Here is a 288,358-nt window from a genome sequence, read left to right on the forward strand (position 1 = left end):
CATTTACGCGATATGGGTGTTTCTGGCTAGGCCAGTATTTATTGCCCATCTCTAATTGCCTTGAGAAGGTGGTGGCGAGCTGCCTTCTTGAACCACTGCTGTCCATGTGGTGTAGGTTGAGCAACAGTGCTGTTAGGAAGAGAGTTTCAGGATTTTGAGCCAATGACAGTGGAGGATGGTGTGTGTGGCTTGGAGTTGTACTTGCAGGTGATGATGTTCCCATGCATCTTCTGACCTTGTCCTTCTAGGTGGTAGAGGTCATGGGCTTGGAAGGTGCTGTCAAAGGAGCCATGGTGAATAGCTACAGTGCATCTTGTAGATGGTATACATTCAGCCACTGTGGGTCAGTGATGGAGGGAGTGAATGTTTAAGATGGTGGATGGGGTACCAATTAAGCGGACTGCTTGTCCTGAATGGTGTTGAGCTTCTTCAGTGTCTTTGGAGCTGCATTCATCCAGGCAAGTGGAGAGTATTCCATCACACTCCTGACTTGTGCCTTTTAGAATGTAGACAGGCTTTGGGGAGTCAGGAGGTAAGTTAGTTTCCTCAGAATTCTCAGCCTCTGATCTGCTGTTGTCGCCATAGTATTTATATGGCTGTTCCAGTTCAGCTTCTGGTCAATGGTAACCCCCAGGGTGTTGATAGTGGAGACCATTAAAGGAAGGCCAAAAGTTGAACTGCAAGAATTGGGAGTATAGTGTTAGTTTAGACTGATTACATTTGGCTTCTGTTTCTTAATTTACTTTCTATTATCAAACTCCCCTACAGTAACTTCTTTAACAATCATCCTTGTTCATGTATTCATTTGTTACTTGAAACAATCTTCAGTTATACAGTAAGTTTTCGCACAGAAAACATGTTACTGGCTAAAAACGTTAACTGATTTCTTCTCCGCCGATGCTGCCAGACCTGCTGAGTTTTTCCAGGTAATTCTGTTTTTGTTATGCTACTGGCTAGTTTATCTTAATGATTATTGTAACATATTGCTAACTGAAATTTAAAATATAAATTGCTGATAAGCACAATTGATCTGAGTGTCTGTAGAGAAAAGATGTGTTAACATTTTGGATGTGGACCCTTTGTTATAATTTGTTATTTGTATTATTCAATTGTAAAGAGGTTCTTGTAGGAATATTTTCCTGAGAAAAACCCTATCGTTATCTGGTCAAACTATATTATTATCACATATTATGTGCTCAGAACACAGGCTGGCAGGAGCGTTGTTTTATGAATCTTGGCATGCACAAATTGGTTGCCCTGCTTGCCTACAACTAAAATATTCAGTACTAAATATTTAGTGAAAATTTTTGGTGAATGAATATTTATAAAATATAAGTAAAGTGATACAAGAGGTCATTCTGTTTTAATACAGGATTAAAACAAAGGGTGTTGATATAACAGGTTCTTATTTTTTGGTACAATCATCAGTGTTAAGTTTTACCTCACTCTGGTGCGCATTCGCAGCTGTATCCTTGGAGATTTCGGTACTCTAAAGCAGTCACATTCTGTTTAGTGACAGGCTTAGCTGTAAATCATTTTTCAGTTAGAAGATTTAGAGACAGCATTCTGGACTTAAATCTCTTAGTTTGCCTTTCTAAACTAGCTTAAGCCACTTGCTGAGCCTCATTACAGTTTGGCTCACGGGATTAGGCACAAGGTTTTCGTAGATGTGAAATACCAGAAAAGCAGCTTTAGGGAAAATGCTATTATCCTGTAATAGCACTAAAAGAAACTAGTTACATTTTAAAATTTCATTTGCACTTGATGCATTTTTAGGAGCAGAGTTCAGTCCAATTTTGAGGTTCGTTTTCTGGAGTCAGTGCCTAGTAAAAATAGTGTCACTTCATAACATGTGACTGCTCCTGAATTGTTTCACTATCCAAAATAACTTGATAATACTGCTAAAGAGACACAGGTTGCGGAATTCTAAATCAGAGTCAGTGCTGCACAATGGAAAGCATAACTCAACAATACCAATAGTTTCTACAGCACCGTTTGTTCCTTTAAACAGTATTTTATGCTTAAAGTTCATTATCCACTCTATACTAAGGAAAGGAAAGAAAAGTTCATATTTCACAGAATCACAGAATTATTGCAGCGCAGAAGGAAGCCGTTTGGCCCATTGTTTTAGCAATAGCTCTCTGAATGAGCAATTCACCTGGTGCTATTCCCCCCACCACCTTCTACCCATAACCCTGCACATTCTTTCTTTTCAGATAACAATCTAATTCCTTTTTGAATGCCTCGATTGAATCTGCTTCCACCTACTCTCAGGTAGTGCATTCCGGATCAGGGATTTATATAGCACCTTCTCAACTCAATGTGCTTTACAACTAATGGATCACTTTTTAAGCGCAATCACAGCAGCAGGGCAACCAATTTGTGCACTCCAAGGTTCGTAAAACAACACATGACCAGTAAATCTATTTTTGATAACATTGGTGAAGTAAGCTTACAAATGGTGAAGACTGGGTATTTAATATTCAAGGATACAAAGTGTTCAGAAAAGATAGGGGAGGAAAAGGGGGAGGTTAGGTAGTCATACTGAAAAGGGAAGACATTGCTGTGTTGGAAAGAGAGGATGTTCTGGAAGGGGCAAAGACAGAATCCATTTGGTTAGAGTTGAAAAGGAAAAAGGGGGTGATCATGCTACTAAAGGAATTCTATGGGCTTCCAAATAGTGAGAGAGAGATAGAGGAGCAAATTTGCAGGGAAATCACAGATGTGCAAGAAATATAGAATGGTGACATTGGGGATTTTAATTACCCAAATTTAGATTGGGATAATGTTAAATAAAGGGTAAGGAGGAAGAAAAATTTCTGAAATGTGTTCAAGATAACTTTCTTGACTAGTATGTTCTCGGTCCAATTAAGAAGGAGGCTTTACTGGATCTGGTACTGGAGAGTGAGGTGGGCCAAATGGACAGGGCAAGGCCAGAGTACTATTGAGTACTTTGTATTGGTGTTTACTAAGGAAGAGGATGCTGAAAAAATATTGGTAGAGGCAGAAATGATAGAGGTAATGGATGGAGTGAAAATTGATAGGGAGGATGTTCTGGAAAGGCTGGCTATGCTTTGAGTGGATAAGTTGCCTGGTCCAGATGACATGCATCTCAGATTGCTAAAGGTAGTGGGAATAGGTAGCAGAATGGCTTGCCATAATCTTCCAATTTTCCCTAGATAAGAGGAAGGTGCCAGAGGATTGGAGAGTGACAAATGTAACACTCTATTCAAGAAAGGGTGGAAGGACATTCCTAGTAATTACAGGTCATTCAGTGTAACGTCATTGATGGGTCTGGTTTTAAAACAATAATCAGGGAAAAAATCAACAGGCACTTGGAGAGATTTGAGTTAATTAAGGGTAGCCAGCACGGATTTGTAAAAGGCAGATCATGCTTGACTAATATAATTGAATTTTTTGATGAAGTAACAGGGAAGGCTGATGAAGAGAAGGTAGTGGATGTTGTCCGTATGGATATTAAGAAAGCATTTAACAAAGTACCACATAACGATCTGGGTAACAAAATTAAAGCTCATAGAACAGAAGGATTAATGTCAGCTTGGATAGAACATTGGCTTAAGGACAGAAAACTACGAGTCGTGGTAAATGGTAGCTTTCAAAATGGAGGATGGTAGACAGTGGAACACCACCACCTGGAAGTTCCCCTCCAAGTCACTCACCATCCTGACTTGGAAATATATCATTGTTCCTGGTTCGGTTGTTTGTGGACTTGATGGGCCGAATGGCCTCCTGTGCCGTAATGATTTTATTGGCTGGATTTTCACAGAGCTTTCCCAACTCCATGGACCTTTAAAATTGGACTTGGTTATGGAAGTCCCACCCCATTTATGACTGTTCCAATTTTTGCTGGCAGGTGTAAGGGGATGGGGTGTAATTCACACAGGCAGGAAACCCGAACTCAGCAAGTTGAACTTAGTAATGAGTTCATACAGACCCCATTTTGGCTTCCAAAGGCCTTAACCCACATGTGGGAGTCAAGAATTGATGGAGTGGTTGTAAACACTCTTGAAGGGCGAATAAGGTATATTTAAGTGTCATGATCTGAAGTTTTTTAAATCCCCTGCTGTTTAAATTTGTAAAAAAAAGGCTTAAGCTGTCAGTGAAAGTTAAAAAAAAAAATCTGCTGGACTGCTTTAATTGACAAGGTTCTGCAATAAATTGGCAATAACTGAAAAGGAGCTGTTTGACTATTAGATTCTCATTTGCTGATCACTATTTGTATTATGTCAAGTTTCAGATGTAACTTCTGATCCTAGGTTCACTCTCGTCTGGAGGATGTTACTCCAAACAGTATGAGGCAAGAATTGGCCATATCTGCTCGATTTACTTTTCATTTGCTTTGTTTACTCAAGTGGTTTAGCTCTCCACTGCCCCTACCCCCATTACTGCAAACCTTAATTCCAGGGCAGCTAATTGGATGTGTGATGGGGCCTGTTTCCCAAGGAGAGCTGGTTCAAAGGGATGCCCCTAATTAGCCCCTAATTTGCATTGGAGATAGACCTTTCTATGACCTCTTTGGAGGCAGCCCAGTAATTAGCAGTTAAAAGTTATTTGCTGCCAAGGCTCATTCATTCCAAAATTCAGGTTTGGATTGAAATGAGGTTTGGGCTTCTAGGTTGAAAGCAAAATACTGCAAATACTGGAAATCTGAAATAAAATCAAAAAATGCTGATAAAACTCAGCAGGTCGGGCAGCATCTGTGGAGAGAGAAACAGATTTAAGGTATCGAGTCTGTATGACTCTTTTTCAGAGCTGAAGGAGAGTCATACCGACTCTAAACGTTAACTTTTTAAAAATCCATTTATGGGATGTGGCCAGCATTTATTTCCCATCCCTTATTGCCCTTGTTCATAAGGCATTTGAGAGTCAACCATATTGTTGTGGGTCTGGAGTCACATGTAGGCCAGACCAGGCAAGGATGGCAGATCTCCTTTCCTAAAGGACATTAGCGAACCAGATGGGTTTTTATGACAATCGGCAATGGTTTCATGGTCATCACCAGACTTTTAATTCCGGATTTTTTTTTTATGGAATTCAAATTCCACCATCTGCCATGGTGGGATTCGAACCCCGGTCCCCAGAGCATTACTCTGGGTCTCTGTTTCTCTCTCTACAGATGCTGTCAGACCTGCTAAATTTTTCCAGCATTTTTTTTTTATATTATGTGCTTTTAGGTGTTCGAGAACTCGTTGTGTGGTTTTGGAATTAACTCTTGGAATTAATGTGGCCTTCCTAATGATTTAAAGCTTTTGTGATTACTCCATACTTGTTTTACATCTAGGTTTAGTGTTCCTTTTTATCCCAGGATTTTGCAGGTTTTTCACCTTTGAAGCATCAATAGAGAGATGTATTACTTGAATGGTTGAATTGAATTTGAATTTGTATCATAAACTAGTATACTTCCTGGTAATCAGATTAAATCGTGTTCAAGTAACAGTCCTGAACTAGATCTGTATGACCCTCTTTTGGGTGACCATTAAGCCTACAACAATTTACAACAATATAGCACCTTTAATGTGTGAAAACATCCCAAGACACTTCACAGGAGAGTTACATAGCAAAGTTTGGCGCCGAGCCACATTAGAGGATCTTAGGGAAGATGACCCAAAGCTTGTTCAAAGGGAGATTTTGAGGAGTGTCTTCAAGGATGAGGAACAACAGAGGGGTTTAGGGAGAAATTCCAGAGCTTAGGGCCCCAGCAGCTGAAGACACAGCCACCAAAAGTGCAGTGATTAAAATGGTGATGTACAGAACCCAGAATTGGAGGAATACACAGATTCTGGAGGGTTTTAGGGCTGGAGGAGGCTACAGAAAGAGGAAGTGGCAAGGCCACAGAGGGTTTTGAAAACAAGGATAAGAGTATTAAAATTGAGGGTTAAAATTGATTCTGAATTGTCCTTGCCTCCAATAAGGTTGTCGTCTAAAGTTCTTGCTGCCTAGTTCTCACTTCATAAATAAAGTAGAAGTCTCAGATAATAAATGTCCACTTAACCCCAATTGAGACTTCATCTATTTTAAACTTCAGATCAAGCCAATGGTTTGATGAAGATCAAGTTCGCAAATTGACAAATGTGGCTTATTGCAGTCTTGCTATTGGTGACTGAAAAAAGAACTAAACAGGCTTGAGCATCCTGAAGATGATTCTGCTATAAATGAAGAGTCACACAAATCGTCTGCTGTCCCCTGTCTTACCAATGCCATTTGCTGTTTGAAACAGAAAGAGCACAATTCTTGAAACAAAATTATCAAAAGCGGCAGTTTCCAGCATGATGTGAATAGGCCCAATGCAGCTCACTGGTCTTTGCCTCAGCAACTTCACCTGGCTCCAACACTAAGCCAGATAGGTCCCAGTGGTTGGGGGTGAGGAGGGGAAGGGGTAGGGAGGCATAGCCAGCCTGGCTGGGGCCCACAGTATTTTAGTAGAGCCAGAGGAAGCTCCTCACCTGCTTTTTCTGGCTGCACAGAAATTAGATAATATTTTTTAAAATCTGCCTTTTAATGGGAAGCTTCCAGTAAATAACTATGCACAGCACAGGCTGTAGCCAGTGGATATTCAATTTTGCTCTAAACAGTAGAATATCCATTTTATCCCTGGAGTGAGAAGGGCTTTCACTTGCTGCTTCACAGCTCATGAATTAAACAGCATTTTTGGTTCTCTCTTCCCTCCGTGGCAATGGATCCCATCTTCACTAGGTACCCAGATGGAGTAATAGACAGATCTGGACTTAGAAACAATCTCCTCACTGTGGGTGGAACACTCCTTAAATTAGCAACCTGTTCCGCAATGGTGTTTTTTTTAAAAAGCTTTTTGAATTTAATTTTCAATCAACAAAAGCTCTTGGTTGTGAGCTTTGAGTGATTAAGTACACAAAATGACAAACCAATTGCCTTGCATTCATCTGCTTCCTTCTGTAGGCAGATAATCACCTTCAGGATGCTCAAGCCTGTTTAGTTCTTCTGTCAGTCACCACCAAGAGATGCGTTAAGTCACTTTTGTCAATCTGAAAATTTGATATTCATCAAACCATCGGCTGGAGCTGAGGTATAAGACGCCAGATGAAAGTTGCAATCAGGATTAAGTAGACGTTTATTATCTGAGATTTGTATTAGCTTTTGCTATTTAATCCAAATATCTCCTCAAGTATGTTCACAAAGTCACGCTAAGACTGTACTTACTTAAGTGGTGACACTTTTCATCAATGCCAAGAACTGAAGCATCTTGGGACAGCTAGCGTGAAAGGGAAGGTCATTGTGAGCCATTACACATTGACACCAGAGATAAATAACCTAATTTCTTTGATTTTCATTAGGCCTCTCCGTTTCCTACCCATAATAAAAGGATTACTTACTAAATTCTCCTTTATGAAAATTGGTAATTTTCTGACAATAGAGATGGATTTCATATCTCCTCAAACCAGATTAAACTATTTATAAGGCTTGTAATTCCTAGATACAGTGTTGGCACATTGGACTCGTAAGTAGAGAGCAGTGTTTCAATACAGCCTCGATTGACATTCACGCGTAGGCATCCCAAAAGATTGAATTCTCTCAGTCTTAACTGGAGGACTCGGAGAACAAACCTGTGTGGGGGGAAGTTAAAGGATCTGCACCCTTTATAAGCACCTGATGAATTGCCAAGGAGCATTTATGGCATTTGCAGAGATAGATCACAAGTGAAAATAATTCCACCTCCGCCAACAAAATAGAACATGCATCTAAATTGATATAGAGGGAGAACATTTAGCTGGAGGAAAGTATTTTTCAGATTATTTCATTGTTTGAACATTTAAACATATTTTGCAACAACTTGCATTTATATGGCACCTTTTATGAAGCGGAACATGCCAAGAGCATTATCAGTAAAAACATTTTGCCACCGAGCCACAAGAACATGATCAAAAGCTTGGTCAAAGAGGTGGGTTTTGAGGACCATCTTAAAGGAGGAGAGCATAACAGAGGCAGAAGGGCTTAAGGAGGGAATTCTAGAGCTTAGAGTCAACGCAGGTGAAGGCACGGTCACCAGTGATGGAGTGATTAAATTCAGGGATGCACAAGAGGCCACAATAGGAGGAACACAGAGATTTTGAGGAATTGTTGGGCTCAAAGTGGTTACAGAGATAAGGAGGGCCGAAACCATGGAGGAATTTGAAAATGAAGATGAGAATTTTAAAATTGAGGCATTGCAATCCGGGAGCCCCTGTCAGCCAGCGAACACAGTGGTGGAGTGAATGAGACTTGCTGAGAGTTAAGCTACCGGCAGCAGAGTTTTGGATGAGCATTAGTTTATTTAGGGTGGAAGATGGGAGGCCAGCCAGGAGAGTATTAGAATATGTCAGGCCCAGTACCAGCATGAAGAAATTATTAAACTTTAAAGCTATGTTTTACAGGTTACATTTTTTGAAAAAAGACTGGGAAAAGATGGCTACCCAAGGACCACCTGATTTCTCTTTATTCTTTCATGGGATGTGGGCATCTCTGGCAAGGCCAGCGTTTGTTGCCCATCCTTAATTGCCCTTGAACTGAGTGGCTTTCTAGGCCATTTCAGAGGGCAGTTAAGAGTCAACCACGTTGCTATGGGTCTGGAGTCACATGTAGGCCAGACCAGGTAAGGATGGCAGATTTCCTTCCCTAAATAACATTATGATGGGTTTTTACAACAGTTGATGATAATTTCATGGTCACCATTACTGGGACTAGCTTTCAATTCCAGATTTATTAGTTGAGTTTAAATTCCATCAGCTGCCATTGTGGGATTTGAAGCCATGTCCCCAGAGCATTAGCCTGGGCCTTTGGAATACTTGTCTAGTAATATTACCACTACACCACCATCTCCCCCACTAATTGTGGATTGAAACACTCCCCTGACTCAAAAGGAAACAGAAGGGTACCTTCCAGACTAATATTGACTCAATGCGCTTCGTGAAATAATTCAAAAGGGTCATTCAGACACAAAAAGGTAGGTGAGGCCCTTGACACCTTCATTGTAACAATGTTGATTTGCCTTTTCAAACAAAGCGCTTATGGCTGACCAAAACCACAGGTGGAAGAACTAAACCCAGACAGTTTATTGGATTACCACAGCACCTAAGTGATTCAACACTCCATGGGAGATCACATGCTAAATGGCCATCTTTGCTGCCTACTAAAAGATATATTGGCAGAACTCAAATGGGCTTTCAAGAGAATTCCATCAGAATCAGAATTGCAAGTAAAGCCATTGGACCGCTGCAGTCAACTAAGCAGCCAAGGTACCCAACAGCAATACCTTGAAAGAGAAAGATTGAATCTTTTATATGCTGTTCCAACTTCAAGTTCGCTTGAGAGACCAACCTCCTGGCAGATCAACTACAAGAACCTTTACAGCTGCTGAGAAATCTCTGCATTTTCAAGACCTTCACTCCAGCCAAAATATCAACTTAACTAAGAAACATCAGGCTTGCACCAAAATAGAGACTGAGTTAAATTATATTTTTGTACTTACTATTTTATCTTCATCTATATCTAACTTTGTGTGTGATAGTATGGGTGAGTCGAGTGAATAAAATATCAAGGGCAGGATTTTTACCTTGGCAGTCAGGCCCAGGAGTGGCCATGAAACAGACCACTGCCCGTGATTGGGCCCCAACTGGGATTTCACGCTCGCTGGCCAATTAATGGCGCTGCCCAGGAGGGGGGTGGGAGGAGCGCGAGCGCTAAAGTGTGCCCATGCGCCGGAGTGCACTCAGTGAAAGCTCCCTGAAGACACAGAGCTGCCTCAGGGAGCTGAACATTTTTAACATTAAAAAGAAAGAATTGAAAAATAAGGAAAACATGTCCCCTCATATGACTTTGTCACCTGAGCAGGGACGTGTTAAAAATTAGTTTTAAAAGTTTTTATTTTTTTCAATCACTGGTCGAAACCTCATTCCACCCGTGGATGAGGTAACACAAAAAATGCAAAGGGCACTTGGCCTATTCGCCCACCCGCCAACCATAAGGTTGGACGGGCAGGGAAAAAATTAAATTAACTAAATTAATTAATGGGTGTAACAGCCCTCTTAATTGTCGGCGGGCGCGCTGCCAACTCCCAAGGCGCCCACCGACTGAAATATCGCATGAGTATGTGATGAGGTTGGGGCGCTCGCCCAGCATCATCGCGCGCTATTTCACACTCGTGCGTGTCGGGTGCGGACCTGCACACCGAGTTGAAAATCCTGGCCCGAGTCTTCTTTAACATCTGAGGAAAAATATGTGAGAAATAAAATAACCTTCTTCATTCTCAAATACACAAAAGCCTGCTGCTGGCTTAGTAAAAACCAAGTCACCCACTCCAAGAGTAAAAAAATACACACATCCTCATACAAATATCACGGGCAAATAAAGTGAAATGCCTAAAATTTGTCCTTGACAAATACCTGTAGTCAAGCCTAGAGGTAGCAAAGGCATGGATAAGGGTTTCAGCAGCAGATGAAGTGGATGTTGGCAGATTTGGTGATAGCACAGATGTCTGGTCAGAAGTTCATCTCAGGGTCAAACATGAAACCAAAGTTGGGGGAGTTTGAAGGGTATTGGAGGGGTGGGAGAGTTTGAAGGAATTTTGAAGGGGTTGGGGGGAGTTTGGGGGTGGGGTGGGGGGAGGTTGGGGATGTTGATGTGGCATGGGGGAAGTTCGGGAGGGGTGAGGTTAGGGGGTGGCATGGGATGGGGGTGTCACTGTTATGGTGCTGTTGGAGTTTTTTATTTATTTTTTTTCCATTTTAGTTCACAGTGTACAACAAAATTTGTGTGACACCTTCTGGGCGAAAGGAAACAATATGTACCGTATATCATTCTGCCCTGAAAAATTCAGATCAACAGTTCAATCTATATTTTTCCTAAGATGCTGGTAGATGTCTGATTGATAAATCCTGGGATCTTGGGGGCAGTGTCATGAGTGTAAAAGGGCAGATGCCATTTATGTATATTGTGGGTTGGTGCCAGAGAAGTCAAAATGGTAAGGTTGCATTAGCTACAGAGTTGAATTGTTTTGTAAATGTAGTGGTTTATTTATAACCACTTTCTAACATCAGTTGATTGCTCTGTGATTAATTATCCTGAGAGAATCAGCACTGGGCCTCGAATCTCATCATTGCTACAGTCACTCTGCCTGATGTAATGAAAGAAAGACAAAACCTGTATTTATACAGCATCTTTGATGTCTCAAATCGCTTTACAGCCAATTAAATACACTTGAGTTGTAGTAGCTGGTATAACGTAGATAATGTTATCAAATGGTGGAGCAGGCTTGAGGGGCCAAATGGCTTACTCCTGCTCCTAATACATATGTTCATATGTCATTCTGGATGGATGAGATGAGCTGCGCTAGATGACCTTTGTCATCTATAATTACCTTGCAAACAGAGAGTGGAATCATGGCTGGAGTTTTGTTTATTTTGTTGCTAATGAAAAGTTTACTGTGGGCAGGCTTTGTAGGGTGAAATTGCCAAGAAAGAAGTGTGTTATGGATTCAGAGTGAATCAGCAACCTGTTTTATCCTGCACACGATTCTCATGAGTCTTTTCCATTGACTTTAATCTTGTCCTTTTGTCTACTCACCTATTATCCTAGTCTATCTTGCTGCATGTATGAGTTTTTTGAGGAAGGAAATATCGTAATAAAGTTGTGTTGCATAGTAGATATTGAAACTATATTGTAGCGGGAAGCAGCAATCAGCAGAGTCTTCAGACTTGCTGATCAAGAAAACACATATAATTGTGAACCATTCAGTCTTTGTCCTCTGGCCTCTTAAAAGTTGTGTCGCACAGAGACACCTGAGGACTCCACGCTACTCACTGACAGTGAAGACCTATGTTGTTCAATCATTCCACTTTGCTGCTCAGGAGTCATTTGATCTTTCTACCCTGTGAGATTATTGATAAAATAGAACCCAATTACACCCCTCTATGAAATAATTGTATTGAATAATATCATGCACCCAGGCAGGAGAAAGTCTTCTAATTCTTCTACAGAATGGAAAAGATCTTGTGCAGTTTCTCTGGGTTGCAGGGATTGAATCTTTCCTACAAATATGAATATACCGTTAGAAAAGCAACATACTGTGGATGCTGGTAATCTGAAATAAAAACAGAAAATGCTGGAAAAACTCAGCAGGCCTGGGAGCATCTGTGGAGAGAGAAACAAAGTTAACGTTTCAAGTCTGTATGCTTATTCAAAACATTAACTCTGTTTCTCTCTTCACAGATGCTGCTAGACCTGCTGAGTTTTTCCAGCATTTTCTGTTTTTATTATGAATTTACTGTTACCGTGTTCATGTGGTGCAATGTGCAGAACATGTTACTGAGGACTGAGGCAGTCACCAAAATCAGCTTTATCTCCTTCACAGTGTTATAAATAAATAATAGGATATTTTCCTATTTAGGCTGATAAAATAAAATTTGTACTTTCTGGTTTAATAGTCACGGTGGGATCACCTACAGGGCGCATATAAACTAACACTGCATTATATTGTTGCGGCTCTTAATATTAATGACCCATGCTGTATATATATCGGACAACATTTGTATCCAGATGCCAGCAATGGGCATTATTATTTTACTAGTATCTTTCTGTTATTGGTGAATCTTGAAAGGAGGAAAAATATCATGCATGACTGAGGGGGAGGGTTAACTGAGGGGGTGGTGTGGGGAATAAGGGGCCCAGAAAGAGGAGAAACACCAGGGTCCATGATTTCTTTCCCTGGCCCTGCCTATAGATTCAGTTCTCTCACATTACAAACATAGTCATTACTCAATAATCCCACATGCACATGATTAAACTCTGGTCATCATTTGTGAGTGTGTGGCTGGGCACGCATCATGTAAGCCATGTTCGGACCTCTGAAAATAATGTCTGTGCAGAGTGTTCAGCGAGGTCTTTGCACCTCCTACTGCTGTTGCCTTGATGTAAGAAATGGGTGGATGCAAGGAGATCTCAAGGGAGTTAAACATGATATATGAGTGGCAAGGAACACTGTAGATACAGTTTCAGGATTGAAAGAGTGAAGCTCTACGCTGTCTTCTTAACAATAGAAAACCAGAGGCTTCCCTACATGTTTGGAGACAGCTGTAGTGGACAAAAGCAACCATTACGCTCTAGGTCGCCTAAAGCACGGAGTCATTAACATCACTGTCTGGGAGGACAATGCTGCCGATTGTTCGGCATGGCACCACCTGGTCCATCAAGGCGCAAGCCACTTTGAGGCTCATCGACCCGATAGCGAGGCAGAACGGCAGCGGCAGATGAAGGAGAAGGAAACCAACCAGGGTAGTAATTTCCACTCCCTTGCGCAACAACGTGTCCCCACTGCAGAAGAACATATGGATCCAGAATTGGGCTCCTCAGTCATCTGATGTCTTACCAAATCTGATGGACATCATCCTCAATTCTGAGGGAACGCCGCCAACAACTAGCCATCCTTGGTGATTTGTCATTTTGAGCTAACGTGCAGGTGAAGGCTGCAAGTAAAGAGGCAACAGACAAGTTAGCCTTGACTGCAAGAGCGATTGGTCGCTTCCGGGCAAAAGCAAAACTCACCACCATGGACATCCATGACCTTCAGTTTGCAGATGACTGATGCGTGATGGCTCACTGTACAGAACATACAAAGGACGCTTGACCTCTTCAACATCTCATATAAGAGGCTTTGTCTGTCCTTAAACATTGCCAAGACGAAGATCCTTCACCAACCTTCCCCAGGCCAGTTGAGCATCCCCCACGCCATCTACATAGATGGGGTGGCTCTAGAGTATGTGTAGCACATTCCTTATCTTAGCAGCCACCTCTCCCAAGGGACTACCATTAATGAGGAAGTCCAACACTGAGTCAACTGTGCCAGCGCTGCCTTCTTCAGGCTGCGTCAATGTGTTCTTTGGCAACAGGAACCTTTGGAAGTCAACAAAGGTTCTGGTTTATAAGGCCAATGTATTGATCACCCTCCTCTACTGCAGCGAAACATGGACTGTCAACTGTGGCCACATTAAGATCCTTGAGAGCTCCCACCAGTGATGCTTGCATCAAATCCTGGGGATCAAAAAAGGAGGACCGCCTGACTAATGTGACTGTCCTTCATAAAGCTGTGTCTACCAGCATTGAAGCCCTGCTCCTGCAGAACCAGCTCTGATGGACAGGCCATTGCGTCCGGATGCCTGAAAACCGCCTCCCTCGGCAGGTTCTCTTCTCACAGTTCTCCATTGGCCAATGCTCAAAGGGCGGCCAAAGGAAAAGGTATGAGAATAAGCTCAAGGCCGCCTAAAGCACGGAGTCATTAACATCACTGTCTGGGAGGACAATGCTGCCGATTGCTCGGCATGGCACCACCTAGTCTATCAAGGCGCAAGCCACTTCGAGGCTCAGAGACTCGACAGCGAGACGGAACGGAGGTGGCAGAGGAAGGAGAAGGAAGCCAACCCGGGGCTGCGATTTTCACTCCCCTGCTCAACAACATGCCCCAACTGCGGAAGAACTTGTGGATCCAGAATGAGCTCCTCAGTCATCTGAAGTCTCACCAAGCCTGACTGATGTCATCCTCGATTCCAAGGGACTGCCAGTGACAACTGGCCGTCCTTAATGATTTGTCATTTTGAGCTAACATGCAGAAGAAGGCTGCAAGTAAAGAGGCAACGGGCAAGTTAGCCTTGACTGCAAGAGGAATTGAGTGTAGGATTAAAAAGGTCTGTGTGAAGTTGACTGAAGCCTTTGTGAGACCTCGCATGGAGATTTGTCTGGCCTGCTTGCCTCCTTATCGAGGTTTGCAGTAGACCTTGCATAAAGGGTTTGCAACCAAAGTGCACTGGACCTCATTGAAGGATCAGGGTATTTGTTCATGAGGTGAGAGAGTAGAATGGGCCTATATGCTGGACCGTGCCGAGGACTATGAGGCTATCTATGTGAAGCATCAGTAGCTCTAATGGGGCTCCACAGGGTCTGTGCAGGAAAGATGTTTACCTTAGCTGGAGTGTCCACAATAACGGATCAGTCTTGGACTAATATTAAGGCCAACTAGGACTGAGACTTGTAGGAGTCTCTGCAATTGGAGGGGTTAGAGTGGTTGGCACCAAACAACCCATAATGCAGGTGAGGCACTCTCAGTGTGTGGATGCCAAAGTAACCGCAAAACTTTTTGGCATGATAAAGATGTCAAAGCATATGGGTTTACTATGGGCGAGTGGTGATCGGGGTGGTGGTGGGTGCAGGAACAAGATTTCCTCTGATCAATCTGCATGAAAGTAGACCGCGAGAGGCTAAATGGTGTTCTCCTGCTGCTCCTCCCTTTGGACCCACATATCTGGTTCTGCCTGAAAGAGCTCTTTGCAAGGTCTGCCACCCATTGGGAACAGGTTTGAGCGTGGCATGAGGGCACCCTGCTGAGGTAAGATTTGATATTGCTTCCAAGTTGCCATGCATATGGACTTTGTGAAGGCATGGGTTAAATCACATTTCTACTTACAGGTGCCTGAGATCGTGGGAGAATGGAGTGCTTTGCAGGTTCTAATGTGTGCATTTAGTGCCAGGGCTCTTCACAGTTTAGCACATGCAAAGGATCAAACCACCAGCAGGGCAGACATTAAGTAATGCAATTTAATTCAGCTTTCATAAATCAAGGAACATTAGAGCAAAGTATAATGCCTGTTACCAAAAAGGAACTGGGGTCTGCCAGCCAGCAGAGGATAGAAAACTAAATAGTAAAGGAAACATCTCAGCAGCTTACTTTGCCTGGAATCTGTTAGCTATCAGATTGCCATGGGCCTCTCTGCTGCATCATACCCTTGCAATTGCCCCTGCATGTGCCTCAGCGACATCCTGGCCTCTGTCATCACCATCCCCTTCACCATCCTCATCATCGGAGGAGACATCTCGGTCCTCCATGTCTTCCTCAGCAAAGACAGTTCCCCTTTGTAGCATGAGGTTGTGCAAGGCACAGCAGACAATGATGATCCAAGATATTCTCTGTGGTGAGTATTGAAGAGCCCTGCCTGAGTGGTCCAAACATCTGAACCTCATCTTTAGGAGGCCTATCATCTGCTCAACTGTGGACCTAGCGGAGGCATGTATGGCATTGTACCTCTCCTCAGCGGCACTCTGCAGACAGCAAACTGGCATCATCAGCCAGGTCTTCTGGGTGTATCCCTTGTCCCCAAGGAACCAGAAATGCAATTGCTGAGGTCCGTCAAAAATTTGTGGCAGCTGGGAGTAGTTCAGAATGTAGGCATCATGAGCACAAAGACACAAGATTTGTCTTCTGTGATCGCATATCAGCTGCATGTTAATAGAGTGGAAACTTGTCCTATTGATGAATGTGACTGGCTGTTGCCAGGGAGCTTTCAAGGCCACACAAGTGCAGTAAACAGCCCCTTACACTTGTGGAAACCTGCGACTTCTGCAAATCTCATGCTCCTGCAGCCTGGCTTTCGGGATCCAGGCAGAATTGGACAAATTGGTGCACTCTCCTGAACAGGGCACTTGCCACCTCCTGGATGCACTTGTGTGTCACTGACCGGGACATGTTGCACAGGTCCCCGGTGGAGCCCTGGAAGGAGCAAAGAAGTTTAAGGCAGCAGTGACCTTTAATGTAACTGGCATGGGATTGCCTCAAAGTCCTTGCTGCTTCAGGCTCTAATGGAGAAGCTGACAGGTGTGGGCAGCCACATTCTGGGGTATCCTAAGGCACCTCCAGCATTTTCTTTTGCTTATCCGTAGATAGGTGCAGCACCTGCGATATACCCGTGGTCAGGCCAATGCTTGCAGTTGCGCTGGTCTCTGGTCGCCAGCATCCTGACTTTTTAGTGGCCCTACTACCTCTAGCTGCTCAGGCCATTGCTCCTCGTGGTCATGTGCCAACCTGTGCCGGTCTCTCCTCCTCCTCATCTGGACAAGAGCCAGTAGAAAGGCAGGTTTGCCAGGAGCCTGCATCATCTAGGCCTTGGTAGATCTGTGAACGAATTGCAGAAATCAATCTCGTGAGCATACTCTTTGCAGATTAGCCTCCATCTCAGAGCCAACAAGCCGGTGCTAAGCCCTGTGCCTGGCTTCCATCTAGACATGGCATCCCCACCCCACCCTTCCAGGTGAAGGACATCCTGGAAGAACAGAGATGAATGTTCCTCCTGTTCATACATGACTGTACATGGAGACATTGCTCTTTGATCGGGGTAATGAAGCCTTGTGCAAGAACCCTCCTTCAGACACTATTAATTAATGGACACTATGTTACCATTAACCTTGAGGTTCTATAGAGAGACCATTGCTTTGGCAGCATAGAAAAAGTTGCCACATGAGCCCTTGTCAGCCATGATTATTCACCCGGGAGGATGGAGGTTTGGAGTCAGGAGTTTGCTGCTGTCCACCAGCCATGCCCCTTGAAGGCATCAACCTCCTTCCTTCCTTCATGCCTGCCCCTGACAGCAGCAGATGGCAAATCACACAGAATGAATGGCAGTTCCAGACTTTGATGGGATCTTGATGTTTCAAAACCCATGAGTCAGGAAGCAAACCTGCTGCCATGTGGGCTTCACCATCGAGTGGAGAACACAACTGAGCATGGTTCTCATCCAGTTGCTTCATGATTATTAGGGTATCCCTTTTGTTGGCCAGTTGTGCTCACCCTGAACTCCACCCACCTGCAAAGACCCTCCTCCCACTTCAAAGGATCGATTGCATTTTCGGAGTGACAACTTTCTCGAGGAGACATTTAAAAAATGGTGCACGTCACATTTTAAGCATGCACCACTACCTTTGACCCTCCCCCTGTCACCCACCAACTCCCCCCATCACCCTTAACCCACCTAATATAACCATTCCTCTTCCCTCTGTCAACCTTGAACTTCCATCTGTTAGCCCTGAACCTGTTACTATCACCCTCTCTCATCTGAGTCTACACCTGTTACCGTCCCATGCCCACCTTGACCCTGACCCCTCCTGTTATCTGAGCCACCTGTTTTGTCCATTTTCTTGGCCTGCACCACCTCCCTCACCCCTACCCCATGAAACCTTCAGCTACCCAACTATTTCCATGGACCTGCCACCCTACCGCATCCACTCCCACCTGTCACTGTAACTGTTCCCTCTGCTGCCTGATACCCTCAGTTCAACCCCCAAGACCCTGCCATAGACAGCGCCAACATTGCCCTATCAGACCAAAACCCTCTCACCATCCCAACCCGGAAACCCCCTTCCCCACCCAACCACAGGACCCCCAGGCCGAACAAGCAAGGCCCTTCCCTCCATCCCACATTCCTGCACCCTCGCATTCCTCGCTTCCTCCCTCCCTGCCCTGGACAGTCTGTCTTCCTTTCCTAGATAGTCTCCTACCCTTCCTCACTGATCCTCCCTCTCAAGTCCTCCCACCCTTGTTCTACAGCCACTCCACCCATCCCCGTTCTATGTTTCTATAAGGAAATAGATAGATCTCTGGACTCTAAAGGTGTCAGGGGGAATGGGAAGAGTGCAGGAGTATGGCGTTGAGATAGAGGATCAGCCATGATCATATTGAATGGTAGAGCAGGCTCAAAGGGCCGAATAACCTAATCCTGCTGCTATTTTCTATGTTTCTATATTTTCTTTGTTTCTATGTCGATCCTTCCTCCCCTATCCAGCCTCCACTCCACTCTTCCTCCCTTCCCTGCTGGTCCTGCCTCCCATGTACTGCCTTTGCGTCGCTTGGCCTACCAGCACCGGATCTCAAACAAGAGGCTGACATTTGTGAGTGGTCCCCGGGATCATCAAATCAGCGGCTACTCACTTCAACCTTGTTGAAGAAGTCTACCTCACCAGTTGTACGGCACTTATATGCAGTCGTAAATGTGAACATTCTAATTTCTGACTGATGGGAACCTTAATTTAGAGGAGGAACTTAATTCTGGCAAGCTGGCCTTTTAATGAGAAGCATAACATGCTAAGCATGCAATTGTTCGTCAGGAAGCTCAACCTGCCTCTAAAGTTCCAAGAACGTAATTGCAGAAGTCCATCCTGCCATCGGGAAACTGAACTTTGCCCTGATGACAAATTAAGCTCCCCTACCTGTCAAGCTTCCCGCTGCTGGCAGACCTGGAAGATACCCCACCTTGACCTGGGATTAATTTATTCTGTCCAGGATCTGGAGCTGACCATTGTAGATTTGAAATATTGATCCCAGAAAAAGCAGCAGATCCAAGTCTAACACAGCATTAATATAAAACAGCTGCTTTTATATGTTCTTTGGTCACTAGCTTCCACAGCCTGAGCTCTTGCAGCCTTTGGCTCAATGAAGTTAATATGACTGGTTTTCTTATACCAGCAACCAGAAAGATAATTCTTTCCCCTGAATGTTTGCACCTGTTACCAATCTGGATGTGCCTAGTAAAAATGCTACACTGGCAGCAATGTGATTAATTGCACCCATTTGATAATATCATAAAGCATAAGACCCTGTCCCAATTACGCTTTGCACATTGTGGCATCACTAGTTGATGGCATCATAGCACAATCACTTTGCTCAATTTGTCACAGCCCCACCCTGTGCATTTGTTCCCATCTGCCACTAGTTCGCAAGGGAATGGGAGTTAAAAGTAAATCTAAAGAACACCAGTTTCTTGAGAAAAAGCTTACAATATAAAAGGCCGTGACAGTTTGACTGCAGACATATAACAGTACCTAAGCAGTATCGGTCCATTTCCCCCTCAAAGTGAATTACATTTTTCTTTCTCAAGCCAACTGCAGTCACTTAAATGAATCGTCATCCACTTAGATTGCTTCCAGCATGTTGTTTCTGCTGCTAGGTAATGGCCTATTGACTCTTGGCAGTATCTGAAAAGGTTCATGTAATGGACTGTAATGGACTGGATCATTTAGCAACTGCAGTCACCCAGAACCCAAAATACTGTTCAGGAACAAAATAACTTCTATGGTGTTGGTATTGTACAGTAGTCCTAAGATTGCTGACACAGATATTGTTTCTGCTGCTGCATCTGCCACATACTTTTAGCGATGTTCAATTTTTACTGTGTATTTTTAAAGTTCCCCCATAGTACTGCAATATAAATAGCTAATAAATGATATTTAGTAGTTAACCCAATACAAGCGATAAAATAAAAAAGGAAAATTGAAAATGCTGGAAATCTATTCAGTAATTAAGTCAGTATTTATAAAGGCATTAGAATGGTTGTGAAATTTTGGCAATATACACTTCATCAGAGTAAACAATAAGCAAACATTTAGCAAACTTGGAAGGGAGAGGGAGAAAAACATTAAATATACCAAACATAGAGAAGGGGATTATATGTTAAATGACCAACAAACTGCTTAATAGAAAACAGGTGATTATAAAGTTTACTCATAACAATTTAGCTCTTTCTACAGCAAAATAACACTGCTGTCAGGACATCAATCATCCTATGATTTCCCAAGAGAATGTTAGAAGTTATTTATTTCATATGCTTCAGCAAGTATAAATTGATGTCACCGTGACCATGAAAGCACTGTTTTAGAGTGAAAACTTAGGGTTTACTAAAAAAAATTGTTTTAGTCTATGATTATAATACTAAAACATTGGGCACTCAAGTAGGACGGGTTGTCAGGATGAGCGAATCCCTTCATACACCACTCAAGCCAAGATGCCAAGATCTGCCCATGATCTTGACCAAAGAGCAAGATTGACAGAACAAAAATAAAAATACCTGGAAAAACTCAGCAGATCTGGCAGCATCTGCGGAGAGGAACACAGTTAATGTTTCGAGTCCGTATGACTCTTCAACAGAACTAAGTAAAAATAGAAAAGAGGTGAAATATAAGCTGGTTTAAGGGGGGGGGGGAGGGGGGTGGTAGAGCTGGATAGAGGGCCAGTGATAGATGGAGATAGCCAAAAGATGTCATAGACAAAAGGACAAAGAGGTGTTGAAGGTGGTGATATTATTTAAGGAATGTGCTAATTAAGGGTAGAAAGCAGGACAAGCAAGGTACAGATAGCCCTAGTGGGGGTGGGGTGGGGTGAAGGGAAGGGATCGAAATAGGCTAAAAGGTAGAGATAAAACAATGGATGGAAATACATTTAAAAATAATGGAAATAGGTGGGAAAAGAAAAATCTATATAAATTATTGGGGGGAAAAAAGGGGGGGGTAGGATTGGAAAGGGGGTGGGGATGGAGGAGAGAGTTCATGATCTAAAATTGTTGAACTCAATATTCAGTCCGGAAGGCTGTAAAGTGCCTAGTCGGAAGATGAGGTGCTATTCCTCTAGTTTGCGTTGAGCTTCACTGGAACAATGAAGCAGGCCAAAGATGGACATGTGGGCATGAGAGCAGGGTGGAGTGTTGAAATGGCAAGCGACAGGGAGGTCTGGGTCATGCTTGCGGACAGACCGAAGGTGTTCTGCAAAGCGGTCACCCAGCCTGTGTTTGGTCTCTCCAATGTCGAGGAAACCGCATTGGGAGCAACGAATGCAGTAGACTAAATTGAGGGAAGTGCAAGTGAAATGCTGCTTCACTTGAAAGGAGTGTTTGGGCCTATGGACAGTGAGGAGAGGGGAAGTAAAGGGGCAGGTGTTGCACCTTCTGCGGTTGCATGGGAAGGTGGCGTGGGAGGGGGTTGAGGTGTAGGGGGTGATGGAGGAGTGGACCAGGGTGTCCCGGAGGGAACAATCCCTGCGGAATGCCGCCAGGGGGTGTGAAGGGAAGATGTGTTTGGTGGTGGCATCATGCTAAAGTTGGCAGAAATGGTGGAAGATGATCCTTTGAATGCGGAGGCTGGTGGGGTGATAAGTGAGGACAAAGGGGACCCTATCATGTTTCTGGGAGGGAGAAGAAGGTGTGAGGGTGGAAGCGAGGGAGATGGGCCGGATACGGTTGAGGGCCCTGACAACCACCGTGGGTGGAAAACCTCGGTCCAGGAAGAAGGAAGACATGTCAGAGGAACTGTTTTTGAAAGTGGCATCATCAGAACAGATGCGACAGAGGCGAAGGAACTGAGAGAATGGGATGGAGTCCTTACAGGAAGCAGGGTGTGAGGAGCTGTAGTCGAGGTAGCTGTGGGAGTCGGTAGGCTTGTAATGGATATTGGTGGACAGTCTATCACCAGAAATTGAGATAGAGAGGCCAAGGAAGGGAAGGGAAATGTCGGAGATGGACCATGTGAAAATGATGGAGGGGTGGAAATTGGAAACAAAATTAATAAATTTTTCCAGGTCCAGACGAGAGCATGAAGCAGCACCGAAGTAACCATCGAGTTGTGGGAGGGGGCCGGAGTAGGACTGGGACAAGGAATGTTCCACATACCCCATAAAGAGACAGGCATAGCTGGGGCCTATGCGGGTACCCATAGCCACACCTTTTATTTGGAGGAAGTGAGAGGAGTTTAAGGAGAAATTGTTCAGTGTGAGAACAAGTTCATCCAGACAGAGGAGAGTAGTGGTGGATGGGGATTGTTCGGGACACTGTTCGAGGAAGAAGCGGAGAGCCATCAGACCATCCTGGTGGGGGATGGAGGTGTGGAGGGATTGGATGTCCATGGTGAAGAGGAGGCGGGGAACTGGAAATTGTTGCTATGATGTAGGGTGTCAGAGGAATCACGGATGTAGGTGGGAAGGGACTGGACAAGGGGAGAGAGAATGGAGTCAAGATAGCAAGAAATGAGTTCCGTTATGCAGGAACAGGCTGACACGATTGGTCTGCCGGGACAGTCCTGTTTGTGGGTTTTGGGTAGGAGGTAGTAGCGGGCCCTCCGAGGTTGGGAGACTATGAGGTTGGAAGCTGTGGAAGGAAGATCTCCAGAGGAGTTGAGGTCAGTAACAGTCCTGGAAACAATGGCTTGATGTTCAGTGGTGGGGTTATGTTCCAGGGGGAGGTAGGAAGAAGTTTTTTTTCCCGAATAATTTATATAGATTTTTCTTTTCCCACCTATTTCCATTATTTTTAAATGTATTTCCATCCATTGTTTTATCTCTACCTTTTAGCCTATTTCGATCCCTTCCCTTCACCCCACCCCCACTAGGGCTATCTGTACATTGCTTGTCCTGCTTTCTACCCTTAATTAGCACATTCCTTAGATAATATCACCACCTTCAACACCTCTTTGTCCTTTTGTCTATGACATCTTTTGGTTATCTCCACCTATCACTGGCCCTCTATCCAGCTCTACCTCCCCCCCCCCCCCCTTCCGCTTAAACCAGCTTATATTTCAGCTCTTTTCTATTTTTACTTAGTTCTGTTGAAGAGTCGTACGGACTCGAAACGTTAACTGTGTTCCTCTCCACAGATGCTGCCAGACTTGCTGACTTTTTCCAGGTACTTGTATTTTTGTTTTGGATTTCCAGCATCTGCAGTTTTTTGCTTTTAACAAGATTGACCGTCTCTGTGGACATAACTGGCAGCTGCCTATCCTAGCATATGACACCATTGATTTGGAAACGGCAGAGCTGTAACTTAGGGAAGAAAATCACAAAACAGCATTAAAAAAAATGTGAATCAATTTATTTTCTCGAATGTGCTTTATTGTACCATTCAAAGCACCTAGTTCCTCCTTTCGCCTTGCAGAAATTTGCATTTCATTTTTAAAAAATGTTTAAAGATTTTTCCTTGGTGATCTGTACGTTAAAACTATGTAGTACAAAGAATAATATGAGCTTTTCATTTTTAAGTGTTTGAAATGTTGTGCCTAGCTCTTGCTTGGTGTGCGGTTCTGAAACTGATTTTGTTTTCCCTTTGGCTGGTGTTGCTTTTTGTTAACAGCAGAGGTCCTCATGGCCTCAGTTCCTGCAATGTAAGTTTTCTTTATTTTTTTCATGGGATGTGAGCATCACTGGCTAGGCCAGCATTTTTGCCCAACCCTAATTGTCCTTCAGAAGGTGGTGGTGAGCTGCCTTCTTAAACTGCCGCAGTCCATCTGATGCAGGTACACCCACAGTGCTGTTAGGAAGGGAATTTCAAGATTTTGACCCAGCCAACAGTGAAGAAACGGCGATATAGTTCCAAGTTGGAATGTTGTGTGGCTTGGTCGGGAACAGCATTCTGCTGCCCTTGTCCTTCTAAGTGGTGGAGGTCACGGGTTTGGAAGGTGCTGTTGAAGGAGCCTTGGTGAGTTGCTGCAGTGCATCTTGTAGACTGTACACACTGCTGCCATGTGCATTGGTGGTGGAGGGAGTGAATGTTTAATTTGGTGGACGGGGTGCCAGTCAAGCAGGTTGCTTTGTCCTGAATGGTGCCCAGCTTCCTGAATGTTTTTGGAGCTGCACTCATCCAGGCAAGTGGATCACACTCCTGACTTGTGCCTTGTAGATAATGGACAGGCTTGGGGAGTCAGGAGGTAATTCGCCTCAGAATTCCCAGCCTCTGACCTGCTTTTGGTAACCACAGTATTTATGTGGTTGGTCCAGTACAGTTATGGTCAACGTAACCCCCAGGATGTTGATGGTGGGGGATTGAACAATGGTAATGCCATTGAATGTCAAGGAGAGATGGTTAGATTCTGTCTTGTTGGAGATGGTCATTGTCTGGCACTGGCAGTAGTCTTCAGTACTATTGTGAGGATGTTGTCAGGGCCCATGGCCTTTGTAGTTCCCGGTTCTCATTACAAGGCAGTGCCGCTAGCAAACATGCACTGAAACGTCCACTATCGAGGAAAAGATCTGCCTAAAAAAAAAACAAAATTAAACAAACATATGAATGTTTATTTTACAGTACAAAAATAAAAAGCAGACATCAGTGAAACCGTGAAGCTATTGGATTGTCTTTTAAAAAAACTCACTCACTAATATTCTTTAGGGAAGGAAATCTGCCATCCCTACCCACTCTGGCTGGGCCTATGTGACTTTGTTGAAGTTGTCTCTTAACTGCTTCCCGATGTGACCTAACCAACCACCCTTTTGTACTGAAAGAAGGCCCATTGCCACCTCATGGCAGCTAAAATAAAGCAATAAATGATGGCCTTGCCAGCGATACCCACATCCCAGCAATGAAATGAAATACATATATTGAGATACTGCATCAAGTACAGTATTATATTTACATTAAGTGTGCCCTTAAATATATATATTGTGATCATTTTAACCATCATCATCAAAGGAGAAGGAGGCCAATGTAGGCTTTGTTGGGTTTTTTTACTCTGCGATCTTTGTTAAATATTTCAGAAGTGAAATAGAGAAATCCCAAGTTTTTTTCTCTTTTAATCTTCTCGTTAGGAATGTACTGAGCATATAAGCTCTGCTTATTGAAAATTGATTTAAGGTTGGCGATTCTCGTGGAGTGTTCTTCTTGCAGAAATATTCTCAGGTGACAGATGTTAGTCAACCCTGTGACATTGCACACCAAACTCAACTATCGTCTTTGGCAGATTAAGGACAGTTAGATTCTGGGGGATAATTGAATATGCAGAAATAATTTACTCCTGTTTTAAAATCATGCTTCTTTCTTTTTAAAAAAAGTTGATTCATTATTTATAGTTAAATAATCAAGTTTAATAGTAGAATTGGTCGTACTTTTGGAATAACTTTGCAATATGTAGCTGAGCACCTGGGAAACACAAAACTGAGGCATTACAATGCCACCACAGGTGGGAGGGCGTCATTACAATGTGACATGACTACATGGTCAATTTCCATTTTAAACATGGATTTAGGAATTTCTAATCAGAGAAAATTGACACAAAATAGGACTAAAACATGACAAAAGGAAGTAAGGTTTTGTGGACCAAGAAGTGGACGCAGCTAGACCTCTAATATATCAGGCTGAAAAATTGGCTCTACCTGCTTAATATATATTGGAAAATTTCCCTTAGTATTATTTTCATGTTTAATGACTATTCATGCTTCTGCTGCTTTTGTTGTGTCATCATCACCAACATCCATTTTCCACAAATGTAGTTAACAATGGATAATGACCAGATAATCAGTTTTTGTGATGTTGATTGAAGGATGGATATTTTCTTTGAAAAATAGTGCCATGGGATCTTTCACATTAACCTGAGCAGACAGATGGGACCTTGGTCTTATATCTCATCCAAAATATAGCACAGTGCTCCCTCTGGACTGCACTGACTTTGATTTTTCATGTGCTTAAGCCCTGAAGTGGGACTTGAACACAGAATTTTATGGTCCAGAGGCAAGAGTGCTACCATATGAGTCACAGCTGACATTGTGTAGGCCATAGTGGAGATCAGATTACTTAATCGTCAGAACATTCTTCCATCAATTCTGAGAACTAAGACAAGTTAGTTGCTTATAAATTGGTTAACAAGAATGGCTTCTTGAATTTACAGTTTGCCATCAGAGCTAATTTATGGTAGAAATTTCTCATTAGGTAATCTACCTTGAATCTTATGCTGGAGGGTAAACCTTGCACAGTGGGACCATTGATTAGAAGAGGATTTATTATCATTGTCACATCTCTACCAAAACAAAAATGCTGCAAAATTGTGCTGAATCGCTTGTTCAAATAAAACACTCATTCTAGAATTTCCAGTGAACGCAGTTCCAATCAGCATCCAAGACCTTTTCTGCATTTTTCTCGTTGGGGCTTATATTGGAGATGGTCTCACTTGTGTGTTGCAATCATCACTGCACAGCAATATTACAATGTGCTTTTAGCACCCGAGCAACAAAAGTATTGTATGCCAAATAAGAGCACAATGAGTATGTGAAGTAATTATAATTTCCTCCAGCCACAGAACTCAGGTCTCCTACAACTCTGGCTCCTTGTGCATCCCCCACTTTCTTCATCCCACCATAGGCATTGCTGTGCCATCAGCGGTCCAGGACCAAAGCTCTGGAATTTTGACTGTAAACTCTCCTTTCTCTCCTCTTAAAACCTTCCTCTTTGGCCATGCTTTAGATTCTAATGTCTCCTCCTATGACTCAGCATCAATTTTTGTCTAATTAAACGCTTATGAATCATCTTGAGATGTTTTACTATATTAAAGTATCTATGCAAATTGCTGTTTTTGTGTTGATGTTTAGCCCCATTTATTCCTTTTGAGTTCTGATTGATCCTCATAATTTCTAAATTACAAGCAAGTATCCATTATTTATTTTTGCTTTCTGCCAACAGACAATGCTGACTGTTTAGCAGAAGTCAATATATGTTAGACGTTTTTCTTCCTTTGAAGAAACTACTACTTATTCATGTCAGAAATGACAAGGAAGCATCAGTCCTTTTTAACCCACTTCAACATTTAGCACACACATATAGGTTTAGTATGGAACAGATACAGTTTGCTCTGATGGCAAACTGTAAGTTCATCTATCATCTAACCTTTATTTTCTTACTCAGCCCTCCAGCTGTCACAGTCCGTCTCATCATGGATGCATTTCTTACTCTCCATCTCTGTGGCTGCATTTCCCACTACAGGCTTTTCTGTGGCTCCCCTAACTGGCAATGCCAAGTTATGGTCAATTTTGTGGTGTGGATAGATGACTTCAAGAAAATAGGTAATCACTGCACAGGCTCAGTTCACTTCAGAATACTTAACAGTTGTTGGAGAGAATGGAGACATTCATTCCATTAATCTGGGCTAGATTTAAACCGAGTTTCCAGAGATGAAAAAATAACACTCTAATGCAGTGCACCAGACAACTATTTTTCAATTTCTCAAACTTTAATTCTTCTCAAACTTCTCAAATTATAAAAGTTATTTTACAGTTTTACCAGTTCATAATTTTTTTTAGGCTTTTCCCTTTTGCCCCCAACATTCTCTGGGCTCGTTGAGTGAGAAATTGGGCTCATTAGCACCTATCCTTTTGCCTTAGGCCTCCAAGAATGGCATCTAGAGCACGCATGCACAATTGTGAGGCAAATCATGCTGGACATCATATTGATGAGGGCATTAAAGCATACTTATTGAATTTATGTCAGAATACAGCATGACTTGGAGAATGAACAATGCCCACAGAGGATGGGGAGAAGGGCCCACAGCAGGAGGCCTTATTCACCCAGGGTTTTTAGCTACCTGAATCTTAGCAAGGAATAATTTGAAAGATGTCTGTTCTTTAGTAAGGAAGTCCTCACTGATATCTACTGCCTACTGCAGACACAATTGCAACTTCAGAGCAGGGTAAGTACCACACTGCCAATGGCTATGAAGGTCATGATTTTTTATAGGTGCTATTGACTGCACACTCATAGCTTTGCGGGCACCACATGTCAACTCTGCCCTATACTAGAATCAACAGAGATTCCACTTCCTCAACATCCAACTGATGTGTGGCCATAGGCAGCAAATTATGTTGTCAATGTCTAGAATCCTGGCAGCAATAATGATGCCATCATTCTATGACAGCTTGCTGTGCCAGCTACGTTTGAGCCACCACACCAATCCAAACTGTAGCTACTGAACAACAAGAGCTATCTGCTGACAACATGGGCTAATGACCCCATTGAGCAACCCACACACACAAATACAGTAAAAGCTGTTGAAGGGTCATGAGGACTCGAAACGTCAACTTTGTTCTTCTCCGCTGATGCTGCCAGACCTGCTGAGTTTTTCCAGGTATTTCTGTTTTTGTTACAGTAAAAGCCATGCTGTGACACAAAGTGTGATTGAGCAGACCATTGTACTGGGGGAGCGCTGCACTCTCGGAGGTGACATCTTTCTGATGAGATGTTAAACCAAGGCCCCACCTGCCCTCTTAGGTGGATGTAAAAGATCCAATGGCACTATTTTAAAGAAGAGCAGGAGAGTTATCCCTTGTGTACTGGCCAATATTTATCCCTCAATTAATACCACAAAAACAGATTACCTGATGACTATCACTTTGCTGTTTGTGGGAGCTTGCTGTAACTAAATTGACCACAGCATTTTCTGCATTGCAGTAGTCACTATGTCTCATAAGTACTGCATTGGTTGTAAAGCACTTTAGGATGTCCAATGGTCGTGAAAGGCAGTAAGCCTTTCTTTTCTTTCTCATGGTGTGTTGAATCAATGCTCCCACAGCCTGGACCACTCTGGAGGAGACCTGCACTATTGGCAGAGTATGTGTCAAGATTTGTGGTGGTCTTCATAATGCTGCACAACCTTACTATCATGAAAGGATGACCCTTGTCACCAGCTAGACTGCAAGTAACTGAGCAGGAGGAGGAAGGAGAGGAAGGGAGGAGGCAACCTGGACAGCCCTTTTCTGTCTTGGCTGTCTGTGAAGAACTCATCCAACAAACAAAACCCCAATTCCTCATTCACCAACAATCCTACTCCTTACCTTCCATTTGTCACTTACCATCACAGCATTGATTTGGCCACAATGCAAAATTCAAAGCCACACAAAATAAACACTCCAAACCAAATTTATGAATTAAATCATGCCACATTGCATACAAAAGCCAAAGAAGCACTGTCGTGATTTTTACTGGTCTTTCCTGTGCTGTGGTCTTTCCCCTCTCCTGGTTCTCCTACTCATTTCTATCCCCAGTGGCTGGAGCATAGCTGGTGGAAGACTGATGACTTTCAGTAAGGGAGACAGCAGATTTGCTTGAAGGATTGACCTTGAGCAGCTCTGGGCTGGCAGAGTGGCAGCAGTGGAAATACAGAGCTGTGTTCTTGAGAGAGGACATAGGTCCATGCTCTATGGAGCCACTGCCACCCCCCCGGGTCCACAAGTGTGCAAATGAAGTTAGTCAACACATGCTGGAAAGAATAGGCTCCAAGCTGTGCCAAGTTGCTGCTGGACTTGACCATGCTTCTTGACATTGACCGCAGGCTTTTTGGAAGGCTTCCCAAAACATCAAACATTTTGTTGTGCATCCTCATCAGCATTCTTCTGTAGGCTGTCCATCAAAGTCCTCATAGAGTTCTCTGCAGCAGAACTCATGTGCAATCTCACCCTCCAGAGAACTGGCAGCTGTGCCATCCTTGGCCTTTGCCTTGGCTGCAGGCCACTCGTGTCTGGCATCTCATCACATGCATATCCACCTCCATTTGTCCTCAAAGATACATACATTGTCAGTTGGATAGCTGTAAGTGTGAAATCAGGTGACGGTGCTGTGACTTCAACATCACTTCTTTATGTTTCTTCACTGCCTGGCCAGGTTGCATCTTTTGGCAGCATCCTGAAAGGATAAAAGCACAAGGGTAAGGTAGGAGTTTGGAAAAGTACGTGAGCCTACAACATCTACAGCTTGGTAAATTAAAAGAGAATGTGGGATGAGGGGTAAGTGGGATGTGAGAAAAGAATTAGAATTGAGGATACCATCACCTTTCATGGTTACAGCTCCGTCACTGGCCACAGCCTCAGCCATGGCCACCCCAATAATGACCAACGCTGTCTCCTCCATGGAGGTTTGGAAATGGAGGTTTGCTTGTAACCCTCTGGTTAGCTCCCCCTGACTCCACTTGGGTGCCATCTTGTCCTGCAAGAGAGGGAGGTGACTCAATGAGAGTCCTACAATCTGTTTGGCTGATGTGACCATCATAGTTGAATAGCAGGTTATGTGTGCAACCTGTGAAACTTCCAACGGTGCTATGTGCATGAATGAAATGTTAGGTGTGAAGCCAAATTGATGCAGATTGTTGCTAGGTGAGAGATGGGATTGTGGTGATTTAAGCTGTGGCTGAGACTACTGGTACAGTTGGTAGATATAATTTTTAAAGATATACTTACTAGCCTTGACCACTCATGTGAGGTCATTGCACTTCTTGTGGCACTACATGCAGATCCACGGGGCTTAACACCTGATATTAACCTCCATGGCTGTCTGTTCCCACTGCCTTTTGACCCTGTATTGGGGGGACCTCCATCCCCCCCTGTGAATGCAGAACATCTCTCCTCCATTCCACTTCCTCCACTGACCTCCAGTGCAGCGTCTGAAAACTTTGGAGCCCAAGCTGACTCCGTTCTGCCATTCTCCAGATTTTCCCAGGTCAGATTCTCTTCAACCATGACTCTCAGCACCTGTTTCAGTCACAATGTACCTTCCTTTAAGAGGTGCAGGCTGGCTTTAAGCAGTGCAGGCTAGCTATAACTGGTTCTATCCACTCACGACATTGGCTTCCTGCTCATGCATTCAGCCAAGGAACAGCAGGTAGGCACTGGCTAGATGTAAAGATCATTCAAATGAGCACATAGCATGAAGTTGGCATGCAGTCTGCATTGCAATCAATGGGCACAGGTCAATCACGCATCACAATCTCCATGCCTGTTTTAAATGGCTATCCAATTTAGCCCCCATAACATCCACCTAATCTACTCCCAAGTCTTTGACATTGCCCCTTTGTTGTTAGCCAGTAGGACATATATGAGAGTAGGGAAGATTCCTTGTTAATATTTTCCTTCATTTGTCTGCAGAGAAGTACCCTACCCTGACAAAAATCTTCTTTCTTCAATGTCACTTTATGCTGCTTCTCAGTAGAGGACATCCAGTTTTGCCCCAGATCCAACTAAATCATATTCAGCAGAACGTCAGTAATTACCAGTCACAAGTGAGTAGCTTGTTCAGGATCTGGACCCCATATTCAGCTAGGCAGGTCCATCCTTCCACTGGTATCTCATCTGGTCCCACTGCTTTGCTGTTTTTCATTTCTTTCAGTGCTATTCTAATTTCTTCCAGATTGATGCTAGTTGTCATTACTCGGTTTGCAGCTACCTATTCTGTGTTTTTTCTTGGGCTTTCTTCATTTATAAGCCAGTTAAAGTATTGACCCTACCTCTCTTTGATTTCATCCTTTCATTAAGATCATAAAATCATAAGAAATTGGAGTAGGAGCAGGTCATTGAGTCCCTTGCGCCTGTTCCGCCATTCAATAAGATCATGGCTGATCTGATTTTGGCCTTGATTCCACTTTACTGTCTGCCACCCGTAACTCTTGACTCCCTTGCTGATCAAAATCTGTCTAATGATTATGCCACCTGCAATCTTGATTTTATGTACATTTCATTAATCTATCTCTTGCAGTTTCTATTCTGAAAACATCTTTTTGTCCATCTTCGATATCAAGACTTTTGTATATTTCTTCCATGGCAATGTTTCACTAGCAATCATTTTCTTTGCATTCCTTTTTGTACTGTTATTTATCTTCATTGAATCCTCTCTGTTTCCACTTCTTTCATAGTTCCTTCTTTTCTTTGCACTTTCTGCACTTTCATCCCACCCACAAGTTTCTTTTCTCGCCTTTCTCCTCCCTGATAATCTTTCACACACTTCTTCACCAGTTTTCCTAATCAAGTCTACCACCGAGTTCCACCATTCTTCTATGGTGCCTGTTCTAACTTCTATTTATCTTAGCTGCCTCTCCATCTGCTCTCTGAACTCCTCCTTCATTTGCAGATTTTTGAGCTTCCACCACCTGTGCTTCTGCTGTTTTGCTTTCTTTGCAAACAGCTCTGCCATCAGCACTCTGTGTTGGGTGGTCAGTGCCTCTCTTGGGAAGACTTTGCAGTTCTTTGCTTCCTTTGCGTGTTCTTTTCTAACTACGATGTAGTCCAGCTGTTGTTTCTCTACTTCCACTGTTGTAGGTTGTAAGATGGTTTCTGCATTTTTGGTACCAGGTGCTCCAGTTGATATGACATGGTAAACTCCAGGATTTTAGCTCCTTCATCATTTGCTCCTCCAAAACCCTGTCTACCATGGATAACTGTGCACCTGCCCCTTCTCTCCCCCGCATGTCCATTTAGGTCACCTGCCACCACTAGTTTGTCATTGCTTGGTATTGTTTGAATTCATGTTGTCCATCTGTTCCCATAATTCTTCTTTCTCCTCTGGTCCACACCTGCCCTGTGGTGCATAACAACTCACTTTACCTCTGATTTCTAGCTTTACTTTGATGATTCTGTCACCAATTTTGTCCACTGCCAGCATCTCGTCCTTCATTTCTTCACATAGTACTACTCCAACGCCATTTAATCTCCCAGCCTGTTCATGGTAGTAAAGTTTATATCCACTACAAATTTCTCTTGTTTTGCTGCCCTTCCACTTTGTTTCCTGGAGACACATGATTTGTATTCATTTTCTGACCATCAGGTCAGTTACTTCACTGCTTCTCCCTGTCTGGTTACCAACATTTAGCCTTGCTATTTTGAGTTTAGTCATCTCTTCACCTCTCCTTTGGACTTTCTTCTTTAGCCATCCTCATCCACTGGATGCTAACCCTTGTCCATTCCTCATAGGGTTCGGGTCAGGACCTTGCGGGTCGCTTGCAGGGTGCGCCCTAGCATGGGTACCATTTCCATTCATATCAACCACCATTTGGATTTGGTGGGTTGATTCGCAGCCAGATGCCCTTCCTGCCATTAACCCTCCCTGTTAATCCGTGCTTGATTCCAGCATCGATATGCACTGGCTTACCTGTACCAGTGGCTGTTTAGCATATGCTAAATATATTTAAATATAACTCTCCAAAATTCAGTGATCAAATCTCAAAATATAAACAATTTAAAAATATGCAAAATCTTGTAATCAGTGAAATGCTACTTCATGGGATAATTTTCATAACATACTTCTGGTGATGGCACTATGTTTAGTATTGCAAGTTACAATAGTCTGTCAGTAATAAATGGGTTAAAAAGAACGACAGTCACACAGGTGTGGATCTTTAATGAACTTTATTAGGCTATTTGTGTTGTAAGTGCATTGTTTCTCTTAATTAAAGAAGTGAGTCGTTCCATGAGACGCCAAGGAGTTAGATGTTTACAACCTTATGGTCTGGCTTGAATTCTCAGAGCTAAAGTATAGAACTAACATGAAAGGAATGAACACAAATAAGTTTTGATCAAAGAAACGAGTGCACTGATTATTTAAATACAGACACTTACATGGAAAGTTAAGTGACAAGACATCAGCTTTACTCGCATGTGGATCAAATCAAAATTATCCAGTAATTGACTCTTTACAAGGTCCAACAGTATTGTAATGGACTGGCTATTAAGTCTCTGAGCATTTATAGTTAGGTCCAAAGATTTTGGATGAAGGCAGCATTCCGTTAAGAGCTGTTTTACAAGTCTGTAGAATTAAACGTATTAGCCTAAAAATGCACTGGTGCTGACTCTACCAGCCTGGGATTAAAATGATTGTAGCAGCGCTTGTGTGAACTGGGTAACTCTTGAGCTAGTGGGAAATAGGGAATGATCTTTTAGAAATGAACTCCAGATGAGTCTGTCTGGCTGTACCAGAGACAGACTCTATTCCTGTGATGTCCTGAGGATTTGCCGGGCCCTGTTTAATAGAGATCGGCTGTATTTCTTTTACTGGAAGCTTCAGTATTGGGAATGTTTGGAGTTGTCTGGGAATCCTATGAACTTTGGACTTGCATAAATGATATAGACTGAATCAGAAACAGCTCACTTGATTTTTACTTGAGATAAAATGTATCTCAGGTCATTGAGATACCTTGTCCCCACATCAGACCACCCCCACCCGCCCGTATAACTCTGAGCAGTCTCAGTAAAGTACAACAGACTGTTCTTCCATTTTGATTCAATGTTTATCTATTTAACAGTAAACACATTGCGATTCACTCCTTCCCAAGCTATAAGTAATTAGTAACTACAAAGAATTTCAATGGAACTGCAAGTAAGTTATGCACCATAAAACTTGAAATGGAGCCTATTTACACACAACAGATGTATTTTGAAACCAGCGGTATCATAGCCACAGATTTGAGGGTCTATGAATCTTCCTGGTTAAGGCTATAAAGTAAACACAGAGACAATCCCATATTTGCTGTCTGGTTCTCTGTATTAAACAATGGAACCCAGTAAGTCTAAACCTGAGTGTTTGGGGATGAGAGTGCCATATAGGTCTTTCTTTTGCTTGAAATAAGATATTTTAAAAGATGCACAAGCATCAAATTAAAAGCATATGTAATCTATCTAAATAATATAAGGACCTAAGTATTGTTCACACTTCTTGTAAGTACCACAATTTTGATAACATTTTCCCCATCACACTTTGTTAGCAACACTATTATAAAACACAATAGGGTAGAAATTGGAACAAAAAGAGACAATAGGGTAGAAATTGGACCTTGTGTCTGTTTTACACATGTAAATTGGATGCAGTGAAGTCAAATTCACAGCCAATGTCTACACTCCAAGACATTGTGAAAGACATACAATCAAAATTAGACTGGATAATAATTCAGCACGTTCCTGGTAGCTGCTTATAAGGAGTACTAGGCCCCTTATATTAGCTAATGATGACCCAATGCTTGATTTAGGACCCTTCAGGAAATTGGTATCGCAAATAGCAGAGTAGAAAGACCTGCATTTGGACAAGGCTGAACAGCCACAGGAGTCATCCTTGGAGGAGCGAGATGAGGGAGAAAACAAGGGAGCAACGGAAGAAGGAAGACCACATATTAACCCATGTGCTATTAACACGTTTTGCTATCTTAACTTTATGCCACTATCAGCACCTTCTTAACATTCCTTTTGTCTTGTGCCCATGATATCTTTGTCAAATCTCTCCTTAGCTCTCACCTATCCCTGCCCTTCTATTTTTCTCCACCTGCTCCACCCCCTCTTAAACAGTATAAAATCCATCACATTCCTACCTCACTTTAGCTCTGAAGAAGAGTCATGCGGACTTGAAACATTAACTCTATTTCTCTCTCCACAGATGCTGCCAGACCTACTGAGTTTTTCCAGCATTTTCCATTTTTATTAAGGAAGACCACCTTGTTGGTTTGCAGCAAGCAATATAGGAGAATAGCTCATAGTTCAGCCATTTCCGAAACCTGCTCATTCCACTACCCTGAGAACCTACATAGAGACCCTCTACTTAGCATTCCTTATTACTCCTTCACCATTCCCTTCTTCCTGAATTAAAGAATGTTGAAAACATTTAGACAACTTCTGTATCTATAACATAATCAGGACTCAGAAGTTGCTATGAAGCCACACTGGAGACCAAAGGTGTAATATAATACCCAATATAATCTTGAATGCATTTCTCACACAAATGCTCAATCCATAGTGCATTTCTTAGAAGGAGGTTTACTAACTCCGCTACATTTATGAAATGGACCCAAGCTTGAAGCAGATTCCTCCATACTCTCAACCATGGTGCTAAAACTCCTCGACAGGTTATCCAATACATTATTTAACTCCATGTGCAATGCCAGCAGTTTTCTTCACATGGCTGGGTGCCTCTACTCTGCATTTGTTTCCTCCTCAGCAGAGCTTGGAGTGGGCCTGGTTACGGTGAATTCTCTCCTGGACTATCTCTTCCACTAGTACCTGCTGCTGCCCACTTGTGCTTGGTGTCACCCTGTGTGCAGATCATTCTGTTTCACTATCTAACTGACATGAGGTGCCATTGTCTGATCTGGGAGGGATTGAGCGCTTGATGGTGCATTCTCAGGAGGATGTTTCAGCTCAGAGGTTTCAGGAGGAAGGTCTTGAAAGACAGAGAAAAGCAAAAAGGGACAAGCTAGGATGGCAGATAAACGCTAGACATTAGCAGCTGATTCTCCTGGAAATAAACCTTGCTGCATCTTTGCTGAGGTGAATGAAGGGTTACAAGTAATATGCAGACAGCCTGCTTTGCAGTGCCACCAGTCTCACCTTTCCTGATGCTCTTGGTTCTGCCACTCATCTTCAGGGTGGGCTGCTCTCTGATAATGAATTTGAATCTCCTCCCCACTTTTATTCCTCTCCTTTGCATTGTGAGCTGCTTGGTGATGTAAAAAGAGAGGGTGAGAGTCAGAGTGGTTGTGGTAAGTGAAGATTTCTGGGGCTTCTGCATATAGGCATGAGTTGACAGGTGGCTTCGTGTCAGGATGGAAAGAGAATAGGGATGTGATGAATGTGGAAGAAAGTGTATGTAATGTGAAATGAGGCAGGATCGCCACCTTGACATAGTGGAGAGGTTTGTGCGCTCCATTGATCCCTTGAGCAATGCCGTTGGGAGCTCCTTGCTCCTGGTAGGGCCACCCATCGTGGCAAGATCTGGGAGAGGTGCCAGACAATGTGCGGTCCAAAAAGTCCGCAATGCAGAATCAGTGAAGGAAGATTGTGCTTCTCGCTGGCTGCGAAGGTGGAAGTAGGCTGCAGCAGCAAGATGGTCCTGATCATCGTGGTTCGACATGTCACCAAAGTCTGACCACCAACATTTCAAGATCATGTGGACAATGATGGCACCCCAAGGTCCCCGCATTAAACAAAGTCAGGTGCAGGTTTCTACCAGGGTCCATTTAACAAGTCCTCTGGCAATGAGGAATTGGCAATGGGGCCAGGGCTGAACCTGGGAGTCCTTAGTCAATAACCTGCACACAGGGAACAGATGCATAAAGATTGCTGGACACCTGTGTTGGGACGGAAGTATCTTTGGGCAGCAGCACCTGTGACTGAGCAGTCCTCTTCAGGATAGCCTCTGCTTACCGCAAATGGGGAGGGAGCTAGAAAAGATGTCCTAAAAATGATCTTAGATGCACTGCCAGAACTCCTCAGTTGTATAAATGAAAGAATCATGACACTTAACCTACAGCTTGGCCACCAATATGCTACCATCATCAGTGCTTATGCCCCTACCCTTGACTCCAGTGAAGATGTTAAGGAAAAGTTCTATTCTGAGCTTAATGAAGTCCTCATTGTCATTCCAAAAGAAAAAAAGTTCATCCTTCTGGGGGAATTTAATGCTCAGTTTGGCTGTGACTCCAATGCCTGGAGTGGAACCATTGGGAAAAATGGGGTGGGAAAAGGCAATGCAAATGGCATCCTGTTGCTGACAAAGTATGCTCAGCATGGCCTAATTATAACAAACACCCTCTTCTGCCAGAAGGACAAATACAAAACTACATTGAACCATCCTAGATCAAAGCGTTGGCTCCTCCTGGATTATGTCATTGTTCGGGTCAAAGATCGAAGTGATGTCTGTATCATTCAATCCATGCGGGGGACAGTTGCTTGTTGGACAGATCGTCAACTTGTTCAATCGGTGATGAACAATCGGTGTTGAATTTCCTCCAATGCATTTACATCCTTCCTTAAATAAGGAGACCAATACTGTATGCAGTGCTCCAGATGTGATCTCACCAATGCCCTGTATAACTGAAGCGTAACCACCCTACTTTTGTATTCAATTCCCCTTGCAATAAACAGTAAAATTCTATTAGTTTGCCTAATTACTTGCTGTACCTGCATACTAATCTTTTGTGATTCATGCACTAGGACACCTAGATCCCTCTGCATCTCAGAGCTCTGCAGTCTCTCACCATTTAGATAATATGCTCCTTTTTTACTCTTCCTGCCAAAATGAACAATTTTACATTTGCCCACATTAAAGTCCATTAGCCAGATCTTTGCCCACTCACTTAAATTATCTATAATCCCCTTGTAGCCTCCTTATACCCTCTTCACAACTTACTTTCCTTCCTATCTTTGTGTCATCAGCAGAGGTAGCAGCCATACCTTCAGTCCCTTCATCCAAGTCATATATATAAACTGTAAAAAGTTGAGGCCCCACCACTGCTCCCTGTGATAACATCTTGTCAACCAGAAAATGACACATTTATGGCTGGGTGGAACTGTCCGTGCCCGCTGGTGTCGGGCATGAGCAGACAATATGTCAAGAAGGCCAAAAATCAGTTTCACGATGTCATGAAACCAGTTTGCGATCATATTCACTCAGCGCATCGATGGCGAGCCGCATTCCCCTCCATCAGACGTCGGGAACCTTATTGTAATACATCAGCATATCATTATTAGGCCAGCCCACCAGACTCATCCCGCCCCCCACCCCACTGGATTGTCTGCCCACGTCGGCGGGAAAACACGCTGGTGCAGAACACTTCTTGACAGCTATAATGTGCAGAAGTCAGGACTTACCACTAGGGCCTTGCTCACATCGCGGACATCTAAGGGGCAGAAGATGCTGGAGCCTGACAGCAACGACACACTGGAGGAACACCCATGGCATGCTGGGTGGATTTAATGGACATGGCTCTGCTGCGAAGCAGCTCACAGAAGTTGGAAAGTCATTGTTGATGCTCATAGCAGATGATGGCTGGGGTGGGGAGGGTGGAAGAGGAAGGTCTAGGATTGACTGAGAGAGGGAGAGGTGTTAGGGGGTGAGGTTGGGAGGGGGGAAATTAAGGTGCCCGGTGGGGGGAAGGGGTCCAGAGGGGTGAACGTGCAAGGGAGGGATCTGATGAATCCATGACTGCTTCCTGGGGAATGAAGTGAGGGTGGGTATGGTGTGAGGGAATGGTGAGAATGATCGAGGGCAGAGTGAGGTGGTAGGGTGGGAGGGTGAGGGTTCGATGGTAGCAGTAGAAGGGACAGCGAAGGCGGTTGGTGGGGACTCGGAGGCAGATATAGACCCTGGGGATGGGAAGGATTAGTTCGGGGAGGTTATTGTGGATGGGGGTGGGATTTTTGGGAAGGAAGGAAACGTGCACATCCACCTGGACATCTCCGAAGGAAAAGGATTGTGGTTGGTAGGTCATGAAGGGGAGGTGAAAGGTGATGCCGAGGGGAGCGAAAGTAAAACCGAATTAGCACCATGCTGTCCAAATTGAAAGTGAAATGAGAGTCATGGTGGGCGGGATCAGGTGCTGCAAGGGAGTGTGATCAGTGGGTGGGCGGAGATGCAGGTCAGCTCAGATGGACAACTGGAAGCAAACCCCAGCAGGCAGCATTGAAAATGCTCAGGGCATTGAGATAAGTGTGTTACGTGAAGGATCCACGTATGTGAGAGAATGCTTGCATGAGACTCCGAAAGGCCCTGCGACACACATGCGTCTCCCTCCAGAATCACTCATGGGTCGGCTGCTCCCTTTGCGGTTACAGAGGATGAGGCAAAGGAGACTCAGAGGGAGTGGACAGCCTCTGAGATTCCTGAGTGGATGACCCAGGGGTGTACAGCTGCCCCTCCTCCTCCCTTCAGGTGCCCGAGGGACCCAGCCTGACTCATTGAGGGGAAGGAGCAACTCGAGGGACGTGGAGGTGCCCCGTTTCCCACTCGCGTTGCCACAGCTGGAACTCACCCATAGCTCCCACGATGGCATAGCAGGTCTGCGCGTATCCCTGTGTTCTGCTGTACCAGGGTCTCCATGCCATCCTCTCCATGAGACCTCCGTACTCACATGTGGGCACCACTTCATCAGAGAACAGGCAGACACACTCCTCCGACTCGTGAGCCATTCTGTTGAAGGCTTCCAACAGCTCAGCATGATGTTCCCCTGCCTTCTGCTGACTCTCCAGGATGAGTTGGAAGGCTTAACCCAGAGGTTCGTCATCTGACTTGGACCTCACAGATGCCTCTTCCCTAGCAGTCCTCTGAGTGCCGGGGAGCTTGACTGAACCTGTCTCCTGCTGCTATGGATACGTGTCCATACGGGACCACCACATTGTGAACCCAGACCTGCTCTAGATCTAGGTTCCACCGAGGAGTGTGTCTCTGCGCTGGTGGAGGGTGTGGGTAAGCGCTGTGATGAGTCTTCCAGGCTGCTTATTTCCAGCTCTTCAATGGAGGAGGTGTCCTCTTGGCTGGAGGCAAGGACATGGATGGAGCTGAGGGACTGGCTGGCTGAGGGTGTTGGTCGCTTGGCAGAGCTCCCTGTGAACCAAAGTAGATGTAATTAATGCATGGCAGCAGAGTCAAAAGCAGCAGAGAGAGCACTCACATCTGCGTTGAGGGAGGATGATGTGGTGCAGGATCCTCAGATGGGTCTTCGCCACTGACCTCACTGTCACTGCAGGCAGGGTCCACGTCCTCACCAGTCAACGTGATGGCACGCTCCTCAAAATGAGTGAGGGGCTTAATGTGGGCCACTCCACTCCCGGTCTGGAACCTCTCCCTGCTGATGTGAAAAGGCTTCTCTTGCATGCAAACAGATGGAAAGAGTGTGAGCAGGACACATGGCATTACATGGAATGTTTGTGTGGTGAGTGGAGCTCTGGATGGGGTGAGGACACGAGCTCGAGAGGATAGAAACATAGAAACTAGGAGCAGGAGTAGGCCATTCGGCCCTTCGAGCCTGCTCCACCATTCATTATGATCATGGCTGATCATCCAACTCAATAGCCTGCTCCCGCTTTCTCCCCATACTCTTTGATCCCTTTCACCCCAAGAGCTATATCTAACTTCTTCTTGAAAGCATACAATGTTTTGGTCTCAACTACTTTCTGTGGTAACGAATTCCACAGGCTCACCACTCTCTGGATGAAGAAATTTCTCCTCATCTCAGTTCTAAATGGTCTACCCCATATCCTCAGACTGTGACCCCTGGTTCTGGACTCCCCCACCATCGGGAACATCCCTCCTACATCTACCCTGTCTAGTCCTGTTAGAATTTTATAGGTTTCTATGAGATCCCCCCTCATTCTTCTGAACTCCAGCGAATATAATCCTAATCGACTCAATCTCTCCTCGTATGTCAGTCCCGCCATCCCAGGAATCAGTTGGGTAAACTTTCGCTGCACTCCCTCTAGCAAGTACATCCTTCCTCATATAAGGAGACCAAAACTGCACACAATATTCCAGGTGTGGTCTCACCAAGGCCCTGTACAATTGCAGCAAGACATCCCTGCTCCTGTATTCGAATCGTCTGGCTATGAAGGCCAACATACCATTTGCCTTCTTTACTGCCTGCTGCACCTGCATGCTTACCTTCAGCGACTGGTGTACAAGGACACCAAGGTCTTGTTGCATATTCCCCTCTCTCAATTTAGAGCCATTCAGATAATAATCTGCCTTCCTATTTTTGCTACCAAAATGGATAACCTCACATTTATCCACATTATACTGCATCTGCCATGCATTTGCCCACTCACTCAGCTTGTCCAAATCACATTGAAGCATCTCTGCATCCTCCTCACAGCTCACCCTCCCACCCAGCTTTGTGTCATCTGTAAATTTGGAGATATTACATTTAATTCCCTCATCTAAATCATTAATATATATTATGAATAACTGGGGTCCCAGCACCGATCCCTGAGGTACCCCACTAGTCACTGCCTGCCATTCGGAAAAAGACCTGTTTATTTCTACTCTTTGTTTCCCGCCTGCCAACCAGTTTTCTATCCATCTCAATACACTACCTCCAATCCCATGCGCTTTAATTTTATACGCCAATCTCTTATGTGGGACTTTGTTGAAAGCCTTCTGAAATAAACCACATCCACTGGCTCCCCCTCATCAACTCTACTAGCTACATCCTTGAAAAATTCCAGTAGATTTGTCAAGCATGATTTCCCTTTCATAAATCAATGCTGACTCTGTCTGATTCTGCCACTGTTTCCCACAGGCTCAGCTATTAAATCTTTTATAATGGACTCTAGAATTTTCCCCACTACCGACGGCAGGCTCACTGGTCTATAATTCCCTGTTTGCTCTCTGCCTCCCATTTTAAATAGTGGGGTTACATTAGCTATCCTCCAATCTATAGGAACTGTTCCAGAGTCTATAGAATCTCAGAAGATGACCACCAATGCATCCACTATTTCTAGGGCCACTTCCTTAAGTACTCTGGGATGTAGATTATCAGGCCCCGGGGATTTAACGGCCTTCAATCCCATCAATTTCCCCAACACCATTTCCCTACTAATACTGATTTCTTTCAGTTCCTCCCTCTCACTAAACCCTGTGTTCCCCAACATTTCTGGTATGTTGTTAGTGTCCTCCTTTGTGAAGACAGAACCAAAGTATGTATTTAGTTGGTCAGCCATTTCTTTGTTCCCCATTATAAATTCCCCTGTTTCTGACTGTAAGGGACCTACATTTGTCTTCACCAATCTTTTTCTCTTCACATACCTATAGAAACTTTTACAGTCAGTTTTTATGTTCCCTGCAAGCTTACTCTCGTACTCTATTTTCCCCTTCTTAATCAATCCCTTGGTTCTCCTTTGCTGAATTCTAAACTGCTCCCAATCCCCAGGTCTGTTGTTTTTTCTGGCCAATTTGTATGGATATGAGCCTGATGGAGATGTGAGGTGTGAGATCCCTGTGGATGTGTGATGGGTTTGTGAGTATCTGAGTTGAGAGTGATGAGAAGAGTGAAATACCTTGGCGGAACAGGTGAGACCATTCATCCCGTAGCGGCACTGGGCTGCTGTCCTCTTTTGCAGGGTATTGTTGCTGACCACCGCTGCCACTGCCTCCCATGCCGGATTGGTGATGCTGCTGCCCCTCCTGTGGCCAGAGAGGGGGTAGAGGACATCACGGCGGGCCTCCATGGTGTCCAAAAGGCACTTGAGGGACATATCACTAAACCTGAGGGCCGCAGTCTTTTTTGCCTTTTGGAGCTGTCCTATCCTCCGTGCAGCAGTACTGGGCTGGAAGCACTGAGAGGTGTGCGCATGGCTGGACTTTAAATATGACGCCCAGCGTGATGAAGCGGCGAAGTGATGGCATGGCGGGCAAATGAGGGCCTGCCCACCATGGAAACCGTATGTTTCCCGGGAACGCATAATTAATGCAGCGGGTTTGGGTCGATCCGGCGTGAAAAGCCACCATTGTGGCCGGCAGGTAAAACATTGTTTTACCTGCCCACTACCGCACTTAGTGGGAGTGTGAGACGGCCGGACCTGCGAGGGACATCTCTACCGGGCAGGGGGCTGAGTTTGAAAAAATCCAGGAGTGACATCACAGGAAAATTGTAAGTTCATTGGTTGGTGAGAAGCTGCTGTTAGAGAGTGTATTAAAATAGCTTAACATTAGAAAAACATTCCATTTATAAAGAAGTAGCTACTTGGATCTCAGTCAGGAACATTAGCAATAGGGATGTAAAGTTAAATCAAGTCAAAGTGAAATAAAGTAAACCAAAGTAAGATAAAGTTAGCATAAGCGTAGTAAAGTTAAGTTACTAGTAGTTTATTCTACTCATTCTACTTTAAGTGTAATAAATGGTTTTTAGAGTTACAGGATGGCAGGTCAGCTCAGCCAAGTGGAGTGTACATCCTGCAGTATGTGTGAAATCATGGATGCACCATGTGTCCCAAACAAACACATCTGTAGGAAGTGTCACCAGCTGCACAAGCTTGAGCTCTGGGTTTTGGAACTTGATCGGTGGCTGGAGTCACGTTTGTGCATCCGCGAGGCAGAGGACTACATGGATAGCACAATTAGGGAGGTGGTCACACCGCAGGTCAGAAGCGTACACCCAGAGGGAATGGGTGATCACCAGGCAGTCTAAGAGAACCAGGCAGGTAGTGCAGGAGTCCCCTGAGTCTATCCTGCTTGCTATTCGGCTTTCCATTTTGGATGCTGATGATGGCGATAGTTCCTCAGGGGAATGCAGCCAGAGCCAAGCCTGTAGCATTACAGGCGGCTCAGCTGTACAGGGGGGAGGAAGAAGAATGGAAGGGTAATAGTGATAGGAGATTCCATAGTCAGGGGATCTGACAGGCGTTTCTGCGGCTGTAAATGTGACTCCAGGGTGGTGTGTTACCTCCCTGGTGTCAAGGTCAAGGATGTCATGGAACGGCTGCAGGACATCCTTTGTGGTGAGGGGGGTCAGCCAGAAGTCGTGGTACCATATTAGTACCAACAACATAGGTCAGAAGAGGGATGAGGCCCTGAAAGCAGATTTCAGGGAGTTAGGAAGGAAATTAAAAAGAAGGACCTCAAGAGCAGTAATCTCAGGATTACTCTCAGTGCCACGTGAGCATAGGAATAGGAGGATTGATCGATTAAATACGTGGCTGAAGAACTGGTGTAGGAGGGAGGGCATCAGATTTCTGAGGCATTGGGACCAGTTCTGGGGCAGGTGGGACCTGTACAAGCTGGATGGTTTACATTTTAACAGGACTGGGACTGATATACTCGCAGGGAGATTTGCTAGTGCTGTTGCAGTGGGTTTAAAATAGCTTGTCAGGGGGAAGGAAACCTGAGGGGTGGCCCAAATTGGAAGAAAGTAAAGCTGGTAACAGGAAGTAGTAGTGAGACTAGAAGGCAGGAGAAGCAAAGCAGAGCATTGAGTATGCTTTGAATGCAGAATGATGTCAAGAAGACAAAGTTAAGGGCACTCTACCTGAATGCGCACAGCATTTGCAATAAGGTCGATGATCTAAAGGCACAAATAGAGGTAAATGGGTACGATATAATTGCCATTACGGAAACATGGCTGCATGGTGACCAAGACTAGGAACTGAATATTCAAGGATATTCGACATTTAGGAAGGACAGACAAGAAGGGAAAGGAGGTGGAGTTGCGCTGATAATAAGGCGTGGGATCAGTGTATTAGTAAGGGAAGATCTCAGATCAGAAATACAATGTGTGGAATCTGTTTGGGTGGAGCTAAGAAACAGCAAAGGGCAGCAGACATTGGTTGGAGTTGTTTATAGACCACCAAACAGTAGTGGTAATGTGGGGCATGATATTAATCAGGAGATGAGAGAAGCATGTAGCATGGGCAATACAGTAATCAAGGGTGACTTCAATCTGCATATAGACTGGGTAAACCAATTGAGCACTAATGCTGTGGAAAACAAGTTTCTGGAGTGTCTTAGGAATGGTTTTCTAGAGCAGTATGTTGAAGAGCCGACTAAGGGACAGGCTATTTTAGATCTAGTATTATGTGTTGAAAAAGGGCTAATTAATAATCTTGTTGTAGAAGAACTTTTAGGGATGAGTGACCACAATATGATGAAATTATACATTATGTTTGAAAATGAGGTAGTTCACTATGAAACAAGAGTGTTAAAGTTGAATAAAGGAAATTATGAAGGCATGAGGGACAAATTGGCTGAGGTGGATTGGGAAAATACATTAAAAAGTATGACTGTACATAGGCAATGGATAGTCTTCAAAGAACTATTACATAGCTTACAGCACCATTACATTCCTTCAAGGTGCAAAAACCCAAAAAAAGTCAGTCAACCATGGCTGGCAAAGGAAGTTAAGGATTGTATAAGATTAAAAGAAAAGGCTTATAAAGTTGCCAGAAGTAGTAGTAAAGCTGAGGATTGGGAGGTTTTTAGAATACGGCTAAGGAAGACCAAGAAACTGGTAAGGAAAGTGAGAATAGAATATGAAGGCAATCTAGCAAAAAATGGACTGTAAAAGCTTCTATAGATATATAAAAAGGAAGTGTTTGGCTAAGATAAATGTGGGTCCATTACAGACACAGTCAGGAAAATTCATAATGGGGAATAGAGAAATGGCAGAGAAGCTAAATGATTACTTTGTGTCTGTTTTCACTGAGGAAGATACATGGAATCTCCCAGATTTAGAGATCCAAGGGACTAGAGAGAATGAGGAGTTGAAGGAAATTAGTACAAGTCAGAAGGATGTGTTGGAGAAATTAATGGGACTGATATTCTGCATCCCAGAGTGTTGAAAGAGGCTGCTATAGAGATAATGGATGCATTGGTGATCATTTTCCAAAAGTCTATAGATTCTGGAATGGCTCCTGAATCCACTCTAAGAAGGGAGGGAGAGAGAAAACAGAGAACTACAGACCTGTTAGCCTTACATCAGTCGTAGGGAAAATGCTAGAATCTATTATAAAGGATGTGATAAATGGATACTTGGATAATCATGATCTGATTGGGCATAGTCAGCATGGATTTGTGAATGGGAAATCATGTTTGACAAACTTCTTGGAGTTTTTTGAGGATGTTACTAACAAAATTGATAAAGGAGAGTTGATGGACGTAGTATACTTGGATTTTCAGAAGGCTTTTAATGACGTTCCCCACAGGAGGTTGATTAGCAAAATAAAAGCACATGAGATAGGAGGCAATATACTGGCATGGATTAAGGATTGGCTAACATGCTAAAAACAGAAAGTAAGAATAAACTGGTCATTCTTAGGTTGGCAGGCTGTGACTAGTGGTACACCGCAAGGGGCAACACTTGGACCCCAGCTATTCACAATATATATCAATGATTTGGATGTTGGGACCAAATGTAATATTTCCAAGTTTGTGGATGATACAAAGCTAGGCCTGAATGTGTGTTGTCAAGAAGATGTCAAATAGCTACAGGAGGATTTGGACAGACTTAGTGTGTGGGCAAGAACATGATGAAATATAGTGTGGAAAAATGTGAGGTTATCCACTTTGGTAGAAGGAACAGATGTGCCAGGTATTTTCTAAATGGTTAGAGATTAGAAAGTGTAGATGTACAAAAGGACCTGCGTGTCCTTGTCCATAAATCACTGAAAGCTAACATGCAGGTGCAGCAAACAATTAGGAAGGTTAATGGAATGTTAGCCTTTATCGCAAGAGGATTTGAGTACAGGAGTAGCGATGTCTTGCTTCAATTGTATAGAAGCTTGGTAAGACCACACCTGGAGTACTGTGTGCAGTTTTGGTCCCCTTACCTCAGAAAGGATATTATTGCCATAGAGGGAGTGCTTCAAAGGTTCACCAGGCTTGTTCCGGGGATGGCGGGACTGTGTGACGAGAGAGTGGGAAAACTGGGCCTGTATTCTCCAGAGTTTCGAAGAATGAGAGGTGATCTCATTGAAACGTACAAAATACTTAAAGGAATGGACAGGGTAGATGCAGGTAAGATGTTTCCCTGGTTGGGGAGTCTAGAACCAGGGGACACAATTTCAAAATAAGGGGGAAGCCACTTAGGACGGTGAGGAGAAATTCCCTTACTCAGAGGGCTGTGAATCTTTGGAATTCTCTATCGCAAGGACCGTGGAAGCTCAGTCATTAAGTATGTTTAAGGTAGAGATTGATAGATTTCTGATTAACAATAACGTAAATGGTTATGAGGATAGTGTGGGTAAAAGGCTTTGAAGTGTTCAATCAGCTATGATCGTATTGAATGGCGGAGCAGGCTCGACCGGCTGAATGGCCTTCTCCTGTTCATATGTTCCTAAATCTGGGACAATTCCACCCTCTGTTTCCTGTTAGCTATCCATGTCAATATGCTACCCCCTCCACCATGAGCTTTTATTTTCTGCAATAATCTTTGATGTGGCACTTTTTCCAATGCATTCTGTAAATCTAACTAGTGTATACCCACCAGTCCCCCATCAGCCACAGCACATGTTATTTCTTCAAAGAACTCCAACAAATTGGTTAAACTTGATTTCTCTCTTACAAAACCATGTTGACTCTGTCCGATTACATTGAATTTACCTAAGTGCCCTGCTATAACATCTTTAACAATAGCGTCTGACATTTTCCCTATGACAGATGTTAAGCTAACTGTGGTTTCCTGCTTTCTGTCTCCTTCCCTTTTTGAATAAAGGAGTTACATTCACTATTTTCCAATCCAATGGAAACTTCCCCAAATCTAGGGAATTTTGGAAAATTAAAACAAAAGCATCAACTATTTCACAAGTCATTTCTTTTAAGACTCCAGGATGAAGTCCACCAAGACCCGAGGACATGTCAACCCACAGCTCCAACAATTTGTTCAGTACCAACTCCCTGGCGATTGTAATTTTCTTAAGTTCCTCCCTCCCTTCCATTTCCTGATTTACAGCTATTTCTGGGATGTTACTTTATCCTCTATAGTGGAGACTGATGCAAAATACCTGTTTAATTCATCTGCCATCTCCTTATTTTCCATTATTAATTCCCCAGACTCACTTTCTGTGGGACCAACGCTCACTTTGTTAACTCTTTTTTAAATATCTAGAGAAACTCTTACTATCTGTTTTTATATTTCTAGTTAGCTTTCTCTCATACTCTAATTATCCCCTCATGAATCTTTTAGTTGTTCTTTGCTGTTTTTATATTCTATCCAATATTCTGACCTGCCACCCATCCTTGCGCAATTATATGCTTTTTCTTTAAGTTTGATACTATCTTTAACTTTTTTAGTTAACCATGGATGGCGGGTCCTTCCCTTGGAACTTTTCTTTTTCATTGGAATTTATCTATTCTATGTATTCCGTAATATCCCTTTAAATGTCTGCCACTGCACATCTATTGACCTATCCCTTCATTTGCAGGTTTACTTTAACTAGCTGTGCTTTCATGCCCTCATAATTGCCCTAATTTAAGTTTAACCCACTCTTCTCTCACGCAAACTGAATGTAAAATTCAATCATATTATGATCACTGTTATCTCGGGATGCTTTCACTATGAGGTCATTAATTAATCCTATCTCACAGTGCCAAGTCTAGTATAGCCTGCTCTCTGCTTGGCTCCAGAACATGTTCTAAGAAACTATCCTGAAAACATTCTATGAACTTCTCATCTAGGCTAACTCTTCCCATCTGATTTTTCCAGTCCATATGTAGATTTAAGTCCCCCATGATTATCGCCATACCTTTCTGACCAACTCCCATTATTTCCTTCTTTATACTCCATCCTACTGTGTGGGTACTGTTAGGGGGCCTGTGCACCACTCCCACAAGTGACTTCTCGCTTTTATCATTTCTCATCTTTACCCAAACCATTTCTACATTCTGGTTTCTTGAACTTAGGTCATCCCTCTCTATTGTGCTAATACCATCATTAATTAAGAAAGCAGCACTAACAACATTCCTTCTCCAGGTACCATGCCCTAAGAGAGCACTGGTGACCATGGACTTCTATTGGATTGGTCTATGATCATGCATGGCAAAGTACTGCAGTGGTTTGCTGTTCCCTTCTGCAGTATGGCTGACCAGGAAACTGTCCCGTTCTTATTGGAAGGTTGAAATGACCTCAATTGTCCTGAGTGGGAGATCTAAAACAGTCCTCCTTCAAAATTCGGACTGGAGCCTAGCAAGACTGTATGATAGCCCACAAACTATTTACAATCTACCTGACAGTAGCTGTTCACCTCATCAAAGATCAACTGGCTTCTGGTGTCAACATTAAATACTGCCTAACTGGAAAACTTTTTAACCTCAGTCACCTCCATGTCAAAACTAAACTGACCACCAAAGACATACTTGGTCTAAAGATGGTGGATGATGACAATGTCATTGCCCACTCTGCACCAGATTCACAAGCCACTCTTAACCTCTTCAATTCTGCATATAAGTAACTTGGCCTGTCCTTGAATGTTGCCAAAACAAAACTCATATATCAACCCACACTTGGTCAACCAAATATTTCACCTCCCATATATGTTGAAGGAGAGACTCTGGAATATGTTGAGCACTTCCCTACCTTGGCAGCCAATTCTCTGAAAAGGACACCATTGACAAGGAGATCCAACACTGGATTAGCTGTGCCCGCTTAGCCTTCTACAAAGTATGCCAGTGAGTGTTAGACAACAAAGACCTTTGCAAGTCAACAAAAGTCCTGTGTACAGAGCAGTTGTCGCCACCACATTCCTGTACTGCATTGAGACCTAGACTGTGTATCAGCGACACATATGAGTGCCAGAGAAATTCCATCCGCAATACCTCCACCACATCCTCCAGATTCAATGGAAGGCCTGTTGAACAAATGCTAGTGTCCTTGAAGCCAGCTCCACAAGCATTCAGGCAAAACTCCTGCAAAATCAACTTCGATGGACTGAATGCTATGTCTGGATGGCTGAAAAGTGTCTCCCCCTGCCAGGTCCTGTTTTCTCAACTTTCAAATGACCAAAGTTCCAGAGAAGGACAAAGAAAATGCTTTAAAGACTCTCTGAAGCTCTCCTTGAAGCATGACAATGACTTGGAGGAGCTTGCTACCAGTTGTTCAAAATTGTAACAACTTGTCCATCAAGCTGCATAAAGCTCTGAGTCACAACATCTTAATGATGAGGCAGAGCAGTGGCAAGAAGGAAAGAAAAGGAAGCAAGTCTTGCACTCCGGATCCCACTACCTCATGGGACATGCTGCCTCATGTGCCCAAAGATCTATGGGTCGAGAATCAGCCTGTTCGGTCACATGAAGACCCATGGCAGAAACTCATAATCCTGAGTAGACCTCAACCTCAAATCAAGGCAGAGACACCACTGCTGCCATCGACCATGTGGTGGTATGTGTGAAGAAAATGTTAATGTGTGCTGTAAGGAGAGGGAAAAGACAAACAAGTATGCATATAATGAGATAGATGGTTAAAATGTGTTGTTAAATAGATTTTAAAGTGCTTGGTTGACAATAAGGTTTGAGGTTATAATTGTCAATGTGAAAGGCAACCAATGTACACTATTGTAAAAATAAAAATACTAGTCCAGTTTATCAAATATATTTTAAAAGCTAAAATGATTGACATAAATGAGTAGATAAAATGATTATTTTGAGAATCAATTTGAATTAACTTTTGATAATCAGCAACTTTCAATTAAACAAAGGCCTGAATTTTTCCCACGTCGTGTGGGCTCGGCGGGCGGGGGTGGTCATGGAGCCGCGCCGCCATTTTACACGGGCGGGCCAGTTAACGCCTGCCCAGTGTAAGACGTGAGCGGTAACGCTCAGCACTACCTGTGCGGGTGGGAGGAGGAGGGAGAGTCGGGGGCAGTGCTCTTTCGCGCATATGCATACGCATATGCGCGAAAGAACGCTTCAATCTCCCTGAGGCACCGAACTGCCTCAGGGAGATTGAAATGGTTTGTAAAAACATTTTTACAGACATTAAAAATTTAATGAGACATGTCCCCTCATGTGACTATGTCACATGAGATGGGACATGTTTTTATTTTTCATATAAAATTTTTATTTCAGTAGTAAAAGCATTAGGAAACCTCATCTCGCTTGTGGATGTGGTTTCCTAAAAAACGTGAAGGTCGCTTTGCGTTTTCACCTGCCTGCCAACCTTAAGGCCATTAACCAATTAATTAATGTCACTGTTTACGCTGCCCGCCAACCTTAAGGTTGGACAGGCAGCGTAAACAATGACATTAATTAATTCACTAATGACCTTAATAGGCCTTTCAGTTAACAGCGGGCACACTGCCAACTCCAGCGCGTGCCCGCCAAACAAGACATCACAAGACAGTGACATCATCGCGCTTCATTTTACACGTCAGTGTGTTGGGCCCGCCCCCGCACGCCGACTGAAAAATCCTGGCCATTTTCACATATCATTGTCATTGTTTCAATGATAGATCATAATGATATTCGTCAAAATTTCAAACAATGTCATTTGTAGCACAGTGAATTTTTAAATCCATTTTTTATTAATAATTGCAAATAAAGATGAAAATTAAGCTGACCTGAATTTACATTGGCCAGGAATATCCATGAACTATGATCCCTGTAGCTTTGCCAGGTTTGGTCCTACTGTGCTTTCCGGGTACTCCTTTCCAGGGTCAGTAAGAGAGCATCTAATTTGCGGGGTGCCTGTCTAACTTTCGCAGTCTGAAAATGCAGCTCCTGCACCCTTTTTAGAAACTTTCCAGTCTTTCCACACCCCACCAGACCACAGTCATCCTCATTTTAGGCCCCCTGTGTAATGAGGCTTATTAAAGAACTTTGAGAAATCTTAGTAGTCTTCAGGGATTGATAATAGTTGTCTGGCCTGGACTCCCCCCAGCCCGATGGGGCTAGCTTCTACCCATCTGGACACCAGTATGTTTCATCTCACTGGGCTCACCAGCCTCCAGTATGACACAAAGTCCTGAATGAGCCAAGACCTAGAAAACTTGACCTTGCAGATATATGCCTTGTAAGGAGCAGGGCAGAAGTTCTGTCCCCGACAAGACAGGCTGCCAAATCCCACAAATGGTGAAGATCCAGCATTCCCAGGTCCCTGCTGTTTTTTAATTGGTTGGAATTAAAGGGCATGGTGGGGAGTCCAGTGGAATAACTGCAGATTTCCAACGCCACTGCATTTTACAGACATTACATGCCGAATGGTCAAGCAAAATTAGTGCTTCCAGGATTCCCAACACTTAAAACCTGAGCAACTCCTTATTGTTACTTGCACATGTCAGGCTAGTCAGCAGTAGCCAAGGCTTGTCATAGTTTCAATAAATTAGGCTAATGCCAGTCACTGACTATGGTGTTACTAGACTTTGACAAAGCTTTCCATGCTGTTGGCAAATTGTGAATATATGAACTACAAACATTTGGTCACTGTTTACCTTCTGTGTGCCTTTATTCCCTCTCAAAGCACAGTGAAAACCATAGCAAGTTGCTAAATGAACCAAAGAAGCAGAACTCCAGACTTAGGAAGCCCCAGATCCACCACGACCAACATATGCCTTGTAAAGGGCAGGGCAGAGGTTCTACCCCCTACAAGCCAGGCCAATGAATCCCATAAACGATGGAAACCCAGCACACCAGGTCCTTGCTGTTTTCCAGTGGTTTGGAATTAAGGGGGAGTGGGGGAATTATATATCAAGTGTACCCATGAGTGAATAATTGTGAAATTTGAGCCTTCCTTCTGTTCAACTTTATACTTCATTAAGCTCTGTCCATAGAGATAGAATAAGATAGATAGGTTATCTTGCCCAAACACCCAAACATACACCACAGGCCTTGAAGCAGTGAAAACATACCAAGCTCATTAAAAAAAGTAGTATTATTATACTCCTGAGAAAATTAAGGATAGCTGATTTGCACTCGTGGCTTTGCTGTGGTATACACTTGTTATTACAACACTGTTGTAGCACTTATTTATGACACTGTGTTTCTAGATTTTATTTTGCCTTCAAAACAAATAAGTTGTGGCTGAAAAATCCCTCTACATAATCATTCTGTTTTCATTAAAAATATAAGGTTATGGTCCAATTCTGTCACGTACACCATGTATTCATAGTTCTGGTCTCTATTCTTCAAAATTTAACAGTACTGTATAAGCAGACCACAGCTTTTGTTAGTCTGCTGAATTGAATATGTGAAGCAGTTAACGATGTGTTGATTGCTTCAGACTGTCCTCTACTTATGTATGGAAACAAGCTGACCAAACCTAGTTATTCTAAATTGCCCAATTATTTTGGCTCAGATATTCTGTTTCATTAAAGCTTATGCAGACTTTTAACCCATTTATGAATGACCTTCATGTCAAAGCAAACTTTGACATGGACAGTATGTATACCAGCAGGCTAATAGGTACAGCAAGCAATTAGAAAGGCAAACAGTATGTTAGTCTTAATTGCAAGGGGTTTGGAGACTAAGGCCAGAATCTTCAGGTCGGCGAGCGGGGACGGGGCCCGCTCGCCGACGCGCAAAATGATGCACGGTGACATCGGGCATGCGACCCGACGTCACTGCGCGTCATTCAGATCTTGAGTTCAGGGGTCCGCACCGGAGTCGGCTGTGCACCCACCGAACTGTCAAAGGCCTATTAAGGCCATTTAAACAACAATTAAACTAATTGACTGAGCTGCCCATCCAACCTTAAGGTTGGTGGGCAGGCAAAGAGCACAGGTGGCCTTCGCATTTGTCATGATACCTCATCCACGGGCGGGTTGAAGTTTAAAAGTTTAATAAAATTTTTTCATAAAATTCATTGACATGTCCCAGCTCATGTGCCACTGTCACATGAGGGGACATGTCTTAAAATTTTTTTTTTCTTTATTAAAACTTTCAAAAATCAAACTAATCTCCCTGAGGCAGCTCTGTGCCTCAGGGAGATTTCAGTACTCTTTTGCATGCATGCGTGAAAGAGCACAGGCCCTGACTCAGCCTATTCCCCCCGCCCGCAAAGGGTGCGCTCAGCGCTTCCGGGTGCGCGTCACGCTGGGCGGGCCTTAATTGGCTCACCCACATAAAATGGCGGCATGCAGCCGATCGCAAGCAGCGATCGGCTACACGCCCACCTGCACCCGCTCCTGTTCAACCCCACTGACGGGGAGAAAATTCTCCCCTAAGAGTAAGGAAGTCTTGCTGCAAAAATATGGGGCTTTGGGGAGAGAACACCTGGAGTACTGTATATAGCCTTGGTCTCCTTGCCTAAGGAAGGATATATTTGCCTTAGAGTGGGTGCAATGAAAATTCACCAGAATGATCTCTAGGTTGAAAAGGTTGTCCCCTAAGGAAAGATTAAGAAGAATTGGCCTATATTCTCTGGAGTTTAGAAGAATAAGAGGTTATCTCATTGAAATGTAGAAAATTCTTAGAGGGCTTGGCAGAGTAGATGCAGACAGACTCTTTCCACTGGCTGGAGAGTCTATAATCCAAGGGATATCATTTCAGGATAAAGGCCAGAATTGAGAAGAGGAGAAATGTCTTCATTTAGAGGATTGCGAATCTTTGGGATTCTCTACCCGCAGAGGGGTGTGAATGCTCAGTTGTTAAGTATATTCAAGATTGAGGCTGATAGATTTTTGGGCACTATGGGAATCAAGCCATATGGGGATAAGGCAACAAAGTGGAGTTGATATAAAAGTTCAGCCATGATCTTATTGAATGGCAGAGCAGTCTTGAGGAGCTGTATGACCCAGTCCTGCTCCTATTTCTTAGATTCTTATGTTCTAATCAAAAGCAAGCCTTGCATTTATTCTGATCAACATTTGTCTTCAACAACACCACCTGGTCATTTACCTCATTTGTCATTTATGGCACCTATTTTGTGCAATTTGGCTGTTGCTTTTACCTATCTAACCTACACTTTAAAAAATCTGTTAACGCTGAAGCAAGTTGGGATGTGTTAAAATGGGTCCAACTTGTGCATGGCCATGTGGGGGCTGTCGGTTTGTACGACCACATGGCTGAGAGAGAACACTGCTTAACACACTTCTCAAAAATATCTCAAATAATGAATTTTCATGTAAAATCAACTATTTCAAAAAGTGCACTGACTGTTACGTGGCTAAATACATTTTTCACACAGCAAGATCTCAGCAATGAGATGGATGATCAGTTAATCCAATCTTTTGATGTTGTTGGTTGAGGGAATAATGTTGGTCAGAATAGCTGCTCTTCAAATACTACATCAGGATCTTTATTGTCCATAAAAACCTCTTGAATAATGTTGTACCTCATTATCATCCACAAATCAACATCTCCAGTAATCCAGCATTTCCTGAGGGTTGCACTTGATTGTCAGCCAAGAATATGTGGTGGATCTTGAATCGACATCTTCATAGAACACCTTAGACAAACAGATTGATTCAGACTCACCATTATTTACCAAACACTCACAAGCAAAGCACTACTTTTATCCTGAAGACTCTATATCAATTCTACGGAGTATCTCATGTTAGAGTAGACCATTTGCATGGGGCCGGTGGGCACTTGCACCAATTTGGATGCCCACCCACACATGCTGGCAAAAAACTCTGACAGCTGTAAGGTCTGGGAGAAGAGCAGAGAGAGAATGTCCAGTTCTCCCTCCCCCTCCTTGAAGACCCAGTTAGCTGCCCCGTGGTGTAAGAAGGGGCAACTGTTAAACTGAGTAGATTTTTAACTGACCTCCTATCAGCAAAGGTGAAGAGACTGGAATCAAGATGCAGTTTCAGGCTTGAGAAATTTAAACTGGCTGTGCTAGTCTGTTTTTTAGGACCAGAGTGGAGGAGAGATGCAGTTTCTTTATGAAACCGGGAGCACTCCTACTCCTGGTTCCACAAAACATGCAACAATGCAAAAATTCCTGGGGCTGTTTTTGTAGCAGTCCTTTAAGAACCGCTGCTGCAGCCACTCAACACCATGATACATGGTAATGTATGGACAGCTTACACTCCACCAATGTGTCACTTATAACTCCAATTGGGGTCCTAATTATGTCATTGGTCCTGATTTGCATGATCTAAAGGCCTGCCATCAAACTCTTGCCAGAGCTAGAGTGGGAATTGGTTAATAGCCAGGGCAATTCGGCCCCTATAATTTTTATGTTTCATATGGTGGCTCAGGGCATCAGTGTGCTGACACGTTGGGCAGAATCTTCCAATCCTGGCAGCAGCAGGAAGCTTGGCAGACTGGGGAACTTAATTTGGCATGAGGCCAAAAATCAGTTTCCCAATAGTGGGATGAACATGAGCAATTATGTTTTTGGGACTTTAAAGGCAGATTGATTTTCCCAATAAACAATGCCGGGAAGCCTTTTTGCATACATTAGCATGGCATGCATACTCATTAAAAGGCCAGCTCGCCGGAATTAAGTTACCCATCAGCAAGAAATTATACCATTTGCTTTTATGATGGCACACAAGTGGCATGCATCTGGCGTGGTAGACTTTTTCCACGATTAACAGTGAGTTGCCGCTGTATTGTCCTTTTTGGGGAGTGTTTGTAAATGCCAGCCTATGCTTGAAACCGGGTGGTGGCAGTGAAAGTTGCATGGAGGATGATCAAGGAATGGAGCACGTTTTAACGGGGAAGGGTGGGGCAAAGGTGGAAGGGATAGTGCAGGCAGTCCACATGACCTTTAAATATGGCAACCGGACCTTCGCCCCCATGAGATAATAGCGGGGACAGCGGCTTCCTGCCTGTCCCCACTGTGAGACTTGGTGAGCTCCTCATGGATGCATATTTAATGAGCTGAACAGCTCAAGATCTCTTGTGGTCAGACATTCCATCCCCCCAGTGGAAATCACTTCCGCACCAGCCACCGAACTTAGACTCCAGAACAGAAGATTCCAGCCATTGTGTCACAGGGCAGCAGAAGGCAGCTTGTTACACACAATCCTGAGCAGTTTAATTCTCAGTTTCAAGCAAGGCTATGGACTTGAAGGGTTGTTAAACAAAACCTGCACACAGTGTGGTGGAAAAATTTGAACAAGTACCTCCATCTGTATTCTCAAATTTGGACCCACCTGAGGATTAGCAGCAACAGAAGCTGAGATTTATTCTAAAGGTCCCAGGGCCTTTAGTAACAGGAGCTACTTAATGTTGCATTATATTTTACTTGTATTATTTGAAAGTGCACCATGCAGTCATTCTTCTTTATGTATTCCACTGACTTTGTAAATTATCATATGTAATTGATATTTCCCTAAACATTGTACAGTGGTAAAAATATTCAGTTTTAAAAATCCACTCTTTACTTATGGCATCTAAATTTGTACGAAAAGTCTATGACCTGAGACACACCTGATATTGAGCCTTGTGCCTCGTTTACATTAGGCTTTTGGGCAATAGGCACCTGCTCGGTGTAACCAGGCTCCTCCCTCGTGCAGAGAATTTCTCAGGCAAGTTCTGGGATGGCCAGGGCAATGATTGTGAGGGAGAACAGCAATTTGGAGGGTGGAGCCAATCAGGGGAGGGCTGGCAGCGAATGGGAGAGGGAACAATCAGGAAAGGCAGTGAAGGGATCTGGTGGTTAATCAGGAGAGGGGAAACTGATCAGCAGAGAGAAGACAATCAGGAGGAATGGGGAGATGATCAGGAAAGAGAGGAAACGATCAAGAGGGTTTTGATTGGGAGGAAAGGGGCTAACTGGGAGGAGGGGTCAAATGGGAGATGGGGTGAAACAATCAGGAGAATGGGGCAGTATTCGGTCTTCAGCACTGCACTGGAACAAGGAGGAGCATCCTGCTACTCTCAGCTCTACATTCAAGTAAATACATTTTTTTAAAGTTGCCTTCTTGTTGGCAGCCACCAGCATTCCTTTAATGGAAATAGTACTGCAATGTAAATGGTTAATGAAGAATTTATATTTGACATTTACAGGTTTAAAGCAGCTTGATATCCAGAGCAGTGTGTTTTCATAATAACTTACATTACTGTATGAGTTTGATACTGATATAAAGTTGATTGAGTAATCGAAAAAATATAGACTTGGAAATTCAATGGCAGCATGCTCATTACTGGTTAGACTGCATTTGGACCATCCTGAACCAACTTACCCACTATAAGCTGCAGGCAGGGCACCCCAATTTTGCATAAAGGGCCTCAAACAGAGACCCTCTTGATCGTTTCCCAACACTGCAGGAGTTCCTCAGGGTAGTGTCCTAGGCCCAACCATCTTCAACTGCTTCATCAATGACCTTCCTCCCATCATAAGGTCAGAAGTGGGGATGTTCGCTGATGATTGCACAATGTTCAGCACCATTTGTGACTCCTCAGATACTGAAGCAGTCCATGTCCAAATGCAGCAAGACCTGGACAATATCCAGGCTTAGGCTGACAAGTGGCAAGTAACATTAATGCCACACAGGTGCCAGGCAATGACCACCTCCAACAAGAGAGAATCTAACCATTGCCCATTCACATTCAATGGTATTACTATTGTTGAATCCCGCACTATCAACACCCTGGGGGGAACCATTGATCAGAAACTGAACTGTGGCTACAAGAGAAGGTCAGTGGATAGGAGTGCTGCAGCAAATAACTCACCTCCTGACTCCCCAAAGCCTGTCCATCATTTACAGGCACAAGTCAGGAGTCTGATGGAATACTCTCCACTTGCTTGAATGAGTGCAGCTCCCACAACACTCAAGAAGCTTGACACTGTCCAGGACAAAGCTGCCCGCTTGATTGGCACCCCATCCACAAACATCCACCCTCTCAACAACCAACGCACAGTAGCAGCAGTGTGTACCATCTACAAGATGCACTGCAGGAACACACCAAGGCTCCTTAGACAGCACATTTCAAACCGGTGACCACTACCATTTAGAAGGACAAGAGTTGCAGATGCATGGGAACACCAACACCTGGAAGTTTCCTTACAAGCCACACACCATCCTGACTTGGAAATATATTACTGTTCTTTCACTGCTGCTGGGTCAAAATCCTGGAACTCCCTCCCTAACAGCACTGTGAGTGTACCTATGCCACATAGACTGCAGTGGTTTAAGACGGCAGCTCACCACCACCTTCTCAAGGGCAATTAGGGATGGGCAATAAATGCTGGCCTAACCAGTGATGCCCGCATCCCATGAATGAATAAAAAAAAAAGCTGTTAGGTCCCCATCAGAATGTGCAAAGAGACCAATGCCTGCTTCTGCCTTCACCATTATGTTGTGCACTTACAGTCTGTAGTGAGCGCAGTATCTTGCCAACCATATTGGGTGCTTAGGTGATGTTTTGCAACCGAAAAAGTCGGTAATTGTTAAGTTGATAAGGCTATGAAGAGTGCAGAGTATTAGAATAGAACAAAAATTCATGTTAAAATTAAGGTGTTAGGCTTGGCTGAATGGTTGCACTCTTGCCTCTGAGTCAGAAGGTCATGGTTCAAATCCCACTCCAGTGACTTTGGCACATAATGTGGGCTGGCTTGCCAATTGTAAACTGAGACCTTGCTGGAGATGTTGTCTTTTGGATGAGACATGAATCTACTGTGCGGGTGTTAAAGATCCTTTGTCACTATTTGAAGAAAAACAATGAAATTCTTCGCTAACATTTATCACAGGAAAAATTAAAATATTGGAATACAGAGAAATAAAAAGTGAAAAAGAAAGGAGCAACTTGGGCACAAAAACAAAAATACCTGGAAAAACTCAGCAGGTCTGACAGCATCTGCAGAGAGGAACACAGTTAGCGTTTTGAGTCCGTATGACTCTTCACCAAAACACAGTTGTTCCTCATCTTCAACCAACAGTTGTCCAGTATGCCAGAAGCCTCCCTTACATAACATGGAAACCATGCTAGAGGAACACACCACACCCCATTTCAAGATAGCATAAGCAAAGACCAGGTGGAAATGACTGCAAAAGCAGATGCAACTCAAACATCATATAGTGATCCTAGGGTCAACAACAAGCCAAGACACACTGCAGGATTCATTATAAGATGCGCGCTGTCACTTGTTTTCACAACATTCTATCTTCATAACATATTGCACTGTAGCAATGTATTTTAACCATAAATAAGTTATATTTTTTCTCGCTAAAATTATTTTAGTGCAAAGAAATGGAGTACTTTTATCATTCAGTTTCTCCTTCAAGTATTCCTTAATCTTGTGAAGGTTAAAGATGAAAAGCATAGCTCCTTCCACTCTGGCTCAACATTATCCATAAGAACAGCTTTAGAACAGCATCTTCTGCTGTAGAGATGGTCCATGATGATAATTCTGTAGTCCCAGAGGGAATCTTCACTTGTAGATAGCGCAGTTTACAGAATTAAGGTGACAGAGATGCGAGTCTATCTCCAACTCACATTCCCTTCAAGCACATAAGGCGGAATTGTCCCAGAATTGCACTAAGGTTGGCGTGAAAAATTACATTTTACCCAACGACCACATTGACGGGTTTTCACGCTGCATCATCCGCTTCCCACCTCATTTATTATGCAGCCACAGGAAACACACCGCCTCGCTGGCGGGCAGCCTCTGAATTGCCCGTTTTTATTATTCATTCATGGGATGTGGGCTTCGCTGGCTGGGCCAGCATTTATTGCCCATCCCTAGTTGTACTTGAGAAGATGGTGGTGAATGGCCTTCTTGAACCGCTGCAGTCCATGTGGTGTAGGTACATCCACAGTGCTGTTAGGAAGGGAGTTCCAGGATTTTAACCCAGAGACAGTGAAGGAATGGCGATATATTTCCAAGTCAGGATGGAGAGTGATTTGGAGGGGAACTTCCAGGTGGTGGTGTTCCCATCTATCTGCTGCCGTTGTCCTTCTAGGTGGTAGTGGTCCTGGGTTTGGAAGGTGCTGTCTAAGGAGCCTTGGTGAATTCCTGCAGTGCATCTTGTAGATGGTGCACACTGCTGGTACTGTGGTCAGTGGTGGAGGGAGTGAATGTTTGTGGATGTGGTGCCAATCAAGCAGACTGCTTTATCCTGGATGGTGTCCAGTTTACACCGCTTCCTCAGCCAGGTGCCATATCTAAACTGCAGCCATGCACACTGTTCTCAATGCTTGCAGCCCAGGACTGCTCCAGTGAAGACATAGCCCTGAAAACCAAGATGAGTTCAGTGACCTGTCATTGGAATGCCTTTTGGAGGCCTGCTGTGATGTCCTCCACCCTTGCTCTGGCCGCAGGGGATCCAGCAATCTCACCACTCTGGGTTGGGAAGCGGTGGCACTGGTGGTCAGTGCCAATGCTGCACAGAAGAGGTTGGCCATCCAGTGCAGATAGAGGATGAATGATCTCATCTGTGCCGCCAGGGTAAGGCAACCATCTCATCACTCTAAACTCACACACTCACAAGGCTATCACAATTTCACTGGCATCTCACTCACTGCCAGCTCAAGGGACATCACCACCCATTCTCACACACATAATCTCACATCTCCATCTGGCCTCATCCCCTCTGGAGACTACCTCCACAGCCCTCACCACCTTGAGGCCACTTGCACATATCAATGTGTGGCCCCATACACACCCTGGGATACCCTCCTTCCCGTACCCTCCTCCCCCACCTTGCAGCCTCTTCCCTTGCCTAAGGCCACTTCTCCCCCTTCCCCAAGCAAACCTTAGCCCTGAAGCCATTGAAAAGCCACCCCCTCCTTACAGGTGGTCTGGTAGGTAGAGACTTGCCCATAACCCCACCCCCCAAAAGTGATGTGGTGCTGCCTGCAAATTCTGCACCGATGACTGTGAGTGCTGCCCGAAGCAAGGTAGGCAAACAAACCCCAAAGTCCCCAGCGAAATGTAGCTCGCCAGGTGCACATCACTTATGTATAGTTATGAAACACGTTGGTGTGCAATCACAACAACATGCCCAGATGATCCAGCGTGGGGCTTATAATGAGATGCTAAAGTATTGAAATTAGGTTCCCAACATGCGGCAGCGGGAAAGGCACCCTGCCATTGATGGGTGGAGCAGATGATCACAAACTGGTTTCACAACGGCGTAAAACCAATTTTTGGCCTTCTCGCCATATTTGCTCACTCATGCCGCCAAACATGCCTGCCGCCAATGGGACCGGAAAATTTCACTCATTGTCCTTGCTTTGAATGTGGGATCATAAAATTACCCTTATGATGGCTAATGGGTGGCAAATTTTCAATTTTGGGGAAAAATTAGATTCTTTCATGCCTTAAGAGCTTGCTTCTGTTTAGATAGCCCCCCAAAGATTCAAGATTCAAAGTTTCTTAAAACTGACCAAAACAAGTAGTCAGATTCACACATGTCATATCACTTTACTCTCCATGCCATTTTACTGTTGAACTGGAGTACTTCCATCATAATATACAATAATAATTGTCAGTTTTTGTCTGTCTGGACTGTTTTTGATTGGTCAGTTTAGAAGGTGTGTCTGTTGGTGGGCTTATTTGGTGGGCTGTGCCTGTTGCACGCAGAGGTATGTGGGGCAAGTGGAGGACATGAACATGTGGGCAAGTGCCCCTGCCAACAGTTGGTGGCAGTGGACAGATGGGAGGATTGGCGGTGAATGAAAACATAAGAACATAAGAAATGGGAGCAGGAGTAGGCCATTCGGCCCCTGAAGTCTGCCCCGCCATTCAATAAAATCATGGCTGATTTGCCCCAGGCCTCAACTCCTCTTTTGTGCCAGTTCCTCATCGTCCTCAACTCCCTGATATTTCAAAAATATATCTACCTCCTCTTTAACTACTTTCAATGATCTAGCCTCCACAACTCTCTTGGGTAGAGAATTCCAGACATTCACCACCCTCTGAGAGAAGAAATTCCTTCGCATCTCAGTTTTAAACAGCGGAAGATAAGGAGATCCCAACACCAAAATTACCCTGGCTCAGTGGTGTAGTGCTTCCGGAGCGCACCAGAGCACCACTCTGGCACCTTCAATTTAAAGCAGACCTGTCCAACTCTCTGCGGCCTGTCAAACTTGATGGACATTCAAGCAACTAATATTTGAAAATCACTCACTAGTGAGCCCATCAGCAGCAAATGCAGAGAGAAGCCAGCCTGTGATTGGGCGAGCAGCAAAGAGTGAGAAGGTAAGTTTTGAAGGAAGGTTCCAGGGCTCAGAGTGTGAGGCAGCTGGAATGGTGGGGGATCAGGTGGGGCAGCCGGAGTGGAAGGGGCCCAGGCGAGACAGTCAGAGCAGCGGGGGCCCAGGCAAGGCAGCCAGAGCAGGCCCCACTGGTATCTAAGTGAGTGACTGGAGACTGTGTGAGCAAGAGAGTGTGAGGGGGTGGGGGGAGAGTGAGTGTGAGGGGGTGGGGGGAGAGAGAGTGTGGGTGTGGAGAATGTGGTGGGGAGCGTGGAGTGGGAGTGATTCATATTAATTCCTTGGCTCTGATAGCCTGAGGATGCGGTATAGTGTTTGTGGCAGCTTTACATGGAATTTACAGCACACAAACAGGTCATTTGGCCCACACCATTTATGATAGTGCTTATGTTCCACACAAGCCTCCTCCTACCTTTCCTGATCACACTATCAGGGTAACCTTTACCTTCTTTTTTCCTCATGTGTTTATCAACTTCCTTGAATGTGTCTAAACTAGAATCATAGGCCTGCATTTTTCAGGCAGTGGGCAGGCTCGGCGGGAGCGGGCGGGGCTGATCGTGGAGCCGATCGCTGCCTGCGATCAGCTCCGCAGCGCCACTTTACACAGGCGGGCCAATTAAGGCCCACCCAGGGTAATACGCGAGCCGTAGTGCTCGGTGCTACCTGTGCAGGCAGGGGGAGGAGAGAGAGTTGGGGCCAGGGTGCCCGCCGAACGAAACATCGCGAGATAGTGCGATGATGCCGGGACGCATGTGTCAGTTTAGGTGTTGGGCCCGACCCTGCACGCTGACTTAAAAATCCTGCCCATTGAATGCTAGCAGCACTAAAGGAGGCCATTCAGCATATTGTCTTTGTGTCAGTCTCTACAACAGCAACTCAGCTAGTTTCAATCCTTGACTTTTTCCCTGCAGCCTGTAAAATCTTTTCTCTTCAGAGAATTATCCAGTTCCCTTTTGAAAACCGCAATTGAATCTGTCTCCAGCACATGCTCAGGCAGTGCATTCAGATACAAACCACTTGTTGCATAAAGAAGTTTTTCCTCATGTTGCCTCTGGTTCTTTTGTTAATCACCTTAGTGTTCTCGACTTTCTGCTGATGGGAACAGTTCCTCCCCTGTTCAGACCCCTCATGATTTTGAACACGTCTATCAAATCTCCTCTCAGCCTTCTCTTCTCCAAGGTGAACAGCCCCAGCTTCGCTAATGTATCCACATAACTGAAGTCTCTCATCCTCGGAACCATTCTTTTCTGCACCCTCTCTAAAACCTTCATATTCTTCCCAATGAGGCTGAACCATTGTTTTACTTTACTTCCAAGTCCTGCATCATCTTCAAATTTTGAATTTGTGCCCAGCACACCCAGGACTCGGTTATAAATATGAATCAAGAAAAGCAGTGGTCCCTCTATATACCATCCCTCAGTCAGAAGTATGTAAAGATTTCTGTAATTCATATTTTTAATAGGTTTGAATTAAATAATTAAGCTGTTGCATAATTAAATTCTAGCTATGCTAAAGATTATTGATTCAAAACACACATGGTTCAAAATAAAATGCCTACCGGCACTAATATTTTTCATTTAAAAAGCATAGTTTTACTGATGTTTGGGGACTCAAATGATTAATACATAGGAAACAACACAATAGTAGATTTATAAATCATATGGCCAACACATTTTCATTGAGCTCCTGCGCCTCAAAATTTGGCACTACACCACTGACCTGACTGGAGAGATTGTTTCAGTGAGAGATGGTTTGGCATTAATGAGAGGGATGGGGCTGGCAAGAGTGGGATGAGGATGGCATGGGAGGGATGGAAAGAATAGGATGGGGATGGATTGAGAGAGGTGGCATGGGGAGAATGGAATGGCATGGGATTGAGATACCATTGGAGGGAGAAGCTGCCATGGGAGAGGTGGCATGGGGGGGTGGATGTGATAATGAATTGGTTAAGTGTGGCAAAATAGTGTGGACAATTATTTGGTACAACCTATTATTGAAAAGCTACTTTTTGTGTTAAAAATGAAGGTTCACTAGGTTTGAATGAAAATGTTTTAGAAAAGCTGTCAGGTGAATTAAAAGAATACATTAGCATTGGTTCAATAGATGAAGAAGATGGTAACAGTCTGTACCCTCTAGAGTTTCTACACAGTCTAAATTCAACAGGCATACCACCACACAAACTTAGACCCAAGGAAGGAGCCATTATAATGTTGCTGCAAAACTTGAATCCTAAACAAGAACTTTGTTGTAGAACAAGATTGGCATTAAGAAGCTGTTTTCTTCAATGATAGATGCTGAAATTATAACTGGCAGATTTCAAAGAAATTGAGTGTTTATTCCTTGAATAATCCATCAGATGTAAATCTGCCTTTTCAACTCAGCAGCAAACAGATCCCAATTGGACTTGCATATTCAATGACTATAAACAAGTCACAATTAATCCCTCCCATTAATGCCAAACCATCTCTTGCTGAAACAATCTCTCCAGTCAGGTCAGTGGTGTAGTGCCAAATTTTGAGGTGCAGGTGCTCAAAGAAAATGTGTTGGACATACAATTTATAAATCTACTATTGTGTTGTTTCCTATGTATTAATCATTTATATTTATGTTCTTAGGCCTGTTTTTACACGTGGACAGCATTATTTAGCTATCTCCAGAGTGAGAAGTTTTGATTCTGTTAAAGTTTTTTGTGAAAGAATAATTAGAAATCCTTCATTTAAAGAAGTACTTTTGCAATAAAGATACTAATTTGACCACAAATGTTTTGTGGGTCACTGCTAGTTTTATTATAATGATCTATATGTTCAAAGCCCCTTCACTTTAGAGGCATTAAGAACTTGGCCAAGAAACTAAACTTTTTCTAAAACTTAATTCTATCTGCACTAATATATATGCTGTAACCTTTTATTAAGTAGGACAGAATTAGGTACAACTTCTATCCTGCAACTTATGAATGTTATGGCACAGTATAACAGAAACATTTTTTACTTTGAACCACAGAAATACCTATAATTTATTCCAATCAATTTCTCATCAATGTGTCACATTTTTCATCCACAAAGTGTCCGATAAGTGGGGCTATTCATCAACATGTGTAAGTGTCTACATTTCAAGCTGTTCAAAAATCCATATCCACCTTTAGAGTTTCTGTTTGCCCATTATGTCCTATTTATCTAAATCCAGAGAGGTTAAATGAAGCTTAGCAGAGCCAAAGCTTAGAGGACCCTTTAATGTGCAGAGGGATATTCTAGAATCATAGAATAGCAAAGAGCAGAAAGAGACCTTTTAGCCCATCAAGTCCAAGTCAGCTCTTCATACAGCAATCCAGTTAATTCAACTCTCCTCCCTCCACCTTTCTTTCCCCATATCTGTGCAATATATTTTCCTTCAAATATTTATCCAATTCCTTTTTAAAGGCTACTATTGATTCTGCATCTGTCATTCTATTCTATACCCTCTCCAAAGTCTTCACATCCTTCCTATTATCGGAGTTTAACCATCTATAACCACCCAGTTTATCAGGGCTGATTACTGGTAAGTTTCCGATTGTTTACCCTGCCAAAGATAGCTTTGACTTGCAAGATGATCTGGAGCCAAATAAAAAGAATCCCAGCCTGTCAGGATGGTTTACCTCCCCAATCTTCGTTAGTAAAGAGATTGATTAGTCAATCATTAACAGCACCCTGATGGTCTGTGGAGCTAGCCTGATTTAAATACCAGATTTCTGCCAGGGTGTCGACTGGCTTCTGAGCTTCCACTGGCATAAGTATTTTGACACCACCTAGTTCCCAAATGAATGTTTCTTACTTACCTCCAATGAAATATAGTCATTGCTTGTTGTTAGGTACCTGAAAAGTACAGGTTTGAGCCTACAGTAGGTGGACAGCAGGTAGAAGAAGGTTTTGAGGAGCAGCATGGTGAATGGAACAACTCACTACAAAATGTGTGAGTATGGTATATTGGCACCATCCTTCTAACCACAGCATCAAAACATATCAAAACCAAAATCCACATCATACTTTGGTCCTGTATCACTCACACAGGTAGGAGGAAACCTCTCTGTTGTAGACATAGGAATTGTGAACCATGGAGCAGAAATGTTTGGACACAGGACTCGAAAAAGACCGGAATGATCTATGCCTCTTCTGCCAGGCTGATGTTGGCACCCACCTGGACTTTCAACAACAGGAACAAATCAACACCTGGCTCGATACTTTTATCTTCCAATTGATGCAGAATCCTCTTTCCAGCCGTGCAAGGCAGTTAACATTGGTGGTTATGATGTGAAAAGGAAGCAAGACAGTATAGCATCAACAATTCAAGCTGCAGTGCAGCAGAACTGAAGGGGTAGTGCCCCACATGACCACTGAGCTTCACACTTCCCCTTGGCACAATGCATAAAATACAATGAATATTTTTATCTGACAATAGTATCTATGCAGCCTTTCATAATGGGCAGAAATTTTTGCTTGGCGGGCGGGAGCATGACCGACCTGCTTGAGCGTGAAATGACGCGCGTTGACATTGGCCAGCATGCCGACATTAAAGCGCAGTTGCGTGATAGTTGGGTTGGCGGGCGTGCGCTAGTGCCAGCAGCGCACCTGCCAACAATTAAAAGGCCTGTTAGGGCCATTAAGTTAACAATTAATATAAATTTTTCACTGCCCGTCCAACCTAACAGTTGGCAGGCAGGCAAAAAGGGCAAGCAGCCTTTGCACTTTTTTGGAAACCTCATCCATCTCATCCATGGGCGATTATGCAGCGCTCAGTCGCACGCATGCGCGAAGTTCACGCTCGGCCCACTCGCCCCCCCCCGCCCCCCCCCCTCCCTCCTCCCGCACACAGACAACGCTCAGGGCTGCTGCTTGCGTATCACACTGGGCGGGCTTTAATTGGCCCGCCAGTGTGAAATCGTGGTGCGGTGCTGATCGTGGTCAGGTTCCCAACCGCTCCCGCCGATCCCGCATGCCAAGGGCAAAATTCTGCCCAATGCGTACAATAAAGATAAGGTTTTTCTTGCAGCTGTGCAATGAATCTTTAATTTAATTGATTCTTGATAACAGTTAGTTTTGCTCATTAAACACATAGCAGCTCAACCCTATAACCCTGTAATTTGAGGTGACAAATAATTCATTTGTATTTTCCCTAATGGTATTGTCATTTATTTCAACCCTGCAAGTATTGTGAGGGACATTGCACTGTGCACAAATCAATAATTGAAGATTTGAAACATCATTAATGTACTGCACTTTGGATGCATGACACTAATTTGGACACATAATTTTCCATATACCAAATTCCCAACTTTATAGATGCCATCACAGGAAATACATGGGAATACATGGCAGCAGTTTAGGCACTTGCTCTCCAGGGAATGAAAAAAACAGAAATATAAAACAATGTAAAGGACATTAAAGTAATTAGCTCTGGAGGGACATTGGTGAACCAAGAAACAGTTTGCCTACCTGCCACTCCAGTCAAGGATTGCTGAATGTCAGCTACAGTGCAACACTGCTGTTTTCCATTTCCAGGGGCAGAATTTTCCCTTTGGCGTGCGGGGATGGGCCCCGCACATCCACACATAAAATGATGCGCGGTGACATCGGGCGAGCGTGCCTTTGGGCGGGCACACGATGATGTCCGATGCGCGCCCGCCATTAATTAACTGGCCACTTAAGGCCCTTGACTCACCAATCGATGCCGATTTTTTGGCACCCGTGCAATCTTTGGGTCGGCGCACAGGCGCTATGGGCAGGTGGGTAGGAAACATTTGTATAAACCTCATCCATGGGCGGGATAAGAGGGCTCATTGGGGTCGCAGGCGTGCACTGTCAAGTATTTATTTTTCAAAGTTACTGAAACTTGCCTGTGTGATCTGCAGTACTTCGAAGTGCATTCCAGCTACTTTGTCTGGACTCTTAACCTTCAGGTCAGCACACTGCAGTGAGCAATCTTTTCTGGGCCTGCAGGTTTCAGGAAGCTTTCCCTTAGCCTGGGAATGGGAGCTGAATTGTCCACTGGAGGCAGCTCCTCTGAGGACGATGGGAGGGCTAGAAGGGGGAGGAGGCCAGTAATACACATTCAGCCTCCAGAGGAGCCACCTTTGGGAGGACAGGCGCAGGCACAAGGGGTGCAGGGCCAAGAGGTGGACCAAGGCAGAAGGGGCCGCAGAAGACGCCACTGTCCTGCTGCCAGGATATACAGGCGGCGAAGCAGCTACCTCAATATTTCAGAGGTGCAGTGCCGAAGGAGGCTCCATCTCTCAAGGGAGACAGTCAACTATATCTGTCAGATGATTGGACCTGAGGTCTCTGCTAACTGTGTGGGTGGAGATCCCATGCCAGTGGCTCTGAAGGTCACAGCTGCCCTCAACTTCTATGCCTCTGGCTCCTTCCAGGGGTCGGTGAGTGATCTTTGCAGTGTCTCCCAACCTCCTGTCAAACAGGTTACAGATTCTCTGTTCATCCATGCATTGACCTTCATCCACTTCCGTTGGGACCAGGCAAGCCAGACACAATGAGCCAGAGACCTCGCGACCATTGCTGGCTTCCTCAGCATCCAGGATGCAATAGACTGCACACATGTGGCCATCAAGGCACCAGCAGGTGAGCCCGGTGCCTTCGTCAACAGGAAGGGCTTCCACTCCATGAATGTGCAGATAGTGTGTGATCACAGGATGCTGATTCTACAAGTCTGTGCAAGGTACCCAGGCAGCTCCCATGACGCCTACATCCTCAGACACTCCCAGTGCCGGGGCTCTTCAGTGCTCCAACCCAGCTTGATGGATGGCTGCTGGGTGACAAGGGCTATCCCCTCAGAAGGTGGCTCATGATGCCTCTCCGCCATCCAAGAACAGAAGCCGAGCAGCGGTACAATAGCTCCACAAGGGCTGCAGTGGAGAGAACCATCGGTCTTCTCAAGATGCGCTTCCGATGCCTGGACTGCTCAGGGAGCACACTCCAGTACCCCCCAGATCGTGTGTCAGTGATAGTGATTGCATGCTACACTCTTCACAATCTTGCACTGGAAAGGGAGGATGCAGTGGACGATGAAGACATCAACGCAGTGGTTGCAGCTGCACACGATGAGGCCAGCAGTGAGTCCGAGGATGAGCACGCACAGGGAAATGCTGAGGGGGTAGGCGCTGACCCGGGCATACTCCAGGGACGCAGGGATACCTGGGAGGATTTAATCCAATGAACCTTCAGCTAGCACACCACAGATGGACCTCCAGGACAAGCCTGGGCTGTAGGCTCCATACTTGATGCCTAAGTGCCAAATTTGCCGAGCTTTGAACAGTAACTAAGGGCCTTGTTAATAAAGCTGAATGTCCCACGAAGTACTCATAACATTTTTGGAAACCATACACATGCAGAAGAAAAGAGGCACCCTCAGCCATGGTCACATGTCTGAATTTAATAACACAAGCAAAGGAACTTGAACCAAAAAAATGACAATGGCATTCCAAATCAAAGCAAATCATAAAGACCTCATCTCAGGCCAACACAAAAGCACCAGTGATAAACCCGTGGTGTGCCTAAAGTGCCTTATGTTTACGTTTCCGGGTGCTACGTCTTAGTGCTGGGAGTGGCATCTAAGACAGCCTGCTGACTCTGCTGTCCTGCTGGCCTCGATGACGTTGGCGGTTGTCCTCTGGCCCGTGGAGCCTGTGCTGGCCCCGCCTGGGAGGGAGCTGCCAGTTCCACAGCTGGCATCTCCCCAGTCGTCACAGCCTCACCGGATTCAATGGTCACTGGGAGAGGGGCAGAGGAGCTGCCGCCCTCATCCTGAGCGCCCTGAGAGGTGCCCGCAGAGTCGACAGGCAGCTGCTGCGCCGACGTAAGGTCGCTTCAGACCTCCCTACTCATGTGAATGGATGAGCACCGAGCTGGGAAACTTGGTACCCAGACCATCTCCCACACTGGCACTGACCAGCTGAGGTCAATGCCGATGTGAGGGCTTGCTGGTTAGAACACATCCCCAGGAAGCCCTGATGGGTCTCCTGGAGCAGCCTCTCCACGAGAGTCGCCACTCTCTCCATGGAGAATGCATGGCGCTCGGACATGTGGCTCATTGCTTTGGCAATCGTCCACGTAGACTCCTCTATCACGGAGACCAAGCTAAGCATAGCCTCATGATATCTCTCCCAGATGCTCCTGCACACCTGACTGCATTTCCTGCACCTGCTGCGTCACGGACGACTCCAGAGACACATTATCAGGCACCGACTGAGCATGTGCCTGGCCCCCTGAAGTCCTCCAACTGCTGGCACCATGTGCACTCTCTGTTTCTGCCAGCTCCTCCAGCGACTGTGAAGTGCCCTCACCACTGTGCCACTGGGACACTAGCCGATGTTTGGATTCCCACCGAGATGCTAGTATCTGCGCTGGTGCCTGTCTTGCAGACATGGTGTGACGCTGGTGAGACATCAGGCCCCTCAGGTGTGAGAGGGGACCTCTGCTGCTCCTGCTCCCGGCCCTGCTCTGATGATGCTGAAAGGAAGAACAAGGACAATGGATCAGTTAAAGTGGAGACAATGACAAAGTGCATTATGCTCTCATCCTTCTATAAGCAATGGTCAAGTCATGTTGCACTTTAAATAAATTAACATTCAGCACTGCTAGGGCTGTTGGAAGAACAATGCTGACCTCACTGTTGGGCATAAATGCCTGGCCATGGCACCCCAGCCTCACCGACACCAGTGGACCTGGGCGCATGGCGCATCTCCAAATCCAGGGCCTCCTGGCCTCCAAATCCAGGGTGAAAGCACGTGGAGTGCAGGGCGCAGCAGATGGTTTGTTGCCACGCCACCTTGAAGCTCCCCTTCAAGCATGTCATCACCCTGACTTGGACATGTCCTGCAGTTCAAGCACAGCGCCTAGGTGCAGCTCCTCCAGATTGTCCCCAGACTAGTCATGTGGGACTCAGTGTAACACATGCTGCGGGGGCAAAATGCATCTCTTCATTACCCTCTCAGGCTGACCTCAGCATGGGCAATATCCAGCATGGGCAATGGCCCACCCAGCAAAGGACACATGCCATCAATGATTCAATGCAGTCACTACACTCAGACTTGGCAGCGGGGTGGTGGTTGGTGGGCAGCAAGGGGTAAGCTGACCTGCTGGGTTAAATGACCAATGCCAACATAGTACTCACCCTGCCAGAGTGCAACAAGTTATTGAAGTGCTTGCGACACTGGATCCAGGTGTGCCGCACCACATCGCGGGAGCTCACCACCTCTGCCACCTCCTCCCAGGCATGTTTCATCATGTTGGGGGGCCTCCTCCTCCCATCCTGGGGAACCAGCACCTCCCGCCTCCTCGAGGAGGGCAGCAAGGTAGTCATCCGAAAAACGAGGGGCACCTTACCCTCTGGCCTGGCCTGCCCTGATGGCCTATCTTCCGGCCTGGCCTGCCACAATGGCCTACCCTCCGGGCTTGTATGAACTTCATTGCTCCTCTGCACAGCCTTTTGCCCAGCCATTGAGAGCAGCCTTTCTGAGGCTGCCAGGCCTTCCTTTATGCAGGCCGCTGGGTCGCCATTGGATCCGGCAGTCTGAACGCGCCCGCCGCCGCCCATCCATTCCCTCTGTACACGGGAGTCGTGAAGTACGCTGGGCTGGGCATAAAATGGCGGCGCGGACCCAATCGTGATCAGGTCCGCTCCCGCTCTCGCTCCACCCCCCCACCGCCAACCAGAAAATTCAGTCCCAGGTTTTCTCACATTCTTCACCCATGAAAATCATTATACAGCACAATTTGCATGTTTCTTTTGTAAAAAGGACATAAGAAGAACTTGTAGTATTCATGAATTGGAAATCATTTTTAAACATATTTATAAACATCGAGCATGATTCTATCCTTACTAGCAGAAATTAGGTCGGTGGGCAATTAAAAACAAACAGGCTACTTACCCGCTCTGAACTCAACCCTTTCCCAACATTTCCAGTTTTATTCCGCGGGTTGAAGAGACGCCCGCTAAATGGACCTCATGAATGAATTAAATCAGACTCCTAAAGGACTTCAGTTGCGTTATAACTAAGGCCTGAACAGGGAGACTGTTGTAGTGTTCCCATAAGACTGAAGCAGGACAGCTTCTGGTCTTCACATAGAAGAGGTCCTCCAAGATGTGCAAAACCTTCCTTTATGGGGCCAGGAAGAGTATGAGTGATCCTCTGGGACCCATGAGGAAAGTTGTATCCTCCTCTGTCCAGGGCCCCAAATGCCTTCCACCTCCCGTTCCCTTCCTTGCTGCCTAGTCTGGCCAATCATTCCATGTCAGCAGCTGCTCTGCGCCCACTTCCACCCATTCCAGATGGGAAATAGACCAGTAGCGTTTAAAAGACAGCCGGGAGTTAAAATAACCCTGAATCTGAAACTTAGGCCAGCTAGTGCATTTCACACTTGTCCTGACCACTGCCCTCTTAAAATTGATCCCAATGCATCTGTCTCATCTCACCACGATCATTGCCGTCTTTGGCTTGATTTTGTAGATTGCTAATTACTATTTCTTCTTGTTTCAGTAGGTCTGGTTGGTTCCTACAGCTGTTTGGCATTGCCCACTGCTTAGAATTCCTGATACCACACTGGCAAAATGAAAAAGGAAACAGTGAAATCTGACACGGAACATTGGCTTTTACTGTCGTTTCTTCACCTAGTCAATTTCCATATATGAAGCAGGTCTTTTATCTGCAACAGACATCTGATGGCTTTATATTTACAGCCTATGTTTTAACTTATGTGGTAAACTTACAAGCCTATAAAAACATAAGTAACAAACTCACAGTTTCTGTAATTTTCTGACTACGATAAAGTCGTTTACTTAATTTGGATATTAGAATTCAATCCTATAGCTGTTCTTTTTCAGATACATTTTACTATGTGATGACAAATTTGAATACTTCAGAATCTGTGCTATTAGAAGAAATGTCTTGACACTTTTGTCACTGGAGTATGTTTAGAATTGATTGTGACACCTGACTCTTTCAAAAAGAATGCAGCCTCCAAGTCTAACTGCAGGCTGAAATGAATGTCAGACTAAACCAGGTTATGCAAAATCTCTGGAGAATGCACAGTAATTGTCCTCTCCAGCCATCCATACCATATATCTCATTAGTCTCATTCAATTCAAGCATTCTTCATTTTAATTAACCTTTTCAGTACCAAAAGCTCATTGCACATTCTGTGCCAACTGGCAGTTGTTTCTTAGCTTACTATCTCTGTAAATGTTGTGGGATATTATACTGTGGAATTAGCAAAATGTTTAGAGTATTTCATAATTTGCATCAGATACTTTCACCCTCTCATTAGAAGGCCATTGATTAAAGACAAGTTCAGTTTCCCTCACCAATACAGTATCACCAAGGGATCGAATACATGACCCTCTGTTTCTCTGATAGCACATCTGGTGCATACTCCAATGATTGGCCGTTCAAAGCAATGAACTGGTGATGAGAGGCATCTATAGAACTTGTATGGAATACATCTGCCAAATCCTGCATTCATCACTCACAATTAAAGGATCTGTACCAAACATGCAGCTTTAAAGTCAAAAGCTAATACCTCATTTGAAGGTGAGTCAACTGTTTATTCTTTTAAAATCTCATTGCATGTGTTATTTTTTATATGATATAGGGTAGCACATGCTTAAACAGCCAGTTAGCTGGCCTGTGCACATTTCTGTAGTCAGTACAAGGACAGATGTAATAGGTTATCAGATCTGTATGTGGACAAACTAAAGTATGGAAATTGGGTCAGGCAGTACAGAAATGGAAACTACCAGCCACAGCTGCTCAAACTGGCTCTAATCTAAGATGTCACACATTGTATGAAGGAAGGTATTTTTAATTTGGTTTGCAGTTTATGTACTTCTTATGCTTGCACTGTGGCTGCAGTGTGCACTGTCTAAAAGATGCAGTGCAGCATCTGGCCAAGGCTCCTTCGACAGCACCTCCCAAACACAAGGACTCCACCACCTAGAAGAACAAAAGCAACATGAGCATAGGAATGCCATCACCTCCAAATTACATACCATTCTGATTTGGAAATATATTGTCGTTCCTTTGTCATCCTGAGTCAAAATCCGAGAACTGCCCATCTAACAGCCCTATGGAAGCACCTTCACCAGATAGTTGCAGTAGTTCAAGAACCTTAACTTGGCAATAAATGCTGACTTTGCTAGTGACACCATATCCCAAAAATAAATTTTTAAAAACCTGTAAGCAGAGAAGTAATTGTTAGCCAATTAGAGGGAAACAGAAATCAGCTTATAATGTAAGTCATTTGACAACACAAACCTAAAGGTTGGTGTAGGAAAATAATAATAGTTGGCTTTAGATTCTGTCCAGCTACATATTATATGTTGGACACCCCCAATTTACTGAGAGGATGTTAGAAAATTGGAAGGACGAAACAAAAATTAAAATTAAAAATATTTATGATTTCACATGCAATATGCTTTTAAAACAACATAGCAGTCGCAAACCTAAATAACCAGGCACTATTAACGTGTTGGTCTGCTGAGTATTTTTTTTTTCTTAGCTGCCCAGAATTTTATATTTTTTAAATTGCAAGAACTAATTCTGAGGAAGTCACAAGATCACTTCTAATGGAAACGGATTTTTGGTCGATTTGATCCCATCCTTTCTCAAAGTCAGCCTAACCATCTGTCCATTGCATTTTTTTTAAATCCACCTGTATAGCAGACAGAACCCGTCTGGAAGACAGCCTTCATTGTGAATTAAAGCAGAAAAAACAGATCTCATTTAAGAGGCCTAGCTGGAACTGTCGGGGTTAGTAAATGATAAACTGGGATATGGATAGGTGCATACATAGTTCACGAGGAGCTCCCTTTCAGGCCTCCATGTGAATTCATCTTCTATACCCAAATCTTGAAGTTTCATTTCCATTCCCAAAGGGGCACTTTGTTTGCTGCAAGTAAAGCTGTAGTAGGAAAAGGAATGATAGATGAAAGTTTTGTATTTCAAAAAATTAGGCGCATATAGCAGTAAGAAGGAGTGCACGAATGAAGATGCAAAGTAAAACAAAAGTTGGTAATTGAAAAGAAATGTAAGTTTCAAACCAACACACAAAACTCCTTCATGACTTTTAAGAATCCAACTTCAAAAGGCCAGATGAACAAACTGGTTGTGCACCTGTTTTGTATGCACAAGCTGCACTAAGGAGGAGAAGGTGGAACAAAAGACATGAAATGCAGCTCGTGATCCATTGAATAAAATTTAAAGCTGTAATGAAGCTCATAAAGGTCAGTAGTTTGGCATCTACAAAACAGTAGCACAAATTATATGAGTTATCCTCACTCAAAGTGTAGCTCCTCACTGGGACTATGTGATCAGTTCATTCGTTCACATATACCCATGATTTCCACACAACCCTATCCTCAATTTCCAAGGTTGATTTTATATGGAGCGTCACTTGTTTCAAAAAGAAAGGCAAATATAAATTATTACAGAGCACTTTCAACTTTGGGATTATATAAGTGGCCCCTGTTTTATGATGAAAAGTTGTCACTATACATTCTGGTATTCTTAAAGCCAAATTGGACAGACCAGAGAGGGTTAAAAAATTTGAATTGACTCTGCCAGTGGCTTAACTGGTTAAAACGTTAAGTAGCTGAGCCATTCAGACCAGGAATGTCCAAGTTTTGATCTATCGTCTGTGCTGTATAAACTATTCTCAGTTAGAGTGGAGATAAGTGAACCGCAGTTGGCCTCTACATCTCTGGGATAGGGATGGGAAAATCAGTCAAGGTTCCCCTCAATAACCAAAAAAATAACCCTACTGGAGGTTCAAGGGGGTGCCTGGGTCCATGAAATGTATATAAGCAAGGATCAGCCACTTCATGGAGGAGAGAATATTGGAGGAAAAAGTAGAGAAAAAGCTTTGAATTTTTGGGTACTGGCTGGCACAGTGTTTGTTGTTGCAATACATTTCTTAATGATGAGGAGGTGCAGCAACAGAGAAGGAAAGAAAAGGAAGCAAATCCTGCACTCTGGATGCCGTGGGATGTCCTGCCCTATGTCCCCAAAGATATGCAAGTTGAAAATTGGCCTGTTCAGTCACATGAAGACTCATGGTAGAAACTCGCAACCCTGACTATATATCATCCTCAAATCTGACGATGGCATATTACCACAGAGGGATTAGGTACAAGAATAAACCTGTCATTTCTCAAACATTAAGATCCCATTTTTAGGTATATGATCTAGGGGAGGTGTTAGATAGTGTCTGTAAGAAGGGAAAGCTGCATAGTGACCTGCAGCATTTTCAAGCATTTCTTAATGGGCAATTGGCATAGTCTGGGAATAATTTTACTGCACACCCTCATAGGGTGAAATTACACTGTAAATTGCTACTCTTGTAATGTAACCTGGAGTTTCATTTCATTTTGCACCAAAGTTGACTCTTTCTGATTCTGGGCTGCATTTTACAGGATAATTAACATCAATGTGAGGCAAACCACAAGAAAACCACCACTGTCCTTTAGTTAGGAAGTCTTGTAAATAGCACGGGAATGGGAAAGGGAACTAAACAGAAAACAAATAACTAGAAATAGAGAGAAGAATAAACTATCAAACACAAACTATGGATCTGTCCATTTTCTTACACATGGATTATTGACAGTCAAATACACATAGTTAATAGTTTGTTTGAAAACTTTATACAAACATCATAGAGTGGTAGTTGACAGAATCACTTTTATAACATTGAAAATATTCACCTCTATATCTTAACAAAATAAAGTTGCATGTTACAGAGAAAAATATTTTTTAAAATGTTTCTAATCCTAAATATCGTAAATTCCAAAGATATGACCAGCCATTTGTTTTTCTTTTGGACCAAACTTCTAATACGATTCATAAAGTCAAGTGGCAGCTGGAAAAAAATCTTTCAAGACCACTACAGCACATCCTTCACAAAATCAAGATACCTAGCTTCTAAAGATTCTAATATACTGCCTATCATATAGGTCCAAAATCAGAGCATTAAAGTGATCTCCCATGCTAGGGTGTGATATTGATCACCCCTAATGTATAATATTGACCATTGTTTGAACCATTGACATGATAAGTGCCAGTTTGCAATTGCTACTGGTACAACAGGCAGCTAACTTCAGGGAAAGAGCACTGGAATTCCAGTGCAATCAAAGAATTTAGAACAATGAAAAACTTGTCTTGCCTCAGAGTAAGTGATGTTGATAATTAACCAGATTCAGAGGAGTATAAAACCAATGCTGACAAATTTGCTTTGCTAATAGGACTGGAAAAATCCAGTGGCACCTATAAAAATCTTGCAAGACCACTACAGTCCAAACTTTCGCAGGTGAATGGGCTGGCAGTCAAATGTAAAGGTGCATTGACGCTAATCTCTGGCAGACCCAAATGGCCTTATCCTTCTGAGTGAAGCAGGGAGCATAGCTGGCTAAGGTAGCATTAAGTGGGGAAATATTTATATAAATCCTAACAAAAAAAAACCAATCTTATTGGTTTTGAAACAATTACAAAGATTTTTTTTTATCTCTAGCTAACTTATTTGGATTGTAAGGAAGTTAAATTGTGCAGAAGGCAAGCCTGAAACATTCCAAATGCTCTGAGTAATGATCCTCCTCTGAATTTTTCAAAAGACACATTGTTCTGTCATGTGCAATATATTAAATATAGTTAAAACACTGATCCTGGTCTCTGGCAAGATACAATAGCCATAGGATATGATTTTTGTTGAACTATTCATAATCCAAATAGAAAGTGCTAATGCGAGTCTAATTAAAAATTGCAACTACAAAAAATTCATATAAAATGTGTCACATTCAACCAGTTTCTCAAATAAAGATTAATTTTAAATTTCTGGTCCACCTGCCCCCTCTCCACCACCGCGTGGTCCTGGAAACAATTTGACTTCTCTGCTCAGCTCGCTTTGACTCTGAGCCCAACTTGTTCCTGTCATTGGATTAGAATAGCTTCTGACTGTACAATAATATCTCCACAGGATCCAGGTGGCAGCTGAAATGGGTTCTGTCCAGCCATTAAGTTTGAACCATGGAAGCCATCACTCAATTAATCCACCAGATAAGTCTGTCATAGTTTTTTTGTAAGTTAATCGTTTTTTAATGCAATCTGGCTATGGTATAAATAGACAGGTTGAGTTCTTGCTGAATACGATATTCACACAGCTCATGGATCTGATAACATATTTCTGAATTTGTTATTAGTGTATTATTCCATTGAGTTTCTTGTATAACATATCATACACAATATGACCCCACCATGTATCCTTTATATGCATGTTTAAAGCTGAATATAATGTAGTATAATGTGTTTAGAAAAAATGTTTATTACCATATAGCATATTCCTTCATTTGGTCAAAATTGTTGACAGATTCCTTGAAGAATTTCAGGTAAACAGACTATTTACAGGTAAAACCCGTGGCAGAGAATATACAAAATATTTGATTGCTATTTAAGAATCGTCAAAGCAGTGTTATTTCTTGAAGTTAAGTTGGAGCAGATATTTACTGTAAGATGTCATCATTTGATAGAGAAATATAGTTTCTTAAGCAGCTGTGATAAATATAATGGGATAGATTGTCTTGTGGCTGTGTAAATTCTGGCAATAAATGTTTCATGTAGGAAAAGTACACTGTTTGTGCAGCAAATGCTTTATTTTATGGGTCCATTGCTAATGAAAAGTGAATGTGATTCTGTTACCACCACATTGCCTTGTCCGGTACTCAAATGTCAACATAAAACTTACCTCTTTACAAAGTATTGCAAATTATTTATAGCACAGAAGCAGGCCATTCAACCCAATAGGCATATGCCAGGGTTTATACTCCACACAAACCTCCTCCCACCCTTCTTCATCTAACCCCATCAACATATTCATTCTATTCTTTTATCCCTATGTGCCTATTTAGCCTCCCCTTATCTGTGCTATTCATCTCAACTTTTCCTTGTGGTACTAAGTTTCACATTCTAACCACTCTCTAGTTAATGAAGTTTCTCCTGAATTCCTTATTGGATTTATTAGTGATTATCTTATATTTATGGCCTCTAATCCTGCTCTCATCCACAAGTAGAAACACCTCCTCTACATCTACCTTATCAAACCCTTTCATAATTTTAATGACCTATAATAAGCCACCCCTCAGTTTTCTCTTTTCTAGAAAAGAGTCTCAGTTTGTTCAATCTTTCCTGTGAATTATAACATCTCAGTGCTGGTATCATGCTAGTTAATCATTTTTTGCACCTTCTCCAGTGCTTCTATGTCATTTTTGTCATATGGAGATCAGAACTGTTCACAGTATTCTAAGATTTATCACTGATATCTTTATTAGTCTTAAATGCCAGCTTGGTTCAGTGTAGCATATTTGGCTTGAAGTGGTAAAGATTGTGGATTCAAATCCCACTCCAGAAATTACTTACATTAATTTAAAAACTGGAACTGATGTAAAACGAGCAGCCAATTCATTATCACCCATTTTGGACTGCACCCATTTGAAAATGACCCCATATGTGAGGAAATATGGGGCCAAATCCCCATCCTACCACACTGAGAAATATACATCTTTATTCCAGCCAGCTGGGTCTGGGAATTAGATTCTTAAATGGAGAATTAAATTGCCTAAGATTTAAACATTCAGGTGTGGATAGGTGGAATCTATCTGTCCAAAAAGCATAGAGATAAAGGGCAGCGCTATGTCTGAAGCCCTTTTGTGTATCTTTCTTAGACATTTTTTTTAAAAAAAACTTGTTAAAACCTGTTCTCATCAAGTGTGTCTGACATTTTGGCAGCCATTTTTAACTAGCAACCCCACCAATGTTCCTTCTAAACTGTGCAGCCACACACAAGTTAGCCCCTGTAAATTAGCATGCATGTATGACTGCACAAAAAAAATTAGAAGGGCCAGTGAATTTAAACAAATCGCCCGCACACTACAAAAAATATTAGAAGATATTTGGTCTTCATCCTGGCAGAAAACAAATATTTTTTCTCTTAACAAATTTCAGAGAGTAACTTTGCACCATTTAGGACGCTATGAATATATATTTACGTATGCCTTGATTTTAAAATTCTCATCTTTGTTTTCAAATTCCTCCGTGGCTTCATCATCCCAACCCCATCTCTGTAACCTCTCCAGTTCTATAATCCTCGGTGACCTCTGTGCTCTAACTCTGGCCCCTGGCATATCCTCGATTTTTAGCCCTCCACCATTGGCAGTGGTGCCTTCAGTTCAGTTGCCTAGGCCCTAAGCTCTAGTATTCCCTCCCTAATCAACCCTGCGTCTCTACCTCGTTTTCCTCCTTGACGACACTGCTTAAAATCTAGCTCTTTGACCAAACTTTTAGTCACCTGGCCTAATATCTCTTTATGTGTCCTGGTGTTGAATTTTGTTTAATATAACTCCTATAAATGCAAAATTTTGTGAGTGATGTTCTTTAATAAATCAATAAGCAAAATCATTTACAGATTCTTAATGGTGGTGAACTGATACTGGTATTAAAGCAATCACAGCAACACTATTCTGCCCAAGACGCGTTATCTTTTAGAACTGCCCGTGGATCTACAGAAAGACAGGAAATTCACCGAGCCTCACTAACACCCTGAATAGAAATTCTCTATCAAAAGATTATGGTCATAGGTTGTCAATTTTAGCTTTATTTTCTTTAGCGCTGTTTTTTTCTACTAACAAGTAATCGTGGCCTTTTCTACTGTAGATACAAGCACTTACTAAACAATTGATTGCTGAAAACATCCTCATAATTTTAATTTCCAAAAATACTGTTGGCAACATATTCCTGAAGCTATGTTTTAAATCACCATTAAGACACCATTCTGTGCAAGTGTGCCGTTTGCGAATCAAGAGTGACATTTATGGCGTTTTAAATCATAAAAGATGTCATGCCACAAAATACAATGCAAGCACCTAGTAGCTCTGTTTATGTCTGTTTTTGGACTTAAGGTACAAATTGCCAGTTTGGCTACAAAACGACAGTGACTGCTTCGAAAAAAAAACAATTTCAAAGCATTTTGGTACATCACAAGCGAGAGAAAAGGCGCTACAATAAATGCAGGTTCATTTCTTTAACATGCTGTGCAGTACTGGTTGCATGAAGAGCACAATAGAAACGATTTTACGCAAACATCCATTTGGCGCAATGCAAGGAGCAGAATGGAAGAATTGACACCAAACCGGTAGCTTGAGCTTGCGCGGCGTTGCGCTGCAGTTATATTTTTCATACCAGTTTAATATTTGCAGAATAAATTAAGCTTTCTCTTATTTTACTTTTAGGATACATTTATTGCTATGTTTTGCCTTTCAGTAGTCTCCTGATGTCATCTAATTGTAAGAGGAGCTACAGGGCGATGCTGCCCAGTTCTATAAGGGGAGTAGGGGAAAAACCGGGTTTGAGTCCAGCGCACCCATCTTTTGTATCTTCTATCGGAGAATCACAGAGTGAGCGGAGGAATATCTACCCACCCTTCTTGTTGAAACAATGGATTGATTCACAAAGAAAGGACATTTTACAAAGATCTCTGTGCAAGGTTTAGTGAAATTGTAAAACCCATTTATAAATGATCTATTTACAGTTTTGCCACTCCGAGCGCAAGGGGAAATCTTTCTTCTCCCGAAAGTGCCTGTAAGATTCACATTTTCTTGACCTAGAAGACTATACTGTGCTGCACGATATCGGAAAAAATGCTGAAGAAAGATTGTCAAGAACATGCACGGAAAAGCAGATTTTGAAAAGAGAACTAAGAGGTTTAATGAACGTCTACAGTTGGAAGGTTAATTGACAGCTGACTGTATAGGGTTGCAGTGGGGTTAAGCACTAATCTGTGTCACCAATTAGAATGCAAAATAGTTAGGACGCCGGCATGGGTATCTGAAATGTTGCAAAGATTCAGAAAAGGTCTGAGTTTAGGATAGGGTTTCTGAAAAGTTTCTCTGAAAATGTTTAATATTTTTAAGCCACAATTATTTACCAGAATGATTCACTTAATGTGCACAAGTGGATAAATACTTCCTTTTTTCGATGTTCTCTGCATAATTGAATATCACCTTTACACAGGTTTTACACTGCAAACAATTGATTACCCAAGTTTGCAAACAAGTGAGTTTTCTTATTAGAAATTTCATGTAAAAGGCTGTATAGTTGTGTCAAATTATGCACATGAAAATGGCTAGTTTACATGGGTAATTAAGCAAACACATATACATTTGGCATTATTCAGTAACTGGACACTTTTTCAAAGATTAAATAACAAAAAGTAATAATTACAAGTTGGCACTTCTGACAGTGCCGTGGATTCATCCACTGATACACTGCATCACGGAATGTAAGAACTTTGGTTCTCCCCAGTGATCCTGCACACGATGGGCCCACAAACATCAACCAGGGTCAACCAATGGAAGGTGCTGGTGTAAAGTGATCCCTTTCCCAAACGAGGAAGAGCAAATTGACAAGCAAGCTGCTTTAATAAAAACGATTTTGCATCTCCCTAGGGCTAGTTCAGTGAAGCATCGGCAGACGGCTGGCAACAGTTCTCTGCCCACACTCTACAGAATGAAGCACGACATGAACAGGCAATAGGAAATGGGCGGGGTGGGGTATAACCTAGCAGAATGGGGGCTGGTCAGAGGAAGAAAAAATTTAAAAATAATTTCAGCTCCAGCCACTGAATTCACAGTCATCAAAAATTATTCATAGATAGATGATTTGAAAATATGATATTGTTCTTTATATATTCCACTATTGGATATAAGCACAAAATACTTGTCTTTTAGCGTTGTCCATAATGCACACAAGGATATGCGGAATGCATAGATTTCCCGGTCTAGTCACACATAACTTCACAACAGGAGAGTACTGCAGCATTGCCCATTATGTCTGAGTTTACTTAAGACATCTTTGCAGAAAAAAATCTTTACAGTTGGTTTCATCAACTCAACATTGAGCAAGAATCACAATCTGAAATAAGTAGTGAAAAGCAGAGTATTCTTGAAGGAGTATTCTTGAAGACAATAATAAGGTATATCTGGTTTAGTAGAGTCAAAGGGAGGGAATGTATTGAGGCAAATTCTAAGCTTTTGCAGTGTGAAATCTATCTGCCCAACGTTAGAAACCCAAACCTTTTCTGCATCCTTCTTACTAATACTGCTTGGTTATATCAGTCCGAGTCAACTGTCTGTCCAATTTGTCACGGGCCCCAAACCGGAATGGTATTGGGTCGGTAGCTCTCTCGGTAAAGATAGGCTTTGCGAGAAAAGGAACTCCCGAGCGTTTTGAGCGTGAGGAGAAGGTGGGACCCTCTCATGTGGCGAGAGAGGAATTCTGTCTCGTGGGGAACATGAAGAAATGGGTACCCGTTGCCGAACCTGGTGCTGAGGTGGCGAATGATAGCCACTGAATTGTGAATCGCAGGGAGGCTGTGAGCTCTGTCCTGGGATGGCGGAGAGGTGAGGCATCATAGCTGTGGTGGTGAAGTGAGCTGAGAAATGCTGATAAGGAACGGTTTCCATGGTCTGAACACTGCAATTACCATACGGTGGAACGGAAGCCCACATGTTGCAGTTTAATGTTTGAGGAGGATGTTCCTCGGCGGCGGCACCTCCAGGCACCTCACTTCCAGGGGTGGAAAACATGCAGGCGTCCCTTAGATCTGCTTCGTTCCGATAGGATGGGCTCATCACCTGTTGGTCATATGGTGGTGGACGAAAGTAGTGTTCTTCGGCAATAGAAGCGGGGGCTTCTAGAAAAGGCCGTTTACAGGACAACTCTGGATGACCATGGGCTTCTGAAAGGAGACAAAACATAAAGTGTGTCATCGTCGTTCATCCTATGAAAAAATAAAAATTATTGTTTGTTGTACACCTTCCTACAGCCACGTGGCAGTGTAAATGATAAACAATGACAGCACACCACTGAAAACATTATTCATGTTTGGTACCACTAATGACAACTCAAAACGCGTTTGCTAATTAATTTTTTAAAGTTTCATTTTATAAATATCTGTCCATCTCCCTATTTCCCTGTTCTCAATTTTTAAATTTCTTTTTTTTTGTGATAATCAAGGTGACAGATGGTATTATTGGAAAGTTGAACCCTACTCTTAACTTGTTGCACCAATTAATCCTCAACTATTTAATCTCCAAGATATGACTGAGCATTACCAAATTACTCCCTTTTTTGACATGTCTGGTTCCAGGCAATAGTTTTTGAAAGCTGCAGGGAACAAGGAAAACTAGGAAAAGCAGCAACTGATCAAATAATATTAGGCTATAACTGGGCGGGTAATGTGGCTAAAACAACATTTCAGCATGCAGCCTTACTTTTTAGATCCAAACCTTCCCTTACAATTCACAAGTACGCTTGCTCTTTCAGCGGAGAATGTTTGTGTACAAGAAAGATAAATGTAGATTAGGCAGTTTGCTCAATGAGTAAATATTTCTTCATTCCATCAGATGTTCAGCCCCTGATGTAACATGATGACACATTTTCAAGGCTTTCCCCCTGTAGCCAAGATAAGTACTCAAAGAAGCCAAGTGAAGATGGAGGTTAAGGATATTGAGTACTTCAACCAATACAACTGTGAAGGGAACCATGATGTACCTTTCTAAGCATGTTTTGTGATGTACCTTTCTAAGCAGGTTCTTATTATACTGTCTGATGGAGTGTTTTCTCTAAATTTTGAATGGTGACTTTGAGATAGTTCAATCAGAAATGATTCCAAATATAATCTTTTACTTTTTGTTGTAATACTCTTCTAACAAGCCTTCAATTTCAGTGTCTTTGATACACCTATATTTTTGAATGTTTTCCAAGCTCCAATTCAAAAATTCCTTGAGATTGAATTTTAATTAATGTAACTTGACCCACTAGGGTATGCATTCTTTTTCCTCTTGTTCTTTGACAACACCCTACATAACGTACAGTTAGCTGCAGGCTTCCCGCACATCCCGATTTAATTGACCTGAACCCATCAGAAATACACAGATAATTATCTTCTCCTTCCAGGACACATGTTCAGTCTGAAAAATAATCAGCACAATATCAAATAATAAAGCTTGTTCTCCATAGAGCAAAGAAAGATAAGGGAAGATTTAATGGAGGTGTTCAAAGTCATAAAGAGTTTTGATAGAGTGTATATTCAGAAGCATTTCCCACTGGTAGATGGAACTAGAGGATACAGATATAAAGTAATTGTCAAAGCAACCAGAGGGAAGATGATGTACTTTTTAAAGCAGTGACTTATGATTGAAATGCACTGCTTGAAGGTGTTGTGGAAGCACATTCAATAGTAATCTTCAAATGGAAATTGGAAAGGAAAAATTTGCACGGTCATGTAGAAAGAGCAAGAGCATAGGCTTGATTAGATAATTCTTTCAAAGAGCCAGCACAGGCATGATGAGCCGAATGGCCTCATTCTGTACTGTGTCATTTCGATTCTGTAGCTTCTGAAGAATCACAATCAATGGGGTAAAATGTATTTGGACAATGTTCTCTCTAATTTTACTGTAGTTTTGTTGCACACTGAAAACTAATTATCTCCGAGTGTTCACAGTTAGAACCTGAAAAAATAAACATACGGACTACAATTCAGAGGTTGAGATTGGGAACTGTGAGTGTAATCGAAAATGATACAAGATACTTTAGGTTCTAATGGGTGTTGTCGTGTAACTTCGTAAAAAGGATTCCAGCAATGTCAATCTATAAACTTGCCAGGAGAAAGGATTCAGCAATAGCACTGCGTGTGTTCGCAGTCTGACAAACTGCGGCCCAGTGTCTCTTTCTTTGCAGTTCCCCAAGCACTGAATTCTATATCTGAGGTACGGTTGCGTCAGAAGTATAGGCGAAGAGATCCCCCACAAAATGGAAAGAATTAGGGGGAGGGGGGAGGAATTTTCCCCTCAGCACTCCTGTGTATCCCATAAAATTTGGGACACTCACCCATTCTCCCAGTCAGGAAAGTATTTACAGGAAGTTTCGAGAAAAGCGGGGATAAAAAATACAGTCAGACATATAGGACAGTCGCTAAGGATCTTGCCTGGTGTGGAACAGCCACACTGACCAGGAAGGTCCAGTTTAAGATTGCCTGTGTGCACTGAGTTGAAAGGGGAGTCTCAAATGTGCCTGAAAATTCTTTCGAGTTATCAACAGTCACAGATTGCAACTCTTTCAAGTACAATCACAGTTCTTGGTTTCCAGGAGTGGGACATGAACCCACAACCCTCTGATTCAAAGGCGAGGGTGCTATGAACTGAGCCACAGCTGACAACCAAAGCAAGGATTAAGGGGAGGGGGAGGGACGCACATTTACTCCGGGATTCCTCCCTGCAACAAAATCCTGGTGTTGGGCGAGATGTTGGCAAGAGACACCGAGCAGGCAAGTTTCTCGGTGTAAACCAGTGTTGTCCAATACGCTCGCCACTTTGTGGCGAATCGGTCCCGAATTGATGCTGCTCATTTTTAGGGCCACACAATACTGAGTTGTGTTAAAGTTGCAGCTGTAGGTATGAGTGTGGGTGTCAATGACTAGACAGCTATTTGTTATTCGTTCCTAATTGAGAAAGGAAAAACAAACCACGTGGCTGTTAGACAAGATTCACGTGGCGGCCAGACAGCGATTATATTTATCAGAATTTATAGTTCAATTGTCGGTTTCCTCGTGACATGGAAACAGAAGCCATTTGTTCAATGAAACTGGAAAAATGGTCTGCCTTTTGTTACCTGATTTGTTCCTGTTCTTTCTGAGTCTCTCTAAATGACGATCCATTTAGATCTGCAAAGATCTCTCTGTGCTGCATTTTGAAGGCACGATCGGCCTTCCAAGGGACAGCGGTCCAATTGCTCTCGAAATTTTCTTGGGGACCTAGTGTCACAGGGGAAGCTAACTGAAAACTTGGTTTTGTTCATTTGATATTTGGCAGTTTTCGCAAAAACAGTTGAGGTGGGTGAGTGATGAACAGCGCATGGCTGCCCATGAGGGTTCAAATATGGCAAGCTTGCTGGTGGCGGTGTGGGGGGTGCAGCAAGATTCAAAGTGTTCCGCTTTGATAATAATAGATTGAAACGAGCAACTAGGGCATTATTAGTGTAAGAGGAGAAATTACAGGAGGTGAGCCGAAGGTCTATTAAATCTCCGAACGCTGCGTTTAGAAATGGCAGGCGACAGAGCGTATGCAAGGCAAGAATCAGAATGCAGAAGCCAATATGTAGTAAGACTTGTCGACTCGTTTCCCGCCCCGAGCCTCCTCATATGTCAATTCTGATAAAATAGAGACAGTATACACTTGAAGGAAGTTGTTTTTTGAAATAAATTGGAGCACGCTGTCAGAAACAGAACACTTTAATTGATAGATTGCCACCGCCCTTTGAAAGTGCATACAGCAGGCTTGCTTGCGGAACAGTTCGATTGAAAGATCCTTTTGAAGCAGCTGTCCTGGCTCTGGCAGTGAGTGTATTGGCCTTGATTGCTGACAGTTTAAAACCTCAACCCTATCTCCAAAAAAAAATGCATATTTGTTCTACTAATATTGCATATGTTTTCTATCAGGTGGCGAATATGGTGAGCTGATAAGAAATAAGAATTAGGAGCAGCGATAGGGCTGTTGGTCCCTCAAGCCTGTTCTGCTATTCAATAAGATCATGGCTGACCTGATTGTGGCTTTAAGTCCTCTTTCCTACTTGCTACTCACAACCCTTGAATCCCTTGCACATTAAAAATCTGTCTCAGTCTGGAATATATTCAATGACCCAGCCTCCAATGCTCTCTACAGTAGAGAATTCAAAAGATTAGTGACCCTCTGGGAGAAGAAATTCCTTCTCATCTCCGTCTTAAATGGGAGACCCCTTATTTTGAAACTGTGCCCCTAGTTCTAGATTCCCCAAGGGGGGGGGGGGGGGGGGGGGGGGGAAACATTCTCTCAGCATCTATCCTTTCAAGCTCCCTTACGTGTTTCCATAAGATCACCTCTCATTATCCTAAACTCCAATGAGTATAGGCTCAACCTGCTCAACCTTTCCTCAAAAGACAATCCCTTCATCCCAGGAATCAAGCTAGTGAACCTTCTCTGAAATACCGCCAATGCAAGTATATCCTTCCTTAAATAAGGATACCAAACTGTATACAGTGATCTAGATGTGGTCCCACCAAGGCCCAGTACAGCTCCTGTAAGACTTCACTACTTTCATACCCAATTCTCCTTGCAATATAGTACAACATTCCAATTGCCTTCCTAATTGCTTGCTGTACCTGTGTGCTAAACTTTTGTGATTCATGTACTAGGACACCCTCTCTACCACAGCATTCTGCAGCCTCTCTCCATTTAGACAATATCCTGCTTTTGTATTCTTCCCACCAAAGTGGGCAACCTCATATTTTCCCACATTACGCTTCATCTGCCAAATTGTTTGCTCCCTTACTTACCTATCCGTATCCCTTTGCAGACTGTGCATCCTTGTGACTTGCTTTCCTATCTATATTTGACTCATCAGCAAATTTGGTTATATTACAGTCTGTCCCTTCATCCAAGTTATAAATAAAGATCATAAATAGTTGAGGCCGCAGCACTGATCCCTGTGGTCCTCCACTAGTTGCAATTTGCCAACCTGAAAATGACCCATTTACCCCAGCTCTCTGTTTGTTGTTACTTAGCCAGTCTTCTATCCATGCTAATATATTAACCCAGACACCATGAGTTTTTACCTTATGTAGTAACCTTTTATGTAGCCTTAGAGTCTTAGAGCAATATGTTGCAGAACCTATCCGGGAACAGGCTATTTTAGATTTAATAATGTGTAATGAGGTGGATTAATAAGAGATATCGTAGTTGAGGATCCTCTAGGGCATAGTGATCACAACATAGTAGAATTTCAAATTCAGTTTGAGGGTGAGAAGCTTCAGTTTCAAATCTGTGTCCTCAACTTAAATCAGGGCAATTATAGAGGTATGAAAAAAGAGTTGTCTAAAGCAGACTAGGAAAATAGACTAAGGGAAGGTCATTGGACAAGCAGTGGCAGACATTTAAGTGGATATTTCATAATGCTCAGCAAAAAATTTATCCCGGTCAAAAAGAAGGAGTTGATGAGAAGGATGAACCACCCGTGGTTAACAAAGGTGGTCAAGGAGAGTATCCAATCAAAACCTAAAGCATACAAAGTGGCGAAATCTAGTGATAGGCCAGAGGATTGGGAATTTTTAGGAACCAGCAGAAGATGACTAAAAAGCTAATAAAAAGGGAGAAAATTGATTATGAAAGTAATTTGGAAAGAAATATAAAAACAAACAGCAAGAGCTTCTATGGATATATAAAAAAAAGAGTGGCTAAAGTGAGCATGGGGCCCTTGGAAGATATGACTGGAGAATTGATAACGGGATACAGGGAAATGGCAGATAATTTAAACCAATATTTTGCATCGGTCCTCAAGGACACTATAAACATCCCAAAGATACTAGATAAGCAAGGAGCTAATAGGAGGAAATATCTTGTAACAGTCTCTATCACAAGGGACAAAGTATTTGAGAAACTAATGGGACTAAAGGCAAACAAGTTGCCAGGACCTAATGGCCTGCATCCAAGGGTTTTTAAAGGAAGTGGCTGCAAAGAAAATGGAGGCATTGGTCAAAATATTCCGGAACTCACTGGATTCCGGGAGGGTCCCAGTAGATTGGAAAACTGCTAATGTGAGGCCCCTGTTCAAGAGGGAGGGAGACAAAAAGCAGGAAACTATAGGCCAGTCAGCCTAACATCTGTCGTTGGGTAAATGCTAGAGTCCATTGTTAAGGAAGAAATAGCAGGACATTTAGAAAAGCTTAATGCAATCAAACAGAGTCAACATGGTTTTGTGAAAGGGAAATCATGTTTGACAAACTTGCTAGAGTTCTTTGAGGATATAACAATCAGAGTTGATAAAAGGGAACCGGTAGATGTAGTGTATTAGTATTTCCAGAAGGCATTCAATAAGGTGCAACATAAAAGGTTATTGCACAAAATAGGAGCTCACGGTATTGTGGGTAATGTATTAACATGGATTGAGGATTGGTTAACACACAGAAGACAGAGAGTTGGGATTAATGGGTCTTTTTCAGGTTGGAAAGACATAACTAGTGGAGTGCCACAAGGATCAGCCCTAGGGCCTCAATTATTTACCATCTATATTAATAACTTGGAGGAGGGGGCAGAGTGCAATGTATCCAAATTTGCTGATGATACAAAATAGATGGGAAGACATGTTTTGATGAGGACATAAGGAATCTGCAAGGGGATATAGATAGGTTGAGTGAGTGGGCAAAAACTTGGCAGATGGAGTTTCATGAAGGAAAGCGTGAAGTCATGCACTTTGGTAGGAAGAATCAAATGGCAGACTTATTTAAATGGAGAGAGACTCCTAAAAAGTGCAGCACAGAGGGATCTGGGTGTTCTTGTGCATGAAACATAAAAAGTTAACATGCAGTTGCAGCAAGTAATTAAGAAGGCAATTGGAATTTTGGCCTGTATTGCTAGGGGGTTGGAGTTTAAAAATAGGGAAGTCTTGTTACAGCTGTACAGGGTGTTGGTAAGACCGCACCTGGAGTACTGTGTACAGTTTAGGTCCCCATATTTAAGAAAGGATATAGTGGCATTGGAGGCAGTTCAAAAGAGATTCACTAGGCTGATTCCTGTGATGAAGGGGTTGACTTATCAAGAACAGCTAAACAGGTTAGGCCTTTATTCATTAAAGTTTAGAAGAATGAGGGGTGATCTTATTGAAATGTCCAAGATTCTGAGGGGGCTTGACAGGGTAGATGTTGAGAAGATGTTTCCACTAATGGGGGAATCTTGAACTATGGGACATAGTTACAGAATAAGGGGGATACTCATTTAAAACTGAGATGCGAAGGAATTTCTTCTCTCAGGGGGTAGTGAATGTCTGGAATTCTCTACCCCAGAGAGTTGTGGAGGCTAGATCACTGAAAGTAGTTAAAGAGGAGGTAGATATATATTTGGAATATTGGGGAGTTGGGGGCTATGAGGAGCTGGCAGGAAAGAGGAGCTGAGGTCTGGGGCAAATCAGCCATGATCTTACTGAATGGCCACTCCCACTCCTATTTCTTATGTTCTTATTAAATGCCTTTTTGGAAATTCAAATACTCCACATCTACTTATTTTCCTTTATCCACCCTGCTTGTTACATCCTCAAAGAACTCTAATAAAATTGTTAAGCATTATTCCTCTTTCATAAAAACATGCTGACTCTGCTTGATTGCATTATGATTTTCTAAATGTCCTGCTACTACTTTCTTAATTATAGATTCCAGCATTTTCCCAACGACAGATGCTAACTGGTCTATAGTTTCTTGCTTTCTGTCTCCCTCCTTGAATAGAGATATTACATTTTCGGTTTTCCAATCCATTGGGACCTTTCAAAAATCTAGGGAATTTTGGACGATTACAACCAATGCAGCCACCATCTTTGCAGCCACTTTTTTATGACCCTAGAATGCCGGCCATCAGGTCCAGGGGACTTGTCAGCCTTTAGTCCCAATAGTTATCCTAGTACTTTTTCTCTAGTCATAATGATTGTTTAAAGTTCCTTCCTCCTTTTTGATTTTTTAATATTCTTGGAATTTTTTTTGTGTCTTCTACTGGTGAAAACAGATGCAAAATAATTTTTCGAAGTGTCTGCGGTTGCAACAAGTTTGGCGAGCATCGAAGTCCTATTGAATAACATTGGTGTAGACTAGGACTGAGTGTTGGCTCGGCTGCAATCTCCTGTGAGCTGGTTGGTAAGGCACAGAACTCCTTGGCAAAAGAGCAATTTTGCCTGTCTGACCTGCTCTGTACAATGGCAACAGTGCAGCACATAGGAACGTGAAAAAACTGAATGTAATAACGGCAAAGTGTGGGAAACAAAAGTTAACTTTTTTTAAGAAACCATTATTTGCCAGTAAAATGCTGCTTTCCAGGCTGATGATTATATTAGCTTACGTTTATCAATTTTTTTTAGAAAAGCTGGAAGTTTCAGTAATTTATTGCCATGCGTCATCATGTATAAGTAGAAACAGCTAGTCTAACGAGAAATCAGAGGATCGTATCAGCTCTATTATAAAAATACCATTACTGTACAGCTACAAAGACCAAACTTCTTAGCATCGATCAACGCAAGGTATGCTTATCAGTCTGAGCTGTTAATTACTGACAGTCTGCTTCCAGACCCTAGTCTAGCACTTATCCAGGCACCCGTAGCACTCATATTTACATGTCACATTCCCTGACAAGATCAAGCAGCCCTCCTCATTTACCTCATCAACTCCCTTTCCTCCCATTCTCACCACAGTCAAATTACATTTCCCATTAATGTCAGGAGGATAACTTCTTGTAGACAGACACACCAATGTGCAACAAAATATTAACTTCTTAAATGCAAACATATATAGCGCAGTATGTATTTATTTACACCATGTACAGATGATACAAGATTTATAGTTTAATAAATAATTGTCATTGGTAGCATGGGGTGGTTCTGCGACTCTTGCATTTCTAGCAACGAGCAGCATTGGCAGAAAACACTTCGCAGGAAATCAAGCACTCTATGGTTTAACCACCACTATGGAAAAGGAGGCTGTGATTTTTGAAATGCTCAGTGTGAGCGCTGCTTATCGCTGGAGAGGCTGGATTTGCTGGAGTCGCCCCTCATTGGTAATATTCTTGCAATTTATCATTGCTACATAAATGTCGTGTGTGTGATGTATAGTTTATAGAATGTTTGTGCGATATCAGCATAGAGCATATAATTTGTGACCAGACATTAAACTTCCATATGTAAATTTTGGGTAGAGTTTATGAGTTAGCAGGCGGGCCCTCTACTGGACAGGACCGCAGGACTGAAAAAGGGTGGAGATCAGCGCAGATAAAAGCAAAAATACTGCGGATGCTGGAAATCCGAAACAAGAACAGAAAATGCTGGAAAAGCTCAGCAGGTCTGACAGCATCTGTGGAGAGAGAAACAGAGTTGACGTTTCTGAAGAAGGCTCGAAACGTTAACTCTGTTTCTCTCTTCGCAGATGCTGTCAGACCTGCTGAGTTTTTCCAGCGTTTTCTGTTTTTGTTGGAGATGAGCGCACCGGCATCACGGCCCTGCCGACTCTTTCAGCCATAAAATTAATGACTAGAGATTTGATAGGTCCGTGAATCGGGGCATATTCTGTAAAGCTCCACACCCAAAACCTGGAAAATCTAAAAGTATGCAGCACATAGGACAAAAATAAATGATAATACCAGTCATATCAAGTCCCATATCTTCAGGCTATATTTGACCTTCCTGTTTGCGTCACACTCCCTTAATACTATGGTGCACCCACCAGATAATGGGAGTAAAAATCAAAACAAAGTAATATAAAAATATATGCCATATTGATAGGTAAATAGCAAACAGATGGCAGAAGGTTAAAACATAACCGGATCTTGATACTCTGCTGACAAACGTTTTTGCCATGTGGTCAATCTTGATTGAACCATGTGCTGCATTCTGGTCTGCTGCTCGCCGTCTACCATTCTGTATAATAACACTAGAACCGATAAGATACAAAGAACTTTCGCTTTTGACTGCAGAATTGTCCTTGTTATTTGATTGATTCAGCAGCTACTCGCTGGCAGTAAATTTCATGTCTTGGAGAAACGGAACTGTTTGTCTTGCAGTTTTGGTAGTCAAACAAGAGGGAAAGTTAGCAGTAACAGAGGGAGAGAGCAGTATGTGCGCGCCAGGATCCCTATGTACTTTAAAACCTCGCGAATAGAGGGATTTTAAAAATAAAATTCTTTAAAAGCATTAATTATTGTGTCAATGCCATCCTTTACTCTTTGCTTAAGCCTCATATATCAATCATTACTCAGCACGCACTTAAACTTTGTCACCAGTTACCTCTTGGTTTAAAACAGTGATAGATTAGCCCCGAATCTCTCTGTGCTGCAAAGGGGCTGAGTGCCAGATCCTGAGTGCCCGATGCAGTTAACTGAATGGGTCCGTTGTTGTCGTACGGGTAGTGTTGGTGACCCTGCGTCCCGTGATGTGCGCTGGCTTCCATTTTCGGTGTCAACTGACCATGGTTAGAAATGAGTCTTTGCCTAACAATGCTTTTTGAAATCATTGGATATTCTCTGCAAAGAAAAGACAACGGAAGAAATTTGTATTTGTACTAGTTGACCTCCTGTAACACATTAATTACACATAGCGAGTCAAAAGAGAGTAATCTGGAATGGACGGGGAGGTAATTAGATCAGGGTGCCCAGAGATAAGATTTTAAATACACCGTTTCAGTGCCGTACACACTTAGGACTCTTGAGATGCATAACTGAGGTAGTAAAGTATTGCCTCTGATGGAAAGGTGTGATCACAGTGTAACATGTTTACATATAGAGTTTCCATTATAACTGTGGACATAGAAATTTTAATCAAAAACGTTCAACCATAAGTGTAAGATTCTTGGATAGGAAGTCCGACTAGAGGAAGGTATCCAGCGGGTGTTCCCCAGGGGTCAGTACTAAGACCACTGCTTTTCTTGACATATGTTAATGCCTTAGACTTGGATGTTCAATTGGGTGGCACGATTTAAAAATTTGCAGATGATACAAACCTTAGAATATTGTGAACTGTGAGGAAGATTGTGATCGATTTCAAGATTACATAGACAGATTGGTGCAATGGGCAGGCACATGGCAGATGAAATTTCAAGAGAAATGTGAAGAGATACATTTTGGTAGCAAGAACGAGGAAAGGAAACATAAGCTAAAGGTTTCAATTCTATAGGCAGTGCAGGAACAGAGAACATATACGCACAGATGGTTAAAGGTGACAGGGCAGGTTGAAAAAGTGGCTAACATGACATATGGGATCCTGGGCTTTATAAATACAGACAGAGTACAAAAGCTAGGAAGTTGTGGGAAACCTTTATAAAACACTGTTTCCACCTCAACTGGAGTATTGTGTCCAATTTTTGGGCACTGCACATTAGAAAGGATGTGAAAGCTTTAGAGGAGGTGCAGTGAAGATTTACAAGAATGGTTCCAGAAAGTAGGGATTTCAGTTTGAGGACAGATTGGAGAAGCTGGGTTGTTCTCCTCAGAGAAGGTTAAGAGGACATTTGATAAAGGTGATTAAAATCATGAGGGGTTTAGACAGAATGGATAGGGAGAAATTGTTTCCTTTGGCAGAGGGATAAAGAACCAGAGAATACTGATTTTAGGTGATTAACAAAAGAACCAAAGGTGACAAGAGAAAACATTTTATTTACACAGCAAGTACTTAGGATCTGGAATGCATTGCCTAAGAGGATGATGGAGGCAGACACAATAAGGGCTTTCCAAAGAGAATTGGATAAACACCTGAAGATAAAAATGTGCAGGGTTACAGGCAAAGGGCAGAGGAGTGGGACTAGTTCCATTGCTCTTACAGAGAGCCCGCGTGGACTCAACAAGCCGAATGGCCTCTTTCCATTCTGTGATTCGAAATCTAGACAGCATTTTTAATGAAATATAGATGTAAAAGTTTAGAATGAGACTAAGGTGTATTCTTCACAAAGGCATCTTGAAGCATGTAACTCTTATAAACTCTGGTGTCACATTTAGGAGGGATCACCCCTTCCATCCTTCCCCATTCCACCTTCATTTTTCATGTAAACCTTTTGCATTCTGACCTTTATTTTAAGGAAGGAAACTTATCATTAGAATACCCCTTAAAATTGATGGGAACAAAGAGTTTTTACTGACATTTACATAGAAATGCATAGAAGTTACAACATGGAAAACAATAACTTGACCCAGCCCATTTGTGTTGGTGTTTAACCTCCAAAACATGAAATGTCCTAATCATTTACCCATTCTGTTCTTTTTAACCCTTCTCCTTTATTCTCTCACCTTTCATCCTCCTTTTCTCCATCCAACTGCCAATCAAACCTTGCATGTTGACAGTTCTTGCTTCAACCATTCATCCGGAAAGTGAATTCTACAGGCTCAGTTTAGCTTCCTTACTTACAATTAATTTTGCATCACTGGCCTCATTCTAGACTTTCACATGAAATACTAACTAGGAGCAGGAGTAGGTCACACAGCCCCTCATGTCTGCTCCACCATTCAATAGGATCATGGCTGATCTGATTGCAACCTCAACTCCATGGGCTGAATTTTTTGTCCCGCGGGCAGGCACGCACCCAACCCGAACGGGAGTAAAATAGTGTGCGATGACATCAGGCGAGCATCCCAACATCATCGTGCACTCTTATGATATTTCCCTCGGCGGGCATGCACATGAGGCGGCAGCACACTCGCCGACAATTAAGTGTCCTATTAAGGCCCTTAATCAATTAATTAAATTTAACTTTTAGCTGCCCGTCCAACTGTTTGATTGGCAGGTGGGCGAAAAGGCCATGCAGCCTTTGGATTTTTGAGGAAACCTCATGCATGGCGGGATGAGGTTTCTGATGTTAATTAAAAATAAAATAAAAATGTTTAAATCTCACTTTTAACATATATTAATGATTTGGATGTGAACGTGGGGGGGCACGATTGGGAAATTTGAAGATGACACAAAGATTGGCCGCATAGTGGATAGTGTAGAGGATAGCCATAATCTCCAAAATGATATAGATGGGTTGGTGGAGTGGACGGTAAAGTGGCAGATGGATTTTAACATAGAGAAGTGTGAGGTCATACTTTTAGGGAGGTCAAACAGTTACAGGGATTACACAATAAATGGGAATATACTAAGAGGGGTAGATGAAGTGAGAGATCTTGGTATACAAGTACACAGGTCCCTGAAGGAAGCAATTCAAGTAAACAAGGTTGTAAAGAAGGCATATGGAATGCTCTCCTTCATTGGCAGAGGTATAGAATATAAAAGTAAGGATATAATGTTGGAATTGTATAAAACACTGGTGAGGCCACAACTGGAGTATTGTTTGCAGTTCTGGTCACCACATTACAGGAAGGACATAATAGTTCTGGAGAGAGTGCAGAGGAGGTTTACAAGAATGTTGCCAGGGTTAGAAAAGTGTAGCTACGAGGAGAGATTGGATAGGTTGGGGTCATTTTCCATAGAACAAAGAAGGCTGAGAGGTGACTTGATTGAGGTGTACAAAATTATGAGGGGAATAAATAGAGTGGACAGGATAAAATTGTTTCCCTTGGTGGAGAATTCTCGAACCAGGGGACATAGATTCAAGCAGAGTGGCAGAAGGTGTAGGGGGGACATGAGGAAGAACTCTTTTATGCAGAGGGTAGTGGGTGTCTGGAATTCGCTGCCCAAGTTGGTGGTAGAGGCAGAAACTCTAAACTCTTTTAAAAAGTACCTGGATCTGCACCTTAAGTGCTGTAAGCTGCAGGGCTATGGGCTGGGTGCAGGAAGGTGGGATTAGAAAGGGCACCTGGGTGTCCTCGGGCTGGCATGGACAGCTTCTGTGCTGTAACTTTTCTATGGTTCTATGTGACAGAGTCACATGCGGGGACATGTTTTCCTTATTTTTCAATTGTTTATTTTTAATGTTAAAGATCTTCAGCTCCCTGAGGCAGCTCTGTGCCTTCAGGGAGCTTTCTGTGAGTGCACCCACACGGATGCACCGACTTCCACACTTGTCCGCCTCCCCCTCCTTCCACGCCACCCCTCCCCCCCAGGCAGCGCTGAACGTTTCAGTGCATGATGTACGCTGGCCATTAATTGGTCAGCTAGCATGAAATTGTGGTCAGGGCCTGATCGTGGGCTGTGGACTGTTGCATGGCTGCTCCCAGGCTTGCCCACCGCACTCGCCTGATGAGGGGAAAATCCTCCCCCATATTCCTGCCTATCCCCAATAACCTTTCACCACCTTGCTTATCAAGAATCTATCTACCTCTGCCTTAAAAAGAAGAGAATTCCAAAGACAAATGACCCTCAGAGAAGAAATTCTCTTCATTTCTTTCTTAAGTGGAAGACCCCTTCTTTTTAAATAGTGACCCCAAGTTCTAGATTCCCACACAAAGAGGAAACATCCTTTCCACATCCAACCTGTCAAGACCCCTCAGGATCTATATGTTTCAATCAAGTCAGCTCTTACTCTTCTAAACTCCAGTGGATTCAAGCCTAATCTTATGTCATAAGGCAACCCACCCATTCCAGGTATTAGTCTAGTAAACCTTCTCTTAACTGGTGCCAATGCATTTACATCTTTCCTTAAATAAGGAGACCAATACTATACACAATACTCCAGATGTGGTCTCACAAATGCCCTGTATAACTGAATCATAACCTTCCTACTTTTGTATTCAGCTCCCCTTGCAATAAACAATAACATTCCATTAGCTTTCCTAATTACTTGCTGTACCTGCATACTTACCTTCTGCAATTCATGCACTAGTACACCCAAGTCCCTCTGCATCTCAGAGCTCTGCAATCTCTCACCATTCAGATAGCATGCTTTTTTATTCTTCTTGCCGAAATGGACAATTTCACATTTTCCCACATTTTACTCAATTTGCCAGATCTTTGCTCACTCACGTAACCTATCTATATCCCTTTGTAGCCTCCATACATCTTCTTCACAACTTAGTTTCCTATCTATCTTTGTGTCATCAGCAAAATTTAGCAGCCCTACCTTTGGCCCATTCATCCAAGTCATTTATATAAATTGTAAAAGGTTGAGGCCCCAGTTCAGCTACTGGAAACAGTTTCCCACCCTTTCATAATTTTTAACCATTCTATTATTTTCCCCCATAAGATGTAATGTCTAAAGGAAATATTTGTTTTCGTTTCCTCCTAAACAGAAGTATCCTAATAAATCTGCTTTATACCCTCTCTAAAGTCTCAATATTGTCCCTATAATGCAGACCCCAATACTGCATACAGTATTCTAACTGGGATCTTAAAAAGTTTTAATATAGAGTTGTCATTACTGCAGGTCAGTTATATTTTCAAAGGATATATTGTGAAGTATTAATCCGAAGAGGAGTCACATTGGACTCGAAACGCTCACTTCGTTTCTCTCTCCACAGATATTGCCAGACCTGCTGAGTTTTTCCAGCACTGTCTGTTTTTATTTCTGTTATATTCTATACTTCTTGCAATAGAATCTAGAATTTTATTCCTGTTAGAACCTATTCATGTGCAAGATTCGATTTGACATCTGGAAGAAGGAAATGGGATGAAATAAAAAGGGTTAAAGAAACCTGCGTTTCACGTCCTGCGAACCTGTACCCTCAAATGCGTCAGATCTTCAACAACACCAAGTTGCTCTTCCAATGAAAGTATATACATTTTGACGAAAATACATTGAATTCTATCTGCCACTTGTTAGCCCATTCTCACATTTTAACAATGGCCTCCTTTGAAAATTCCTTTGCTTTCCATTTAACGTTCTGATTGAAAACACCCACTGAACGCTTAAAAACTATATTTCTGATTGAAAAATCTAGACTGCTCTCTTCTCTCTGGCATCTACTCAATTCTGGAAGAGTAGCAGAAACCTAGGAAATTACATGAGACGAAGGAGGGAAACCTGTTGAAAGAGAACTTCAGAAAAATAATGAAATTAAAATACAAAGATTTCAACAACCATTTAAATGAAATGTAGTACCTGCATGTTTGTTGCATAACGTACCTCTGTAAACGAGATACGCGCAGGTCACTGTCATCTCCCCCTCTGAATCCCTTGGCAAATGGGTTGTTTTCAATTTTTAGCTGGGTAATCTGTGAGGATAAGGCACATTTATATTAATTTGCTCTCTAACATCTTATTTCAGTGTCGGCCGATCGATCCAACAAACATCGAACAAATTCTTGTTCTCCCGTTTTAGAGTGCAACACCTCACATGGTGCCGTCATGAAGTGTGAACCAACGTCTTTAATCACAGGCTTGTGAGTATTTATTCCTCACTTGTGCTATTTTAATTAGAATTGGTGTCTGGGGCAATGACTACGAATGGTAGAAAATTCTGTGCCACTTTGTTCAGTACTGCATTTGAAGCATTGTGAAGCAGAGAACAGATAAACTACGACAGATAATCCTGATTTGATAATCCTGTCGGTGCAGACACTGTAACAATTCTGTGATTCTGTGAGTTCCTTCAGGTACCGAGTACCACTGGAATAAACCCCTGCCTTCTGCAGCAGATCTAAGGCTGGGGAGGTGAATCATCCTTATTCCTAAAGTGACTATTTCATACTCCCAGTAAACAGACTGCTTTCCTTTTGGAAAATAAATATGTCTTCAGAACAGATTTAAAGCATGTTAACACATGAATTGAACAAGCAACCTGGAGGCAGGAAACTTTGGACCCAGCAGACTGTTGGTGTTGTCGAGTCAGAATTTTGACATCTTGATGATAATCCTGTTATTTAGGTAATTATATTCTTTCATGGGACGTGGGGCGGCGCTGGCCAGGCCAGCATTTTTAGCCAGCGACGCCCACGCCCCTTGAAAGAATAACTAAAAACAGGAACACCGACAGTCTGTAGCTGGGCAGAAGATTTTCGAACCAGCGGTGAATGTGCGGCCGTTGCCCAAATGGCCGTGAGCTGGAGGTGCAAAGCTCCCTATCTCCCGAGCTAAGTTGCTTGCTCGGTTCCTAGTTCAAGAAAAGCCCATTGCTGAGGTATCACGTTTGAAATTCCAATTCATATTCATTTTATTCAGTATTTTAAATCGAAGTAAAAGATAAGAGAAACCGCCCTATGATACTTTGAAATATTGGTTCCAATATCAGCAACAATAGACAATTTCACCTTAGACCATCCCTGATGTGTTTAAAGAAATAGGGTATCTGTGTTTCTTTTTATATTAGCCTTAGGCAAAAATATGTGCCACGTGACAGAAAACTCGGAGTCAAAAGTCTCTAGGCTTATTTGGCTCACATTGTAACCCTTGTTCATTCATTTTACTCCCTGAGTGAAGAGAGGTCACAACACTCTTCCTCCGCGGACTTGTTTGTTTACTGGATCCGCGCAATAAAATGTAACATCTGAAAAAATACCTTGACGAGAGACAGGTATTGGTAAATCTATTAGAACCACTTCAAACTGCTGTTCTCAGTGTCTTGTTATCCAAATTTATCCATCGCATCTGGTAACACTGCACAGTTCACAAGTCCCTTCAGCCACGAGTGAGTCTATGGTCACAGCAACGGGTAATCTTTAACCCACCTTCAAAATCGCTAAATTTAGTTTCATATTCCCGGCTACAATTTGATGGTTTCTTGAGAGCTGTCTTCTGTCTCAGCAGTCTAACAACAGTTCCCACAAGCAGAACATATCGCCTAAGATCCAGGAACTGTACAATTTTTTACACTCCGTCTTTGAGGAGCTGCATTCCAAGCTGACAATTGCCCCTCTCGCATCAAACGGTTTTACTAGTGCGTTTAACATTATTTCATGCTACAGCACACTGACTGCCAAATTCTTTGCTTTCGACATAATCACGCACAGGTTTACAGATTAAAGTGACTATAATCTTAATCTACAATAGAATTATAATGCGATGCGCAGTCAATTGATATTAAAAATACAGCGACCGTTAACTTCTTTGTTATTCTGCCATTAAAATACAGCAATCTGTGTGGTGAGAGCTGGGAATTGGACGATGTGCTTTGAGATGTCTGCTGGTTGTGCTACATAAATGCAAATCTTGTTTTTTATGGCAGCAGAGCAGGACAAGTGGAAGTTTTACATATCTAGGCATGCATATAGGTCAGAAATCCTTCATACATCTGGCTCCTGAAATGAAGAGTCTGTTGAGTATTTTACAAATGCTAGCACATGACTTTCAGTACTTTAAAGGTTCAGATAATGTCAGAATCATATCTCTTTAAATTGGACTTTTCTTTTTAAAGATATTGAAGGACATTGCAGTATTTGGACATTTGGAGGCTGCCCAAGAGTTGTTTTAAAAGGGTCACAAGTTCCCCTTGGGTCTGTCAACAAGCAGGCCTCTTCCAAGAAATCACCTGAGCTATATGGTACTTGAGAAGGAGTTGTTTGTTTGTTTTGAACTGCAAAGTACTTTAATAAATGAAAAGCTGGGAGACAAAAAAGCAATCGCAGGGCAGAGAAAAAACCTTGGGCAGGATCTTGCGGTCAGCAAGCAGGGGTGGGGCCTGCTCACCGATGCAGGATGACGTTGGGTGGAACTCCTGACACCACCCCGTGTCATTTCCATTTTCAGGTCAGCGGGGACGCAGCCGAATCAGTTATGCACCTGCTGACCTGTCAAAGGCCAATTGAGGCCATTGAAAAAGTAATTAACATCATTAACGGACCTGCCCATCCAACCTTAAGGTCGGCGGGCAGGCCAGAAGCTCTGGCGGGCTTAAGAAAAAGCATGAAACCTCATCCACAGGCGGAATGAGGTTTCATGAGGGTTTTTAAATATTTAATAAAGGTTTCAGTAAAAGTTATGGACATGTCCCAACTCATGTGACAGTGTCACATGAGGGGACATGTCAGGGAAATCTTGCTATCATTTGTTAAACAATTTTTAATTTGGAGCCGATCTCCCTGAGGCAGCACTTAGCCTCAAGGAGATCAGTGCGCTCTTTTGTGCGCATGCGCGAAAGAGCGCACTCCCGGCTGAGGGAATCCCTCCCCTGCCCGCACAGGGAGCGCAAAGCGCTTCCTGGTGGACGTCACACTGGAATTGGCCCGTCCATGTAAAATGGTGGCAGGAGGCGCGTCTGCCTGCGCCCGTTCCTGCACCTCCCCCACAACAGGGGGAAAATTTTTCCCTTAAGTTTGAACCTGTGGTTTTGCTTTCAGTCTTGTTGGGGAAAGGCTGAGAACTGAAGGCTACCCTGACTAGCTCTCCCTCTCTCCTCCTCTCTGTTTTGTGAAATCATGTGTGGTTCTCGAACTGTAGCCAGACAATCCTCATCTGAGTGTAGTTTGTCTGCATAATTTTGGACTTGCTAGCTGAGACAGGAAGAATTGGTCCAGCTATGCTCTCCTCCACCCTGAAGCATTGTTGGTGAACTTCCCAACATCTACTGGGCCCACCCAAGGAACCCTTCACGTGAAGGATCTTCAGACCGACAGCATCGAACCTCCATGAACTTTAATTTTCATTTCTTTCTAAGAAAGTTTTTTTTTCCCCATCCACCCAACTCCGCAGAGACTACCTGTATGTCTTTTGTTTGTCTGTGTATGCGTGTCTGTGTGTGTGCTGGGGAAGTTTAAAAGGGTTAGTTAGTTAGTTACACTTCCAGATTACAACTGTGTGTCAATCAGTTCTTGAAACTTGTTTAAAAGGAGTTTTGTTTTATAATAAATTAATCATTCTGAGTTTTTGAAAGAAACCTGGTCAGGGTCTCTTCCCTTCTGGGTACTAGAGGCATAGGTACACAATTGGCCATTTTAATTAGAAAATTAAGCATTTAAATTAATGATACGCCCTGCGGAGTAGTGGAGCTTGATAATTCACACACTCCTCCCACCCCGGCCGTAACAATAAGGAAAGAGTACAAAAAAAGCCATTTTTACAATCAGGAATGTTTTTCCAATAGTGTTCCAATATTCTGTTCGCAGTGCCAAAAATGTTTCCAAATTTAATCTCTGGAGCGAGATGAACAATTACATGTAAAATCTTGATGAGCAACAATCCAGCATATTTAACTAGTATGATATTATTCAATGCTGGCTGGTTGCATTTTGCATATGACATCAAGGGCAGAATTTTGCCCTCGTCGGGCGGGCTCAATGGGGGTGGGCAGAAGCAGTCAAGAATCCGACCGCTGCCCGCGTTCGGGGCCAACTGCGATTTCACACTGGCGGGCCAATTAAGGCCTGCCCAGCGTGAAACGCGGTTCATCACTGGCCGGGAAGGGCCAAGCATGGGCAGAGGCCTCTCGGCTGCTGGGTCCAATGTCGACCTGGTGGCTGGTTTAAAAACGGCCCAGGCAGCCCGAGAAAGGCTGCCAGGGAAGGATGTCTGTCTGTCGTTGCAAGGATGGAGTCAAGTGCGTCAGCAAAAGTCAGGTGGGAGGGCAGGTCGGGTGGGCACTCAGCCCCCCCGTTTTTTCGACGAGTGCCTTGCTGCCTTCCTGGAAGAGGTGGCTGCCAGAAGAGACATCTTTGTCCCCAGAGATGGGAGGAGGAGGCCACCGCACCTCACCAAGATGGCATGGGAGGAGGTGGCAGCCCAGGTGAGCAGCCACGACAGGATGCAGCGCACCTGGGTGCAGTGCCAGAAACACTTCAATGACCTGCTGCACTCAGGAAGGGTGAGTACCATGTTGGCATCAGTCAGTGTGTTCAATTATTTTGGGCTGGCCGTCCCCCCCGTGGAGCTCAAGGGTGTTAGAGACTGAGTGCTAACTGTGCCAACAAGGTGCTGACCAAGGGGCTGAGCCCTGGCTGCTTTGACTGAGTGCCTTGCGGCTCAATGACTTGGATATGCATTGCAAGGTGCTCCTCAGCTGGGGTTGGCCAGGCTGTAATGGTGCTGAAGGTAGAGTGGGCTTATCAATGCTCCTCTGTCTTTTCAGGAGGAGACATCCCATAACAATATTGAGAGGTCGCAGACTGGCAGTGGACTCCCACACCTCCTCATCCTCTCCCAGTCTCTTCATTGATGTGAGCCTCGAACCTGGAGTCCCCATTGATCATTGAAAGACAAGGGCAACATGTTGCAGAACTCCATGGTCTCACCAGGGTACCTGGCATGCACAGTGACAGTGTGATGACTTTAACTAATGACATGTCCTTCTCCCTTTTAGGTTCACCAGCAGGTGCTGCTCTCCAGACCCTGAAGGGCCACCCCTGACACCAGAGGACCACCATGCTCCACAAGCACCTGTGTCATACCCGCTCTCTGAACCAGGCACCAGCGCAGATACTAGCACCTCGGTGGGCATTAGTTCAGTGGCTAGTATCTTGGTGCACATTGTTAAGGGCACTTCACACTCGCTTGATGTTCAGGCGTAGACAGAGAGTGCCCAGGGCGCTGGCAGTCGGAGGACTGCTGGAGACCAAGACAATGCTCAGTCAAAGGCTGATGATGAGCCTCTGGAGTCATCCATTAGGCAGCAGATGCTGGATGTCCAGCTGGGTGCGCGGGAGGATCTGGCGGAGATCCAAGAGGATATTTGTGCCATAGTCTCCATTGTGGAGGAGTCCCTGTGGAGCATGAGCACTGTGCTGACCCTCATGGCCGAGCACACTGCCTCCTCCATTGAGAGAGTGGTGACTCTCATGAAGAGGCAGTTCCAGGAACAGAATCAGGGGTTCCTGGGTTTGCACTCAGACCTGCAAGCACGCACACAGGCACTGACCTCAGCTGGTCAGTGTCCGTGTGTGAGATGAATGGGGCACCCAGTATCCCATTAGGTGCCCATCCATTAATGGTGAACAGGGAGGTCCACAGCAACCACACATTGGCACATGAGCTGCCTGTCGTCTCTGCGGGCTCCTCTCAGGGTGCTCTGGATGACAGCAGCAGCTCCTCCACCCCTCTGCCAGTGACCGTGGCATCTGATGAAGCTCCGGCGACTGGGGAGATGCCAGCTGTGGCACTGGCCACTCCCTCCCAGGTGCGGCCAGCACAGGCTCCACTGGCCAGAGGACAACCGCCAAGGTCATCAAGGCCAACAGGACAGCACAGTCGGCAGGCTGCCTCCAATTCCAGTGCCAGTGACGGGGGAGCACCAAGATATAGTGCCTGTAAACATAAGTTTAAAGCACCTTAAGCATGAGAGGGACCGGTCATGGATGATCTGTTGTTCCCCCATTTTGTTTTCCTTTTTTTAATGGTGTGACTACCAATACTGGATATTTCTCCATTCAAGCCTATGTGAGCTCCAACATAAAATGACATTTGCTTTTGTGTCTGTGGCCTGAGTATGCTTCGTTTGTTTTGTAGGTGCAGGGTAGGCCATTATGTAATGCTGGCTGTGGGTGCCTCGAAACTTTATTACACAGACATTGACTGTATCTTGGGGGCCAAGGAAAGGGTCATTTCTGCAATTCAGGATGGAGGCAGCAGCCCTGGCATGATGGGGTAGTTCTTATTTGGCAGCCTAACTGAAGGAGCATTGGATCAAGGTATCTCTAGTGTCCCAGCTCCCTTGGAGGTTGCCGAGATCAGGCTCCATGCCCTCAGCATTCTCCTCACCATGCTCCTCTTCTGACTCACTACTGGATTCATCCTCTATTGTCTGTGCAGCTGCGTCAAGATCCTCTTCCTCAGTGGGTCTCCCTTGCCAGTGCCAGATTGTGGAGAGTGCAGCATGCAACCGCTATCACTAACACCCACTCTGGGGGGTATTGCAGTGCGGTCCCTGAACGGTCCAGGCGTCAGAAGCGCATCCTGATAAGACCTATGGTTCTCTCTACCACTGCCCTTGTGGAGGCATGGCTCCTGTTGTACCGCTGCCCCGCCTCTGTTCTTGGGTAGCAGAAAGGTGTCATGAGGTGTCAAGCCCTTGTCACCCAGGAGCCACCCATCCAGTTGGGCTGAACCACTGAATAGCCTCAGCACCTGGGAGTGTCTCAGGATGTATGCGCCATGGGAGCTGCCGGGATACCTTGCACAGACCTGCAGAATCTGCATCCTGTGGTCATACATTATCTGCATGTTCATGGAGTGGAAGCCCTTCCTGTTGATGAAAGCACCCGGCTGACCCGCTGGCGCCTTGATGGCCACATGTGTGCAGTCGAAGCGGGGGGGGCCCAGCAATCGCTGCAAAGCCTCTGGCTCACTGTGTCTGGCTGGCCTCGTCCATACAGAAATCAATGAAAGTCAATACCAGCCTGAACAGAGCTTCTGTCACCAGCTTGATGCAACTGTGGACAGCTGATTGGGACACTCCACACAGATCTCCCACTGAGCCCTGGAAAGAGCCAGAGGCATAGAAGTTGAGGGCCACTGTGACCTTCAGAGCCACTGGCATGGGGTGTCCACCCACACAGTTGGAGGTGATCTCAGGGCCTATCATCTGACAAATGGAGGTCACAGTCTCCCTGGAGAGGTGGAGCCCCCTTTGACATTGCACCTCAGACATAGTGAGGTAGCTGCATCGCCGCCTGTAAACCCTGGCAGCAGGATAGCGGCGTCTTCTGCGGCCCCTTCCACCTTGGACTTCCTGCTGGCCCTGCGCCCCTTGCGCCTGTGCCTCTCCTCCCACAGGTCACTCCCCTGGAAGCTGCATAGGGACACATGGCCTTCTGTCCCTCTGTTCCTCCTCAGAGGAGGTGCCTCCAGCGGAGAGCACAATCGCCATTACCAGGGTAAGGGAAGGCTGCCTGATACCTAGAAAGGTCCACACAGTCTGAATCCTCACGGGGCCTGGGAGACACTAATGAGTGCAGAAATGATGCCTGGAAATGCTAAGAATGAAGCTCTGATTAGAGATTAAACTGCCAAGTACCAATAAGCAGCAAGTTATCTCCAGAACTCCTCACCACTCACATTGACAATGCTGCTGACCCTTCTTATCCTGCCCGTGGATAAGGTTTTGCAAATTCTGGCCTGCCCGCCTGCCCGTTTTGCCCGTGCAACGAGCGAAAAATTGAACAGGCAACGCTAAATCGCCGTCAGTTGGGTTGTCAAGGGCCTTAACTGGCCTCTTACTTAATGGCAGGCGTGACTCCAACTCCCGCACGCGCCCGCCAAGCGAAATATTGAGCGAGTGCACAACGACGTCGGGACGCTCGCCCAGCGTCATCGTGCGTCATCTTACGCTTGAGCGGGTCGGGCGTATGCCCGCCCGCTCACTGAAAAATTGTGCCCCCAAGATTATCATTGTAGCACAATAATCGTGTTCAATAAACTATTTATCTATGTCTATACCAATAGTTTTGTATACATTTCTCCTTTTAGCAACGGTCTTACTCAAAACTATAACATGCTCCATTGAGGTGTTAATTTAATTGAGAAATTATTATACTATTTCTGATCAGTTGGGGTGCTATTTTACGATAATGGAAAACACGCTCAACAGAACCAAAAGATGCTGGTTCTGCTGGAGGGCATTATTTAGTTTAACTTTTCTTTTGGCACGATAGGAACTAGTCATAAAGCCAGTTGGAGTTTTATTTCTGTCGTTACTTGGCCATAATTTCTAATCCAACATATTTATAAAAAATATAATTTAGATAGATTTGCTAACACAAAATTATTAAGGAGGTTGATAGGACAAATGCTGGGAGAATGTTTCCCAGAGCTGGGGAGTCTAGAACTATGGGTCACAGTCTCCAAATAAGGGGTTGGCCAGTTAGGACTGAGATGAGGAGAAATTTCTTCACTCAAAGGGTTATGGAACTTTGGAATTCTGTACCCCACAGGGCTGTAGATACTCAGCCATTCAGTATATTTAAGACAGAGATTGATAGATTTTTTGATAATAAAGGAATTAAGATTATAGGAACAGTGTGGAAGGTAGAAATAAAAACAGAAAATGCTGGAAATACACAGCAGGGCAGGCAGCATCTGTGGAAAGAGAAACAGAGGGCAGAATCTTCTGTTCGGTGAGCGGGGGGGGGGGCGGGACCCGCTTGCCGACATGTAAAATGCCACAAGGTGACGTCGGGCATGTGTCCCGATGTCACCCCGCGCCATTTAGATTTTCAGTTTGGCAGGCGCACAGCCGAATCGGGTGCATGCCCACCAAACTGTCAAAGGCCTATTAAGGCCAATAAAAAACTAATTAACATGATTAATGGACCTGCCTGAAGGTTGGCGGGCAGGTCGGGAGCCCAGGCGGGCTTCTGAAAAACATGAAACCTCATCCACGGGCGGGATGAGGTTTCATGAGGGTATTAAAGTTTTTATAAAATGTTTAAATAAAAGAAATTGACGTGTCCCAGCTCATGTGACAGTGGCACATGAGTGGACATGTCAATAATTTTTTTCCCCTTCTTTATTGAAAATTTTCAAACCAGAGCCGATCTCCCTGAGGCAGCACTTTGCCTCAGGGAGATCTGTGCGCTCTTCCACGCGCATGCGCGATAGAGTGCACTCTTGACTCAGGGAATTACCCACCCCCACCCCCACCCCCGCCGGCACAGGGAGTGCATGGGGCAGACATCACGCTGGGTGGGCCTTAATTGGCCCACCCACGTAAAATGGGGGCGCCGATCGGGAACCCACCCGCTCACGTCCGCTCCCATACATTCCCCCACCCCGACAGGGGGAAAATGTTGCCCAGAGTGAACGTTTCAGGTCAACGACTTTTCATCAGAAACAACAACTTGCATTTATACTGGACCTTTAACATAGCAAAATGACCCAAGGTGTTTCCATAAGACCATAAGATGTTGCAGAAGTAAGCCATTCAGCCCATCGAGTCTGCTCTGCCATTCAATGAGATCATGGCTGATCTGATAATCCTCAACTCCACTTTCCTGCCTTTTCCCCATAACCCTTGATTCCCTTACTGATTAAAAATCTGTCTATCTCAGCCTCGAATATACTTAATGGTCCAGCCTCTACAGCCATCAGAGGTAAAGAATTCCACAGATTGACTACCCTTTGAGAGAAGAAATTCCTCCTCATCTCTGTTTTAAATTAGAGTCCCCCCTTACTCTGAGATTATGCCCTCTGGTCCTAGACTCTCCCACAAGGGGAAACAACCTCTCGGTATCTACCCTGTCAAGCCCCCTAAGAATCTTATATGTTTCAATAAGGTCACCTCTCTTTCTTCTAAATTCCAATGAGTACAGACCCAACCTACTCAACCTCTCCTCATAAGAAAATCCCTCCATACCCGGGATCAACCTAGTGAATATTCTCTGGACTGTCTCCAATGCCAGTGTATCTTTCCTTAGATAAGGGAACTAAAATTGTTCACAGTATTTGCGGTGTGGTCTAAGTAGTGCCTTGTATAGTTTTAGCAAGACTTTATTTTTATATTCAATTCCCTTTGAAATAAAGGTCAACATTCCATTTGCCATCCCGCTTACCTGTTGAACTTGTATGTTAGCCTTTTGTGATTCATGCATGAGGACCACCAAATCCATCTGTGCTGCAGCTTTCAGCAGTCTTTCTCCATTTAAATAATATTCAGCTCCTCTATTCTTCCTGCCAAATTGTATAACCTCAAATTTTCACTGGAGTGATATCAAACCAATTTAATACTGAGCCACAAAAGGTGATATTAGGGCAGATGACCAAAAGCATGGTCAAAAATTGAGATTTTATACAGTGTCTTAAAGGCGGAGAGGGAGTTAGAAAGACAGAGAGGTTTAGGGAAGGAATTCAAAGATTAGGGTCTCAGCTACCAATGGTGGTGCAATTAAAGTCAGGGATTTGCAAGTGGCCAGAATCGGAGGAACAGAGATATCAAAGAAGGCTGTACAGCTCAAGAGCATTTCAAAGATAGAGAGGGGTGAGGCCACAAAGGAATTTAAAAGCACAGATGAGAGTTATAAAATTGAGGCATTGCTGGACCTGGAGCCAGTATAGGTCAGCAAGGGCAGGATTGATGGGTGAACAAGACTTGGTCTGAGCTAAGATAGGGGCAGCAGAGTTTTGGATGAGTTTAAGTTTATGAAGGGTGGAAGATGGGAGGCCAAACAGGAATGTATTTTAATAATCAAGTCTAGAGGTAAGATACGATAATAGATACCACTTCAAGAAACAGGTGGTTGAATATTTATTGAGTAAATGAACATCTTCTCATTAAATCGGCACAAGTAAGTCCGATGGCACTTACAACTTTTATGATAATGCGATTGTGCATTTTCAATTTGATGGGAATTCATCCACTCCTTTTTGTTTTCCATTTTTGCAATACTTTCTTTGCAGCGTGTTGCAGACTCTATTTCATGCTTTTTCCATTTGCTTTCCATTTCATGTTCTGAGACCTCTGTTTGCTCTGTTTTCTCAATCCTGAGATATTCATACTTTTTTTTTACTTTAAGAGTGAATGCCTCTCCTGTTCTCATCTTTCAGTCAAGGTCTAAATGGTTGCACATCTTTTCCTTTTTTGGTATTTTCAGTTTCACCTTAATTTTTGCCAGAAGGAGACAATAAACTGATGGGAATTTGGTTACTTTCAAATGATATTGCTATGATGTCACTAGGTCAAAATCTTGGAAATCCCTACCTAATAGCATTGTGTGAGAGTTCCATTACATACACGGCAGAGTTCAAGGGGTAGGCCCGCTGCCACTTTCCAAAGAGGGGTAATAAATGCCAATCTTGCTATTGACACACACCCTAAGAATAAACTTTTACTGATTTGTTATTAGTTACCATAGCATTGTAAGTCAAGGTACTCATTTTGAGTTTGGAGTTTCTCTGTATGTCTTCTGTTCCCATAGCTATCATCCACCTTTATTGTGTTCATTTTTAAGATTGTATAATAGAGTATAATGATGCTCAATAACTCCCTGTTAGCAGTGATGTTCTGTAAATTGTCCTTCAGAATGAGACAAACAATGCAGCGAATATAAGCAAAAGAGCAAGAAATGCTGAAAATACACAATATGCCCATCAGTGTCTCCAAACTAGTGAAGGTGGGTTAATTTTTCAGGTATGAATTCCTCATTATACTTTCTTGAAACAGTAACGATTTTAATATTTTCAGGTGTTTATCAGCATGCTGCATATTTCCAGCATTTTAATTTTTAAAATTTCTGTTCCTCAATTGTCTTACTTTCACTTTTCATTAATGATATCAGAAAGAAATCCCCACTGTAAACAGTTCGGAGCAGCATATTCATTTTCATTGCACTGGTGTTGTACATGAAGCATGATGACATTTACTGATGTGAATCATGGACAACCCTCCAAGACGGATACACTCCTCCAATCCTGGTCTTTGTGTACATCCCCAATTTTCATCACTCCACTATTTGTAGGCTTGCCTTCAACTGCATGGGCCCTATGCTCTGGAATTCCCTCCCTATATTTCCCCACCTCCATACCTCTCTCCTCCTTTAAGTTGCTCCTTCAAACCTACCTCTTTGGCCAAGTTTTTGGTCACTTGTCCTGAAGTGCCTCAGTGTCAATCTTTGTCTTATAATGCTCCTGTGGGGTACGCTGGGATGCTTTTAATCTGGTAAAGATGCTATATAAATGCAAGTTGGTATTGAATGGAACTGTCGTGTTGCAAGCTGGCAAGTAATGCTCCTGTTTTGAAATTGGTGAAGGCAGATATTGCCCTCTTGACTATTAGTCCAAACCCAGCCCATAAAGAGTGAGATTTTTTAGCTGCTTGGGAATATTTTAGTAAAATTCAGTGATGGTCTCTAAAAGTGTTGCACAATCGCTTTGCCTTTTTATGATAGACTGGACCATTGCTATTTATCCTCTGTCCTGCCCCCAACTGTACCATAGGGGAGTCAGAAGTTTAAAAGGAAAATGTTTTCCACCTGTGTAAGACAGGACAGTACTATTGCTGGCACCAGTCTAAGCTCTCTCGTGTCAGGGGCCAACAGTCTGTACACTGTCGCCTGCTGATGCCTCTGTGAACTATTGTCCTTTGACCCCAATTAACAAACAATTAGGAAAACATTTTGCACCACACAATGACCCTTCAGCTAATCACTGTCAGCACTTTGGTTCCAGTGTATGATAAAAAGGACTAGGCACATTTGATAATGAAACCAGCTGTTTATTTTATGGATGTGGATTAAATATTAAAATTGTCTATGAAAGGGATAGTGCTGTTGGAGGTAGACAAACCTGGGTGGTGCAGTAGTGTTTGAATGGAGCTCATTCACTGATCTCTGTGCTATATTATTATCACCCGTTTTCTATTGACACGATACCACTATGGTCCTTTTTTCCCCACAGTTTAAAACAGGACAATACTATTGCTGGCACCAATCTGAGCTTTCCCATGTCAGGGGGCAACGGTCTTTAACATGAGTATGCTGAGCTATTTTCAATTGTGTCAGACCCAAGCTGGGCCTTGCACATTCACCAACAACCACAAAATAAATTTGCCAGATTCACTAAGGATGGCAGCTGGGAAGACTTGGTTCTCTCAGCCATCAACCATAATGAATTCATCAAGGTTCCTTTGGTGTTGCCACTGGTTGCATGAAACCCACCCACCTATGGCGCTGGCACAGCATTTTACTGAGATATAAGAGGTATTGTTTAGCACTCAGAATGGCTGTCACCATCAGTCTATCCAATTCAATAAATCCTTTGTAACTTTACTGAAAAAAGAAAGGATTTCCATTTATATAACGCCATTTATGACCTTGGGATGTCCCAAGGGGCTTTACAGTCAATTAAGTATTTTCGAAGTGCTGACTGCTTTAATGTAGGAAAGGTGGTGGCCAATTTGGGCACTGCAATCATCCACAAACAGCAATGTGATAATGACCAGATGATCTGGTTCAGTGATGTTGGCTGAGGGTAAGTATTGCCCAGGACACTGGGGAGAACAACCCTGCTCTTCTTCAGACAGAATGGCAGGATCTTTGATAACTACTGTACCTGAGAGGGCAGATTAGGTTTTATGAGTTGATTTTTGTTTAGTCTCTGCTTTCATGAAACCATCAGAAAAAAAACCTTTAAAGTTGTGAATTATTAGAAATATATATCATGGCCGTTTTACAATGTTACTGTCCAGGAATGCAACTGAGTGTACCACTCTCCCACATTTTGGCTTTCAGTCGGGAGTCGGTTGTGATGGACACTGCTGTATACTGTGGGGACCAAATTGCTTAATAATCTACATTTATATCAATCATATGTCATGATATGCAACTTTTATATAACTGACCACAACTTCGACATTAGCCTCTCCAATTTGCCAAGGTCAGCAGCCAGGAAGGCCTATTATTTTACTGGCTCCTTTACAGCATATGCCATCAACACACAAGCACATATGGTTAATCCAGCATGGGCTTTGATGCAATTTGCACATGTACACTGTCAGTCACTGCCAGTCTTGTAAGCAACAACAGCTTGCACTTATATAGTGCTCATAACATAGTTAAATATCCTAAAGGGCTTCACAGGTATCTGGTCAGACAGAAATTGATACCGAGCTAAGAAAGGAGACAAGAGAGCTGATGGCTAACCAAACGCTTGGTCAAAGAGCTAGGTTTTAAGCAGCAACTTAAAGGTGAAGATTGAAGTGAAGAGGTAAAAATTGCAGCATTAATTATGCAGCCAGTCTAAACCAAAACAGATCAATAAACATGCGAAAGTCGCAAACTTAGGCTGTTCTCCATGATCCTGCCTTAAAAATAAAAGAGTCTCCAGAGATCTCCCACATCTGCTTTTGTGAGACTGGGCCTCTTAGCATAATTTTAGGAGCCTCTGATGCAGCTGGGGTGTTTATAATACATAGTGTAGACAAGTCACCAGTCGGCCCCATTCCTGTACTATCATTGTCGATTTTCCTTCATTATCAAAGGGGCCATTCCTAGAGACATCTGTTGTGTGTTCCAACAGGACTGTGCAGCCCGATTGCAGACCTGTATGACTTTCTACAGTGCTGGCAAGGATGAATTGTTTGATTTCACTGGAACTGCCTGTCTTTCTAGCTCATCTTTTGTCCTTAGCTTCCTGGATTCTTTGCTGTTTGAAGGAAATAATGCACTGCTTGAGATCACTCCCCAGGAAGTTCTTTCTTGTGCATTTTTCTCCCAGTCTGTGGTGGACATGTCACATTTCCTGAGGTTTGCCTTCTAGGAATCCTTGAACCTTAATCTCGGCCTAGCTTGCAGGCTCTGATGATGAGTGTTTCATTTCCAGACACTTCTGCTTTTTGAAGTACTTCAGCGTTGGGCATTTTGTCCTCCCATTTGATGCCCATGATGTTCCAAATGCATTTCATGTAGAACCTATTCAACTGCTTAATGTGTCTGGAGTAGGTAGCCCAGATTTCACAGGCATAGAGGAAGGTAGGTATTATCACAGCTTTGTACACAGCAAATTTTGTTGTAAGTTTGATCATTTGTTTCCTCCGCTACTTCACAGCACGTGTTATGTCAAAGGCGTCAGTGTATTCACTGCAGACAGCGACTCTGGCTGTCATTCTATCGAGAAAATGCTCTATCAGATTTACAACTCTATCAGGACATCCAAGTTTGGCTAAGACTTTCCACAAGGCCTTTCTATTTACTGTGTCAACAAAGGCAAAGTGGAGTCCCATGTGTGTCCGCAGCATATCTCTTGTTTTTGCTGAAAGGCGAAGACCATGTCACAATCGCCTCTCCCTTTCCTGAACCCACTTTGACTTTCTGCCAGTATACGTTCTACTATGTGGCTTATCAGTCTGTTTGTGTAGAACTTTTGCTAGAATCTTACCAGCTACCATAAGCAGCAAGATCCCTTTGTGGTTGTCACACACAAATTTTTGTCCTTTTCCTTTGACAAGCGAACAATCGTGACACTCTTGTACTCCTAAGGGAAGGTTTGTTGATCCCACATTCAGTGATGTAATTGTGTGAGTTTGATGGCTAGCTGGGGTCCCCCAGACTTGTAAATTTCTCCTGGGATCCCATCTGAACCTGGCACTTTCCTTTAGGGTAGGAATCTGATGGCTTTGTCAACCTCCCTAACAGAGGGTTTGATGTACAGGTTTTCACATTTGGGCTAGTCTGGAAGCTTGTCTATAGTTACCCCATTTACAGTGGTGTAGCACAGTCCTAAAGTGCTCAGCCCAGAGCTCTTGGCTAACTGTCCTGCCCATCAGGACAGATTTCTCATCAACACTAAGAACAGGTGAGTAGCCATGTGAGGGACGACCATACATAGTTTTCAGGGCTTTATAAAAATTCCTCATGTCACCCTGATCTGTATAGACTTGAAACTCTCTGACTTGTTTAGCTCACCATGCATCTTGCATTCTATGCAGCTTCTGCTGCAGGTTCCCTTTACTGTCCTGGAGTGATTTCTTAAGAGTGGATGTATCTTTGTTTCCCAGCTATGCTGCATATGCTGCATTTTGCTCCTGTAGCAGTTCCTTAATTTGATGATCATTTTCATCGAACTGATCTTAGTGGTTTCTTTTCTGTGTTCCCAGGACATCATTGACGGTTTGGAGAACTGTTGGTTTGAAGGTTGACCATGCTGCTTCAATATCATCACTTGGAGTTTTCTTCAGGCGACATCCATTCCTCAAATTTGAGCCTGAGTTGTTCGCAGCACTCTGTGGATGCCGGTTTCTACACATCTAGCTTTCTTGGAGATCTGGTGCATGTTGGTCTTCTTTTCAGTGAGATGGTAAATTTTATCTTGGAGCGGAGCATCCTGTGGCCTGTAGAGCACTCTGCTCCTCTCATAACCCTAGTGATCATAACATCTTTTACGTTGCTGTGCTGGGTGATGATAAGCCAATCTGATGCCAGTGTTTAGATCTTGGGTGCATCCATCTATTTTTGTACTTTGACTTCTGTCTGAAGATGGTGTTGGTGATTGACATATTTCAGCAGGTGCAAAGACTCAAGCGAAACGTGCCATTGCTGTTGCATTTCCCCACACCTTGATTTGCCAGGACATCATCCCAAGCCTGGTAGTCAGTTCCTATCCTTGCATTGAAGTCCCCCATCACAATGAGCTTGTCCTGTGAAGTATATGCAATAGCTCTGTCCAGGTCGTCATAGCACTTTTCCTTGATATCTTCAGGACTAGTCATTGTTGGAGTCACTGATGATTGCTGCATATTTGTTCACAAGAGTCATGGCGACCGTTTATGCCCCTAGAAAGGGTATCCAAGCTTTTTGTGATGACAGGTTTGATAGCAAAGCCAACACCTACCTCTCGCCTCTCACTCTTTGGCTTACTAATCCAGGGGAATGGGTATCCTGCTGATAGCTATGTCAGCTGGCCCTCCTCTGCCAGGCAGGTTTCATTTAAAGCAGCAATGTCAATATTGTATCATGATAGCTCCCTGCCAACCAGAGCAGTTTTGTGCTAAGGTTGGGAGCTGTTTTCTTTATCAAGTAGAGTTGTACTTTCCAAGAAGCTAAGTAGAGTTCCAATTTCTTCTTCTTTTTGTCTCACTCGCAATATACTGTAGTGTAGGGATGAATACTCTCTCTCTCTGTGTCTGTTAGCAAGCAAGAAGGATGCTTGTGTGGGTGAATACCAAAGGAGTGCATTTCGGGATATAAAGAAATATGTGTGAAGGAATCAGTAAGGTGTGCACACATGAAATACCTGCACATGAGTTGATTACAGTGAAGATGGATTGCTCTTGGCCAGCCCCACTCTTTGGGTCTTGCACATCTGTTCCCAGTGGCTTGACAAGTCAAGACGGCTGGAGATGTGGCTGACTGCAGTGGATGATCTGCAATACCTTCTGTGGCAGTGCCAAAAAACTTTACACCTGTCCACACAGCTTTGCTGCGATGCTTTTATTACCAGTAAGGAAATACCATTTCCTCGGCCACATTCGTCTCAGCACCGTTTTTTTGTGCAGCTGCAAAAAGGTGATTGGAGATAGGCAGTCTATCTCACAGTGGACACCAGCCCACATGCTACCCTAACCTGGCTTGCCCTGCAAAACATTGCCGTTATCAGAGTGTAGCTGCTTCGGTGCACAAGCAGCTGCATGGAGCCACAGATGAGAGTTGGGTGAATGTTGAGGACCAGGTACAGTTATCCATCCAGCTATGAAGTAAGATGCACTGACCCTTGCAAAAGGGACTCCCTCTGACACAGACCCCACACACCTGTACTTATGAAAGTGTACATAAAGAAGTTTTGTAGCCTCAGAGGCTGTGCAGGTTCCATCATACAGGGTTGGTACAATCTCATAGGATTACATAGGATACATAGCACAGACACAGACCATTCAGCCCAACCAGTCCATACTGGCATTTATGTTCCACTTGACTCTCTCCCATCTTTCCCGATTAAATCTATCATTGCAGCCCTCTATTCCTTTCTCCCACATGTGATTATCCAGCTTCCCCTTAAATGCATCTATAGTATTCGCTTCAACCACTCCCTGTGGTAGCAAGTTCCACATTCTCAACACTCTTTGGGTAAAGAAGTTTCTTCTGAATTGCCTACTGCATTTCTTGGTGACTATCTTATATAGATAATCTCTAGTTATGCTTCTCCCCATAAGTGGAAACATTTTCTCTGTATACACTCTCTCAAAACATTTCATAATTTTAAAGGCCTCTATTCTGTAGAGAAAGGAGACCCAGCCTGTCAATCCTTTCCTGGTATGTATCCCCATGCATTTCTGGTATTATCCTCGCAAATCTTGTCTGCATCCACTCCATTACCTCTATATTCTTTTTATAATATGGTGACCAGAGCTGTATGCAGTACTCTAAGTGTAAATGTCTAATCAATGTTCGATACAGGTTTAGCATAACTCCCTACTTTTCAATTCTATCCATCTAGAAATATAGCCTAGTGCTTGCTTTGCTCTTTGTAATTACCTTGTTAACCTGTGGCGCAACTTTTAGTAATTGGTGTATTTATACTCTGAGATCCCTTTGTTGCTCTACCCTCATCTAGACCCGCACCTTCCATGTAACAAGTGTCTTCCCCATTCTTCCTACTAAAATGTACATTTACATTTACACATTGTGTTGAACTTTATCTCCTCCTATTTACTTAAGCTCAGATCTCATGTTCCTTGTTTCTCACTCCACCTCCTCCTTGACTTTGTGCTTCAGATCACACAGTCTTGATCACTTATCATGGCTCTGATCTTGGTCCCAAGCCAATCTCCCAATTGCAGATAATGGAAGCCAAAACATTATTAGGAGCTGAACAATTCCCAAGAACACTCTTCACTGAGGTTAGATGAAAGCTGCCAGCAACAGGACTGCATTGTTTCTAAAGGGAACATTAAGAGGAGAAAAGAATTGGCTTACCTTGTGATTCTGATATGATGTGACTGAAATGAACGTCGTCTCTGTGAATACATGGGTGGAAAAGGCAGTGTTTTTTGAACCAAAGGCATTATTTTCATCTGCTTTTACGATGTGGAGTCTTGGTTGGTATTTGTGCATAGAATTCAAAATAATCTGTGGCGAGGGAGACAAAAAGAGTAACTATTAGAATCATAAGTTATCAAGATAAACAGAAGAGTGATGCTCATGAATTATTTGTTCAGGTCAGTACAGTGTGTGAAAGAAGAGTTACAGCTCAGTGCTTCTGTTCCTCTTTCTGTCCCATGACAGCTCAGTAATGTGGAGAAGGAAGGCAGGAAGCTGGGTCTTACTGTTTTGATGATGTACTAAAGTCTGTGTCACCGCAGCAGGCACATTACACAGCAATCATTCTAAATTACACCGTCCATCAACAATAGGACAACTGGGATTCCTCCTGGATGGATTCTTGGGGCCGAGTGGTGTGAATCTCCATTTTTAAAGTATTTCATTTGCTTTTAGTCTCCCTTTACCATGTAATACTACCAGACTTCCCCTTCCACACTCAAAAATCCAGTTTAAGGACCTTCTCCCACCCTCTCTATGTATGCCTTTTCAACATTGACCAATGTGACGCATGTGAGACTGCATCAGGTGACCCACCCTCTAATTTATCACTCTCGGCCTGGCTCAGTGGGCACCATTGTCACCTCTGAGTCAGAAGCTTGTGCATTCAAGTCCTGCCCCAGAGATCAGGGTACAAAAACTAGGCTGACATTCCCAGTGCAGCATTGAGGGATTACTAAACTGTCAGACAGGCTGTCTTTCAGATGAAATATTAAACCAAAGCCTGTCTACCACCTCAGGCGGATGTAAAATGTCCCATGGCACTTTTGTGAAGAACAGGGAAGCCCTGGCCAGTGTGTATCCCTCAACAACATCTTTAAAAACAGATTACTGTTTGTGGGATCTTGCTGTGTGCAGATGGGCATTCCCTACATTACAGCAGTGAGTACATGTCAAAAGGACTTTATTGATTGTAAAGCGCTTGGAGATACCCTGATCCTGAGAAATGCAAGTTCTTTCCTTCCTATGGAGAAATTTCTTGTGCCCACTCACCAAATTCACTTGGTTTCTTCAACATCTGATTCATAATTTTGTGTGCACAAACCCACAACCCCTTTGTACTGTTCAAAACAAAGATATGGTCAGAGGTCAGTATCACGTTTGTCCCGACTGATATCAGATTCCATGATCTTATTATGTTGTCAAGAGATATGACCAAAGCCTCAGGTGCAAGTAGCAGAGAACTGTTACCTCATACCATTTATCCACATGTACCCTAATTAATAGTCCGTTAGGGCAGGTCCCAACTCATCTTACACTAGATATAATTTGTTTTTTTAGAGACTATATTCTACTTTCTACTGATTGTGGTTGGCCAGAGTGGGGCTCAAACCCTTCAACTTCTGAATCAGAAGTAGGGACACTGAGCCTAAGGTTCACTCATGAGTAACAGTAATAACTGTTAAACATCACTTCGATTTTTATTGTTGATTTCTTCCAGAGAGCAACGGGGACAACAGCTGAAAGAATGTTTGGAATGTTAGGAGCTCAACAGCACATCAGCTCACCCAGAGCTCCATAACATTGGATGAAAATGTAAATTAAAGGAGACTTCTCTTACATGAATGATTTGTGTTACAGGTCCAGCCTTCTAACAGTATTAAAAGCTTTATTGAAGGGAATGCAGCCAAATGTACTCTCAACACTGGGTAACAAGACATTTGCATTCCCACTGGTGATTTCTCCAGGCAGTGATCTCAAAGTGAACAGGTACAGGTGTCAGCCTCAGAGGGTAGCACTCTCATTTCTGAATCCTAAGATCATAGACTCAGGTCCTACTCAGAGGTTTGAAATTTGAGCACAAGAGCCAGGCTGGCACAACTGAAGGAGTGCTGCAATGTAAGAGGTTCTGCTGTTTGAATTAAAGGTTAAACCAAGGCCTTGTCTGCCCTCCCAGGTGATTGTAAAAGACCCTGGCAACTATTTTGAAGAAAGAGTTTTCCTAGGGTCCTGGTCAATATTTATCTCTGAACCAACATCATTAAAAAATATCTGCTGTTTTTGTGGGATTATGTTGTGTGCAAATTGGCTATTGCATTTCCTATATTATAACAGTGGCTACTCTTGAAAAGTACTCCATTGGATGTAAAGGACTTTGGTACATCCTGAGCTTGCAAAAGACACATTTGGATGCAAGTCTTTCTTCTTCTTTATGTCCCAACCCCACCCAATGTAATCGTAGTGCTTTCCCAAAAGTAGGGACAGTCAATGGATAAATTGGCCCACTTTGCTCTGATGGTTCTACAACCAACTGATTACACAGAAGTAGCACCAGTCTCAGAAGTGGCAGATCATGTCTCTAACTTTATAATCAGAATGTAAGACTGGAAGGTGATGGGGATGTTAACCAAAATTGGGGAAAAAAATTAAGATGCAAAAGAATGAGCCAAAATCCCAATTTACCCAATCCAACAGCTGTAGTGTCTGTTATTATGGGTTTGTCTTGGGATTCCTTGGTTCCTTACTCTAGAAGAGATCTTGCTGGGGCAATGGTGCTTTTAAATATATAGTTACACCCACTCTCTGAAGTGATCCTCACTCATCTTCTCGCAGTGACATCGCTATGACACATAGGGGAGGCGATGGCATAGTGGTATTGTCACTGGACTAGTAATCCAGAGACCCAGAGTATTGCTCTGGGGACCTGGGTTTGAATCCCAATTCAGTAAAATCTGGAATTAAAAGTCTGCTGATGACTATGAAACCATTGTCTGGAAATCTGGCCTACATGTGACTCCAGACCCACAGCAATATGGTTGACTCTCAAATGCCCTCTGAAATGGCCCAGCAAGCCATTGATACAACAGCAAGTTGTATCAAACTGCTACAAAGTCTCAAAAAAGGAATGAAACCAGACAACAACTAGAAATGACAATGGCAAAGGCAAACTCAACCCTGTCAACCCTGCAAAGTCATCCTCACTAGTATGTGGGGGCTAGTGCCAAAATTTTGAGAGCTGCCTCACAGACTAGTCAAGTAACAGCCTAACATAGTCATCCTCACGGAATCATATCTTACAGATAACGTCCCAGACACCAACATCACCATCCCTGGGTATGTTCTGTCCCACTGGCAGGACAGACCCAGCAGAGGTGGCGGCACAGGGTTATACAGTCAGGAGGGAGTTGCCCTGGGAGTCCTCAACATTGACTCTGGACCTCATGAAGTCTCATAGCATCAGGTCAAACTTGGGCAAGGAAACCTCCTGCTGATTACCACGTACCGCCCTCCCTCAGCTGGTGAATCAGTACTCCTTCATGGTGAACATCACTCGGAGGAAGCACTGAAGGTGGCAAGGGTGCAGAATGTACCCTGGATGGAGGACCAAGCTGGCCGAGTTCTAAGGGACATAGCTGCTAGACTGGGTCTGTGGCAGGTGGTGAGGGAAAAACATACTTGACCTCATCCTCACCAACCTGCCTGACGCAGATGCATCTGTCCACAACAGTATCGGTAGGAGTGACCACAGCAGTCATGGTGGAGACGAAGTTCTGCCTCACATTGAGGATACCCTCCATCGTGTTGTGTGGCACTACCACTGTGCTAAATGGGATAGATATCAAACAGATCTAGCAACTCAAGGCTGGGCATCCATGAGGTGCTGTGGGCCATCATCAGTAGCAGAATTGTACTCGATAACAATCTGTAACCTCATGGCCTGGCATATCCCCCACTCTACCATTACCATCAAGCAGGGGATCAACCCTGGTTCAATGAAGAGTGCAGGAGGGCATGCCAGGAGCAGCACTAGGTATACCTAAAACTGAGGTGTCCACCTGGTGAAGCTACAACACAGGACTACTTGCATGCCAAACACCATAAGCGGCAAGTGATAGACAGAGCTAAGTGACTTCACAACCAATGGATCAGATCTAAGCTCTGCAGTCCTGCCACATCCAGTCGTGAATGGTGATGGACAATTAAACAACTCACTGGGGGAAGAGGCTCCATAAATATCTCCATCCTCAATGACGGGGTAGTCCAGCACATCAGTGCAAAAGATAAGGCAAGAAGCACTTGCCACAATCTTCAGCCTGAAGTGCCGAGTTGATGACCCATCTTGGCTTCCTTCAAAGGTTCCTAGCATCACAGATGCCAGTCTTCAGCCAATTCAATTCACTCAACATGATATCAAGAAATGGCTGAAGGCACTGGATAGGACCTTGGTGAGATCACACCTGGAATATTGTGTGCAGTTTTGGTCACCTTATCTGAGGAAGGATGTACTTGCTATAGAGGGAGTGCAGCGAAGGTTTACCCGACTGATTCCTGGGATGGCGGGACTGACACATGAGGAGAGATTGAGTAGATTAGGATTATATTCGTTGGAGTTCAGAAGAATGAGGGGGGATCCCATAGAAACCTTTAAAATTCCAAAAGGACTAGACGCAGGAAGGATGTTCCCGATGTTGGAGGAGTCCACAACCAGGGGTCACAGTCTGCGGATATGGGGTAGACCATTTAGGACTGAGATGAAGAGAAATTTCTTCACCCAGAGAGTGGTGAGCCTGTGGAATTCATTACCACAGAAAGTAGGTGAGACCAAAACATTGTATGTTTTCAAGAAGGAGTTAGATATAGCTCTTGGGGCAAAAGGAATCAAAGGGTATGGGGAGAAAGCGGGAGTAGGCTATTGAGTTGGATGATCAGCCACGCTCATAATGAATGGCGGAGCAGGCTCGAAGGGCCGAATGGCCTACTCCTGCTCCTAGTTTCTATGTTTCTATATTCCGGCAATAGTACTGAAGACTTGTGCTCCAGAACGTGCTGCGCCCCTAGCTAAGCTGTTCCAATATAATTACAACACTGGCATCTATCCGGCTATGTGGAAAATTGCCCAGGTATGTCCTGTCCAAAAAAAGGACAAATCCAACCCAGCCAATTACTGCCCCATCAGTCTACTCTTGATCATCAGTAAAGTAATAGAAGGGATTATCAACAGTGCTATCAAGCGGCACTTGCTTATCAACAACCTGCTCACTGATGCTCAGTTTGTGTTCCACCAGGGTCACTCAACTCATTGCAGCCTTGGTTCAAACATGGACAAAAGAGCTGAACTCCCAAGATGAGAGTGACTGCCCTTGACATCAAGGCCGCATTTGACCAAGTGTGGCATCAAGGAGCCCTAGCAAAACTGAAGTCAATGGGAATTAGGGGGAAAACTCTCTGCTAGCTGGAGTCACATCTAGCACAAAGGAAGATGGTTGTGGTTAGTGGAGTCCAGTCATTTCAGCTCCAGGACATCATTGCAGGAGTTCCTCAGGGTAGTGTCCTCGGCCGAACCATCTTCAGCTGCTTCATTGATGACCTTCCTTCCATCATAAATCAGATGTGGGGATGTTCGCTGATGATTGCACAATGTTCAGCACCATTTGTGACTCCTCAGATACTGAAGCAGTCCATGCCCAAATGTAGCAAGACCTGGACAAAATCCAGGCTTGGGCTGACAAGTGGCAAGCAACATTCGTGCCACACAAGTGCCATGCAAGAGAGAATCCAAACATAACCCCTTGATATTCAATAGTGTTACCATCACTGAATCCCCCACTATCAACATCCTGGTGGTTACCATTGATCAGAAACTGAACTGGACTAACCATATAAATATTGTGGCTATAAGAGCAGATCAGAGGCTAGGAATTGTGTGACGAGTAACTCACCTCCTGACTCCCAGAAGCCTGTCCATCATCTACAAGACACAAGTCAGGAGTGTGATAGAATACTCCCCACTTGCCTGGATAAGTGCAGCTCCTACAACACTCAAGAAGCTTGACACCATCCAGGACAAAGCAGCCCACTTGATTGACACCACGTCCACAGACATTCACTCCCTCCACCATCGACGCACGGTAGCAGCAGTGTGTACCGTCTACAAGAGGCACTGCAGAAATTCACCAAGACTCCTTAGACAGCACCTTCCAAACCCAGGACCACTGCCACCTAGAAGGACAAGGGCAGCAGGTAGATGGGAACACCACCATCTGGATGTTCCCCTCCAAGTCACTCACCATCCTGACTTGGAAATATATCATTGTTCCTTCACTGTCGATGGGTCAAAATCCTGAAACTCCCTTCCTAACAGCAGTGTGGATGTACCTACACCACATGGGCTGCAGCGGATCAAGAAGGCAGCTCACCAACACCTTCTCAAGGGCGATTAGGAATGGGCAATAAATGCTCTGCCCAGCCAGCGAATCCCACATCCACAGAATGAATTTTTAAAAAGTTCCTCACCCACATGCTCAGTAGCTATCATTAGCATTAACCCTTTACTCTACTTCTCCCACTGAGTCTTTATTACCATATTATTATATACACTTCCTCCTACGCCCCCACCCAAAGTCTCTGCTTTTAAAGGGATTGTCTCCTTGGTGTTTTCACCAGTCTTCCTGAGTGTGTGCGGAGCTCCTTCTGAGGTAGTTGGGAATCTGTTTGTTCTGAGGTCGGTTCCTGGGGGTTGTCATACTTGATTTCCATCATTTGTGGTTCTGTCGGTGTGAAATTCTTCTGAGTTTTGGGTACGCAGCCCATCCTGTTAATGGTTTTCAGTCCATTGAATTCAGGGCTGGTCTGTTCTTTTGAATGATGCCTGACTGTGTCTTGACCAGATACGATTTTGGTTCCTGTAGCTTTTCTATTAGAGTACCTTCTCATTGCTGGTCTCTAGTCCATACCATCTCTCCCCTTTCAAGAGTAGAAAGATGATGAGCCCTGTTCCTCTGGTTAAAAGTATGAGCTTGACATGTTCTGTATGTTTCTTCCCTTTTTCCAACCCGATAATGGTCTTCCAATGTGGCATTTGGTAGCAACGTGTCAGGAAGGAGGGGGAGTTGAGTTCTTATCTTGTGGCCCATCAGAAGCTCACATAGGGCAAAACCATTCTGCAACAGTGATAACTGAGCAAAGCTAGCTCAAAGTCGTCAATCTTCTTTAGTACGTCTTTTACAGTCCGTATGCCTCGCTTAGCTTCTCCTTTAGACTGAGGGTACTTCGGCGAACTTGTGACATGCACAAATCCATATGATTGGAAACACTCGATGGCAAAATGTGGCCCATTTTCACAGATGATAACATCTGGAATGCCATGTGTAGAGAACATCCCCTTCAAAGAGATAATAATGACTTCAGAGGTGAGACCTTGTAGCTTTTGCACCTCTATCCAATGGGAATAATAGTCTACTATTACAAGAAATATTTTCCCTTTATAGCTCCCATGGCCTGGATGGGAAGGAGAAGGGCAGAAGTGGCTCTTTCTGCTCCTGTCTGTGAATGGCACAGGCGATGCAGTTGGAGACCATGTCTTCAATGGTGTGCGAAATACCTGGCCACCATACGGACTGTTGTGCCCTGGTTCGACACTTAGTAATGCCAAGATGACCTTGGTGAATCTTCTGGAGGACTCCCAGGTGGACAGCTCTTGTGCCACCAATCTTTCATTGTATACCAGGAGGTCATCTACAATGCTAGTGTAGTGAGGTTGTTTAAAACATTGCCTCAAAATGGTGTTGCTTAGTATGTGCAAATCTAAATGCACTCTTCATCTTGCCACTGAGCCTCACAAAATTGTTGCAACTTCTGGTCTGTTGCCAGCAAGTATTGAGTAGCCAGGGTTGTGAAGGCTTCAACTTCTTCAATGAAGGTTTTATCTTCCTGTACTGGGTAACTGGCAGATATCCTTGACAGAGTGTCGGCTGTAGTCTGATATTTAACCAATACATACTCCGTCGTAGCGTCATATCGCTTGAGTCTTAATCCGAATTGCTGGATCCTGGGTGGCATCTTCACGATTTATTTTCTGTTCAACAAGGTTACGAGTGGCTTATTGTCAGTCTCAATCTTAAACTGCAGGCCCAGGGTGTAATCAGAGAATTCCTCACACGCCCAAGTCGTTTCGAGGGCTTCTTTTTCTGTAACAGCATAGCGCTGTTCAGACTTGGTTAATGATCTCAAGCATAGTGAACAGGTCTTTTGCCATCACTTTGGACCTGGAATAGCATCCGCTGCGACAGTTGTGGGAAGTTCAGGATTGTAGTGAACTAGGGCCTCTGAGGATGTTAGCATCATTTTTATTTGTTCAAATGATTGCTGCTGATGCTCAGTCCAGCACCAAGCCTGGTCCTGTCATAAAAGATGTCTAAGGGGTTCATTTATCCGGGCTAAGTGAGGTAAGAATTTACCAAATGGGTTGACCATGCCCATAAACTTTTGTAGTTCTGTTATATTTCTAAGTGGCGGGTATTCCTTTATTGCTTTTGTTTTCTGTGGGTCTGCAGCAATTCCAGTTGCTTGTATAATATGACCTTGGAACCTTATTGTGGGCCTAGAAAACTCACCTTCGTCATTGAATGTGAAGCCAGCCTCTTGCAGCGTGAGTAAGATTTCTCTTATCCATTTGTCATCTTCTTCTTTCATTGAGCCATGGATTAAAATGTTGGCCACGTGGCATATGACGTCTTCCATCCCCTCCAATATGCTGGACATCGTCTGTTGAAAGTTTTCTGGGGTGGATGTGATGCCAAATGGCAGACATTTAAAACAGTACTGTCCAAAGGGCGTAATGAAAGTGGTTAGGAGTTTTGACTCCTGATCCAGTGATCCGTGCTGTTGGCATCAAATTAGGTAAGACTGTACTTTTTGCAAGTTTGGCCAAGTTCTCATCTACTGATGCCATTGGATGGATTTCTCTGCCACTGCCTTGTTGAGGTGTGTCAGGTCAATGCAGATTCAAATGGAGCCATTAGATTTTGGGACTGGTACCATAGAAAAGCACCACCTGGTTGGTTTAGTGACTGGTGAAATGACCCCTTGTTGAAGCATCACATCAATTTCACTGCTGACTCTTTTCAGAAGTGGGTGTGGGACCTTCCTTGGTGTAAATAGACAAATCAGTTTAGAACCTGTCTTGTGTGTAATGTGATACAGGGTCTTCGGTTTACCTAAGCCTTTGAAGAGGTTGGAGAATTCCCTTTTAAATTCATTATCTTGTATTTGTGCATTGACTTGATCAACTTTTATGAGCAGGTTCAGAACTATGCAGGCTCTTCTGCTCAGCAAAGAGGATTCTTGATTCTGGATTATGTATAATATTCCAGAAATTTCCCTATCTTTATATTTTAGTGTTGTTTCAAGCTGACCTTTAACATTTAGCTTGATTCCACCTGGACCTTGGAATTGAATAGAGGAAGCTTGCAGAGTTATTTTGTTCAGCCATGAAACTTTGTCAGATAAAACTGAGACTCCAGCTCCCGTGTCCAGGTTGAATTCAATAGGATGCCCATTTACTTCAATATCAGCATTCCAATACTGGCTTTTATTTTCCTTATTTTTTCCTAGAAAGGTGATTTCCTGACTGTCAAGGTCTTGAATTCCTTGAATGCAGGTTCCTTTAACAGGTTCCTCTTTCTGTCTTGTAAGCACAGATTTCCTGCAATGGCAGACTGCTTTAAAACGGCCTATTTTGCCACACCCAAGGCACTGTGCAACTTGAGCAGGGCATTCTTCCTCTACAGCGGGAACACTGGAAAATAGCGATCAGCGCCTTTTCAGGGCACTTCCCTGGGGTTGCTGTCTTGCTATACTTACGGTTTCACAACCCACAAACTGAACAACTTCATCGGGCTCTTCCTGTGGGATTTCTTACAAACACCTTATTCTGCATCCGCTTTTCGGCCTGTCTGGCCACTTGTATAACTTTACTTAAAGTTAAACTTTCCCGAGATTGTAAAAAGGCAGAGAGGTTTTCATCTAAAACACTAACAAGAAGACCAGGTCATCGTTTAATGTTCCATACTCACAATTGCCAGCTAGGCAGTAAGACTTGTTGATGAATGAATCAATCCCTTCACCCTCCTTTTGACTGCATTGATTAAATTTTGCCCTCTCTATCACAATATTTCTACAGAGACTGAAGTAGGAGTCAAAGGCTCCGATGACATCCTCATAGTGCTAACCTGGTCTTTGGTATCTTTACTCGCATGACCTGAAGCATTGTTGTACTGGCTAAAATGCCATTGCTTAGCCTGTATATTTTGAAACGATTCTGCTAGGGATAAAGGAGTAGCCATTTCCCACCCTGGGTTAAGATTCCCTTTTCCTGTGTTGCTTGTTTTGCTAGTCGCTGGTCTGCCCTGGTGTATTTTTTTCTTTGGTCTGCCTCAAAGTCCTTCATCCGCCATTTTGCACTTTTGTTGGGATTTCAGGCTTTTTCTGCCTTTTTCTACTGTTTCTCTGTGGGTGTAGTCACTGCTTCCACCATCTGTTATTGTGGATTTGTCTCGGGACTCCTTGTTTTCTTACTCTACAAGGCAATGGTCTTTCATTCAAAATACCTTTATTGACATCACTACCTATTTACAAGATTATAGAATATCAGGGAATGGCTACAACTACTCTCTCTCAGGTGTTTTTCTCTCATCTTCTCTCAGTGAGTGATGTCACTATGACACAGTTCTTTATGCACATGCTCAGTAGCTATCATTAAAGTTAACCCTTTACTATACGTTGTGTGGTACAGCAAACTGCAGGTCTACTTTCTCCAATGCTGTGAATCCTGTTCCAGATTATGGGGACATGGTCATTTGTATAGATAACGGAGGCCACCAGTGCCTGCATGGGTGCTTCAGTGGCACCCAAGTAGGTCCACCTTTCAGAGGTACAGTGGCCTACAATCACTCTACAGTGGATCCTCTTGAGGCTCTTCGCTGCCTAAAGAACCAGCTACTTCAAAAAAAATGCTCAGCTCCAGAGGGAGTGGTTTGGAGGTACGGTAAAGATGATCAATTCCCTCCAGGGTCAATTCTTCCTTCCAGCTCTGGCAAGAATTCTGTTGAGGCTTTCTAAGGGTGGAATTACCAAAATAACTCAGGAATGCTTCCAATGTCACAGTTCCTAGATATGGGGGGCTTGTAAGGGGTGGGTAGGGTTGGACAATAGATTCACCCATGCCTGCACCTCCCTCAACCAGAAAATGGAAGGAAGTAAGAGATGGGGCAGAACATTGGCAGAACTGGTGATTGGCTGGGACCCAAACAGTTAATCATGGGGCCAAATTCTTCAATGGAGAATTGGCTTGCTTTATATTGCTAGCACATAGGAGCATAATGGCACCAGTAACATCATAGGGTACAGTTGCCTAGAGATTATGGTAGTGAATCAACTATCCAGAGATAATGGGTTCAAATTGCACCATGATACGTGGTGAAATTGAATTCATTAAACCTGGTCATTTTTGGACTAACGCCAGAAAAATAACCGTAGAAGATTGTTGGAAAAACCTAACTGGTTCACTAAAAAGGAGCTTGCCACCAGTCTGAACTATAAATGACTCAACTTCACCACTATGAGAATGCCCTCTCAAGCCACAAAGTTCAAGAAGAAGAAGAAAAACAGATTCATCGGCAACAATCCAGACAGGATATGACTAATGTAATGTAACTCATCAACGATGCACTTACCTCACTAACCCAATGTGGGAGAGCTGTCTTATAGACTAGTGAAATTACGCTGCTTACTCAATCATATCTTTCAGCCAATATTCCTGTGGCAATGAATAAATCTAATTTCATCAGCAGGATGGACCCATCAGAAAAATATGAGAAAAAGTTGGTTGGGAGTAGCCCTGGGAGTCTTCATGGGATCTTCTAGGTCCCAGGAATTTCCAAGAACTAAAGTCTGTAATTGGCCACCTGATTGGCTTTCATAGATACTGATTAAGATTGTGAGTTGTTCTAGGTGCCTAATGAAGCCTTGATTTTTCCATCATTCTCCTTTTCCAGCCTTCCTTTTCCCATCCTACATAAATTCCAGTTCTACAACCTCAATCCTAACCTTTGCAGTAGTATCACAACATCCCTGTTACAGATGACTTCTACTGGCTCCATCTATCAATGCTCCACAGCTTTGCTCCACTCGTTTTCCATAAAAGTCTTCAATCCCACATCTCATCCTGCTTTTCATTCTGGTCCCCTCCCAGGCTGAACCAGACTACTTGCAACCTAGCCATCTTATCTGATCCTAAGCAAAGGTTATGACCCTATATCCTCTCCACCTCCCAGAATACCTACTGCCACCTTGTAATATCACCTGTCTCCTTTCCTGCCTCAACCCAATTGTTGCTGAAATCCTAATTGTCCTTTAACCTACATCCTCTTTGACCAAGCTTTTAGCCACCTATCCTTAAATCTCTTTATATGACTTGGTGTCACATTTTGTCTGATAATACTCCTGTGAAGCATCTTAGTATGTTTTACTACATTAAGGCACAATTTCTTGCTGTTAGTCTGTTGTTCATATTACCTCCCTTCCCTTTACAAAGGATAGAAGGGTCTTCACCCACAAATGGCCCTGCATCTGGAGTTCTCCATAAACCTCTTCATTCTGCTACGGCTCTCCCCATTGTCAAATCTCAAAAATCTTAACTTACTTTCTGGTCACTGTCCATCTCTCCTCCTATAAGGCTGCTTGAAAGGCAACGTATAAATCTAAGCCATTGTAGAAAAGCACCACATTGAATGTCGACATAAAAACACTGAACACTCAATCGGTCAAATTTCCATACAAGTGTTTAACTTGCTACAAATGCTGATTCTTGTATGCACTATTTTTATGCAGACATTAACCCATTTCACAGAAAAAATGGTGCACACAGGAATGTAAGTATAGGATGAACTTTACCAATCGATAGTTCAGCTTTCCACGTTATCAATGAACTATAATCAACAGCATATTTGGTCACCTATAAACAATCTAAATCCTAGCAATTGCTTTTATTTAAAATACACTCAGTAATGGTTCACTTTTAATGCTGCCTAAAAGCTGTGGGTATAAAGAACCAAGCCCAGTATAAGTCACCCTATAAACCAGTAATCAGTGCCATTAAATGTGCACACCATGGGCATTTAGTAAATACTAGCAAGTTTAATGGTTAAAGAACATGCTCTTGTATCAATCACTATTCTTTGTCACAATGTGGTCTGTCTGGACGACAGAGTGATGTCTGCTGTCTTCTTCTGTCCCAAATCCCTTTCTTATCATTTGGAAATGGGGCAAGTGATTCTGACAATGAGATTAAGCTTGCGCCTTTCAGACCGAAGACCTAATGAGCTCGAATTAGAGAAAATACAATGGGACAGGCACTTCAGGGCTCCCTTGTGTCAGACTGTTCTTTCCTCACGTCACAGTAAAAAGTAAGTTTCTCCAGTGAAACTCTTTTCCAATTCTTTACAGTTGATTAACCACAGTAGCTTAAAAAACCTGCAATAACTTGCTTCTTCATACCCTGCCAGTATCTCTCAAGAGTTTTGGATGAGCTCAAGGGCAGAACTTTCTGCCTGTCGGGTGGGCAGTGCGGGAGTGGGCATGGGCGGGCGCAGACCCGATCACCACCTGTGATCGGGTCCGTGCTGTCATTTTACGCGGGTGGGCCAATTAGTTTAAAAATTGCTGCAGCCTTTCAAAGGCTGCGAATCATGGCTAGTGGAAGGGCTCCCCAGGGGGCTGCTGGTGAGCAGGCCAGATGGAGGATAGGGCAGGGGGGGCACTATGCCCCTCGTTTTTCTGATGATTGCCTTTCTGCCCCCCTCGAAGAGGTGGCAGCACGGTGGGAGGTCCTGGTACCCCAGGATGGGAGGAGGAGTCCCCCCCCCCCCCCACATGACCAAACCTGCCTGGGAGGAGGTGGCGGAGGTGGCGGAGGTGGTGAGTTCTCGCGACGTGGTGCGGCGCACCTGGATCCAGTGTCGCAAGCGCTTCAATGACCTGTTGCGCTCAGGAAGGGTGAGTACCATGTTGGCATTGGTCACTTAACCCCAACAGGTAGCCTTTCCCCTCTGGTGCCCCCCCCCCCCACCAAGTCTGAGTGTAGTGACTGCATTGAATCATTGATGGCATGTGTCCTTTGCTGGGTGGGCCAGCAGATATTGCCCATGTCGAGGTCACCCTGAGAGGGTGGTGAAGAGCTGGGTTCTGCCCCCGCAGCGTGTGGTACACTGAGACCCACATTACTGTTTTGGGGGCAACCTGGAGGAGTTGCACCTAGGTGCTGTTTTTGAACTCCAGGTCATGTCAAAGTCAGGGTGATGACATGCTGGGAGAGGAGCTTCAAGGTGGCGTGGCACTGATCAATCTGCTGTCCTCTGCGCTCCACGTGCTTGTGCCTCCTTGCTATGGAAGGTTAGACCGTGTGGTGCCTAATGTGATGTAGGCAGCATTTGGCCAAGGGGGTGCGGGGGAGTGTTGGTGGGGACAGGCCTAGTATCTTTTTGTGAGTGTTCGGCAGCAGCGGGGTGAGGAGGCACTGGAGCCCTGCAATGTCCCACTCTGGTTGGGGTGGGCTGTCTGCAAAGAGAGTCCAGGTACAAGTTGCACTAATCAATGATCTTCTCTCCTTTTCAGGAGAAGAATGCACATAATGCCGCCGAGCGGGTGAGGACTGGCAGCAGCCCGGCACAGTTGGCGATTCTCAGCCGCTTCGAGCAGGAGGCCCTCGATTTGGAGAGGCGCCATGTGCCCAGGTCCACTGGTGTTGGTGAGGCTGGGGTGCCCCAGGCAGGTATGTTTGCCCAGCAGTGAGGTCACCATTGTTCTCCCAACAGCCATGGCAGTGCTGAATGTTCAATGATTGAAGTTTGCAATATGGCTTGACCATTGCTTATGGAAGGATAAACGCATAATGATCCGGGGGACAGGGATGCACATTGACATTGTCTCCACGTTAACTGATCCAATGTCCTGGTTCTTCCTTTCAGTGTCAGTGGAGCAGGGCCGGGGGGAAGAGCAGCTGAGGCCCCCTCTCACACCTGAGGGCCCTGAAGTCTCGGACTCACCAGCGTCACACCATCGCTGTCAGGCAGGCACCAGCGCAGATACTAGCACCTCGGTGGGAATTAGAACATTGGCTAGTGTCCTGGGGCACAGCGGTGAGGGCACTTCACAGTCGCTGGAGGAGCTGGCAGAGATAGAGAGTGTACATGGCGCCAGCAGCTGCAGCCTTTGTCTACTTCTTCATTGTCCACAGCATCCCCCCTTTCCAGCGCAAGATTGTGGAGAGCGCAGCATGCAATCACTATCACGGACACACAATATGGAGGTTACTGGAGTGCGCACCCTAAGCAGTCCAGTCATTGGAAGCGCATCTTGAGAAGACCGATGGCTCTCTCCGCCACAGCTCTTGTGGTGCCCTGGCTCCTATTGTACCGCTGCTCAGCTTCTGTTCTTGGATGGCGGAGAGGCAGGCTGGAGCACTGAAGAGCCCCGGCACCTGGGAGTGTGTGAGGATGTATGCGTCATGGGAGCTGCCTGGGTACCTTGCACAGACTTGTAGAATCAGCATCCTGTGATCACACACTATCTGCACATTCATGGAGTGGAAGCCCTTCCTGTTGACGAAGGCACCGGGCTCACCTGCTGGCGCCTTGATGGCCACATGTGTGCAGTCTATTGCACCCTGGATGCGGGGGAAGCCAGCGATGGCCGCGAAGCCTCTGGCTCGCTATGTCTGGCTTGCCTGGTCGCAGCGGAAGTGGATGAAGGTAAATGCCCATCTGAACAGAGCGTCTGTAACCTGCTTGACACAAGTGTGGACAGCTGTTTGGGAGACACCGCAAAGATCACCCACCGACCCCTGAAGGAGCCAGAGGCACAGAAGTTGAGGGCAGCTGTGACCTTCAGAGCCACTGGCATGGGGTGTCCACCCACACAGTTATGGGAGATCTCAGGCCCAATCATCTGACAGATATAGTTGACAGCCTTCCTTGAGAGATGGAGCCTCCTTCAGCACTGCACCTCAGACATATTGAGTTAGCTGCTTCACCGCCTGTATATCCTGGCAGCAGAATAGTGGCATCTTCTGCGGCCCCTTCTGCCTTGGTCCACCTCTTGGCCCTGCACCCCTTGTGCCTGCGCCTGTCCTCCCAAAGGTGGCTCCTCTGGAGGCTGAATGTGCACTCCTGGCCTCCTCCCCCTACTAGCCCTCCCTTTGTCCTCAGAGGAGGTGCCTCCAGTGGAGAGTTCAGCTCACATTCCCAGGCCAAGGGAAGGCTTCCTGAAACCTGTAGGTCCAAAAAAGATTCCTCAATGCAAAGTGCTGACCTGAAGGTTGTGAGGCCAGACCAAGCAGCTGGTATGCGTTTTGAAGTATTGCAGATCACACAGGCAAGTATCAGTAACTTTGAAAAAACAATATTTGACAGGGCACACTCGTGACCCCACTGAGCCCTCTTATCCCGCCCATGGATGAGGTTTATACAAATGTATCCTACCCACCTGCCAGTTGCACCAGTGTGCTGACCTGAAGATTGTACAGGCGCCGAAAAATCGCTGTCGACTGGCGCCTCAAGGGCCTTAAGTGGCCCGTTAATTAATGGCGGACGCGCATCAGAGATCAACGCGTGCCAGCCCAACAAAATATTGCGATGATACGCAGTGACATTGGGACGCTCGCCCGATGTCACCGCGCGTCATTTTACAGGAAAATTCTGGCCCAAGTTTTTGAAAGTGGAAGATGGGAGGCCAGCCAGGAGAGCATTGGAATAATTTTTATTTCAAATTTCCAGCATCCACAGTAATTTGCTTTTGTATTGGAATAATCTGGTCTGAGGGCATTGTTTTGGGACTTTATTGTGGCATTTCCCACCCTGTGATGGTTTTCACTACTCGTGGATTGAATGCAACTTCTGAATAAATTGCCAACTGAAGTTTGTACAGAGTAATACAGAATAGAAGGAGGCCATTCACTCCATCATGCCTGTGCTATTGATCCCATTATCCCTACTCTTTCCCATTTTATCACACCAAACTCCATTCTGTCAGCATGTTTGTGGAGATATGGTTTGGTGGAGCAGGTATTTCAATTTAATTTTTATCCAACAGAAGGGGTATTCAGTGAGGGTAGATTTTAGATCCTAAAATTTGAATCACAGCTTATGTAGTGCTGACTGGAATTAAAATGAAAAGATGGCATTTATTCTAACTATAATCCTTTCCTCTCTGTGTTTATGATTCACCTACATTTCAGAAAGAACAGAAGTCCTGTGTTTTGATTTATCTTCTATATTCTGCCATGATGTATCACTAACTTTTGATGTATTATGGAGTAATGCCTCAATTTTGCAGGAAGCAGGGGTTGGAGAATTTTGTTTATTTAATTAACTGAATTTAAATTCTCCAGTTGCTTTGGTGAGCTTTAGAGTTCATGTTTCATAGATCATTAGTCTAAGCCTCTGGATTGCTAGCCCAGTAACATAACTATTATGCTACCGTACCTCAGGGTTGCTAGCAGCTTATCTTAGTGGTAGCTCTCTCATAGTTAGAAAGTTTAGGTTCCACTCAGTCTTGCGAACATAAATTAGACGATATTTTAGTGATGTACAAAGGGAGTGCTTCTGTTTCTGTTCGGATTGTTTTAAAAAATCCCATGCCACTATTAGAAGATCAGCAGAGACCTCTGCTGATGTTCTTACCACCATATATCCAATGGCACCAAAACAAATGAACTGATTATTTGTCTCATTTCTGTTTGTGGGACCTTGCTGTGTGCAAAACTGACACATTTCCCTACACAACAGCAGTGTTTCTGCTTCAGAAGTAATTCACTGCTTGTGAAGGTCTGTGTGATTTACTAAGGATTTGAACTATGTCATAAAAATTTAAATTCTGCTTTCTTTCTATCGTGTTGTAGCCCCATCTCCGATCCATGATCCCTGAAAGCACGGGATCATAGAATTACCCTTTAAATCTATCACTTTGAAATGGTACTGTGCAATATCAATTTGCAAATACCTCAAGCACTCATTTTCAGTTCCTTTGGCTGCAATTTTAACAAAAGTTTTATCATTTCAAATAAATAGTCTGATGTATCATTAGTATATAAAACAAAGGAATTTAATTCAATCACATTAAATGCTTGTTAACTAATATTACACAGTATAATTTCATGATCCGTATGTACATACATTGCAGATTGCTTGGCTCATTCACTTTTCTGCTTAGACTTACATTGATATAAGGTCTGCCCCAATGGTTATTGGACACACAATCAATGCTGAATATTGAAAATTCTGAGACATTATTTTTATCAGCAGCAATGGAAAACCAGTATCATAATGTGATGGACTTGTGATAATGATCTTTTAAATGTGCATATCGCAGGAGGTCACAATGCTGGACAGATGATGGAACCCAGACATGAAACAGCTGACCTGGTAAGAGTTAGCCAACTTTGATTTATTCAGAATAGAGAGTTTAGAAGTCATTAGTAGAGTAGAAATTGGAGAGATGCACAAAACTATCAGCATGATCTAGGACTTACAGTGATGAGCTTTATAGCTGAGGCCTGATTTATACATTCAGAAAAAATACAACATAATTCCACAAGACCTGACTATTTCAATGCACTCCTGCATGTTCTACCGTCCATGAACTCAAGGCCATCTAAAACTCTGCTATCCGTATCCTAACTCACACCAAAGCTCACACCAAGTCCCGTTCACCCATCTCTCCTGTACTCACAGACCTACATTGGTTTCCAGTTAAGCTACGCCTTAACTTTAAAATTCTCATCCTTGTTTATGAATCCCTCCATGGCCTTACATCTTCCTATCTCTGTAATTTTCTCCAGCCTCACAACCCACCGAGATGTCTGTCCTTCTTGAATTCTGGCCACTTCAGCATTCCTGATCTTCATTTCTCCACCACTGGAACCTGTGCCTTCAGCTGCCAAGCAGTAAATTCTGGAATTACCTCCCTACATCTCTCCACTTTTCTATCTCTCTTTCCTCCTTTATGATGTCCTTAAAACTAAGCTTCTAGGCCATCTGTCCTAACATCCATTTAATTGGTTCAATGCCAAATTTATTTGATAATGCTTGAATGAAGTGCTTTGGGACATTTTACAACATTAAAGGCCCTATATAAATACAGGTTGTTGTTGTAGATTAACAATCTCTTGCTCTTGGCTCAGTGGGTAGGACTCTCATCTCTGAGACAGAACACTGTGAGTTTAAGTGCCACTCCAGAGACTTGAGCACAAAATCTAGACTGACACTCCAGTAGAGTAGGAGCACTTCACCATCAGAAGTGCCATCTTTTGGGTGGGGTGTTAAACCAAGGCCCCATCTGCCCTCTCAGGTGAATATAAAAGATCCCATGGCACTATTTTGAAGAAGTGCAGGGGAGATTCCCCCACCGGTGTCCTGTGGCCAATAGTTATCCCTCACCAAAGTTATCATCAAAACAAATGATCTGGTCATTATCATATTGCTGTTTTTGTGATTTTGTTCAGTGTAAATTGTCTGCAGTGTTTCTCCACATTGCAGCAGTGACAATACTTCAAAATTACTTCATTAGTTTTAAATGCAAGTATTTCTTTCATTTAGGGTTGCCCCTGTTATCAATAGCTTATGGGTTAAAATCATTGCCTTAATCAGCCTGTGAAAAATGCTGACACCCAACTCTGTAGGGGAAGTGGTTTCTGCTCCCATCCCATGGACTGACTGTTTGTTTTGCCAATCAACTTCTTAGCAGCCTGGTTAGGAACAAGGGAAACCACTGGTGAATACAAGCTGACAACACACAGCAGCCAAAATTGACAGCTGAGTCCCCTTGGGCTGGGAGCCAAAGTTTCCATTTGATCATGGGTGTCAACATTGAACATGGGTGAGCATTAAACGACTTTGTTTGTTTGCTCACTCACGTGTCCAAATGGATCCAGGTGATTGTTGGTCAGCTTCAGCTTCTGAAAAGAGACGAGTTGCCGCATCCAGTGTGCTCCCGTTGCTGGCGAATCCGGGTGTACATACAACCTTCCGGGCATGGCAGGCTCTGCTTTTCCAGCCACCATCCTGGAACAAAATGAGGAATGGTTAAACCTGTAACGCTGAGTGTGTGGATTATATAGTGCTCTGTGCATAAAGTGGAAGAGGGATGACCTACGAGTTATAAGTAAAAAAATATTATTTCATTCACATACAGAGCAGAAAATACCTACTCTTGTTTATCCTTTTGTGGGGTGTGGCAGTCCAGTGGCCAGGCCTACATTTGTTGCCCCTCCATAACTGCCACTGAGAAGGTGGTGGTGAGCCACCTTCTTGAACCACTGCAGTCCATATGGTGTAGGTACACTCAATACTGCTTGGAAAGGAGTTCCAGGATTTTGGCCTAGCAACAGTGAAGGAACGGTGATATAGTTCCAAAGTCAGGACGATGTGTGACTTGGAGGGGAGCTTGCAAGTGGTGGTGTTCCCTTGCATCTGCTGACCTTGTCCTTCCAAGTGGTAAACGTCACGGGTTTGGTAGGTGCTGTTGAAGGACCCTTGATGGTGTTGCTGCAGTGCACTTTGTATACAGTACACACTGCTGCCACTGTGTGTTGGTGGTGGAGGGAGTGAAGGTTTATGTGGTGGATGAGGTGCTAATAAAACAGGCTGCTTTTCCCTGGGTGGTGTCGAATTTCTTGGCTGTTGTTGGAGCCGCACGCATCCAGAACTTGAGTTCCGCATTCAGAGTTTAGAGTCACAATGTTTCTGAGATCATGGGGCCAATTTTAGCCTGACCTGCTCAGCAGGAAACTGACCCCATGGGGTTAAAAGCTGCTCACATCCTGTACTTTTTAGAACAAACTCAGGTGGAGTGTAAAACAGGTATTTACCCCGTCGGATCAGTTTTCCAACCAGGATGGTTAAGTCAAGAATACTCTCCACATCTCCAGGAGAGACTAGAGAAGCTGGGATTGTTCTACTTACATCAAAAAAGGTTAAGGGGAGATTTATTAGAGGTGTTCAAAATTATTTCAATACAATAGATAGGGTGAAACTGTTTCCACTGGCAGGAAGGTCAGTAACCAGAGGACACAGATTTCAAATTATTTGCAAAAAATACAGGGGGGAGATGAAAAGAATTTTGTTTTATGTAGCAAGTTTTTAAAAATGTATTCTTTCATGGGATGTGGATGTCATTAGCAAGGCCAGCATTTGTAGCCCATCCTTAATTCCTAATTGCCGTTGAACTGAGTAGCTTGCTAGGCCATTTCAGAGGGCAGTTAAGAGTCAACTACATTGCTGTGGGTCTGGAGTTACATGTAGGCCAGACCAGGTGAGGACAGTAGATTTCATTCCCTAAAGGGCATTATTGAACCAGGTTAGTTTCAAAGCCCCCATTACTGAGTCTAGCTTTATAATTCCAGATTTATTAACAAAATTCAAATTCCACCAGCTGCCATTTGCACCCGTGTCCCCAGAGCATTAGCCTGGGCCACTGGATTACTAGTCCAATGACATTACCACTACACTAGCATCTCCACCTAAGTTGTTGTGATCTGGTATGCACTGATTGAAAGGATGCTGGAAGAAAATCCAAATTTAACTTTCAAAAGGGAATTGGATAAATACTTTAAAAAGGAAAAGTTTTCAGGACTATGGGGAAGGAGCGGGGAGTGGGATTTATTGGACGCTCTTTAAGAGAGAGGCACAGGCACAACGAGCTGAAAGGCCTCCTTCTGTGCTTTAAGATTTTCTAATTTCTAGGAGTAACTTTTCAGATACTCACCACTTGTTATCACAGAACTTATAACGATGGTCATCGGCAGGCACAATGTCAATCAGCAGAATGTACTTTGTTTTGGGATTCATCCCTGTAACTTTCACCTTGTAACTTGGAAACATCCGCCTAGAGAGAATCAGAAAGGGGCATGTTACAAAGTGACACCAAGGCAGCAAATTCTGATTGCAGACAGTCGTTCCAAAAAACTGCTCCTTCAGCGGCACTGGGACAAATTTCTCCAGCTTCCTACCTTAAAGCATTCACCACATCAACTCCAGTGGTTCAAGAAGGCTCACCACCACCTTCTCAAGGGCAATCAGGGATAGGCAACAAATGCTGGCCTTGAAATTGGTGCCAGGATAAATGGACAGAGTACAACTTACAAAGATTAAATTGTGAAAACGGATTGTATAGACTAGTCTTGCATTTCCTTGAATTTAAAAGATTAAGATGATTTAAAGTGTTTTTAGGGTAGATAGAGAAAAGCTATTTCCTCTAGTGGGGGAATCCTGAACAAAGGAGTATAAACTTAAAATGAGAGGTTGGCCATTCAGTAGTGATGCCAGGAATCCCTTGTTCACACAAAGACCAGTGGAAATCTAGGATTCGCTACGCAAAAGCTGTTGAAGCTAGGTGAATTGAAAATTTCAAAACTGAGATCATAGGATTTTCTTAGACTAGGATATCAAGGGCTCTGGAATGAAGACAAGTAAATGGAGTTAAGGTACAGTTCAGCCATGATCTAACTGAATGTCAGAAAGGCTTGAGGGGCTGAATGGCCTACTCTTGTTCTTATGTTTCCATTTATATGAAGAAAGTCACTATTAGTGGATAAACTCTTCATACATTCACATGCTAGTCTTTTGTCCTCTGTTTTATCAATGTCATTAGCCTTTTTAAAATAAATAGGTTAACATTTGCATTAAAATAGCAAACAGAAGAATGTCATGTGGAGCCATAAAGTGTTTGCCCATTAATTTTGTCCACAATTATTTCTGGGTCTGTGTAAGAGAAAGTATGACAGATTGACTTGAATCCCTGGACTAAGGAGGGATAAATAATGACAGGGTTTCTGCTCTTGGTCATCATTCAGTACTGTTTGTTGGCTTTTAAGCACTTGTGATTGTCCAGTGACAACAAGGTTCAGATTTGTCTGTGATTCACCCCATGGTTGATAAGCCAATCACTGTCTGTGCTGATACAAAGAATTTCAGCATCCATAGTATCTTCCTTTTATCATACAAAGATTGGCTGATTCAGTAAGGTCTCACAGGCAGAAATCATCCCTGATAAAAAGCCAGTGCTTTGACCAGAGGAAAAGAGAAATGGAAGAAACATTTGCATTTATATAGCGCCTTGTACAACTTCAGGATCTCAAAGGGCTTTACTACCAATGAAGTAATTTTCAAGTATTGCCATTGTTGCAATGTAGGAAATGTGGCAGTTAATTTGCACACCACAATCTCCCACAAACAGCAATGTGATAATAACCAAATAATTTGATTTAGCGATGATAGTTAAGGGATAAAGGGTAATAGATGTAGAAACTTACACACTGAAATAGAAGGCGAGGAACAGAGAAAGCATAAGAAGGAAGAGGGAGGAGAGGCTGAGAGTGGGGGCAGTTAATGAGACATTGGACCAGAGAGAGCGTTATACCGACAGGGATTTATTATACCTGGCTTCTGGAAAATAATTTGTTGCTCAGCCCACATGCCTGAAGTTAGCAGCTAAAGTAGCCTGGCCTTATAAATTTTAAGTGCTTTTTTAATGGCAATAAAAAGAGTCAAGGCATGTGAAATTCATATTGTTGACATATCTGGACATTTTTAAGTGGGTTCACACAGAACTCAAGTAGCAGAATTATAGTCGGCTGAAGTAGCTGAAGGTAACAGAGCTTTTCCAGAGTGGGAATGCTTTCTGAGCTTTAGAAGGGGAGCAGGATGCCAGCTTACCTGTTGATCTCTGGTTTTCATTTTGTATTCTTTTATTAACATACTTGTTGGGTTTTTAACTGTCTTTGACCCACTATGAATTTTCTGGGCCCTGTCACTGAATATGATGTGGTTGAAATGTGTCAGTTATACTTGGAGAATTCAATTAATAAAAATGTTTTATGTGTTTTTTTTAAACTCCCCCCCTCCCCCTTCACTTCTTTTCTCAATGTAATTCCACAGGACAGTTGATTATTTTGACAGGGAAGTTGTTGTATGACAGCACTGCAGAGATAAGTTGCTTTTAAATATTTTCTTAACATTAAGCTTGTCTTATGTTTCTCTTTCCTCCCCTCCCCTCCACCAGCATCATTCCTAATGGCTCACAAGCCATGTGCCATTGTTAAAGTCACTTATGATGAAACGTTGCTTGATTTTTCACATTGCATCAGAGCTACCACAGTCACCTTATCTCCTCATCTACCAGTGTCAGTGCCAGTGTTCTGACTGTCACTGATTCCTAACCATGAAGGATGATTTCATCTGGTACAGTAACTGGCTGATTTTGGAAGGAGCAGGTGATTTTGGACCGTTGGTTCCCACAACTCTCCACCCCTGGGGTTTTCCTCACCTTATGTCCGGGTCTTTGTCAACTAATTGACAGAGATTGATTATTATGAATAGTCAATAGCTCTATTATAGTATCATGTGACTAGCAGGATGGTGGAAGGTGAACTTTATTCGCCTACAAATTCCTGTGTTCCTCAGGATGTTGAGCAGAGAATAATGGATGCTGAATCTGTGAGATTAGGAGTAGCAGTGCGGAGCTGCTTTCAAGCTCTGTTTGCCTCACTCTCTGTGCCAGCACTGCAGTTCAGAGTCTGATTTTTGAGCTAGTACCAGTGCCCAGAAGGATAACAACAACAAACACTAACAAAAAAGGAAAATATTACAGATGCTAGGAAGGTCACAGACCTGAAGTGTCAACCCTGTTTCTCTCTCCACAGATGCTACCAGACTGCTATTTATAGAATTTTCTGTTTTATAACAACAACAACTTGCATTTATATAGCATCTTCAATATAGTAAAGCATTCTAAAGTACTTATTGTCTAAGTCCTCAGGAGCAGAGGATGTGCCAGGCATGAGAGTAACTGATTAGGCTCAACATACATTTGGCTCACTGTCCCATTTAATTCACATTCAGATTTTGACAGAGCAGACCACGTGCTAATGGTAAGAGCCAGGAAGTTAACTGTACAATCTAGAAACCTCCTTCATTGATAGGTGATCAGGAAAAATGAAACATCAGCATTTTAAAGCACACTACTGATAAAAATCAAAGTGCTCCTAACAGGGGAGAAATTCACTGATGCTGTTCTGTGCACACTCTCAGAAATTGCCACATCCCCTTCTTGATCACCCTGCGATTTAACAATTCTTGCTATACCAAATCCTTTGTCTTAGCCATACCGGGCAGAGAGATGATTCAGCATGCTGCCTCCAGGCCTGTATCAATACTCTACATTGGTTTCCGCCACACTGGAGAGACCAAACGCAGACTGGGTGACCGCTTTGCGGAACACCTTCGGTCTGTCCGCAAGCATGACCCAGACCTCCCTGTCGCTTGCCATTTCAACACTCCACCCTGCTCTCATGCCCACATGTCCGTCCTTGGCCTGCTGCATTGTTCCAGTGAAGCTCAATGCAAACTGGAGGAACAGCACCTCATCTTCCGACTAGGCACTTTACAGCCTTCCGGACTGAATATTGAGTTCAACAATTTTAGATCATGAACTCTCTCCTCCATCCCCACCCCCTTTCCGATCCCCCCTTTTTTCCAATAATTTATATAGATTTTTCTTTTCCCACCTATTTCCATTATTTTTAAATGTATTTCCATCCATTGTTTTAACTCTACCTTTTAACCTATTTCGATCCTTTCCCTTCACCCCACCCCCACTAGGGCTATCTGTACCTTGCTCGTCCTGCTTTCTAACCTTAATGTCACCTATTAGCACATTCCTTAGATAATATCACCACCTTCAACACCTCTTTGTCCTTTTGTCTATAACATCTTTTGGCTATCTCCACCTATCACTGGCCCTCTATCCAGCTCTACCTGTCCCACCCCCCACCCCTTAAACCAGCTTATATTTCACCTCTTTTCTATTTTTCCTTAGTTCTGTTGAAGAGTCATACGGACTCGAAACGTTAACTGTGTTTCTCTCCGCAGATGCTGTCAGACCTGCTGAGTTTTTCCAGGTATTTTTATTTTTGTTCTGTATCAATGCTGCTGTGTGACTGCGTGCCAACAGATTTACAGGACTAACCTGTAGTGGATGAGACAGATTACTGCTTCCCTATCATTTATCCGACCAGCCCCCAAACCCATGCTTTAGTGACTGAAGTGTTAGCCATGGCTCAATGGGTAGCACCCCTGCCTCTAAGTCAAAAAAGTTGTGAGATCAAGTCCTTGCCCAGTGACTTGAACACAAGATCCAGACTGAGTACTGAGGAAGTGCTGCACTATTGGAGTTGTCATCTTTCAAATGTGACATTAAGTTGAGGCCCTGTCTAGGGTGGATGTAAAAGATACCCTGGGCGGAACCGTCCCAAATTTGCACTAAGGTCGGTAGCGGGCGGGAACATAGACATTTCACCAGCCGGCTGCAATGGTGGATTTTCGCATCCACATCCCCTTCCGTCCTCATTAATTATGCAGCCACAGGAAACACACCGTCTTGCTGGCAGGCAGCCTCTGAATCGCCCGCCATGCCATTACCTCACTGTTTCCTCACTCCAGGTACCATATCTAAACTGCAGTCATGCACACTCAATGCTTGCAGCCTGGGACTGCTCCAGTGAAGACATGGCCCCGAAAGCCAAGAAGAGTTCAGTGACCCGTCACTGAAATGCTTTTCGGAGGCCATGATGTCCTCCATCCTCACTCTGCCTGCAAGAGGTCCAGCAATTCACCACTCCAGCTTGGGAGATGCTGGCAGTGGTGGTCAGTGCCAACGCTTCACAGAAGAGGTTGGCCATCTAGTGAAGAAAGAGGATGAATGATCTCATCCATGCTGCCGGGGTAAGACAACCATCTCATCACTTTAAACTCACACAGTCACAATGCCATCACACATTCACTGACATCTCACTCACTGCCAGCTCAAGGGACATCACCACTAACTCTCTCACACACACTGTCGTATCTCCATTTACCCTGATCGCCTCTGGAGACTGCCTCCTCAGCCCTCATCATCTTGAGGCCACTTGCACAGGTCAACACGTGCCCCCATGCACACCCTGGGATAACTCCCTTCCCTAGTCCAGTCCTCGCCCTGCAGCCTCTTCCCTTGCCTGAGGCGTCTTCTCCCTCTTTCCCAAGCAAGCCCTAGCTCTGTAGTCATTGAAAAGCCACACCCACCTTACACCTAGTCTGGTAGATAGAGACCTGCCCTTGCGCCCCCCTAAAAGTGATGTGGTGCTGCCTGCAAAGCCTGGAGCTTATGACTGGGAATGCTGCCTGAAGCAAGGTAGACAAATAAACCTTGAAATCCTGAATGAAGTGCAGTTCACCAGATGCACATCGCTTATGCACAGTTGTGAAATGTCGATGTGCCCAGATGATCTAGTATGGGGGGATGATTCCGGTGAATAGGGCTTATAATGAGATGCTAAGCTATTGAAATTAAGTTCCCGGCATGTGGCGGCAGGAAATGCGGCCCGCCATTGACGGGTGGAGCGGAAGTTCACAAACTAGCTTCATGATGACGTAAACCGATTTTTGGCCATCTGACCATATTGTCCGTTCATGCCCACCATGACACCCGCCGCCAAAGGGAGCAGACGATTCTGCCCCATGGCATTACCTGGAAGATGAGCTGGCAAGTCAAACCAAGATCAATAAAAAACAGGACAACCATAGTAATAGGTTTGAGTTCCAACATCCTCCATTGCATATAGGTTGAAGAGACAGGATGTGGCACCAATACCTAACCCTTTCTAAAATGTTGCTTATTTTCTAGCGAAGACTTTCATGTTCTGGCTGCGAGAGTTCATGAATAATGCACATCTCCTCGGCTAATTGTACCCTTCGGCAATCTAACCTCAACTGAGAATTATAATAGAGTTGGTGAAGATGGGACTTGAGCCTAGGTTTCCCATACATGGAGGAAAGTCCGGTGGATCCATCTTTAGACTTTCATTCCACCAGCGGGTAAGACATGATCACTCGGGATCAGAATCAATTTCTACCCTGAAGAAACCCATTTATACAAATGGGCATCTCCTATCTAAATGGTTTAACTCACAATGGGGCCAGATTTCCTCTGATCACTATTGGTAAAGGAATAAGTTCATAATTTCAGAAGTAATAAAAATCAGAAGAAATGTTCCCCTCCTAAGGACCCAAACCACTTAACATACAATTGTACATACATACATAACTACATGCATATTGTAGATGAACGCAGCAATATCCTACAAATAACAATGAAATGAATTAACAACTCACTAGACAATCTGTCTCTGTTTGCATTGATTGAGGATAGAGTATCAACTACCCTTCTCTCGTTCATTAAGTTTAATTTTAAAAATCTATCTGAATTAGCAGACAAGGATTCAGTTTAACGCCTTGTCTAAAGGGCAGCTCCTCTGCCCCTGCAATACTCCCCAAGTACTTCACTGAAGTGTTGATTAGTTGCTTAAATTCACAGAGTGGGCCTTGAACCTACAACCTTCTAGCTCAGAGGCTTGATTGTTACAACTGAGCTAAACTAATCTGAAAATCACATGAGATGCTTCTCATTTTACACCATGACTAAGAGACCATGTCAGGAAATTCCCTGGGTTTTCCTATTCCCAAAACCAAATGAGAGGGAATCACAGAGTAAGGAAAATGATTAAACTCAGTGGGTGGAATTTTCTGCTCAGGGCAGGAAAGTGTTGTACAGGTGGGAAATAGGCAGAGGAAGGGCTAGAATAAGAGGTCATGTTTGGTTGCTGGATATACACCCCCAATAGAAAATAATAGAGAGGAAAATCAGGCGGAGAAGGCGTATGGGATGGGGTTGGGGAGGGATTGTACAGGTTTCATGACGGCGTAAAACCGATTTTTGGCCTCCTCGCCATATTGTCCACTCATGCCAGCAAACATGCCACCGGTTAGTCAGTATCAAAGAAAATTGCTTTTAAAGAAGACGAAAATGAAGGAACTTGCATTTCTCTAACACCGTTCATAGCCTCAGGACTTCCCAAAGTGATTTACAACCAGGGAAATACTTTCGAAGTGTAGTCACATCATAATGCAGAGAAATGTATTTTAAGATGCACTGAAGTAATTTCCACTTTTGGTGGGGGTATAAAACTCATGGTAGAGCGCACTGTGCTCACCCCACCCCAGCCTGTACAATCCCTCCCCAACCCCATCCCATACACGCTCTCCGCCTGATTTTCCTCTCTATTATTTTCTATTGGGGGTGTATATCCACCAACCAAACATGACCTCTCGTTCTAGCCCTTCCTCTGTCTGTTTCCCACCTGTACAACACTTTCCTGCCCATACAATCCCCTGCCCAAACGAGCAAACTCCCCCAATAGAACCATCTAGCCCATCCCAACACTCTGCCCGTTCCACCAACACCCCCCCAATGCAAACCACCCCACACTTGCAACACTGCCTGTTTGTTCCAACCCCCACCTGCCCGTTTCAAGCCCCTCTGCATATTCCTGTTCTCCTCCTCACTCCCAGCAAAGTTTAATATTTTCCCCCATTGACCTCTATACATCACTATAGAAAAAATATAACACACACATTCAAAGCTCTCTCACCATCAAACTATCCTGTGCTCTGTCTGACTCCTAATTAGCTGATGGCGTCATCAGAAACAGACCACTACTCACTCCCAGGCATCACAGTTTGCCAGCATCAGATTTAACCATGTCTGATTCCTTCAGTCATATTTTTACCCTACATATTGACACCCAGGTTCAAACTCTTTTCAGCGACCTGAACCTTGATTTTCACTCCAGTGTAAATGTCCTGTGTTAAACTGATTACCGAGTAAATGCTTTTCTGATCTAGTGACAATAGTTAAAAATTATACCCTCCATCTTGGTAGAGAACAGAATCATGACAGCTACAATACACACAGCAAGATTCTAAAAATAGCAATGTGATAACGACCAAATCATCCCTTTTAGTGATGTTAGTAGGGGGATAAACATTGACCAGGGCATCGGGGTGAACTTCACTGCTTTCCTTCGAAATAGTAGCTACAGAATTTTTTATATTCACCTGAAAGGGTAGACGGGGGCCTTGATTTAATGGCTCATCTGAAAGATGGCGCCTCAGACAGGGTAGCACTCCCTCTACGTACACTGGAAGTATCAGACCTCGATTATATGCAGAAATCTCTGGAGAAGGACTTGAAGCCATGACCTTCTAACTGAGAAGTGACATGCTAGCCACTGAGCCACGGCTGACATCAAGCCCAGCATGTTGTAGAGAGGAGGATGGAGAATTTGAAAGCCTAGGCAAATGAGCTGAGAGTTTTCATTGTTTCGGCTGCACAAAATCACATAGCAGAGCCGAGTAGCAATTTGTGTAGCGTTGGGTTTAGGTACCTTTTGGATAGATTAACCAATTGCTTTTAAAAGCTTTAATTTTATGGTGTTGTTCTGGTTGCTCTTGGAGCCGCTCTGCTTTTTACTTTAAGACAAAACTTTTGAGAAGATCAAAGGGAGGGGGAGGGGCAGTCCCCGACAGAGTCTACTCGTCTTTAAGTATTTAAATGCTTTCAGTCTCTTCCTCTTATCACTTCTCTTCTACCAGTCCTTCTGGTGCTGTGTATACAGTGAGGATCATTCACTTTGAAGTGCTGGATTAGAGTGCGCCACAGGCAATTCTCATAATAACAAACAATACCAGTTCAACATAAGTTCTTGCCTCATGTTAATTTTTTAAACCCAACTTCACTGTCACTAACACAAGGGAAATAAGTGAACTCTCTGGGTGTGAGGGGGTATTGTCTGCAAGCAGATTAATTTGATGTTGGCTTTGTGACCTGCGGACAAGGTGCTTTTTGTGCTCTGCTGGAATCTGTGAGGCTGAAAAGTGAATTCTTCAGATTTTCAACAAGACACTGGTTGCATGGATTTCAGACTCTCTTTCATTCACCTCATGTATGAGGGCTGGAATATGCATTTGCTTCATGCTATTTAACTGTCCTCCCCAGGCTATTTATTTCTGTCCTCTCTTTTAACTCCCAACCCCATGCCACTAACCACCACACTCCCACCCAACCCTTTCCGTGGTGAGTGGATATTCACATACCTGTGGTTCACACATAAGACCATAAAACATAGGAGCAGAAGTAGGCCATTCAGCCCATTCGGTCTGCTCCATCATTCAATGAGATCATGGCTGATCTGCTAATCCTCAACTCCACTTTCCTGCCTTTTCTCCATAACCCTTGATTCCCTTACTGATTAAAAATCTGCCTATCTCAGCCTTGAATATACTTAACGACCCAGCCTCTACAGCCCTCTGTGGTAAATAATTCCGCAGATTAGCAACCCTCTGAAAGAAGAAGTTCCTCCTCATCTTTGTTTTAAGTGGGCGACCCCTTACTCTGAGATTATGCCCTCTGGTCCTAGACTCTCCCACAAGGGGAAACAACCTCTCAGCATCTACCCTGTCAAGCCCCCTAAGAATCTTATGTGTTTCAATAAGGTCACCTCTCATTCTTCTAAACTCCAATGAGTACAGGCCCAACCTACTCAACCTCTCCTCATAAGAAAATCTCTCCATACCCGGTATCATCCTAGTGAACTTTCTCTGGACTGCCTCTGATGCTTGTACATTTTTCCTTAGATAAGGGGACCAAAACTGTTCACAGTATTCTAGGTGTGGTCTAAATAGTGCCTTGTATAGTTTTAGCAAGAATTCCCTATTTTTATACTCCATTCCCTTTGAAATAAAGGCCAACATTCCATTTGCCTTTCCTATTATCCGATGAACTTGAAAGCTAGCTTTTTGGGATTCATGCACGAGGACCCCAAAATCCCTCTGTGCTGCAACTTTCTTCTGTCTTTCTCCATTTAAGTAATATTCAGCTACTCTATTCTTCCTGCCAAAGTGCATAACCTCACATTTTCCCACATTATATTCCATCTGCCAAGTTTTTGCCCACTCACTTAACCTGTCTATATCCCTCTGTAGACTCTTTGTGTCATCCTCACCACTTGCCTTCCCACCTATTTTTGTGTCATCTGCAAACTGGCAATAGTACATTCACTTCCCTCTTCCAAGTCATTAATATATATCGTAAATAATTGTGGCCCCAGCACTGATCCCTGTGGCACTCCACTGGTTACAGGTTGCCATCCTGAAAATGCCCCCCGTATCCCAACTCTCTGTCTTCTATTAGTTAGCCAATCCCCTAACCATGCTAATGTACTACCCCCAACGCCATGGGCTCTTATCTTATTAAGTAGCCTTATGTGTGGTACCTTATCGAACGCCTTTTGGAAATCCAAATTTATTACATCTACTGGTTCCCCTTTATCTATCCTGCTTGTTACCTCCTCAAAGAATTCTAATAAATTTGTCAGGCATGATTTCCCCTTCATGAAGCCATGCCATCTGCCAATACAACCATTTCTTAGAATGTACTGAGAGCAACGCCCGAGGCTTATTATCATTACCAATCCCAAACCCCCCCATTTGGGGAAGTGTCTGCAGACTGGATCCATCACTGCCTAGCGACAACTGGGATTGACAACTGGCCATTGGGATCCCAGTGCAGATGAGCACTTGACTCTTCTATCATTGAATGCTGATAGTGTGAGGTGAAAGAGAGTGGAATGAGGCTCATGTAGCACATAAATTGCAGCATGGACAGGATGGGCTAAATGTCCTGCTTCTGTGCTGTAGATTCCCTATAATTCTCTGTTGTCTTAGTCCCAGTTCAGACAATGTATTCTCATTCCCTAACTTTCCCTGAGGAATCATCACATCATAGTGTCAAATTGTTTTTACAGGTCACAGATGATATCAATGGGTTAATGGCAGTAGAAGGGTTAAGTGCTATTCTACATTTTTTTATCCTCAATTGTGATTTTATTACCCATCTGGTAAGTGTCCTTTTCCACCTGGGCCTGCACACTGTACTCTAACTGATATCACTCCTCCATCCTCATTCTGCTACAATGAAGTAGCTTCATGCCTGGCTATTCTCGAGCTACTAACCACTAAAGGCATGCTCCCTGCAAGCCTTGCTTCTGTCTCTGGAACCAGACGCAGTTCTTCCATGCAGAAATGACATCCACAGAGCACAGGCCTGTATCAGGGAAATGTATCCAGCACTTCCCTAGATTTACAAGGGATAGAATGCAAAGCATTACACATTCCTAACCCCCTCCCTTTCCTGATCAGGATATTGAATTCTGAAAACTACTATCCAGGAGTAAAACATACTCCCTTTCCCAATTACTGATGATTAATACAGTCAGCTTCAGATTTATCATTACGTGATCCTTGTGTCACTTTAAACCAAATTTATATTCCAGTTTACCATTCCAAGTCAATCTTACTATATGGAAATCTTGACCCACATTTAATTTCAATCCAAGGATAGAAGTTTCGCAAGCCAGCTATAAATTTTTCTCGTCAAAGTAGTAGATACTGAAAGCATACAGGCATGCGGGTCAGTACCTGAATGAGAAAACAGTTTAATGGGCAGAATTTTACATTCGTTCTGCGGGCACGCGCCCGACACGCTGGAACGTTAAATGATGCGTGATGACGTTGGGTGTGCATCCCGACGTCGTCGCGAAGTCGCGTGACATTTCGCTCGGCGGGCACACGCTGGAGTCGGCTGCACGCCCGCTGATAATTGATAGGCCTATTAAAGCCATTAAACAGGTAATTAGCATGAATTTTACACTGCCCATCCAACCTAACGGTTGGCGGGCAGGCGAAAAGGCCAAGCGGCCTTTACGTTTTTTAGGAAACCTCATCCACAAGTGGGATGAGGTTTCCTAAAGCTATTACAAATGAAATAAAAACTTTCTTTGAGAAATAAAAACTTCCTTTGAAAAATATAAGTATGTCCCATCTCGTGTGGCACAGTCACGTGAGGGGACATGTTTCATTAAACTTTTCATGTATTTATTTATTTTGTTATAAAGCGCTTCAATCTCCCTGAGCTCCATGCCTCAGGGAGACTGAAGCACTCTTTCGCGCACATGCATGGAAGAGCACTGGACCTGATTCACCCTCCTCCCCCTGTCCGCACATATACCGCTCGTGATCCACGCTGGGCGGGCCTTAATTGGCCTCCCCGCGTGAAATTGCAGTGTGGAGCCGATTGTGGGCGGCGGTCGGCTCTGCGACTGCCCCGGTCCACTCCCGCCGAGCCCGCCCAATGAATGGAAAATCCTGGCCAATGTTTTTGGTGAAAAACTTTCACAGATTATCATCATCTGCAATTTTACTTTTCAACTCTGTGGGTTTTTCCGTATCTAGCAGTAATAAGGAAAGAAAAATAAAGAATTTGCATTTCTCCAGTACCTTTCACAACCTCAGGAGGTCCCAAAACCAACAAAGTACTTTTTAAAGTGCAGTTACTGCTGTAATGCAGGAAACGCAGCACAGTACGATCCCTCAAGTGGCAATGTGATAATGACCAAATAATGTTTTTTTTAGTGATTTTGGTTAAGGCATAAATACTTGGCTGCCTCAGAAGGCAGTGGAGGCGGGGTCATTGAATATTTTTAAGGCAGGGGTAGATAGATTCTTGTTAGGCAAGGGAATCAAAGGTTATCGGGGATAGGTGGGAATGTGGAATTTGAAACACAAACAGAACAGCCATGATCTTATTGAATGGCAGAGCAGGCTCGAGGAGCTGAATGGCCCGACTTCTGCTCCTATTTCGTATGTTCATTTGAAGAGGATAAAACCTCCATTCTGGTACAATCATCACAATGTTATCTAGCAACAAATGTTGTTCAAATTGTCCATTCCCCCTCTCAGGTTTTACTGAACCACAGACAATCATATCCTTGTTGGAAGGAAGTGAAATTGCCTCTTCGCTTCTGCTGAAAGATGAGTGTGATTGACTGAAAGACACAGTTTACTGTGATTCATTACCTTTCTCGGGCAAGCCGCTGTATGATTCCACCCTGAATTATGGTGACTAGTTACAGGCTGACAAACATCTCGGTAATTATCAAGCATCCCTTGATGCAGAACCAAAAAAAAGAACTGGACCTGCTGTAGAGCCATAAGCCCCAATGTTTACTTACCCTTTATAATGAAGCTTGTAGCTGTGAACTGTTTAAAGTAGGGTGACATTGTCAGTATATTTTTAAAGTTATTGTGGTGATGCTTTGTTATTAGGAATTTTTGAATTTCAAGTCAAAATTTATATTTCCCAGTCGGTCAGTGAATAAAAGCACTAGGCAATCTAAGTACAACATCACAGGACAGAACAATCCCAGGTTTGATATCCATTCTGTATTTGGTTAGCTGGGACAATACTGGGATGCTACAACTCACCTTCAGGTTGGGAAGGATGAAATCATCCAGGGTCCCTTACTGTTTGCTATCAAATGGCTGCTACGTAAAAGTGGATGTGTTTGAACATCATGGCAGGATCTAGATTGGCCTTGACCATTACTGATGCTACATTACATTTGGATAGTCTGCTGGCTTTCCTCCTCAGGACTTCAGAAAAGTATCTGGTTGGTGACTTGGTCCAATGCACTATTAATGTTGCTATTCAGGCTACCTGATTTTTCTTTGTCATTATTTTGTTTTATCTCTGCAATTCTTTCTCCTTCAAGTATTTATCCAATTCCTTTTTGAAAGCTACTATATCCACCATCCTATCATCAATGCCTTTGAAATCCTAACCACATGGGTAAAAAAGGTTTTCCTCATATCCCTTCTAGTTCTTTTGCCAATCACCTTAAATCTATGTTCTCTGATATTTGACCTTTCAGCTCCTGGAAAATGTTTACTTTTGTTTACTTTATCTAAATCCTTCATGATTTTAAATGCATCTATTAAATTTCCTCTTAGCCTTCTCTGCTCTAAAGAGTTCAATTACAGCTTCTCCAATTCTCCACATCACTGAAGTCCCTCATCCTTGAAACCATTCTTGTAAATCTCTTCTTTACTCCCTCCAGAGCCTTCATGTGCTTCTTTAAGTGTGGTGCCCAGAATTAGGTACAATACTCCAGCTGGGTCTGAATTAATATTTAATTTAAGTTTAACAAACTTCCTGGCTTTTGTACACCAATGTCTCTATTTATAAATCCCAAGATCCCATATGCTTTATTAACTGCTTTGTTATCTTGTTTTGCCACTTTCCAAGATTTGTGCACGGACAAAACCCAGGTCTCTTTGTTCTTGATGGAATTATACATTTTAACAATGGAATTCATTTGGGAAAAATATTTATTCAAAGGGCAGTCAACACAACACATCACTGGTTAAACTGGAACTCTCTCCCACAAAGAGCTGTTGAAGCTGGAGGTTCAACTGAAACTTTCACATCTGTGATTAATGGGTTATTGTTAGGTAAAGGATATGGAACCAAGGCAGTTCAATGGAGTTGAGATACATCAGCGATGATCGAATTGAATGGTAGCAGTTGCTGAAGGGACAGAAATGCTCACTCCTGTTCCTATGTTCCTACTGTAAGAAGGGCATATATTTCCCCCTGGGTGCCAAGTTAAGGAAATATTCTTCTACTATTTTGAAGAAAAGTTTTTCCCTGACTTCCTGGCCAATATTTATCCCTCAAACAACATCACAAAAACAGATTATTTGGTCCTTAAAACATTGCTGTTTGTAGGAGCTTGTAGAGTGCAAGTTGGCTGCCTACATTACAACAGCAACTACACTTCAAAAGTACTTCATTGGCTGTACTGCACTTTGGGACATCCTGGGGTTGTGAAAGGTGACATACAAATGCAAATCTTTCTTACTAAAACTGTCATTGACTTATAGCAAAAGTTCAATAAAATAATTTATCTTTAACATTGCCCACAGGCATACTGCATTACACACTGCACAGTCTGTATGTCTAATTTTCTGGACTACTTACAGCCAGTGAATGTGCATTAGCATGAAAATTATGAAATACGTTTTCACTGAAACAGGCCCCAGTTTTAACAGGCACACAGCAGAAGGAAGGGCAAACCAGAGACCAGCAACAAGCTGTTTAATATCTCATTCCTAACGAGTGTTGTGGAATTATTGGAATGATAAATAGCCTCAGTTATAAAAACACTATTCCTGTAGGTATACTCTGAACATGAGAGTGCAAGGAAAGCTACAGAAATATTGATGTAAGATGAGACCATATTATGTAACAGTAGAAAGGAAGCAACCTTATAGAGGTGTACAGGATAATAAACATAATGGGAAAGATAGAGGCAGTAAATAACTTCACATTAAACCATGGGAATGGGATGAGGGGACAGAGGCTCAGGCTAGTAAAAGGCTAATTAAGGATCAATGTCAGGCTGTTCTTTAAAGGTGATCAATACATGGAATGGATTTCCAGGGAGGGTAGATGAGGCAAAAATTCTAGAATGGTTTGTGAAACTCCTGTAATGAGGGAACTGAGTGGTCATTCTGAATTAATGAGCTATGATATACCAAGTGACATTCCTCGTCTCTGTTTATCTGGGGAGAAGGCCATTCAGCCCATTTGCCCAATCCTTCCGGTCTCTATGCAACCTGCTTCTATGATTTCGGAGGGAAATTCCAGAAAAAGAATTCTCTGACTCAAATGTTGACTGAACGAAATTCTGCAAAACCTACAGCTCTTTTAACATTGCAAATCCAGCTGTGACAATCCCATGGTTACAGTGGTATAAATGTTCCAGTGTGTCCAATGGAGGATTTAATCAACCCTGTATTTATTTGTTACTACACCTTCAATCCAATTCCTTACAAGTTACTAATACTCCTTCAGCTCTTTTGTAATTTTCAGAAAATAATCTAGCTTTTTTAGATCCCACTGTTTCACTAGTGGAAAATGGCTGGGCAGTTTAAACCTAAATTTTAATTTAATTGAGAATTAGTGCAGGACATTCACCAAGGTTGATAAATGTAGGTTAAAGGAAGAGGTTAAATTATTAGGGCTTTAAGTTAAATCTTTATAAATCACCAGTTAGAGCTCCACTGGAGTGCTGTACTGTATTGTGTCCAATTCCAGGCATCACACTTGAGGAAAAATGTCAAGGCCCTGGAGAAGGTTCAGGGGATTTGCACAATATTTGAGGAACTTCAGTTATGTGGAGAATTAGAGAAGCTGGGACTTATCTTCTTGAAGCAGAAAAGGTTTAGGGAAGATTTGATGGAAACTTTCAAAATTATAAAGGATTTTGATATCAATAGATAGGGAGAAACTGTTTCCAGTGACAGGAGCGTCAGTCACCAGAGGCCACATATATAAATGATTTGGCAAAAAAAAGGGAAAATGAGGAGAAATGTTTTGCACAGTTGTTATGAGCTGGAATGCACTGCCTGAAAGAATGGTGGAAGTATAAATTCACTAGTAACCTTCATAAAGAAACTGGATGAATTGAAAAAAAAATCCTGGTCTAGAGAGATGAAATGGGAGAGTGGGACCAATTGGAAAGCACTTTAATAGAGCTAGTACAGACACAATGGGCTGAATAGCCTCCTTCCATATGATTCTACAATTAGAAGTGAATTGTAGGAAATGAGAGGGAGAATTTGAAAGCAAAAAAATTCTCTGCTTTTTAAATCTGTTTTTGCCACAAGCACAGCATTTCTAGACAAAACAGCTCCCAGCCCCCTTCTGGGGTTGTCTGACAATCCCTGTTACCTTCCGGACTTCATCTGCATCTTGTTCTCAGTCAGCAGTGCTGCTGGTAGACAAGGCCCGGGAGGATTGAATTGTTCAGATCAGTCATTAATCAAAACCACGACAAGGCTTCACGCCTCACCATTTACTGAACATGCCAACTGTTACCTTTCACTTCATTCAGTGAAAATTGTGGGTATGGGAGCTGTGAGACATGAGCTGAAAGGCGCAATCATATGCAGAGACAGCCCATTGCAAATTGCTTTGCCTCACTCCAATAGCAACTTTTTAAAAATGCAGAACATTTTGCTTCCAAATTTCTTCTCTGATTTCAACAATAATTTGCATTTCTATAGTGCCTTTAACATAATAAAAAAAAGTCCCAAAAGAGCTTTATAGAAGCATTACCAAACAAAATTTGGCACTGAGCCACCTGAGGAGCTATTAGGGCAGGTGACCTAAAGCTTGTTCAAGTTCAAAGAGGAGGTGTCAGCTGTGGCTCAGTTCATAGCACCCTCGCCTTTGAATCAGAGGGTTGTGGGTTCATGTCCCACTCCCGGAAACCAAGAACTGTGATTGTACTCGAAAAGAGTTGCAATCTGTGACTGTTGATAACTCGAAAGAGTTTCCTTGCCCCTAAAGCTTGTTCAAAGAGGAGGTTTTAAGGAGCGTCTCAAACAGGAGAGAAAGGTAGAGAGGCTGAGAGTTTTAATGAGAGAATACCAAAACTTAGGACAAAAACAGAAAATGCTGGAAAAACTCAGCAAGTCTAACTGCGTCTGTGGAGAGAAAGACAGCGTTAACGTTTCGAGTCTGTATGACTAGAGCCAGCCCACTGCAAATTGTTTTGCCTCATTCCAATGACTAGAGCCATACGGACTCGAAACGTTAACTCTGTCTTTCTCTCCACAGATGCTGTTAGACCTGCTGAGTTTTTCCAGCATTTTCTGTTTTTATTTCAGATTTTCAGGGTCCGCAGTATTTTGCTTTTATCCAAAGCTTAGGACCTTGGCAGCTGAAGACACAGTTGCCAGTGATGGAATGGTCAAAATCCTGGATGTCCAAGAGGTCAGAATTGGAGAAGCACAGAGATCTAGAAGAGTTGGAAAACTGGAGATTACAGAGAAGGAGAGACAAGGCCAATGAGAAATTTGAATACTAGGATGAGAAATTTAAAATCATTGCCAGACCAGGAGTCAATGTAAGTCAGTGAGCACATGGGTGATGGGTGAACTGGGCTGAGTTTCGGATGAGCTCAAGTTTACAGAGGGTAGTGGGTGGGAATCCAGCCAGAAGTGAATTGGAATTATTGAGCCTGGAGGTAACAATTTCACTGACAGTTGGTAAAAACATGGAATAAAAAGGACAGTGAGGGCATGGATGCTGGTTTGGCCTCAAATGGAGTATTGTGTCCAATTCTGAGCACTGCAATTTAGGAAGGATGTGAAGGCTTTAGAGAGGATGCAGAAGAGATTTATAAGAATTATTTCAGGGTGAGGGACATCAGTTATGTGGGTAGATTGGTGAAGCTGGGATTGTTCTCTTTAGAGGATAGAGGGTTGAGAAGAGATTTGGTAGAAATGTTGAAAATCATGAGGGGTCTAGACAGAGTAAATAGAGAGAGACTGTTCCATTAGCGGAAGGTTCAAGAATAGGACTAGCTAAATTACTCTTGCAGAGAGCAGGCATTAACTCAATGAGCCGAATGGCTTTCTTCTGCGCTGTAACTATGTTATGATTATGTAATTTTAAAAAATTAATCCAATCCATCAGTTTCTCAATCCATCAGTTAAAGAGACCAAATTATACTTGTACAAAACACAGAGTTTATTTATCTTACTGAACATGTAAAAGTCTTGGTTGTGCCGTTTTTATGGATGCATTTGTCTCATTCAATTGATGTTTGTGAAACATATGTTTGTCAGTTTAAAAAACAAAACTGACCTCCTTTGTCTTTTAAACATTTAATGAGATATTTTGCTCAGTGTGGGCTATGTGTATGGGTCAAACATTGAATGTAACCAGAGTATATTTCACATTTTCAAAGTTATGGAGTGAGTAAAGACTACTCCCTACAGTCCCGATCCACCAACAATGTAATCCTTTACTTTGAGTTTCCAATTTATCTTTTTTTCTGATTTTCCATTGTTTAATTCTATTCTGAAGTGAACTATCTCAGTCCTTCTCATTGGTTTATCCTTTATTTTTTGTGTTTTTGTTTTGTACTCTTTGGTTCTTCCTATTGTCCAGTTGAAGATGAAAGCAGGTAGTCTCTTGCACCCTGACTTCTACCAGTAACACATATAAATAGACATTATTAGTTCTGGGATATTGATCGAACCAAAGACACACTGTAAATGGTTCCAAGATTGTTAGCTGTAATCAGTTGGTGTAATTGACCATTATTGGTTCTGGGATATTGACTGTGTCCAATGGTGCACTGTGACTGGCCATTGCTGGCTCTGGAATGTTGGCTGGAATCAATTACTGTAACTGGCGGTTACTGTTTGGAAGGTATTAGCTGGGACCAACTACTCACTCGCCTTTTGTTTCTGTTCCTTTTTTCTAAGATTTTCTATCAGTCACTCAGCACATTTCTAGATGGGCAGGGCCAAGACTGGGATCTCGTGGGGAATCATGGGTATAGATCCACAATCCACATGTCTACGGCATTGCATATTCATACATCAAATGTACGCCAATCTGCTCACCCGCAGTATCAATTCGCCTCCATTCTCTCTACTTACAACTTCAGAGTTATTTAATTGGAACTAAAGTGGTTTATACCATGAGAAATCTGACTAAAGCTGCAGGATCACTCCAATATTCCTTCTTTCCTCATCTTATGAGGGTCCTGATTTAGGGCAGGTTACAAGTCTTCAGTATCTTTCCCAAGAGGCTATCCTTCTTGTCTCAGCTTAGGTACTGAGCATTGATATCCTATGGCAATATTGACCATGGTAGTAATCACAGTGAAACTGTCAGTGTTCACCATCATTACTCCACTGAAACTATCAGCAACTTCTGGAGTCCGCACACGCGCAGTTAAATGCGGAGATTCAAAACTTGCTGCCAGTGATTCTAGGTTTCTCCATTGGGAGTGTTGTTGAAGTTCCTGCAGACTGCAATCAATTCGAAATCACTGAACTGACAAGACCTTCCCCTTTGATACTGTAAAACCACTGTTAAAAACCCTAGAAAGTCCAGATAATCTTATGCCTTGTTAATGAGGTGTAACTGGGTATTTAAAATTGCACTAAATCATAATTACTGCAGAAGAGTCTCTCTGGCCCTGGAAAGCGAATTTTATATTTGTGTAATGTTAATTGTTTCCATCCTGATAACAATTGTATTTAATATAGTAAATATAGTAATATAGTAATATTTTAATATAAGTAAAGGGGGGATGTGAGGAAAAACTTTTTTACCCAGAGGGTGGTGACGGTCTGGAATGCACTGCCTGGGAGGGTGGTGGAGGCGGGTTGCCTCACAATCCTTTAAAAAGTACCTGGATGAGCACTTGGCACGTCATAACATTCAAAGCTATGGGCCAATTGCTGGTAAATGGGGTTAGGTAGGTAGGTCAGGTGTTTCTCACGTGTAGGTGCAGACTCGATGGGCCGAAGGGCCTCTTCTGCACTGTGTGATTCTGTGATTCTGTGAAAGTATTTTAAAACCCTGTTTATGTCATTTCAGCCCCTAATGCACATGTCTCAAACATTTACTTCATGCTCTGTAAAATTTATTAAAAAGTGAAGGATAACTTCCTGGTATGCTGTTTGTGAGAATACTTCAATGTAATTGGGTGCTTACCTTGCTGATGACATCATTGTTGTTGGACACCTGGAGATCCCCTTGGCCTGACTCCAGATTTAAACTAATATTGAGAAAGGGGAAATTTATGCCACAGAGATTGCTAGATCTTCATGGACAGCTTTCTTCAAGGTCAGCGATGAGTGCCGTCACTTCATCGCTGACTGTAAATTCCAGGCTATACCCGATCTCGCTGTCACTTGACTTTCATGAATCCATTTCTTTTCAACTTGTTCTTGGGACTTAGGTGATGCTGGCAAGCCTGCACGTATTGCCCAAATCTAGGTGCCCTGAGAAATTGGTGGTGGTCCTTGTCCTTGAACCAATACAGTCTTTAATATGATGGTGCTCCCACAGTGGTATTAGGTAGAAAATATCAAAAATATTGAGCCAGCAGCAATGAATGATTCATGATACACATCAAAGTCAGGACGTTATGTGACTTGAAGGTGATGACATTCCCATGACTAGGCTGCTTTTGTCTTTCTTGATGATAGAGGTCATGGAGGAAAGACGAGTTTGTAACTCCTTGCTGAGTTGCTACAGTGAATCCTGTAGATTGTATATACTGCAACCAGAGCGTGCCAATGGTGCAGCATCAAGCAAACTGCTCCATCCTGGATGGTGGCCAAACTTCTTAAACTCTCAAGTGTGCTAACACGAGAAATATGAGACCACATATTTTAGGTGTCTCATACTGGATGCGCTACCCTATATAACACATAGCCCAGTAGAAGGTGTGTTTAACAGCTTGGCACAATGGATCTTGGAGATATTATAAATATATTTTTAATGTTATAATAAAGCAATGTTTGTGTTCATTTTCTCCAAAATAATAAATGGAGCTCTGTGCCCGTGTATAGGCACATTGAGAGATTAAGTGAATGGGTAAGACTATGGCAGATGAAGTTTAAATTGGTCAAATGTGAAGTTTGGACCTAAGAAGAAAAGTTTGGAATATTTTTGAAATGGTGGGAAACAAAGGACTGTGAATGAGCAAAAAGATTTTGGTGTTTTTGTATAACAATAATTTACAGTTGGTATATAGATACAAAAAGCAATCAAATAGGTTAATAGAATGTAGGATTTTATCTCAAGGGAGATAGATTACAAAAGAGAGGAAGTGACCCTTCAGTTGTACAGAGCCTTGATCAGGCCCCATTTGGAGTACTGTACTCAGTTCAATTTTGGGCACTGCACCTCATGAAGGATATATTGGCTTTGGAGGGAATGCAATGTGATTCATCAGAATAGGACTTTGAGGGTTAAATTGTGAGGACAGGTTGCATAAAAGTGGCTTATATTCACTTGAGTGTAGAAGGTTGAGGATGATCTGATTGAGGTGTCTAAAATGTTGAAAGAATTCATCAAGATAGATACAGGTAAACAATTTCCTCTGGTAGAGGAATCAAGAACATGGGGCCATAGTAGTACTTAATGAGGAGACAGGGGCCTCACCCGACAGCTGGAGACCGGCAGGAGCCTCACGTTACCTCCTTTTGAGAAGGCCCGCCACATTAAGCGCTGGTCAGCCATTTAGCTGAACAGGGATGAGCCTTCCCTAGCATCAAGGACTCCCGGGGTGGAGGTCCCACCTACCAAGAGCTCCTGACAAATCAGAGGCCAGCAGCACTTCATTGATCAGCAGTGACACCACGGAGGTGGCAGCTGCTGCTGGTACTTCACACACCCAAGGCCTAGGATTGCATGGACCCAGGCACAGGTGAGTCTTGGCTGGAGTGGGGTCGTGGGGTGGGGGCCATGGGGAACGGATGGGGAGGGGTTAGCATCAAGGAGGGTGGGGTTTTGCTCTCAGCCGCCTCCTCCCCCCTTCCCAATGCTGGTCCCTCGATTAGGCACTGAGTGCCTATGAACAAGGGATCCCCATGGAAACCTGCTTCAGGCTTCCCACATGGTGAGTCCCCTGCCCCCACTGGGTGAATACCAGCAGCAGTGGGAGGAGATCCTTAAGTGGGTATTAATTGTAAGGGACAGGAAGACAGTCCACGGGCCTTCCCGCTGCAGATCTAATTGGGGCAGAGGTGGGATGGTGGCAGGGTCCCCACCCACCTCTCTCCCACCTGATTAAATGCCCCTCCCCACCACCAAACTTGCCACAGGGGAGGGCATTTAATTGCACCCATAATCTTAAAATTAAAGCCAGGTCATTCAATGATAAAATCAGGAAGCACTTCTTCACACAAAGGATAGTTGTAATCTGGAACTCTCCTCCAAAAGGCTGTGGATGCTGGAATAATTGGAGCTTTCAAATTGTGTTTGATAGATTTTTGTTGGTTAAGGACATTAAAACTTATGGAGCTAAGGTAGGTAAATGAGTAGATGTACAGATCAGCCATGACCTATTTGAAGGGTGGAATAGGCTTGAGGAGCTGAATAGCCTCATTTTGTCCCTATGTTCCTAGACACATATGAGAGACATTCCTTTGGCATTGAGCTCAGAGCAAAAGGCAGTTGACCATATAACGTGTCGGCCAACTGTGCATCATAAGCTGCTCTTGTGAGGTAAGAGTATCAAGGGACATGTAACATCTTAGAGCCAGGTGAATGGAGTAGAGATACAGATCAGCCATGATCGAATTGAATGGCAGTGGAGGCTCGAGGGGCTGAATGGTTTCCTCCTGGTCTTGTGATCCTATGTTAACTTGGTGCTGTCAGCTCCTGATGACATGCTAATTTTGAGCAGTCAGCCTTAGTTAATACAGCAAACTCATTTTGGGATAAAAACAGAATGCTGAAAAAACTCAGCAGGTCTGGCAGCAACCGTGGAGAGAAACAGAGTTAATGTTTCGAGTCCGTATGACTCTTCTTCAGAGCTAAAGAGAAGTAGAAATGTGATGGATTTTAAACTCATTTTGGGGCTGTCAGTGACTGTGTAAGATTTACATGTCAGGAGCCAGCAAAATTAGCATTGGCTAGAAACCAATAGAAGAACAGCTACACAGTCAGAATTATGTATAACAACACTCTAGAGTCTCGTCTGATTTATGACATCCGAAGATTATAATTGCAATGAGATTAAAAAAAAAGTTTGTGATCTTCATTCTAATGAAAGTAACACATGAAATGATCATTTTTTTTCAAATGCTGATTCAGTTGTTGTGCAATTTTTGCTTATGATTATTTCTTATAAATATAATCATTCCCCAGCTCCACATTACTAATTCTGATGAGAATATTCAACATTTAAATCATCCTTCCCCGTTATTTTTGTTTCCTGGAGAGAATAAACTAGTTTCTCTGAGTTTTCTTTCTAAGTTCAATCATCTAACCCTCTTTTACCCTCCTGAAGTTTTGCCCTGATCCCCATCTATCTCCTGGACATTTTAACAGTGAATGGTAAATCTTCTGAACAGACTGTAAGAGGGGAGATATGCTTGTTGTTATCAGGGATTCACATTTATTCTTGTCTATCCATCATTGAAAATGTATCACAGATTTTTTTCTTCTTCATTTCACACTCCCTGATCGGGACACACTTATTGTTTAATTTCTTTGACCTTAATGGTCAAATGGCATATTTAGTAGAGAATCTGGTTTGTTAGCTTAAATTACAGATGTGGTCTTTTTAAATAGTTTTCCATTGAGGCGAAGCATTGACTTGTTCTAATGTGAATATTTTGACCTAATTTTGGTGGAGGTTAAAAAAGTTTTTTTTTGTTTTAATACTGATTAGTATCTTGTTGGAGGTCTTGTGGCACAGTGGGTTGTGTCCTTACCTCTGGGCCAGAAGCTCTTGGTTCAAGTCCCACTTCAGGACTTGATGGCTATGGAAGATGCATTCATAACATGGCCAAACAGATTAATTATCAGCCTGTACACCCTTCCAATACAACCTGATGGCAGGTGGTAAGAGTGGGAGAGTTTCCTGGTCAGCTACAATGCAGTACTTTGCCAAGCATAATCATAGACCAGTCTGATGGTCACCTCTTAGGCCATGGTACCTGAAGGAGGAGGGGTATCTTGTTATTGGAGAAATCTAAAAATAATGAATGAGAAGGTGTACATTTTCAACTAACGATGATCAATGTGTCTATCTTTTCTAAAGTTTGCATAGTTTATGTATAGGTATAATCCCATTCCAGGTTAGTACAGCTCAGCTTTCAATAATGGACTACAAATCAAGCAAACTTAATTGTTTCTTACAGGTGAATTGTTTTTGTAAATTAACAGCTGGAATTGTAAGAGAGGTGAAATCTGTCTATGTCTAACTGTTATTTATGTACCAAGTCTTTTTTGACTTAACGTTGATATCTCCTAAATTAATCAGAAAGCTGCTTGAAATAGTTGCTCAATTTAATCTGGGAAATGGTACATAGATTTCTGCAATGATGGAAATGTTTTCTTTCAGATGAGACATTCAACAAAGGCCCCATCTGCACTGTCAAATGGAGGGAAATGATCTGACCACACTAAATAGAAATAGAGCAGAGGAATTTTCTCCAGTGTCCTCACCCTAAATTAATCAACTTTCTGATTAATTTAGGAGATATCAACAATAAGTCAAAAAAGACCTGGTGCATAAATAACAGATAAACATAGACAGATTTCACTTCTCTTACAATTCGAGCTGTTAATTTACAAAAACAATTCGCCTGTAAGATTCAATTAAGTTTACTTGATTTGGAGTACATTATTGAAAGTTGAGCTGTACTAGGGTTGAATAACATTAATTTTTGATTAAAGACCTGGGAGCTTTCTGTTTACAAACTGACTGCTGTGTTTTCTACATTGCAACAGTACATTTTAGAAGTATTTCATTGGCTGTACGGAACTTTAGGACATCCTAAGGTTGTGAAAGGTACTGTATAAATGGAAGTTTTTTAAAATAAACGTAAAGTAGCTGTGAGTTTATGGCTGTTGTTCAGTATTGGGGGTGGGGTGGGACACGGTGGAAGGTCAAGCATCTCTTACTCTAGTTTTGCTCTGTAGTTTATGGTATCAATCACTCTGATGAATTCGTAGTTGCCGACAAAAATCTCTTAAAATCCCCTGAACTTTCCTCTCTTGTTACCCATAATTTACAAATATGTCAACCCGATGCACTCTTCCCATCTCTGTTTCCTCATGATATTGAAATGAAGATTTCCTGCACCATTTCTTCCAGTGGCTCATTCTTTCTCAGAACTCTTTACCTTCCCCACTCTTCTTTCTTTCCTTTATTTGAAACCCAAACTTGACGTCCTCTACTCTGTTCAATATTACACTTGTCCGGCACAATGAAGATTGCTTTCTTATTTAAAAACATTCTTTTAAAATTATTTTCAATTTTACATAGTCATATGGTGTTGTCAACTTTCAAGCATGGTTTTGGTTTCCATGAGGGAGATGAAGGCACTCGGGGAAGGGGCAAAAAGGATTTACAAGGATGATATCAGAACTGAGAGGTTATACCTAGCAGGAAAGATTGAACATCTGGGGATCTTTTCTCTAGAAAAGAGAAGGACCAGGGGTGGCCTAATAGAGTCTTTAAAATTATGAAAGGATTCAAAAGGATGTTTCCACTTATGCAGGAGTCTAAAACTAGGGGTCATAAATATTAGATGGACACTAATGATTTTAATAGGGAATTCAAAAGAAACTTCTTTGCCCAGAGAGCGGTTAGAATGTGGAACTCACTGCCACACAGGTTAAGTGAGGCGAATAGCGTGGGTGCATTTAAGGAAAAGATAGGTAAGTACATATGGGAGAAAGGAATAAAAAGATAAACTGATGGGGCGAAATGAAGAGGGGTGGGAGGAGTCTCATGTAGAACAAAACACCGACATAGAGCTAAAAACAAAAAGCTAAAAGCTACTGCGGATGCTGGAAATCCAAAACAAAACAAAAACAGAATTACCTGGAAAAACTCAGCAAGTCTGGCAGCATCGGCGGAGAAGAAATCAGTCATAGACATACCGACATAGAGCTGTTTGGTCGACTGGCCTGTTTCAGTGCTGTAAATTCTATGTAATGCTATATAAAAAGTAAGAAGATATAAGCTAAAATAATGACAGTCCCCACCACTTATATGGTCCTGCATGTCCTGGGCAACCACCTGTATGGGGCAAATGATTCTAATTATTTGTCATCAACAGAGAGAAGGGAAAAAAATTTGCAAGACAAGGGGGAAAGGTAGGGTAGTGGGACTAGCTGAGTGACTCTCGCAGGCAGCTGGCAGAGCATGACGGGCAGAATGGCCTCCTTCTGTATTGTAACCATTTGATAGTCTGTGATTCTATGATCATCAAGGTGTCGATTACAAAGGTGCCACTTAAACCATACTAATTGCAGCGGCTATTTCAGAGTCAAGTACTCACCAATTTAAAAGCTCTGCTGATTTAAAGCAGTCAAGTCTTCAAGAAGCTTCAATCTGCTATTCGCACTGTTAACAACTGCAGCAGATTGAAGGTGTACTAAGTCTCCATGTTCCTGTTTGCTGCGGAAGCTGTTAACAGTGTAAACAACTGATGGGGACTTCAGGCAGTTTCATTTAGATGCTTTAACTCCTCTGTGCATAGCGAGCAAATCACATCAGTGACTGAATATTCATATTATAAAGATTTATGTGTGCTGATTCCTGCACTGTGATATTCAGCTGATCCCTCTATTCCGATAATGTGAATTGCATTATAGACTGACATATTAGCTTTCCAGGGATTTTTGGGACATTCATATTTTATTATACAAGCAAGATTCAACAACAGTTTGCATTTATGGAGCACCACTAACATAGCAAAATATCCCAAAGCAGTTAACAGGAGTGTTTTTAGACAAATTTCAGAATCAGCTGCATGAGATATTAGGATACATGACCAAAAGCTTTGTCAAAGCATCTTGAAAGAGAGAACAGAGGTACAGAGGTTTAGGAAAGAAATTCCAGAGCTTAAAAGGCACGGCCACCAATAGCAGGGTGAAGGAAATCAGGGATTCACGAGGGGCTCGAATTGGAGGAACACAATTCTTATAGAGTTGTATGACTGGGGGAGGACATAGAGATAGGGTAAGGCCATGGGAGGATTTGAATACAAGTATTAGAATTTGAAATTCAAGGTGTTGCTAGATCCAGAGCCAATGGAGATCAATGAGCACAAGAGAAATGGACAAATGGGATTTGGTGCGAGTTAGGATACAAGCAGCAGAATTTTGATGAGTCATAGTTTACCCTGGTTATTAGAAGCAGCGACTGGAGAAATTTGCGAATCCCTCCCTCTATGACCTAGATGTGACAGCAAATGAACAGTATCTTCATTATCCATCTACTTAACATTCACAATAATACGAGTGAGTGGTGTGCACAGGTTAGAGAGTGCAAAACAGCTCATTTAACTCACACTGGTGTATTTTAAGTATGCAGTGTTGTTATTGTTGGTATATATCTCCTGAATGCTACTTTTTGCAACCATTGATAATTGATGTTGAGTGCAATACCATCAGTACTATCACTGATTGCCCTGGTTCAATTATAAGAGAGGAAGAAAGATGAAATATTAGCAGCTGTGTTGCTGTGTATATCATAGATAGTGACATTGATCGAGTGTGAGAAAGGGGAAATGAGAAATGTACATTTGGTTTCTGTTAAGCTGACAGACTGTTTGCATCAAAATCATATTCATTATTCAATAATACCTTGATAACAGCAGCTGACATAAAACACTAATATCTACATTATACTTTAATGAAGAAATGTCTGGCCTGCCTTCAAATCCACTTAAGGTGTATGTCAAATAAATGGGCTATAGCTGAGTGCTTTGAGAAGTCGCAGACTGAAAGAGCAAAACCCCAGTGGTTTATAAATACCAGCACAGGTCAGAGATTCAACTTCTGCCTTAAATTCTCTGTTATGGACAAAATGACCGTGAGTTTGCTGACACAACAGCCACTACACTTTAATGTACGTATCTCATTTTGTATGAAGCATGCTGAAACTTTATAACAGACATGCCAGGGTATTGTGATCATGCAAAGTCTCTTCTTCTTCCAAATATTTGCTATCTAATATTGTATCATTTTAGTGTCCCAGTTTACACTTTCCTTCCATTTTGTGGTGAGCTTTCAGATCATAGTTGAGAAAGAGTGACTCAGTGAAACAACAACTTATATTTATATAGCACTTTTAATGTTTCATAGGAGCATTATAAAACAAATTATCACACTGTGCCACATAAGGCTATGTTAGGACAAATGTCCATAAGCTTGGCTAAAGAGGTAGGTTTTAAGGAACACCATGAAGAAGGAAAGCAAGATAGAGAGGGGGAGAGGTGTAAAGAGGGAATTCCAGAGTTTAGGGCCTAGACAACTAAAGATATGGCTACCAGTGGTGGAGTAATTAAAATCTGGGATGCCGCCAGAAGTAGATGAACACAGTTTTCTCAGAGCGTGGAGCTGGGGGAGATTACAGAGATGGGGAACAGTGAGTCCATGGGAGGGATTTGAAAACAAGGATGACAATTTTGAAATCAAGTCACTACTTGGCTGGGAGCCAATGCAGATCAGCAAGCACAGGTGTGATAGGGGAATGGGGCAGTGCGAGTTGGGACATGGACTGCAGAGTTTTGGATAACCTCAAATTTACGGAGGGTAGATGTAGGCGAACAGTCAGGAGTACATTGGAATATTCAAGTCTAGAGATAACAAATGCATGAATGAGGGTTTCAGCAACAGATGAGCTGTGGCAGGGAAATAAGGGTGATGTCACAGAGGTGGTGATAGGTGATCTTGGTGATGATGTGAATATGTGGTTGGAAGCTTGTCTCAGGGTCACCAAGGTTGCAAACAGTCTAGTTTAATCGCAGTTGCCAGGGAGAGGGATGGAGTTGCTAACTAGAGAATGGAGTTGGGAGACTGAAAGCAATGGTATCATAATGTTTAATTGGAGGAAATTTCTGCTCAACCGTTACTGGATTTCAGACAAGCAGTCTGATAATCTAGCAACAGCAGAGGAGTTGAGAGAGGTGGGATTAGATAGAGTTGGGTGTCATCAGCATAAGTGTGAAAACTAGTTTTTGGATGATGTCGCCAAAGGGCAGCATGTAGATGAGAAATGGGGTTGAAGGATAGATCCACTGGGGACACCATAGGTAAAGGTGTGGGAGCAGGAAGAAAAGTCATTGCAAGTGATTATCTGGGTATGATTAGATAGGTAAGAATGGAACCAGGTGAGAGCAATCCCACTCATCTGGATGAAAATGGGGAGGCATTGGAGGAGGATAGTGTGATCAACCATGTCAAAAGCTGCAACGAGGACAAGAAAAGCGATGAGGGATAGTTTACCTTTGCCACACTCGAATAGGATGTCATCTATGACTTTGATAAAAACAGTTTCAGTACTGTGGTACAGGCAGAAATCTGACTGGCAGGATTCAGACATAAACTTCCGGGAACTTTCTGGGCATGGATTTGAATAGTTCAACATGTTCTAGGACTTTGTAGAGGAAAGGGAAGTTTTAGATGGGTTGATAGTTTGCAAGGACAGAGGGATCGAAGGTTGGTTTTTTGAGGAGAGAGAAAGGTGAATAAAAAGGCAGGAAACATTGGATTTGAAGATGTGTGATATCCTGAAGTCATGAATGGCACTATACATATGCAAGTCTATTTTTTCATGTGTAGTACTGTTATCTCAGCAGGATGTTACTGACAGAGCACCACGCACTATAATGCATATTGGGATCCAAGTTAGGCCAGTAGTAACTTGTAATTCTTCTGTTGTTTTTACATGTATGACTGATCCTGCTCAGCTCCAAGAATTGGAGGTGCATCACTTCACATTACCGCCTAAATGCCATCACAAATAGCAGCTCTATCTTAATTAGGCACGGGAGTCAGCCAAGTATAGTTAAAATTAACTTTATTTGCCACTGAAGCGATTTCATTGAATTGATCAAATTACAAAAATTAAACAAGCTCATGGAAAATAGACATTAATTCAAAAAAGCAAAAATTACAGATTTAAGTAATCTTCCTTGCAATTATTTCCAAACTTCCTACAGTTCTAGCAGATAAAATAATGTTATCTGAAGAAAATGAATAGAACTTCTAACATATTCGATGGAGAGAATGATCAAACTTGGTATTAACTACAAAAATCAGACAAGCTGATCCATCAGGCTAGAAAATTAATTTTCACCTTACAAATTTAATAATCAGAATTTAAGAAAATATTACATTGGCTGAGAGCTCTCCTTCTTTCAACCTTCCTTTTTTATTTGTTCGTTCATGTGATGTGGGCTTCGCTGGCAAGGCCAGCATTTCTCGCCCATCCCTAATTCCCCTTGAGAAGATGGTGGTGAGCTGCCTTCCTGAACCACTGCAGTCCATGTGGTGTAGGTACATCCACAGTGCTGTTAGGGAGGGAGTTCCAGGATTTTGACCCAGCGACCAGTGAAGGAACAGTGATATACTTCCAAGTCAGGATGATAAGTGGTTTGGAGGGGAACCTCCAGGTGGTGGTGTTCCCATGTGTTGACTGCCCTTGTCCTTCGAGATGGTAGTGGTCTTGGGTTTGGAAGGTGCTGTCGAAGGAGCCTTGGTGAGTTCCTGCAGTGCATCTTGTAGATGGTACACACTGCTGCTACTGTGTGTCGGTGGTGGAGGGAGTGAGTGTTTGTGGATGGGGTATGAATCAAGTGGTCTGCTTTGTCCTGGACGGTGTTAAGCTTCTTGAGCTTTGTTGGAGCTGCATTTATCCAGGCAAGTGGGGAGTATTCCATCATACTCCTGACTTGTGCCTTGTAGATGGTGGACAGGCTTTGGGGAGTCAGCAGGTGAGTTGTTCATTGCAGGATTCCCAGCCTCTGACCTGCTCTTGTAGCCACAGTATTTATATGGCTACTGCAGTTCAGTTTCTGGTCAATGGTAACCCCCAGGATGTTGATAGTGAGGGATTCAACGATGGTAATGTCATTAAATGTCAACAGATGATGATTAGATTCTCTCTTGTTGGAGATAGTCATTGCCTGGCACTTGTGTGGCACAAATGTTACTTGCCACTTGTCAGCTCATGCCTGGATATTTTCCAGGTCTTGCTGCATTTGGACATGGACTGCTTCAGTATCTGAGGAATTGTGAATGGTGCTGAACATTGTGCAATCATCAACGAACATCCCCACTTCTGACGGAAGGAAGGTTGTTGATGAAGCATCTGAAGATGACTGGGCTGAGGACACTACCCTGAGGAACTCCTGCAGTAATGTCCTGGAACTGAGATGACTGACCTCCAACAACAACAACCATCTTCCTTTGTGCTAGGTATGAGTCCAACCAGTGGAGTGTTTTCCTCTGATTCCCATTGACTCCAGTTCTACTAGGATGCCTTGATGTCAAGGGCAGTCACTCTCACCTCACCTCAGGAGTTCAGCTCTTGGGCCCATGTTTGGACTAAGGCTGTAATGAGATCAAGAGCTGAGTGGGCCTGATGAGCGTCAGTGAGCAGGTTATTACTAAGCAAGTGCCGCATGATAGCACTGTTGATGACCACTTCCATCACTTTACTGATGATGGAGAGTAGACTGATGGGACAGTAATTGTCCAGGTTGGATTTGTCCTGCTTTTTGTGTACAGGACATTTCTGGGCAATTTTCCACATTGCTGGGTAGATACCAGTGCTGTAGCTGTACTGGAACAGCTTGGTTAGAGGCGTGGCAAGTTCTGGAGCACAAGTCTTCAGTAATATTGCCGGAAGATTGTCAGGGCCCATAGCCTTTGCAGTATCCAGTGCCTTCAGCTGTTTCTTGATATCACATGGAGTGAATCAAATTGGCTGAAGACTGGCACCTGTGATGCTGGGGACCTCCAGAGGATGCTGAAATGGATCATCCACTCAACACTCTGGCTAAAGATTGTTGCAAATGCTTCAGCCTTATCTCTTGCACTGATGTGCTGGGCTCCCCCATCATTGAAAATGGAGATATTTGGGGAGCCTCCTCCTACAGTGAGTTATTTAATCATCCAGCCCCATTCATGATTGGGATGTGGCAGGACTGCAAAACTTGGATCTGATCTGTTCATTGTGGAATCACTTAGCTCTGTTTATCACTTGCTGCTCATGCTGTTTGGTATGCAAGCAGTCCTGTGTTGTAGCTTCACCAGGTTGACACCTCACTTTTAGGTATGCCTGGTGCTGCTCCTGGCATACCCTCCTGCACTCTTCATTGAACCAGAGTTGATCCTCTGGCTTGGTGATAATGGTAGATCGGGAGATATGCTGGGCCATGAGGTTACAGATTGTGTTTCAGTACAATTCTGCTGCTGCTGATGGCTCACAGTGCCTCATGTTTGCCCAGTCTTGAGTTGCTAGGTCTGTTCCAAATCTATCCCACTTAGCACAGTGGTAGTGCCACACACGATAGAGCGTATCCTCAATGTGAAGACAGGACTTCGTCTCCACAAGGACTGTGTGTTGGTCACTCCTACCCACACTGTCATGGACAGATGCTTCTGTGGCAGGCAGGTAGGTGGGGATGAGGTCAAGTAGATTTTTCCCTCTTGTCGGTTTCCTCACCACCTGCCAAAGACCCAGTCTAGCAGCTATGTAATTTAGGTCTCAGCCAGCTCAGTCTGTACTGTTGCTAACATCCAGAGTACATTCTGTGCCTTTGCCACCCTTAGTGCTTCCTCCAAGTAGTGTTCAAGATGGAGGAGTACTGATTCATCAGCTGAGGGAGGATGGTACGTGGTAATCAGCAGGAGGCTTCCTTGCCCATCTTTGACCTGGTGTCGTGGGACTTCATATGGTCCAGAGTCAATGTTGAGGACTCCCAGGGCAACTCCCTCCCGACTGTATACCACTGTCCCACCACCTCTGCTGAGTCTGACCTGCCGGTGGGACAGGACATACCCAGGGATGGTGATGGTGGCATCTGGGATATTGTCTGTGAGGTATGATTCCGTGAGGATGACTATATCAGGCTGTTGCTTGACTAGTCTGTGAGACAGCTCTCCTAATTTTGGCACTAGCTCCCAGATGTTAGTAAGGAGAACTTTGCAGGCTCGACGGGGCTGGGTTTGCTGTTGTCATTTCTTGAGTCTAGGTCGATACCGGGGGGTCTGTCCGGTTTCATTCCTTTCAGACTTTTTAGTGGTTTGATACAACTGAGTGGCTTGGTGGGCCATTTCAGAGGGCATTTAAGAGTCAACCACATTGCTGTTGGGTCTGGAGTCACATATAGGCCAGATTTCCTTCCCCAAAGGACATTAGGGAACCAAATGGATTTTTAATGACAATTGAAAATGGTTTCATGGTCATCATTAGACTGTTAATTCCAGATTTTAATTGAATTCAAATTACACCATCTGCTGTGGTGAGATTCTAACCCTGGTCCCCAGAGCATTACCCTGGGTCTCTTGATTACTAGTCCAGTGACAATACCACTCTGCCACCACTTCCCCCAGGCTAGAACCTATCAGGGTTAAAGAGCTCACGTTTATACATCATGTCCAAATGTATAACTTATGTCCATACCTTTCCAGCATGGACTAGTTGTGCCAAATGGCGTGTTTTAATGCCACATATTCTATATAATCCTTTCCCCTTACTTGAATGGCCCTTTCAATACTTTCCTTCCTGAAGTAAACTCCTTCTATACAGTTCTTACTTTTGTGTTCCATCTCAGATTGAATAATACACAGAAATGAAGGAGATTCCACTGCCCCAATAGCTCAGAACAGCGTGGGGTGAACTTGAGGCTGCACCGCCGGGGTGTAAATTATTACCTGGACAGTGCAGAGGATAACATTGGTCAGGAAGGATCACTGGCCATAATGGAACACACCCAATTTTGCAAATGGGAGGTAAACTAATGGTAGCTCCGTTAGAACGTGTGATCCCCTCTGGCCAATTTTCCACTTTGCGTTCTGCCCAGGTCATACTTAATAGCCAGGTGAAAAAGCCAAATACTTATCCCATTCTAAATTAAACAGGCAACGCAAGATTTTGATTGGGCAATTTCACTTTGACAATTGCCTGTCAGTTGGAGGGTGTGGCTGAAGAATCAGAAATGCTATGCAAATACAAGGACAATACTTTCAGACTTGTCATAAAAATATGCACTTCTCCATATTCCATCTTTCAGATGAAATGTTAAACTATCTGTTATTTGCCTTCCCTAATGAATGGAAAAGATCGGCCTTGTCAAGCAGTAATATCGCTCTCTGAGAGAAGAAGTGCTTTGAACATAAGCTTCTCACCTGGCTATGGCTGGCGCTCTTTAGTGTAACTGATCAAGGCCTTTCCAGCAGGTCAGTTTCACTGAAGAAGCTCTTCCAGTTGCACATTCGCCTCGGTGACCCTCGTAAATTGAAGACATAATATGGAACCTGTGCACTGTTGGTAAGGAGACCAATCCATGGTTAAAAAGGCTCTTAATTGCCTTTTTATTCACCTCAATTACTTTCCCACCAGACTCACACGGGTTCACTCTGGACTTGGATCCCCACCCAGGGAAATCCAAAAGAGGGTGGGATGATGTCAGGATCCCGACCCAATTCCCAGCTCAGGGACTTTACCACCCCACACTGGATCCTGCCTCAACTTGACTAGGGCAATTCTGCCTCTGGAAGCTAGCTTGAGTTGCTTTAAGGTATTATGTTATTGAGGGAAAGCTAGGGCAACCCTCTGCATACTTTTATTGAGAAAATATAACAATGATCTGAATTTTTTGCTCCGCAGCAAAGCAAGGATGCTCTCTGCTGACCTCAAAGAAAGCTTCCCACAAGGATCTAGTGATTTCTGTAGTATGGATTTTGCCCTTTCCCCACAGCAATTTAAATCGAGATGTCTTGGCATGCAGAAAGCAACTTGTCAAATTGAAGCACTCACACACATAGGGCTGGATTTTACACTCCTCCACCAGTGAGATTGAAGGCAAGGGCGCACGTAAAATCCAGGGGTAGTCTGCCCACTGCCTATCCGCCTGCCCCTGTCCCACCGCAATTTTACCAGTGATGGGGGTGGTGCCAGGCAGCCCGCCCACGAGTGAACCAATTGAAACCCTTAAGTGGGCAATTAATTCCCACTTATGGGCCTCATCCTGCTGCAACCAGGACTTAATTGCAGCAGAAGAGGCTCGTGCCAAACAGCCAGCCTAAGGTTTCCCTGTGCTAGCCGGTGGCAAGCAGGGGGAGGGTCCTTCCTTAAGGGGCCCTCTAGGCATATCGGAGGCCCCCCCCCCCCCCCCACAAGGTGTTATACCCGCAGTCTCTTCTCGCCCCTATGGCTTCTCAAACTCCAACACCCATCCTCATCACCAGCATCTGCCAGCTTGGCACCTGGTGAGACCCCCCCCCAAGCACTTACAATGTGATCCAGCACTGAATGCCTCTTTACTGCTCGAGTGCAGTACAGGCAGTGGCCACCGGTCCTGGTGTTGCTGCCCTTATTGGAGAGTTGCCAGTCTCTGGTTGGCCTGCAACTGTCTGAGGCGGGACTTCCTTTCCCTGTTGGGTAGCAATCCCACCTTCAGTCTATTAAAGGCCAAATGGCCATTAAATGGCTGTGAGGCAGCTGTTCTTCGCCAGGGTGAGCTCCCCCTGACTTTTCAGCCTGGGGGGTGGAGACTACGGCAACCCATACAATCCAGCCCATAGAAACCAAGAAGTTAAAAACACTTAAAATCATTCACTTTGAATTTAAAATTTCAGATAGCAAAATAAATATATGATTATATTAAGATGGAAGCTAAAATAAAGATTTTTAAACATTTTTTAAAATAATTGTGGAGAAATTTGACATTCCACAAATGTAATATTGGCTTTTCAGGATCAATGAGGGTGTTTAGCGGTTATTATGAAGCTAGTACTGTTGAAAACCAGTTGCACCTCATTCAACTTTTTCCAGGTGCTTACAATGAAACTAATAGCTTTAGAATGGAATTTCTTGTCAATTCATGATTGCAATAGAGATTTCAGCCTGTGGGTAACTCTACATGTACCCTATGGAGGAGCACAGACCCACTGACAGCAACTCCTGGATTTCCATGTTATTTTGTGCATGCCCAAAGTCCAATTTTACTAAGTTTTGTCATCATTACCACAGCAAAATCAGGTCAATATTACAACAAAGTGCTAGGAAACATATCTTTACAGTGTGATATTATACAAGTCCACATAACTCAGTTGACTGAAGCACTTTGTCGATTTTGGTGAAGCTGAAACTGCTGTCAGAAGGAAGGTTGGGTATAACATTTCTCAATTAAAGAGTAGTGGAGTGATGGAATGAGTTATCAAGGGAAGTCATTCATCTGGACATTATAAGGTTGTCAAGAAGATATAATAATTCTCCTAATGTTATTGGAATTTATTGTAAAATAGAGTAATAGTGGGATGTGTCTATGTGTCTACGTGTATGTGTGTGCGTGTGTCTGAGATTTAATTGAATTAGAGGCAGCTAGGCTGGGTGCTTTGATCTAAGAAGAGAGGGTAGGTTTGAAATGTTAATTAGATAAACATGGGGAGGTTTAGAAACATAGGTGACAAGGGAACACTTGCATTTTGAAATAAACTAGGCTAGATTGTTTTCAAAGGAGGGATGAAGTGTGACACCTAGCCAGGTGAAGTTTAGAAACAGTGGCCTGAATTTTGCCCTCATCAGGCTGGCTTGGTGGAGCGGGTGGGGGTGATTGGGGAGCCGACTGCCGCCTGTGATCAGCTCCGCACCGCGATTTCACGTGGGGGGGGGAGGGGCAATTGAGGCCCGCCCTGCGTGGATCACGAGGGGCAGCACTGAGTGCTGCCTGTGCGGGCGGAGGGAGGAGGGAGAGTCAGGCCTCGCACACAGTTCGTGCATGTGTGCGAAAGAGCGCTTCAGTCTCCCTGAGGCATGAAGTTGCCTCAGGGAGATTGAAGCGCTTTTTTAAAAAATTAATAAAAAATTGAATGAAACATGTCCCCCCCATGTAACTGTGTCACATGAGATGGGGCATGTTTCTCATGTCGAATAAAGGTTTTATTTAATTAGTATTAGATTTAGGAAAGCTCATCCCGCTCGTGGATGAGGTTTCCTAAAAAATGTAAAGGCCGCTTAGCCTTTTCGCTTGCCCGCCAACTGTTAGGTTGGACGGGCAGCATAAATCTCAAGTTAATTAGGTCATTAATGGCCTTAATAGGCCTTTCAATTATCGGCGGACGCACAGCGAATTCTGGCCTGTGCCTGCCAAATGAAATGCCTCACAAGTACGCAATGACGTCGGGACCCATGCCCAACATCATCATGCGTTATATTACATTCTGGTGTGTCGGGCACGAGCCAGTGTGTTTATTTTTCCCAAAGATTACTGGTAACATTGCATGCTATGAGAAGGTTTTATTATCAGGGAGATAAAGTCCAAAGACATCGTGCAGAATTTTCCCCCCATTGGGGGGGAAGTTGATGGGCTGGCACACTTCCGATCAGCGGTCTCGACCGGAGGCACAGCGCGATTTTACGTGGGTGGGCTAATTAAGGCCCGCCCAGCGTGATGTCCACAGGGAAGCACTATGCGCTCCCTGTGCGGGTGGAACGGAATCTCTAAAATCAAAAGTGTGCTCTTTCACGCATGCGCACGAAAGAGTGCACTCATCTCCCTGAGGCTAAGTGCTGCCTCAGGGAAATTGCCTCTACTTTCAACAATATTAAAAATAGAAAAAAAAATTCCCTTACATGTCCCCTCATGTGACGATGTCACATGAGTTGGGACATGTTCAGAATTTCCATAACAACTTTATTAAAATTTTTAAAACCCTACATGAAACCTCATCCCGCCAGTGGATGAGGTTTCATGTTTTTTCTAGTTGCCGTTGGGGCTCCTGGCCTGCCCGCCAAACTTAAGGTTGGACGGGCAGATCCTTTAATTGCTTAATTGATCCTGTCAATGGCCTCAATTGACCATTGACAGGTTGGTGGGCGCGCAGCTGATTTTGCTGCGCCCCCGCCTTCCTGAAAATTTAAATGAGGCAGGGTGACATAGGGAGTTCTGTCTGACGTCATCCCGCGTCATTTTACATGTTGGCGAGTGGGTCCCGCCCCCGCTCGCCGACGGTAAAATCCTGCCCATAGTGAAACAATGGGTATTTGCATTCAATGAGGAAGATATGTATAAAGAAGGAGCAAGGGTTGTGTGTAAGGGAAGGCATTTTTAAGATCTTACAAGTATGAAAAGCCTTCAGCATCTATGCTGTCCTCAAAGGACTGAAGTTAAGAAAACTCACTTGGGATTTGACTTGCTCAGGGTATCATGTTACTTTGCCTGAGTCTTTTAAAATCTATGGGTCTCACTATTACCTTAACGAAACTGGGAGTTCGGTTGATTAGGGGATTCAGAAGTTATCATAGTAGTAATTTGTAGATCTATGTATGTATTTAAAATCATTTCTCTTCTAATAAATGTTTAATTTAGTTTTATAAAAACCTATAAGACTTGGTGGTCTTACTAGTGAATTCAAGCCACACATCTCAAAATTTATATAAACTGCAAAACAAGTTGTGACAGTTGTTTCAAGTTTCCCTCTGGGATTTGAACAGCTCAGCATTTACCATCTGCTGTGCCATAACAAAGGTTCATGCATTCAGTATACAATTAGGTGTGTTTCTGCAGGGAGAACGGATTGAAGGATATGGTTGGAAGACAGTTACTTGTGGTTTATGCCTCATCCAGGCAAGTGGGGAGTAATCCATCACACTCCTGATTTATGCCTTGTAGATGGTAGACAAGTTTTGAGGGAGTCAGGAGGTGAGTTACTCACCACAAGATTCCTATCATCTCCTCTGCTCTTATAGCCACAGTATTTTTATGGCTAATGTAAAGAAAATATCATTTTTTTCCAATAGTACTATGGGATACTATGAAGCAAGCTTGTGGGGGCTGTGTGTGTGTGTGTGTGTGTGTGTGTGTGACTAACTTAATTAGTCAGATTGCAAGGTTTAAATCATCAAAGGGTTACATGTAAGGCAGGGATTTGTGAAGTGGAGATGAAGGAACTAAGATGGGATTCTGGTAAATACAACATAAATAGGGAATTGCATTAGGACATGAGTGAGGAGTTGAATTTTTAGCTGTTGAATTTTAAAGAGAAATCAAAGGAGGTTTTACAACTGGCAAAGATCATAAATAAATAAAGCAAAGTTATTAAGTTTATTTTTCCCAAAAATGGTGGCCATAAAGACAACATGGAAGATTTTTGGATTCTTTGAAAGGTAACCTTCAAAAGGTAGTTAACAACAGTGGGTAAAGATGAAAGGGAAAATGTATTAAAGGGAAAATTGAAAGCTGTATGAGGTGTGTGGCCATGTGATCTTGAAGAGTGTGTTGTGCAAGCACAGTGAAGCAAGCAGCTTCTAGACACCCCAGAGAAGTGTCTGGTTGTTTTGATACCAGCCTTGGATTTCCATTGTCAAGTGAGGGGGAGAGAGAAGCTTGTGAAATACCTTCCCTATAGCAACAGTGAGCGCCTGACAATAATATTACTGGATGTTTTATAGATTAAGAACTATAGGGACGGTTGCCTGGAAAAGGGTGTTTATTTGTGAGTCTAGCTATGTAGAACTCTTTTGGGAAATGTGATAAGACTAAATTTAACAATGTAACTATAATCTTGAATGCTTAGGTTTTCTTTTCTTCTGTTAATAAATGCTTTAATATTTAAAATGTAATATTTAAAATCTCCAAAAGTGATTGTGGAATCTTTACTTCTGACTTCAGTACACATACATCCTTGTAATAAAAATGCAAATTGCAAATCGCTGTGATTGCTTGGCCAAGTATCCCGGCAAATACCACCTGCCATATCATAGCATTAGTCCAGTTCACTTTCTGGTCAATGGTAACCCTCAGGATGTTGATAGTGGGGGATTCAACTATGGTAATGCCATTGAATATCAAGGGGTGATGGTTAGATTCTCTCTTATTGGATATGGTCATTGCCTGGCACTTGTGTGGCATGTATGTTGCTTGCCACTTGTCAGCCCAAGCCTGGATATTGTCCAGGTCTTGCTGCATTTGGACACACATTGTGTCAATATCTGAGAAGTCACGAATGGTGCTGAACATTATGCAATCATCAGCGAACATCCTCACTTCTGACCTTATGATGGAAGAAAGGTCATTGATGAAGTAACTGAAGATGGCTTGGCCGAGGAACTGACCTGAGGAACTCCTGCATTGATGTCCTGCAGCTGAGATGACTGACCTCCAACAACTACAACCATTTCCTTTGTGCTAGGTATGACTCCGACCAGCAGAAAGCTTTCCCCCTGATTCCCATTGATGCAGTTTTGCTAGGGTTCCTTGATGTTACACTCAGCCAAATGCTGCCTTGATGTCAAGGGCAGTCAGTCTCACCTCACCTTTGGAGTTCAGCTCATGTTTGAACTAAGGCTGTAATGAGGTCAGAAGCTGAGTGGCCATGGCAGCACCAAAACTGAGTGTCAGTGAGTAGGTTATTGCTAAGCAAGTGTTGCTTGATAGCGCTATTGTTGACCTTGTCCATCACTTTACTGATGATTGAGAGTAGACTGCTGGGGTGGTAATTGGCAAGGTTAGATTTCCCTGCCTTTTGTGTACAGGATATACCTGGACAATTTTCCATATTGCCAGGTAGATGCCAGTGTTGTAGCTGTACTGGAACATCTTGGGTCTGGGCATGGCAAGTTCTGGAGCGCAAGTCTTCAGTGCTATTGCCGGAATATTGTCAGGGCCCATAGCCTTTGCAGTATCCAGTGCCTTCAGCCGTTTCTTGATATCACATGCAGTGAATTGAATTGGCTGAAGACTAGCATCTGTGATGCTGGGGACCTCCAGAGGAGGCCGAGATGGATCATCCAATGATGAAGGTTGTAGCAAGTTCTTCAGCCTTATCTTTTGCACTGATGAGTTGGGTTCCCCCATCTTTGAGGATGAGGATATTTGTGTATTTGTGGAGCATCCTCCTCTAGTGAGTTGTTTAATCGTCCTCCACCATTCACGACTGGATGTGGCAGAACTGCAGAGCTTAGATTTGATCCCTTGGTTGTGGAATCGCTTAGCTCTGTCTATTGTTTGCTGCTTTTGGTGTTTGGCATGCAAGTAGCCCTGTGCTGTAGCTTCACCAGGTTGACACTTCATTTTTCGGTATGCCTGATGTTGCTCCTGGCATGCCCTCCTACGTTAAACTGGGGTTGATCCCCTGGCTTGGTGGTAATGGTAGAGTATTTTATATGGCTCACTGCGCCTCATGGTTGCCCAGTCTTGAATTATTGTGAGACAGCTCTCCCAATTGTTAGTAAGAAGTTGTTAGTAAGGAGGACTTTGCAGGGTCGCCGTTGTCAAACTGAGTTTGCCGTTGTCGTTTCCGGTGCCAAGGTCGATGCCAGGTGGTCCGTCCAGTTTCATCCCTTTGAGACTTTTTAGCAGTTTGATGCAACTGAGTGGCTTGCTTGGCCATTTCAGAGGGGTTTATGAGCCAACCACGTTGCTGTGGGTCTGGAGTCATGTGTAGTCCAGACCAGGTAAGGATGCCAGATTTCCTTCTCTAAAGGGCATTAGTGAACCAGATGGGTTTTTATGACAATCAACAATGGTTTCATGGTCATCATTAGACTTTTAATTCAAGATTTTAATTGAATTCAAATTTCACCTGGGTCCCCAGAGCATTACCCTGGGTCTCTGGATTACTAGTCCAACAACAATACGCCACCCCTCCCAGATATGTCGGGGCCATAAGGTTACAGATTGTGGTTGAGTACGATTCTGCTGCTATTGATGGCCCACAGCGCCTCATGGATGCCCAGTCTTGAGTTGCTAGATCTGTTCAAAATCTATCCTATTTAGCATGGTGGTAGTGCCACACAACACGATGGAAGGTATCCTCAATGTGAAGACAGGACTTCATCGCCACAAGGTGATGGTCACTCCTATGGATACTGTCATGGACAGATGCACCTGCCGCAGGCAGGCTGGTAAGGATGAGGTCATGAATGTTTTTCCCGCTTGTTGGTTCCCTCAGCACCTGCCGCAGACCCAGTCTAGTAGTTATGTCCTTTAGAGCTCGGCCAGCTTGGTACGTACTGGTGCTACCGAGCCACTCTTGGTGATGGACATTGAATTCCCCCGCCCAGAGTACATTCTGCACCCTTTCCACCCTCAGTGCTTCCTTCAAGTTGTTTTCAACATGGAGTAGCACTGATTCATCAGTTGAGTGGGGGACTGTATGTGATAATCAACAGGAGGTTTCCTTTCCTATGTTTGACCTGATGCCATGAGACTTCATGGGGTCTGGAGTTGATGTTGAGGAATCCCAGGGCAACTCCTTCCCGACTGTATACCACTGTGCCACCACCTCTGCTGCAAGGATGGGGATGGTGGTGTCTGGGACATTGTCTGTAAGATATGATTCCGTGAGGATGACTATGTCAGACTGTTGTTTGACTAGTCTGTGAGGCAGCTCTCCAAATTTTGGCACTTGCCCCCAGATGTTAGTAAGCAGAACTATGCAGGGTCGACAGGGCTGAGTTTGCCGTTGTCGTTTCTGGTGCCAAGGTCGATGCCGAGTCGTCCGTCTGGTTTCATTCCTTTCAAGCTTTTTAGCGGTCTGGTACAATTGAGTGGCTTGCTTGGCCATTTAAAAGTCAATCACATTGCTGTGGATCTGGAGTCACATGTAGACCAGGTAAGGACAGCAGGTTTCCTTCCCTAAAGGGCATTAGTGAACCAGATGGGTTTTGCGACAATTGACAATGGCTTGATGGTCATCATTAGACTTTTAATTCCAGAATTTTATTACGCCATCACTTCCTCCCGAGGGTTGGCGGGGCGGGGGGGGGGGGGTGCAGAATGCGGGCAAGGCATATCCATGCCCAAAAGATTAAAGAATATCTCTAAACAATGAATTGGAAATGGCGCCTAGTAATTAGTGTGAGTTCCTAAAACTGCATTTAAAGATTTTTAAGTGTTAGGAATCAGCTTGGGTGAGTGGTACCACTCTTACCTCTGAGTCAGAGGATCATTCATTCAAGCTCCATTCCAGCATCTTGAACCCATGGTCTAGCTGTGACTTAGTAAACAGCCACTTAATACTGTACCATTTGGAGGTACAAACTTTAGGATAATATGTTAAACTGAAACCCATTCAGGTAATTGCAAAAGATCCCGCAACATGTATCAAAGAAGCAGAGGGGAGTTCTCCCAGTGTCCTGGTCTACATTCTTCATGTAACCAACAATACCGAAAGCAGATTAACAGACCATTAATCTCATTGCTGATTATGTGAGCTTGCTGTGTGCAAATTGGCTGCCATATATGTCTACAGTACAACAGTGACTGCACTTCAAAGTAATTTATTAACCACAAAGCATTTTGGGATGTCCTGAGGGAATGAATGTGAATGTAAGTTATTTTCTATCTTCATTGTTGTTAGGATGGGATTAGGATACTCTCCCCTTGGTATCGTGGCCCAGGTACTGACTGTGAAGAGCTTGCTACTGGGTCTCTATTCTTGTGAAGAGCTGTCCATTATGAGGAGCAGGAGAATAGCCTTGGCACAGTTATCTTTGATGTTTCTGTCAGTGGGGACACTGCTAGGAACTAGTGCTCTGACCTCCTAAACTGAGTTGCTGTCTGACACTAGTAATTGTAAATGTATAAAATTTTGTTTTTGTAAGGGTATGGAATCATAGAATGCTACATCAGAGACAAAAACCAGTTGGCCCATCATGCCTGTGCCAGCTCTTTGAAAGAACTATCCAGTTAGTTCTACTCCTTTGCTATTTCTCCATAGCCTGGCAAATATTTAATTTTCAAGTGTTTAACCAATTCCCTTTAAAAGTTATTCAAATAGTACAGAACTATCGCTTGATAGTACAGAACTTGAGCATTGTTGAAAAATGACAATTTGTCAAAGCTTTTTGTCTTGCACTTACCAGGACAATTGCAAGAATACCAATGTCAGGGGAAACAATAACTTTATACTGTATGAGAAGAGGGTGCTGATTAGTTGGCAAGTGGACTCTGATTGGTAGAGGCGCTGCTATGGAGAACGCACCAGCTAATGGTGACTGACAGTTAACTGCCAAGCATTGTTTGAAATTTTAAACCAGGCAGCTTGACTCTGATTGGTAAGGCATTGCCCTGAGGAATGAACCAGTGAATGACTATCACTTATTTTGTTTAGCTGAAACAGGTGCAATATGTGAACATGTTCTTTCTGTCTGCAAGGAACAGGGCCCTGTTTATTAATATTTGTAGCTTCCAGTACATACAAATGCGCCACACTATGAGCCCGACTGACAATCTTAAATTGTTTAGCAGCATCATTTTTAGCACACTGAGGGTTATTTAGCAAATGCTGTCCAATCACAGAATCACATCTAATGCTGGACACTGTGTTTTGAGTTTTGCAAGCACGGGCTGGTTGGATATGGTCTGTACTTTGCCCATTGCAAACAGCAGCTAGGACATGCTGCTTGATATAATCCTCCAGTCTTTGGGACGTACGGCCTACATACCTAGCATCACACTGGCACTGAAATTCATATCCCACATTACTTATTTGTGTGATAGGCAGGATGTCTCTTTGGCTTGACGGCAGCATCCTGTTAGTGACGAATACCACTCGTGTTGCTACTGCATAGTAGCAGCATGAATCAGCTCGCTTCACCTGTTGCTCAAATTATTGAGATACCCTGCCCTTCCAGAGTAATCTGAGGGAGACAGTTTCCAGGGCCGAAAGTGATGGCCTTAGGCCCATTCATGAGTTTGCGTGATATACAGCATGAAATGATCTGACTGGGGTAGCCATTACCTGCAGGATGTCTTTGATGTACCTATTTCCGCCATCAAGCTTGCAAGGTGAGCAAATACATGGGGCTGAATTTTGCCTTCAGCGAGCAGGGGGCTAGGCCCGCTCGCTGACGTGCAAAATGATGTGGGATGATGTCAGGGGTTCCCCCCGACATCACCCCGCCCCATTTAAATCTTCAGGAAGGCAGGCCTGCAGCAAAATCAGCTGTGGGCCCGCCGACCTATCAATGGTCAAATGAGGCCATTGACAGGATCCTTAAAACAATTAAAGGACCTGGCCATCCAACCTTAAGGTTGGCGGGCAGGCCAGGAGCCCTGGCGGGGTATAGAAAAAACCACCAGGGGGATAAGGTTTCATGTAGGGTTTAAAAAAGTTTAATAAAGTTTTAGTGAAATTTATTAACATGTCCCATCATGTGTGACATTGTCACATGAGGGGGACATGTTAAGGATTTTTTTTTTCTATTTTTAATTTTTGTACAACTTACAGCGATCTCCCTGAGGCAGCACTTAACATCCTGCACTCAAGTTCACCTTTGAAAGGGAGCAATCAAATTAACTCTGCTTCCTTGACATACTTGTCGAGAAATCTGCCGGGGGGTTCTCTACCACGGTCTATCGCAAGCCTACCTTCTTAGGTCAATACACGCGTTGCTGTAAGATTGGTCTTATCGGCAACCTTGTAAATGGGGCCCAAACCTGCTCACCATGCAAGCTTGTTGCTGAAATAGGGCACATCAAAGACATCTTGCAGGTTAATGGCCACCCTGATCAGATTATTTCGTGCTGTATATCGTGCAAACCATTAACTGGTGCATTCTCCATGGCAACACCTCTATCAGAGTCCACTTGCCAACCAATCAGCATAAAGTTGTTGCTTCCCCTGACATTGGTATTCTTGCGACTGTCCTGATGAATGCCAGATGAAAAGCTTCAACAAAATGTACTTTTTCAGCAATACTTAAAAGTTATTATTGAATTTGTTCCCACCACCCTTTCAGGAAGTCCATTCCAGATCATAAAACCCACTGTTTAAAATAATGTTTTCTTCATGTCACCTGTTTCTTTTTGCCAATTAATTTAGGCAGCTAATTTTCATCAAAAACAATGTGATAATGGCCAATTTACCAATGCAAGAACCAAATAAGATCAATAAATATAAAATGGCACAAAGTGTCTCTCCTTTACACTCATACACATTAAACCTACCTGCCAGCCTTTGTGATGATCATTTCTGTACCAGCTTCATGAAATTTCTTCCAAAGTTCCTTCTCATGGAGATAAACCTTGATGTTCTCTATGCTCTGGAATTGAATGCATCTCTTTAGTACTGTAAATGACTTTGTAATAAATAACATTATTTCATTCCTCCAATTCCAACTGGAAACAAGCTACCTTCATAGAATATTCTGTATTTGATTATTAGAATGCTAAAATTCCAATTACAAAATCTTTTGCTCTTGAGACATTAAAGAAAAAACAAATTAACTTTTAATCAGTAAATGGAAAACAATGGATTCTCTGAGAAATTTTAATCAACTTAATAAAAGGAAATCATTGATGAACACGTTTTCTAAATTGGATGATTGACAGATCCATGAAATGACGAATTGAACAAAAGCGGAAGTATGGCTGAGATTTAACCTTAAGATGGAACCATAACAGCAAATGGGAGTTAAGTTATAGATCAACCATGATCTAACTGAATGACAGAACAGGTTTGAATGGCCTCCTCCTGTTGCTATGGGGATAGGGCAGGAAATTGGAGTTTCGGTAGAAGTTCAGTCATAATCATATCAAATGGCCGAACAGGTTTGGCGGACCATGTGACCTGCTCTTGCTCCTACCTCTTGTGTAACTATGGTTTATGTTCCTGTGTTATTTCTATGTTCCAATGGGGAGCAGTGTAAATGTGGCAATTCGTTTGAGGGTGTATATGTGTCTCAGATCAATAGCTACCAAGCAACAAAACAAGTGACACCCAATGCATCATTCATGAGATATAAGCGGCTTGTTTTCCGTAACCTACTGCTCATCAACACACATCCTATTGAAAGGTCTAAACAATAGAATGCAATGCTTTATAGCTTCAAAAAATACATTTCGTCTGCAGAGCTTTGGGAAAAATTCCAGTTTGCTCATGGAGCAAATAATGTATGTAGTGAGGTTGTGTATTGTGTCATCACATGGTTGGCTTTATCATTAGTTTTATATGTATTTTGCATCTATGTGATATGTTGCCACGTGATGTTGATGCATCATGGTTAGGGAGAAAGATTCTTTGGTTACCCATGGAAACCATCAGCCTCCGTTCTGCACTAATTTTCTAAGCATATATAAACCATTTGGGATTTTAGCTCTTTGTCAGATTTTCATTGGCTTGCAACAGTGAAGGATTAGGTGATGCAGTGGGATTGGCAAATTGACCTTTCAACCTCTGGGACTGATGGAGTGAAAATCAATTGTCATTAAGTTGCTGTGAAAATAAGTTTGGGCCATTCTCAGCCAAGTTGCTAAAGGTTTTGGGTCACAATTCGCAACAAACTGGCATTAATTTAATGGCGTCACCTAGAGAGGAGAGGACGGTGAAATGTTGACAGCAGATGCCAAGATTTTGAGTGTTTCATTGCCCAGAACTGACTTATAAACCTTAACGAGGAAAAAATAACACCAAAAATAAAAGTTTGTAATTGGAATCATTTTTGTCAGTAACAAGTGATGTCCAAAGGGACCAGGCTTTTAAAACTGCTCCCTATGGTTGAAGGTGTTTACATGATTTCCAGCAGACTCAAGAATATTTTAATAAATTTCTTGCACTTTACTTGAAACATTTCCCCCTGGTCCCCTAATATTTTGTTAATGAAGTCAACTGAATGTTAAATTGGTAAATTAAATATATGTATATTTTCCCTCAAAGTAGCCAGCACATCCACTGCCATGGCTAGCTCTGTTGGACATTTGAGGCATTGCAGCCCACAACCAATGTAAGTCAGCAAACACAGGGGTGATGGGTGAATGGAACTTGATGCAAGTTAGGATGTGGGCAGCAGGGTTTTGGATGAGTTTTGAGGATGTAAGGTCGGAACCTGGCCGGGAGAACATTGAAATAGTCATGCCTATAGCAATGTTCCCTCTAAGCTGTCGTCACCCCAAGACACCCACCTTGCCCAATCCATTTCCTCAGCTGCATATTGTCATGGTGATGTTATCCTCAAGCAGTGGATCAGCTTTTGTACCGCCATCAATAGTTTCCATTTTAACTATTCATCATTACTCTTGATTCTAAAGCAGTCACTGTGCATCCTCAATTGCCTGACTGATATTGTGTGCATGACCCAGATATTTCTGTATATCAAACAATGACAAGACCAAAACTGTCCCATTGGGCCCATTTCAGAAACATTGCATTTTAGCCCCTGTCCAATCCTCTCTCCTGGTAGTGTTGTCATGTTCAGTTGAAAGGTGGTCATCCCAGGTGTCCTGTTTGACTCTGCATTTGGTCAGTCAATACTTTTGACACCTATTCACCTCAATCAGTGACAAATCTTCAATTATATGCTTTCTTTCACACTTTACTAATGTTGTCCTTCCTAGCTTCTCAAGCTCTACCTCCACATAAACTCCAGTTCAGGCAGAACTCCACCACCTGCACTCCATCTCAAACAAGCTCCTGCTCCTCTAGCACTCACTTGTTTATCTAGTTCCATTTGTTTCCCATCCCTCAGCACGTCAACTCTCATCCTTGGCTACAGGTCCCTCCACGGCCTCCTCCTCCTAATTCTGCAATTTCTTCCAGCTCTATGTCCATGTTCACACACTCTGCTCTTTCAACCCTCGTCTACCATGTGTTCCCCCTCCCTCCTCTCAGCCAATGATAGAAGAGCGACTGCCCCCATTCTCTTCCTAAATCCCACTGCCTTGCTACTTTTCTTCACCTTCAAAAGCCTTACAAATTTCAGACCTCCCCTCATACCCTCACTCCCTCCCCTGACCCTACTCCTGTTGTGAAGCAGTTGGGGGCATTTTGCTATATTAAAGGCACTATCTAAATATTCTAAAAATTTTGTTTTGTTTGGATTGTTTCTAAGGCTGGGATTTCCCGGCCCTGTCACGGGCGGGACCCGCCACGGGCGAGGCAACGCCCCAACCAGAAGTCCACTGACTTCTGCCCCGACCAGAAGATCGAGGTGGCAGGCGGGTGCGGAAAATCCCGCCGTAGAGCTATAAATTTAACACATTGATCTTTTTCTGAATCAATGCCTTCTAAAATATGACCATGTGATGTAGGGATAATATTCCAATGAATCTTCTACTGTACATATAGCAAAATTGCACATTCCCAGTCTGCAATGATCATATTCAATGGGCAGGAAGTAACAGGCAGGGAGACTACACTTTTGCAATTGCATGTCCTTGAGTGTGGCCATTTCTGTTCACTTCCTTGTATTGCTCTCTAACCATAACCCCATCCTCCTTCCATCTCTATTTCCTTCTATGTCCACCACTGGTGTCTCTCCCACTCCCACACCATTACCTCTAGAGTCCATCATGGATCTATCTTTTCTGTCAGCTACAAGTTTACCCTCAGTGACATTATCCGTAAACACAGCAGCAATTTCCACGTGTACATAGATGACATGCAGTGCTACCTCAACAAATCTCTCTTGACTTCCATTTGCCAGACCACTTGTCCAACATCTAGTGCTGGATGAGCGGAAATTTCCCTCCAATTAAATATTGGGAAGATTGAAACCATAATCTTTGGTCCACGCCACAAACTCCACGCCCTAGCCACTGACTCCATCCCTCTTCCTAGCAACTTCTAAGGCTGAACCAGACCTGTTTGACCCTGAGGTGAGTTTCAAACCATGTATCAGCACCATCACTAAGATTGCCTGTTTCCAACTCTGTCAGCTCATCTGCTGTTGAAAGCCTCATCCATTTGTTACCTCAAAATTTGAGTATTTCAGCACATTCCTGGTTAAACTTGAGGTTGTCCAAAACTCTGCTGCCCATAGCCTAACTTGCACCAAGTCCCATTCCACTATCGTCTCTGTGCTCACTGACCTACATTAGCTCTCGGTTCAACAAGCTTAATTTTAAAATTCTCACCCTTGTTTTCAAATCCCTCCCCATGGCCTATCCCTGTAACCTCCATCAGCCTTAACAACCCTTTGAGATCTATGGGGTCCTCCAATCCTGGCCTCTTGAGCATCCCCAGTGTTAATTACTACAATATTAGCAGCTGTGCCTTTAGCTGCCAAGGACCTAAGCTGCAAAATTCCTTCCCTAAACCTCTCCACTTCACTTCCTTCCTTTTCTCCTTTGAGATGCCCCTTAAAACCTACCACTTTGTCTAAGCTTTTGGTCATCTTAGATAGTACGGTTACTAACTTTGTTTGATAATGCTCCTTAGGAGTGCTTTGGAACATTTTACTACACTAAAGGTGCTATATAAATACTAGTTGTTGTTTTTGTTGTTGTTGTGCCAAGTACAGGTTCATTAGAATTTTATCGTTGAATTTCCACACAGTTAACATTGTTTAAATGAGGTTTGAAGGTTTTCCTTTTTAAAATCCTTTCCTATCTTTTTTCTTTCAATTTTACATCCTTCATTCTTGAGAGCCAACAAGGCCCAGGCTGCTGCTTTAAGACTGCCAACCTCCCGTCATATCAACTGGTAGTCAGCCCACGTTGCATTGGGGTGGGTGATACTGTCTGTGATGATTTACCACCCTCATTACGATAAGGTATTTTGGCAAATTAACTGGGAGACACTGGCTGAATCTGATTGGTAGACTTTGAATCTGAGTCAGATGTGGAAATCCATGTTTATCATTAGAGACAGTGGGCCATCAGAGTAGGAGAACTGTGCTACTGATTTGAAGCTAGAAGGCCACTCATTCATGGTTAGTTTGTATTATGGACAAATTTATAGAAATATGGAAGTAATGTAGGGTGTGTTACTGGCACAATGATTTAATTGTTGTAAAAACATGGCGTGTCTATTGAGGCATATTCTGACCACTTTCATCCTAATCATAAAAGACACAGGATTTGCTTATGGGGATGACCTATGATGTTGGACCTAACAGTAGATCTCATGCAATTCCAAAATTTGTAATAGGCACCTTAACGGTAATGAGGCAGCCCAAGGTGCTTGTCAGTTGAAGGTTGGCCACAAAAATAGATGGGAAATTAGGGGAGGTCACTAAAAGCACTGTTTGAAAGAGGTAGGTGTTAAGGATGCTTCGTAAGATGGTGAAGAATGAAACAAAGATCACAAGATCATAATAAATAGGAGCAGAAGTAGGCCATTCATCCCACCTAGCCTGGTCTGCCATTCAGTAAGATAATGGCTGATCTGATTCTGGCCTTAACTGCACTTTCCTGCCTGTCCCCTGTAACACTTGTTTCCCTTGTCGATTAAAAATCCAATTCAGCCTTGAATATATTCAATGGCTCAGTCTCCACTGCTCTCTCTATGGAAGAGAATTCCAAAGACTAATGACCCTCTAAGAGAAGAAATTCCTCCTAAATCTCCATCTTGAAAGAGAGCCCCTTATTTTTAAACTGTGCCTCCAGTTCAAGATGACCCATTGAGAGGAAAAGCCCTCTCAATATCTACCCTGTCAAGTCCTCTGAGAATCTTATAGTTTCAGTAAGATCACCTCTCATTCTTCTAAACTCCAATGAGTATAGGCTCAACTTGCTCAACCTTTTCTCATGAGACGAACCCCTTTCATCCCAGGAATTAGCCTCTGGATTGATCCTTCCCTGAACTGCTTTCAATGCAAGTGTATCCCTCCTTAAGTAAGGAGACCAAAATTGTACATAGTACCCCAGGTGTAGCCTCACCAATGCCCCATGTAGCAAGATTTCCCTACTTTTATATTCAATCTCCCTTGTAATAAAGGCTAACATTCCAGTTGCCTTCATAATTACTTGCTGTACCTGTATGCTAACTTATTGTGATTCATGTACAAAGACACCCAGATCCCTCTGTAGTGCAGCATTCTGCAGTCTCTCTCCATTTAAATAATAATCTGCTTTTCTATTTTTCCTGCTATATTGTAGAACAACTTCATATTTTCCCACATTTTACTCCATCTGCCAAAGTTTTTCCCACTCACTTAACCTGTCTATATCCCTTTGCAGACTCTTTGTGCCCTCCCCACAACCTGCTTTCCAACCTATCTTTGTACCATCAGCACAGTTGCCTACAATACAGTCAGTCCCTTCATCCGAGCCATTAATATAGATCAAAAATAGTTGAAGTCCCAGCACTGATCCCTGAAAATGACCCATTTATCTCGATTCTCTGTTTCCTGCCAATCTTCTATCCATGCTAATGTATTACCTGCAACACCATGAGCTCTTATCTTGTGCCTTTTATATGGCACCTTATCAAATGGCTTTTGGAAATCAAATACATTACATCTACTGGGTCCCCTTTATCCACCTTGCTGGTTACATGCTTAAAGAACTCTAATAAATTAGTCAAACACAATTTCCCTTTCACAAAACCATGTTGATTCTGCCTGACTGTATGATGATTTCCCAAATGTCCTGGTACTACCTCCTTAATAATGGATTCCAGCATTTTCCCAATGACAGATGTTAGGCTAACCGACCTAGTGTTTCCTGCTTTCTGTCTCCCTCTTTTCTTGACTAGAAGTGTTCCATTTGCAGTTTTCCAATCGACTGGAACCTTTACAGAATCTAGGGAATTTTGGAAGATTACAACTAATGCTTCCATTTTCTCTGCAGCCACTTCCTTTAAGGCCCCAGAATGCAAGCGATCAGGTCCAGGGTCCTTTAGTCCCATTAGTTTTGCTAGTGCCTTTTCTCTAGTGATTATGATTGTTTAAGTTCTTCCCTCACTTTTGCCCCTGTTTTTCTATTATTCTTGGGATGTTTTCTACTTTGAAGACAGATACAAAATACTTGTTCGAAGTCTGCCATTTCCTTGTTTCTGATTATTAATTCCTCAGTCTCACCATCTAAGAGACCAAAGCTCACTTTTGCTGCTCTTCTCCTTTTTATATAGTTGTGGAAGCTTTTACTGTCTGCTTTTTTATATTCCTTGCTAGTTTTCTCTCTTACTCCAATTTTTCCCTCTTTTTTTTGTCATCTTTTGCTGGTTTCGAAAATTTTCCCTATCTCTGGCCCACAGAGCATTGTAGCATTGTACATATTTTCTTCCAATTTGATACCTTTAACTTTCTTAGTTAGCCACAAATGGTGCATCCTCCTCTTAGAGTCTTTTTTTTTCAATGGAATATATCTTTGTTGAGAGTTATGAAATATTTCTTTAAATGTCTGCCATTGCTTCTTTACCATCTTACCTTTTAACATATCTTCCCATTCCACTTGTAATTAAGTCTATTTAAGGTCCAAATTTCTCACCCTTAAACTGAACATGAAATTGTCATGTTATGATCATATTTACCTAGATGATCCTTTACTATGAGGTCATTAATTAATCCTATCTCATGGCAGATTACCAGGTCTAAAATAGTCTGTTCCCTAGTTGGTTCCAGAATGCATTGCTCTAAGAAACTGTCCCAAATATACTCTATGAACTCATCTCTAGGTTACCTTCGCCAATTTGATTCATCTAATCTATGAAGATTAAAATCTCCCATGATTATTGCAGTACCTTTCTTACAAGCCCCATTATTTCTTGATTTATACTTCGTCCTACAGTGTAGCTACTGTCAGGGAGCCTATAAACTACTCCTACCAGTGACTTATTTCCATTGCTATTTCTTATCTCCGCCCAAACTAATTCTACATTTTGATCCTCCAAACCAAGATCATTTCTCACAAATGTACTGACCTCATTCTTTAGTAACAGAGCTACCGCTCCCCCTTTTCTTTTCTTGCTGTCCTCCCAAAATATTAACCAACCTTGAACATTCAGGTCCCAGCCGTGCAATGTAGAAGAGCTTGGAAAATAATGCGAGCATAGGGGCAAGATGACAAAGTTCTGCCACCGATGGCAGAAGAAAAGGAACACATGATGGGCCAGACTCAGAACAATAATGGGTGTAAGAGGTACTGAAAAATGGAAGAGATTGCAGACATGGAGAAGAATCAGGCCATGGAGGTGTTTATAGACGAGGGTGAGGATTTTGATCGCTGTGGCCAATGAGCAGTAGGGTGCCTAGGATGATTTTAGACGATAGCATTGACACAGCCGAATGGTAGATGAGTTCAAGTTCATGGAAGGTGGAAGTTGGAAGGCCATCAAGAAAGGCATTGGAAAATACAAGTCTGGAGGTAACAAAGACAAGGAGGGTTTCAGCAATAGATGAGGATGAGGTAGGAGTGAAGTCAGCTGCCATTCCAGAGATGGAGAAAATGGTCTTGATGATGAATCAGATATGGGTTTTAATTTCAGCTTATAACCTGGCAAGGTCTGACTAAGATGCCGTTGGGTTGTGTTGAGTAAGCATCATGGAGAGAGACAGAAGGAGGAGCAGAATCACCACTGGGGAGAAAGGGGTGTTTTTGATCATGCCACTTCCAGCTACAAACGGTCCTTTATGTTATTCCATGGGAAAGGGAGAGATAGTGATTTCTTACCTGGTCGGGGTCCTGTCCCTGTGGGCTGCCTGGAGACATGCTGCTTGCTCCTGGAGCTCCATGCCCTGGAGACTGCACATTGTGCTCCTGATGTCCGTCTACTTGAGCTGCTGTAAAGCTCTCATCGCTCTCAGCCACACTCTTCTCTTGCAGCATTTCCTAAAGAACCGGCACAGTAGAAAATACACTCACTCAAGGGTATTGTGTACTGACTAGACTATTCAAAAAGATACTCCAAGTTTCATACCCAAATTGTAATAACAGATCTTATTGGTAATGTGTATGACTTGGTCATAATTCCTTAGTCTCCTTTTCCTGCTAATGTTACTTTTCAATGAATTTTTTCTCATGGTTCTAACTCTTGCTGGGGTACAGTTCCACAGGAATTAGGTGACCAGTTCCACAGTTACTAACTAACCTTCAATACCAGGTGCTTGTTTATTCATCTGCAGTTTAGACAGTGAGGCATTGCAGCCCAGCTTGATCCTATTCTCATCTGACATCCACACATGTACTGTCTAAAAGCTGTCAGATAAACTGGAAGAGCTCTTCCACAATAATTGTCCATCCATCACTTAGAGGGTGAAGTCTCTTGTTTTATCAAGTCATGTGATTGCTAGGTCTATAACGCCCAATCTCACTTCCCAACAGATATTAATTAAGCTTCCTTTAAAGGTAATAACTGACCCCAAACTGATTCCCCTCCCTGGAAATCTGTTCCACATCCACTGCGCTATAGGAAATAAAGTTTTTACTAATATCTAACCTTACTTGAAATTTGTGAATTTTTCACTCATGTAATCTACTCCTGAGCTCACTCTCCAAGGAATCACGTTCTAACCAGTCAGGTCTCTTGCCTCTTTATATCCATGTTCCATACAATAATTCCACAATCTGCTCCACCAGAGATCAGGTGCCAGTTCAAATAGCGTATTTACTTCCAACTCCATTTTGATGTCCTGTATTAGTCATTTTTCTCTAGAGGTAGTACACTTAATTGTTTGAGTTTTCCTTCAGAATTAGTTCCCTAAGGCTCACTCCACCAGTTGGCTGCCTGAAAATTCAAATCAAGGCCTTTGTGTATTGTAAATACATGTCACGAGATCAGAAGATGAATGAAGTTAAGGAAGGCCACCCGTTCTATCTTAGCTCATCTGTCCACAAGGAACAACCTACAGTCTCCTTGTCATAGTGCTGCTGTCATGTATTCTACATTACAACAGTTACCACACTTCAAAAAGTACTTCCTTAACCCTGAGGTCATGAAAGGTCATGAGAGATGCTATATCAATGTACGCTCTTTCTTTCTAAGGTAACTGCTATTTACTCAAAGATAAACTGCTGTCACATCAATAAATGCTGTATAACCAAAAGAAAATGTGAGAAATTGGCTCACAGAGAGAGATGTGGCAGCACCAGGCTTCTCAATTCCAAAATATGAATGCAGGAAGGACAATAGACCACCAGCTAACAGGCCACTAGCTACAGTTCACAGCATTTCATCTGGAGTTCAGTCCAAGAACTAAACCATTTGTGAGAAGTGGACGGGAATAAGAATATTAAAATAAACATTTTACAACAAAATTACAAAAATGAACGTAGATGCAAATGTCTCCTTCAACTTTTCCATAACTTTCCAACAAGCTTAGTACAGACCTGGAGCATGTTAAAAATTTCACCGACTCTGTTTTTTCTCTTTTTAAGTGAGCTGTTTCCAGTTTTTCTCACTCGGGAGGAAAAAATAACAACTTTGCTCATTTCAGTGGTTTTTGCAGCCTGCTCACTAATTATAAACCCATTTCAGTGCACTTCATGGTGTTCCCAATTGCTAATGTATAAACACACCTCTGTTCATTCCAGTGGACTTCCAACCCTTGTCTTGCCTTTGTAACATTTTACTGCTGGCACTGGTCTCAACTTGGTAAGTGCGAAAGTTGCAGGAGAATTCAATACTAAATGGAAAGGTCGAGCACCAAAGTAAATCACATATAGATCACACTTACAGAACAAAAAGTTTAAATTGAGGTTTGCGGAGTTAAATTGTTTTTCTGGGGTGGAGGGTTTAAGTTTAGGATCAGGGCTATATCACAGAATCATATAACACAGAACAAGGCCGTTCAGTCCATTGTATCTGTGCCAGCTCTTTGAAAGAACTATCCAATTACTATAGTTCCATTCCCTGCTCTTTCCCCATTGCCCTACAAAATTTTCCCCTTCAAGTGTTTATCCAATTCCCTTTTGAAAGTTACTACTGAATCTGATTCCATCACCCTTCCAGGCAGTGCATTCGGATCACAGCAATTTGCTGCATATAAAAAATTCTCCTCATCTCCGCACTGCTCCTTCTGACAATTGCCTTAAATAAGTGTCTTCTAGTTACCAACCCTCCTGCCAGCAGAAAAAGTTTCTCTAATTACTTAATTACTCTATTAGAACCCTTCAGAATTTCGAACACTCCCTTCAACCTCCTCTGTACTAAGAAGAATAGCTCCAGTTCCTTTAGTCTCCACAGGAGCGACCTATGCCTGTGTCAATACAGTGCTAGGCCAAGAGAATCAAACAAATAAATATAAGTGCAGTTGGATCACGTGAACATATGGCACATTTTACAGTCTCAAATTTCCTGTCAAAATACAGCTGTAAAAAAAATCTTCATGCTACCTTCTTAAAATCTCACCTGAACTATTGGAAATCTTGTCTTGAGCTTACAGTGTTCCATTTTGCCATCAATTTAGTATTGATACATTGTGGCCCCATTATACTGAACCAAGGTTAATAGACCCAGCAGTTATCTGTCAGGGCATCTTATAGTCTTCTCTTTTCTAGAAAAAAGAGCCCCAGTTGTTCAATCTTTCCTTATAGGTATAACCTTTCGGTTCTGTTATGAATCTAATAAGTTTTGTTTGTACCCTCTCTGATGCCTCGAAATCCATTTTATAATATGGAGACTAGAATTGTCTATATTAAGTGTGGTCTTAACAAGGCTCTCTTCAAGGTTAACATAACTTCTCTGTATTTCAACCTATCCATCTAGAAATGAAGTCCAGTGTTTTGTTTTCAATTTTATGGCCTTATTTACCTGCTACAATTCGCTTCAGTACTTCTGGGTTAAGGAGAGGAAAATGACCCATAATAACACTCTTGATCGCTATCTGGCGACCTCTTTCCTGTAAGTACATGCTTGTAGAGGTCAGGTGTGAATGCAAGGCTTTCTTTTGGCTTCATCATTAAAAGTGCATGCTCCCTCCTCAGTATTGGCAGTGTGTCCTGTAACTGTCCCAGAACTTGAAGTAATTAACCTGTCTCTATAACAGCAGCTTTGTATTCAGATTTATGATTGCCTCTATTTTATATTACTGCTGAGAATTTGGAAAGAAATTTGACTTGAGCAGAACTGCTGGCGATACTTCAACAGTTCATGAAAGCTTTAATCGGCATTAGCTAGGTTCATGGTGTACAATTGCAGTACTGATTTTGATTGGAAGTACTCTGTGTGAAAGTTGAGTTATGGTACAGTTGCCTTTAAGTTGCATCTAGAAAGCATCAAAGCTCAGTCTAAACTGTTCTCCTTAACAATTCCCTTAAATTGTATGAGAATTGGATCTGTACCTGAAACATTCAGTCCATAGGATTCTCCCAGAAAGAAAGGTTTTCATTTAAACAACACCTTTAATGAACTCAGGATGTCCCAAAGTGTCTTATAGCCAATTAAGTACTTTTAAGTGCAGTTATTTTGGCACATGTATTTGCCTGCAGCAAGCTCCCACAAACAACAATGGAATAGTGACCAGGTGATTTGTTTTAGTCACGTTGATCCAGGGATGAATATTGACCAAGACACTGGGGATAACTCTCCAATTTTTCTTCAAAATAGTGCCATGGGAACTCTTACATCCACCTTCAGGGAATCTGAGGGAATACCACGTAGGTAGGGTGCTGTCCTTCAGATAAGATTAAACTGTGGCCTTACCTACCCTCTCAGGTGGATGTAAAAGATCCCATGAAACTATTTGATGAAGAGCAGAGGAGTTTGTCTGGTATTCTGCCATTACATATCCCTGAATCAATATCAATAAAACAGGTTATCTGGTCATTTTACCTCATCTCTGTTTTCAGATGTACATTTTAAAAATACATCATTGACTGTGAAGTGCTTTGAGACATACTGAGGATGTGAAAGGCGCTATATAAATGGAATTTCATTCCTTCTTTAAGGAGGCAGTTTTCTCTGGTTGTTAACCATGGAAAAACTACATTTGAATAAACAGGTGCAAAGTAGCAACAGACATTTCTGTTATTAAGAACACAAAAACACAAGAAATAGGAGCAGGAGGGGACCGTATTGCCCCTCGAGCTGGCTCTGCCATTCAATATGATCATGGCTGATCTTGGATTTCAACTCCACTACCCTGCCTGTTCCCCGTATCCCTTAATTCCCTGAGAGACCAAACACCTGCCTATCCCAGCCTTAAATGTATTCAACAAAGGAGCATGCACAATTGGGGCAGAGATTTCCAAAGATTCACAGCCCTTTAAGTGAAGTAATCTCCCTTCATCTCAGTCTGAAATGATCAGCCCCTTAACCTGAGACTGTGCCCCCATGTTTTAGATTCCCCAACCAGTGGAAACAATCGCTCAGTGTCTACTCTATCAAGCCCTTTCAGAATCATTGTACATTTCAATGAGATCACCTCTCATTCTTCTAAACTCCAAAGAAAATAGACCCAATTTGCTCAGCCTCTCAACATAGGACAACCCCCTCATCGCAGGGACTAATTTAGTGAACCTTCGCTGTACCGCCTCCAATGCAAGTACATCTTTTCTTAAATGTGGAGACCAAAACTGCACACAGTACTCCAGTTGTGATCTCACCAAAACCCTGTACAACTCCTGCAAGAGTTCTTTGTTCCTGTACTCCAATCCCCTTTCAATAAAGGCCAACATGCCATTTGCCTTCCCAATTTCTTGCTGTACCTGTGTGTTAACTTTTTGCATCCCTTGTACGAGCACACCCAAGTCTCTTTGAACATCTACACTTACAAGTTTCTCACCTTTTAAAAAATATTCAGCTCTTCTATTCTTTCAACCAAAATGAATAACTTCACACTTCCTGACATTTTAATCCATCTATCATCTTGTTGCCCACTCACTTAGCCTGTCTATATCTCTTTGCAGCCTCTCTGTGTCCAGCTTACCTTCCCACCTACCTTTGTATCATCAGCAAACTTAGATACATTACTTTCTGTTGCTTTATCTAAGTCATTAGTACAGATTGTAAATAGCTGAGGTCCCAGCACTTACCCTTGTGGTACTTCATTATTCACCACCTGCCAACTTGAAAAAGTCCTATTTCTGCCCACTCTCTGCTTCCTATCTACTAACCAATGCTCTATCAATGTTAATATATTACCTGCAACTCCATGTGCACTTATCTTGCCTGTTAATCTTTTGTGGGGCACCTTGTTGAAAGCCTTTTGGAAATCCAGGTATACTACATCTACTGGCTCCCCTTTATCTACATAACTAGTTACATCCTCAAAAAACTCCAATGAATTTGTTGAACAGGATTTCCCTTTAGTAAAACATGTGAACCTTTCTGTCACCTTAGCAAGGATGAAAGAAAATTAATGGTAAAAATATTGTTGGTTGAAGATTTATTAAAAGGTTTCTATTGCTCTCTAAGGAACACAGGCAGAATTGCACTGGAAGTTGGGGTGGGAGTATGGTGCTTGGATGACTGTAAAATAAAATTAAGTCCTGAACTCACATTCAGGGTGGGTGTTAATTATATGAAGGAAGGGTAAGATTCTGAAATAAAAATTTAAGCTTGAATATAGCACAATCTGATAGCACACTACCAGAGGGAATTCAGATATGTTGTATTAAAAATGTCATTATATTAGCAAACTAATTCAAACAATTACATTTTATAAAGCGATGAAAATTTTACATGCAGAATTATTGTAAAATTTCAATAATTGCTTGAAGAAAATGTATAAATGAATCAATTGTAGGAATAAGGCAGAGTAACAGTGGAATGCAGCAATATCATTCAGCAATGGATTAATGGCACCAAATGTGGTAGATTCTCCAAACGTTTCAAAACCATTAATTCTCAAACAGCACATTCCAAACTGTGACAAATATTTCAATCGTTTTGTAGTTCTGCCTTACACCATTAGTGATTTTGTACTGTTCAATTGTTTTCATGGAATAATAGATATGCAGAGACTTCCTGAACACACTCCTATCTATCATTTGTTCTTCTATGATTCCATTTTTTTTAATACATTCCCATGTGAATACTCATGATGGTTTTCAATTCCGATACCTTGTTCATTTTTACTTTCCACAGCTGTTATAGTCATTGAGTTTCGCTGGGCAGTTTTATGAAGAGTTTTGCTTCATGGCTTTGACTCACAGGAGGGAATTTAACTAAAAAAATACAACATATGAACTCCTCTGGTAAAAAGGATACAGTGTCATTATTGAAAATTATACCCAATGTTTTGTTGATTTGTAGCACTGTTTTATGTATTATAACTGGTTTTTTTTGTTTCTACATACTCATCTCATCATGCTTCACCTATCATATAGACACATAGTTGTACCGTAGAAATTTGCAACTCAGAAGAAATCCATTCCACCCATTATGTCTGTGCTGACCCTTTGTTAGAGTAATTCTATGGTGTAACCTTGTTAATTATGTTTACCTTCATGTAGGTACTTCAGATTAAGTATTACCCTGAGCTTCTGACATTCTGTTCTTTTAAAATAAAAGCTCATGGAAAACAGCATTTGAAAATTATTTTTCCATATCCAATATTGAAATTGTTTCTGTGAATTACATTGGGCAGAACTTTCGGCTTTGGCCAGAGGGTAAAACTTGTGGAATTTGACAGGGTGCCCATTGTGCACACTACCCAATGTCATAGGGAAGGACAATTGGGCGGGTGTATAATGGGGACTGCTCCACTACTGCTAGTTTTAGATGTTTTAGAAGTTGAAAATTCCACTCAGTATCTTGATAATTTATTGAAAGAAAGAAGGATTTATTTTTATCTGGTGCCTTTCATGACCTCAGGTCATCCCAAAACACTTTACAGCTAATTAAGCTCTTCTGAAGTATAGCCATGGTGGAACTGTACTGTGCCAATAATTTTAGATGTATTATTGACTATCTCATCAAAAGTTATTTCAATTTTGTCTCATTACAAGCAGTCGCTAATTATCCAAAACTAAAAATATCACAAGAAGAAATGTTTCCATGATTCATGAGAAAATCATGTTCATGAAACAGTAAAGAAAGACGCATTTATATAGCACTTTTTCACAACCTCAAGATGTCCAAAGTGCTTTAAAGATAATGAAGTACATAAGAAACATGTAATGCTATTTACAGTATTTGTTTAGATTATTGCTGGCACTAGCTAACATTTGCATTTTAGGATTGAATCACACTGCAAGTTTGGAATCTGTACGTGTATTGACATTAAACATGGTGACTGATTCAGAAACTCAAACTGGCAGAAGCTAAGCAATCTAAACAGGGTGGTTCTGGAATAATAACAGAAAATGCTGGAAAAACTCAGTAGGTCTGGCAGCTCCACAGATGCTGAGTTTTCCCAGCATTTAATGCTTTTATTTCAGATCTCCAGCATCTGCAGTATTTTGCTTTTATAAACAGAGTTCTGGCCGTGAATCTGAACTGTAATTACTAGTAGCTACAGTGTAAATAGCACACCCGAATTCAACACAAAAGCCCCTCAAACAATCTACAAAGCATCAGAGAACAGAAGGAAAGGAGCTATGTACATGATATTGCACACAGATTATTTTCATGACCCAATAGGAGGATAAAGGTAAAACAAAAAGACAATAAAGAATGGCAGAGCCCTAAAAGTTATACCAGCAAAAGTTTGGATAAATGAACAATTCTCAAGCATTCTTCTACAATTGTACAGGGTTTTCGTGGGACCACACCAGTAGCATTGTGCATCTAGTTTTGGCCTCCTTATCCAGGGAAGGATATACTAGCTTTGGAAGTGGCACAGGGAAGAGTCATTAAATTGATTCATGGGTTGAACAGGGTTGTCCTATGATGGGACGTTGAGTAGAATGTGCCTGTACACTCTGCAGTTTAGAAGAATGAGAGGCTATCTAATAGAAACATATAAAGTTGTGAGCAGGCTTTGCAGAGTAGATGCTGACAGGCTGTTTTCCTCTGCCTAAGAGTCTAGAATGAGAAGGCATAGTCTCAATATATGGGGCCGATCATTTAAGTGTGACATAGGGAGAAATTTCTTCACTCAGATTGTTGTGAATCTTAGGAATTCCCTATTCTAGAGAGCTGTGGATACTCAGTTGTTAAGTATATTCGAGTCTGAGAATGATAGAAATTTGGACTCCAAGGGAATTCATAGAAATGGGGATCGGGAAGGGTGTGGGGGGGAGGGGGTGGAGGTGAAGTTGAGGTCAAAGATCAGCCATGATCTTATTGAATGGCAGCACAAGTTATAGGGGCCGTATGGTCTACTCCCGCTTCTATGTCTTATGTTATCTTCATGTTTCAGTAGAAAATGAATTTATAACACATGCAAAGCCTTGTAGATAAATAGCTGTTCCTTTTTCATTTTGATGGGCTAATTATTCTCTGTCTCCTGTGCTTGACAGGGGAGATTAGTGACTATTTTTACAGTTAAGAGTTATTTGAGAAGTATTGTTCCTGGTAACAAAACTGGGTTTCACAAAATTGTGTAAAGACAGCATTTTGATTGAGGTTATTAAATTCTAATTTAAAAATTAATTTAACCCCATTTGGAGAGTACACAGGAAGATATGCTATGTTTTAAATTATTTAAGCACTCTATAAACAGCCCATAAGTTGCAATTATAAAACTATTTGTTGTCAAAATGTCCTTTAGATGGTTTTAGGCTAAGAAACTCATTTGAAACAAATAGGTGCATTCTGACAGTATCTATCACAAGCACAGGACATCCCAAAGTGTTTTACAGCTAATGAAGTACTTTGGAAGTCTAGTCACTGTTGTAATGTAGGAAACATGGCAGACTATTTGAACACAGCAAGATCCCAAAGAAAACAATGTGAGAAATAACCAGGTAACCTGCTTTAGAGATGTTATCTGAGATAAAGTATTAGCCATAATCTAAATAAAACTGAAAGATATGAAAGTTGCTGGGAATATTTCTCTTTAAAATACTTTCTCTTTTTACGAATGAAAACTATATTCTTGCATAAAATGACAAAGATTTAAAAATCATCATTCTGAGACACAATCTCAGAATAAGAGGCAGGCCATTTAGGACCAAGATGAGGAGGAATTTCTTTAGTCAGAGGGTGGTAAATCTTTGGACTTCATTACCCCAGAGGGCTGTGGAGGCTCAGTCATTGAGTATGTTCAAAGCAGAGGTGGATAGATTTCTCGATAGCAATGACATCAAGGGATACAGGGATAGTGTGCAAAGATGGTGTTGAGGTAAATGGACAGCCATGAACTAGTTAAATGCCAGAGCAGGCTCGAGGGGCCGAGTGGCCTACTCCTGCTCCTATGTTCCTACGTTCCTAAATAAAACACAATCCTACTGCCAGCAAGCAGGCATTTGTGTTTGAACTCACTGTGTAAAATGTACAATTTTCAGATTTTTCAGCAGAAGTAACCCTTTTAGAGTCAAAGCTGTATTAACTGCAATTTGTGTAACCTGCATTTTTACACATATGGCAAAAGACATTTCAGCTACTGTGGTTATCTTATGTTTATGGGATCATAGCATGGGAACTGTGTGTTCACTGCTTCTGCCTAATCTTTTTTTACATCTTGTTATAGCTTCTTTTATAACTGTTATATAAGATATAAACTGTGTGCAAGGTTTCCTTAAGTCTTTGAGTATCAAAGATCAAATCTAATATAAATGACTCAAACTCCCTTTCATACAGACCGTTCTGGAGAGCTCCATTATTGGAAGAATCCCCAGCCTTTTCCAAACAGGAGGATCACTGTTCCTGGAACTTCAACAATAAAAATATAACTGAAGCTTCAATTAAGAGTATTATGTCAATTTATATCAATTATGCTTAATTATATGCAGGTGGGGGGGGCATCAATTGGGATTTTACTTGAGCACATAGAGAGAGAGGACGAGAGAGACACTTAATCAAACTGGGGGGTGGTTGAGTTAGGAGATGCATGCTTGTAATGTATCACTCTGTAAATAAATATCAGACTGAGTAAAGAGTGGTTACAGTATAATTCTTCACCAACTGGCTTTCTGCATTATAACATACCAAACTTTTGAACAAGACTTCCCTTCCCATCTTAAGGATAATGTATTTTGAACTATTCATTTATGCAATTTAATTATAAATTTGCAGTGAGAAAGCAGATATGGCTAAAACATTCAGAAAGGAAATTGATGGATTCCTGTTTCAACTGGTACTCAAGAACCATTGACTGGGAAATAAGGCTGGAATAGGATGGAAATAGTATGAAAATCTCCTAAACCTGGATCCAGCTAAGAGGCTGAATGAAGTGGGACAAATGACCTTTTTCATCCAATTGAAGGAGAGGAGGAAACAAAAATCCTGAGATTTGTACCAGACACCATTGTATATTTAAAGTTAGAAATGTATAGAGAAACTCCTAACAATAGTGAGGTAGCTTTTTAAATGCAAGTTTCCTCTTTCCTCTAATTGATAAGCATATTGTTTGTACTATTAGTGAATTAGACTCAATGGGCGAATGCAATTTTTCTGTTCTCCCGTGCTTTTCAGACATGTCTTCCTAAAATAACCAATAGATTATAGTCACGAAAACTAAATAACTGTATGAAATTCACCAAAATCCAACAGAATTCAGAAAAAACTTGTTTACCCAGAATGGTTAGAATGTGGAGCCCTCTGCCTCATGGAGTAGTTGAGGTAAATAACAGATAAATTTAAGAGGAGGCTAGATAAACACATAAGGGAGAAAGGAATAGGAGGATATGTTAATAGCTTTAGATGAAGTAGGGTGGGAGAAGGCTCATGTGGAGCATAAGTACTGCTATAGAGCAGTCAGGATACTTTGGTGCTGTAAATTCTATGTAATATGTAAAATTAACAGCTTTCTTCTACCCTCACAAGGATTTGGATTAAACATTCAGCCTTAAGTATTTCATTGTCACTGTAAGAGGTTGTGTTTAAAGCCTACAATTGCTGAACTGATCAGTCAAGCATGTTTTTATCAGTCAAGGGACCTGCTGATCTTATATTTTATACATTTTGCCAAAATGAGAGTTGAATAATCCAGCAGACTTTCACAAATGTACTTATGAAACATGAACCACATTCTGGAATTGACTGAAAAGTTGAGTGATTCTAAACCTTATTATATCACTGTGCCATTGTTTTTAATAGCTGCTCTGTTTTATATCCAATTCCATCCTTTCCTGCATTTCTGCAGTCTGGAAGACTCTGTGTAACTGCTTACTTGGTGCTGACATGTGAAAAAGGCAATGTGATAGAAGACAAACTAGGACATGACATCTCTTATGAAGATATGAACTTGAAAGTAATATTTCATCTGGGTTGCAGTGGATCTCAACAGATTTAAACTAGAAACTCCTTCAGCAATTATGCTCAGACTCATCACTTCATAGTGACAGAATAAGTCAAATGCTGTTTTTATTATATGGCATTCCAAGACTTTTACCAATATTTTGCAAGTTGAGTTCTGTGATTTCGTATGTTTTTCCATGTCAACTAAAAGTTAATGCCCTGGCCTACACTTACAAAGGGTCTGCTATTCCCTATAATCAGACACGCTGGTTTATGGTGAGTGACTGTGTCAAATTCCATTTTTATTACATGCCATGCCTGGATATTTACCAGTGTTTTGGGGATTACATTCTGGAATTCTGTCCATTTTTTTCTAAGACCTGCAGACCGTGGCTTTGGTTATACTAGTTTAATGTTGACCTTTTCCATTTCTCTTTTAGAAAGTGAGGAGGTAATAGATTTCTGATAAACCTAAACTATCTCTGTTTCTCCTATATTGCTGATGTTTTAATTTGGAATAAATCAACAATTTGTGATAAGCCATTTCAGGCAATGGTTTTCATACTTCATGGACTATCACATCGCTTTCTAATTATACAATCTATAGTTCCTTTGAATTTTTACTTCAAACAAAGGTTCAAAATAGAAACATATCCAAACCCAGATCCCACAATAATAGCCGTTTTGGCACTCGCATTACCTCCAGCTGCACTGAAACAAAACCACAAAGGAATCTAGTGCAGCAGTAAAACCATCTTTCTAACCTCCTAGTCTAATCGATTTTCCTCATCTAATGAAGGTTGCAAGAGGATATTGATGACCCACTAAATAGTGACCATGGTTGCTCAGGAATTATCACATTGCTCATGAACTGTCTTACCTGATGATCTAGGTCACACCCTACAGCTCTCCTTACAGCCTTGAGCACAGAGTCACTTGTCTGGTTAGTGAGGATACTGTAAAGTAGTTTCAGCAATCTCAATCTGTAATATAACTCAAAGAAGTTTCCCAAATCATATTTAGGCATGCAATCAGAGACCACTTGAAGGAAGTAATCTCACTTTGATTTGGCTTCAAACCACTGCAATCAGCAAAAAGCAAATTTTAAAGACTTGGACTATCAAACTGGACCTCGGTCTTCTCAACTCTTATACATTCTTACGTTACTATTTTAAAATTTCTGAGGTGGTTCTTTGGCCTCCCAAGGAAGTCTTTAAACTTTTTTCTCATGTTAGCAAAAGGCCAACAGTCACATCAGTTCTTTGTTAACATTAAGATTCAGCAAGCTGATTCAATAATAGCTTTCAAAGGGGAATTGGATATATTCTTGAAAAGGAAAAATTTGAAAGGGCTATGGAACTAATTGGACAGCACTTTCAAAGAGTTGCCACATGCATGATGAGCTGAATGGTCTCCTTCTGTGCTGTAAGATGTTATGATTCAATTCTACATAAGGTTTTTGATACCAGTGCCTTCCCCAACTAACTCAGACTTGTTTCCATCATGTTACTTTAAGCAGATGCCAACTGGTAACTGTAGTATAAATATACACCTATTATTTTCATCATTGTTTTTCATTTGGTAAGCATTTAATTAAAATATGTAAATTGGAGTATATTAAGACTAAAAACAGTAAAGGTTCGAAACAGCAGCTCAGTCAGCATCTGCAGAAAAAAGAGAAAACTGTTTCCATTGGTTTAAGGTGATTATAATGCCATAAAACGTTCTGACAGAGAGAGAATATCAGACTTACACTTAATCATAACTGTAAAAGCAAAGTTCTGCAAATGCTAGGAAATTGGAACAAAATCAGAAAGCTGGAAACGCACAGTAGGTCAGTTAACACCTGGACAAAGAACAGACAACAGCTGCACAGATGCTGACTGGCCAGCTGTGTATTCCCAGATTTTTACTGCTCTTGTTCCAGATTCGCAACATCTGCTATTTAGTTATGACGACCAAGTCCGATCTACACTCATTTTCCGTAAAAAAAAATTATGATTCTGTAATTGCCACGAACCCAATTAATAAGACGTATATATTGCAAACTTAGCTCGGTTGTTACACAGTTCCCAGTTTGCAGTAGGATTGTCAACTTCCCAGCATTGTCCCGGAACCTCCATAAACTAAAGTTCTACAGAATCTTCTAGACATGCCTGCGAGCAACAACTGAGAGAGAAATTAGAGGGGACGTTAAAAACAAGTGTGTGTTCTTAATGTTCTTTGAACGGATTTGTTTATTCGTTTCAAAAATATTGGCGATGGGGAGGGAGGCGGTTTGACAGTCAAGAATTGGCCAATCGAGTAGCGAGAATGCAAGGATGAACGTGACCAAGAGCAGGAGAGCAGGTTAGAAGCAGGTCATGTGATGAAGCCGCCGGGCACATCTCTTCCCTTTGTTGGCAGCAATATTTTGCAGTGATGTTGAAGTGTTGGCGTAAACATGGAGTAAGGGCCTCACTCAGAAAGGATGCCATGCGAAATTGGAGGCTCTTAGGGCATTGTATCAAGTTCTACAGTGTCAGCCTGTGTTTAAGAAAATGGTCAGAGTTCCATCCCCCTTCCCTCCCCTCCCCCATCTTGGACCTCCTGGTTGATTTTAATATGCGCAGTTAATTGAAATGTTTGGACAGTGTCGCCTGCACTCTCTAAACATTTACATGTTTTATTGGTATGAAAAGTTCTACATATGCGTGTAATCATGCCCATTGTAGAATTCTTTCTCGAGGAGAAAAACAACAGGCAGTAGGTGTATAGAGGGACTGGCTGGTCATACAAGAAACCCCCTGGCAGAACCCATACTGTGGGCGACTTGGTCGAAACTCATGCACGGTACCGACTAAAATTGGAAAGGGTGGTATAAATATATCTTAACTAGAAAATAAATTGATAATCTTTGAAAGACAGCAGACACTGTCCAAACCACACAATTTAAGGAAAATAGAAACAATTATCACTTAATTCATTTAAAAAAAGTTCCTATAGAACAAATCAAGTATGGGCGACGTCACTCCTCCATCATTAAATGTTTGCCCAGCGCTAGATTCACGTTAGGATAATCTCTACAAACATGAATATGACGTTTTTTATATCCAGGAGACGTTGTGTTGACTTAAAATGTCTGTCATTAAGTCTCTTGACTTGTAATCAAATAAAGCTGGCGCAGACACGACGGGCCGAATGGTTCCCTTCTGTGCTGATTTTGTGATTCTTATTATATAAGCTATAAATCTCCTCTGGTTCATCCAGCAACTTTACAGGCACCAGAGATTGCGAATGAAAACTAACTTATTTCCGTAGAATAAGAATCCTGTTGTAATTTGAGAAAAACACGACCTTTCTCATATTGTAGTGAAAAGAGAGTGATCTTGTGTTGTCTGGCGTTATCTCACTATAAGACTTCCTGCAGAAAGAATGAGGGAACCACAACTAGTAATGTTTATTTAGTCACTAAATAGTGAAGATTAGCTATTCTGACTATATTGAAGATACTGAATGACATACCTTTGCTGATAGGGGCGGGTCTACAGACATCACTGGGTAATCCCAGATACACTTGCTTGTATAAATTTAGAGTGGAGCCCAACTACTGCAAATAATAATAAAAATATTTAATTGCATTACCAAAATTATCTTCGGCTGGAGATGAGTGTGTAAACATAAAATGTAATTTTAAAAATTACCTAATTTAAAATGGAACTGGATAACTGTTTAAGATATAAGGAGCATGGCCAATGGAACACACCAAGCCTCCTTCAACAGTGCCTTCCAACCCCGCGGCCGCTACCACCTAGAAGGAGAAGGGCAGCAGATAGATGGGAGCATCATCACCTGCAAGTTCCCCTCCAAGTCACTCACCATCCTGACTTGGAAATATACAACCATTCCTTCACTGTTGCTGGGTCAAAATCCTGGAACTCCCTCCCTAACAGCACTGTGGGTGTACCTACACCACATGGACTGCAGCGGTTCAAGAAGGCAGCTCACCACCACCTTCTCAAGGGCAACTAGGGATGGGCAATAAACCTTGGCTGAGCCAGTGACCCCCACATCCCATGGATTACTTTTTTTAAATTGCAGACACTGCAGTTGAGGTGCTGGCACTGGCATGGGCTGGACAGCCCGAATGGCCTCCTTCTGTTCAGTTATAGTGTCATAGAGTTTTACAGCATGGAAAGAGGCCCTTCAGCTCATCATGTCAGTGCCGGTCATCAAGCCCCTATCTACTCTAATCCCATTTTCCAGCACTTGGCCTGTAACCCTGTATGCTATGGCGTTTCAAGTGTTTATCTAAATACTACTTAAATATTGTGAGGGTTCTCGCCTCTACCACCCTTTCAGGCAGTGAGTTCCAGGTTACCCCCCCCCCCCCCCCTCAACCGTCTGGGTGAAAATCTTTTCTTCAAGTCCCCTCTAAACCTCTTGCCCCTTACCTTAAATCTATGTCCCTGGTTATTGAACCCCTACATGAAGGGGAAACGTTTCTTCCTATCTACCCTGTCTATGCCCCTCAGAGTTTTCTATCAGGTTCCCCCTCAGCCTTCTCTGCTCTAAGTAAAATAACCCCAGCCTATCTAGTCTCTTATGTAGGTTTGAATAAAGTCCTTAAATAGCTTAAAGTTATTAGCACAATTTAAAAAGAGAGAATGTAGACATATAACTGGAGATTTAGTCCATCAAGTATCAGAAATCTAACGTGGGCTGCAGCCTCGGATATCTGATAGCGGAACATGAGGTGGTCATTCAGCCCCTCGATCCTGTTCCGCCATTCAGTTAGATCACGGCTGATCTATATTTTAACTCCAACTACCCGTCCTAGTTCCATGTTCTTTAATACCTTTGCCTAACAAAAATCTATCAATCTTAATTTTTAAATGTTTAATATTAATATAATTGAGAATAGCAGGTGATATATAGTGAACACACTGAACAGAATATCCCATAACTTCCCCACGTACCCAGCCCGTTCGGGCTAAGCATTGGTCTTGGGCGCAGGTGATTCAGCTCCGGTATGTGTGGACGTGGCTGAGTCTTTCAGCTAGACAAGTTTTGTGCATTTGTTTTTTTTGACAAGTGGAATGCAGCTGGAGAAATAAAATATTCTGCAATATACATTTCCAGCTATCACTCGTTTTAAAGATATGTTGTGACAGGAAAAATGCGCCTGTTTGAAAGCTTCACGCTAAATCCCTCTCGTGATCAGCCGCCTACGTTTTTCCAAACAATACAAACATTCAAAACTCTGACACTGTATCAAAGATCTCTGTCAGCTTCCTATGAGAAACGGGATCAGATCCGGCCCAGAGGAAAATAAACACACTGACCAGTGACGAATCCGAGATAGTCACATAGATGACACAACACAGAAACCGGCCTTTTGGGCCCAACTGTCTATGCCGGCCTTTCTGCTCCACTTGAGTCTTATCCTGTCTCCTCTCATCTAATTTTATCGGCATAACCCTCTATTCCTTTCTCTCTCTTGTGTTTATCTAGCTTCCGCTTAAATGTGTCTCTTTACTATTCGCCCCAATCATTCCCTGTGCCAGTGATTTCTAAATTTCATTACTCTCTGGGTGCAGATTTTTCTTCTGAATTCTCCAATTGATGATTTAGTGACAATTTAGTATTGGCAGCCAATATAAAACATTGATTACTCTATAACCTTACCTTTTATTCCTCCTTTAAGTTCCAAACATTGAAAAGTTGTCTGAAATTTACAGCAGAGTACTGGTTTGCAAGGGTTTCTATAACCTTCCCGACAATGGCTAGTGCTGTTCTCGATCTTTGTCCTTTAAATCAAAAACTGTCACTTTTTTCGTGAAGGCAATCGATTATAATTGGCCTTGAATGAATGTGTTTTTCTGTAATTGTCTCTGTTGCAAAAAGGGCCTCCTTGTTCCTTTCCCGCCTCCCCTCCCCCTCCCTTTATCTACTTGTCATTTCCAGCTTCTGTATTGTTGCTGAGCGCTCTGTACCTGGACTCGTTCATCAGAATATAGTATAGCAGTGTTGCTGTAAAATATTACAATTATCTATCAGAATTGCAGCCCAGATTTCCTCCTTTTATTTTTGTGAGCCCAGATTTCCTCCTTTTATTTCGCTTTGAGTTGAAGACATTCAGTATAAATAAATGCCGAGGTATTTAAGAGCCAGGAAATCTGAACCTTGGAATTATTAAAAGCTGCACTGAGTGAATGTTCAACTTTTAGATATTTCACGAGAGTGGGGAACAAGGGGATTCCCTGCAGCTTGCGCGAGGCACGGTGATGACTCGCCGGATTGCAGACAACTAGAAAAAAGAGGGGGAAAGTTTTGGAACTGCAAGAATGAAGCGAGAATCAAAAGGCAAGAGCAAAGACTAAAATTTGCAGACGCACATAAAGAATTTCAGCAGCTTCGCAATGGGAGAAGTCCCTAAAAGATTCGAATCAACAAATCTGTCCTCCGCTCCCTCCCATTAAACTGTTTAATATTTAGTTAAATCTGTGTGAATCTGCAGTCCAATATTTTTAATTGAAACGGTTTGATGCTATAGTTACTAGTGTAATAGTGTAGCAGAGAATGGGGACAGTCTTCCTAGTTAACTGTGTTGATGACGACTACATATGGGTTATTTACAGGAAATTAGTGGAATAGAAGTGATTGGGGAAAGATTTCTAACCGATAAATTACATGTGCAAATTAGGAATATGTTTAATACATGTACAACAGATATATGGTTATACAATATTTATACGAGCATCACCATTTTGGAGCTTCAATATGTGTTTACACGAGAGAATTAATTTAACAGAATCTGCAAATAAAATAGCTGACACGTGCCTCGTAATGTGTTTCAGTTCCGGCTTTTAAATTCGAAATGTATTTCCTATTTATTCCTAATTGCACGTTTTTGTTCTTTTTTTGTATGTAGGGGAAGTGAATGTGTAGGGTTGTTCCTGATTCGACACCTTTTCAACAACAGATCACTTCCTTGGACATTTCGTTTACGGTAGAATATTCTATTGTGGTTGCTTTCCGCCGGTTGGTTACATTAATCCGGCACCCCGTTTTCGAGCTGGTGTGTAGAGTGTGGAGGCGCCTCTTCTCTACCTGAGTGGAGGGGCGGGCTGAGACAGGAAGGTCGCAATGTCTCCAACTCACCCTATTTAATTCATTTAATTTTGTCCATCTTTCTAAAGTTATTAGCGTTTAACAGTCCATATTGTGTGCTTTTAGTGCATCTGCCTCTTAGACCGTTTATGACTTAATGGAAAATGGTACAGTTTTAAAAAAGGACTTGTTGTTTATACTTTCTTGAACATCCAGATCAATTGTCCTTAATGTGAGAGGGAGATTGGCACGACATGGTTAAATTAAAGAGCAGGTATCCTTGAAAAGTAATTTTAAAGCTTTATTGCAATTACTCATCATATTTAAGGATTTGGCTTCGTTTTTAACCGGAACCTTCCATAGCATAACTTTTGAAAATTAACGATACCCTATCTCACAACAACCCTTACCCAACTCCCTCACTTGTATTTCTAACCGAGTATTAGACTATAACCAGTTCTAAGGAATCTCCGTCTGTGCTGCGGCAGAACCTCAAAATGAAGTTTTGCAACATCCTCCTGGGTTTGCCTTCGACTTCTCGGGGTACACGTTACTTCGGTAATTTACCACAACTCAATGTGTCAAATATATATCACGACTAATCAGCAATAATTTAAACTTGCAACCTTCAAATAACAACTTGGAATGTTTCTGATGGCGCAAAGCAATGATTTATACCACAGTGTGTTCCCAGCCTCAGAATAAATGTCTAGCCTGAGAGAGGGGGGATGTTGAGCCCTGAGATTCAGATTCACTGTCAAGCGCTTGTTTGTTTTAAAACAACAGATACCGAACCTAAGAAAAACAGCCTTTTTGGCAACTGCAGTCTGCGTGTGTGCTGATGCTGTACATGCAGACAGAGAGAGATTTATTAAATGCTTCTGTACAGATTGGCTTATTGCTGGTCGTAAGGGGCATTCGTACTTTCACAGCTCAAGTCACGTAACCGAAGCCTTCGAATCCTACTCAACCTACCCGGATCCATGTAATGAACGCTAGAAGGCCTGTTATGTGCAGAATAGGCTGAAATACCCCAATAACAATAGCTACCTACACGTGGGTAACTTGCATAACTTGAAATAACATACCTTAATACCTTGGCGTCGATTTTTTTGGGATTCTCTATATAAACATTCTGCTGGTATAAGCAGCACAGGAAGCTAGCTAAGGCAACTTAAATATTACAATTTTCTGTTAGGGTTTCCGATTATTATGTTTCCCTGCTGGACCTTAGTGTGTATCGGTATATTTACATCTCTCTAAATATCTATTTCTTGATCTGTGATATATAATATATATAAACTTTATGCGTCAGATCCCAGCAATTTACATGCACTTCCACGTGTGATCACATACGGTATGCGAATAGTGCAAAATCAAAGTTATTAAAGAGTTTTAAACCGTAACATTGCTTCTAATGACAAATGGTTAAAATCAGTAGAGAATTCAGATGAGCGTTTCCTATGGACAGGTCAGAAAAATGGGTAAGAAATACATTTCTGCTTAAAATAAAATAAAACCTCCAACCTAGGATAAGCTCGCTGCCAACACAAGACTGCCAAAATATAAAATGAGGAATTAATTTATAAAGCAGCATAAATCGCACCAACATTAAGTTAAACCAAAAAATCGGAAGGAGAGTGTGGATATCATAATTACATTTTGTTAATTGATGTGAGATCAGTTGTGCTCTCAATGTATTGTGTTGGTAGGCTTTTACCGCGAGGAAAAATCCGATTCATTACACTGGACCGTGTGAACTCTGAATTTAAAAGTTTCTGTAAACAGTCAAATCGTTCCGAATAGCCGGGCAGCGAAAATTAGACGTTCATTAAAAGGCACAAAGGGTCGAATTTCCAATTGGGGAATTTTATCCAGGTGTTAAGTGGGAAAGTTGAACTGCAAGTTGAAAAGACGGGAGACAAGAGAAGGCCAGTTTTAAAACACTTGCACTGCAAGGCCGCTACGACCAGACAAGCAGCAATGAGATAGAATAAAATACACAGAAAGGTTATAACCCAGCCAAGGGTCACACAGACGCTGAGAGACAGATATTAGCTTGATCCACCCAGTACTATGTGAACCCGTCTCCTTTCTAAGCGGCTGTTGAGTTAGGAAATATATTTTGCTAAAGTACAAACGCTGAGGCCTGCTTCGACTGCCTGAAAGGAAAGTTTCAATTCGTTCTCTATTGTAAACCTGACAAGAGATTATGTGTCTTTATTTTAATTTATATATAATTGCAAGCCACTTTCTAGCTTGGTCTATCGTGTGGTTTATATTTTCAGGTTTTCCCTTTGTGTTTCGATTGACGAGCTGTTAGGAACGATCACTTACACAAACTGAACCTGTCTTCTATCCGAATCGTTCAGCGGATCCCCATTCGGAGTATTTGCAAAGTGCAGATTCCAAACTTTTTTTTTTAGGGGTGGGGGCCTTGGTATTTCCACCGGATGAAAATACGACCCTGGATTAAAGTCTCGGAATGTGCAGCGTCGGGCGACCCCAGGAAAAATATCCCAGATCAGGCAGTAAGGCTGACTCCTGAAAAGATCCCCTCGATTGAGTCGGTTTCACTCCTCAACTATTCTCCTGGAAGATTGGGGGAATTGTTTGATACCTTTCTCTGCGTGTAAAATCTATACATCGATGCTGAACATGATCTCAGATGATTCTCGTGGTTGGAAGCTTCGGAAATGCTGCTGTCTGTGCGGTGTTCTGCTCCCCGTTCATGTTCTGCACGTTTTGGGCCTGTTTGTCTCTGTGCTGACGTAGATCCTGTCAATCACAATCCGCCTCTCAGGAGGCTCTATATACACATTTCATAGACTCCAGAACCCTTACATTCAGCGCCTATCGCCTCAGTATTACAGAAAAAAAAACCTTCAGTGAAGTAACGGTCCCAAACATTCATCAACAAGTCAGCTTCTCAGCCGACGAGCTCCTGCGATAGGACCCAATAGTAATTCTGAAATGTATTAAAACAGAACAATCCCTCTGTTCGCATATCAAAGCGATCCCAGCTCCAAAAATTATCATCAGCACCATGTACACTTCTAGCTCAGACCATCAAGTATTCTAAAACTCAACCGTAACACTAGTGGAAGGATGGGTGTTACCCTGGGTTACACACAGTGTAAACACTGGATCCAGTTTCCCACAAAATACACCCACAATGATGTTAATAAAGACAGCCTGTACTGTGTATTAATCGCAGCTTCCCCAAAGAAACGTTTAACAAGTGTATACTCCTTGAATTTAGGTTCTATAATAATATTGTAATATTTTGACTTCTTCGTCACCAAGTTACAGCGTTCGCCGTTCTTCTGAAATTGCCCAATCCTCCTGTACATTCGGGCGCCATCCCCTACAGCCAAACAGCAAGGCCTCAAACCGATAACAATATTTGTGCCCCCGATAAGTCAGTTCCACATTAGTGTAGGATAATTCCCCCCACCCCCACAAAGATTTTAGACCATGTCATTCCAAAGTTTAGCTGTCACAGGGCAGGAAGCGTTGACCTCCCGGGAAACTTCAACAAAACCATTTGTATGACATTTACATTCAGTGGAAATGTTCAACAAACCGGCTCCCATTTACCAGGAGCCAGCAACATTTCCCACCCCCCAACAAAAACTCGTCAGCGAAATATTTAGAACATTTTGAAGTCCTCTTTCTATTAGAGGTCTTCAACCCCCCCCCGCAAAGAAAATACACCTTGATACACATGCCAGCTCATCCGGCACCCCCCTAAATCCGATAACTTCAGGAAAAAGTCTCAAGTACCCAGACTATAGCAATGGCTACGATTATTTGACTATTTGGAGCAATGGCCGCATGGCCAAGACTTAACCGCCTGGGGTATCAATTCATTCTCCATTCACCCGTTCCTAATGAATAGAATTTCTGAGTTAAGCAACAATTGGTCCCAGGTTATCTGGACCGGACACGCTCCATCCCACCACATGCATTAGTGCATTTAGATTTAATCTCTTCCTAAAATACAGCGGGGGGTGGGGTGGTGGTGCAGTGATTGAAATATAGTAATAAATACTAAATGGTAAGCAGTATAAAAGATTTGATATCGGCTGTCGCAGTTACTGTTTATGGGATTCCTGGTTCAAACAGAGCAGCTCTGGGGAAACTAGTTCTGGGTTCAGCACCCGAATAACAAAGTGGCTTTATAGCGTCTCCACGTGACTGTTCACATTAACCTCCACTAATTATGTTTATAATATGGTCAAAGGCGTTTCCAGCTTCTAGAATAGATCGGGAAAACACACAGCTTCATTTAATAGATTGAATAAAATTATTTCGAGATGCCCCTCGCTTTCCAACTTAGCCATGTTGAGAATTGAAAATGTGGTTTCTATTTTTATTGGCCTATTTTTTTTGTACCAATCTAGTCTGAACTCGGCGGCTCCATGTGCTTTCAGTAACCTCGCTAATGAGAGAGGCGGAAATTGTTTACCTGGTGAATCATGATGAGGAAATTAGAGCATTGAGGATTATTTGAGATGGTCGTAAAACGGCGGGACAAAAACAACAAGGAGACTCTGAGTCCCATTAGGGGGTTTAGGCCGGTTCCACGATGCACATTGGCCTGTCAACTGAGCCCCACGGTGCAGGCCCCCAACTGCAGGTACCAAAAAAAAAGGTGCACTGTTTAACCAGAATCTGAGTTTAGCCAGACAACCTCCGACCAGCACTTTCCTTACCCTCCTAACCCCACCCCCACCCCGCTACCAAGCTGCAAGGAGCATCCAGCGGGATGACTAGAAAATTTCAAGGTGCCATTGAGATAGAAACTAAACAGAAATCATTAAATGCACTGGAGGGGTTGGCGTGTTGGAACAAATCGTCACCGTTGAATTCATGTCAGGCGGTTTTAAGGTGAATTCCAGTGATTTTTTTTTTCTCTCTACTGTTCTTTCCTTTCTGAAAAGTCAATATTCGCTCCTGATGAATGTTGAGTAAACATTCTTTTAATATTCGCGGACATTCACAATGACGCGGTATTTATCTAAAAATAGCCCAACTCAGCATCACCCGACATCATCAGTCACTGAATATTCCCAACACAAATCTCCAGTTAATACCTGGAGGAGGGAAATGTCGCGTACAATGACCGGAGGCTGTTTACAAGTAGTCAAGTTCGGAATCTCGTCCCAATCATCGCCCAGATGCTGGTTTAGGAAATTGTAGCGGCTGCTTCCTTAATTCTGTGTGAAAACTGGAAGCTAATCTGATTTTAAAATTGGCTTTGGATAAACAAGATTAAATTATGATTGGGCGCAGCGGCGTTATTCAGAATGTGTCCAGTAACCCGTTAGTAATACAAGATAACATCAGAATCGCCCTTCTGATCCAGTGCACACGCTCTGGGTAGGGATGTTAATGTCCATTCCTCGATTCCATGTATTTAAAATCAGACAAACTGGCTACTATTCTCATAAATAACTGGACTTTATACCTCTACGATTGATATTTTGTGTACGACCCTGGACTAACTTTGTGTGATTGGACGGTTAATCGGGTTAAATGTTCCCGTTCGGAATTCAATTGAACTAACGCCATGAATTTATTTCGACTGTCCAAAACGACATCTCCATCAGCCTTCCTCATTGGAAATGGGGAACAAAAATCATTTTAATCAACTAGGAATCGATTGAACCATCAATGGCAATCTTTGTTGAATCAAAGTCAGAGAATATTAAAGCCAAGGAATATTTTAAAAATGCGAACTGTTACTCAATGCTTTGCGCACTGGTGCAGTTAATATTTTAACTCGAGTATTTTGTCGATTTTATATTTAAATATGATCAATTTAATGAAAATAATGTAGAAAGGTTTGTACACAACGCTTTACGCCGAACGTAATTTTCAATAGAGAATTAGAAGCGCCAGTGCATGTAAAATTTGAAAGTATTTGCTTCAGACTGTAATTTGACTATTAACCATAACATTTAAAGTTGGGGTTATACACGATTAATATTTAAATGCTCCCAATTCACCAACAATGCAAAGCTTGTTCCATCTCACTCCTCCAGGCACATGAATTAGTTCCTAGCTCTGTACCGTTGCAAAGTTTCTGGTTGGCAATGAACTCGTCAGTTTGACAATGCCTCGGTCCTGCTTATTGTCAGATGTAAGGACTCTGTCTGTGGATGAGGTTAAATTTTATTTTCGATATCAAGGTTGCCACGATACAAGGCGCATATATCGGTGATGTAATGCCTGTAGCACATCCGCCCGTTCCCTTGGGCACACTGAGATGGAATGTGCGCAGCCCCGGGTTTTTGCCGTAAAGAATTTTTCTAAAAATCGAGTTTTATAATTAAAGGCACCAAGTTGAATTTTGAATTAATTGTGTAAAACGGGCGTCCCCAAATTCAACCAGACATAATAGATAAATTTCTATTATCCGCCATTCTCTATCCGGCCAGTGAGCAGTTGTGAATGATGTTTAGAGTTTGGACAGTTAATAAATTGAAACTTACTTAGAAACATAATTTTTTTTCTATTATTGACAGATCATGTTGAGCGACTGTTTCCTTGCTACATTATAACGGCTGATAATATAAGAAAAGTGACATTGATTCTCTAGCAGAAGGATTGTGCGTCGGTTATCTCATTATATATACAACGTGATTTTAGTTTAGACAATAAGAGGTTCATTACATTGGGTGTTCCATATCAGATTAGACCAATTTCAGATTACGTCACCGCATCCCCATCTTTTGGAAGTTGCTTTGATAAGGTGGGAGTTTATTGTAACAGAACCAACATTAACATCCTTTGACCGAAAGAAATCAGCAGCAAAGTGTGATTTTGTTGTTTTTTGAGCCACAAAAGAGGTTATGATTTTATAACAGGTTATAACAGGAATTCAGTAGTGAATTCACGACCTGTGTCGCCCAAACTCCTGACTCTTAATTGTTTTTTTTATTTTCCACAATATGAGAACTTGACAATTTTCCCTGAATAAATACGCTATTCTGTGACAGCACAGAATTGTCGCCCTGTTACCCAATAATCTGTGGTTCAGGGGGATCCATCCTTTTGAGTTACCTGCCCAGTGATATCATTTAATGCTGCAATTTACCAGAGGTCAAAATGGGAAACCCTCATATGATAGTGTAGATGGCGTGAAACAGTAACTATTAATCTTCAAGCCTGAACCGTCATTAGAATTAATAAATCTTATTGGCCGTGTCTATCTAACTGTATTTCATTACTCGATTTTATATTTTAGAATCACAGAGTGCGACCATTGGGCCCATCGTGCCTGCACTGGATGTATAACATCTGAAATTAGATCTTTAAAACACTCCCCGTCCTTTAAACGGTCCCCTCGAAACTTTGTGTTTTAAACTATTGCAGGTTAAAGTCCTGCGATCGTTTTAGTCAAATCACTTGTCTTTTGCTGGAAGAGTTCTGCTGCGACCTGTTTAAAATGAGACCACAGTTCAGTGGTCGCTCATCTTCTGTTGTGGAATGTGTTTTAATTAGGCTCAATTTTCGACAAAACCACTAATTGCCAGGTTTTTTTTAAATAAATCAACTGCGTTCAAAGAGGCATCAATAGCAGAGAAGAGGCCTTGCCAATAGCCAGCAGCAGGCACTCCAGAGTGTTTCCCCCATCACAGAAACAATAATTTGTCATTGTTTTGGCCGTGCAAGTCAGGGTTACAGACATGTAGGTGCTGTAATAGTGTTTGGGAGTGTGCGGGTAGCCGCCGGCAGGTAAATTGGTTAGAAAAAAACAAATATGGGGGGGTGTGGGGTGGGGGGCTGGAACTGCCTGAGAGGCAAAGTGGGGCGGAGGGCGGGGGCGTGAAGTCTAAATAAATCCGGATGGCTCATTGCTATTCACATTCTAACCCTCATAACGAAAGTTACTTTTTAAAAAAATATATATTTTTTCGGACTTAAATAATAAACTATAACTAGTAAATGACTGTGTATGGAGAAACTCTCTATCTGATCTGTATCTATCTGATACAGAAAACTGATTTCCTCCCAATTTTCAGGGCCCGACGCCGCCACAGACCTTTTCACTCCCTATCCGATGTGGTGGCTGACTGGTGGATAGTTTCTCACTAGATTTTTTTTTAAAAAAAATGTCAGGAGTTAATTAAGATTTTTAAAATTTAAAATTTAAAATTTAATTTGAAAGTTCCCTATTTTCCCCTCTGGTTCGCCATCCCTGCACTAACCTGGATGCAGGAACCTTGCCGTGTGTTACTAAATCTCGGTGCTCTTTGCCTGCAGCTTTGAAATGTTTCAAGTTGAACCGTTTGATATTCTGTTAACAAACACACTCCCCTAGCACTGAACACCAACAGATCCGCGGTCAATTGCGCGCACGTCAGTCTGGAGTCACCTCTGCTCCAATCATCGTTACTAACGGGTTTGCCCTTCACCACATTCGCCATTTTAAACCGGGAACAGAGGGATAAATGCAAAACGCTTGACCCCCTTAATCGGGATTGAATTAAGGCTAGAAACGGTGGATTGTTTCGGATCTGGATTTGACGGGACACCCCACCCCCCACCCACCCCCCAAAACATTTCCTTTGCATTCCTGAAATCATTGAAAAATGATTTAATGATGTTGCTGAAATCTGTTATCAACGACCCTCGGTATAAATCAACAAGATGTGGGTAAACGGGACGGCTGAGTTTGAAGGAAAGAGGATTGTTATATGGTAACAGGTCAATTGTATTGATTGAACTTTAGTATCATATTAGTTTTAAATGTAATAAATAATACTCTTTCTAGGAGTAATGACCCTTCCAGTGATTTATTATTTTACTATAATCATCCGTACATTGCACAGGGGTTGGGGACAACTATGTTCTAACCCTTAGTATTAAACTCTTGTTTGTAATAGTTTGCTATCGAAAGTTTTGGAGGGTGGAGGTGGCGGGTTTGGGGGGGGGGGGGGGGGGGGGGAAATGGTGTAATATTTGACAACACATAGGATCGGCTATCATAACCAGCTGAAGCGCCAGGTAGCGAGATTTCACTTTGATTTGCAACACACAGGAGTAAGATTTCGGAGATTGTGGGCCGAACGGGTAAGAGCAAACAACCCCAGGTTCTCTGAAATCTGATTAAAATATCTACATCATTCACATTGCCAGAAGCCAATGGAAACATTACAAGAATACCAATACTACATCAACTTCGTTAAAAGAAATCGTCATTTCTAAAGTGTACTAACGTTTAAAAAGGTTAGCTTTATGACGATCAATTTTATTTAAGCAGTAAGGGTTTTTTTAAAAAAAAACCACAAGGCGGTGGGGACATAGTTAACAGCAATCATTTCTCTAGCTGAACTCTGTTGATCAAATAAATATTTGACAGGGGATTATTTATTATTATGAACAGTAACATTAGCAAATTCCAATCGACGTCAGTACACAGAAATACAATAGTCCACACCAGTTCCTTCGCAGTCTCCATGAAAGGGCACATTCATTTTGGATGCTATGTTTGTTTATATTGTCTCTATAAAACTCTTAACAAATGCAATAACATTCCTCTAAACATTCCTCCTCGATTTGATTTTTTTCCGCCCCAGCTGCCGGTTTCTCACTCCCTACCCTCGATCCTGCTTTGCTCCTCGGCTTCTCGCTTGCTTTGGTCCTTATCTTCTCCTCTGCCACTTGCTTCCAGTAACATCCTCCACCCAACCCCCACACCTTGATGATTGTCCTCCTATTTATCATCCTCTGTCTGTCATCGCTGTCAAGCATTATCTCAGCCAGTGAATAATCCCGAATCAACTTGAATATTACAGATCGAAACAAAATGTTAACTAATCTCGTGTTCGATTTAAACGCCGCAAATACTATCATTTACATTGAAAAATGCAAGTAACGAGCCAGTAGTTTAACGTCCTAAGATATCATTTGAAATTGGGCACTAATACCTAGCCTTGAATCTAGTATTCAAGTAAATTAAACCTCACTCGCGAGTTGCTGATATACTCGGCACAGCCTGTAGGTGTGAGAAAGAGAAAGTGAAGCAGTTCTCCTGATTAAACTTGAATTAAACTCATTCTAGAATTCGGATTCGTGTTTTTTCTTCTCTCTCTCTGTTAAGACTAGTTTCTTACCAAGCACGTCCTGTTTATCCAAACAGATAATCCACTTTCTGATGAAAGATTTGACGAACAAGCCCGATTTCGCGGGAATAACGATCCACCTCGCAAACTCAGGACGGCCGAAATTTAAGTATTCGAAAGACAGAGGCCGTTCCTTTTAAAAGGAATGCGAGTGTCGGATCAGAGGCTGTTAGAGCCTCGTTGAGTTTAACACTGAATTTTATCTGAGGAGACTCCCCCGTCACGTGACGCAAAAATCGACCCAACTGGAGTTTGATGAAATGAGTATTAAAGAGGGCAACAGTTTAACAGCTCTAAATATAAAAGTAGGCCCTACAGAAAAATAAAATAATTGAATGAATATGATTCACGTAGAATTACATCCGACAGAGGATGATTTCAGTGGCAGCAAACTAACCGTGAACTCCATGAAAGTAAATTTAATAAAACTAAAAAAAAACCGTCTCGATTTGCCATTATCTGAAATCATTTTACACAGTTTGTGAAGAGCAGCCCAGCTAATAACTAACTGGGCAGAAGTATTCTGGGCAACCAGTAAATCCAGACAGATGCTGGGCACTTTTGTCTTGAAAGGCAATTAATTACCCCTGTACTCTTGCCCTCCTCCCCACAATTATACAGAACGAGCCCTCGACAATGCCCACCACTCCTTGCCTCACTTTAGGCTGTTCCACAGTACAGGAACTGACTGACGTGGCTAAGTAGCCTCATGCACCCCGACGTGCACCCCCCCTCCCCAAAAAAAAACACTCCGAGAAACGTTACCAAATGTGTTCATTTCAATCAGCTGTCAAAAGAGGAAATTCCCGCTGTGACCATGACAGAAATCCATTCACTTAGTTTTTATTCTTTAAACAAATGAGGGATATAATTAGAATGAGATTTGGAGGGGATAAAAATAACCTCTAGTTAGGAGCTGACCTTATTTATAGTAAATATTTCATACACTCAAACTCCATATTTATCAACGGAATTACCCGAAATTGAGAGTTAGAGATTATTGAATGTGTCAAATCAGGAATTTGTAATAATTTTTTATCTAACTGGTTAGTAAAGGAATATTTTTGAACATTAGTCGTTAAATAAATACATTATTTAATAGGAGAGTTTTAGGTGAAGCAACTAGAAGCCGTTTAAATTCATCAGACTGTTCAATGGGCTCAATCCTATGAACAATAATTGTACTTTAATGTTTTAAACTGAGGAAGCGTTTTTTTTACGAATTGTTTCTCTCTTTATTTAAATTCCATTTGAAAATTCCAGCACCACCCCAGGTATAGATTTCGTGTTTTTCACAGCGTTACCCCAGATAGGTGTTGGGTCGAATTTTACCTCAAATCCACACAGTTAGTCCTGACTCGGATATTTAGTATTTTCGCTGTTTGAATGGACTGTTTCTAAATAAGCAGGGCGGCCGGGTCACACCTTGCTCACAGTATGGTCCCGTTCATTCAAATCATTTCAGTTCCGACACAAATAAAATAACGAAATTCATATTCAATCGTTGACCGTTTTGGGAAATGGGTTTAGTTTTGGGGCAAAGTGTGATTTTGTTGTTTTTTGAAGCCATAAAAGAGGTTATGATTTTATAACAGGAATTCTGTAGTGAATTCACGACCTGTGTCGCCCAAACTCCTGACTCTTAATTGCTTTTTTTTTTATTTTCCACAATATGAGAACACTCCTAATTTACTGCTGCTCCCAACACTCCCGTTCCAGTGTCCCATTCATTTCCTGGACACACATAAATAAGCTGAATCTATACTGACCGAACTTTTATTTGAGTCCCACAGGATTTCCTCTCTCTCAAAGCTGTTTTCCAAGCCCAACACCAATTCAGCGGAGCCTGCGATCTCTACCCGGTTGAGTTAGAATATCTGAAAATTACTTACATTTGAGAAGTAAAATCGGGAACGATGCTGTGAATGTCACATGGTAAACAAGCCGCGTTGCTTTTCTCTTACTTAAAAAAAAACACAATTTATGGAATATATATTAAATTACACCGAACAACATCGTAAACTATTCTCCTCTAGTAGTGACAGAATGTTAAAGACAAGTACGTTTCTAAATAAAATATAAATAGATCTTTTAAAGTTTTTTCTCTGTATGTTCCTGAGTTGTTTGCACATTTTAATTATGCTTTGAGGTTTTCGCTGCTATTTGGTATTGGGAGCAGTTTTTAGGTTTTATACCGGGTAAAATGAATGGCGGTGACAAGGCAGCTTTCATTTAGTAAAGGTGAGTGGGGGGAGAGGGGGGGTGAATGGGGGGAGGGGGGGAGTGGGGGGAGGGGTTGGGGGGTGAGTGGGGGGAGGGGGGTGGGGGGGTGAGTGGGGGGGTGAGTGGGGGGAGGGGGTGGGGGGGGTGAGTGGGGGAGGGGGTGAGTGGGGGAGGGGGTGAGTGGGGGAGGAGTGGGGGGAGGAGGGGGTGAGTGGGGGGAGGGAGGGGGGTGAGTGGGGGGAGGGAGGGGGGTGAGTGGGGGGAGGGAGGGGGGTGAGTGGGGGGAGGGGGGAGTGGGGGTGGGGTGGGGGGAGTGGGGGAGGCGAGGTGGTGTCAGAATTCGAGTCAGTGATTGAGTGATGGGTGTCTGTATCCCCATCCCAGTCTCGCGGTTAACGTGAGGCTCAGACTGGACAGAACAGAGCCTCCGTAACCATACATACACACAATGCAACTGTTATCATCCCCATGAGCGAATTGATGATTCGAGTGTGACGCCAGAGAGGTAAAGAGTGAAAGAAAATTCAACCCAGGATGGGAAATTGGAAATAAATAAAGTTCGCAGTGAATTGAATCTCACTGAAATTACCCACGACCCAACATCATGTTCTTTCCAAAGGAAACCTGATATAAACCAGCAATGAGACGCAGGTTAGTGGCACGACATCCACTGTTTAACACCACAGGTGACTGTAACAGAAGATACACCTTTGACTCTGAGTTTGGTGGGGGGGTGGGGGAGGTGGAGAAGGGTTGACATCTATAACAAATAGTTACTGGCTGCAGGGAACAGACATCACATGGACGTTTTAAGAGTCAAGGGCAAACAATACGGTGCATTTGGGAGGGATTTTAAAATCCAGTTATCCAGTTAAATGTAAAAACGCACCAGTCATTTCAATTTTGCGGCAATTTCTTGTGAAGATGGAGCCTCTAACGGTCCTCTTTACCGCTGAGCTAACTGTTATGATTTGTAAAATATTTGCACTGAAAATACACTCCCAAACTGATCATTAAGAAAAAACACGACAGCTGCACGGGGTCTCCATAACTCCAGATGCTAGAGGCAAAAGGTAAATCACATCGAGTATAAAATTAAATATTCCGATTGCATTTTAAAATGCAGATACCACAATCAAACCTGTAGATTATAGAGTGAAACACTTGTCCTCTACCTGGACCATGCATCTAAACAATGGAACCTCATTAAAAACTCATTACTCTGACTCATTATAAAACTTTCACTGAAAGAAACCTTCCCCATGTTAATCGTAGTTTAAACCTTGGTGATATGGACCTCATAATGACAGCCCCCAGGAGTTCGCAGTAACCAGGCCCGGGCCCGCAATGAAATACATACGTTGTACGGTGAGATTAATTATTCAGATAAATTGGTGACGCTTGGATTTTTAGAGAGAGGAACCCAGAGAAGGATACCTCCATTCTGAATGGACGAAATTGACCCTAAACTCCATTGAGATCAAATCCCAGAGCTAACCTGAAATTGGTTTATTGTGGCGTGTTCACAATCAGCCTTTCTCAACTGGAATTAAAGTCAAAAGTAAATACATCAGCAGCGATTGAGTGTAAACCACCATCCATCCACCCCTCCCCCCATACCACCCGAACACTCTCTCAAAGGTATTCCGGAAGTCGTAGCGTGGACATGTTTTGTGTCTAGCGTCTAACTGCGACTCCTAATTTGCAGAAGACATAGATCCTCACATTAGAAAGTGTGCTGAGGGTGTGTGCGGGGTGGAGCATTACCGCCTTACCATTAAACGGTGAAGACTCTGCTATGTCAGTTCCTACTCTCGGCTGTGTCGAGCAAGGACGGTTCCAGATAAAGGGGAACAAGTAATACAAGACTTCAGTGTTCACACTCTGTGCCCAGTGACAAAGCAGGACCTAAACCAACTAAGATAATTGATTTATTTAGTTTGCAACTCGATATTTCGAGACTCAAAATAAAAAAATCCTGCAATTGCTGGAAATCTGAAATTAAAAGAAGTGTTGGAAACACTCATCAGGTCAGGTGGTATCTGTGTAGCTAGGAAAATAGGAGGCAAGTTTCAGATCGATGTTTGGTTCTGACGAAACGACATGGATTTAACACCTTGCTCACTCCACAAAGAGCGTTGGTTCCCGTGTTTTGGTTCAATGTTTTGCCCCCACCTGCGAAGGATAAACCTTTTTTTAACCAATTGTTTACACTAATATCTTACAGCGGGTCCGTCGGCCCATCCTGCCCCTGCCTTTGAAAGAGTTATCCAGTTAATCCCACTCTCCTGCTCTTTCACTATATATTTTCCCCCCCTTTTAAGTATTTTATCCCATTTTTATTTGAGAGTTACTATTGAATCTGCTTCCACCGTCCTTTCAGGCTGCGCCTTCCAGTTCATACAAACCCACTGCATAAAATAAACTTTCCTCGTCATTTTGTTATTGTTTCCTCATCGTTCCTCCAGTTCTTTTGCCAAATATCTTAAATCTGTCTCCACTATTTGCAGACGCTTCTGCCACTGCAAATAATGGCTCCTTACGTACTCTGAAAACCCTTCATTAGTTCGAACACTTCCATTATATCTCTCCTTAACTTTCTCTGTCCCAAGGAGAAAAATTCCAGTTTCTCTAATCTCTTCACAGAGATTGCCCCTCATTCATAGGACCATTTTAGTAAATCTCCTTCACATCCTCCCCAAAACCTTGATTTCTTTCCCAGAGTGTGGCGCCCAGAATTGGATATCCCTTAATCTCCTCTGAAACACCTAAACTCACCTCTCTCCCCAGGGTTGTCGAGCGCCACAGTTTTAGCTCCAACTGATTTTTAAAAAAAATAAAATAATCCATTCAGAAGAGCAGGACAAACAAATTGCCTGAGTAACAGACCCAACATTTATAGATACTTATGGGTGAGGGGGACAGGTGTATATTTTCAGGAGTTAGACATAAATAGCGCTGTATCATTTTGAACATTGAGTTGTTTCTATCTAATATTTATTTTCATAAACATCATTTACCAAAGTGGAGAGCTGCAACCAATTCGCACGCATGGTGCTGAGCCCGATTTCTCGCAAGACTGCGACTCTCCCGACTTTCTGCTAAATTATTCCCCCCCACCCCTCACCCCACCAAAGTACTCGTTTCGCCAACGATAACATCGTGTATGGCATTCCAAACGGGAGAAGTGTTAAAATTGCAGACTAGTTACAACTTTGAAAAATAAGCGCAAGCGCCAGGATTTGCAAAGCTTTAATTGCAGCCTTGGGATACAAATCTGGCCTCAGAATTGAAGAAACTTTTATGAGGCACATTTCGGAAAGTGCCCAAGAGGCAATGCTGAGAATATCCTGAAGTAAGCCAACCTATCCGGAGACTTGGAAATTGGGCGCGTACTTCAGCATCATCTCAACAGTTCAGATCCTTGACCAGAATCCACGTTCTACAGATGAAGAATTAGTTACACGGTCCCGTATCAGGAACCTGTCGAAAACTCAGACACTGATAACGCAGTTTGTGCAAGTCCCTAGTTGTCAACTAACAGAAACATTGGTCACTGAGCAACTCATAAACTGCGTCTGATAGTGAGCGCAAGTTTACGTTATAACATGAGCGAAAGAACCACAAAACTATTAGCTGCTTTCCAAAATATTTTATAACTTTAAGACAATATTCGAAATTACCGTGGATTATCCGAAACAAAGAGATGACTTTGAAACTCTTAAACAGCCATTTTCGACGGCTTCTCAGTTGAGGTATTTGAGTCCCTAAGGAAAAAGGAATGGTAACTACGCTGAATGAGGACTATCAGCGTCAAACAGTTAGATGAAAGTCACAAAAGTTCCTCCATTTATATCGCCCGCGGGTCCTACAGAAGTGGCGAAACTTCGCTTTTGTAATCTCATTAAACGATACGGAAAAAGGCTCGTTTCTCTTTTGATACTGTCAACATTACTTGGAATGTAATGTCTGTAATTTCCTGAGAAACTTGGAGTTCATTTCAATCTATATTTTAGCGATGGTTAGCTCTGCAGCTGTATATTTCTTAGAACAGCTATAACCAGAATCCCACCTTTTCAACCTAACTCTTAGTTTAGGGGCGCTGAACACTAAATACCTCGAATGAGAAGTCGGGTCTGTATCAAATGACTGTGGGAGTTTCAGGGCAATTGCGTTGTTTAGAATAATCCGTACTAATGTCGAAGATATATGTATACAAATTGTTAAATACTTGGGGGTAGAGGGTGGGTGTTCCTTATAACTCACCTATGGTTTGATCGTTGATGTTGTAGTGTCCTGATGGGGCAAGCAGCAGAGAAAAATCCTGGGTTCATGCTTGTCAGTTCACACGTGACCATTTCTTGACACGGAGGGAGGTATCGAATGTCAATTTTCCATAGGGAGGGAGAGGAAATGCAAAGCTGAGGTCTCCCATTAAACTTCTAATCCTTGGCTACTGAATAGCATTGATACAGACCTAGGAACAGATATACTGTTCGACCTTCTGAGCGATGTGTATGGACATTAAAGTAACAACTCAAAATTTATACAGCGCCTTTAACATCGCGTAAATATCCCAACGTGCTTCACAGGAGCACTATGAAACAAAATTTAACACCGAGACACAGAAGTAGATGTTAGGGCTGATGACCAAAAGCTTGGTTAAAGACAATATAGATTTTAAGGAGCATCTTAAATCTGAGGGAGAGAGCGCGAGAGTTGCAGTGGTTTGGGAACGGTGCTAATGGTTTGTTGACGGAAATTGGGGATGTACAATGACATGGAGGTAACATAGGTACAGGAGTTGGTTATTCAGTCATTTCAATCTGCTCCACCATTTAATTAGTTCTTGGTTGATTTATCAGCCCTAGTTCCATAACTTTAAAAAAAAACAGAAAATGCTGGAAAAACACAGCAGGTCTGGAAGCAACTGTGGAGAGAGAAACAGAGTTAATGTTTCAAGTCCAATATGACTCTTCTCTGGAACTGAAGAGAGGTAGGAATGTGATGGGTTTTATGCTGTTGAAAAAGGGACAGGTAGAGCAAAAGAGAAGGTTAAGGATAGATTAGAGATCAGGGGAGATAAAATGGCAATGATGTAATTGAACACAGGCAAAAGGACTGGTAATGATAGTATTAAAGACACAAAGCTTGGTCAAAGTAGGTGTTAATAGCAGAATAAAGGTCAGCACTGTCTGAAAGCAAAACACAAGAACAAGATACAGACTGGCGCTAGGGGAAAAACATTGAAAATGGAGGACAGAGTTTATGGTCTGAAATTGTTGAACTCAATGTTGAGTCCAGAAGGCAGTAACATGCCTGAGCGGAAGATGAGGCACTGTTCCTCCAGCTTGCGTTGGGCTTCACTGCAACATTGTAGCAGGGTAAGGACAGAAGTGCGAGTGTGAAAGCAAAATGGTGAATTGAAATGGCAAATGACCAGAAGGTCAGTGTCGTGCTTGTGTACTGAGCAGAGTTGTTCCACAAAGCAGGTACCCAGTCTGCATTTGGTCTCCCCAATGTAGAAGGGACCACATTGTGTGCAGCGAATACAGTAGACTAAATTGAAAGAAATACAAGTAAATCGCTGCTTCACCTGAAAGGTGTGTTTGGGGCCTTGGACAGTTATACCTCCTGCAATTGCATGGGAAGGTGCCGTAGGAAGGGGATGAGGGTTTGAGGGTGATAGAGAAGTGGACCAGAGTGGAGAGAACAGTCCCTCCAGAATGCTGCTAAAAGAGGGGAGGGGAGGGGAAATGTGTTTAGCAGGAGGTGTAACACCTGCTCTTTTACCTCTTCCCTCCTCACTGCCCAAGGCCCCAAACACACCTTTCAGCTGAAGCAGCGATTTACTTGAACTTCTTTCAATTTAGTCTACCGTGTTCTCTGCTCACAATGCAGTCTCTTCAACACTGGGGAGACTAAACGCAGACTGGGTGACTGCTTTGTGGAACAGCTCTGCTCAGCACACATGCATGACACCGACCTTCTGGTCGCTTGCCATTTCAATTCACCATCTTGCTCTCATGCCCACAGTGTTGGCCTGCTACAATGTTCCACTGAAGCCCAATGAAAGCTGGAGGAACAGCACCTCATCTTCCAATTAGGCACTTTACACCCTTCTGGACTCAACATTGAATTCAACAACTTCAGGTCTTGAACTCTGTCCTCCATTTTCAATCTTTTCTGATTGCCAGTCTGTATCTTGTTCTCATGTTTTTGCTTTCAGACAGGGCTGACTTTCATTATGTTATTAACACCTACTCTGATCAAGCTTTGTGTCTTTAATACTATCACTACCACACCCTTTGCCCGTGTTCCATGACATCCTCGTCAATTAATCTCCCACACCCTCTGACCTTCTCTTTTGCTCCATCTGCCCCTCCCCCTTTTTTCAACAGCATAAAGACCGTCACATTCTTATCTCTCTTCAGTCTCAAAGAAGAGTTATATTAGACTTGAAACATTAATTCTGTTTCTCTCTTCACAGATGTTGCCAGACCTGCTGAGTTTTTCCAGCAGTTTCTATTTCTACTTCAGATCTCTAGCATCTGCAGTATGTTGCTTTCATAACTCTTGATATCATTAGCCAAAATTTGTGGGGACACTGGAGGGGAGGAAACCTCAAAACTAAAAGGATGGCATCCAAAGTTACCCACTGAGTACCCAGTGATTGTAGAAACAAATAGAAATTGGAGCATCACCTTTGGAAAATAAAATTAATATGTTCACAGTAGTGTTTAAATGCATTGATGGAAGGAACCATGCTAATAAATATTAAATTGTTGCCTATAAAGGAATAGTTAGAAAGCTCATCATTCAACTTTGGCATAATGTTTAGCTTCAGTATTAACAAACAATGGAGGTCCTTCTAATATTGACATTCTTTAAACACTTGCATTTATATAGCACCTTCTCACTCTCAAACATTTCAAAATGCGTGGTAGTGCAAGAGACCTTCAAATATAAAAAGAACACAAAGAATTCTGGTTGCTCCTGTCATTGTAGAAACTGTCCAGAGAAACTCAGTTAAAGATTAAATCATAGGGAAGGTTTAATGAGCTCTAAGTGAAACCTTTATCTTCACTAAATGATTTGAACATAAAAAGTATCTTGTACAAGGATAAAAACAACAGACTGTATCTCTACCATTGTTGAAAACTGGCATCAAAATCACAACTACTTTTGATTATTGTAAACTAAATGATGATGCACTTGGAGACATAAAAAGCAATTTAATTTATATTACTGAAAGTTGAAACTCAAAAATTGATTTTGTTAATTTGTCAGTTACATGAAAGCTCCATTTTGCCAGAATCTGAGCTGTTCCAACCAGTACATAAATAGCAATGATCTTAGAGGACATTTTAGGCTTTTTAAAAACTCATCTGAAAAATTAAGTCATAGTAAATCTGTCAAGTTAGATTGTTGCCTAAGAAACCATTGCTATTTGAAAACCTGTGAGGACATATCTTGTGGAACAGTGAGGCAGGATGATGAGAAATATAAGGTGTTAGGAATAAAACATTAGAGCCAAGCTGTTAGTAAGTCCCTAACCATAACTTGCTGAGTTAGTTAGAATAAAGGATGGTTATCCAAGAAGGTTTATTGAATGTAGGGTATGGAACAATGCTGTTGTGAAATATTCTGAACTTCAACTTTGAATCATTGGGCATTTTTGCAGGTTTACAACCTTTGATTTGAAGGCCAATTAGCTCAGCTGGCTAGATAGCTGCCATGTGGTGCAAAATAACACTGACAGTATGAGTTCATGAGTGTTGCTGAAATAAGAGACATGCTATTAAAGCTTTTGGTTTTGCACCCAACAGGATAGCTGGCAAGAAATTACCAACTGTAATGGGGGAGCAATAATTTATACTGAATGAGGAGAGTGCTGATTGGTTGGCAAGTGTACTCTGACTGGTGGAGGCATTGATATGGAGAATGCAGCATGGAACAGTTAATTACCCAGTTTTGTTCAAATTCAAACCAGGCAGGTCTGATCTGTCAAGGGGAATGAACTTGGGGATGATTGTTTCCTAAGCTTTTGTTTAGTTGAAAAAGGCACAAAGTGTGCACATATTCCTTCTGTCTGTGAAGGGGAGGGCCCTGTGCGAATATATGTGGCTTCTAGCATACGTAAGTGAGCCACACTGCGAACCCAACTGACAATCTTAAATTGGTTTCCAGTGTAGTTCTTAGCACAATCGGGATTGTTTAGCAAGTGTTGTCCAATCGTAGAATCACATCTAATGTTGGACACTATGTTTTGAGTTTTATAAGCATGGGCTGGTTGGGTATGGTCAGTACTTTGCCTGTTGCATAGAGCCAAAGGGATGTGCTGTTTGATACAATCTGCCAATCATTGGGATGTATGGCCTATATATCTGACATATATACTGTATGTCCCAATGATTAGCATACCATATCAAACAGTACGTTCCTTTGGTTCTTTGCAATAGGCAAAATACTGACCATGTCCAACCAGCCTACGCTTGTAAAACTCAAAACATAGTGTCCAACAATAAGTGTAATTCTGCGATTGGACAACACCTGCAAAATAATCCTGATTGTGCTAAGAATTACACTGAAAACTAATTTTAGAATGTCAGTTGGGCTCACAGTGTGGTTCACTTATGCATGCTAGAAACCACATATATTCATGCATAGTGCCCTGTCCTTTATAGACAGGAGGAACATGTGCACACTTTGTGCCCTTTTCAACTAAACAAAAGCTGAAGGAATAGTCATTCCCTGGTTCATTCCACAGGGTAATGCTTGGACCAGAGTTGACCTGCTCGGTTTGAATTTGAACAAAGCTAGGCAGTTAACTGTTCCATGCTGCATTCTGAATGGCAACGACTCCATCGGAGTCCACTTGCCAACCAATCATCACTCTTCTGCTGTATAGATTGTTGTTCCCCCATTACTGTTGGGTAATTTTTTGTGAGCTGTCCTGATGAGTGCAAGACAAGAAGCTTCAACAGCATGTCTCTTTTTTCAGCAATACTCAAATTCTGTACTACCAAAGGACTATTAGCATGGATTCAGTTCCTGTTCCAACTGAGGTAGACTTGGGGCCCATCTCCTTGCTCCGCCCTAAGAATGGAAGGCAATGGCAAATGAAGACTGCCAAGAAAACAGCTTGGGATGAAGCATCAACAGACAGTGAGCCAAAGACCTGCCTCCGGACACTGCACCAATGAATAAATGAAAAGCTTTAATTTATTGAGTGGCAATTCTGAATAAAGGTGACCAAAGATGTGGAGCAGCTAATGCCTGATGCAGATCCAAGTTTCCATGGATTGTGTCCATGTTTGTAACTGGCCATTTGGATAACCTGTCATTTAGGGATAGCTAAGAGATTTTTCCTTTGCTATGTCCACACCAAATCTACACATTTGTAAAAGGAAACAGTATTACAAATGCAGGAATTGGTTTCATTCTTACTCGGCAACAAGAGAACTTTCCAATTCTCCATGTATTGCTTACGGCTAATCACAATTCAAAAGCAGCTTAAACTGGACAAACCCATTAAGTGAATATAGCTAACTTCAATGTAGGTGTCATCCTTGGCTCAGTTGGTAACATTCTCACCTTAGGTTAGGATCACCTAGACAGATCCCACAACAAAGGTCCTTTAGCCATTCACTTGGTTAGTGAATATTCAGCTCCTGTGAAATAAGATTGATATTCGTCCAATGCTCCTTCGGTAGATCACGAGAACGTTAGAAGTGCTGCAACTAATCAGAAAGAATTTGAAACATATCAGGCCAGCCTCCTACCACTCTGCTGAAAATTAGCAGCTTTCTTCTGACAAAGGGATACTTAAACCTCAGATGTTTTGGAGCACCCTAGATTCCCAGTGTGAATTCTCCGATTTAACACCGACGGATACGATCACTTTACTTTGGAATGAGGGAACAACATTTGGAGGCTGAGTCAGCCCAAGGTCTCTCACGAGATGTGCCGGTGGTTACACACCTGAAGACCACGTGAGAGCACTTGTTCTTGACCTGGCAGAGGTTGGCACAGGGAGTGTGAAAAATAACTGAACCGACTTTAAAGATTACAGATTTCCTTATTACAACTAATGTGCGTGTATGTAATCCAAAAGCTGTCACAAGGAAGTAGTTATTGGCTTTAACAAAAACAAAAATACCTGGACAAACTCAGCAGGTCTGGCAGCATCTGCGGAGAGGAGCACAGTTAACGTTTGTCATTCGGACTCGAAACGTTAACTATGCTCCTCTCCGCAGATGCTGTCAGACCTGCTGCGTTTTTCCAGGTATTTTTGTTTTTGTTTTGGATTTCCAGCATCCGCAGTTTTTTGCTTTTATCTTAGTTATTGGCTTTGCTACATTAGTGTCATTCTTAAAATATCCCATGGCACTATTAAAGAGCAGGCGAGTTCCACCCCCGTCCCCTCCCCTGGCCAATATTTATTCCTCAGTTAACATTATAAAGCACATGTTATCCCCCCATTATCATACTGATGTGTGCGGGAGCTTGTCCGCAAATTTACTGCCGCGTGTCCTACGTTGACTACATTTCAAAAGTACCTCATTGGCTGTAAAGAGCTTTGGGATGTCCTGAAGTCGTGATATGTGTTACAAGAATGCAAGTCTTTTTTCAATCATGTTATTTACCAGAGTCAAGTCTCATTCGTTTGAATTGCTGCTCATCAAAGTTTGGATCTGTAGGATGTCTCCACTCCCCCTCTTAGTTATAATTTCTCTCCACTCAGTACTGGTGTCTACAGTCCATCCATCGTCCACGTGGCAATCAATTAGCATTTTCGTGCTGCTTTGCAATACGGTGTTAGATGTCAAACTCGTAAATTTCAGCTATCTCAATGGGTTGAATTATCTCCCCTTCAGACTTCTTACACACCATAAGACAGAGCAGAGCACAATATGGCCCGCTCTAATCAAGAACATACGCCGTAGAGGAAGTGAGTAAAATGATAAACTGCAGAAACAAAAACTTGTAATTCCCTTCTGGTGATACAGCACCGTCGGCCTGTTTTAGTTGAAACACATTATTAAGCACTCATCGTCTCCTATAATCCGACCATTGGTGACTTGTATCAGCGGCAGAAGTGAAGACTTGAGTATCTTCAAGATCCACTCCACATCCAGGGCATTAATTCGATTCCTTTTCAATTAAAAGTTGAGCTGAACTATTCGCATCAGCCACCAACCGCAAGAATGGACAGAAGAAATATTCATGCCCGAATTTGCTGAAAACTTGCGCTATAGTAACGGCGTAACTACCTTCTACGCCATTAGTATGACGCAGAAATTATGGCCTGAGGACTTAGGTCATTACATACACCACGCACTAATTTGCTGGCACTTTCCGCTGCTCCACGGAGACCCTCACCGGAAAATTTGAACAACCAATTATCATGGTTCCGCTCCAAACCCCCCCACCTCCCCCCATTAATAGGAACTGTGAATTTGTTGCATTTGAGCTTGTATTCGCACAACTGCCAGTTCGATTGAGAAGTAACGGCGTTGGAGAGCCGGCAGAAGCCTGATTCATGTCTTTATTCAAGAACAAAGTTGCTTCTGATGCCTACAAGATCAATTTGAAGAAAATTCACAGACCCATTCTCTTAAAACGGAAAGCACTCTTAGACCTTTCTGGGAGATTCCTTAAGGCGCTAACGAAAGGTAAGCCCTTGTTTGCAGTTATAAATATTATAATCAACAGCACACACGTATTTAAACTGCTTACAGCGTGGGCAAAAGATAAACTGTACATGCGAGAACAGCAAGAAATTACCCTCGGTAAAATAACACATCAGATGCAATTAGAAAAAATAATTTACATTCAGGTGGCGCCTTTCAAGCTGGTTGGCTCAATTGGCTAGATGTGGTTCAGATTGGAGCCAATAGCGTGGGTTCCATTCCCATTCTGGATGAGGTAGACTTGGGACCTGCCTCCCGGGCACCCTTGAGAGCGGAAGGCAATGGCAAACCAGCCATTGACAAAAACTGCGAAGGAAAAGCAGCTCAGGATTGAAGTACCAGCAGAGGAAGAGCCAAGGACCTACCTTCAGGCAGAGTACACATACCATACTAAAGGAAGGAAGCACCTTTCAGGGCCCTAGGGTATGCTATAGTGCTTTATAGCCAATTAATTGCTTTGGCACTGTAGTCACAGTTAAAGGAAATACAATTTGTGCACAGAAAGCTCCCACAAACAGCAATGAGATAAATAATCAGATTATCTGTTTTTCAGGTGTTGGACAGGACACCAGGAGAATTCCCTGGCTCTTCTTCAAATAATGCCTGGGGATATTGCATGCTCCCATGTGGGACCGATTGGGCCCTGATGCAATGTCTCATTCAAAGGACAGAGCTTCCAAGGGTGCAGCTTTCCATCAATACTGCACAAGGAGTATCAGCCTAAATTTTGGGCTCAAGTCTCTGCGGTGGGACATGGCTCTAAAACCTTTTCATTCAGAGATAAGAATGTTACCAACTGAGCCAAGGATGACACCTAAATTGAAGTTAGCTAAATTTATTTTATGAGTTTGCCCAGTTAAAGCTGCTTTTGAATTGTGATTAGCCATCAGCAACACACGGAGAATTGAAAGTCCTCTTGTTGCCATGTAACACATGTACAGGTAAGAATGAAAACAATTCCTGCATTTGCAATACTATTTCCTTTCACAAACATATAGATTTGTTGTGGATACAACAAGAGGAAAAACCTCTTAGCTATCGCTAAATGACAGTTTCTCTAAATGATCAGTCACAAACATGAACATAATCTGTAGAAATTTGGATCTGTATTCTGCATTGGCTGCCCCATATCTGAGTTGGCATGATACTCAATGTGGCACGTTCTACTCAGGAAATTGTGGTATAAATTCACAGCTGAAGGATCAGAGAGCACAATGGACCAATTTGTGTCACCAATAGTACTGCTGCAGTGAATTTCATGTCTTTAGCTCTGTGATTATCCTGTGTTGGTCTGTTATGGACCCCAGTACTGTCAGTGGGCCTCTAACTCTAGAGGTTCTGTGCTAGCGTAACCAAAAATGTGTATCTGTCCTCTCTATTGACACTTATTTTCTGACTGATGTTTAAGGGTCTTCTTCCTTTGAAAACCCAGGTAATTTTTATTCGTAAGTTAGTTGACCATAGATGGCTTCAAAATTGAATCGGGTTCCATTCTCACCCAATGTTAGCACATTCACATTTGTCAGTCGGAGCCATTGGAACAGGAGCCCATTACTTCTTTTCAGTCCAGGGGCACTGAGGATGGTTGTTGTAGTCTGAGTGTTACCCTGTCTGAGATCAGTTGAATCAGCAGGTTACTGAAATGGGACCTAAGACCTTTTGGTTAGTATGGCTTTTTTTTAATATACTGCACCATACACTGGATTTCTTCATTGAGCCCTCAGGGAATATTTTGTGAAATTTTGATGGGATGGGAAGAGTTTAATTTCATTCTTGGTTTCACTGATTTTATAACCAGGGCACTTGCAGTAATCTATCTTGAGTGTTCTTAGTATAAACAGTGAGGTCATCTTCTGATGAGATTCCTTTTCCTACACTAAATACAAGTCATTCAGAAGATGAAGGGTGTGTTGCACAAGAAAAGCAGTGTATTAGTGTTAACCTTTGTTCATAACTGCCACTCAATAAACCAAAGCTTTTCATTCATTTGTGCACTGCATGAAGGCAGGTCCTTGGCTCATTGTCTGCTGATGCTTCATTTTTCTGTTTTCTTGGCAATGTTGGTTTGCCACTGCCTTTCACTCTCAGGGGCAGGGTAATGTGGCAGGTTCCAAGTCTACTTAGCTAGAGCAGGAATTAAACCCATGCTATTAATGTCATTCTGAACCACATGGTAACCATTCAGCCAGCTGAGCTAACTGGCCCTCAAATCAAAGGTTGTAAACCTGCAAAAATATCCAATGATTCAAAGTTGAAGTTCAGAATACTTCACACCAGCGTTGTTCCATGTCCTACATTCGAAAAACATTCTTGGATAACCATCCTTTGTTTTAACTAACTCAGCAAATGATGGTTAAGGATTTACTAACAGCTTGGCTCTAATGTTTTATTCCTAACACCTTATATTTCTCATCACCCTGTCTCACTGTTCCACAAGATGTCTCCTCACAGGTTTTCAAATACAACGGTTTCTCAGGCAACGATCTAAGATGACAGGTTTACTAGGACTTAATTTTTCAGATGAGTTTAAAAATGCCTGGAATATCCTTTAGGATCATTGCTATTTATGTTCTGGTTGGAACAGCAAAAATATTCTGGCAAAATGGAGCTTTCATCTAACTGATAAATCAGCAAAATCATTTTCTTTAGATTCAACTTTCAATAATATAAATTAAATTGCTTTTTATGTCTCCAAGAACACCATAATTTAGTCTGCAATAATCAAAAGTAATTGTGGATTTGATGTCTGTTTTCAACAATGGCAGAGATATAGCCTGTTGATTTTTTTTGGTCTTATACAAGATAATTTCAGAATTCTTACACTGCAGAAGGAGGCTATTTAGCCCATCGTGTCTAGACTTTAATCTCCTGTGGTTGCGGGGGTTTCTACATGATTTCTACACTCAGCAGTCACCCAAAAATCCATCCCACAGAATCACAGTGCAGAAGAGGCCCTTCAGCCCATCGAGTCTGCACCGACACGTGAGAAACACCTGACCTACCTACCTAATTCCATTTACCAGCACTTGGCCCATAGCCTTGAATGTTATGACATGCCAAGTGCTCATCTAGGTACTTTTTAAAGGGTGTGAGGCAACCCGCCTCCACCACCCTCCCAGGCAGTGCATTCCAGACCGTCACCACCCTTTAGGTAAAAACGTTTTTCCTCACATCCCCCCACCCCCCCCAAACCTCCTGCCCCTCACCTTGAATTTATGCCCCCTTGTGACTGACCCTTCAACTAAGGGGAACAGCTGCTCCCTATGCACCCTGTCCATGCCCCTCATAATCTTGTACACCTCGATCAGGTCACCCCTCAGCCTTCTCTGTTCCAACGAAAACAACCCAAGTCTATCCAACCTCTCTTCATAACTTAAATGTTTCATCCCAGGCAACATCCTGGTGAATCTCCTCTGCACCCCCTCCAGTGCAATCACATCCTTCCTATAATGTAGCGACCAGAACTGCACACAGTACTCCAGCTGTGGCCTCACCAAGGTTCTATACAACTCCAACATGACTTCCCTACTTTTTTAATCTATGCCTCAATTGATAAAGGCAAGTGTCCCATATGCTGCCTTCACCACCGCACTAACATGACCCTCTGCCTTCAGAGATCTATGGACACACACGCCAAGGTCCTTTTGTTCCTCAGAACTTCCTAGTTCCATGCCATTCATTGAATACTTCCTTGTCAAATTACTCTTTCCAAAGTGTATCACCTCACACTTTTCAGGGTTGAATTCCATCTGCCACTTATCTGCCCATTTGACCATCCCGTCTATATCTTCCTGTAGCCCAAGACACTCAACCTCACTGTTAACCACCCGGCCAATCTTTGTGTCATCTGCAAGCTTACTAATCCTACCCCCCACAGTCATCTATGTCATTTATATAAATTACAAATAATAGGGGACCCAGCACAGATTCCTGTGGTATGCCACTGGACACTGGCTTCCAGTCACTAAAGTATCCTCCTGTCATCACCCTCTGCCTCCTACAACTAAGCCAATTTTGAATCCACCTTATCAAATTACCCTGTATCCCATGTGCCTTTGCCTTCTTTATAAGTCTCCCATGTGGGACCTTGTCAAAGGCTTTGCTGAAATCCATATAAACTACATCAACTGCACTACCCTCATCTACACACCTGGTCACCTCCTCAAAAAATTCAATCAAATTTGTTAGGTATGACCTCCCTCTGACAAAGCCATGCTGACTATCCCTGATCAAACCTTGCCTCTCCAAGTGGAGGTAGATACTCTCCTTCAGAACTTTCTCCAATAGTTTCCCTACCACTGACGCAAGACTCACTGGCCTGTAGTACCCTGGCTTATCTCTACAACCCTTCTTAAATAGCGGAACCACATTAGCTGTTCTCCAGTCCTCTGGCACCTCCCCCGTGGCCAGAGAGGAATTAAAAATTCGGGTCAAAGCCACTGCGATCTCCTCCCTTGCCTCCCTCAGCAGTCTCAGACACAAATCATTTGTCCACTTTTAAGCCTGCCAACACCTCCAATACCTTGTAACTCCCTATATCAATTTGCTTAAGAACCTCGCAGTCTCTCTCCCCGAGTTCGATACCTTCATCCTCACTCTCTTGGGTGAAGACAGACGTGAAGTATTTATTCAACACTCTAGCGATGTCCTCTGGCTCCAGCCATAGATTGCCCCCTTGATCCCTTATGGACCCTACTCTTTCTCTGGTTATCCTCTTCCTATTGATTTACTTATAGAATATCTTGGGATTTTCCCTACTTTTACCAGCCAGAGCTTTCTCATATCCCCTCTTTGCTCTCCTAATTGCTTTCTTAAGCTCCACCCTGCACTGTCTGTACTCCACTAATGCCTCTGCTGATTTGCTTCCCTTGTACCTGGTAAAAGCCTCTCTTTTCCTTCTCATTATAGGTGTTTATTATAGATCCCCAGATAGTCAGCGGGAAATTGAGGAGCAAATATGTGCACAATAACCTGAATATCTCTGGCCATCCATGGTTCTCTGAGCTTGTTACTCCTTCCTGTCACCCTGGAGGGAACATGTTCAGCCTGTACCCTCCCCATTTCCTTTTTGAATACCCCCCACTGTTCCTCTGTAGTTTTTCCCACAAGTAACTGTTCCCAGTCTACCTTGGCCAGATCCTGCCTTATTTTACTAAAATCCACTCTCCCCCAATCAAAAACATTGTTTTGCAACTTGTCAATTTCTTTGTCCATAACAAACTTAAACTGTACCATGTTGTGGTCGCTATCACTAAAATGCTCGCCCACCACCACCTCAGCCACCTGTCCGGCTTCATTCCCCAGAATTAGGTCCAGCACTGCGCCGTCCCTTGTTGGACCCTCTACATATTGACCTAAAAAGTTCTCCTGTACACATTTCAAGAAATCCATTCCATCCAAGCCCTTAACACTATGTCTATCCTAATTAATGTTGGGAAAGTTGAAATCACCTAATATAATTACCCTATTGTTATTGTTTTTACACACCTCCACAAATTGTGCACATATTTGCTCCTCAATTTCCCGCTAACTATCTGGGGGTCTATAATAAACACCTAATAATGTGGTTGCCCCTTTTTTTATTCCTAAGCTCTACCCACAAAGCTTCATTCAATGCCCCCTCCAAGATATCATCTCTCCTTACTGCAGTAACTGACTCCTTAACTAATAATGCAACACCTCCTCCTCTTTTACCCCCTCCCCTGTCTTGCCTGAAGATTCTATATCCTGGAATGTTGAGCTGCCAATTCTGCCCTTCCTTCAACCACATCTCAGTGATGGCTACTATATCACAATTCCATGTGTCAATCCTCACCCTTAACTCATCCGTTTTACCTCCTTTACTCCTGGCATTAAAGTAGAGGCCATCCAGCCTTGCCTTACTCCCTTGAAGCTTATTGCAGCTGTACTCCCTCTGACTTGATTGTTTTACTGTATTATGATGTGTCCCTATTCTGCTAACATTCTGTGTCCCCTCCCCCTGCCGAATTAGTTTAAACTCCTCCTAACAGCACTAGCAAACTCACCCGCAAGGATGTTAGTCCCGCTCTGGTTCAGATGTAGACCGTCCCGCATATACAGGTCCCACCTTCCCCAGAAACGGTCCCAGTGATCCAGGAATCTAAAACCCTCCCTCCTGCACCAACTCTTAAGCCACATATTCATCTGCACTATTCTCTTATTTCTGAGCTCACTAGCACGTGGCACTGGGGGTAATCCAGAGATTACAACCCGAGAGGTCTTGCTTTTTAGTCTACTGCCTAACTCCCTGAATTCTTGATGCAAGACCTCATCCCTCTTTCTACTGATGTCATTGGTACCAACATGTACCAAGACCTCTGCCTTATCACCCTCCCACTTCAGGATGTCCTGTAGCCATTCAGTGACATCCCGGACCCTGGCACCAGGGAGGCAAATACCATCCTGGAGTCACGTTGACGGCCACAGTAGCGCCTATCTGTTCCCCTGACTATAGAATCCCCTGTTACTATTGCTCTTCCTCCCTTCCTCCCCTCCTGTACAGACAGGCTGCTTGTGCCAGAAGCTAGGCTCTGTCTGCACTCCCTGGAGGAACCAGCGCCCTCATCAGCCTCCAAAACGGAATACCAATTTGTGAGGGGACCCCAGGGGACTCCTGAACTACCTGCCTGTTTCTCTTGGATTGCCTGGTGGTCATCCTTTCCCTTCCTTCCTCAAGTCCCTTCATCTGCGGTGTGACCACCTCTCTAAATGTGCTATCCACGATGCTCTCAGACTCATGGATGCTCCACAGTGTCCCCAGCGGCCGTTCCAGCTCTGAAACCCGAGCTTCCAGGAGCTGCAGCTGGACACATTTCCTGCACACGTGCTGGTCCTGGGCACTGGAAATGTCCCCGGCTTCCCACGAGGAGCACACCACGGCTTTGAGCGCTCCTGCCATGACTTATCCCTTTAAATCTCCTATTGATCCATATCTCAGAATGTGTTAATAGTTCTGAGATGAACACAAGACATGACTATTTCCTCTCCTGGAATACACAGGGGAAAACTGGTTTTAAAAAACTGGCTGTAGACCAGTGTGTGAGTGACAGAAACAAGTAGAATCTCTCTCTCTCTCTCTCTCTCTGTTCCTAGGGGCAAGGCACAATCAAATAGGACAGCCTTTTCAGCTACTCTGCAGAAGCAAGTGCCTCCAAATAACTGCAAATCTGCCAAAGTCAGCTCTACCAAAATCACCCAACTTGACAGCTGTAACATATCATCATCTATGCCTCACATACAAGCAAAGGACTAATTTGTATTGTTTTTTTTTTTAGTTTTCATTTGGACCCTTAACTTCTCATTGCTGATCTGTCTGTATGTCAGAGTCATAGAGGTCTACAGTACAAAAAAAGGCCCTTCAGCCCATCGAGTCTGCACCAGTCAAACAAGTACCTAACTATTCTAATCCCATTTTCCAGCACTAGGCCCATAGCCATGACATCACAAGTGCATATCCAAGTACTTCTTAAATGTTATGAGGGTATCTGCCTCTACCGCCCTTTCAGGCACAAACCAGGGAACTATAGGCCAGTCAGTCTAACCTCAGTGGTGAGGAAATTATTGGAAGCAATTCTGAGGGACAGAATTAATCTACACTTGGAGGGGCAGGGATTAATCAGGGACAGTCAGCAGGTATGTGTGTTGCATTTTTATTTTTCTCAGGTTTTAGTAACTAATAAACTTACTCTTTCATTGACTCAGGAAAGCCTGGTTAAATTGGCTCCTTATAAAAAGTAAATACATTTGGAGTGGGCAAAGATATCCATGGGGAAAGGATTTCTAAATTAACCTTGTTGCAACCAGCTGAGGGGTTTGAGTTAAGAAGGGGAGCCAGCTCGTTCTTCCTCACCCGGGATCATAAGAAAATTAGGGTCCTGTCCCAGTCGTTACAAATTGGGGATCTCATCCAGGAATTTAACAAATTGGGGGACCTCATCCCGGGACTGGTTGTAACAACTTGGGGGCTTGTCTGGGATTGTTCCCACAGACGAAATGAAAGAATTAGATCGGGGAAAGTAAATTGTTCTTTCAAAACTAATTTTAAAAAGTTTTTCTTGAGTCTGTACTACTAAAGTGTGAAAATGTCTGCATTTGATACCATTGCTTTTCTAGCAGAAGGGGAAGTTACTTTTGGGGCTTGTAAGTTCTGTCCTTTGAGTGGTTAAAAGAGCTAGCTAGGCACTTAGGCATAGAGATTCCCTCAAATGAGATATGTAATATTACAGCACATGGCCAGAGCATTACGTTGCGAATGTAAGACAAGGCTACGAAAAGTTGCAGAATTGTTGGGAATGCAGCTAAAACAGATGAAAAGGATCAGAAAATGAGAGAAGAAGAGGGAAGGGGAGAGAGAGAGAGAGAGAGAGAGGGGAAAGGGAAAGAGAGGAAGCTTTCCAAAGAGAACGGAAAGAGAGACAGGAACGAGAAGGGAAAAGCCTTTCCAAAGAAAGCTCCATGAACTGGAAAGGAAGATAAAGGCAACTGAGGCAGGCAAAAGAATGGCATGCTGGAAAAGTCAGGAGAAAACACTCGAAACTAAAAGGGCTGGAGGAAGCCAACCGGGATCTGTAGGAATACAGGGAACCGAGAATGGTTCGGAGGCCTTAAAGGGGGCAAAAGAGACTGCAAGGTTGGAGTAGCTAGGCAAGGGCTACTTGCAATCAAGGAGTCAGGGAACACGCAGCCAAAGCCTACAGAGTGGCAGTGAGCTGGAGAATGTTCAGGGGCCCAAGAGGAGGCAATAGAACCATGAGGGTTGAAGTAGTTAAGAAACAGCTTCTTGATTTTAAATATGCCAAGGTTAGGTCTGTAGAGTTAATGAGGGTCCAGAAGCGACCGGTAGAATTTAAAACAGTCAAAGAGGATGACCTGGAAATTGAGTTATTCGGTACATTTTTTGCAGAATTCAACAGGGACCAGTGGAGTTCCAAGACAAATAAGGAGACAGTGAGAGAGGTGCCATGCCCAGCTGCAGAGCTACTGGAAGTTAAAAGGGCCAAAGACAGGCCTGCAGAAGTACAAAGAAACAAAGTAGAACCTGAGCAAGTTAAAAGGACCAAAGTTAGACCGGCAGTAATAAAAGAGGTCCATGAGGGGCCTGTAAAGGTTAAAACGGAGGATAGGAATAGGCCAATGATCTGTTTGGCAGACAGTTTCATGGCAGATTTAAAAGGGGAAAAGGTTTTTCCAAACAAAAAGGTAGATAGCGAGGGAGATGCCTCACTTGATTGAAGAGCCACAGAAGTGCGGCAGGAACCGAACGTCCACTTGGAGGCGGTAATGTTCCAAGAGATGTGGAACCGGTTAGGGAATGCAATTTCTCAAGACCACAGAGGGTGCTAATGAACCAATGGTCTGTTTGATTGGTAGCTTCATGGCGAATTTAAATGGGGAATGGGGAAATTCCCAAATAGGCCAGGGAGGAGTGAGGGTGATGCCTCACTTAGCTGAAGAGTCACAGGGCACAGCAGCCGAAGCTAGCCCAATCCCTGAGAATGAAGATAGCCCCAAAGATACAGGACAGAACAGGGGTGCAAAAAGGTCCCAAACCAGGCGCAATGTCTTAAGAAATAAGCTTCACCCCTATGAGATGAGCTGGAGGTCTGGCTAGCACACACCATTCTCATACTTTAGCAGGAGAACAGGCAAGGTCCTAAGTAGACATGCAGATGATGAGGGTGATGCCTCATCTAGTTGATGAGCTGCAGGGTAGTGCCACAGCAGCTGGACAGCCATTTGAGGGCAGTAGTGTCCCAAACAAAATGGGACAGGTTCAGAACCAACCCCTCCCCAAGGTAACAAGTCAGGGAAAGGCAGTAACTTTGAAACACAAGGAGTCCAAGTGCAATAAGAACCAAATTGAACCCAGAGCCCAGTCAACTGATGAGTGTCTACCAGGGGGTGGACACTTTGGAGGTAGCCAGGAGGGACAGGAGGCTTCCCCTGTTAAACCCTCAGCTGCAGGGCTGGCAAACCCTGGAATCTCAAATCTTCTACCAACAACACTGACCTTAGAGCAGTCAGAGGATGTTGCCACCCTGCTCGGACAATTTAAAGAAATTCACAATGATCTGATGGAGGATACCCCACTGGCAGTCCATGATGTGGATGTGGGAAAACCCCCACCAATAAATCAAAAGCCCTACTGGCCAGCCAGATCAGGCAGGAAACCCAGCACATGCTGAACCCTGATATCACTGAGCCCCAGAGCAGCTAGAGCTCCCTTTCCATCATACCCTGGAATTGGATCTTTCAGCCTTTTAACCAACAAAAGAAATTACTCACATTGGTTGACACAAGGTTACTGACCTGAGATGACTATAAGATAAAGCAACTTTGAAACCTTGATACTGATCTGAGCTAATCTGTAAATAAATGTAACTTTTGTGGGAAAGTTTGAAGCACAGAATGCCAAGTTATTCCATTGGAGTTTGTTTCTCCAATCGTACCACCTATAAATCACCCACATTGCTGGGAATTCAATTTTGATAGCGGATGCTCTGTTCACAACTTAGAGACCCAGTTAGAACTGAAAAGATAATATTGACCAAGGCTAGGAGAATGAATGAGTGTGTGTGTGTGTTTGTTTGTTTTATATATTTTTCCCTTTTGTAATTAAATTAGAATTAATCTTATTTAATTTGTGTTGGTGTCATGAAAAGCAGATTACAGCTACAAATTACTTGTGGGCATATTGAACTTTTTAAGGAAGACCTGTGCTTGCCTTTGTTTTTTTTTAAGAAATACATGACCAAAAGGTGGCTGATAATGTACAGTAACCACGTTCTGGAAAATTCCTATGTGGATTACACTGACAGACCTGTCCTGAGAGGACATGGAATGTTGCACCTGAAGAGGTGTCAAGACCTCCTTCAAAGAGAGACACTTGAAAGGAGGATATGGAAAATGCAGAAAACTGGACTTTAATCTCCTGTTTTTCCAGAGACAAAAGACTGACTGGCACATCTTGGCAGGCACCCAAAAATCCATCTCCTATTGATTTATATTTCAGAATGTGTTAATAGTTCTAAGATGAATGCAAGACATGACTATTTCCTCTCCTGGAATACACAGGGAGCAATGGGTTAAAAAAAAATTGGCTGCAGACCAGTGTGCGAGTGACAGAAACAAGAAGAAACACCCACTAGTCAACCCTGCAGTTTGTAGGCAAAGTCTCTCCCTCTCCCTCTCTTGCTGGAGGCAAGGTTCAGCAGCAGCCACAATCAAAAGGAAATAAGACAGCCTCTTCAGCTACCCAACTAACTGCAAATCTGCCAAAGTCAGCTCTACTGGAATCACCCAACTTAACGGCCGCAACATACCGCTATCTACACCTACCTCATGGACAAGCAAAGGACTGATTTGTGTTTTTTAAAAACTTTTATTTGGACTCTTAACTGCTCATTTCTGATCTGTGTGTATGTGTGTTGCATTTTTATTATTTTCTTGGGTTTTAGTAACTAATAAGCTTACTCTTTCTTTGACTCAAGAAAGCCTGGTTAAATTGGCTCCTTTATAAAAAGTAAATAAATTTGGACCAGGAAAGGGGTTTTTTAATAAACCTTGTTGCAACACCCAAGGCGATTGAATAAAGAAGGAGAGCCAGCTCATTCTTGTTCACCCGGGATCATAACAAAATTGAGGTCCCATCCCGATCGTTACAAATTGGGGATCTCGTTCTGGAATTTAACAAATTGGGAATCCTTGTCCAGGGACCGGTCATGACACATGGCTAAGATTGAAGCTCAATGTCTGAGGAATGGTAGGGATGAACATTTCTGTCACAAAACTGTGTTATAGTTTTTAATTATTTGTATTTTCTTCCCATTTTGAAGTTAATTTCCTTTCAGTTATGTTCTAAATCGCCTGCACTACTCATCGGTTTCTTCTTGAACTTACTTATTAGTGTCACTACACACAGTGACAAGAAGAATCCTTTCTCCTGGTTGGGAGTGTGTGATTTAGAAGTTAGATTAGTGGGAATAGACTGGGCTGATTAAAATGCTCCACAGGGTGCAATGATTCCAGCACTGCTGGTGAGGGTGGTTTGTAATGTTGAACTATCACTTCAGTCTAGGGCAGAATAATGGAGATATCAAGATGGACAGATATTTTGGTTTTAATTGTCAGCTACTGGAGATTAGGAATTACTTGTGCAAAATTCTCCCTCAGATTAAATGACTGAATAGAATCCAGTGAAGTAGAATGGATCTAGGTTTGATAGGCAGGATGGCCTTCTCTTGAATAGAAGCACCCTACTGCCAAGTCTTTGAGGTCATTTTGAAACCAATCCCTAGAAATTCATTGAGATTAATGATTATGATTTTCAATCCCTTTTACTCACCTCTCCTCTGGCAATGCACTCTAGCCTCTGTTCAATCAGTGGAGTCTGGACTTGTCATGGGGGGTGGGTGGAGGGAGTTGGTGGAAAAGATTAGTCTGTGAGGCCCAGACACAGGGTCGCATTCTCGAGAGTCAGACATTGAATCACATACTGGGCCCCAGGCATTGGTTTACATCCTGGGCTTGGGTTGGTGGGTCAGTCTGTGTGATTTTGTGCCTCCTTTGTCTGAGGGCAAGAATACAAACTCCTAAAAGCTTCAGAGCATTGAACAGAACATTTTAAGAAGCATATTTGGATAAGCATTATTTAATTATTTGTTAGTGGACATAGTTTCCTGCATTACAACAGTGACTACTCTTCACAAGAGCACAAGAAATAGGAGTGGGTGTAGACCAGATGGCCTGTTGAGCCTGCCCCGCCATTCAATAGGAACATGGCTGATCTTGGGCTTCAACTCCACTTTCCTGCCTACTCCCCATATCCTTTGATCCCCTGGAAGACCAAAAAAATCTGTCAATCCTAGCCTTAATAATAGTCAACAATGGAGCATCTCTGGGATAGAAAATTCCAAAGATTCACAACCCTTTGAGTGAAGAAATTTCTCCTTTTCTGAGTCCTTAATGATCATCCCCTTATCTTGAGATGCGCCCCTGTGTTTTAGATTCCCAACTAGTGGAAACAACCTCTGTGTCCACCATGTCAAGTCCCTTCAAAATATTCAGAAGTATGTCATTGGCTGTAAAATGGTTTGTGATGCCCAGAGGTCATGAAAGACATTAAATGCAGTATTTCTTTCTGCAACTTATTTGAATATTTATTTTAAGACAGTTCTTAAAATATCCTCTTAAATTATTGATGCTCATAACACTGGACAAGCCCTTATTTCTGTCATTCTTGTTATTTATGCATTATTCTTTCTCAGGAGATTAAATAGCTGGATAAAATCTATGACAGAATAGATTAGATCTGGTATGTAGTGAACTGAAGTTGATAAACAGGATGACCTTTTTGATTCCATGTTTTGTTTTTAGATTAGAGTCGTTCAGTCTCCTAAGGAAGAATTCTGCATAAATAACATACATGACAGAAATAAGGTTTTGTCCAAGTATTATTAGCACACATAATTTGAGTGATTTTACAGTGCACACAACTTAAAAAGCTGTGCATAAGAGGAATTGCCCTTTGATATCAAAGTAGCTTTTGATCAAGTGTGGCACCTGAGCCAAGATACCTGAGCAAAAATGAACAATGGGGATCAAAGGGAAAAGCCTTCAGTGTCTGTAGTCATACCTGATGAAAAGGGGGCTGCTTGTGGTTTTGGAGACCAGTTATCACAGACCCAGGACATCATTGTAGGAGCTCCTCAAGAAAGCATTTTCAAACCCAACCACTATCAACTCCTTCATCAGTGTTCTTCCTTCGGCCAGGAGGTCAAGAGCAGGCTGTTTTCTGATAATTCCACAATGTTCAGATCCATTCATAACTCCTCTGATAATGAAGAACCCCATGGCAACCTTCAGCAGGACCTAGGTAGCATCCAGATTTGAGCTGACAAATGACAGGTAACAGCACCATGTAAGTACCAGGTAATAACCATTTGAACCAAAAAAAAGTTCACCCCATATCCTGTTGACTTTCAGTAGCACTTTCTTTAACACCAAATCCCCTACTATCAAGATCCTGTAGAACAACATTGACCTGAACTAGTCATATCAACAGTGTAGCTTCACAAGCAGGGCAGGGACTGGATTTCTGTAATGATTGGCTCACATCCTGACATCCTCAAAGCATCTTCATTGTCCACAAGGCTTAAGTCTGAATTGTGATGGAATATTCACTGTTCACCTGGATATTATCCACTCAAGAAGTTCAACATTACCCAGGCCAGAACAGTTTGTTCAATCACTGCTCTCTCACTGGACTTGAATCCACCTCCCCCCCCCCCCCCCCCCCCACCCCCCACCTCCATTGGCACAAGATGGCTGCAGTGCAGATGATCAACTAGATTGCACTGTAGCAACTCACCGAGCCTTCAATAGCAGCCCCCTTCCCTGTGTCTTCAACTACCAGGGAGAAACAAGAGCAACAATTGTGTAGGAAGGCCATTAACAGCAAGTCACAGACCATCCAGCAGTGGCCATATCACTGAACAGCATTGTAGGAGCACCATCATTACAAGGATTAGAGTGGCTAAGGAGATGCCCGTAACTTTCTCAGGGTAATTAGGGGTTGAAAATAAATGTGGCCTTGCCAACAACATTCACATTCCAGGAACAAATAAAAGTACTATAAGAAAATATAGTGCCTTTCATGACCTCAGAATGTCCAAAGCACTTTAGAGATAACAAGGTACTTTTGAAGTGTAGTCACTATTATAATAAAGGAAAGGCAGCAGCTAATTTGTGCACAGCAAGATCCCATAAAGCAATGTAATAATGGCAGGATATTTTAGTGATGCTTATTGAAGAGTAAATATTGGCCAGAACACCAGGGAGAGCTGAAACAAAAACAAAAATAACTGGAAAAACTCAGCAGGTCTGACAGCATCTGCGGGGAGCAACACAGTTAACGTTTGGAGTCCGTATGACTCTTCATTAGAACTAAGGAAAAATAGAAATGAGATGAAATATAAGTTGGTTGAGAGGGGTGGGACGGGTAGAGCTGGATAGAGGGCCAATGAGCTCTTGTTCCAAATTGCGCTATGAGATCTTTTACATCTACCAGAAAGGGCGGAGGAAGTCCCAGTTTAACCTCTCTTCTGAAAGACAGCACCTTGGACAGTGCAGCGCTCCCTCAGTATGATACCAGAGCGTCCGTTTAGCTTTTGTGCTCAAGTCTCTGGCGTGGGATTTGTACCCACGACCTCCCGACTCGGGCAGTTTGCGAGAAACTGAGCTGAGCTGGCACCTTTCGGGAGGGAGTGCGGGTGGAGGGCTGGCTTCCGCTCAGCGCCTCATTGCGTGGAGCTGGGGTTGGGGCTTTCCCGGGGGGTCACTCGCTGACACAAACCTGGCGTCCTCCTCTTGTCTGGGACACGGAGTTAACACAGCAACTTGCAGAAACCCCGTGGAAGTGTAATGCCTCGCGGACCCATCACTCCAGCCCTGCACACAGGATAAAACATTCACCGAGACTTCATGGTCACCGGACTAAAATCATTTTTATTCGCCAAGGAAGGGGTTAAGTTAAGGGAGGGATGCTCTGGAGAGATTTTACGTCGTCCAAATATTCGGATTAAATAAAAAAAAATTACACAGAAATCCAAACTAAAGGGTCAGAGTAAGGACACAAAATATCAGGAACATCCATTGGGTAAAACTCTGCACAGCCCCGGCTGTTAAACCTGTGCAGGATTGAATATCTGCTCAGACCAGTTTGAGCAGCAATTCGCAGTGAGAATATAACCACAACGTTCATTCACCGGATTTAATTCACGTTGATGCTTAAACAAAATCAAGAATCCAATGAATCTTAGATTGCAGTTCACGCCAGCGTTTTACATTTTGATAGAAAATCTATAAATTTGTTGGTAATGTTTACGCTTACACGTCGTTTCATCATCCCCCCCAAACTAACCCCCTGTATGACTCCAGCTGAGAGTGAGGTATATTTTTAGAGAGGCTGCAACTGTCCAGAGCCGCCAGGCTGAGACAATTCTAGGAAGGCATGGCTGAGACAATCTTGGTTTTATCGTGTAGTTGTTGCTGGGCTCGGGGGAGACATCTCCGGACTCAGGAATGGAATATACTGTGTCCCACACGGTTCCTCAATGTAAGAGGGGGGAGGAGGGGGGAGGAGGAGGGAGGGGGGTTTGAGCCATTTATGTTGATGGACACAAATAGCATCATTTGTGACTTTCCCGTTTAGCCGGAGAGTGAAAGGACCTGTCCAGAGTGAAACAGTTTTCGGAGAGAGATAGTCGCGCAGTTGGGCGGGTAGATTAATCGCCAACCTTTATGGGTGCAACATAGTCGCTTACTTTCAGTGGGAGTATTCCCCTTCGTGTTTTCAAAAATAGTCCCGCTACCTCCTCAATCCCTCCAGCCCAACAATCCCACCTCCATTCCTCCGAACTATGGGGGACACCTCTCCACCCTCCCCTCACTAGTGTCAGAGCCTTTAGCTATTATGCTCCTGTATTCTGAAATGTTCTTCCTATCTCTCTCCCTGTCTGTCTGTCCCATCCTGATGATGTGTCTCTTGGTCTGAACCTTTGGTCATCTCCCCAAGGCTTCATTCAATTGATGTTTGCTGTTTAGAATTCGCCCTCTCTGGGACACTTTATCACAGTAAGGCTTCTATGCAAATATAGGCGGATGTCCTGGGGGTTTGTTCCCGGTTAAGTCAGATGATGCGCCGACAGGGATGCACAGTTTATAATTTCATTGTTAAATTGGGATCGTGTCCCTTAAGGACACAGCGTCCAATCATAGTAAAAAAAACAATGTCATTTAGTGTCATAAATGTATGCCGACAAAAGATTTGTGTTTGATCAGGCGTCTGTGCAGATTGTAAACCTCAGGCTCCAGGTCTGAGGCACTTAACGTTAAACGACTGGCTGGTTCTGTATGAACGTGGGATGGTGTCGTTTGTGATGGCTATAATATATAAACATAATTTAAAAAAATATGCATATCTTCCTTAGCACTGCCCCTGTTTAATCAGATGGCGCACTGATTGATAAAGCAAAGGACATTAAACATATGGAAGGCAAAATGGTACACTAAAGATGTATGTCCCTTTAGCACCACTAAGTCTAATATTATGCCAACTCTGGGTAAGTTTATTCAAAGGATCATTGCTATTCAGACTATTAAAATCCCTGCTTTGTTTTTTGGGAAGCGAATTACGAGTCTGCATACATCGTAGCCTTAACATTTTGCACTGGAGTTTTCCAAGCATTGGAAATGAGTGACGTTCATCTTTTATACTTTTAAAAAATTATTTATTTATGGGAGGTGGATATGGTGCCACATCCAGCATTTATTGTCCACCCATAATTGCCTTTGAGAAGGTGCTGGTGAGCCACATTCTTGTAACGCTGTGGGTTGTGTAGTAAAGGTATTCCCTCAGTGTTCCTGTCTTCCAGGATTCTGCAAAGGATGAAGTAACAGTGATATATTTCTAAGTCAAGGTGGTGTGTGACTTGGAAGAGAGCATGCACATGGTGGTGTTCCCATGCACCTGCTGTTCTTGTTCTTGGTGGTAGAGATTACGGGTTCGAAAGGTGCTGTTCAAGGAGCCTTGGAGCGTTGCTGCAATACATCGTGTAAATGGCACACACTGCAGCCACGACCTGCTCTCGGTGAAGGGAGTAGACGTTTAAGGTAGTCATGTCGCCATCCTTCCACCTAGGAGATATGGACATGCAGCAAACAGTTTAAGTGTGGGTGTCTGCACTTGGTGCACCTTTGCTGATGCCTATGAAGGCCACTCCTTGAGAGACAGGTTCTGCAACAAGCGTTGCACATGAAGCTGCCTAGTGTCATTGTGGGTTGGTGTTTTCTGCATTGGCGCCTGTTGCTAAGTGCTGTGGCCATGGTAGTTGTCATGGTAGCGCATGCCAGCCCACAGGTGGTGTCACCAGTTCCTTCTTTCACCTGCTTCTGTCCCTCAGGTGTAAGAATCAATGTTTAGGACCTCCATTTTGTGCTTGCAAGCATCCTTGAAGCAGATCCTTGGGTGCCCCATTGGTTCCCAGGCTCCAGCTACTTCACCGTACAGAAAGTCCTTGGGTATACAACCATCCCCCATCCTGTGGATGAAGGCGCCTAGGTTGATTAGTGCCAACACACTTGGGAGCTCTGTCTTTCAGAGGATTGCCACTTTTGTGATTTTGTCCTGCCAGGATATATCCAAAGTGCACTGCAGACAGCAAAATGGAAATTATTGAGCTTCTTTTCCTGGTTGTGGTCAGTTGAATAGCCTCTTGCCATTTGGAATGTTCCTCAGAACATCACCTATGGAGTCCTGGAAATGCTGTTTGCCTGAGATGCTGATATACAGAGTTAATGTGTGGGCACATATGATGTTGACTCCGCCTCCGTCAGATGACAGCCGCAGGGAGATGAAATGCTCCAAGGTTGCTACTGGCGGCTCAATTGACTGTGTAGGCTGGTTGCTCACTGCTAAGCCTACACTGTGCTCACTGTGGTCTTCAGCGCTCTTTCCATGCCAGCCGAAGGTGTAATTATCTCTTGAATAGAGCCTATGTTGGCTAATCTGGTTTCTTGTACAGCAGCAACGTTCACACCAAGCTTGTGTGGCTCACAGTCAATCAGGGCTGTCTTGCACACACCTGCTGTGGAGTGTGGGTTGTTGTTCATGTTAGTGCACATAGTCCTCACATTCCATCATCCAAGCCGAAAAGTTACCTTTCTTTGTTTGCTGCGTAGGCTGGGCATGGTTTTAGGAGGTGCAGACTTGCCTAGCATCTGCACCCACCTCTCGACCTCATAGGCTGGTATCCAGTGGTAGGATGGAAGCCTATACATCTGGGACCTAGTCAGTTGAGATGGTGCAAGGGATGCCAATCAAGTGGGCTGCTTTGTCTTGGATGGTGTCCAGTTTATTGAGTGTTGGCAAGTGGAGAGTATTCAATCAGACTCCTCACTCAGGAGGTGGGATACTCACCACTGAATTCTAACCTGCCTTTGTAGCCACTATATTTATGTGGCTGATCCAGTTAAGTTTTTGGTCAGTGATGGCCCCGGGTTGTCAATGGTGAGGGATTTTATGGTGACAATGCCATTGACTGTCAAAGGTGGTTAGACTTTCTCTTGTTGGAGGTGGTTATTGCCTGCACTTGTGTGGTGTGAATATCACTTATCAATTGTCAGCCCAAGCCTGAATGTTGTCTAGGTCTTGCTACATGCAGCATAGAAACAGAATCATAGAATGATTACAGCACAGAAGGAGGTCATTCAGCCTGTCATGTGTATGCTGGCTACTAGACCAACTCAGCTAGCCCCATTCACCATCCTTTCTCCATAGCACTGATATTTTTTTCTCTTCAGGTGCTTATCCAATTTCCTTTTAAAAACCATGATTGAATCTGCCTCCACCTACCCTTTGAACTGGTACATTCCAGATCTTAACCACTTGCTGCGTGAAGAAAGGTTTTTCTAATATCACCAATAGTTCTTTTGTTTAATCACCTTAAATCGGTGTCCTCTGGTTCTCGGCCCTTCTGCCAATGGGAACAGTTTCTCTCTATTCACTCTGTCAAGACTCCTCATGATTTTGAATACCTCTATCAAATCTCTTCTCAACCTTCTCTTCTCTAAGAGAACAATTTCAACTTCTCCAATCTATCCTTGTAACTGAAGTCCCTCATACCTGGAACCAATCTTGTAAATCTGTTCCCCGCCCTCTCTAAAACTTCACATCCTAAAGCATGGACTGCTTCATTATTTGAGGAGTTGCAAATGGTAATGAGCAATCATCAGCAAACATCCCCATTTCTAACATTTTGATGGAGGGAAAGTCTTTGACGATGCAGCTGAAGATGTCTGGGTCTGGGGTATGATCCTGAGGAACTCCTGCAGCAACGACCTTGGTCTGAGGTGACTGACCTCCAACAACCACAACCATCTTCTCTTGTGCCACATATGACTCCAACCATTGGAGCATTTGCCCCTGATTCCCATTGACTTCAATATTACTAGGGCTGCTTGATGTCACACTCCATCAAATGCCAAGGACAGATATTCTCACTCACTGGAATTTTCCTCTTTTGTCCATGCTGGGACCAAGGTTGTAGTGAGATTTGATTCCAAGTGGTCTTGGTGGTCTTGGTGGAATCTAACCTGAGCTTCGTTGAGCAGGTTAATAGTCTGACAGCACTGTTAACTACACCTTCCATCTTTTTGCTGATGATTGAGAGTACTGCTGGGGCATAATTGACTGGGTTGGATTTGTCCAGCTTTTTGTAGCCAGGACAAACCCTAGACATTATCCACTTTGTTGGATAGATGCCAATGTTGTAACTGTACTGGAAAAACTTAGCTAGAGGTGCTGCTAATTCTGGAGTACAAGTCTTGAACACTACAGTCGGGATGTTGTCAGGACCCATAGCCTTTGCTGTATCCTGTGCACTTAGCCATTTCTTGTTATCACTTGGAGTGAATCAAATTGGCTGAATACTAGCTTCTGTGATTGTAGGGACCTCCGAGGTGGCCGAGTTGGATCCTCCACTTGGCATTTCTGACTGAAGAGGGTTGCAGACATTTCAGCCCTGCCTTTGCACTCACATGCTAGCTATTTCTAAGTGTGGCACAAAAATCTGCATTAGGCTGTGTGATATCTAAAGCCTGGTGCATTGGAAGTGTGTGTCTACGTAAAGCTTTTATATTATAGATATATATTTACATAAGATGTTACAAATGATTTACGCTTGATGTTTCAACAAGTACAAATCATTTGTAATCAGTTATATTATTAAGTAATCCCTATGTCACAAATAGGGGTAAAATAACATGAAAATATTAGGCTCCACTGAACAGTGCTGACCAAAACAAATAAACGTTCATCCTTAACTTGACTCAGTCAGCCAAAGTTATAATCAGTCATTGGGGTTCAATCCAGCCTGCTCATTGTGGATTGCTTCTCTTCCAAGTCTATGATTTATGCCAGATGAAGTACAGCCTGTTCCTGTTAAGTAAATAAATAGGTTGTCACAAACTTGTGCTCTCCTACCATATTAGAAGGTGGGGATTGTGAGGGAATGTCTGACATACTGTTAATGCAATTCAAGCCTTACAAAATCTAAACCATTTTTCAATGCTATTTCATTTTGAAAGATTCATTTTAAAAAAACCTGAATCAATCTTTTCAGAGTTAAGAAGCACATCTTTTGAACTGAAATCATTAAACACATGAAACCAGAGCATAATTATTCATTAACCGAAAGTAATTTATCCAGTTAGTGGGAATGAACACAACAGACTCATCTGTTTCAAAGCATGGTGTTGTTAATATACAAATTCACTGAAAGACTATTCACCAATGTGGATTTACATTTTTTATATGCTATCATGAAAATTACTGTTCATAACTTATTTTGGGGATAATTTCCTCAGTATTTTTGTGTAGTAACATTAAAAATATATGAGATGTGAGTGGGGGATTTAAGGATAAGCTCTCAACAAATAACAGACTTGTCTCTTTGCTGTTAGATTCGAACTTCAAAATGGGGAAAAATAATAACTTGATGGTTTCTCTTATGTGCCAGGCTTTGAGCTTAAAAGTGGTGTTGGCTTTCCCTCAGGCTGGGAGAACAAACTGGGTGGAGCACTGGAGTCTTGTCTGGTGAAAATGTGTTCAGTGGTTTAGAAATATTCTCAAATAAACCTCAAAAGATGGACTTGAGCCAAATTAAATATAAAATTTTTTAAAATCTGAGTAATTTGAACACTTGAATCTTTTGCCAGGAACTGCATTGATGATTTTTTAAATGTATGTCCCTCTAATTCTGTATTTGCACTGAGTCAATGTCCATCTTTTTGAACAGCCAGGTGGATCTGAGTGGTCAGTTCCTGAGCATTGTTCCTACCTGTTGAATCACAATCCTATCCAATTCCAGCTCTCCTTTTAGTTGCTTCAACTAACCATAAGAACATAAGTAATAGGAGCAGAATAGACCAAACAGTCCCTCTAGCCTGCTCCACCATTCAATACCATGGCTGCTCTTTGACCTCAATTCTGTTTTCTTGTCTGTCCCTTGCTTCCTCTAGAGTCTAAAGATCTATCTATCTCTGCCATGGATATATTCAACATCTGAGCTTCCATAGCCCTCTGCGGTAGAGAATTCAAAAGATTCACAAATTCAGAAATTCCTCCTCGTCTCAGCTTTAAATGATCGATCGCTTATGCTGAGACAATGCCCCGTGGTTCTAGATTTTCTGGCCAATGGAAACAGCTTTTCAAGTGTTGTCAAGTTCTCTCAGAATCTTATATGTTTCAATTAGATAATCATTTAATAGTTTAGGTGATACTCTGCTAACAATTCTTTGGAGAAATCACCCCTTAAATTACATTTAGATTGTAGGATTTTAAAATTGGATTTTTCTTGGTATTTTGTAACAATGAAAGCTATAATGATGACTTGCATTTATATAGCATCTATAATGTAGAGAAAGCATTCTATGGTGCTTCACTGAAGCATTAGGAGCAAATGAAAGCCTTTTCAGTGCATCATTCAGCCTCAAAGTCTATGGTACGTTTGTCAGAATCAGAGTTTTGAATCCCATATCAGGGTTTGAGCTCATTATCTGGGCTGACAGTACTGATGGAATGCACAAATGCCAAATAGGCTATCCTTCAGAAAAGGCAAGAAATCAAAGCTTTGTTTGCCTGTTCCAGTTTCTTAGATGAATTGTCCAAAGTTCTCCCAGTCTTCCTGCCAAAATTTCTCTCTCAACCAATGAATGAATGTTTAGCTGATAACTGATTGTTTACGATATCTTGCTGCACTCAAAAGTACCTGTCAAGTTAGTTTGAACCACAATCACAAAACTTCAAATGTAATTCAGTGGTTTGAGAAATTTCTGAGAAATCAGAAAAGGAGCATTATAAATGCAAGCCAGTATCAGTCATTCCCAAGACAAGTATTATATCTGTTAAGGGTAGAATAAAGGTGCCCCAGAATTGGATCGCCACTCCAGTCTTAGAACAGCCGATTCTGCAGAGTGGTATTCCCTATTCCTGTCAAATCACTATTAATAGGACTGAAATTTTCAATTAATAAGGAATTGGGATTATGTTCTGCTATGAACATGAACCCACCACAAGCTGGGCTAAGACTGCCCAAATATATTATCGCAAACAAAGGCCAATTGTAGGTCACCATGGGCGCAATTTTGTGCTCTGAAGTCTAAGTTCAGTGGTGGGTGTGGGTGTGGGAGTGATTCCTGCTGGGGGTGTGGAGCAGCTCAGCATGCACAATGTTGCTCTGTTCAGCTCATTACTTATGCACCTGTGTGGAGTACAGCGAATCTCATGGCAGGGGTGGGCAGGAAGTCACCGTCGCCGCCATTACCTCATGGGGCAGAAGGTCCAGACGCCATGTTTAAAGGGCACCAGGACAGCCATTCACCATTCACTCACTGCAGGCCAGGAACTCCATATTCTGTTCCAACCAGAATGTCGCAGAGAAGACAACAACGTGTGGCCCCACGGTTCAGTCAAGCCTGTCCAGAAAGGCAAGAGGTGCTGTTTCCCCGCGTTGGCAGCAGGAGGCCATCCCGTCTGACCAGGGAAACCTGGGCAAAGGTCGCAGCAGAGCTTAGCACCCGTGGGGTCCAGCGCAGAGATGCCCAGCAGTGTTGGAATGATCTGCTGTGCTCTGCCAGGTTAAGTGGCACCGTCTACTCACTGCAAAAGTGACACTCTCACAAGGGCATCGGGCAGTCTAAGTGTGTGAGTGCACAGGGATGTCAGACAGGAATTTGAGTTGCAGCAGCCAGCAGCAGATGGGACATCTACATTCAATGTGTGCCAGCCACTTCATGTTCTCAATCTCAAATTAGTTGCAGGACAATCGGCTTCCTAATCACTTACTGGGGAGGGCTCAGCAGCTGCCATAGGCATGCATGCTCCTAAACTGCTCATGCAACCATTGACATGACAATCAATCCTTCTGTCTTTCTGCAGAAGAATGCCCACAACGAGGTGAAGCGCTCCCACATGGATGTGGAGAGGACGTTTCCTCTTGTGGGAGAATCCAGAACTAGGGGGTCACAGTTTAAAAACAAGAGGTGGCTTATTTAAGACAGAGATGAGGTGAAATTTTTTCTCTCAGAGGGTCATGAGCCTTTGGAAAGTCTTATCTGGAGTCTTTCCTCAAAGGGCAGTGGAAGCAGAGCCTTTGTATATTTTTAAGGCAGAGCTAGATAGGTTCTTGATAAGCAGGGGGGTGAAAGGTTATAAGGCGCAGGTGGGGATGTGGAGTTGAGGTTACATAATCTTATTGAATGGCGGATCGGGCTGAGGGGCCGAGAGACCTACTCCTGGTCCTAATTCATATGTTCAGACTGGAGGCAGAATCCCGGATATTCGAGTCCTCGCCTTGTATGAGGAGATGGCCGGTGAGCCAGCCAGGCAGAAGCACCGTGCCTGTGCTGAGGGTGAGATAGGGGTCTCCCAGGAAGCCAGTGACAATGCCTCCAGTCTGCAGTTTTCAGCTGCACCCACTAAGTGGGAGATGTATTTAATTAAGGAGCCTGCTTAGTCAATCACTAAATTTTTTTTTTCTCTATTCCAGGTACCAGTAAGAAATGGGGGAAGACAGAAACCCGGACCAGCCACAGCCCCAAGCCTAAACCCACCTCTTGAGGAGGATGCCACAAGAGTCTTCAGAGGATGCACTGTCATGGCATTTACCTGCCCCCTCCACCAGCACAGGTACACTCATTTCGGTGGGTCCAAATTCAAGAGTAGGTTAGGGGTCGCAATCTGATGAGTAAATTATTAACTCGGGTCCACAGCTGGCAGAGAAAGTGACAGCCAAGGTCTTTGATGCTGGAGGACTGCTGGAGACCAGGCCCCTTCTCAGCTGCTCCACCTCCCATCTGCCAGTGACCCCATCGCCTCCAGCAGGCCAGGCCGAGGAGGATGTACCTGTGCCTGAGCAGGAGACTGTTAGCAGGCCAGGGCCCTCTGGGCCTCGGGCCACCACAGGTGCCTGCCAAAGTCATCATAGTCAACAGGGCATAGCAGTCAGCAGGCTGCCTCCACCTCAGCTGCAGATGTCAGGGCTGCACCTAGATGTAGCGATTGGCAAGGAAAGATGAAGAAGTATTGAAGGCACACGGGTGGCATAGATGTACAATCATTATATATAGATTTGGCACTTGTAATGTATGTTCACTTGCACAGTTTGGAAGTTTCCTGGATTCCATCTTGCTGCTCGTTGCTTCAATGGTCACAGGATTTAAGGTTCTGGAATGTGGGCCCCCATCAGAATCCAATCATGAACCCCAATAGACTCAGTTCTCCCATATTAGCACCATAATGATTAGTCAATAATCCTGTGTATGATTAAACACTGGCCATCATTTGCTTGGAGCTCACCAGGTTCTGACCTTCATCAAGGTCAATCAAGGTTGTTCCTGCTGCTGTTGTGCTGATGTGATGTGGGTGGATGCCATGAGTACTCAAGGGGAGTTAAACATGATTTGTGAGCGGCAAGTAACACTGTACATGCAGATTCAGGGCTGAGAGAGTGAAGCTCTGTCTTCTGAATAGTAGAAAACCAGAGGCTGCCCTACATGTCTGGAAGAAGCTGTGGTGGGTATGTTCAATTGTGAATGGCCTTGCTTGGTGATTTGTCATTTTGAGTTAACATGCAGGTGAAGGCAGCAAATAAGGAGGCAATGGACATATTAGCCTTGACTGCAAGAGGATTGAGTGTAGGATTTAAGATCTTTGTGTGCTGTTGCCTGAAGCCTTTGTCGGACTTCACATGGAGATTTGTGTGGCCTGCTCATCTCCTTATCAAGGACATCGCCTGTGATACACCCATGGTCGGGCCAATGGTCGCTGCTGCAGTGGACCCTGATTTCCAGCATCTTACTCTTCTTGAAACACTGCTGCCTCTTGCTGCTCAGGCCATTGCTCCTCCTGGCCCTTTGCCAACCTATGACAGGCCCTCCTTCCCCTCATTTGGATGAGAGCCAATAGAAAGGCTGGGTTGCCTGAAGCCTCCATCATCTAGGCCTCAGTATATCTGTGAAAGCATTGAAGTAATAAATTCAGTGACCATCTCCTTTACAGGTTCCCCTCCATCTCAAAGCCAGCAAGTCAGTGCTAAGCCCTTTGCCTGGCCTCCATCTAGACATCGCATCCCCACCCCACCCCTTCCACATGAAGGACACCCAGGAGGATCAGAGATGGCTGTTTCTCCCGTTCATACTTGACTGTGCGTGAAACATTGCTCTTTGACCAGGGTGATGACAGCCATGTGCAGGAAGCCTCCCACTGACTCTATTCTGCTTGCCTCCACTATCCTCAATATTCTATAGAGAGACCATTGCCTTGGCATCATAGAAAGACTAACGACATGAACGCTTGTCAGACATGACCATTCACCTGTGAGGATGGAGGTTGGAGTTGCGAGTTGGCTGCTGTACACCAGCTGGGTCTCTTGGAGGCATCCACCTCCCTCCTTCCCTTCATCCTTGCCTCTGACTGTAGCGGACGACAAATGGCACAAAATGAACAGCAGCTCCACAGCTTGCTGGGATCTCAATGTTATGAGACCCAAGAGTCAGTGTGGGCTTCAGCATAGAGAGGAGAACACAACAGAGTGTGGTTGACATCCAGTTGCCTCATGATCATTAGGGTGTATTTTGTGCTGACCTTGAACTCCATCCACCTGGAAAGACCCTCCTCCCACTTTGAGAGATCGTACTTTGAGATATCGTATGACTAACTGCGTTGTCAAGGTCAGATTTGACAAATGGTACATGTCCCCATTCAAACTTGCTCCACCACCATCCATGTTAATGTTGGAATTATGCTGCAATAGAGTACATGCTTTAATTTTAGTAATCAAGTGCAGTTGTCCCCAGTTGGGGAAGTGTTAGGGCTTAATTTAGGGGAGATGGTAGCATAGTGGTAATATCACTGGACTAACAATCCAGAGGTCCAGCCTAATGTCCTGGGGCCATGGGTTCAAATCCCACCATGGCAGCTGGTGGAATTTAAATTCAATTAATAAATCTATAATATAAAGCTAGTCTAGTCTCACTGTTGGTGACCATGGCAACTATTGTCAATTGTCATAAAAACCCATCTGGTTCACTGATGTCCTTTAGGGAAGGAAATCTGCTGTCCTTACCTGGTCTGGCCTACATGTGATTCCAGACTGACAGCAGTGCGGTTGACTCTTAACTGCCCTCTGAAATGGCCTAGCAAGACATTCAGTTCAGGGGCACTTAGGGATGGGCAACAAATGCTGGCCTTGCCAGTGATGCCCACATCCCATGGAAGAATAAAGAATTCATTACTAGAGTAGAAAAAAGTGTTCACAGTGTGAGGGTAATCAGAAGAGTCTGTGTCCTTACTCTTCAGCCTTGGAAATAAATCTGTCTTAAGTTACAGACTGGCCTCAGACTCATTCTTTCCTCAACACATGAATATTGGATTTAACATGGTAGCAGCAGACGAACATGAAAATCTGGTGATTGGTGTTGAATTAGAAGTTTTTTGTCTCTGTCCTCTGTGAAAAAGAAGCATATTACTCCTGACAACTTCGGTAACACAATGGTGGAAGGACAATGCAAAAGCTCAGGCTTTGACTATCCACTGAATTTTTTGGAGGCAGAACCATATCAGCAATGAAAAAATTGCAAAAATTAGATCTTCCCCTCCTTGACCTCTCTGTCTCAATTTCTGATGACAGACTGTCCACCAATATCCATTACAAGCCTACCAACTCCCACAGCTACCTCGACTACAGCTCCTCACACCCCGCTTCCTGTAAGGACTCCATCCCATTCTCTCAGTTCCTTCGCCTCCGTCGCATCTGTTCTGATGACGCTACCTTCAAAAACAGCTCCTCTGACATGTCCTCCTTCTTCCTTAACCGAGGTTTTCCACCCACGGTGGTTGACAGGGCCCTCAACCGTGTCCGGCCCATATCCCGCGCATCCGCCCTAACGCCATCTCCTCCTTCCCAGAAACATGATAGGGTCCCCCTCGTCCTCACTTATCACGCCACCAGCCTCCGCATTCAAAGGATCATCCTCCACCATTTCCGCCAACTCCAGCATGATGCCACCACCAAACACATCTTCCCTTCACCGCCCCCTGGCGGCATTCCGTAGGGATCGTTCCCTCCGGGACACCCTGGTCCACTCCTCCATCACCCCCTACTCCTCAACTCCCACCTATGGCACCTCCCCATGCCCACGCAGAAGATGCAACACCTGCCCCTTCACTTCCTCTCTCCTCACCGTCCAAGGGCCCAAACACTCCTTTCAAGTGAAGCAGCATTTCACTTGCATTTCCCCTAACTTAGTCTACTGCATTCGTTGCTCCCAATGCGGTCTCCTCTACATTGGAGAGACCAAACGCAAACTGGGCGACCGCTTTGCAGAACACCTGCGGTCTGTCTGCAATCATTACCCAGACCTCCCTGTCGCTTGCCATTTTAACACTCCACCCTGTTCTCTTGCCCACATGTCTGCCCTTGGCTTGCTGCATTGTTCCAGTGAAGCCCAACGCAAACTGGAGGAACAGCACCTCATCTTCCAACTAGGCACTTTACAGCCTTCCGGGCTGAATATTGAATTCAACAACTTTAGATCTTAAACTCCCCCTCCCCCCATCCCCACCCCGTTTCTTCCCCCTCCCCCTTTTTTTTCAATAATTTATATAGATTCTTCTTTTCCCACCTTTTTCCATTATTTTTAAATCTACAACTAATACTTTGTTAGTCTGTCCACCCCACCCCCACTAGAGCTGTACCTTGAGTGTCCTGCCATCCATTCTTAATTAGCACTTTTCTTAGATAATATCACCACCTTCAACACCTCTTTGATCCTTTTATCTGTGACATCTTTTGATTATCTGCTCCTATCACTGCTTGCTTATCCCTACAACCACCCCACCCTCAACTTCTCTCTCCCCCCGCCCCCCACCTTAGACCAGCTTATATTTCACCTCTCTCCTAACTATACTTCAGTTCTGCCGAAGGGTCGTGAGGACTCGAAACGTCAACTGTTTTCTTCTCCACCGATGCTGCCAGACCTGCTGAGTTTTTCCAGGTAATTCTGTTTTTGTTTTGGATTTCCAGCATCCGCAGTAGCTTTTAGCTTTTTGTTTTTATTAAGAAAACAGATGATCAGTCAATGGAGGAGCATATTATGGACTTTGATAAATGGTATAGGAGACTGAAAAGGTTTAACGTTGAAATCCCAGAGTTTGTATTGGCATTTAAGCTACTCGATTGTGCACACATTTCTCATGTCAATACTTTTAATTTTGATGGGGTTCAATTTTATGGAAAAGTCTCACTCCTAGACCAAATGGCTGCTGCTGTAAAATTTTTTTGGGGGGAAACAGTCATTTCCAGCTACTTTTCTATCAAATACAGACAACTCTATTGTAAAGTAAAGAATGGAAGACTCCATGGTTACCAAATTTCGAGGTCGCCAAAATATTAGATGCAGATTTCAGTATAAATACAAGGTTGTTGATAGGCAGTCTGAAGATGGTCGCACTTTTAGCCAATTTGAGATTTAGATAAAAAGCAGGCCTGGGATGACAAACGCACGAAATTGACAATTCCAATACTGCGAATGATGATGGTGACTGCCATTAAGGAATTGTGTTGGTCACTGCGAGTTTGAATCCAGTGATGAGTACTTTGGTTGCTGATTCATTCAACTGCACAGTGCTGGAATGCAGTTGCACTTACACAGTGTGTGGGGTGGGATTGGGTGAATTGCTACATGGAATCTCTTGATGAGGCAGATCAGTGGAAGGTTAGGGAGTATGGAAGGTCCACCTGCTTTAGGTTTGAGGATGACAACACATTAACGTCTTCCAGAAAAGTAGGCATCCCATGCAAGATAGCTGGGAGCAGACTCTTCATCAGTACTGATGTGATCTCTGGTGACATGCCTCTATTGTGAGCAAATCTTCGATGAGAAAAGCACAGATTAAATTAGACATGGAGAATGACAAAGCAATAATGTTGGGGAAAACCGTGGATCTGCATTTTACGCAATCAGGTCATTACTGCCTGTCATTGAGACAGCCAGATATTTCCTCGTCGGGGAGTCCAAGCAATTTTGTTAACTTCTGGAGATAAAAGTTTGGTGGACAAAAAAAGGATTATCTGGAATTTACACAGACAATTCGCACATCCATCATCACAGAAATTGAAAGCTCTATTGCGAGATGCTGAAGTAGTTGATAAAGAATACAACACCCTTATTGACTGAGTTACGGCTCAATGTGACATCTGTGTTAAACATCAAAGGACACGACTACGTCCTGTTGTGAGTCTGCCACTGGCCAAAGAATTTAATAATGTCGTGGCAATGGACTTAAATGTATGAGACTAGAATCAGGTATTTTTCTGCTACGCTTTGTAGATATGGTGACTAGATTTGGCCTATCTACAGCAATAAATGGCAAGGACAAACAGACCATTGTACATGGAGATGTGGGTAGGTGCTAGATTAGGAACACCGACAAAATTCCTGGTGGATAACGGAGGAGAATTTGCAAATGATGAATTTCTGGACATGTGTGAAATTCTGAATATCATAGTCATGAATACTGTGGCTGAGAGCCCGTTCAGAAATGATTTGTGTGAGAGGAACCGTGCAGTAATTGACAAACTGTTGCATTAGATACTGGCTGCAAGTTGCAAACGGCGCTGGCATGGGCAGTACATACAAAAAATTCTTTGCAAATGGTTGGGGCGTATACTCCATAGCAGCTGGTGTATGGTAGGAATCCAAAGTTGCCTTCAGTGCTATCAGATGCTCTCCCTGCTCTTGACGGATTACCATTGTCTCTATTTTTTCTGCCCACTTAAATGGCTTACATGCAGGCGGGAAAGCTTTCATCAAGACGGATGTTTGGAAAGAATTAGGAGAGCATTGAAACACCACATAAGGCTGTCTGAGGTAGAATTTACTTCAGGCAATCTGGTTCATTATAAGAGAGAGGGGTAAAGGGAATGGAAAGGCCCAGGGAAAATTATAGGATGCAAAGAGAAAACTGCGGTTATTCAGCATGGGAATCAGACAATAAAAGTCCATTCCTCACAGGTCTTCAGAATGAATTGTGAATTTGTGAATACTGACAATGTGATGGGAAATGACACAGCACCATGTGCATCATATATTCATATATTTTGTGGGGCAGAGCCAGAGGGACAAGATATGATGGATCAGGAGTTAGATATCGGTAGAAAATATGATTGTGATAAACAGGAAGGGACTATTTTGCCTAGAGATCAGCTACCCAAAGTGGGTTCCCGGGTATTGTATCGTCCAGAAGGATTGGATAACTGGAGGGACGGGCAGGAAAGTCTACTGGAAAATGTAAGAATTGACTGAATGTCCAGGATGATGGACAAGCAGTGAAGGCCATAGACTGGGAGCACAAAGTACAAGAATGGAAAATGAGGAAGCGTAGCCCAAGTTACAGTGATGGCTTGGGTGATGAATCCCAGGTGAGGAAACATGCACGCACGGCGGGTAGGGCCTCAGATGGGGTATACAGGGGATCTAACAGTAGGAGCCTGGAAAGATTTCAATGGGCAAGTAGGAGTCACAGCTTGACTAGGCAACATTGTAGACTGGAGAATGTTGAACCATCACGACAGCATTGCAGAAGAAGAAGTCGTCATGACAGGTTTTTGTAAAAGCTAACAAGTTAGGGGATAAAGCTATACGGGAGGCTAAATAGAGGGAGCTGGATAGTTGGAGGGAGTTTGGTATGTATTCAGAAGTCCCAAACCGGAGTCAGCCAGCTTTGTCATCTAGGTGGGTCTACACGGAAAAGGTCCTACTGTATGGAACTTAGAAGGCCAAGGCTAGGTTAATGGCCTGGGGATTTGAAGAATGCTTAGCAGATAAAGAAGTCAGAGTGGACTCATCCACAGCAGGGAATGTAATTTTGAATATGTTTCTAGCCCTTTTGGTGACATTTTTGTGAGAGAGTAAGTCCATAGATATAAAAGCTGCATTTCTGCAGGGGGATCACCTCCAGAGGGAAGTATTTCTCAAACCTCCTAAGGAGGCGCCAGAGGTAGAGGGGAAACTTTGGAAGTTGAGTAAGTGTGTATATGAGTGAAACTATGCTTCCAGAGTGTGGTACCTTTCAATTCGATCAGTGTTGTTAAAGTTGAGTTGTCTCCAACTGAAGGCAGATCCTGCCATGTTTTATTGGTACCATGGTGGGAAACTTGCAGGCATCTTCATGATGCATGTTGGCAACTTCCTGTGGGGTCGCACTAGTGAGTTTCAAAACAAAGTTATTGACAGCATTAGAACAGACTTTATGGTTGGGAGTCAGGCTAGTGAGGCCTTTAAATATGTTGGATCGGAAGTATAACAGTATGGGTTTGAGGTGACTTTACACCAGCAATCGTATTTAGAAAGTTTTGGCCCTATCGCAGTCAGCCAGGCTATGCACTCACAAAAAGAGGCAGATGCTTCCAAAGATGAGACAGAGCAACTGCGAAGCCTGATTGACAACTAAACTGGCTGGGCACACAGACAAAGATGGTTCAACATTCTCCAGTCTACAATGTTGCCTAGTCAAGCTGCGAATCCTACTTGCCTATTGAAATCTTTCCAGGCTCCTACTGTTAGATCCCCCGTATACCCCGTCTGAGGCCCTATCCACCGTACGTGCATGTTTCCTCACCTGGGTTCATTGCCCAAGCCATCACTGTAACTTGAGCTACGCGTCCATATTTTCCATTCTTGTACTTTGTGCTCCCAGTCTATGGCCTTCACTGCTTGTCCATCATCCTGGACTTTCAGTCAATTCTTACATTATAGCACTCAGTTCAAGAAATATAACACCCCAAAGTCCAGGACATCTTACGAGCAAACAAAACATTAAAAATGTTAAAGAATGGAGAAATTTGTACTGACGTTTCCATATTTGGGCAACCCTAAGGGCAGAATTTCACCCATGTCGGGTAGGCTTGGCGGGGGCGGGCGGGGGTGGTCAGGGAGCCAACCGCCACCCGTGATTGGGGCCGGATAACAATTTCACACTGGCGGGCCAATTAAGGCCTGCCCAGCATGAAAAACGAGCAGCAACGCTCAGCGCTGCCTGTGTGGGCAGGGGGCCACAGTGAGCGGGGCGAGCGTGAACTTCACGCTTGCTGCCTCAGGGAGATGAAGAGTTATTAAAAAAAAATGAAGAAAACAAAAATGTAATGAAACATGTTCCCTCATGTGGCTCTGTCACATGAGCAGGGACATATTATTAATTAAGTTTTAAATTTTTTATTTTTATTTGCTTTAGGGAATCTCATCCCGCCTGTGGATGAGGCTTCCTAAAAAGTGCAAAGGTCGCTTGGCCATTTTGCCTGCCCGCCAACCGTAAGGTTGAACAGGCAGTGAAAAATTCAACTTTATTGATAATTTAACGGCCTTAACAGGCCTTTCAGTTGTCGGCAGGCATGCCCACTGAACGAAATATCACGTGACTGCGCGTTGATGTTGGGATGCTCGCCCAATGTCAATGCGCGTCGTTTTACGGTCAAGCGGGTTGGGTGCGCACCTACCCATTGAGCTAAAAGTTTTGCCCTAGGAATGTAAAATTGATTGTGTTCAGTGATGCCTCTCACGCAAACCTTGTTGATGGGTTTTCAGGTGCAGTGAGTTTCATAATATTTCTTGTGGGTGAAAATAAGAAATGCTGTCCATTGGCCTGGGAAGCCAAGAAATAAGGCGAGTAGTAAAAAGCGCACTGGCTGCAGACTCTCGCACTGGTCGGAGTGGTTGACATGGCCTTCTTTGTATCTAAAACATTAGGGGACATACTACACGGGGGAAATGATAAAGAAAATGTCCCCAGTAGAATGTTATGTTGACAATCGATCCCTTTATCCCACTAAGAGTTCAAAAAGACTACAAATTGATATTGCAAGTCTAAAACAAACAGTGGAGAAAAAGGAAATCTCTAAGTTCCAGTGAGTTGCTACAAGCCATTAGTTATCAGATTGTTTCACCAAAAGGAATGCTTGTAGTGAAAAACTATTAGGGGTATTAGAAGAGGGAAGGCTCAGGGTGTGAGCTTTGAAAATGTGACTTATTTCTCCGCCTTCAGTTTTATTTATTTTTTGTCGGAAAAGAAAATGCAGTTTTTTTCTTCCCTTTAAGGGGAATCAGTCAAGGTTGGGATTGTGCTGCAGTAGAGTACATACTTTTAGTTGGTCATCAAGAGCAGCTGTCCCCAATTGGAGAAATATTTTTAGGGCTTCATTACAAGAGTATAAAAAGGTGCTCACAGTGGGTGTTGGGAGAAATCGGAAGCGTTTGTGTTTTTACTCTGCAGGCTTGGTAATAAATCTGTCTTAAGGTACAGGCTGGCTTCAGACTCATTCTTTCCTCAACACACAAATATTGGTTTTAATATTCTACTCCCACCCCGATCGCCCACTAACATCCCCACATCACCCTTGACCCACCCAATATCACCATTCCTCTCCCCTCTGTCACCCTTGAACCTCCCTCCATTACCTTGAACCCTATTACCATCCACCTCCACATGCCTTCCCTACCCTCAGGGCCAACACCCGTTACCATCCTCATGCCCACCCTGACTCTGACCCCTCCTGTTATCTGAGCCACCTGTGCGGTCTGCCTCCATAATTACCCCCCACCCCCCCAATGAAACCTTCACCTACCAGACTATCACCTGGACCTGCCACCCTACTGCATCCCACTTCCCCCTCTGACTGTGACTATTCCCTCCTCTGATCAGTACCCTGAGTTTAACCTCCAGGACCCGGTCATCGACAGCACCGAAGCTGCCCCCTAGGACACTCTCTTCCACACCCCACCCTCACATCTTCCCCGGGACACTGTCTGCTCTCCCTTCCCCCAACAGTCTCTCCCCACCTTTCCTGCACAGTCTCCCCCTGCACCCCCTCCAGTCTTCGCTTGCGTCCCTTGTCCAGCCTTCACTCCACCCTAACCCTGCTTCCACTATTTGCCTGCGCCCCATTTCCAGCCTTGGCACAGCTTTTGCTTCTGGCCCCTGACATGAGTGAAGTTATGAGCTGTCCCCAAGAAGGCGAAAGCAGCATCTGCTTCAGAGTTGTGGAAGAAGTGAAGCTCGCCGGTATTTATACAGTCTTAAAAGTGAGCATTCTCATTTCTTGTGGGTGGGGAACTTAATTTGGCGAGAAAACTTAATTCTGGTGAGGTGGCCTTTTAATGAGCATGCATGACATGCTAAATGCATGCAACAGGGCTTCCCGACATTGTTCATGGGGAAACTCGACCCACCTTTAAAGTCCCAAGAATAAGATTCCTAGGCCTGAATCTTCTGGTCGACGTGCGGTGGTTGGGCCACGCTCACCGACACGTAAAATGATGCGCGGTGACGTTGGGCGTGCGTCCCGATGTCACCGTGCGTCATTCCGATCTTCAGTTCGGCGGGTGCGCACCGGAGTCGGCTGCACGCCTGCCGACCTGTCAAAGGCCTGTTAAGGTTATTTAAAAACCAGTTGAAATCCTTAACAGGGCTGCCCATCCAACCTTAAGGGCGGGATGAGGTTTCATGAAGGCTTTATAAATTAAATAAAAGATTTTATTGAAATACATAAACATGTCCCAGCTCATATGAATATGACACTGTCACATGAGGGACATGTCTAAGTAATTTTTAAAATTATTTTCTTCCCGTGTTTCATAATGAAATTAATCTCCCTGAGGCAGCTCTGTGCCTCGGAGATTTCTGCACTCTCTCGTACACGTGCGCGAAAGAGCGCAGACCCCGACTCTCCCTCCTCCCCCCGCCCGCTCAGGGAGCACTGAGTGCCTCCAAGAGCGCGTCACTCTGTGCAGGCCTCATTGGCCCACCCACATAAAATGGCAGCGATCGGCTGCGCGCCTGCTCCCGCCCAGCCTGTACGACAGGGAGAAAATTCTCCCCCTAAACTTCATCCCCATGTTGGATAACTGATTTTTGGCCTATGCCAAATTAAGTTCCCCTGCCCACCAAACTTCCTGCTGCTGGTGGGACTGGACGATTCTGCCCCATATTAGAGAAAGGATATAGAGGCACTGGGGAGGGTGCAAAAAAGATTTACAGGATTTACAGTAGTAGGTGCAATACTTTATGTGTGATCTTATCACTTTCTTATAAATTACCTGTTTCACCTCCTTGGACTTGCATCTTGGGGAACTCCTTGAGTACCCAATACTTAGAATTTTTACATCAAATTTACTGTACAGAAACAGGCTATTCAGCGCAAGCGGTCTATGTTGGTGTTTATGTTCCACACGAGCCTCCTCCTATTGCAGTTCATCTCACCTTACCAGCATATCCCTCTATTCCTCTCTTTCTTGTGCTTACCCTTATATGTAGCTGTGCTGTTTTACTTAAAGACTCCTTGTGGTAGCGAGTTCTATCTTTTAACCATTCTGTAGGTAAAGACATTTCTCCTGAATTCCTTAATGGATATCTTATCTGATATTTAAGGCTTCTAGTTTTGGACCTCCCCCACAAGCAGAGAAATCCAAAAGCTTAAATTTTGCTTCAGATAGCCACTTGAAGATTATTTATAATAAGACCATTGTTGTGACATATTTTGTTTCTTGATATCTAGATAAATGAGTGTCCAATTTATATTTTCTTCACTTTCTCTCCTCTTCAGTTGGTTCATCTGGGCACTGAGCAATAATTCATGTGGGCTCGAGACAGGGAGTTACTAAGCTGTTAACCATGAAGGATAGTAGAGCTATGTCCAATCTTGCCTCATCCAATATAAAGGCAAAATATTGCGGATGCTGGAAATCTGAAACAAAAACAAAAAATGCTGGAAAAACTCAGCAGGTCTGACAGCATCTGTGGAGGGAGAGACAGAAAAATGTTTCGAGCCCGTATGACTCTTCTTCAAGAAGAGTCATACGGACTCGAAACGTTATCTCTGTCTCCCTCTCCACAGATGCTGTCAGACCTGTTGAGTTTATCCAGCATTTTTTGTTTTCTGTCTCATCCAATGTCCATTTTGAAGCATATTCCAGGATGGGTTTCTGGAGGATCATAAGGAGTGGGAACATTGACTGACTTTCTTCTGCTTTGGAGTGTTGAAGCTAAATGTATCATTACAGCACCACAAGAGATGGCAAGGGGTCTTAATGAATCAGGAAAGTCCTGAGGGAGCTGCAGCATTGTAACCTTCAGCACAGACTACATCTAGATAAGTGAACAGGGTGGATATTGTGTCAGTCAGTGGATTGGAGGCAGGGTGGGACTTGTGGTTTTGAATTAGTCAAACTACAACAGAGTCTCTGAACTCATGACCAAAACTACAGCAAGAAAGAGGGTCCAGTGGGATGTGAAAATTTAAAAACTCTCAAGCCTGACCCCAAACTGCATCAAACTTGCCCAATTCTGGGTTAAGGGAGAAGTGATGGGGTGTGAGCAATCATCCTGCTCCCAGGAGGCAGGTTACTCATTTGAATACTATAACGAGGCTCAGATTTTATCTGCCTTCCAGTCTTAACACAGGTTGGCCAGGTTTCCAAGACCTTGGGAAACCCAACAGCTAAATGGAGGTAGGGCTGCTGAGAGAAAGAGGTAAGTACTTTTCCAGCACTGCCTGTGCCAGGAGTAGCAGGAAAGCAACCCCAGGCCCTCCTAAGTTAACATTCTTCCACCCCCAAGGATCACCGTGATCACCCCCAACTTCAGGATCTTTGGGCGCCCCTCCCATGATTAGACCTCCCATAGGATTTAACCCTCCCCTTTCTCCCAGGATCAATTTCCTCCTTCAAGATTCATACCCTCCCCTTGCTTTTACTAACTCTAGCAACAGACTCCCTACCTGCTCTTGGGTTGCAGTTTCCTCCAGCTCTTTCCCCTCCTGACAGGGAGCCAAATGTGCCAATAGGGTTGATCTCCAGATCAGGAAACCTTCTGGGAAAGGAAGGCACATGCTGTGGAGTCAACAGTGTGTGGGACCCAACCACCAGAGCCCCCAGTGGCTCAGAACACCAACCCTTGTAAAGATCAGGGCCTGGATCTCTGGAATACAGCTGGATTATTTCCCCAGTAAAATTCAGTGAGTGGAGGATAGTTACATAATGTTTATAGAATCAACCCCAATCACTCAGAGCAGTGCAGTTTCCATGCGTGATTGACAAGGAAATTGACATTCATATTCAATCATAAGTGAGCGGGGTGGAGATTGGGGGTAAGAGGGGCCCTTTCCTTCCATTGCTGTACTTGGGGCATTACCTCTACCACTCTGGGTCTAATGCTATCTTCTACCCTGCTGTAGTTGAGCTGAGTGGGAGGGCAATGGTGAGCAGAGCTTCCGCCCACCATACCTCACTCCCCACCCCCACTCACTTTGACACTTAAACGCAGTATGTTGAGAAGGAGCAGCAAGGCAGCAAATAGACTCTTCATCACTTTTCTATCAGTAACCTACCCGATTTAGAGCAGGGTATCTGAAAAAAATGCAACCCTATATATTATCAGACACATGGTCCCATGATGCTGTGTCATCCCAAAATCCTAACACCTTCTTTAGACGTAATTTGTCCTTCATAAACCCCTGCTGGCTCCAACTTACTGCATTTTCTGCCATGAGATGTGAATTAATTTCTTCCTCTTAAGATAGACTCAAATATTTTTCCCACTATTGATTCCAAGTTAACAGGCTTGTTACCCCTAAGTTCATGCTTGAAACCTTTTTTTAAAACATTGGACCAACTTAAGCTATGCACTAACCTCATGGTACCAAGGTTGTGCAAAACGAGCTGTGAAAGATTTCTGCCACAGTTCCCCTGCTTCTACCCAGATTTTATGAAGCACTCTTGGATGAATTCCATCTGATTCTGATGCTTTATGAATGTTGCAGTCTCTTAATGACTTTTCTTACTAACCTCTATTTCCTCATGTTCTCGCTAATTATTGGGAAGAGAAGGCCATTGACAACTTCTATGCTGCCAAATAGTTTGTGCCCCTCCTACTTTCTGCTACAAAAATATCTGAATTTTTTTTTCTCTTCCTAATTGTTCATGTCTATTGTTTTTCCAATCTTAGCCCTTTCATTATGAATTTCCATTCTTCCTTGCTTAAAGATGCTGTGTCTTCCAGGGCTCTTCCAGGCTCTGCACCCTCCAATACCTTAACCAGTTGGCTGTTCTTCAAATGTTGCACTGAGACATTGGCAGTTGCTCACCAATGGAGACAAGCACAGTGAAGCCCAATCGGTGTTCATCCAATTTCTATAATTGCCTAATTTCCTGAAAGGTGTTGCTGGACAGCATGATGGACTGGGATTCTGGCTCATCCTAGCCCATGAACATTGAGCCCATAAACATTGAGGCCAATTAAAATGCCCCCATCGTAGTTGAGAGCAGCTAACTTAGCACAGTATTAGGATCAAACCAGTGACCTTTCATGTGGCTCAGTGCTACAACAGGCAATCCCTTGACCTTGAAGCATAAGTCCAACTTTACTTTTTATTCTGTTTTATATATTAGTTATCACATTTTCTCTTCACAGCCTGTAAATCTGTTAAAGCAGTTTTACTTTCCTTGTTACTTTTCTAATCTTCTTTATTAATATATACATTTCATCTGCACCACTCCTTTTACATTCTTAAAATCCAATGTGTTGGATTTCTGCCCTTCCTTCTGTGGTAGCACTCCTGCCTCTGAACGTCAAGTGTCACTATGGGCCTGAGCACATGACCTGGGCTGACACTCCATTTGGAGCATCAGAGGTGCCGTCCTTTGGATGAGATGTTAAACCAAAGTGGTACAATTCAAAAAAGAACTGCAAAGTTCTTGGCCAACATTTACCCCTTAACCAACACCACATAAAATGGGTGAACATTTATCTAATTTTCTGTTTATGGGATCTTGCTGTACAAATAATGGCTGCTGTGATTCACTACATAACAACAGTGACTACACTTCAAAAATTGCTTCTTTAGCTGCAAACAACGTTGTGACGTTCTGAAGCTCTGAAAGGTGCTATATAAGTGAAAGTTCTTTTTTTTCCCTATTTTGTCCCTCAAGCTTTTAAAATACTATCCTCTGGGCTTGTTATTTTTTACTGTACAGTGTTATTTTCCAGATTTACCCCTGCTACAATATCAACTTCAAGGCAGTATTTGTCATAATTTGACATATCGATACTAATGCAGAGGAAATAGCATTTAAGCCAAGTACATTATTACTTGGTGACACGCTGTATGTATAATACTCTTAATTCATAACTTAAAATTCCTCTCAATACAAACACACCAGTGACAGGTTTGCAACCAGCAGAACCACAGAATGGTTAGAGCACAGAAGGAGGCCATTCAGCCCATCATATCTGTGCTGGCTCTGAGAAGGTGCAATTTACCTAGTGCCACTCTCTGACCTTCTCCCTGTAGCCCTGCACATTCTTCCTTTTCAAATATTAATCCAGTTCCCGCTTAAATGCCTTGATTGACCTTGCCTCTGTAACGCTCTAACACAGTGCATTCCAGATCCCAACCACTTGCTGCGTGACAAAAATATTTCCTCATGTCTCCTTGCTTCTTTTTCCAATTACCATAGCTTTATGCCCTCTTGTTATCGATCCTTCCACCAATGGGAATAATTTTTCCCTATCTACTCTGTCCCGACCCCTCATGATTTTGTATACCTCAATCAAATCTCCTCTCAACCTTCACTTCTCCAAGGAAAACAGTCCCAACTTCTCCAATCAATGTACTGAACTGAAGTTCCTCACTCCTAGAACCATTTTCATGAATCTTTTCTGCACTATCTCTAATGCCTTCACACCTTCCTAACATGTGGCACCCAGAAATGGACACAATCCTGTTTTTGAGGCTGAACCGTTGTTCTATAGAGGTTTAACATAATCTTCTTGCCTTTGTACTCAATGCCCTCTTAATAAAGCCTAGGGTGCTGGGTGATTTATTAACCACTCTCTCAAACTGTCCTTCCACCTTCATTGACTTCTGCATATATTCACCCAGATCCTTCTGTTCCTGTACCCCCTTTAGAATTGTATCCTTCATTTTTTATTGTCTATCCACATTCTTCCTACCAAAATGAATCACTTCACATTCTCTGCATTAAATTTCATCTGCCATTTGTCCAACCATTTCAGCAACCTGTCTATGTCCTTTTGAAATTCTACACTATCCTCCTCATTGTTCACAATTTTTCCAGGTTTTATGTCATCCTTCATTTAATGTTGCACAGCTCAAAATATTCCCTTCAGACACAATCAAACTTTGAAAGGATAAAATCTATAAAATTTACTGCTGGGTACTTTTTTTCCACAATTCAGGTGGAGACAGTTTCTAAATTTCCAATGCCCATTATTCTGCTTTGTTAAAATCCTGGTGATATTAAGGGTGCTTTGGTGTTTGTCAGCCTCCCAATTTTCCATAACCTCAGGCTCATTACTGAACATTAGGTCAAGTGTAGTTTGTCCACCGGCTCTGTGCTAGCTCATGAACTTACCTGATCTATTCAAAACATCTGTGCACTCAATTCACTTTAATTTAGAAAGATTACAATCCCGGTATGTATTATATCCGCTTGCCTTGATGTACTCATGTCAATTTCCTCTCAGCTCTCTGTGCCGCATAGCAATTTACATTGGCTAATTTCCATTGTCACAAACTTCTACTCAAATTGACTGACTTCTCCCTCATCCAAAGGTAAATTAACTTTTTCAATAATTGTTGCACAATCCATTAGTGGCAGTATTGGTAGGAGTGACCACTGCACAGTCCTTGTGGAGACCCTCCATCCTGTTTGTGGCACCACCACTGTGCTAAATGAGATAGATTCAGAACAGACACAGCAACTCAAAATTGAGCAATGAGACACTGTGGGCCATCGTCAGCAGCAGAATTGTATTCAGCCACAATCTGTAACTTCATGGCCTGGCCTATCCCCCTCTGTACAATTACCCTGGTTCATTGAAGAGTGCAGGAGGGCATGCCAGGAGCAGCACAAGGCATACCTAAAGATGAGATGTCAACCTGGTGAGGCTACAACACAGGATTATGTGCGTGCCAAACAGCGTGAGCAGCAAGTGATAGACAGAGCTAAGCGATCCCACAATCAACAGATCAGATCTAAGCCCTTCAGTCCTGTGACATCCGGTTGTGAATGGTGGCGGACAATTAAACAACTAACCAGAGAACAAAGTTCCACAAATATCCCCATCCTCAGTGTTGGGGGATCCCAGCACATCAGTGCAAAAGACGAAGCTGAAGCATTTGCAACCATCTTCAGCCAGAAGTGATGGGTGGATGATCCACCTCAACCTCCTCCTGAGGTCCCTGCCATCACAGATGCAATTTTCAGCCAATTCTATTCACTTCCCATGATACCAAGAAATGGCTGAAGGCCCCAGATACTGTAAAGATTATAAGCCCTGACAATGTTCCGACAGTAGTACTGAAAACCTTTGCTCCATAACTAGCCATGCCTCAAACCAAGCTGTTCCACTGCAGTTACAGCACTGGCATCTAACTGACAATGTGGAAAATTGCCCAGGTATTTCCTGTCCACAAAAAGTGAGACAAATCCAATACGGTCTATTCTTGTTCATCGGCAAAGTGATGGAAAGGGGCATCAACAGTTACACAGCAATAATCTGCTCATTGACGCTCAGATTGGGTTCCGCAAGGGCCACTCAGCTACTGACCTCATTACAGCCTTGATCCAAACATGGACAAAAGAGCTATACTCAAAAGGTGCGGTGAGAGTGACTGCCATTGACATCAAGGCAGCATTTGACCAAGTGTGCCATCAAGGAAACCTAACAAAACTGGAGTCAATGGGAATCAGGGGGAAAACAGTCCTCTGATTGGAGTCATACTTAGCACAAAGGAAAATGGTTATGGTTTTTGGAGGTCATTCATCTCAGCTCCAGGACATCACTGCAGGAGTTCCTCAGGATAGTGTCCTAGGCTCTTCATCAATGACCTTCACTCCATCATAAGGTCAGAATTGGGGATGTTCGCTGATGACTGCACAATGTTCAGCACTGTTCACAGCTCTTCAGATACTGAAGCAGTCCATGTCCATATGCAGCAAGACCTGGACAACGTTCAGGATTGGGCTGATAAGTGGCAAGTAACATTCATGCCACACAAGGGCCAAGCAATGGCCATCTCCAAGAAGAAAGAATCTAACCATCTCCCTTTGACATTCAACACCATTACCACCACTGGACCCCCACCAACAGCATGCTGGGAGTTACCAGAAACTGAATTGGACCAGCCATGTAAAAAATGTGGTGACAAGAGCAGGTTAGAGTTTGGGAACTCTGCAGCAAGTAGCTCGCCTCCTGTCTCCCTAAAAGCTGTCCACCATCTACAAGGCACAAATCAGGAATGTCATGGAATACTCGCTACTTGTCTGGATTGGAGCGACTCCAACAACACTCAAGAAGCTTGACACCAGCCAGACAAAGCAATTCACTTCATCGGCATCCCATCCACCAGATTAAACATTCACTCCCTCCACCCCGATGCACAGCGGCAGCAGTGTGTACCATCTACAAGATGCACTGTAGCAACTCACCAAGACTCTTTCAACAGCACCTGCCAAATCCATGACCTCTACCACCTAGGAGGACAAGGGCAGCAGATGCATGGGAACACTACCACCTGCAAGTTCCCTTCCAAGTATTACACCATCCTGACTTGGAACTATATCACTGTTCCTTCACTGTCACTGGATCAAAATCCTGGAACTACCTTCCTAACAGCACCAAATGGACTGCAGCAGTTCAAGAATGCAACTCACCCCAACCTTCTCGAGCACAATTAGGGGTGGGCAACAAGTGCTGGCCCAGCCAGCAACACAGACATCCCATGAAAGAAGAAAAAAGTCTCTTCCATTCTCCAAATCTATTCATCTATTTGAAATGTTTAAAACCTTCTGTGTGAATCTCAAACAAAATGAAAAAAATTCCTTGCTAAAGCTAGAAGCAGAAACTTAACTGAGCTAGCTATATAAATATTGTAGCTACAACAGCAGGTCAGAGTCTGGGAGTTCTGTGGCTTGTAAGTCATGCTCTGACTCCCAAAAGCCTGTCTACCATCTACAGAGCACAAATCAGGAGTGTGATGGAATGCTCTCCATTTGCTTGGATGAGTGCAGTTCCAACAATGTTCAAGGAGCTTGACACGGTCCAGGATAAAGCAGACCACTTGATTTACACCCCATCCACCCCAAATGTTCACTCCTTCCACCGTTGATGTACAATGGCAGCAGTGTATAGTATATACAAGGTGCACTGCAGCAAATTGCCAAGATTCCTTTGACAGCACCCTCCAAACCCATGACCTTACCATCTACAAGGACAAGGACAGCAGACACTTAGGAACGGCATGATCTGTGGGTTCCTTCCAAGTCACACACACGATCCTGACTTGGAACTATATCGCCGTTCTTTCAATGTTGCTGGATCAAAAACCTGGAACTTCCTCCCCAACCACACTGTGGGTGTACACCACATGGCCCTGCAGTGGTTCAAGAAGGCATCTTGTCACCACCTTCTCAAGGGCAATTAGGAATGGGTAACAAATGTTGGCCTTGCCAGTGGCACTCACGCCCCATGAAAGAATTAAAAATAACAGTTTCCACAAAACAGTCTCCATTTTTGTGTAAATCTCACATCCATTTCAAGATTAGCCCCAATAAATCCAATGTGTTCCATAAATATCACTCCTGTAGGTTTTTCCTTTTTTTAAAAATTCATTCTCAGGATGTGGGCCTTACTAGTTAGGCTAACATTGTTTACCTGTCCCTATTTGCCAGGATTATTCTTAAATAAACAAATTCAAATTCTCAAACTGCTACAGGAAAATTTGAACTCACATTCTGCGGATTATTAACCTAGTGATACGAATGCTACACTATCGCTTCACTTCTGGTAAAATCTCTGCAGTCATTAAATGTGTAAATGTGCTGCCACACTGAAGAGTTTCGATCCCCAGTCTACGCAAAGAGAGGTAATATGTGCAGTGAGCAACAGGCCTCTGTGGCCCAGCGCTTAGAAGGAGAAATGTAGCCAGATCTCTTGCTTTCTGCTGACTCTGTGTATGCATTGGCTAAACAGAAGATCAGTTTTAGTTGTGATGGGCCCCCATGTAGTTTGTGACCTTCAGGTGGTCAGTGGTTTAAGCTCATTGCAAGAAGAATGGCCATTTAGATGAGGGGCTGGGGAACTCCCAGCAATAATTGAGACACAGAGAAAACTGGAGGGACTGGAGACCAGAAGATGAATCAGTATCCATGTGAATATCCCCAATGAAAAAAAATCCATAACTCTATTATAACCACACTAAAGCATCTCTGAGCTGTAATTGCAAGAACGTCTCTAACCCCTGGGTTGCCTTTGAAATCATTTTCCCCAAAATTCTCCTTGAAGGACGGAATCAAACCAACCCAGTTTTCATCTGTTTCCAATACCAAATTTTTTTTAAAATAAATTACTTTTTACATTGGCAGTATTTTCACATGAACACCTTACAGACTAGTGTAACTTTTTTAGGACCCACACCTGTTGGGTGTCCTTGGGTTTTTTAATATACAAAAACTATTAAAGATGTCAAAAGTGCTGCTCAATCTACAGTCTGTCTGCCTGAATTTATCTCCAATATAAGTGTCTCATTGTAAGGTCATCAGTAACCCAGGTGGCCCCTCAGATTAAAGTCTCAATTCCATTGTAGTTCACTTGGGTATTGAAGGAATAGGGTTTATTTTGTCAGTTTGATTGACATAAAATTGTACAAGGTTATTTTATTCTTTATGAAAGCACAAGTATTCTTGGAGTAGGCAGTCATATCAAATCCATGGATTACCAAAGCACTTTGGTTCCCCACTCAGAAATGGGAAATAAATTGATAAAGTTGCATGTACTTTGTGTTCATCATCCTCTATAATCTTCAGTGTCATATTCACTGAGAATATCATTTAAAGCATTGCAGCTGAGAGCAGGTTGGAATCATGAGAAATAATTGAATCTTTAAAATCTCAGCTGTGCATATTTTTCCTGAATCAGATCATCTGATCTAAAGTGTTTGTTAAATTTGTAGATCAGTGAATCAGTAGCTTAAGCAACAAGCAAGCACACTCAATCTTTTGGCTTTGCTGAAGTTGCAAATCCTTTTTTTCTGATAAAAAACAACTATTATTGTATTTATAATTGCATTTTTTAATGTAGGAAAGCATTTCAAAGTGATTCACAGTTTGCTTAGGCTAAGAGCGTGAGATTAGGAGAGGTGACCAAAACATTAGCCAAAGGACTGGACTTTAAGACGGGTCTTAAAGGTGAAGAGGGGGAGCTAATAGAGGGATTTAAAGACAGCAATTGAATATCAGCCTTGGCTCATTTGGCAGCATTCTGAGTCACATGGTTCCATTGTTAAATTCCATTTCAAGGCTTGAGCATAAAAATCAAGGCTGACTTTCCAGTGCAGTACTGATGGATTGCTGCACTGTTGTAAGTGCTATCTTTTGAATGAGATGTTAAATCAAGACCCCAACTACCTTCTCAGGTCCATGTAAAACATCCCATGGCATTATTTTGAAGCAGATTGGGGCAGTTACCCTGGTTTCCTGGCCAATATTTATCCTTCAATCAACATCACAAAATAACAGGTTATCTGGTCATTATTATTTTGCTGTTATGGGAGCTTGCTGTGCGCTAACTGACTGCTACGTTTCCTACATTACAACAGTGACTCCACTTCAAAAGTACTTTGAGATGTCCAGTGGTCATGATAAGTGTTTTATAAATGTAAGTCATCCTTTTACTTTTCTTTTTTCATCATTCCAGAGCATAGTGCTCAGATGGTCTCTATAGATCAGTTTTATTGTTCAGAGTTTAAGGTGAGGTGAATGTTTTAGACACAATACAATAGAGTGAAAAAAATTATAGCTGAACATTTTCAATATGTGAACATGAGCTGGCCATCAGTTAAAGGCTAAGAATGAAAGCCAAATGCTTAACAAATACATCCAAAAGTAAAACATGAGTAAAGTATCAGACAATACAATTTTAGTAACTGTTGAACAGTAGTCACAAAAGTAGGAGGCTACCAGCTTTGGCTCAATGGTAGCTCTCTCTGAGTCAACAGGTCATGGGTTCAAGCTCCACTTCAGAGGCTTGAGCGTATAATCTAGGCTGATACATCAATGCAGTACTGAGGGACTGCTGCACTGTTCTAGTCATTTACTTCATTACTATATATGGGACTGTGAATTGTTTTGATCTGGATTGCACTGCCTGAAAGGCTGGATGAAGCAGATCCAATAGTATCTTTCCAAAGGGAATTAGATAAATATTTGAAAAGAATAACATTGCTGGGCTATTGGAAAGGAGCAGGGGAGTGGGACTAGTTGGATACCTTTTTCAGAGAGCTGGCACAGACACAATGGGCCAAATAGTCTCACTCTGTGCTGTAAGATTCTATGAATTAGGAAGAAACAAATCACTCTGAGAATAACTTGTCTTCAGAATAAATTGCTCAAGTGAATGAATGACCACCAGTCCATCCAACTGGACCAGAATTTGAAAACTGGGATATCGTATTCTAAGGAATTTCTTTTTAAGGCATTTGCTGATTGAGTAACAAGATGCCAAAAGCCGAGGACGCACTTCCTGACAGCACACGAGAGGAGACTGTCCAATCTTCAAATGTATGAACTTGGTGGAATCTGTTTTGAGCATTTCTTCGCCATCATTCCAGAAAGTGCTGCTGTCACTGGTTGCACTCCCTTGGGCATTAACAGCTAATGATCCCTTTAAATATTCTTTGTTGTGTGCAGCCAGTTTATTTCAATGAGCATTCTCTTCAAATTTATTGTGTGGCTGTCCTTGTGCAGTATCTTAAAAGCACCTGTGTGGTACCTTTACAATTGTGGCCATGCACACGCACAGCTTGTAGAGAACATTGCCAGCAGCCCTCCTAATTGTTTAAGTAACCAACCCTCACAAGTGAAAATGAAAACCAGTGGGCTATCCTGACAGCTAATTAGGATGTCGTAGCCAAATATAATGTTATCACATGACATTCACAACGTGTGCACTTTCTGGCAAGAGTTCCTATACTGTATAAAGCTTGGGAACAGGAATCCGAGCTGATTTTGCCCATGAAGACTGAGCAAGGAAATATCATTTTTGGCAGTTAACAAATATGTAAGTTCCAAAATAACATTCATCACTCAAAAGAGTTAATCTGCACAGTTTCACAATTAGTACATACAGTGTAAAGAACCTTGAGCCTTCTGGTTTTTGTAAGGTTGATTGCCAAACTTGATCAGCAACCCAGTGATTAGAATTGCCATTGCCAGAACAGTTTCCCAGTGGAAACCCACTCCAAATTATAATTGTTTCTCCCTGAATCTATTGCTTTCAGATATTGAGAAACAAGAGAACATAAACATTATACACTCCTTCCTCCATGCACAATGACTTGTGTGGAGTATAAACACCAGCATATATTAGTTGGACCCAATTGCCTGTTCCTTTGCTGTGTATTCATTGTCATATCAGATAGCCTTCCTTTCCATTCCTCCTCCTTCTGTCCTTCCAAGCTTTGCCATGTCGGGCTGTAATCCAGCAGATTCACAGTTAAAAGATATTTAAAAAACAGCTGAGTAGCTATAATTCTTCTAAATATCTATTCATCCAGAGTTGTTAAAGCATTTATGTGATCCACCAAAAACGTGGCACCTGGAGAAAATAGAAAATGTTCTGCCCATCTTCTGAGTGGAATTTCCATCAGGTAACTGATCGGATCAAACAGAACATTGATGGATTTAAGGGGAAGGGAGATGAAGACG

General features: G+C 42.9%; 1 protein-coding gene across 1 annotated transcript; it reads right to left on the reverse strand.

Moving 5' to 3' along the window:
• Positions 1-83,275: 83,275 nt before the first annotated feature.
• Positions 83,276-218,050, reverse strand: tbx4 (T-box transcription factor 4). The gene is made up of 9 exons (XM_078547827.1): positions 217,726-218,050; positions 196,743-196,901; positions 188,361-188,455; positions 141,820-141,939; positions 139,970-140,117; positions 120,160-120,312; positions 101,024-101,112; positions 95,323-95,558; positions 83,276-85,216 (listed from the first exon to the last, which is right to left on the reverse strand). Exons 2-9 carry the CDS (start codon positions 196,896-196,898, stop codon positions 84,600-84,602), a joined length of 1,614 nt encoding a protein of 537 aa, XP_078403953.1. The 5' UTR covers positions 196,899-196,901; positions 217,726-218,050; the 3' UTR covers positions 83,276-84,599.
• Positions 218,051-288,358: the final 70,308 nt, after the last annotated feature.

The sequence above is a fragment of the Cetorhinus maximus genome, chromosome 9 (genome assembly GCF_964194155.1).
Source record: "Cetorhinus maximus chromosome 9, sCetMax3.hap1.1, whole genome shotgun sequence".
Lineage (NCBI taxonomy): Eukaryota > Metazoa > Chordata > Chondrichthyes > Lamniformes > Cetorhinidae > Cetorhinus > Cetorhinus maximus.

What these genes read in the sequence shown, in the direction of transcription:
- tbx4 (XM_078547827.1), bottom strand. Translation starts at nt 196,898, where the DNA reads ATGCTGCAAGAGAAGAGTGTGGCTGAGAGCGATGAGAGCTTTACAGCA. An exon ending in AGGGACAGGACCCCGACCAG is followed by an intron (nt 188,456 to 196,742) that starts GTAAGAAATCAC and finishes ATTCAATTCCAG; the next exon opens with AGCATAGAGAACATCAAGGT. An exon ending in ACCTGGATCCATTTGGACAC is followed by an intron (nt 120,313 to 139,969) that starts GTGAGTGAGCAA and finishes CCCTCGCCACAG; the next exon opens with ATTATTTTGAATTCTATGCA.